The sequence below is a fragment of the Talpa europaea genome (assembly GCF_964194135.1).
Source record: "Talpa europaea genome assembly, chromosome: 15".
NCBI classification, from domain to species: domain Eukaryota; kingdom Metazoa; phylum Chordata; class Mammalia; order Eulipotyphla; family Talpidae; genus Talpa; species Talpa europaea.
In genome coordinates, this window is record NC_140083.1 from 39,029,467 (window position 1) to 39,261,329 (window position 231,863).

At 45.7% G+C, this 231,863-nt stretch overlaps 2 protein-coding genes across 10 annotated transcripts; both read right to left on the bottom strand.

Moving 5' to 3' along the window:
• Positions 1 to 268: 268 nt before the first annotated feature.
• DNM1L (dynamin 1 like) lies at positions 269 to 51,902 on the bottom strand (the record flags this gene model as incomplete). 9 transcript variants are annotated; one of them, XM_084254651.1, is made up of 21 exons in its annotated part: positions 269 to 325; positions 585 to 744; positions 848 to 957; positions 1,047 to 1,223; positions 2,588 to 2,620; positions 2,930 to 3,007; positions 3,597 to 3,653; positions 4,992 to 5,084; positions 6,213 to 6,302; positions 6,490 to 6,645; positions 6,865 to 6,985; positions 10,320 to 10,526; positions 11,436 to 11,567; positions 12,800 to 12,920; positions 16,211 to 16,373; positions 16,939 to 17,025; positions 20,095 to 20,166; positions 20,828 to 20,874; positions 22,314 to 22,352; positions 26,422 to 26,569; positions 51,801 to 51,902. In XM_084254651.1, 21 exons carry the CDS (start codon positions 51,900 to 51,902, stop codon positions 269 to 271), a joined length of 2,250 nt encoding a protein of 749 aa, XP_084110777.1. The 9 variants fall into 9 exon arrangements, with proteins under 9 accessions (XP_084110777.1, XP_084110779.1, XP_084110780.1 ...); XM_084254653.1 differs by lacking the exon at positions 22,314 to 22,352; XM_084254654.1 differs by lacking the exon at positions 2,930 to 3,007.
• A 21,539-nt stretch (positions 51,903 to 73,441) lies between these two features.
• On the bottom strand, positions 73,442 to 226,042 carry FGD4 (FYVE, RhoGEF and PH domain containing 4; the record flags this gene model as incomplete). Its single annotated transcript, XM_084255994.1, has 17 exons — positions 73,442 to 73,699; positions 75,088 to 75,228; positions 77,621 to 77,761; positions 80,744 to 80,869; positions 81,416 to 81,508; positions 81,969 to 81,999; positions 85,057 to 85,229; positions 90,621 to 90,767; positions 91,092 to 91,150; positions 93,591 to 93,729; positions 95,997 to 96,153; positions 96,625 to 96,770; positions 98,582 to 98,671; positions 112,847 to 113,387; positions 117,174 to 117,357; positions 124,535 to 124,683; positions 225,873 to 226,042. 17 exons carry the CDS (start codon positions 226,040 to 226,042, stop codon positions 73,442 to 73,444), a joined length of 2,745 nt encoding a protein of 914 aa, XP_084112120.1.
• Positions 226,043 to 231,863: the final 5,821 nt, after the last annotated feature.

Below are 231,863 nucleotides of genomic sequence, written 5' to 3' on the forward strand. Positions count from 1 at the left end.
GTAACAGCTGTTTTTCAGTTCAAACGAAACTGTCACAAGACAGATTTGATATGTCTTATATATACCGGGAAAAGTTAGAAACAGCCATTTATTATTTGGATTAAATTTGTGATTGGTTCTGCAGGAGTAAAATTTTCAGTTTATGGCCAGTCTTTACATGAGCAGATACCATTGCAATACACAAGAGTTCATAAATAAAATTCTACTCAAGTAGGAGTAACTAGCAAGTTCTGAGTCACAAAGCTCAGTATCACATACATAGTTCTCTTCACCAAAGGTGAGTCTCTCGAATCTCAGCAATAATTTGACTGGCTCCTTGTAATGCCTGCATTGGAAAAGAGAAAAATCATAGAAGCCCATGAAGTTAGGATGTCAAAGGATCTGAGTTATGTGGGGGTAAATGTCTCCATCTGCACTTTTATTCCGCCACACCTTCCAAGCACCACTTGTGCCATGTCGGGCAGGGCCAGGGCCCCATGGATGCTGAGTGCTTGTAGAGAGCCCTGGTCAGAAACACTCCCTGTCTAGGGCGGGGGTTTGCATCTATGACCCAGGCATGAACAAAACCCCAACTCCGTGGATACCTTTAGCATGTCAGCGGCTTCTTTCCTGCGCTGGGCCATGTCCTCAGACTCGGTCAAGAGGTCGTCCAACAGGGACGACTTGTACAGCTGTCCTACCAGCTCACTCTGCAGCGTGTCTTTCACATGATTAACCAGAAAGTGCATCACTGCCTTTGGCACACTGCAAAACAAACCACAGGATAACCGAGTTTTACAAATACACGTATGCCCAGAGGGGAAACCGGCCAGCAGATGTCCAGTCTGCTCTCATGTGCAGCACTGACCTGTCTTGAATGTTCTTTCTGACGATAAGGAAATAGGATTTGATGAGTCGTTCAATGACCTCGCAGTCTCGCTGTTCACGGGCAGAGAGTTTACGTGCAACAGGAACCGGCTGAACAGGAGGAGTATATTTGTTAAATGTGGCCACAGAAACAACATCCAGAAGTTACACTTTAAGTTCCTCATTAGTCTCTGCCTCACCACATCCAGCAGATTCACGGCGTGACCTTTTTGTGGACTGGCTGGCATGATTGGAATTGGCTTTGATTTTTCTTCGGCTAACAACTCTTCAGCTTTTGAAGTTTTCAGCATCCCTCTCCAGTTTCCTGTCGTTGGTTCTTGAACAGCATCTCCAACCCCACCACCTCCAGATGCAACCTGAAGGAAAAAACAAAAACAAAACAAAACAGGTGTTCCAAAACCTATACAGGCCATAGAAGATTTGACCACAGCCACACAAAGACCATGTTCGTGGACAGCGACCAAACAGCCAGTCCCCATCCAGAGTGTCATCTACTCAGACAGGGACTGGGTCAGAGGTGGTGGGTGGCAGTGCAGCCTCTGAAGAGGTTTGGATATAATGTAGCAAGGCACTCCTTTCTCTGTCCTCAACCTTTCTCTTCCACTTCTCTAACTAGATTGTGAAAAAGCATAAGCTGCTCATTAAAGAAACCACAGCTAACATTCAGATAATTTCTTTCAAGAGCCCTTAAATGCAGATGAGCCGGGATCTCAGAGTTCTATGGATTCGTGCCTGCACATTTTACTTTAATAGTCAACAAAACTGCGGGTGAAGGGAGAAGTGCAATCCTCGCGATGGAGCGTGAGCTGCCTGTGCTGTGGCACGGGACCTAAACACAAGTGCTCTATGAGATTTACTAGTCTTCTGTCTAAAGGAGAATGTTTAAGGGAAGAACAGTAGTAATTCATCACCATTTAGGAGACATTTAAAATGTTCTGAGAACTTACAATCTGAAATGGAGATGACACCCAAAATTTGTAGAAACAAAATGGTTTATGTTAATATAACATGAGACAATCATTCTGAGTCAAAACACTGGTGAGAATTAATCTAACATGTGAAGGTGAAATGTATCTAATACAGGCAGCCACCTACACACTGAGTATACGGAGCCCATTAAGAACAACATCAAACGAAACCTAGGGTGCAGATGTGGTGTGATGAGTGAAACAAACACTTAAGCAATGATTTGGTTGTTTCGCTTAAAATCTGGGCCCAACATGCTATGAACAGACACTTCTAGACCTGGAGTTTTGGAACCTTTCTAGAAAAGGAGTTTGAGTGATTCTTACTGAGAGCTGACAAAGAACTGACTTTCCCAGTTCCCGTTTGCTTCCCACACCCAAGGTGTTGCGGCACCTGAGGCTACGTATTAGGGGGCTCGTGCAGACTGGACAGAAGCCTGAGGAAGCTACGGGAGCACAATGTCCGTCCCTGCGGGGCAGAATGCAGCATAGTGAAGAGACACACTCAAGAGTTCCCTTCCCACTGCTGGTGTTTTAGTAGGAAGGAAAATACCAAATTCAAAACTGTCCTTCCAGGTAGTGGACCAGTGGGAAAAGCTGTTATTTGAAAGTCAGTGCAGAGTCACTGCCGTCTCAGGAGGGGCAGTTAGGCAAGAGGAACATTAAAACGACACAGACAACGGGTTAGAAGTCACTGTACAGACTTTGTGAGAACCAGAGGTACCAGCATTTCCATTCTGAAATAAGACACTCACATTTTTAGTTTCTCTTCTGCTGTCCTGAATTAACTGTTAAAAGATATGTTAAAACATGCAGTTTAACAAGCAAAATTTAAATATCAATGGTTTGAAATTCAAAAAGCGCAGGATATTTCCTCTTTAAGTTACTTTTTTGTGTCTCTTCTAGGTTGCAAGCAAAAGCATGTCAATAACTTAGGAAGTACAGTGTAACAGAATTTAAATTTCTATTAGATTAAAATATATGACCTTAGGACATTATCCCATATTAATATTCTGCTATTCAGTGTATTGTTTCCAGATGATTCTATTGCACCAAACAACTAGGCATGCAGGCTTAGATGAAGAATCACAACAGACCTTGCCATCAGCCTCAGCAGAAGCAGCAGGGGAGGGCTCCTGGGAGGCAGGTGCCAAAGCACTTGGAACTTTAGAGGACTAAAGGCAAAAATGCAGGGGGAAAAAAAAAAAATCAAGGATGCCAAAAACGCACTCAGAAACATTCTCTAAATCTGAATTTTTGCTCTCTCTCAGAACATAACATGAGAAACAAAAGTGATCACAGGATAGAAAGTTTGTCCTGTACTGCTGTACATGTACTCAGAGGAACACCTGAGAAAAATCCAAATGCAAAAACTTGATCATTTGGAACTTACTAAGATATCTCTAATCCAGAACTAAAGGCACAGATTTTACATACTGAAAAATTTTAATATATTCAGCTAGCACAGGTGGCTGAGTTGTTACGTGCATATTGCGTCTTCTCTCTCCACAAAGTCTTACTATCAAGTCATTAGTCCTTTCAGCTCATTCTGCAAAGTTGAAATGTCAGTGTCAATTTGCCATCTGTGTACTTCTTCCAGTATTCAAAATACAATTACTCCAAGCCTATTTTCTATTCAAACAGTGAAACAGTTACAATGGAGTATTAAAAGATACTTCTAGAACTGAGTAAGTACTCTGAGGCTTACCCATCCATCTTTGTGCTCTGTGAATATGCTTTAAAAAACGTTGTTGTTTTTTTTACCTTGTCTCGTGATACAGAAGAAGGTAATTCTCTTGCTAGTCTGTTTCTTCTTTGTTCCTGTAAAACAAACAAGGAAAATAAGTAAGGAATCACTGATTTACATGGTCCCTATATACACCCCTTCAGCACATCATGCAGAAGGCAGAGCACACACATCACAGGAAACTGAAACAAAACCTTTGAAAGTCTCTGATTTGTACACGCTTGTATGGGATCCACACAAAATAATAAAACATCTGGACATGTAATTCTGGAGGGCCAGAATTAGGGCCACAAGCAGCAGACAGTGGGGTCTAGTCCTCACCCTAGTCTCCTGCCAGCAGTGGGGACCAGGTGGCCCCAGGTGCCCAGCAGACTGGCCTGCCTGCTTCCTGGGCAGGTACCACCTTCACTAAAGCCCCAGTTCCTGCCTCTGTTGACAGAGTCCCCTTCACAGGGACAGGTGAGAAGAGCCACCTGAAGTTCTCTGGCATAGTCGTTAAAACCAAAGACATACTGATGAAGACACAGGACTTCAAATCACTGCCCACATTTGATTTCCATTGTTGTTCACTGAAAGTTAATAGCTTTATTGACACATGATCTCACATATACCTCCCTGAAAAGTAACTTAAAGATTCTTTTCCATCATCCAGGAATTCAGTCACTACTAAGTCAATCTTTATTTCTAAAGACAAATCCTTAATTTAAGTGGCCTCTTGTTGATTTTCTTTAAAAAAAAAAAAAATTTTATTCATACATACAAGAACCAGGGTTCAGGCCAGATGTGCAGGAGGGTGAGAGGATTCACCAGAGACAGAGCAGCAAACAGAACAGGCAGACTAGCTAAAATACACTGCTAAGGGGAGCAGCAGGCGAGACAGGAGAGGTCTGCCACACCATGTGGGTATCTTGCTGGCTGGCCAGGACTGAACCCACACTGCAGAGGCTGCAGACAGCTTCACAGCTCTGCACTCAACTACGTACACCACCAGGGCAGGCCCTCTTGTTGCTTTTCAAAGAACTGGTACAATTGCCTGGCCCCCTGGCTGTGTTCAAAGAGATGTGGTTTGTGTTCAGAAAGACCGATTAGCAAGATACCAGCAAAGCAGAGAAGGAGCAGCTTATGGGACCCGACCCACATGCTGTCCATGAAAGAGGCTGGCTCAGGTTCATGAACACACTCATACTCGCATTCCAAAGACCACCTCCACTGTGAGGTGCTGAGGAGACAGCACCTTCCCCACCCAGCTCTTTCTAACTGTCCTTGATCCTGATTTCCTTCGTAGTCACTTCTTGTAATGTAAACATATATAAGACAAGTAACAAAGAAACCAAAATATGTTAAGAAAAACAAAAATCAGAGACATTCATTTACAGAAAAGTATTAACCCCGAGAGTCTGAGCTGCACTTACCTCTATGTTATTGTTCATGAGCCCACAGGCATCTGCAAAGTCTGGATGTTTTGTGTTGATATAAGCCAACTCAATTGCCACTAAGTTATGGACCTAGAAAAAAATAAAATTAGACTGTGCAAAAATGTCAATGTCAACCTAATTTTACTTTCACAAGTTTATTAAACTCTGAAAAAGAACAGGCTATTTTATTAATGCCAAAGTTAGACTCCAGTTGACATCCAACCCCAAGCATGTGCTTCTTGAGTTACTTCCACTTCAGCATTTAAGGTGACATTTGTACTGGGGGACGTGACATGAAGTTATTGGAAGTATTTAGTTACAGTTTAGTTCAATTTCAACAGTAAGCAAACATCTCATAATCACAGGTAAGTTAAAGATACTAATACTGGGGAGTAAAGACACATTTAAAGGACAGGTAATGACCTTAATGACACACTGCCTAGTTTAATGTTGTGTGTGGGTCAAGATCCTGAGACACTGGCCAGCAAGGGATGCTCAAACTGACTTCCCCATGTTTAAGTCAACCAACTCCTTCATTTGCACCATCAACAAACCTTAGATGTCAGAAGAGCACTAACAGGTGAAAAGCCAGGTACACAGGGCCTGCTCAGCAACATTGCAAGGGTCCTGCCGTCCAGGCTGCCCCTCGTCTCAGTCTGGAGGTTTTGCTTCCAGGGAACCAGGGGCAGCCCTACACCCTACCCTGCAGGGTCACTCTGTGCTCTGGGCAAAGGTCCGGGGACCACCATCGGGGCCAAGGGCCAAATGCACTTTTAGTGACCAGAAAGAAAAAAGGAACATACACCCAGCAGTTAGAGGCACAAGGACAATGTGAAGTTTTCACCACATATTTCTGCCAGTTCCAGCACTTTACATTCTTAAAGACAGCAACCCACAAAACAGCGGCTGACAACAGCAGGGCATAAACGAGCCAACTGAGGGAGTGGTTGGGTCACTCAGGGCAAGTCAGGGGGCAAGGTAAACACTACCTGCAGACAGCGCTAATCGCCCCAGGACAGCCGAGCCCGGGGCACAGGCCAGCGATAGCCACATATGGAGAAAGCTGTGTTTCATGCCAGTCACTGAAGTTGCCTTTGAAGCAGGACTCAAACTCACTCCTCCCCACCCGGGGGCACAGCACCTAAGCGCTAAACAGCATAGTGGTGTGAGAAGGACGTTCACCAGCAGGGACTACATGGTGGTTTGCAAGGAGCTCACCATTTCATTTGTAACAGGCAACCGCTTCCTCAGGAGACAAGTCACTACTTCGACAATGGCGTCGTGAAGCTTAGGGAACCGCAGTAACTCCTGCATGGCAGAGGAAAGAGCATTTTGTTTAAAGGGAAGTGAAGTCATTGCTGTGATCCTGAATTTGACTTGGAAGCTCCATTTAAATGCATGGTTTCAAATCACCTCAGTCAGGGACTTTGGTGGTGACTCAGCCCGTCTACCTGCCTGCTCCCCTCCGCAGCCCGCCCGCCCGCCCCGCCGGCACCTGCGTGCTGTAGTTGCTGCAGTGCTGGATGATCCGTTGCATCTCCTCGTGGACCAGCTCCACGCAGCGAAGGCTGGGCTCCTCCAGGCGCTTGATCTGCCGCTTGACCAGCAGCTCAAAGGAAACCTCAGGCACAAACAAAGCAGGACGAGGGCCCTGCAAAGATTAAATGTGGGGCTATATTATAGTTACGTGTCGTTTCGGCTATTCCCAAAGGTTGAAATAATCCCATCTTTGCCATTTTTCATGAAAAGCACTTATTTTCAAGTAGGAAAGCAAAATAACAAACAGTACAGTTTATTTTAAAGAGATACGGGGAGGAAAAGAGCAAGCCTTCAATCTGACTTCCGGACACCCAGGCGCGAGCATACTCACGGTAGCGTTCCTGATGGCAGTCAGGATGTCGATAGTGTTAAGGCCACCTAGTGGGTCGACAGATTCTAAGGTTCGCCCAAAAGTCTCGTGGAAAATGTAACATATTCTAGCACCACCGCATCTGGAAGGCAACAAAATACAGTGTCTGCAGTTACTACAGGGTGAGAGGTGGGGAATCCATCCTTCCACTAGTCTCACTTCCCGACAAAAGCCCAGGTAAACAATCCCATGTAGACAATTCTATTTCCATGTGTGCTGAACTCAACCATGGACCAGTCTTTTTGTTTTGTTTTGTTTTTTAATGGGGTAAATAATCATAATGAAAGGCACATGGTTCTTTCAGAGAATATCAGGGAACCAACAGTTCCCAATCTCCAAGGACACTGCAAGAGCTTCAAATACATGTTGTTTGTTTCTGTGGAATCACAGTCTGGGGAGAGGCGGGCCAAGGCTGCCTGTCAGGGGTTAGGCGGGAGTGCCTCAGATTTTGCAGGCAGTCACCAGAAGCTCTACTCCACCCCAGCCCCAAAACCACGCAGTACACAGACACAGCCACAGCTGCGTCCCAAACGCAACACACCAAAAATTGCACTTCATATAATTTTCTCAGATCACAAATACTCTGAGATTCCCCTCTACCAGTCAACAACAGCAAAGGCATTCTTAGCCAATGAGCTATCATTTGGCTCTCTTCAGACAAATCTCTGGACAAAATGACAGCACCGGGTTTCCTACTTAATGACCAGTAGCCCTAGTATCAGCTTTGGATGTTTGAGTTAAGCCAGTTGATCTCCACAAATACCTCTGTCTTCCAAGATCATCACTCTCTCGCTATTTTCACCACGATATTCACTACTTCATTAGTCTAGGCAGATGGTCTAGAGCCTAATAACACTATGCTAAGTGTGGCCAGCCAGACACCAAGGGACAGATATTCTACAAATCCCCTTACATGAAAACTCTAGAACAGGCAAATTCATAGAGTAAATGATGAGTTTCAGGGACTGGAAAAGAACAAATGGTGACTTGGACACTGGAGATCTAGGAGGGTGAAGAAAAATCTTGGGAAACAAAGTATGATGGTTGTACAAAATTGTGACTATAGTGCCACTGACTTGTACACTCACTGATGATTAGAATGACCAGTAATCAATCTCTCCCTCCATCCTTTTCCTTCTCTGAGTAATTTCCACAATGACCAGAATTATCTTTCTAAAATAGGTTACTCATTTGACCAAAAGTTTTATTTTCTATATATAGTAGGAAGGCCTCCAAATTCTGACATCTGACTGTCCAGTTTGGTGCTGATACTTTCCCTGCCTTTCCTCCTGCCATGTCCCGTCCTGGCACCTGCCACTCTCCCAACACAGCCTGGGATGCTCTCCAGGCTTACACTCACTTCCCCGGTGCCTTCCCAAATTCTATTCAGAGCCCAACCCAGCCCGTGATAACTGTGGACTTTCCTAATTCCTGAACGAAATGTGTTCCTCTCCTCAGTGTTCCAAAGGCTATTTTTACTTTAACTACTTGTAAGCCTGTCTATCCATGTTATCTACACTTTTCTGGATATGTATAATATTTTATAAGCATTTAAATATGAATACATGACTATACTCTTTTAAATAAAAGTCTTTGATTATTCTATCCCTTTTGTCACGTTACTCAAACATCTTTTTTTTTAAAAGATTTAATTTTTTAATTTTATTTATACAAGAAGATAGTACAGGCCAGATGTGCGGGATGGTGAGAGGATTCACCAGAGACAGAGCAGGGGACAGAACAGGCAGACTGACTTTAATATGCTGCTGAGGGGAGCAGTGGGCGAGACAGGAGAGGTCTGCTGCGCCATGTGGGTATCTCCCTGGCCAGTGGGGAACGAAATGGCACTGCAGAGGCTGCGGACAGCTTCACAGCACTGGGCTCAACCTCCTGCACCACCAGGGAGGCCCTACTCAGATTTATCTTACCCTCTGCAGAGCTTCATCTTAGTAGTGATCTTCATGGCCCTCCCTATGCCATCTTATAGCTATTCAATATAGAGTCCGTTAAGTTACTCTCTCTTTACTGGCTAACACATAAAAAACACCTAGACACAAAAAGGTACATAGAAACACAGGCACACACGCACGCATGCACTCACACTGTTGGTCCACTCTGGTTGTATTACTGTACTACAGTTGTGCAACATATTGACACAGGGGAGGTGGGAGTGAAAGCAGATCAGGACATCCCTACACATTTATTTGCAATTTTCTGGCAGCTCATAATAATTTCAAAATTAAAAATGTTTTGGGTATAGGGCCTCCCCTGGTGGCACAGCCCGCAGCCTCTGCAGCGCCAGTTCAATCCCCAGCCACCGGCAAGGGTCCCACAAAAAAAAAAAAAAGTTTTGGGTATAGCAAAATGCATATTCATGTGTATAGTTAACAGTAAATAATATAATCTACTGATCACGTGGTGGCTGTAACAGACTTGACCTGGCATCCAACTGCTAGGAGTCTATCCTCAGGGGCTGCATGAACCCATGCCCCAGGGCAGTCCATCTCAGCATTCTCCTATATTTGTATTTACCTGAAACCAAATTATCAATAGTGGGGGACTGGCCCAGCAAGTTAGAATCTACCTGAAAGTTAAATATTATGTAAATCTGGAGGGCAATATGAATGTGTAATTATTAGCTATTTCTGAAGTGTTGATTTAGAAAAATTATTTCAAAACAGTATGTACTGCATCTAATGTTCAGATGTGTAATACAGGTGTTTATTTCATAGATGTTTAGGAAATGTCTAGGTAAATACCAAAAGCAAGCAGAGGTTATCAAGATGTGGGATTAAGAGTAATTTTGTTCGTATTTTATTCTCTGCATTTTTCCCCCACAAATAATTATACCGTATATATTAAAGATACTGTAAACATTTTAAGTTAAAATTATAAAACATTTTAAATATTTATCAATTAGTCTTACTATAAAAAAATGAAATTTTTACTTTTTAGTTTATAAAACACGTTTACACACATATCAGACATCAGCCTCTCATTTCTACAAAATGATATTACTGTTCTAATAAATCACAAGAAGATAATCTGATTTAAAAGTCACCATAACTGGGCCTCCCTGGTGGCCTAGGGGTTGAGTCTCAGCACTGTCACCACTGCGACCCAAGTTCGATCCCCAGCCAGGGAGTTAACCCAACATGGCGCAGAAGACCTCTCCTGTCTCACCCATTGCTCCCCTCAGCAGTGTATTTCGGTAAATCTGCCTGTTCTGCTCCCCACTCTGTCTCTGGGGAATCCTCACACACCACCCCCCCCCAATACCTCTGGCCTATACCCAGCAGTTCTTTTACGCAAAAATTAATAAAATCTTTTTAAAAAATAATAAAAGTCAGCGTAACAAAGGACAAAGTAACCTAGCAATCCAGGTGACCAGACCCACAAAGCTAATTCTTTCTTACAGCTCTGAAGTCTCGATGTACTTTGCAGTCCCCTCGATCGTGTTACAGTACTCTGTGGCGAACTTGGTGATGAGCTGGAGTAAGGTAGCACTTTTGTCGTCCACGGGCTCGCCATAGCTGTTGAGGAGAGACTGGTACTGGGCAGCCAGTACATTGATTCTCGTCTTGAGCTCTGGTAAACAATCTCTGATGTGATGCATCAGTAACCTAACAAGGTTAGAAAATAAGGGTTGTAAAGTGAAATCGGCTGTCTCGAAGACCCCAAAGGGTCAAAATTTGAAAATGTAAATTAATGGGGAAACCTGTAAAACTGTCTTGGAAGGAATTAACATGGTCTGAGACTAGAAGTAAATACTTAGTCCGAATAAAATGACACAAAGGAAGTCATCTTGGCCAATGCTGTGCAAATACACCTTTACCCCAACTGTAGCAGACAACAGAGAACCAAATCTAACTGGAAAAAACATGCTTATATGTACGACGAGAGCAAGCAACTCACTCTAGTTCTATCTGCATAACTAGTTTTTGATTTATCCTTTACAACAGGTACTCAAGCATAGCAAAAATCAATCTCAGATTCAGGTGCGTTAAGTCTTTAGTTTGTTAAGGAAATAAGACAAAAGCAAGAGAAAATAGTTTTCACACTTCAGTCATTGCTGCCCAGAGGGATGCAGCTTCTGCCTGGCTATGAGAAGGAACGAAGATACCCCAAATACAAACCAGATTATGTGAAAATTACACATTTAAATTCAGTTCCTGAAGTCCAAAGTGGAATGAAGTCTCATGCTATCTAGTTCTATTCTCAAAGTAAATTGACCACCAAGGATCTCATAATTAAAACTTTTTTTTTTTCCCCAGACTGAAGCAGGCTTTATTTAATGAATGCCTGTGAATCAAAAACATTTTAATATCCAATGGAGCATTCCTCAACTGCGTGAGGATTTAACACCAACTGCCCTAGCCCAGAGCCATGTGCAGGAGTTGCTGTTACACAACAAAAAGTGAAAGTATACACCTAAGAGCACTAGGAAACCACAAGGGACTGAGGAATGAAAGGTCTTGACACCTACCAGTGAGTGCAAAATATCTCATCTTTCATAGGTAAGAAAATGTTACCTGTTCAGGGTCCTAGCAAGGTACTTTGTTCCGTTTCTGTTGGCCAGAGATGGGTATTTCTTTTGAAGGAAAGCATATTCATCACGGATTGAATCAGTGACACTCTTCTTATTGTTAATGTCTAGTTGGCTCCTAAGGGTGGAAATAACAAACTGTTCAGCTCAAGTCCACTGTGGTCCCCACACTTGATATTCACATCTCTTTACATGATAGGTACTATCCCAGTTTGCAGTAAAGAAACTGAGCTCACATATTAAGTGCCTCCATCACAAATCACATGACTTTTAAGCTTAGGACTCATTATTACCATTAACTATGGTCAAAGCTGTGCTCTTAGGCAGCAGGGGTAGACAGTGAAAACCCGTGTGGCTCATTCAAGTGTTTATTTTCTCCACAGACAGGCAACTCATTTCTACCCAAAGTAACCATGTTTACTTGTAGAGCTACCACCTATAGATACAACAAAGTGTCTTCTACCACCTGCTTGTCTGAGGACAAATAGTGGGACTCAGTTTCTTTAATATGGGAGTCAGGGTGAGGTGGGAGTATATGCAGGGAAGCAGACAGCTGTGACAGCCATGCTGTCATTTAGTAAAGATACTTCCATTTTGTAAGACCGAAGACTCAAAAGAGTTTGGGCATGATTTACACACACATTTGATTCTGGAAGACAAAGCAGCCGCAGCCAGGGCTCACAGTAATTTCAGCGCTCCCTCCTACAGAAAGGCCCCACGCCAGGGCGGGTCTCCACCTGAACCCAGCCCTTCACGCACCAACCTGTGACTCTAGGAAAATTTCAATTCCCTGATTAGGAGGCTGACATTAATGCCTGCCTCACGGGACTGCTGTAAGGATTCAAAGACAGGCCATCTGTTTGTTGAGCACAGCAGACTGTCCATAGCTCAAATAGACACTCAGTCGTAGCTTCCTTCCCCTGATGTTTAATACCAGCTATTTATAATTAGGATCCCTTTATAAAATTTCTCTAAATTACATCCTGACCATTACAAAGAAATGCTAAAGCACTCTAGTAAAACCAAGCTAACAAAATCCTATTCCCTTAAGTTCTGTCTTGATTGAGTGCAAGTAACATCATACTTTCTCTATTGAGGGTGCTCCATATCAATACCTAACAGGCAAGAGCGTTCAAACCTAAGAAATGAACTTTTACCTTGTGTCACTGCTTACTCCACAGGAGGCTTTAGTGAGTCTGTTCCCTTAAGAGCAACCCCTTTGCTAGCAATTACAGGAAAAGATTATAGGAAAAGGAGAAAATCAGACACCATTACAGTCCAGGCTTATTTGAAATTTTCAGGTTTGCTTTGGAACAAGAATGCTCACGTATCCCATTCTTGATTGCTAACCTGTTAACTACTCCAATTATTCCAAGCTTCACTGGAATAACCCTGCCCATCAGCACGTCCATGGCATCAGTGCCTGCATCCATGAGGTCAAGCTTAGTGATGACAGCCAGGGTCCTGCGACCTGGGAAAAGCAAAGAGAAAAGAAAGTGACCCATTAGGTAATAAACTCATTAAGCGTTAATAAGGGAAAATGCTATCTATAGTCATCTACTATTACAACTATCATCAACTTGCAAATGCTTTTTAAAAACTAATTCTTTTTAAAAAGATTTATTTATTTATACAAGCACTGGGTACAGTCAGAAGCGTGGGAGGGTGAGAGAATTCACCAGAGCCAGAGCAGGGAACAGAACAGGCAGACTGACGAAATACACTGCTGAGGGGAGCAGAAGGCGCGACAGGAGAGGTATGTCGCGCCATGTGGGACCCTCACCAGCGGCTGGGGATCGAACTGGTGCTGCAGAGGCTGCAGGCAGCTTTGCAGCCCAGTGCTCAACCACTGCGCCACCAGGGAAGGCCCTAAAAACTAATTTCAGTAACTGTGTACAACTTTTTAAATTTTTTACAATTTAAACTCTTACGATTATTTTCCAAATATATGTTTAAAATTTACTTTTTATTGTTCAGGTCTGTGAGTTTTAATAGATGTGAATAGCTATATCATCACCACTTGTTGATAAGTGAATCAAGATCCATTCCCATTTTTCTTATGCCACCCCACAAAGCCATTTCCCATGACTAGCTTAGTATTTTCTGGAATTTGGTGTGAATGGAATGGCAGGCCCAGGCTCTGGGTCTGGCTTTTCACCTAGTGTTCATCTGCGAGCCCTCCCCGGTGCTGCATTCATCACTTTCTTCTTCTCTGTGCGGCTAAGCAGACTGTCTACAGCTCAAATAGAGTCGTAGCTTCCTTCCCCTGATGTTTAATACCAGCTATTTATAATTAGTTCCAGTATACTGATGCTCCAGCATACAGATGTTCCATGGCTTGGTTATTCATTTCCCAATTTGAGAAAATTAAGTTGTTCCCAGTTTTATAAGAATACAAATAAAGCTAATACAGACAATACACACAGACTTTTACATGAATATAGGATTTTATTTAAGACAAATGTCTAGAAATGGGACCGTTGATCTAACTATTTCAGAAGCTGACAAACCATTTCCAACATTTCGACAGCAAGCAAGTTCCACACACACATTGCAGTGTCCAATTTTATGGGTCACTTCTTAATTATAAGCATTTTTTATCTTACTCCAAATTTACAAAGTCATTCTTTTGAATGATCTCATATTGTTACTGTCTTAATTTAGTTAACCATTCCTACTGTGAGCCATACTAAGTCGATTCTAATTCTTTGATGCTATAAATAATACTGGAATGGTTTGTTTCCTTACAATGTATTACTAAATTGAGATTACTAGATCAAAGGTTCGCTCAAGGATCACTTTAAGAGAGAATGTAAATGAAATAGTTAACAGTTTAAACAATAAAAATGAAATTTCAATAAACCCTTTACCAAAGTTACATCTTTCATTTTGCTTGTTAATTACTCATGCAGCAAGTTTCTTAAAAACCTGAAAGGGGCCTCCCTGGTGGCACAAGGGATTAAGACACAACCTATGAAGCTATTTGCACCCACTGCAGCACGAGTTCGATCCCCAGCCGGTCAGGGAGCTACCCACATGGTGCAGCAGACCTCTCCTGACTTACCTGCTGCTCCCCTCAGCAGTGGATTTCAGTCAATCTGCCTGTTCTGTTCCCCACTATGCCTCTGGTGAATCCTCTCACCCCCCACACCTCTGACCTGTACCCCAGCTCTTGTATGCATAAATAAATCTTAAAAAAAAAAAAAACAAACCTGAAATAACAAAAAAATTACTTTGGCAACTGTTTATGGGAATTTTCATTAGCAGCCTTAGCACTTACATTTCCTACCAAAATTTATTAAATTTGTTCTCAAAGTAGAAGAGAGACATTACAGAGACAGCACACCCTCCAAATATGCAGGTGAGTCATCAGCCCATGAATGGAACATAGCCTACGAGGTGCTGTCCTACTAGCAGGCCTTCCACACTGCCAGGCATCACACACAGACCCCATCTGACTAACCCTGGGGTGATAACTGCTTCACAAATGGACCTGACCTTTATTTCTAAGAATCCTCTCTGCCTTGAGCATATCTCAAGTATATCTCATGATGGAATCTGCACACTTACAGGAAGCTTCATTTACGTGGGGATACGACTGGCTTTTACCTAGTGGGTTTCAAGCCCCTTAGCCCCGAATCTATGACAATCTTTTTCTTTCCTGAAGCATGTTGGTAATGAAGGAAATGATATTTTGATCTTATATAAGTAATTTTATGTGTCTCAATATCTAAGTAATTTCATATGCAACCAGAAATCCCCAAAAGATATAAAAAATGAGGTTATCTACTCTACCTTAACAATCTACAACGATTATCTGCTATGAGAGTTACTTCTAAGAATTTAGAAGTTAGCCATTCAGGGTCCTCCCCAGTGGCGCAGCGATTGAGTGCTGGGCTGCGAAGCTGCCCAAAGCCTCTGCAGCGCCGGTTCGATCCCTGGCCACCGGGTGAAGGTCCCACATGGCGCGCAGACCTCTCCTGCCGCCAGCTGCTCCCCTCAGCAGCGTACTTCACCAATCTGCCTACTCTGCTCTCCGCTCTGACTCTAGTGAATTCTCTCGCCCTCCCACACTTCTGACTGTACCCAGTGCTCGTATAAATAAATAAATCTTAAAAAAAAAAAAGAAGTTAGCCATTCAAACACCTAAATCATTTCAAGTATGCAATACAAGAAACTCTTTTTGCAAAGTCACTTTAAGATTACTAGGTAACCATTATAAATGTGGACACACATGACAGCAACTTACCCATCACAGAACTTTACTTTCCATTAGAATTTCTATTTGAAGTTATAAGCAAAAGAGAAAGCATGATTTTTTTGTATCTGTATTAACAACTACCAACATCCTTTCTAAAAAAGCAAAGTTTCCTATTTTGCCATTTGTGACAAGGATTATGCTAAATTAAATCAGAAGGAGAGAGACAAATACTGAATGATTTTACTAAAATGTGGAATACATAGAAACAAAGCAAAAGAATAGACAAAACCAAACCAAACCAACCCTTGAATTCTGACAGTAGAACTGATGCTGTGGGCAGTAGGGAGGTCGGCTGCACAGGGTAGAGGGGCCCAGTGGACTGTGGTGGAGGACTATGGTGCTCTGGTAGTGGTGACCTAAATCTGAAGAGGTATGGCCCTGCACTCCTAAAAGATACACAGTGTTGTGACCAGCGTTTCCTCGGTAAGTACAATTTCCTTTTTCAGGGTGGGATGCCACTGTTAACCAAGTCACACACACTACTATCAATCAGTCCTTACCATCTGGATCTACCTCTCTTGAGATTTTGAGAGCTTCTGAGGTCGCCATGTCTGTATTGGCAGCAGTGACAGCAAGGATGATGGAGTTGGGATTACTGATGAACCGCAGAATGAGCTCTCTGATCTGAAGCTCAATGTCCTTAGGCTGATCACCCACAGGCACCTAAACCAAACAGAAACAAGGCAGGCACTAGCAGTAAAAATCAACTCAGCTTCCCAGCCTCCCCCCTTGAATTCATAAAATATACACTTAAATCCATTTACAGAAAGTTAAAATGAAATTATATACAACAGTGGTATGCATGAATTCAATACATGTGAAAGTTTGAAAATGTAATTTTCTTGAGTATCAAAAATTGACCTTGTTAAGTATTGGTCAACATTAAATGCCTAGGAGAAATTCATTCATTCATCCTTTCAATTAGCAGTATTTACTGGCAGAAAACTATGCTTTAGGACTTGTTCCATTTGCTAGAGTATGTCACAGTCATGAATAAAAACAATCAAAATTCCCCTCTATAGAGCTTGTACTTCAGTGATGAGACAATAAACAAACACATATGCTATATATGGACTCTGAGGGTGGCAGGACACTGGAAAAAATAAAAGCAGCATTACAGGTAGCTAGGAATGTCATGGTTATGTTTTTAAATTACTCTGAGCAAGATTATGTATGTACAGAGTAGTCAAGGAAGACCGCACTCATAGTGGGTCACAAGATTCTTTACCTTGGTCATTCCTGGCAAATCCACGAGTGTCAGATTGACAACATTGGGTGAAAAAATCTTAAGATGAATAGGTTCAGGGCTGACTCCCTAAAAATAAGGTTTGAAATATCATTATTAAAACCACATTAAAATGGTAATGAAAAATAAAATGCGAATGTAACCCACTTCAAGTAGACACTAGATACTATTAAATATAAATAAGAACAGGTTATAATCCTACCCAACCCCATCTTATTAACATACAAATTTACTTCCTCTGTATTATTTCACATTCTTGTCTCTTGATTCGAAGCAGATACCACACCTCAAGTGTATTTCACAGGCTTAATTAATGCTGAAGGAAAGAAAGATGCATTCCTAATTGACAGTTTCTTGAGTTGAGGGAGTGAGGTAGAGGCAACAAGATACCCAGGCTGGCGTGGCTCCTAACTCCGAATACAGTGTACATTAAGAGATGCCTCAGAAGACATACCTGAATCTTTAGATGTAAAAAATTAGACGGTGATGCCTGCCTTTCCTCTCCCTTACCCCAGAGCGACTACACTCCTGATCTTCACCAAGGGTCCCTCACGCGTTTCGGGGCCGACTAAACTCCAGCAGACACACCAACATGATGTGTTCCCTTTGCTGCCCTGGCTCACTCTGAACTGCTCATCTATTTCTAATGTGCCAGAGTCCTAAATAGTCTAGGCTGGTATCTGGCACACCTTCCTAACTACATATACTCAGGCACCCCTCACCATGTCGATACAAGCTGTATTTAAAACTCTTTACAGTGACAACCTCATTTTTTATATCTTTTGGGGATTTCTGGTTGCATATGAAATTACTTAGATATTGAGACACATAAAATTACTTATATAAGATCAAAATATCATTTCCTTCATTACCAACATGCTTCAGGAAAGAAAAAGATTGTCATAGATTCGGGGCTAAGGGGCTTGAAACCCACTAGGTAAAAGCCAGTCGTATCCCCACGTAAATGAAGCTTCCTGTAAGTGTGCAAATTCCATCATTCACAACGAGCTGTCTCCTGTAATGAGAGACTTTCACTCTGACTCCCCAGTCACAACCACTCTAAATTCCAGTCCTGTGCAAAATTACCCTTAACTCCTGAGCTCAGTAAATCCATAGGAGTCACAAACAGGTTCAGACTGCTGTTAGGACTTGCCTCAGTCAAATTTAACCCAGATGTTCTCACAGGGTTCAGGATGACTCCCCTAGGTTACTGCCACTTTGCTGTCCCTTCCATACAATAGCCCTGGAATGCAGGGCGGCAGGACCGGCAACTCAGGGTGACCAGCCCAGGGAGCAGCAATGACAAGGAGCAGCCCCTCACCAAGAAAGACACCCTAGATAACACAAAAAAATTAACAGGGCTCCCAACTGCCTTCCTGTCAGGAAATGCTCTCTTCAGCACTATCTGGCAGATAGACAAGTACAGTAAATTTTTGTAAGTATTAGTACTAGACTTATTTGTAGGGTTAAATGTGCCTCTGGACAATATAAGAATGGAGGTAAGAACAAAAAGGAAAGGAACAGAGAGAAAGAAAATAGGAATAAAGGAGAGAAAACAGAAGTTCTTAGGGTAGGGAGTGACAGTGTCTGATGGCAAGGTTAAGAGTACTGAGACACCTAATTTCATAAGCTAAGAAAATTTTTTTTAAAAATTAACATTTTTCATTTTCACTAAAAAATGGGGAAAAAAACTAATTTCCTCCTCTTTGCTTTCATAAGTAAATCTAGTCTTATTAGGTTAAGAAAAAGAACTTTTCAAAATACGTATATGGAATAATTTACATAATGCTTCTTGGCTTAGAATACAATGAATCCATCAGAAAAAGACAAGTTATTGTAGCAATATAAATAAAATTATAATAAAGTGGTATGTATATCACAAGATCAAATATCTAATATGTGGTAATGTTAGGGGGAAAAGGATGTCCCAAAGCTAATTCCATATAGGCTTTGTGGACTCCACCCCCACCCCAGGTCAAAGCCAAAGACACTGGGAACTCCAAATCCCATCACCACCAAAGGGAAGGTGGCTGGGACCTGAGGGTGGGGTTAAGCAGCCAGGTAGATAGAAAAGGCAGACACGTGGGCTTTGGGGATCCCCCATTTTTGGCTCTCCACCAGCTCGCAGCGTCCGGCCAGCTCTGAGAGTGACTTTGGGTTTCCAGGTCGGCGGATCAGGTAGGACGCATTAAAGACTTTATTTCCCTATTTTCTGAGTTGTACATTTTCCTTATTTCCTTTTCTCTTGTAAATAAACCTTTTATTAACCTTTTGTGTGTGTCTGTAGTAGAGTATTCATAAGTCCCTTTAAAGCGCGCTGGTGAGGACCCACAGCCAGGAACCCGTTTAATATCGGGGTTGCCCTATAACAGTAATATAAAAAGCTCTAAGAAATAACATGGATTTTAATTTTTCATATATTTGTGAAAATCCTCCCACTAGTACTGTAACAGGGTGGTCCCCAGGAAAGGGGGAGGTTCCCTGCCCCACCCAAGGGAGGGTGGAGCTGAGCAGGAAGAGGAGAAGCAGAAGAAGAGACTGAGGAAGGAAGCAGGATGGAGCCAGGAGACCTGGAGGAGGCGCATGGAGCCTAGAGACACGTAAAGAAACTGTGCTTGTCTTTTGGTCGTGGACTGGGTGACACAGATGTGGGTGAGACCCGTGGAGAGGTGACCATGGCAGCTTTTATCTTGATGTTGATTTTGCTCTTTTCCTTCCGGGCTTGTCTGGTTGTTTCTGACTCTTTTCTGTGGGTCCCCACTGGAAGATGGTTTAGACTTGTGGCAGGCTTTGGGGCCTTGCTCTGGGCCGATCCCATATGGATGGACTTTTACCCACGAGGGGACGGGTAACTTTGGGTGCTTCACTTAGAAACTAGACTCTTTGCCTTACCTGTATTGTTTCCTAGTTTTATTAAAGTTCCTTCCCATTAAAGTCTCCTATGTTTTGTGTTGATGCGGCGGATGGCAGAACCCACTTAGAATAGACAGGTTTGCGGGGTTTGGGCTGCCCCCCTCCCTGCCCTATAACAGTACAACAGGACTATGAATTTATAACACCCACCTCACATGATATAAAGAATACTCTAGGAAACATTCTTACTGATGTTTATGTTTCCAGCTCTAAAATTATGCCTACCTTATTATTTCCTGAAATCCTTTCTGTTTCATTTTCAATTTCTTGTCGAATTTCATCGAAATCTGTATAAAGCTAAAAATTATGGAAACAAAGAGCATGACAATCAAAATAAAATCAAAGATCTTAAGTGGGGGTGACCATAAATGTTAAGAATATCTAAGAAACTTCTTCAGAGAATAAACAAGATCAAATACATACATGTATTTTCCTGAGCCATGGGTTTATGTGATTCCTTCAAAGCTGTCTAATTCCACAAGAGTTAAAAATCTCCAAATTAGAGAGAACTGGGCTCAATACAAAATTTTCTCCAAATAAATGACAGTGGATAGAACATTTATTTTACACGGAATAATGGCACTGAAATAACAGGCTCCACTGCCTAGAAGAAAACTAAACTGGGCTTCCCTGGTGGCCTACAGGTTAAGTCTCAGCACTATCACTGCTATGGCCTGAGTTCAATCCCTGGCCAAGGAGCCGACCAACATACAGCATAGCAGACCTCTGTCTTGCCTGCTGCTCCCCTTAGCAGCGGATTTCAGTCCATTCACCTGTTCTGCTCCCTACTCTGTCTCTGCACCAATCCTTTCATCCCCCTGCACCTCTGGCCTAACACCACAGTTCTTCTATTCAAAAAGTAAATCAATCTTTAAAGAAAAAAGAAAACTAAATTATCAGCTACTTATATAAAGAAATGTTTCACCTGGTATTTGTTCACGATATTCTATATGATTACCTTATTCTTGGTGTGAAGAAATTTACCCCATTCTTCTGCTTCAACTCCTGAGAAAAGGAAAGCTCATTTAATGGAAACTATGGAAATCACATTTATCTTTAGTTAGGTTTTTAAAAAGGCAACATAATAAATGGTTGTTTGTTCCTATTTTTCAATACTACAAGTTATTAAGTGTCTTAAGATCTGCAAAATTATACTTTCACATTTAAAAAACAGTATCTTGTATTTGAAAAGCATGACTAACTTCAGAGTGGCTCATAGATCTTCCTACCATTTGAAATTTAGTTTTTATTAATAAAAATGTTCTTGTCATATTTTCTATGTAAATATATTAAAAAGAATAGTCTTTATTTTAAAATACTTATGCTTAAAAGCAGTTTAACTGGTGGATCACTCAAATCAATAGCTAAAGATGAAAAATTAAGAATCCCACTAAGAAATGTAACCAAAAGCATGAATAATAGATTTACACATCTAATCCCAGATAGAAATTTGCAATATGTGAATGAAATTTGCAATGATGAATGAGCTAACTTTCCCATCGGTTCTGTTCTTCATCAAAATGGTTTCCACATCTCATAATCTGTCGCTCCTCTAGAGTTCTCTGTATGTGGAGCTGCTCTGCACTTGCACTTTTTCAAAGTAATCCACACCCCCCACACCCGCCCTGATAAAAAACAATTTCTTCGTTGGAATTGGAGGTGGGAAAGAAATGAAATGAAGGGGAGAAAAGACCCTGCCTATGCACTGAGGGAATCCTAGTCTCCACCAGTCCCAACAGCCATTATGTCCCTCCACCATGATGAAAAGGGAGTCTTCATCACTGTGTGCGCTGTTTCCAGTGGTTTGAAACTTGGAGAGCAAGTTTTGATCTTTTTTCGACAAGGTAGAAATGTTTAATCACAGAAAGGAAATCTGGCTTTGCTTCCCCCAACCATGGCTACTCTGTGCCAAATTCAAAAAAATTATAAATGTGTTAATATGTTTATGAATAATGCATACCAACCACCTAAAAGCAAGATAACAATGACCGTAAGATATTTAACAAATGCTAATGTGGGAAAGGTGGATCAGCACTTCAGGAGAGAAAAGGTAAATAAAACTGGATCCCTTTTGCAAGTAAAAAGCTCACCTACTTGAAACATAGTACCTTTTTCAAGAAGTCTCATTGGAGGCCTGGAGTAATCTAGGTGAACAGAACTCACAGAGGCAGGCACCCATATCAAAGGGGAGGTTTTTATTTACCTTCTCATATAAAAGACGCCTGGCTTCACAAACACATTTTAAAATAAAAATAACATAAATTACATTCACCACCAAAAAAAGCCTGCATTCTGATGCAATGCCAAGAAGGGAGCAAGAATCACTAACACCTGCACTCAATGTGAATAGGCAAATAAAAACGGAAGGGGATGCACACAGCCCATGAGAGCACAGCAGCAACATGCAGCGGAGTAGGGCAGGGCTGAGAACAAAGAAAGGAGACCTTTAGAAAGGTGTCTTGAGTTTTTCCATGTAGCAGAGTCTGTAGTTAAAGAGAAACAGCACAGAATGTTAAGTGCTTATCCCTAAAAGTTAAACCTTTTCAAAAAATCAAATGTGCAGAAACCTGAACACATTTCAAATGCATATGGCGTCCAGTTATCCCAAGTTTACAACTAATTTCTGCTGTAATTAATTATAAATAAAGGGATGTAATCATTTTTCAAGTGTTATAAGCAAAGCATATTGTGTGTCATAATTTATTTTTGTTTTCTGCTATAATAAATTATATCACTCTGGTTTCTTATCTAACACAAATGGACTGTAAATCACTTCAAAAATTTGCCTTTGATATCGGTAACAGACTATAGAAAAGGAAAGTGCCTGGCAAAAAAGAATCTACAAAACATACTACATACATGTTTCAAAACCTTAGAGTTAGTTAAATATAGACAAGACTACAAATAACATATGGCTGAAAGCTAAGACTGATTTTCTAAGGGATTATTTTCTTTCAACTACATAGAATTTAACACCATAGAAACAATTTTGGTTAATCAGTTTGCTACTTTTGGATTTTGTCTAAAAGAAAATGTGAAGAAAGCTTGACTTATTTCATAAAAATACATGAAAGATAATTGTGAAGGTTTAAGTTCAAACTAAACTAGTAACCTAGTCTAAGACAGTGTGATTTCATCTAAGATTTTATCAGTTATCTTAACAATATAAAATATGCACTTTTGTGTGTTCAAGAAAATGTAGTATAAATTTGATTAATAAAATTAAAGTTACAATAAAATACTTTTAAATATATAGAGCATTACAAAATAGCTGATGTTTTTCCAATTGATATCAGATATATTTGCTGACGAGATAAAACAAAGATGTTTAATGACTTTTGTTCTGTTTTAAAGTCCACTTATTCACTGATAACCATTAAAACGACAGCTGTACACCTCTAGCAAATCACCAGTAGTGACCCCTCCCATTGGTGTGTGCTGTTTTAATCTGCCTCCTGAGTGCCTCCTCCATCCTGGTGATCAGCTGAACAGCAGTATGCATGGTGAGTGTGCCAGTCAAGAGTCCAGTTGTTTGGTTCTACCAATTCCAGCTGCTGAATTTCTTGAAGGTTGCAAACAGTACTTCCTACCCTGAAATCCTGCTTGGAGCACAGCTTTATCAAATTTGAGGTCTGCATAAATGCACAATGTATTAAGACGCTGTTGTTTCTCTTCTGACTTGGCTAGTCCCTGAACGAGGCTGGAAGCCGTCTGATTATCAGTGAGATTCTAAACTGTCATCTTGTAATGGATCCACTCCAAATCCTGGTTTGCAAGATGAGAGCAACCAAAGAGCTCATGACCCACTTTCCAATACTGTTCCAGTCCTTTCCAGCAGCTGAGGGTCAGCACCAGGAGACGCCCCACTTGGTGTGGTCACTTTAAAGTATTAGCTTGCCAGCTGGGCCACTTGTCGTTTGGGATTTCCACAGACCAGAGGTCTGAGCCCCAGCAGTTCAGCACGGCCAGGCTTCCTATAAGGTGGGATCTCAAAAATTCTTTTATAATGGCAAAAATGGGGACAGGCTGAGAAATACTATAAATCTACAGTAATTGACACTCCAATTATCTATGTCGTTACAAAATGAAGGAACTCAGCTGAGTAAATTTTCCTATTAAATTATACATATTAGACTCCAAAATATTTTATTTCAGCCATTTTTGATGGGCCTATATAAAAATGGATCACACTTCTCCATGTCATCTTAGAAAACATGGCTCTTTATTTAACCTATTATTGGTAATTCAGGCCTTCTGGTGACAAAACAAACCCTGTGAGGCTATAAAGCCCTGTGCCGAATGGTAAGAGGCTAACTTTGACTTTTTCATTTGAAGCTACTGCGTGGTCATTTTCCCCACTTTCTCTTCCCTGTCAGACTGTGAGGCAGCTCAGTCCTCTGGTTCACTGTATATTCAACCTGCTTCATCATTTCTAATTTACTCTGGACTATAATGACTCACAACAAGGTAGAATTATTTATCCTGCGGAAAAAGAGCCTCTGATGAAAAACTAAGGAACAATCCCATCTATGAATGAGACAGGAGACCTAGGACTCAAAATACACAAAATCTAATTTGTATTCTGGGTAGCTGAGTTGTCATGTTAAGTATGGGGGTGGGGGGTTACAAAAAAAAGAAGCACTAAGCTTGGAAGGGGGGGGGGGATATATATATGTAAAGATTGCAGATTTACTGACCACCACCAAGAATAGACACCCAAAAAGCACAGTGGACACATAAGCAGAGGCACTGAGGACCTGACTCTTCCATCCTGAAATCCACACCCTTTTCTAGAGCGCTGCCCACACTACAGTTTCTGAGACAGGGTATCATCTGCCTTTCTCAAGGTGACATCTGCCTTTCTCAAGGTGACTGGAGAAAGTGAAAGTTCAAAGAAAGACCTAATGCCATATAGCTTCCTCAAGTCTTAGTTAAGGTATTTGGTAACTCTGAAGAAATGAATCAGTGGGGACGAAAACTTGAAAGTGTTATTGTATAAGAAGCTGAATCACACGTTAGGCCTAAATGATTAAATTTAAGGGGGATTCATTATAGAGAAATATTCCAGAAAAAACAAAGGGACAGAGAATACAAAAAGAAGCTACCTCTTAATAATTACCTACTATAACTAAAAGCCTCCCACATATCCTCTGGCTCCCTATCCAGAAATATTACTTGTTAACACCTACAGCTTCATTCAGTGATTAACTTTCTATCATCATAGATGTTCACAACATATTTTTCTCCTTAAAAAAAGAAATCAAGTCTTCACCACTAATGTTCCTATAACAAGCAAATCAGTTCTAGAAGTTAAAGTAACTTCAATTTATCACAGTATCATCCCATCAAAGACCAGAATGTAAGTTGAATGAAATGAAACAGAACCAAATATAGTACTCTGCTATAATTTAAATAATTAGGGCAATCAAAGAATTTTATAAATTAGAAAGTGTGTGCCAAATACAGAACCAAAAGGAAGATTAAATATATTACCCTCATTGGAACATTTCAGCCTCACTATAGAGGCATGACTGACACAGGTCACATATTTTACAAGCAATTTAAAACCTGCTGACAGACATATTCCAGTCACTAAGGAGAGTGCTTACTTTCTAATCTCGATACCCCACACATTCACCACTCACACTCAGTAAAGAAACAGCCTGAGTTTGGCTGGAGACTAAGTCTGAAATATTGGAGGGGGAGGATGAAATAGTATTTTGAAGTGAGAATAATATATTACACTATTGTTCGAAAAGGACAGTTAAACAAAAAATAAAATCAGGGCCTCCCTGGTGGCGCAAGGGGTTAAGCACCGCACTATGAAGCAATCCGCTGCCTCAGCAGCACGAGTTCGATCCCCAGCCGGCCAAGGAGAAACCCACATGGGAGGCAGACCTCTCCTGTCTTGCCCGCTGCTCCCCTCAGCAGTGCATTTCAGCCAGTCTGCCTGTTCTGTTCCCCACTCTGTCTCTGGTGAATCCTCTCACCCCCACATCTCTGGCCTGTACCCTAGCTCTTGTATACATAAATAAATAAATCTTTAAAACAAAAATCAAAACTTTCTAAAAATAACATTCATCTGAGATTGAAGAGTACAGAATCAAAACTAGCAGGCATACAGTAAGATGGGAAAAGGGAAGATGAGGTAACATGACTGCTGAAAAACAAAGCCATTTTAATTTCATTTAAAAGCTAGAATTTAAGTTGAATTCTAACTCAAAGTGAAAGTTTTAAACACTATGGAAAAATGTTTACAATACTACAAGACTCAAACATTTTCCCTTTAAAATAACCAATTCCTGATCTCCTGAGTAGCGCCTTGAATCCTGCATTATACAGCAGTAACAAGTTCAACATGCTGGTTACCAAAGAGGTGCAACTCCAAACACATGTATTCATGGGCCTCAGGACCACAGGAATCACTCTTTCACATGAAAAAAGAATCCACCACTTCTCTTCACAGGACCTGATTTGCCCACAGCTAAATCTTTCTAAGAACTGACCCAAAATGAAGTTTTAAGATATTTTTATACCAATCCTAAAAATTACCATTTTCTTCTCCTGTTGTTTTCCGTTTATCTTCAGGTGAAACATGGACAAGCTGCAGGATGAGGGGTCTCCGGGTAACAATGCCAGTGCCTCTGGGGAGCAGGTCCCTTCCTACCAAGCTTTCCAGCACCGAGCTCTTCCCACTGCTCTGAAAGCACAAAGGACAAGAAATACAGTGAGCATCTCTGAACAGTTTTTGTGACTAGGTAAGACTAGACTAACAGCAGGTAAGGAAATCATGTTCCAGAAAAAATTACTTAAGACACTTCTTGAGAGTTTAGTTATATTTTCTATTACATGACATTTATACCTTTAAAGCAGTTCAAAAATAAGGCCTCCCTGGTGGCACAAGGGTTAAGTCTTAGTGGGCCTGAATTCGATCCCCGGCCAGGGAGCTACTCACATGGCACAGCAGACCTCTCCTGTCTCTCCCACTGTTCCCCTCAGCAGTGGATTTCAGTTGATATGCCAGTACTGCTCCCCACTCTGTCTCTGGTGAGTCCTCTCACCCTCTATACCTCTGGCCTACACCCCAGTTCTTGCCTTCATAAATAAATATATCTTAAAAAAAAAGTTCAGAAACAGAAGATAAAAGCCCCACTGCTCCATAATTCTACCTTTATCAATACTCTCCCCACCAGTCTTTTACAATAAATACGTAGTACTGTATGTTTCTGCAAACTACTTTTATTCTGAATGTAAAAGAGGTATCATTTCACATCATTAACTGCCTCTGTGACAATTACAGTTTGGTATAAAAACCAAACTCCAACTGACACTTTAAATGATCTTTGCTATTGTTAACAATGCTATGAATATGTTTTGTACATTTTTAAATTTTTTTAAAGATTTATTTATTTATGCATACAAGAACTGGGGTACAGGCCAGAGGTGCAGGGGATAAGAGGATTGATCAGAGTGGGGAATAGAACAGGCAGACTGACTGAAATACACCGCTGAGGGGAGCAGCAGGGGAGACAGGAGAGGTCTGCTATGCCATGTGGGTAGCTCCCTGAAGCGGGTGGAACTATTGCCACAGTGGCTGCAGATAGCTTCATAGGTTGCATCTTAACTTACCCTTGTGCCACCAGAGAGGCCCTTTTTTCTCAATTTTTAAAAGATTTTATTTTTGCATAGAACATTATTAAGTATTAACATTCTGTTAGATTTGCTGTATGTATGTCATTACACACACACACACACACACACAAACGAACGCGCGTGCGCGCGCGCGCGCGCGCTCTCTCTCTCTCTCTCTCTATTGCTGAGCCAGAGATATCATGGTGTTCACCTGAAATACAGTAGCCTTTTTCTGAGAAAAGGCCATCTTTTATATAACCTAGATACTGTGACCAGACTCTACTTAACAGACACAGATTGCCTAATAATATAAACCCTAATCTCCATTATACATTTTAAAGGTTTGCTGTTTTGCTTAACATAGTATTTTTTCTGTACTGTATTTCTTAGTGGTCAAAACTAGTATGTCTTTTAATTTCATATTTGCTGTTCTTTTCTTTAAATTTATTTATGCCTACAAGAACAGGGGTCTAGGCCAGAGGTGGGGTGGTGGGTGTGTGGGGGTGTGTGGGGTGTGTGTGTGTGTGTGTGTGAGAGAGAGAGAGAGAGAGAGAGAGAGAATTCCCCAGAGACAGAGTGGGGGGGGGGGAGGGAGAGAGAGAGAGAAATTTCCCAGAGTGGGGAGCAGAACAGTCAGATCTACTGAAATACACTGCCGAGAGTAACAATGGGGAGACAGGAGAGGTCTGCTGCTCCATGCAGTTCAGCTCCCTGGCCAAGGTTCAAACTCAGGCCACAGTGGCTGGCGACAGCTTGATAATGGTGAGACTTTAACCCCCGTGCCACTAGGGAGGCCCCATAATTTCATATTTTCTACAATGGCATAACTCCTGAATTCACATATTTTATCAGAAAGAGCTGCAGGAAGCAGACAATGCATCAAGTTAGGTCAACTTCAGGAGGATTTACTGTCAGTACAATACCTACAGAGCTGCATGGGGAATCGAGACTGAGTGTACCAAGGTCTGGGGAGACTCAACAGATGCTGCTTTCCCCAAGGCCCTGAGGGAAGAACAGTGCGCCAGGGATAAGAACTGAACTTTAGCCTCCTCCTTTCCTCAATTCCTGCCAGGGCACCCCATATCCAAATCCAGAAGCCAGTGGACACAGGGGCCACTCATGTTGTCCTGAAAGGTCCCCTGTGACAGAGAACAGGGAAGCTGGCTGGAAACAGAGGATCAAAGTGAATATTTGGGCACATATGGTGTTGCAACATTTGGTATGCAGGTTTATCCATCCAGTTAAGTAAAATAGGGTGCTTCCTGTCACCTTCTGTACTCCAAAAGAACATAACACGGACATTTCCTGTTCTTTATGTTTGATAAATCTGTCCATAAAAATCATCTAATTCATAAAAATCATTCTAATACCAGATTTTCAAGTTAATTGGCATAACTTCATATTCTTAGTAACCGTTTTTCTCATTTCTAGTATTTCTCATTTCTAGTATTTTGTCTTTATATTCTTTTCTCTGATAAAACTTTCCAATTAATATCAGTTTATTGATTGAACTGCTTATTGATTTCATTTTGTATTTTTGTTTTAATACCATTAGTTGCTGAGATTATTTTTCTGTGTGGGCTACCAATGCGGGCTTGCCCCGCCCCTCAACTGCACACGCGCTTGTGTCTCCCAGCCTGAGGCGTCTCTGTCCACCAAGGATCATGGCTCCCCAGGACACAGTTTATGACAGTTACAAGTCTCCTCTGCTTTTTATTTCACACTACACAGTCTCCAAGTAGCACCTATATACTGCCACCTCCTGGAATTCCTGGAAGCAGTGCTGAAAACGTGCTGCATACAGCCCCTCCGTTCTCTTCCTGCCTCTTTTCAGAACCATAATTTCTCTTTCAGCAGTCACTTAGTTTTGGTTCTCAAAGTGTAACAGGGTGGTGCCCAGGAAAGGAGGAGGTTCCAGATTTCCTGCCCCACCCAAAAGGAGGGTGGAGATGAGCAGGGAGAGAAGAAGTCTGAGGAGACTGAGGAAGGAAGGAAGAAAGATGGAGAGCCAGAAGGAGACCTGGAGGGGGCACATGGAGCAGAGAGACATGTGAAGAAACTGTGCTTGCCTTCTGGTCATGGACTGGTTCACAAAGATGTGGGTGAGACTCGTGGGGAGGTGACAATGGTGGTTTATGTCTTGATTTTGAGTTTGCTATTTTCCTCCCAGACTTGGTTCTGATCCTTTTATGTGGGTCCCCACTGGAAGATGCTTTCGACTTGGGGCAGGCTTTGGGGCCTTGTTCTAGGCCAATCCTGCTTGGATGGACTTTTATTCACAAGGGGACATGTAACTTTGGGTGCTTGATTTAGAAACTATATTCTATGCCTTTCCTGTATTGTTTCCTTTTCATTAAAGTCTCATATGTTTTGTGCTGATGTGGCGGATGGCAGAACCTATTTAAAACAGGCAGGTTTGCAGGTTCTGGGGTGCCCTTCTCCCTGCCCTGTAACAAAAGTACGTGTGCAAAGCTGGTCACCAATACTGACATTAATGCTCCCTCCATGATTTCCATTCTCTGAAGCTTTTTCTTTGGTAGATTCCTCAGGAGAGTTCATGGAAACAGGATTCTTTAAGGTCTAACATCCTGATAACGGCTTGTCACTTTTATGCTTGGAAATCATTTTGGTTATAAATAAAATCTTTGCTTCATACCAAGTATCTTAAATAAGAAAGCCCACTGTTTTCTCTCAGGAATTTTTACTGTTAAAAGTACATAGACTTAGTTTTTAAATAGGACTGTCTACCCTTTGCCTACATGTTCAAAAAATTTTTATTTTTCCTTCAAAGTCCAATATGGCATAGGATTCTACCTCATTATTGGTCTTTCTGTGAAATGTTCTCAGGTATGAGCTACGCTCCTTCAAAAAAGAGTTCCCAATATGTTTTTCTATAAAATTGTCTTAAATTGCATTTTAGCTTGTGATTTTGCTATAGTTTTCCCTCTTTGTGGATGCCATTGATACATGACAGCGCTTTGCTTTTTTCAGTGTCAATTTCTAGCAAATTCTTTTTGATAGAAAGCTTTAATGTCTTTCACCTTCCAACATCTTCCTCAAGTATTGTTACCCTTATTTGCTCTTGTAATCCTTCTAATTCATCTTCATTCCTAAAAGTTAATTTCAAATACTTTTCTGAGTTTTACCACCCAATTTTTTAAATGTTTTTCGTATTCAAACCTGTCTGCGGGTGCTGCCATGGAGAAGTCTTGGTCAGGACCACATACAAGTGGCCTGGGCATGGCCTTGAGGCCGCCTCTGCTTATACCGTGCACATCCCAAGTAGGGGCACAGGGCCTTCCCGTGCCAGAGCCGCATACCACCTGCTCCTCACACTGCCCAATGGCTCACATGCACACCCCGCACCCTCACCCCAATGCCAAAGGCTGGGGAGAAAACTAAGACAGCACAAGTGCAGGCGAGCATGGGTGGGACATGCCTGGCAGGCCCAGTCCCTCTCAGAGAACCTGGCAACAGACACTGTCTTCGCATGGTCTACGGGAAGGTCGAAAAATGTCCCCACACCAGAAATCAGCATGTCCCTGTGGAGAAGGTCCCAGAAGTCTGCAGCACAGGTCACAGGTGGTGGGGTGCCCAAGAAAGGGATGCCTGGGAGCGTGCCTTGGTACCAGAGCAGAGGAAAAGGAAGCGGAGAAGGACACAAGGTCAGAGTGTGCCCGAGCAACAGGGGCAGCATGGCTACCTGAGGATAGGAGTGCCCGCTCAGCTCCCATGCTGGATCCCACAGGTGTGACTGCACCCCACACAGGGCAGAGCCTCCTCAACCAGAACTCCTGAGGCTGGGGGCTGCTATCATTCTTTCTAACCAACCAAGATAAAGCAGATTCAGCTACTTGAGAGTGCCAGACTGGGCTACAAAATCAAGTTCTAGTTCCAAAACGAGGCGCTCATAAAGGAACGCGGTAGGGTCCTGGGGACAGGCCTAGCTCCTCCTACTGCAGCACATGGCTCCCAGGACAGGGCCTCCAGCCTGCAACCAGGGGACCCAGGCCACGGCCTGGCTTCTTCGGGTGGTTTTCAAACCATAGTTCCACTGAGTGTGACGACATTTTGGAGAGATGTAGGAGAACCATGGCCCCATCCCTGTAGCGCTTCCTTATAAGCGAAGGGGGCTGCGCCGAGGAAGGGCAGGGGAGCTGGCAAGGGCCACAGGCAGCCAACCCAGGCCTCACGCAATGTTCACCCTCCTGGGAGCCCACCTGGCTGACCACATGTGCTAGGCTGCTGCCTTCACACCAGCCTCTGCACACTGTGGGCCCTTTGGACTTCAGCTCGAGTGGCATATGTGATGACGTTCTTTTACCTTCCCTGCTGCTTCTTCACATCAGTGTCATATGTTCTGTGACCCCACCTGGCAGTTCCTACACTAAGCACACATGCTTCAGAGGTGCTGCCTATGCTGCCCAGAGCCTTCTGGCCGTTCCCACCGGCCTTTCACACGGATGGATAGTCGTAAGTCACGCTCCAGGACGACCCTGCACCAGCTCGCCCTGCTACTTCTGGTCCTTGCTGGACCTGTTCCTGCTGGCACGAGGCCCCAGCCCCACACACGAAGCCAGCACATTGACAGGTACTGTCAGCCGGGTCAGGGTCAGTGTGGGCCTGCTGGATGCCTGGTTCACACCCCGCTGGTCAAGCAGCACAACTGCACTGCACGGCTCACCCACGGTGTGGGTGAGATTAAGGACCAGAAGCAGAATGCCAGGTGTCCGATACCAGCCTGCAACTCTTCCCCTCCCGCCCTTCACTAAGCACCTCCATCCAGGTCCGCATCACAGTCACTATCAGGAACCGACTCTTGTCCAGGCTGAGGTCGGCCCAGTTGGCTGCCTGATACACAAGAACCTCGGGGGCTGCCTGTAATGCCACGACGGTGGGCGGGGACGCGGGGACATGTGCTCACTGCTGTAGTGCTGTGGCTCCAGGCAAGAGGGGACCTAGTCAGCGCCCCGACCTCTTCCTCACTCATGAACAGAGCGCTGCAGGGGTTGCTGGAGAACAGGCACTGATGCGTCTAGCAGACTTCACCTCACACCTCTATAGATCCTTCCATGCCTTCTCTCCCTCTCTCCCCCTCCATTCCTCTCGCCTTTCCTGCCTTCTTTTGTTTCAGGGGTGCCATGGCTCAGAAACAGAAAGCAAAACAACTGAAAAACCAGAGTTTTCTACACACAATGAATTGAGAGCCAAGGACTTGCCCACATGAGGCTAAGACCTCAAAGAGGCCAGTGGTCAGACCCAGTGCCAACTCGGGTTCATACTGTAATTCCAAAGTGAAACCTCACGGCTCCACTTCCTTCTTTTTCCTACAGATAATAATTCAGAGATCATGGAGTTTTGGTTTGTTCCCAACATACTGGTGTTTGAGAGTTTGTAGAAAAACATGGTCAACTAATCTTCTTGAAAATACTGTTCATGGGTTTTGGTTTTCCTATCCTATTTTTTGTTTTTACAGGAAAATCTACAGAGAGTAGGAAACTATGCTATACTGCTGTGATCTTCCCAGAGCCCACAATATGGAAATTTCACCCACTTATAAATAATGATGCTAATATTTAGTCTCATCAGATTTCTATCATATTATCCAGTCATAAAAAGTGAATAAAGTACAGACATATGTTACAATATGGAGAAATCTCGAAAGTACTATGCTAGGTAAAAGGAATCAGCTACAAACGATCACATAATCTGATCCTGTTCATATGAACTATCCAGAACAGGCAAGAAAGCAGATTAAATGACTGTTCAGCACTGGGTTGAGTAGAGCTGACCGTCATGCTGATGGACAAAGTTTCTTTGTGGAATAATGGACTACTCTAAAATTAGATTGTGGTGACCGCTGCTTTATTCTAGAGACATCCTAAAAAACACTGACTTATATATATACATTTCAAATAGGTGACTTTCTGGGATATAATCTCTCAATCATGCTATTAAAAAACAAAATAAAGAAAAATCCTAGCTAAATTATAAACAAATGTGAAAAAGCAAACCAGAGAGAGACTAGAAGAATACTTTCAAGACTTGATAGGAAATGATTCCTTAATGCAAAAAATGTACAAATGAGAGAAGATAGGTAACTACAGTGATATTAAATTTTATTTTACTCATAGAAATAATTGGGGGAAATATCTATAGTTATGTAATTGCGATGAGCAACCAAAATACATAAGTCCTACAAATCAGTAAGAAAAAGATAAGTATAATAGAAAATGAACAAGGGGCCTCCCTGGAGGCATAAGGGGTTAAGTCTCAGCACTATGAAGCTATCCTTTGAAGCTATCCGTAGGCACTGCAGCACGAATTGAAACCCCGGCCCAGGAGCTGACCCACATGGCGCAGCAGACCTCTCCTGTCTCACCTGCTGCTCCCCTCAGCAGTGTACTTCGGTCACTCTGCCTGTTCTGTTCCCCACTCTGTCTCTAGTGAACCCTCTCACCCCCGCACCTCTGGCCTATACCCCAGTTCGTGTATGCATAAATAAATGGATCTTTAAAAAAAAAAAGAAATGTGACAATAATAAGTACAGATACAAATAAACTTGGTGGCAATGTAAACTCTGACTATATTCTGCAGTGCAAGTAGCAATATGAAGTAAAAATGAAAATAATACCCCAGAGTCTAGTAATTCTATTTCTTTCTAACTTAAGAGAAATTCTCAAATGTGCACAATGAGACATGACAGAAAAGTACTAAGGCAAACCACAGAGAACATGGAAGTGTTCCTGAACAAGAGGATAAACTGTTCCTCTTGACACTCACACACAGACACACACGCACGCACACACACACGGTGGGGAGAGGCTGAGTGCTAGAGTAACAGTACAAGTGAGCAAACTAGGAGTATGTGAGTATATCGCACAGGTATGATTGTGTAAACCCACTGGAAGGGAGATGTTTTGATACCACTTACTTGAGGTTAAACACTATGTACATTAATGACATGTATTATATGTCCAGTAAAGTATACAAGCATGACATAACACCAAATTCAGGAAAATGGTTCTCTCTCTAGAAAGGAGGGAATTCAACAGGACAGTTGGTGGTTTGTTGCCAACCTGGAGTTAGGTGCAGTGGTGTTCACAATATTATATTGTTCACAGTACTATTCTTTTTACTTTTTTGACATTGATGATTTTTCAAAATAATTTCTAACACCTCAAATTGGTATAGGATCTCATGGTGCAGAGGTAAAAGAAGTTGCCTCCTCCTCCCACAGCAGACACTTTTACAGTCACACAGCTTGGGTCCAGCTTAGAGACCAATTCCTGACATCCACCCTGCGGTCTATATAAGTTGAACTGCCCAGCTTGTGGCAAAGTTCAAAATACTCAAGGTTCAGAGAACTGGAAGCAATTCAGGTCATGTTATCTAGAATAGAAAATGAAGGGGCAATAAAAACAAGGTTTTCTGTTCTCTTTTGTTCAGTTATTTATTTATGTTTCTCCACATTTAGAGAACAGGTGTTGTGGGTGAGCACAGGAGGCACCACCACACTCTCCCTAGAGGCACTGACTTTCAGACCTTTCAACATGCCATGTATGGCTGCTCTGCTATTATTAGTCCGACAACAGTGGGAAAGGCTTTCCTTCTTAGGAAACCTGTTTCCCCCACCCTCCTCCTATTCTGACACTCGTAGAATTCTATTTGGGGGGGTTTTGGTGGGGTTCTGGCTTCACAAATGTAACTAAGTTATGGTCTCTGCCTTGATGTTTGTGCCCACAACCGCACTCTGAAGGCAGCTAACTTCAGCATGGAGAACTCCTGCTGCTGCTGCTTTCTTCTTTGGAAAGGGCCCCTGCGGCAGATGACAACCAATGACGATGAGGGTTTTGGCTCTCCTAGCTCTCGCCCTGAAGAGTCATGTCTAATAAATCTCATTGCATGTTGATCTCCTTCAAGTTGCTTTTCTATTTCACAAATTAGGTTTCAGTAATTTCACTGTAACTATCACTTCTAGTCACCCTACTCTGACTAGTCACTCTGCATCACCTTTTTTTTTTTTTTTTAAAGAGGCATGTTTATTTTTTTATTTGTTTGTTTTGTTTATACATGCACTGGGTACAGTCAGAAGCGCGGGAGGGTGAGAGAATTCACCAGAGCCAGAGTGGGAGCAGAACAGACAGAGGGACCGAGGTACACTGCTGAGGGGAGCAGCGGGCGGCAGGAGAGGTCTGCGCACCATGTGGGATCCTCCTCCGGTGGCCGGGGAGCAGCCGGGGATCGAACCGGCGCTGCAGAGGCCGCGGGCAGCTTCGCAACCCAGCGCTCAACCGCTGCGCCACTAGGGAGGCCCACTGCATCACCTTTTTAAAGGAGGTATCACAAAGAGGATATTTGAAGTTTGCTCCTAAGTTCTGTATTAACTTCATTTTATTACACTGGTTCTTTACCTTAGTCTCCAACTTTATTGCTGCTGGTCTTCAATGAGCTGTACATTTTAATATACCTGCATATCAGTTTTGTTTTTCGTTCTTAAACAGGACTGTCATGCACTGAGCTTTATGTCCCTCCAAAATTCAGGAAGCCCGAGTCTCTCAAAATATGACTGTACATGTAGAGAGATGACTTAGCTAAAACAGAGCCATTCGGGTTTCCAGTTAGGCAGTCCAACCTGTCTGGCGTCCTCATGGAAAGGAAATGTGGCCACAGAAATCAGAGCTGTGACATGCAGAAAAAGGACCAGGGGAGACATCTGCAAGCCAAGGACTGAGGTCTCAGAAGAAACCCTTGACATCAGCCATTCTAGCCTCCAGAACTGTGACAAAATAAGTTTCTGTTGTTCAAGCCATCCACGTTGTCTGGTATCCAGTTACAGCAGTCTTAGCAAACTAACTCAGTATTACCAACTCAACAGCCCACAGAGGACAGGTTAACCTGAAAGGGTAATCTAATCAACCTTTCAGGTTGAGTCAAAATGACATCTGACTGTATTCAGACATTTTCTTAAACACTGAAAATATAAGAATATCTCTCACATCTCAAATATTTCTTATATTTCTTTATTTCTTATATTGAAAATGTGAGGGCACTTCCCAATTAGTCTTTAACTTTGCCACTTTCAACATAAACCAGGAAATAATTCATTGTTCTCTCACACTGTAGTAAGAAAGGAGCAACACTCATGATAATAAATGGCCACAACAGAGACCAGAGGGAACTGTGGCTAAGGAGACACACAGACAGACACAGGTAGGCATTTTTCAGGTCTGTTGGGAATATGGGCCCAGTTTTGTCAGATGTCCTGATTGGGGAAAAAAAAAAAAAAAACACAGCTTAAAAAACCAAAGATTTATTTATGCATACAAGAACTGGGGTATAAGCCAGAGGTGTGGTGGGGGGGCATGGGGGGAAGGTGGTGAGAGGATTCACAAGAGACAGTGGGGAGCAGAAAAGACAGATCTATTGAAATACACTGCTGAAGGGAGCAGTGGGCAAGGCAGGAGAGGACTGCTGCGCCAGGTGGGTTACTTCCTGGCCGGCTGGGGATCGAACTCATGCTGCAGTGGCTGGCGATAGCTTGATAGCGCTGTCTTTTAACCCTGTACCACCAGGGAGGCTCCTGGATTTTAAGCAAGACCCAGAAACCTGAGTCTTTCTACAAATGGAACACTTTCCTCTGAAAGGAACTCAACTACCAGCAGGGTGCCTCCTACACCAACAAGAAGCACACCCCACCTTTAACGCCAGCCCTTGCACAATTCTCCACAAATGAGGGGGAACTCACAGCACCCAGCTTCACTCTGAGGAGCAGTTTCAACCAACATCTAGCTTTAAAAGCCAAAGGGACTAGAGTTCCCAAGGAACACAAGACTGCCGTGAACAGTTTTCCAAGGACTTACACAGGCTCCCTGTGGTAGCCTCCCAGAGACAGGCAAAGCAAGCAGAGAGGAACGCCATCTCCCTGCAGTCCTCAGAAAAAGGTATATTTGCATATTCAATGGCGGTGCTGACTAGATCCTCACTAGCTGGACACTGACTGATGCCGGCACACCCTCCACAACTGAAACCTTCTTCACCACCGCCTGAGGGACAGCGAACATCCAGGGCAAAGTTAACAAAGCCACCTCCTATGTGAGGCCACTCCTTCAGGACAGGAGAGGTAACTGCTTTATCCAATACATGGAAACTAACACAGAGAATAAGAAAAACAAAGAAACTGAGGAGTATGTTCCCAAAAAGAACAAGATAAAGCCTTGGAAGAACACCACAATAAAATGGAGGTAATTGATTTATCTAATAAAAAGCTCAAAATAGCAGTGATAAAGATGCTCACTGAGCTTGGGAGAAGAATGGATGGACAAAGAGAAACTGCACACAGAGATAGAAGTACAGATAAACACCAAATAGAAATCAAAGAGGTGAACAGTAACCACACTGAAGAATAAAATATGGTTGCTCAATACCAGACTAGATGAAGCAAAAGAAATGACCAATGAACTCAAGAACAGGGCAATGGAACTCATCCAATCAGATACCAAGAAGAAAAGAGAAGTTAACTTACAGGAACTTAGAAAACAACATCAAGCAGAACAACATTCAAAATATATGAAGCTATGAAACCAGGAAACAGAGAGACAAAAAGCCTATTTGATGGAAAAAATGGATGAAACCATCCCTGAGATGGGGATGTAAACAGACACCCAGATCAAGAAAGCCCAAGTACTAAATGAAATAACCCAAAGGGAACCACATCAAAACATTTTATAATTCAAGTGTCAAAAGTTAACGATAAGGAGAGAATCTCAAAAGCAGCAAGAGAAAAGCAACTTGCTGCATACAAGGAAAACCCTCATAAGACTATAAAGCAGATTTTAACAAATATTGCAGGCTAAAAAGGACAAAAACAAACCTGCTAGCCAAGAAAAGGCTACCTATCCGAGGCGAAGATAGGAGATAAAGAGTTTCCCAGGTAAGTAAAAGCTAAAGTTCATCATCACCAGAATAGCCCTACAAGAAATGTTAGACTTCTTTTAAGCTAAAATAAAAGGGTGTGAATTAATAACAGAAAAACACAAGGAAGTATAAATTTCACCAGTAAAGATAAATGCATAGTAAAATTCACAATTATATAATGTGATGGTGGTAAAGACAAAAGTAGTAAAAATAACCACAACAGCTTGTTAATGATACATAAGATTAAAAGATATAAATTATGACACCAAAAACATTTCAGATGTGGGGAGCTGGGGAATTAAAAAGGTAGCACTTTAGAATGAGTTCAAATTGATGTTACAAATTTAAACAAAGCATTACAAGTTGTTTTATGTAAGCCTCATAGTAACAACAAAGCAAAAACCTATAGTAGATACATAAAGTATGTAAGGAATCTAAGCATAACACTGAAGTGATCAAGCCAAAAGTGGAGAAAGGAAGAAAGGAACAAAGTATAAAATAGTCAGCTAACACCTACCACAATGGCAAGAAGTCACACGGGTCAAAATTACTGTAAATCTAGAGTAAGTCCTCCAACCAAAAGTCAGAGTGGTTGAACAGGTTAAAAAGACCAATCTATATGCTGCCTACAAGAGACTCACTTCAGTTCTAAGGCTCTTTAAATGCATACAAGATTACCTAAGATTCTTCTTAAAAGAATCTGCATATAGACTGAAAATGAATAAAAAGATATTCACTACAAACGGAAAACAAAAGAAAGTTGGGATAGCTATACTGATGTCAGACAAAAGAAACTTTGACAAAAGCTGCACCAAGACAAAGAAGGTCATTATATAGCAATAAAGGGCTCAATTCAACAAGAGGCTATGACATTTGTAAATATTTACACATCCCACATAGAAGCACCTAAGTATATAAAGTAAATATTGACAAACATGTGAAAATATTGACAAACAGGGCCACCCTGGTGGCGCAGGGGTTAAAGACAGCGCTATCAAGCTACCGCCAGCCACTGCAACAGGAGTTCCATCCCCAGCCAGGGAGCTGACCCACATGATGCAGCAGACCGCTCCTGTAGTGCCCACTACTCCCCTCAGCAGTGGATTTCAGTCAATCCACCTGTTCTGCTCCCCACTCTGTCTCTGGTGAATCCTCTTACCACCACCCCCCACATCTTTGGCCTACACGCCAGTTCTTGTATGCATAAATAAACAAATCTTTAAACAATTATATTGACAAACATACATAGAAACATAATACAGTACATAGAGGATTTTTTAAATTTCATTTCATCAACAGATAAATTGTATTGACAAGAAATAAAGAAACTCTGGCTTTAAATGACACTCAGGACCAGATGGACTTACAGAGATACAGAACATGCCCCCAAGGCAATGGAATAGACATTCTTCTCAAAGGAACATGAAACATTCTCCAGGACAGATATGTTACACCATGAAACAAGTGTTTAAAACTTTAATAAGACTGAAATTGTATCAAGCAACTTTTTCAACCACAAACTAGAAATTAATTACAAGAAGAAAACCAGAAAATGTACATATATGGAGATTAAGCAATATTCTAGTGAGCAACATTAATATTAAACAATATTCTAGTGAACAACAAATAGATCAAAGAACAACAAATGCAGTGAAAGCAGTTCTAAGACCAAAGTTCATGATAAATACCTACATTGACAAATAAGAAAAATCCCAAACAACCTAAATCCAACACTGAAGGAACTAGAAAAAGAACCACTAAGCCAAAATTTAGTAGAATGAAAGAACACCAAAGAGCTGGCTTTTTGAAAAAATAAAATTACCAACCTTTACCTAGACTCAAGAAAAAAGGAGAGAAAGCTCACAACTGACAGCAGAAATGAAGAGTGAAGACATACAACTGACACCACACAAAGACACAGATGGTAATATGAGGCTACTATTAAGAATGACGTGCCAAAAATTGGACAACCTAGAAAAAAATGGGTCAATTTCCAGAAACAAACCTATAATGTCTGAACTATGAAGCAATACAAAGATCTGAATTTTGCCTTAAAATTTATAGTATGGTAACTGAATCAATACCAAAAACCTCCCAACAAATAAAAGTCCAGGACTAGATAACTTGCAGGTGAGTTCTATCAGACATTTAAAGAATAATTATTAACAATCCTTCTTAAATTCTTCCAAAATCAGAAGAGAGAAAATTTCTAAACTCATTTTACAAGACCATCATTACCCTGACACAAAAACCAGGTAAGGATGCCACAGAATATAAAATACAGGCCAACGGTTCATGAACACTGATGGAAAGCAGCAAAACATTAGCAAAGCCAATTCGAGAGTAGACTAAAATGATCACACACCATGAATAAGATAGGATTTTTTTTTCTTTTTTATAGAGGCATGTTTTATTTATTTGTTTGTTTGTTCGTTTGTTTCGTTTATACATGCACTGGGTACAGTGAAGCGCGGGAGGGTGAGAGAATTCACCAGAGCCAGAGCGGGCAGCAGAGCAGGCAGAAGGACCGAAGTACACTGCTGAGGGGAGCAGCGGGTGGCAGGAGAGGTCTGCACGCCATGTGGGACCCTCCTCTGGTGGCCGGGGAGCAGCCGGGAATTGAACCGGCGCTGCAGAGGCTGCGGGCAGCCTTGCAACCCAGCGCTCAACCGCTGCGCCACCGGGGAGGCCCAATAAGATAGGATTTATTCTAAGGCTGCAAGAATGGCTCAACACCTGCGAATCAATCATTGTAATAAACCACATTATCAAAATTAAAGAAAATCAGATGACCCTTTCAACAGAAAGCATTTGACAAAATGCAGTATCCATTTATGATAAAAAATAATGTGGGTAAACAGGATACCTATTTAGTATAATAAAAGGTCACATATGACAAATGCACACCTAACATAGTACCCAGTGGTAAAAAGTTGAACACATTTCTCTAAGATCAAGAACAACAAAAGATGCCCACTCTTACCATTTTTATTCAATGTAGAACTGGAAGTCCTTCCTGGGCAAGAAAAATAACTAAAAGGAATCCAAATAAGGAAGGAAGAAGTAAAATAAACTATTTGGAGGTGGCAAATTATTAATGTCATAAACCCTAAAGATGGCATTAAAAAAAGTTAGAATAAACTAATTCAGTAAAGTAGTAGGATACAAAATCAACATACAAAATTCTACTGTTTCTCATCAATTCCAAAGAACACCTGCACCCCTATGTTTATAGCAGCACTGTTTACAATAGCTAAGCTTTGGAAACAACCCAAATGCCCAAAAATAGATGACTGGATCAAGAAGATGTGGTACATATATACCATGGAATATTACTCAGCATTCAAAAAAGATAAACACATGCAATTTGCTGCAACATGGATGGCGCTGGAAGGGATCATGCTCAGCGAAATAAGCCAAAAAGAAAAAGAAAAATACCGGATGGTCTCACTCATAGCAGGAATCTAGAAAACTTAAATAAGGGACCAGGAAAATGAATAACTATAAGAAAGTGAAAATCAAAATCAACAAAAAACTATGAACCAGAGACACTTTTAGGGGGGCGGGGGCGGGAGGGGAGGGATTGGGGTCAGAATGAGGGGCTGCAATTGTATGGGGAATATAACAATAAAATTTATAAAAAAAAAAAAAAAAAAAAAAAAAAAAAAAAAAACAAAATTCTACTGTTTCTATACACTAATAAACTACCAGAAAATTAGGAAAACAATTCCATTTATAAGTGCATCAAAATCAATAAAATACACTGGAACAAATTTAACCAAGGAAGTAAAAAGATCTGTACACTGAAAACTACAAAACAGTGATGAAAAAAGTTGAAGACACAATGGAAGAACATTCCATGGATTTGAAGAACATTAAGATGTCTAAAGGTACAAAAGGTACAAACTTACACTTAGTTATAAGATGAATAAGTACTGGGGATACAACATGGTAACACTGCTGTAGGCTACATAGGAAATTTGTCAGTAGCAAATCCTGAGTTCTCATCACAAGGAGAAAGTATTACTCTTTTTTAATTTTTTTTCCTTTCTTTTTATTACACCTAAGAAAATATTGATGTTAGCTGATCCTGTTGTGGTCATTTTTACATTATATATAAATCAAATGATCATACTGTACACTTTAAACTTGATGCATATCAATTATTTCTCCATTAAACTGGAAAAGTGGTCCATACCACCCAAAGCAATCTACAATTCCTATCAAAATTCTAAAACTCTTCACAGAAATAGAATACTAAAATCTCTACAGAATCACAAAAGACCCTGAATAGAAAACAAAGCTGGAAGTATCACATTTTCTGATTTCAAGCTATATAACAGATATAATCAAAACAGTATGCTACTGGCATAAAAACAGACAGAGAGAGCAACAGAATAGACCAGGGAATCCAGAATAAACCCATGCACATATGGTCAATTAATTCATAATAACAGAGCCAAGAATACATGATGGGGAAAGGACAGCCTTTCAGTGAATGTTAGGGAAACTGGACAACCACATACAAAATATACACAAAATCAAGTGAAAATGGATTTAAGATGTGAACATAAGACCTGAAATCTTAGAACTCCTGGAAGAAAACCAGCAGTATGTTCCTTGACATCATATTTGGCAATGATATTTTAGATCTGAAACCAAAAAAGACTACAAAAGCAAAGATAAACACCTAGGAATACATTAAATGAAAAAGCTCCATCTACAGCAAAGGAAACCATCAGGAAAGCTCCATCTACAGCGAAGGAAACCACACAGGAAAGGCAACTTATAGAATGGAATAGATTTTCTGCAAACCACTTATCTAATAAGGAGTTAATATGAAAAACATACAAGGAACTCATACTACTCAACAGCAACAAAGCAATTTGATCTTAAAATGGGCAGAGGATCTGAACAGGTATTTTCCAAAGACAACATACAGATAGCAAATAGATGAAAAGGTGTTCAAAATCAGTAACCATCACAGAACTGGAAATGAAAAGCACAGTGTGACATCATCTCACAGCTGTTACTGTCAAGAAGACAACAAACAGGGCCTCCCCTGGTGGCGCAGCGGTTGAGCGCTGGGCTGCGAAGCTGCCCACAGCCTCTGCAGCGCCGGCTCAATCCCTGGCCGACGGCGAGGGTCCCACAAGGCGCACATACCTCTCCTGCTGCCCGCTGCTCCCCTTAGCAGTGTACTTCCTCAGTCTGCCTGTTCTCTTCTCCGCTCTGGCTCTGGTGAATTCTCTCACCCTCCCGCGCTTCTGACTGTACCCAGTGCTTGTATAAACAAACAAACAAATAAACAAACAAAAATAATAATAAAAAAAGACCACAAACAAGTGATGGTGAGGATGCGGAGAAGGAAACCCATCCGCACAGCTGATAGGGCTGTAACCATCAGTTATCAACAAAAATTGAAAATGAAACCGCCACAGGATCCAGGAATCCCACTTACGAATTTGTATCTAAAGAAGTTAAAACAGGGCCTCCCCGGTGGCGCAGCGGTTGAGCGCTGGGTTGTGAAGCTGCCTGCAGCTTCTGCAGCGCCTGTTCGATCCCCGGCTGCTCCCCGGCCACGGAGGAGGGTCCCACATGGCGCGCAGACCTCTGCTGCCGCCTGCTGCTCCCCTCAGCAGTGTACTTTGGTCCTTCTGCCTGCTCTGCTCCCCGCTCTGGCTCTGGTGAATTCTCTCACCCTCCCGCGCTTCTGACTGCACCCAGTGCTTGTATGAATAAATAAATGAATAAATGAATAAATGAATGAATGAATAAATAATAATAAAAAAAAAGAAGTGAAAACACTAACTGGAAAAGATACACACTCCCAAGTTCAGTGCAGACTGTTTACAATAGTGAAGACAGGCGAGCCACCAGGTGCCCATCAATAGATGCACGGACAAAGAAGATGTGGTTTATACACCTAATGCAATATAATTCATCCCTTTAAAAAAAAAAAAAAAAAAGTGTGCGCCTCCCCTGGTGGCGCAGGCAGTTGAGCGCAGCGCTGTGAAGCTGTCTGCAACCTCTACAGTGTAGGTTCGATCCCGGCCTGCAGGCGAGAATCCCACATGAAGCAGCAGACCTCTCCTGTCTCACCCACTGCTCCCCTCAGCAGTATATTTCATCAGTCTGCCTGTTCTGTTCCTGCTCTGTCTCTGGTGAATTCTCTCACCCTCCCACGCATGTGGCCTGTACCCCGGTTCTTGTATAAATAAATAAATAAACTTTAGGGGAAAAAAAAAGAGCGAGATCTTGCTATTTGCAACAAAATGGGTGGACGCTGAGGACATTATGCTAACTGAAATAAATCAGAAAGCAAATATTCTGTGGTCTCACTTACATGTGGAATCTAAAATTAAAAAAAAAAAAAAAAACTAAAGACAGCAAGAACAAAAGTTTGATGGCTGCCAAAAGGGGTGGGTAGTGAATGTGCAAAATGGGTGAAGGTGGTCAAAAGGTGCAAATGTCCAGTTAGAAACAAACAAGTCCTGGAGGTGCCATCAACAGCCTGGGAACTATAGGTGGTAACACTGTATTGTGTATTTGAAAGTTACTAAGAGCTAATCTTAAGTTTTCATACAAGAAAAAAAAACTACCTGTGGTGATAGAAGTTACTTACTGTAGCAATCATTTCTCAGTATATATAAATATATGAACTATACACACACACACGATGCTATATCTTAAATTTTTAGAAATTGCAAGTGTCAACACACAAAGACTAAAAAAAAAAAAAACATATTCGTGGGCTCCTAGTTTTTTCTCTCAGTATCATGGCTTGTGCTGGCTTCCAAACGATGACCAGATCTGTGCCCGTTTTCTGGTGGTTTAAGTATCAGTCTGTGCACTCTTTCCGGGCAATGCCACAATGGCTGCCTCTCAGGGTTGGGGCCTCTTGGCACTCCGGCTGGCTGTTTTTTTCTACACACTCCTCAAATGACTCTATATCCTGTACTTCTAGGAGCTAAAGATTTGTGAGTTTTCATCTTTTAGTTTCATCCAAATTGCAGTGTACTGAAATTTTTAGTGTTTTGAATTTCTATTTTGAGACCTGGTCTTTCACTGAAATGATTCTGTCATATTTTTAGCTCTTTCTGATAACCAGCATTAGCTGGGAGTGGAGAGTTATATGTTTACTCATGCCACATTAACTAACGGTAATTCAGTTTTTAACATCTAATATTTTTTCATTAAGATGGACTCTCTCAGTTCTTTATTTTAATAATGTAACAGATAAAGATGTCCTTAATTTTAGATTCAAAGGAGGGTTCTTCAGTATTTCCCTCATGTGACAAAGTATTTCTCACTGTCCTTAAGAAATATTAATTTTATGGTGTTTAAAATAAACTAAACCGTATTTACCATACAGTTCAAAACTTCCACCTACTGGAAAAATGTAATTGTGACATTTAAACTACCTCATAAGTTATTATGTTAAAATGTGGTTCTTATATTGAATAATTATTGTACATATAACTCAACAACATTAATGCTTTAACTACCCAGGTTCCAAACTTGCTGATATGCTGCAGATCTAACAGACCTTACCAAGAAATTATTGGTTATAAAATTACAAACCCAGCACAGTCTAGAACATAAAAGAGATGCAGATATATAAGGCTATGAACTTGAATAACAAAAAATTTACCAATATTAATATTGATAGTCTTCCTTAAAAGCAGAAAAATGTGATAATTAAATCTAGACATTGAATAAGTTCAATGAACTGTAAATAAACAAAAGAAATCCACAAAGTCACAAATTATAATCAAACTGTTAGACAAATAATGAAAGCAAGAAGAGAAGCAGAGAAGCAACAAGTGTAAAAATAAGAGTCAGTAAAACTTATACAGTGGTTCTGGTCAGAAATCAAGGACGCCAGAGGTGGTATCTTGACTTACTTAGAGTACTAAAAAAAAAAATCTTTCAACCAAGAATTCTGTATTTAATATTGTTAAGATGGCAATACTTTCTAAAACAATCTATAGACAACCCAATCTCTATAAAATCCCAAGGATTTGCCTGAGAAATGGAAATGCCAATTTTAAGATTCTTATGGAATGGCAAGGGACTCCAAAGAGCAAAAACTTGAAAATAGAATAAAGTGTGGGACTCATCTTTCCTGCTATGAAGCGTACTGTACAGCACGGCAAGAGTAATCAAAAGAGCATGGTACTGACATAAGGACAGACACAGAGACTACAGGGAAGGGTCTGAAGAGCTGGGAAATGACCCTTGCCATCTACACACAACTGATGTTTCAACAAGCATGGAAGACTATTCAACGGGAAAAAACAGCGTCAGCAATAAATGGTGTGCAATCAACTGGATAGGGACAGAGGAAAAAATGATGGGGGATCCCTACTTCATACCAAAGATAAAAATTTATGCAAAATGGATCAAAACCCTAAATGTAAGGGCTAAAAGGACTATAAAACTCTTACAAAAAAACATAAACCATGACCTTGGAGTCAGCAATATCTTAGACAGGATACCAAAAGCACAAGAAATAAAAGAAAAAAAACAGGCAAATTGAACTTCATTAACATTTTTTAATGCTTTGCATTATCAAAAATGTGAAAAGAGAACCTGAGGAATGGAGGAAAATATGTGCAAATCACACTGATGACAGCACAGACCACCCCAACACGTCACAAAAATAGTCTCAGCATATTAGAGACAAGCAAATCAAACCCACAATAAGATACCATTTGACATCCTCATTAGGACAGTTATAGAAAGAAAGATGTTGATGAGGACACAGAGAAAACTAACCCTCCTGCATTGCTGGTGGGAAGGTAAAATGGTACAGCCACTGTGAAAACAGTTTGGTGGTTCCTCAAAAAGTTAAACACAGAGGGCCTCCCCGGTGGCACAGCGGGTTGATCACAGCACTGTGAGGCTGTCCGCAGCCTCCACAGCGTGGGTTCGATTCCTGGCCGGCCAGAGATTCCCACATGGCATGGAAGACCTCTCCTATCTTACCCGCTGCTCCCCTCAGCAGTGCTTTCGGTCTGTCTGCCTGTTCTGCTCCCGGCTCTGTCTCTGGTGAATCCCCTCACCCTCCCACGCCTCTGGCCTGTACCCCAGCTCTTGTATAAATAAAAAATAAATCTTTATTAAAAAATAGTTAAACAGGGCCTCCCCGGTGGCGCAGCGGTTGAGCGCTGGGTTGCGAAGCTGCCCGCGGCCTCTGCGGCGCCGGTTCAATCCCCGGCTGCTCCCCGGCCACCAGAGGAGGGTCCCACATGGCGCGCAGACCTCTCCTGCCGCCCGCTGCTCCCCTCAGCAGTGTACTTTGGTCCTTCTGCCTGCTCTGCTCCCCACTCTGGTGGATTCTCTCACCCTCCCGCGCTTCTGACTATACCCAGTGCATGAATAAACAAAACAAACAAACAAACAAATAAATAAATAAAACATGCCTCTATTAAAAAAAATTTAAAAAAAAAAGTTAAACACAGAATTAGCTCATGACCCAATAATTTCATTTCTAGGTTCATATACAGAAGAACTGCAAACAGACACTCAAACACCTATGCACAGATGCCCACAGCACCATTCACAACCACCAAAGATTGCCACAGCCCAAATATGCACCAACAGGGGTACTAAACAAGGCACACGTGTATAATATAATGGGGTCCCAGCGAGGACAAGGCAGTTCTTCAAAAGACCACGTAAACAAGAGTTACCAGATGACCCAGTGATTCTGTGCTCAACTATGCTCAAGAGAATCAAAACATACGTTCACACAAGAGCTCGTAAACAAATCCTATAAGCAGAATTACCCAGTAGAACCAAAAATTCAGAAACAACTCAAACATCCATCAGCTAACAAATGGATAAACAAACTGGCACACCATACAATGGAATACTACTCAGGCATAAAGTTATTAAGTTCTCATACAGGCTACACGATGGCAAAAACTATTATGCTGAGCAAAAGAAACCAAACATAAAAGGCCACCTACTGTAGGATTCTAACTATATAAAATATCCAGGTGGGCAAATCCCTATAAACAGAAAGTAGATCAGCAGTTCCAGGGCCTGGGAGGAAGGTGAAATAGGGAGTGACTGATAATGGGTACAGACTTTCTTTACATTGTAAAGAAAATGTTCTGGAACTAACTTTGTAAATATGCTAAAATCACTGAACTGTACACTTCATAATTGTGATTGTTTTGCCATATGAATTATATTTCAATTTTTATGCTTAATTTTCAAATTTGGTTTGCAATAGGTCAGTTAAAACCCAAAATTCTTCATTTTGCATTTGTCTGAATTACTGAAGGTGGACAGCTAATATCACAGACATAAAAGTGAAAAGCACAGTTACTAGAAGCAGCTGAGCCAGAGTCTCAGGTGAACACCACGAGCACTGGCACCTGTACTGGATAGTGGTGTGGATTAAACACTGAGAGGGCGCCCCCTTCCAAAGTTCAACTGAAATGATTACATTTCCCAAGTCATGAAGGCTGTTTAAGTCTTATTTCCTCCACCTGCAAAGCTCACTGTGTAACAGTATCAACCTTCTCTCTCCTCATTCTCTGTTCTTTCCACACAGATGATCTCAGCTGGAGGAAGAGGAACACTAGTGTTAAATAGCTAGATCAAAGAAACTGTAAATGATGGACAGCTGCAAACATGATTCCCTCTCCTCAACTCCTCCAACACTTTAGGTCCCGAAGAAGTACCTGAGGAATTTAAGAAATCAAAGTTTAAAAGTTAGGGTCAGAACCGGTTGTCCTATGGGTGGGGCTGCAGTGAGAATGCCACCAAGATGAACCTTACTGAGCAGTAGAACTTTCCAGGCCCTTTCCAGTTTTCTGCATTTTCAAATGAAAGATTCAGAGTGAGGGCATGCTGGTCTAGGGTAAAGGACTGTGGGTGCTTGGATCAGGTGGGTAGTATGTGACATCCATCTGAGATGTTAACCTATTCCCTAAGTCATGTACAGTATTGTAAACCAAAATTGAGGGGGTGGTCAACGCATAACTTATTTCACTGCCTTAAAAACATTATTCCTTTTACAAACTGCAGGTCTGTGGCAGCCCTACGTGGAGCAAGCATTCACTTCAGATCTGTGTCTGATTTACTTCAGATCCATTCGTTGTCTTTTTAGACATAATGCTAGTGTACACTAATCAGACTACGGTAAAGTTAAACTTTTACACGCACTGGGAAATGAAAAAAATCCATGACTTGCTTTATTACAGTATTTGCGTTATTTGTAGTCTAAAACTGAACCCCTAAAATCTGAGGTGTGCCTGTCACTATTAAGAGAAATAAAGTGGTAATAACTGATTATTAAACGTCTCGGCACGAAAAGCTTGGAAACGTAATTCACCTTAGAAGACTGCACCAGAAACAATCAGAAAAATCTGGACACTCAAACTGAACTGCACTTTGTGACCACAGAAATAACATCCTGAGAAAAGATCAAAAGCTGTTCTGTATTGGATAAACACAAATTTTTGCTAACCAAAATAAACACATAAATAAAAAGCAAAGACTCACTAATATACTTTTTCAGGGAAGAGCTAGGAAACATCTACATAAGAATGGCCCATGGTAAGTGGCCCACTCCACAGTCATAAAGTAAAAACCTCTGGGGATGAGCATAGCAAACTTATTTCCAACGTGAATTTTAAACACATCAAGTTCAAGAATCACTATCTTAAAAAGTTCAACAAGAGGAACCTGCAGTCATGTAAGGTACAGTAATCCGAGATAGAGACCACACCAATGTTATGTGGACTACGTCCCTGGAAGCTTAGAACCCTGATCCTGTCTGGGGTTCACTGCACCCCACTCCACTTTGAACACCCAAATACGTGTTATACATATTATTTAACACAGAATGGCATACATGACCAAGTGGTGGCTGACTTATATTCAAATCCAGTAGAAAGTTTTCTTTCAACACAAGGAAAATAAGGAAAAAGAGACATTGTTTCTATTCATAGTTATTTCTTCTGTAACTGAATAAAGGATTGAATTTGGGGTAATAAGGGCATGACTGAAGATGCCCTCATTAAATGAAGCCTAAAAAATGACAAATATTCTTTGAATAATTTCAAGCATCAACAAGCAAATGTATGTAACTGTTAAATGCTAGGGTGGTTGTTAGCACAATGGTAAGAGCTTTACTTTTCTACCTTCCCCTCCCAATTTTGCTGTTTTAGGCACTTAAATAAACTATTTTGTGTAAGAAAATTCCTTCTTGATTTTAAACTATTGATGCTGAGATACTCTATATCCCAGGTTCTTTTACTGCCTCGTGTTTAAAAAGCACTGAGAATCTCTTACAAGTACATGAAAAGTCTCGGGTTTATACCCAATACCTCCAAATCAATACCAAAGATGATGTCATTTCATCTCCATTTCAAAAATACACACGCTTTTATGATAAAAGTCCCAGCATCTTAAAAGATTATCTAGTTACCGTGAGCAATATTCACTCAGAATATTTCCTGAGGAGCTACTACATACCCCAGCCTGTTCCAGAGACTAGAAACAAACACAGCTGCGGGCAAGACATGCTCAACAGCCACTGAACATCATTTATTATGCTGAAGACTCGGGCTCCAGTAATTACAAATACTACCACATCAGTCAGCAGGATTCAGCAGGATCTATACCACTCCTACAGCAGACCAGAGAAATCTTGTCCTGAAATAATAATTGCTGTTAACTACTTAAAAGCAGAGAAGTCTCTGATTTCCCAAGTTCCCCCTGGTGGGATATACTCTCTTGGCTTCTGGACTTTACATCCCTAAGATGTGATATTAACATCGACGCTTTCACGTGGTAGCCAGATAGAGCCACGCACCTCACAGAATACGATAAAAAACCGTCCCTTCCGAGCAGGAAAAAAAAAAAAAATCACTGAAAAACGAAAGCACTTCCAGTCAATACCCTAAGCAACCTGTAAAATGCGTTTCTCTGAGCTCTGGTTAAAGCCCTCGGGTTCCGCCTCTGCCAGGGCAGGCAGAAAGCAGCGAAAAGGAAACGCTTGCCCAGTCACCCTAGAAATAATGCCGTGTTCAAAATTTCTGCGCACGGACGACGGTGTCATCGCCGAGACCCACCTTGGAACCGCCAGGGGCGAGGACGCCCCGTCTCCACCAGGGGCCAACCCGGCCTGCTCCGGAGCCCGGGCCCTCGGCGCGGTCCCGCCGCGGTGCGGCGCTGCCCGGGGTCGCAGAGCGGGGCGGCCGGGCCGGCTGGGCCCCGGGCTGGAAGCGGCCTCGCCGCGCCCCCGGCGGACCGCGACCCCCAGGTGCCCTTGGCCGCGCGGCCGGGCCCCGCGCCCGCCGCCGCCCGCCCAGGCCCGCCCGCCCGCCCGCAGGCCTCAAGGCCCGCCGCGCCCTCACCTGCGTGCCCACCACCACGATCTGAGGCAGCTGGATGATGTCTGCGCCCACCGTGTTGAAGACGTCCTGCAGCTTGTTGATGACAGGAATGAGCGCCTCCATGACTCGGGAAGCGCGGCCCCGCCGCCAGCCGCCCGCCCGCCCGCCCGGCCGCGGCAATGAATGGGCCGGGCCGCGTCCGCCGCCGCCCTCGCCGCCGCCCTAATAGCGGAGCCGGCGCCCATTGGGCCCCGCCCGCCGCCGGCCTCCCGGCAGGCCCCGCACCGCGCCCCGACGCGCCAGCGGCCTGCCGGGAGCTGTAGTTCCGGCGGGGGCGGCGCCTACGGCTCCCGGCAGGCCGCGCGCGGACGGGCGCTCCCTGCGCAAGAGGCGGGCCGACACGAGCGAGCGCCCGTCCTCGGAACGTCGTGGGCGTGCGCGCGCCCGGGCCCGGGGCGTCGTGGCTGCGCGCGTCGGGGGAGTGTGTGGCCGCTGCGCCTTGCTGGTCTGGGGGCGGTCGCGGGAGGAAGCAGTTCCCCGGTGGGCGCGCCCGGCCAGGGCAGGAGCGCGTGCGGTTCTGCCGAAGCACAGCAGCCAGGGCTGCAGCGGCTTCGCCAACGTTGCAGTGAAAATGTACCCAGAACACTGGAGGGCAGGGCGCCTCCCCCCAACCCCACGCGCTTGAGTCCCGCGAGGGTGCTGAGCCCGCCTCGCTGGCTCCTCTGCCACATGAGTTCACTGCTCTCTTCCTAAGTGTCGTTTTTCTTTGGGTAGTATTTCTCCACTCCACATCTCCAGTTTCCTGTCTCAGCGTTTTAAAAAAAGTAGCAAGTGCAAGAAGCCCCTTCCCTATCTTTCTCTACAGGGTGGAGGCTTTGAGGGGCACGGAGGCCTTGGCCTTTGCCAAGTTTTAGGACCAGCCCCTCCTGATTCTTCTGGGGGGGAAAAAAGCATGACACAGATGTTTCAGAGCTCCACCAATCAGAGCCGCAAAAGAGAGTCTCCCAAGGTACTAGTACGTGATAGGTGTGCCCACTTTGCTTCTCCACCGCGTGCTCATCAGGTTTTCTTCTGCTTTTCAGAGCTGTATGTGCCTGCCAAGAAGAAAATGCCGGGGGAGTTTTTCTGGAGTAAATCTTATTCTGGAACTCCACAATTATGGTGGGAGCCTACCTTTGGGCAAAAGCACAAATACACACACTCTCTTCCTACTTGCTGATGGCAGGATTACAAGAGGAAGCACACCTGTTCCAGAAAGAGGACTGTCATGAATTTTGCATGCATTATGTATTTTCATTTAAATTATAAGCCATCTCTTGGGATGGAACATACAGAGCCTCGTAATAACAGATGTCAGGAAGCACCCCTATGTTTATTGTAGCACTATTTGTAATAGGTAAAACCTGAAAACAGCCCAGATGACTGGATCAAGAAGATGTGGTCTAAATAAACAGGATCACAAGTGAAAGAGGAGAAATCACAACGGACACAGCAGAAATCAAAAGAATAATCAGAAACTACTATGAACAGCTATATGGGAACAAGTTCAACAATGTAGAGGAGATGGACAAATTCCTACAACTCTACAATCACCCAAAGCTAGATAAAGAAGAAATGGAACACCTAAACAGATCAATTACAAGCAGCGAAATTGAAATGGTAATCAAAAACCTTCCCAAAAACAAAAGCGCAGGACCTGATGGATTTACAAATGAATTCTACCAAAGGTTCAGAAACGAATTAGTGCCTATCCTTCACAAACTCTTCCAAAAAATTGAAAAGGAAGGGATAATACCAAACACATTCTTTGAAGCCAACATTACACTGATACCAAAAACGAACAAGGACAACATAAAAAAAGAAAATTATAGGCCAATCTCCCTAATGAACACTGATGCAAAAATCCTCTATAAAATTTTAGCTATCAGAATCCAACAATGTATCCATAAGATAATTCACCGACCAAATAGGATTCATTCCAGGAACAAAAGGATGGTTCAACATCCAAAAATCAATCAATGTCATCCAACACATCAACAAAAGTAATATAAAAACCATAAGATAATATCAATAGATGCAGAGAAAGCTTTCGACAAAGTGCAACACCCATTCATAATAAAAGCCCTTGAAATTCTTGGGATACAAGGAACATAACTCAACATCATAAAGGTCATATATGACAAGCCAACAGCCAGTATCATTCTAAATGGTGAAAAGCTGAAAGCATTGCCATTAAGATCTGGAACAAGACAATACTGTCCACTCTCACCACTGCTTTTCAATATAATACTGGAAGTCCTAGCTGGAGCAATAAGACAAGAGAAAGACATACAAGGAATCCAAACAGGAAAAGAAGAAGTCAAACTATCACTATTTGCAGATGATATGATAATATACATAGAGAACCCCAAAAACCCCACAGAAAAACTAATTCAACTAATCAATCAGTTCAGTAAAGTGGCAGGATACAAAATCAACATGCAAAAGTCAGTAGCCTTCCTATACACAAACAATAAATCTGAAGAAGAGGAAATCAAAAAAACCATCCCTTTTATTATCGAAACAAAAAAATCAAATACTTGGGAATAAATCTAAAAGAGGTAAAGGACATATACAAAGAAAACTATAAAACACTGTTAAAAGAAATAGAGGAAGACACAAAGAAATGGAAAGACATCCTCTGCTCATGGATTGGAAGAATAAACATCATTAAAATGGCCATCCTACCAAAAGCAATATACAGATTCAATGCTATTCCAATCAAAATTTCAATGTCATTCTTCAAAGCAATAGAACAATTATTGATGAAATTCATATGGCATCACCAAAAACCCCAAATAGCCAAAGCTCTCCTGCATAGTATTGGAACAAGAACAGACACACAGACCAATGGAATCAAATAGAAAATCCAGAAATAAACCCACAGATTTACGGTCAACTAATCTTTGACAAAGGAGCAAAGACTATGCATTGGAGCAAAGAAAGTTTGTTCAATAAATGGTGCTGGGAAAACTGGGTCACTACATGCAAAAGAATGAAGCTTGACTACTACCTAACACCATGCACAAAAACCAACTCAAAATGGATTAAAGAACTAGACATAAGACCTGAAATCATAAAATTCATAGAAGGAAATATAGGTGAAACACAACATGATATGCACATCAAAGACATCTTTACAGACACATCACCCACAGCAGTGATAGTGAAGGCAAAGATAAACAGCTGGGACTACATCAAATTAAAGAGCTTCTGCACAGCAAAAGAGACTAACAAAAACAAAGAGAAACCCCACCTACTGGGAGAACATTTTTGCACACAACACTAATGATAAAGGATTGATCACAAAAATCTACAAAGAGCTGATGAGACTCAACAACAACAAAGAAAATAATCCTGTCAAAAAATGGGCAGAAGAGCTAAAAAGAAACTTCTCTGAAGAGGAAACGCAAATGGCCAACAGGCATATGAAAAAATGTTCAACATCACTTGTAATCAGGCAAATGCAAATCAAAACTACCATGAGATACCATCTTACACCAGTGAGAATGGCACATATTAAAAAAACTAGCAACAACAAATGTTGGCGAGGGTGTGGAGAAAAAGGAACTCTCCTGCACTGTTGGTGGGAGTGCAAACTGGTCCAACCACTATGGAGAGCTGTGTGGAGATTTCTTGACCTACTAAACATAGAGCTTCCATATGATCCAGCAATTCCACTCCTAGGTATTTACCCAAAGGACACAGAAACATCAATTCCAAAGAGCACCTGCACCCCTATGTTTATAGCAGCACTATTTATAATAGCTAAGCTTTGGAAACAACCCAAATGCCCAAAAATAGATGACTGGATCAAGAAGATGTGGTACATATACACCATGGAATATTACTCAGCATTCAAAAAAGATAAACACATGCAATTTGCAGCAACATGGATGGAGCTGGAAGGGATCATGCTCAGCGAAATAAGCCAGAAAGAAAAAGAAAAATACTGGATGGTCTCACTCATAGCAGGAATCTAGAAAACTTAAATAAGGGACCAGGAAAAAGAATATAAGAAAGAAAATATCAAAATCAACAAACAACTATGAACCAGAGACACTCTATGGGGGGTGGGGGGCGGGGAAAGGAGGGCTTGGGGTCAAAATAAGGGGGTTGTAATTGTATGGGGAATGTAAAAATAAAATTTAAATTAAAAAAAAGATGTGGTCTATATACACAATGGGATACTATTCAGCTATCAAAAAGATAAACTCATGCCATTCGCAGCAAGATGGATGGAGCTGGAAGGGATGATGCTCAGTGAAATAAGTCAGAAGGAAAAATAAAAATATCATATGGCTTCACTTACAGGAGGAATATCAGGGAACCAAATAAGAGATCTGGAAAAAAAAAAACAATAATAATAAAAAAAAATAGCAGGCAACGATAAATCAGAAACATCCTGCAAGGTATGGGGTGGTAGAGGAATCAAAATAGAGGAGAGAAGAGCACAAGGAACTATGGTGATGGTGCACGGGTGAATTTGTGGTGAGAATTTTACAGGGACCACTCCTGAAAGGAGAAAGCCTTCATTATACAAAAATGAACAATGATGTAAAATATATATATATACATAAATTAAAAGTTTAAAAAAAGGGCTTCAGGAAGGAGAGTGACTGCTTTTTCTTTTTCTAAAAGAATGGTCACATGGCGAGAGCACAAACGTCCCCTCCTTATCACCACTACCACCAGCTGGGTTTAAGTGGGATGGGTATTATTTGTCTACAGCACTGCATTCATCTGTGCAAAGGAAAAGTGTCTGAGGCTGCAGGAGCAGGAGGTGATCAAGCCTTCAGCAAGAGTGGCTCTAATTGATAAGAGTATTGGTTCAAATCAGGTAATGTGTTTTTATAGGCAGCGATGTGTTTTGGGCAATGTGTTTTACAGGCAGCAACAAAGCAAACCAATTTGGGTTTCCCATTTGAAGCTCAGGGTGCTCTTGCTGTTGTCAATAGGTATGCTTTTAATTTTTGATGAAGTACTTTTTTCTTACTTTTTTTTCTTACTTTTCTTACTTTTTTCTGTTCATTTTTGGACAGTATTTGATTTCTCCCTCAGGTGTAGTTCCCATAGTTCTACCACCACAGCCTGGATCCATTACCACAGTCCTTTGTTCTCTTCTCCCCACCCCTTTTTTGACCCCTCTCCCTCTCTACCTGTCTTCCTGGTCACCTTAGATTATGGTCAGCAAGTTTTGTCTTTTTCCTGACCCTTTGTTTAGTTTCCCTATATTCCACAGATAAGTGACACCATCTGTTATTTATCTCCTCCTTTTGGGCTTATTTTGCTTGGCATCGTCCCTTCCAACTCTATCCACGTAGCCACAAATGGCATGTGCTTATCCTTTTTTATTGCTGAGTAGTATTCCATTATAGGCCATATCTTTTTGATCCACACATCTGTTTGGTGGCATTTGGGTTGTGTCCATAGTTTTGCTATAGTAAATAGTGCTGCAATAAATATAGGAGTGCAGGTTTCCTTTCCATTTAGTGTTTTTGTGTCCCTTCGGTACATTCCTAGAAGTGGAATCGCTGGGTCATATGGTAGATACATTTTTAGTGTTTTTGAGGAATCTCCACACAGTTTTCCATAGTGGTTGGACCAATCTACATTCCCTAAGACACAGCAATATTGAAATCAGATCAGTGAATAATCTTACAATGGCCTCTGAGTGCAAGTAAGGAAGAGTCCCATCTCTCACTTGGAATCAAAAGCTGGAAATGAGAAGCTAAATGAGGAAGGCCCAGGGAAAGCTGGAAATGAGAAGCTAAATGAGGAAGGCCCAGGGAAAGCTGAGACAGGCCAAAAACACTAAATGGAAAGGAAACCTGCACTCCTATATTTATTGCAGCACTATTTACTATAGCAAAACTATGGACACAACCCAAATGCCACCAAACAGATGTGTGGATCAAAAAGATATGGCCTATAATGGAATACTACTCAGCAATAAAAAAGGATAAGCACATGCCATTTGTGGCTACGTGGATAGAGTTGGAAGGGACGATGCCAAGCAAAAATTAAAAGTGGACTAGCCTTCTTGCTGACAAGGAGAAAGTTTGAGTGTCTGGATAGAAGATCAAACCAGTCACAACATATCCTGAAGCCACAGCCTAAACCAAAGCAAGACCCTCACTCTCCAATTCCAGGAAGGTCGAGACAGGTGAGGAGCTGCAAAGGAAAGCTGAAGCTAGCAGAGCATGGTGCATGCAGTTTAAGGAAAAAAGCTGTTTCCATCACGGCAGAGTACAAGGTGCTGCTGCTGGAGGAGAAGCTGCAGCAAGTGGCTTAGAAGGTGCAGCAGAGGAGCCAGATGCAGGGGTTATGTACACAACAGATCCTCAATGCAAACAAAACGGTCTTCCGTTAGAAGAGAAGGCCACCAAAGACCACCATAGCTAAAGAGAAGTCACAGCCTGGCTTCAAGCTTCAAAGGACAGGCTGACTGTCTCGTTAGGGGTTAGTGCAGCTGGGGACCTGAAGGTTAGGCCAGTGCTCAATTACCAATCAAAAAATCCTAGATCTCTTAAGAATTAGGCTACATCTGCTCTGCGAGCTCTATAAATAGAACAGCACAGGCCGACTGACAGCATGTGTGTTTCCAACCTGGCTTACTGAATATTTTTAGCCGACTATCAAGACTGGCTACTTAGAAAAAAAGATTCCTTTCAAAATATTACTGTTCATTTACACCCACCCAGTCATCCAGGAACTAATGGAGATGGACAAAGAGATGAATGTTGATTTCATGCCTGTAACAACGTCCACTCTGCACCCCATGGTGCAAGGAGTCATTATTAAAAACATTTAAGACGTATTCCCTAAATCTACAGCTGCCACCAACGGTGATTCTGCTAATGGATCTGGGCAAAATAAATGGAAAATTGCAAAGGACTCACCATTCCATATGCCATTAAGAACATGGATTCGTGGGAGGAAGGCAAAATATCAACTTGACCAAGTATTTAAAAAAGTGGATTCCACTGGGCCTGAAGACATGACTGTTGCTGCTTGAGTGCACAAGGGCACATCTGAGTGCCTGAGGGGTGAGTTCCTCCCTGTGGACTAGCAAAGAAAGGGTTTCTTGGTTTGGATCTATCCCTGGCAAAGATGCAGTGAATACTGTTGGATTGAGAGGCAAGGATTTACACTGTTATAGAAACTTAGCTGACATGTCAATGGGTAGGTCTGAGGGGACTGACCCCAATTTGGGCTGAAAGTCTACTGTGGGTAAAATGCTATTAGACGGTATCACACACTACAGAGAAGTCTTGGGGAAAAGAGCCATCAATAGGGCAGCCTTCACTGTTGTCTGATTTTTTTTTTTCTGAATAGAAAAACTGGGATATGGGCCAGAGGTGCAGGAGTGAGATGACTTCCCAGAGACAGAGTGGGGATCAGAACAGGTGATTGACTGAAATCCACTGCTAAGGGGAGCAGCAGGAGAGACAGGAGAAGTCTGCTGCGCCCTATGTGGGTCAGCTCCTTGGTGGGGGACTGAACTCAGGTCATAGCTGTGAAATCACTGAGACTTAACCCCTAGGCCACCAGGGAGGCTCCCACTGTTGTCTGATTTATGAGACTGCCAGCATGCTGACCTTCAGCAACACCCCTCACCATCAGCATGGAGGTGACACTCTCCACCAGCAAAATTGTGACTCACTGAAGCTCAAATGACAACTGGCATTTTTTTAGCAATTATTTTTTTTAATTATTAAAATTTTTTTCTTACATCATTGTAGTCCCCATAGTTCTACTGCCACCTGTGAACCATCACCATATTCCCTTGGGTTTATCCCTCTGATATTGTCCTCCCCCCTCCACCCGCCCCGCTATATGCTTCAGTTCTATGGTCAGCTTGCTGGTTTTGAATTTTCCTTGACTTTGTTTGGTTTCTCTATAGTCCACATGTAAGACCATCCAGTATTTCTCTTTTCCCCTCTGACTAATTTCGGCTAGCATAATCCCCTCCAGCTCCATCCATGTTGCCAATGGCATGAGTTTGTCCTTTTTTATCACTGAGTAATATTCCATCATATAATTATACCATGATTTTTGGATTCATTTGTCTATTTTGGGGCATTTAGGTTGTTTCTATATCTTAGTTATTGTAAATTGTGCCACATAAACACAATAGTGCAGGTTTCTTTTCAAATTAGTGGTTTTGTATCCTTTGGCCAGATTCCCAAGAGTGGAATTGCTGGTCATATGGGTAGATCCATTTTTATTGTTCTGAGGAAACTCTACACAATTTTCCATAGTGACTGGAGCAATGAAGTATTTTTAAATTAAGGCATATACATTGTTTTTTAAACATAATGCTATTGCACACTTATTGTGTAGAGTCAACATAACTTTTAAAGGTGCCAGCAAACTGGCAATCTCAGGAGTCACTTCACTGCAATATTCACTTTATTGCAGAGATCTGGAACCCAACCCATGAGATCCAGGGGGTGACTGTACTTCATTCTTCCCAAACAACTTATCCCTGTGGGGGAGGTGAGTGCCACAGTGTTGGAGGCTGGCAGGAGCTCCTGAAGGAGCAGCCTCAGGGCAGATGAGGTGTGTGGCAGGGAGAAGCCGCATGTACATGAGGCAGGGACTCATCACAGATGCCATCTTTTTCTGCTACCACATCTGGTTAAGGGGACTGGTCCAGGGATGGCCCTGGCCAAGCAGAGGCTTTGCTCTCTCTGGTTAGGGGAGTCTCAGAACGTGAGTCACTGTCTCCAAAGATGACGTTTCCTACCACACGGAATAAAATGGTTCTGGAAAAGAAAGCAGACTCCTTATGCACTGCAAGAGTTTCCTCAGTCCAATCATTGCTCCATATTTGTAAATGTACCTGTAGTGCATGATCCAGGCATCCCATCCCCAGCCAATGCTCTCCTTTCCTTGTTGCCTTTCCACATGGTGCTATTAGATTGTTGCTAACTGAGAACTCACTGTAGGGGCAGAAGCATGGGGAGTGTTCTATTGTACATTTGTCTTGTGGGGTGGATGAACAAATGTAGAAGCTGAGGTTGCAGGGGACTAGATTATGGCACAGCTGGGATTTCAGACAGGCCCAATCCTTCTTTCATTCCCTCTTTTACGCCACACATATATACCAAGTGCCCACAGGCAGAGGGGTCTAAGAAGCCTCTGTCTCTTGCTCATGGAGCTGTGACAGCAGGTCACCCCTCGGTCAAGTTGAGCCCACGAGGGCAGAGGGGTGATCCCCTTCAGCAGGCCATCTCCGCTATCTCATCTGAAGCTGGTTTCCAGTGCCCCTCTTGTGGAGCAGACCTTTCCTTTGACCTGGAACAGCAGTGGAGGCAGTAGTGTAGGGCCAGGACTGGCCACAGTGCAGGTTTTCTAAGATCCAGCAGACCGGGTAAAGGAGGAGTCAGAGTCCTCAGTGGTTTTTTGCAGTCCTTTTATTGGAGTTCACCAGGCATATGGCAGGCAGGGGTGCTGGGGGGCCGGGAGGCTGGAAATCCTCCCAGCCCCCAGCAAATCCTCACTCTATCTGGGCTCTCTGGTGATCTCTGCTTCTCTCTCGGCTTCTCTTTTGGCTTCTACTGGCGTCCTCACGACGACACTCTCAAAAGCCCAGTCTTAGCCCAGGTGAATCCCATTTACCTCTGCCCACACCCTACTCCAGGTGCCCGCCACCAGGCATGCATTCAGGACCGCAAGGATCCATCATCTATCCTGATGGCGGGAGGGCAGAAAAGCTTGACTTTTTTTTTTTTCCTTACCCTACAGGTAGGAAAGGACTCTGCCACCCAGGGTGGGTTTCTCTCCACCAGGACTGGCAGTCACACCTGCCCAACCCTCAGGCTGGCCTGGTGAGGCTCCCGTCAGAGCAGCAGCCAGATCTCCTTGCCAAGAAGCACACTGGCTCCCCTCTCTCTGAAAAGCCCCAGCGATAGACAGTTAACGTTGAGTTAAGCAGACACCTGGAGGTTCTTCACCGGTTCTTGCAAACGATCATTAGATGACTTTTTTCTGTGTCAGTGTCCCTCGGCCAACATCCTGGTAGTCTTCGTGGCTGTCACTACCCAAGCCTCCAGATCACAGTGGGATGTACAGCAAACAGAAAACATCCAGCTTGGACAGGAAGTCTCTTCCCCATGTTTGGAAACAGCTTGGATTGCTTTGCACTGCTCCCCTCCTCTCGCCTCTCCCTTGACCAGGCTTGGCCAGCAGGAAAAGGCTGCAGGTGGAGGATGCAGGTGGTTCCCAAGCCAGGGGGTACTTGGGGTGACAGGAAAGCTCACTAGGGGGCAGTGTGACATCACAGCAGGCCGAGGGACCAGCATCCGCTCCACCCGTGGTTTTCTTCCCTTTGCTCCACACCCAGACAGCAGTGAGATGCCCAAACACGTGGCATCTTAGTAACTGAGGTACCACTTTATAATGATTAAATCATAAGGACTGCAACACATGCGCTGTGGTCAGACAGGCAGGTGACGGTATGATCTGACTCACAATCTGACACGTTTGAAAAGAAAGGAAGTTGACGTTTGTTACCTGTGATATTAGACTTACTGTAACTCAGCGTTGGCACTTTTGGGGAAGGCGGTTTTAAAGCCACTGAACCATTCCTTCCACATTGTCTTGCCTTCTATTATAAGAAGGAGACTCCCCTCTTTTTCCTTTATTTCATTCGTAACAGTTTGGATTCACATGTTCTGACTTCACTCAATGGACTTTAATCCATCACCTCTACCCCCTCAGCTTTGCCGGCATGTAATCTATATGTAACCACCTTCATCTTTGTTTATAATTCTGTCTTCAATATAAGCACATACAGTCAAGGATCTGTGCATTAATTTCAATGTTTCTCTTCAGGGTGATTATATTATTCACTTGGTATTATTTGATAGGTAGGTTCATTTGTTTTCAATTGTATTTCAGTTTGGGTTTTCCCCACTGTTTTTGATTTTATCATATGTGTGTTCATAAAACACTTAGGTGGGCCAAAAGTTAAAACTCAACAAAAAAGATCTCCTTTAAAAAGCATCATGACTTTTTTTAGTGAGTAATTTTTCTCTATTCACACTTGCTTCTGTTATTTATAGCTGTGAGCCTGGACCCTTTGGTCCATTGTGTCCCCAAGCATGCGCATATATACACACACACACACACACACACACCACACACACACTCCCCAATGGAGCAGATATTGAAACACTATGGGGTGATCTCTATGATGAGGTGTGTTTCTTCCCCCATTGGACATGATTCCACATGGAATTAATGCTTTCACAGTAATGCAGCATCTGACCGTATTGTTTCTTGTCCACAACAGATGACAAGGTCTAGTCTTACATGATGAAAGCAGTTTCCTTTCCTGAGATCAAGCAACCTGGCTTTGTGCTCATTAAATGCAGGGCCAACACCAGGCAGGAGCCACTTCCTCTCCGGATCCAGACACTGGGCAGCTCCCCGCTGCCAGCTGCTTCCTCAGGAAGTGTCCTTCAGTGCCTCTGGCTCCTTCTGGCACAGTGATCAGCTGCTCTGGTTCCCTCCCAACCTGGGGGCTATGGTCATGGTGCTGGCAGTGGGTTGAGACTGAATTTTTGGGAGCAGGGTCCTTGGGGCAAAGGGTGGCCACTCTCTTCATTGTGCTTGACCAGCAATACAGCTTTGTTTCAAAAAAAATGTGAATTTTATTTTTTTATTAAATGTTGACTTATTTGGCCTCCCTGGTGGCGCAAGGGGTTAAGTCTCACCACTATCAAACTATTGGCAGCCACTACACCATGAGTTTGATCCCCAGCCAGGGAGCTGACCCACATGGTGCAGCAGACCTCTCCTGTTTCCCCTGCTGCTCCCCTTGGCAGTGGATTTCAGTAGATCCTCCTGTTCTGCTCCCCACTCTGTCTCTGGTGAATCTTCTCAATTCCTGCACCTCTGGCCTACACCCCAGATCTAGTGTGCATAAATAAATCTTAAAAAAAAAAAAAAGTTGGGCCTCCCTGGTGGTGCAGGCAGTTGAGCCCAGCACTGTGAAGCTGTCTGCAGCCTCTGCAGCGCGGGTTCGATCCCAGCCGGCTGGCGAGAACCCCACATGACGAAGCAGACCTCTCCTCTCCTGCCTCGCCTGCTGCTCCCCTCAGCAGTGTATTTCAGTCCTTCTGCCTGTTCTGCTCCCTGCTCTACCTCTGGTGAATCCTCTCACCCTCCCGCGCATCTGGCCTATACCCTGGTTCTTGTATAAATAAATAAATCTTTTTTAAAAAAATGTTAACTTATCTTCCACTCAGCCCCTTTTCCAATGGTTTGGACCCAGAGCAATGCTATGGGTAGTAATGTCAAATACTGATACTTTGGAAGGAATATTTTGTTCCTTTTTTTCTCTCATACAACCTGGCTTTTTTATTCATTATTTATCGTGTGCCTTCTATGGCCCCGACAGAGGGGATCTGGGATCTCAGTGATTAAGAGAGAATAATTCTTAACTTCATGAACTTTATGTTCTAGTATTGTAGACAGACAAAAATAAACTTTGAAAAGGCTGATTGTTGTTACAAGAGGCTGAGTGCTGTGAGGAAACCATATATCAGATTAGGAGGGAGGGAGGTGCCGGGCTAGAGGAGAATTTGAAGATTGGTTCCAGTGTTACCAAGCAGACACCGTAAAGGGCTGCAGGAAGAAGGAAACTCTTTCTGTGCTAAGAGGCTCAAGAGCACTGGATTTAAGGAGAAACATGGAGCTGTTGGTGGGCGGGTCTTAACTCATAGGGCTGCGTGGATGGGGAGCTCCTGAAAGGAGGCGGGTAGAGAAGGGACATGATCTCCCCTGAGGCCCAGCAATGCCTCCAGCTGCATATCCGACAAAGAGGCCGAGTGGAAGTTGGAAGTGCTCAGACCAAAGAGAACATTATTTCAACAATGTGGGCAAGAGACAATGATGGTTCCCAACCATAGCAGTGAAACCGGTGAGAGAGAATCTCATTCTTGATATATCTGAAGTCCTGGACATGTCTGAGAAAAATGAAAAATGAAAGCTCTTGGCCTGAGCAATGAAAACCAGTCATTTTTTTAAAAAGATTTACTTATTTATACAAGAACTGGGGTATAGGCAAGAGGTGTGGGGGGTGAGAGGACTCACCAGAGACAAAGTGGGGAACAGAACAGGCAGATTGACTGAAACACACTGCTGAGGGGAGCAGCGGGCGAGCCAGGAGAGGTCTGCTGCGCCATGTGGGATGCTCCCTGGCCAGCAGGGGATCGAACTCATGCTGCAGAGGCTGCGGACAGCCTTATAGGCTGCGTCTTCACCCCTTGCACCACCAGGAGGCCCAGAGTCATTATTAATGGACCCAGGGAAGATTATAGATGGAGAGGGTTTTACAGGGCAAGAACAGCAAGTTGTTTTGATGCGTGCAATTTGAGATGCCTGCTGGACATCTGAGCGGAGGTGACAGGTGGTGACAGGGCAGTTTCTAGCATGTGGCAGAATAGTAAGGGCCAGGAAAATAAAACTGGGAGTTGACAGCGTGAAATTATGAGGTCACCAAGGGAATGTGAGTGGACAAAGAAGAGAGCCCAGGACTACTTAGCCCTGGGACACCCTCAAGAGGTTGGAAGAGATGCAGACAGGAGCAAAGGAGACCAAGACAACAGGTCCACAAGAAACAAAAGAAAACCAAGACTCCGAGCCCTGCAGGTGAGTGTGCCAGGGAGGAGCCCGATGGTGTGTGGCCAGCTCTGCCAGAGAGTGCAGGTAGGGCTGAGCAGAGATGCGCCATTGGCTTTTATGTGACATTAATGGTAGCCTCGGCAACAGCAGTTTCCGTTAAAAGACAGGGTAACATGGATGGAGCTGGAAGGGATGACGCTCAGCAATATAAGTCAGAAGGAAAAAGAAAACTATCGGATGGTTTCATTTATAGGTGGGATAGACCATAGATCTGTGGCAAGCTGACTATAGATGTGAGGTATCCAGCAGGGGAAGGGGAGAAAAGGGGGTCAAAACAGAGGAGGGAAGAGCACAGGGGACTGAGGTGATGGTCATGGGTGATATGGTGGTGGGAGAACTATGGGAACCACACCTGAGGGGAGAAACCAAACATTGTCCAAAATTAACGAGATGTAGAGGGAGAACGAAAAGATGGAGGCAAAAGACAGACTGGAGTACATTCAGGAAAGAAAGGAAGAAAGGCCTGGAGACCAGTGTGGAAAACTCAAGCACCTTCCCAGAGAGGAAAAATGGAGTGGCAGTTGGCAAGGAAAATGGAGGGACAGTGACATAATTTGGGAAGACCTGTCCAGGTGTGCTTGCTGCTAGACCCAATGGAGAGAGAACTGACAGCGTGAGAAGAATGTGGGAACAGCATCCAAGAAGGGGTGAGGGAAGCCGAGACAGTGAGCAGAGGAGCCAATGGGCCAAGGACCGTGTGGCCAGGGGCAGGGCAGGGGCCCAGGTGCTGTGGACTGCCAGGTCTTTCTCACTGGGGCTCCCACACTTACAGAGGCGTGGTCATGGGACACACCGTGATTTTCTTGGGACGTAGGAAGGAGGTCAGCACTTGGCACCCAGGACAAAAGAGGAGATGCTGCGGTGGAAGGCAGTCAGCTCAAGGCCAGTCCCCACTTATGTAACTGACCCGTGGCTAATTGGCACATGCCAGCGTTAAGTTCCTATGGTGCATTCCCAGTCACAAAACATCACTGAACCCCTAAAAAAATCCCACAGTTCTAATACTCAACAATCATTTGTATTCATCTCCCAACTGCTTATTCCAGCTTGGGCAGTGCTGGGCAGTGTGGGCAGCCTGGGGTCAGGGTGAACTCCCACCAGGGCAGGACACCCTTCCACTACAGGAACACGCACACCCTTGTTCCTTCACTCCCCTGGGACCGCAGAGGCACAGAGTGAAACTTACCTGCGCATTTTTGGACATGGGGGGAATGTCCCAATGGGAGCTCACATGGACAGGGAGAACGTGCCAGCTCCACCCAGGCAGCAGTCCCGCCTGGAGCAGGTTTTTCTCATTGATGTGCCAAGGAAATGACATTTACACTACTCAAGGGCCTGCTGTGGTGAGTTGAAAGTGAGGCCTGTTGGCATAGCTGTTGATTTTGTGCAGCTACATGGGTACAGGAGAGGACAGGTGAGACCTTGAAGAGCTGAGGGACAAGCTACTCACATCTCCAAAACCTGTCTCCTTACCTGAAAGTCTGAGGGCGCCATCACAAGCTCAGGTGAGGTCACGGCTTTACCTACACAGAGAGGCTTCACACAGGTCAGAGCACTGAGGTGCTTCTCCAGAGAGGGTTCCCATCAGCATCATCTGGGAATTTCTGAAACTACAATAAATACCACTTTTGAGGGTGAGGCCAGAACATGGCATTGGTTACTTCTCCCAGGTGATGCTAACGTGTAGGCAAGGTTGCAAACAGTGGTGTTAACTAAATGGTTCCTCGAGACGAACCATGATAGACAGGCTGCGTGTCCCTCTTGCAGGGACCAGAGGTTATAAATAGTATAATCAGGCACTTGTAATCAGTTGTCTGTGACAAAGCCTTTCCCCTGTGAGCTTGTTACTCAGAAAGTGGTTTGAAGAGCATCCACCTTACCTGTGACCCTGTGAGAACTGAATCACCACAGAACTTCTAATCACAAAGTAGTTTCACAAGCTCCTCGGGTGGTTCCTGGGTACCAGAGACTTCCAGAAGCTTCAGATCAGGCTAGGCTGGTTTCTATTTCCTCTCTGGTTCAAGGTTGCTTCTGACAAGTTGCCAAGGACAATATTGATTCTTAAATTGACACCAACTGCTTTCAAGGATCAATGAATAAACTACTAGTTAGTTGTGTGAGGCCTGAAAAAGGTAATGAACTAAAAAGCATTAGGTCTAGAAGTGTTTGACTCATGAAATCATACCAAAAGTCTCTCAGGATTCCTTTTGAGGGGGATGTTTTATCTTCTAAACCACAAGGCATAAGCTGGTGATGGTGGCCAGGGAGATGCTGGTAAACTAAAAGCAATTAGCACAGGGCTTTGTGGTCACATACACTTCTTGTAATGACCTTAGGAGTTTACTGCTGGGTTTCAGGTGAGTTGTATAAGGTCACAGAACAGGTAACAGATGGACAAAGACTCAAACCAGCTCCCCCAACTTCTGCGCCTATGGTTGTTTCACATTCTAAGGCTGAATGTGTTGGCAAATCCCATAACCTTGGGAAACAGTCACCTAGAGAACAAAGTCACACTGTTTTACTGGTTCCTGGAGATGTGACCTTAGAGTTATCAGAGAGAAGTTCCCAGAAACCTGGCTTGGGTGGCCAGCTTCACTCTTGAAAGACTTAACCAGGTTTGGGGGTACAGCAGGTGGGAAGTGCCCTACTGGAGTAACTTTTTTTGAGTCAACAAATTGAACTGAACAGATATAATCCTAGGTGAAATAACACCTAAGACTCTGGAATTCATTGAAGGATGTATTTATTTACAAGATACAAATGTTTTAATATTTAATAGGAATTAAAGTGCTTAATTTTACAATGTTTCCAATTCTCTTCCTCTATGGCCAAATATACATATGTTACACAATATATACACTATCTGCAAGTATTTTACATTCATATAGCTAGAAAAGAAAAATTATTTTTTGTGTATACTTTTTCACATTTGAATCAACTCTAAAATTCTGACCACACACTTTTCAAACTGATCAGTCAACAATTCAGATATCCAGATAACACTTATTCAAAAATATCAGTCAATTGTCACTCACAGAATGAAATGCTAGTTTGGAAAACAAATTTTTTATATACAGACATGATTGCTAATGAAGGGAGACCTCCCCACAAAGCGATACATTCCAACATCCATATAATGTGTAATATATAATGCAATTCTGTTATTATAGTGGCCTTTATAGACTATTGTTTCATCCCAAACATATATATATATAGACACTCATATATATATATATATATATATAGCTATCACTCTATGTATTTGGTATTCACTTATTAAAATATGCTACAATGAGATTTCCTGATTTAAATTTTTCACTAAATCTACCCAAATGAACTGTAGGTAGGAGAGACCATTATGTAACTCTCAGTGACCCCAAAAGTTAAAACTATCTTGTAGAAGACATGTGCTACTTCATGTTGATTCCCAGGAAAGACACCGCATTCTTGCCAAGGAGATCAGGGTTGACATTACAGGGACTTTTTTAAAATCTCAGTCATCAGTGCAGAAAATGGTCAAAGAGAATGTTTTTCAAGCCTAAAGGAAAAAGGAAAGTATGACAAGATACCAATGGTATCAGAGGCCAAGGGAAAAGGCCTGGATGCAATGGATTCCATCAGTATGTAATTATATAGAATTCTATGTGAGAGTTTATACCCTTCTACAGTTGAAATATTTCTCTCTTAATGTACATTCCTCTGATCTGGAGACCAGCAGATGGACTGGACTTTCTGTCCATCTCTTCGCTCTTGCTTGTTTCAGTTCCAAATCTTATTCCTCTCTACTGTAACAGCAAAGACAGCAAAACTATCTTCCCACGATGGCATGATTATAGGGCATACATAAGAATGAATTATACTAAAAATCTGTGAAATAATATGTGTTAAATATTTCAATTAGAAGAGTTTCTATAAAAATTTCATTCCCAGGAAAAAACAATTGGAAATCAACAATGTTTTTACATATATACATATATGCAGAAATTCACAGGAGGGGTTTTTAAAGTAGATTTAGTGGTCTTTATATATCATACTCATAGCTTCTAAATCTGGAGACTTTATAGTAGGTAGTAATATGAAAATAAAAAGTGATTGGATTCTACTACCACCGGATAAGAATGAAGAAGTGATACAGATGTCAATATAGTCTTAAGAATAAGAACTGGGTAGCCAGTTTTAATATTCATACATTCTGGAAGAATATAAGATTTAAGAATGAACACATTAAGACATTTTTGCCTTCTGAACTAACTTTAGCTTATAAATACCATGTGCTTAATCTTAGACCCATCTGACACAGAAATCATGTGACGTGGACATTGTAATTAGTTTTCCATTCTGTGCTAGAGGCAAAAAATAAGGTCTTTGTTCCCTAGAATTTATCTGCTCTTCTATTGCCTGCTCTTCAGGATTGATCGGATCCAGAAAGATTATTAGCGTTACCACAGACGATATGCTTGCAATAAGAACACAAGGCTTTTGAATGTAACCAGAAATCACACTAAAATTTTGAAAGGAAAACAACATACCCTGTTGCCACAAGTAGACAAAAGTAAAACAGAATTGTGAACTGACAGAGGTATTTTGGATGAAGGTTTTTAGAAGGCATCAATGAATCTTTAACAGCCCTGCAGTTCGATGGAGTTTGTAGTCTTTATAGATTTAAAAGTGAGTATTCTTTTCAAAAATCCAAATGTGTATCTTTATGTGGGGACAGGGTATATTGAAAAGGTTAGTTCTTATAAAAGTCTGGTAATTTTTGTGACTTAGGGAACCTCACCTACCAGTGGTGGTAAGTGCACCAGCCCATGTGTTGCACTAAACTTCATGGGAAAGGAAACACAGATGAGCTTCCCATTGTGACCCATGCACTTTGCAAAAGTAAAAATGCTTTTGATACTTGAGTCCAAGGAATAACACCTCTCCCCACATTGTTCTATGCCCAACAAGGTGAATCTCATCAGTATCACTTCTAGAAGCTCTACATCCATGTGGCTAGGGGGGGTCGTATTAAAATATCAGTATAAAAACATACCCTGAAGAGTTTTATTGCTTGCATACATGATGGCATTGCAGATGCCGTGAGTACAAAAGTGGCTGGTGGCATTTTCATTACTGAGTCCCACTTCCAACTTGGCACTAAGCCTGTATTATGCCAAGCAGCAAACTTTCAACAAAAGCAAAACTTAGGTCTAAAAGACTGGAATGCTTTGTACTGAATAGCAATTTTTATCCAATATGCCCTTTTATGTTTGTAGGAAGGGCACATTAAAGAATGGATGAGTTGGAGGATACCAAATGAGAGGAAGTAATGAGTGAGACTCATCCAGAGTCTCACTTTGGTTGGGTAGGAAAGCAACCAATTGTTATTTTTTAGATCCATTGTATCTTGTCTGGTCAGACAGCAGAAGACATGGATTCTGTCACCAGTCACACCTGAGGTCTTCTGGTTGAGGTGGGTATTTACCGAAAGGCTGAGTAGAGTGTTTATGTTTCTCCAGGTACAAGCATTACTGACTCTTTAAGAAGGGAGAAACAGGTAAGGCTGCCTGGGTCCTTCTCTCTGTGCTTGGCTAAGAAAAAGGGTGGGGCGTGAAGACGGGGCTGGGTAACCAGATTCTCTTCCAGCACTGATTTTTCTACCTTGGTTTTGAAGAATAAAAGATGACGTCCAAAGAGCAGGATACTACTCTCTTTCGGTGGGTCTTCTTTCACTAGCTTGGATTTAATAGCATTGATGCTGATGAGCTTGTGTGCATGTCCCTTGCATTCCAGGAGAACCTAAGGGTGGGGAAAGTGTCATCTCCTCACTATTCAAAACAGCTTTGGAATATACTCTGGCCTGTACAGGTCTCATTGGCCTTGTGCTCCAGCTGTTCCATCACATTCACAAAAGCCACTTTCCCCAACAGTCACTTGGTACTTTCATTGCTTCTCTTTTCTTGAGATTATTAATAGCTATTACTGGATTGCAGTCACGATCCCTCAACATGTACAGATGTGCACACACACAGAGAAACACATGACTGGGGACAAGGGGAGAGAAATGAAGGGTCACCTACTTGCCTGGCCCCCACGAAGGGACCTTGGCATCTTTTTGGCTGCATGCGTTTGCTGTGACCTGAGTGATGACAGCTGGACGGGAATCAAGTCAGTCATGACTGCTTTACCTTCTCCTTCGTGGGGGAGGGGAAGGGAGCTATTTCAACTCTTTCTTAAAACAACAGGCTCTGAATCAGTGGGTGGTCATTTCAAATTCTGAGTGGATCTAGTCTCCATTCAGGGTGTGATTTTCAAAAGTCAAGGACAGGGAGTCATATGCGTGCATTTCTAAAGCGCTAGTAGTGATAATGTTTCAGCATGATGGGGTAAAGGAGAAAAAAGATTTAGAGAAAAGGGGTAAGTTAAACAGTTAACTTAGTGTAGGATATTAATCATAACTCTCGCAGAATGAGATGCAGCCTCAGTGACGAGGAATCACATCTTGTTAACAACTGTCCTGTTAAAATTTCCCAGAGGAGAAAATGGGGTCAGAAGCTCAGATTCTCTTCAATCACCTTGGACCTCTGAAATCTGCCTGCGTCCCTGTGTCTCTCCTCTCTCCTCTGGCCAGGTAGTGTACAACTGGACAGAGGCTTCCTTTCACACCTTACGTGTGAACTAGTACTTGAATTTTCTAGGCCCTTGAATGCCAGTGATCCCCGCGAGTCTTGTGCCTCATCCAAGAAAGGAACAACTCTCAGGGTCATCCTCAGTGGTGACTCTACAGCATCCCTAGTACAGCACGCCTGACATTTTTATGGAGAGAAAAGCTTTGCGATCAATGCAGTTTCTGTACGTCCCTGCTTGTTGTAAGGTAGGTGGAGTTCAAGTTTTGGTGAAAGTTCCTGTACCTGCTGGTACTAACTGCAGCAACAGTGGTCAGACTGCAAGGGGGGCCTGGCCAGCCCAGTGACTGAATGGGCTTTATCGCAGGATAATCAAAACGGAAGCATTCATCAGACCCTCACAGGTAATTATTATTAGCACCTTCAGAGACAGGCACAGTTTTCAATAGGCACAGAACGAAAAAATAGTACTTGAAAAATACAGTTGGAATTCACCAAGAGGGCCCATGCCACGCAAGTTACTGCTTTTTCTCATTACAAAAATACCCATACCCTTAGTTGTCAATCAGCTAAACATAAAATCACCAGAAATAGTGAAGTTTAGAACACTACTCAAGATTCCCAGATAAAACATGCTTTATATTTTAAAAATAAATTAGCGACAAATAGAAACCGAAAGCTGAGGAGAAAAGCATGTCAAGCACATACATAGACATTTCTATTGAATACTATTTACATATCGTTGCTATATACTTAAGATTTTTTATTCTTAGGAGTATTTCCACAAAACCAAGTATTATATTTGAACACCAACAATTTGCCCTTCTGCTTTTGTTTCAAAAGAACGGACATTATCAATGCAGCCAGTGCGAGTCAATTAAATAAGTCAAAACATTAACCTAAACTGTCCCTGTATTTGATTTTTTTTAAACCGCGGATCTATTTTGGCAACACGGAGGTATATCTTTCAGACAGTTGCAATCCTACAGTATGTGCAAGAGGAGACACTAGAGTGTTTCTTGAAAGTGGCCTATCCTAACCCAACAGCGAGAGAATCACACACACCCATTTCCTTCAAGACACAAGAACGGATTCAAGGGGTAGCCCATTAAAAATGCTGCTTTTTCACATTATTCCAGATGTTCATCAGTAGAACGGCTCCACGCATCTGTTTCACGAAGAGTACACAGACACAGCGTGACTGCCCCAAAGACGCATTTCCCAGTCTACGTTTCCGACATAAAGTGCTAAGAGGTGAGTGAGGGGTGCTGGGAGTGTCTCCAGCTCTCCGGGGAGACACCCACACCCAGGCCGGGTTCAGCCCTCGGACTTCCTCTTGGTCTCGGGATGATCATCCAAGGAGGCTGGAGGCTCATCTGGGTCATCTGGAGTCTCACCTGTGACTGCCAGGAAGATGACCTTCAGCCACTTCTGTTTCAGGTCCTCGCTGTCGGCGGCGAAGCTGTGCACGGACTTGGACTGGGTCAGTTTGAAGCTGTGGGGCAGGTCCGCACTCCGGGGCATGTCGTCCACCACATAGCCTAGCAGTGGGATGGTGGCCTGGGCCCTCACGTCCTGGGGAGACAGGGCGTGTCTGGCATGGGATGGGCCACCAGCAGGGTATGCCTCCTGGCCTGGTGCCCACGACCCTCTCTCCCTACCACCAGCCCATGCTGACCCGTTCCCTGAGACCGTGTCCAGGGCCTGCCTGGCCTGTGGCATTGCCAATGTGGGCTGTGCAGGAACGAGGGCTGAGCTTAGCCTCAGGGACTTCCACTGCCTCCCTGGGAGGGAGCCCACTAAGCTACTCGCACAGCACAAAAGGGAAGAAAGTAATAGTCACTGTGTATGTAAACCTGTCATGCTAATAAATGGTGGCCTCATTACCATAGGCAGTTTTATCTGGTGATTCATGCATCTGTTTATTCATGGGCAGGTCAAAAAAGAACAACAGGGTAAAATGTACACCTTGACATCTTCAGTCTACCTCTAAGATAAAAAGGCCCACTAGTCCTTAACTAGATAGACTAGAACATGTCAGGTCCAGGTAGAACTTTACATTCCCAGCTGGCACACACTGCCGTAAGCAGCGTTTGCTTTTTAAGGACAACACGGCCCATGGTGCCTGGTGCTGGTTTAAAGGGGGCCCTGTGGGGGCTCTTGTTCCCATGGTCTCATCTCAGATCCCGCTCCTGGAGTTCTCAAAAAAGATTGTTAACCCAAAATTGAAATTCCCCTACTCTCAAATTCCTTTGACTTTCAGGCAATCCATCCCTTCAAGAAAAAAAGAGACATAATGTCCCGACCCGCGGGATTCGTAGGCACGAAAAGAGAAGGGCTGAGGATTGAAATGAGGGGCTTGAGACAACCTGACGCTAGCGTTTACTTCTTTATTTTTCCTTTTCCTTTCTTTTACTTTTCCCTGTCTTTCTACCTTCCCTGACCTCCTCTCTGCTCCTCTCGCAATAACCTCCTTGCAATAACCTCCTGACCTTCTCGTGGTTCTCTTCTTATATCCTGGTAGCTCCTCCCATCGTACCTCCCAGTCTCATTTGATTAATAGGAAACACCTGTGGTTTCTCAGCAGGCAAAACGGTAAAGCGAAAACTAATTAATGGCACGTGTGTTGCGCAACACGGCGCATGCTCCAGGCAGCTCCGGACAACGTAACACTGTTTTCTATCATAGAACACAGGCTCCTCCTCCTTCTTCCTTCACTCCCTTCTCAGGCCTTCTGCTAATTCAATTCACCATCCCTCAAACCCACTGAGAGCAAGAGAAGGGGTCAAACGACCCACAGGCGACACAGGGATTGGTCCATGGCCTATTCCCCATGTGCTACGAAGCCACACTGGGCACTGTATGTGCTGTCCCACACAGAGCGGCAGGGGGACAGGAGCCACATCCACCATGTCCTCCCTCTGGCCCTGGCCCCGACCCTGCAGACAGGTGCAGTTAGATACCTGGGGGGCGCCATACATGTACAGCACAAGAGGATCTTGTTTGGGGATCACACACCAAGCTTTCTGCCAAGGCTTGGACTTCTCCATGTACTGAAGAAAGCTGCACACCACACTGTTTCCAGACACTTCTGCTGATTCAATCTAGGAAAATACAGTGGGAGCAGGAGAGGGAGGGAGAAGGGAGGGAGAGAACACAAGATGAACTGGGTTGAGGAGTTCAGCTCAGAGAACACTCACAAAGTATGTGTTTACATGAAATGTCTCCCCGGAATGTCCAAAAAAGGTTCCTTGCAATTGTTACTGAAACGCCCTTGGTCTCGCTCTGTTCCAGCCTGGGAAAAGTCTTAGTGACTTCTACTTTTTGTATTACCAGATCTTCAACTGAAGCAGTGTTGAACACAGAAGTTGCTACTTTCGTTATCTATGAGGCTCAGACAGGAAACAACGGCCCTCCTCAAATCCCACACCGAGGAACCCCAGCTACGACCGGAATCTGGATGCAGGGGCCTTTAAAGCACAATCCACTCCTATGTCACGGACCCATGAATGCAGCAGTGGCAGCCTCGTCCTGGCACCTGAGCTGAGGCGAGCATTTCCCAGCTTCCATCTCTCGGGAGGACCATTCAGAGTTTCCTGCTTTGCCTCCTGATGCCTAAATCACCAGCTAAAGAGGGAATGCAGCCACTGGACAGAGCTGTTTTTAGTCAAACACACGGCAAAGCAACTGGCTGGCTTCTGTTTTCTATAGCTCAGACGCTCGGGGTCTCCCACTTGGGGTCCCCGCTGGGACAGCACAGACTTGGAAGCCATGTAGCCAGGTGGAAGGAGGAGCAGAAAAGCCTACAGCTGCCTGTGTGATGACATCCAGCACATGACATTTGTGTATTTTACAGAAAGACAGAGCTGTGAGGTTTGGAGCGGTTTGGAGATAAAGCAGGGCCTTCACAGAGAGAGTGTAGGAAACTGTGGCTGGGAAATAGCAGCTTGGGGTCACTCTAACCAACTACCTGTTTTTGCATAGACTGTGAGCTAAAAATAATTGGTACAGAAAGAACATCTGAAATTCATTTGATGATCAGCACCAGAGACACTGAGCTCCAGTTAAGTGAAATGTTCTCCTCCTCTTGCCCCAAAGGATTCCATTCTTCTTACCAGCAAATCCAAATTATGAAACTTTATATTAAGTTATTCTATTTTGAACCTTGTCAATAAAGACTTGGAGACATTTGTTTTCACTCCTGTTATATAAAGAATAATAGCCCCAGCTCTGCCTCTTGATGGCAAAGACTCAAAGTTTCTCTCTGGCCTTTTACGGGAAAAGTCTGTCGACCTTTGATCTGGAGCTCATAACACAACAGTGAGTCTGTAGAAAACAATGTGTGTGTGTGTGTGTGTGTGTGTGTACATGAGTCTTCTACTTATAGACATATTTATTTGATTAAATGAAATAAACACACATTTGATTGCTTTTCCCCAAATACAGAGAACTAGCTGGAAATTTTGATTTCACAGGGAGAGCCTGAAACTTATGGCTTAAAATGATGATGGCACCACCACATGGGCTGTCCCACCAGCTGCTGCAGGGATGTGAGGCTGTGCTGGGGTGGAGGCCCCTGTCTGCCTAAGAAATCCCACTTTATTCTGCCATATAAGTCATCCACACACACCCCGATGAATTCAGAGTTGTCTGTTAGCTTGTGACCACGTGGCTCAACCTCAGCTAAACCTTGACTTCATGGTGCTTTACCAGTGAACAGAAACGACCGTTGTGTGTTTACATGGTGTCGACGCCTGATGAAAACTCAGGGCCCGGGTAAGTCATGCCCGTGACTGTAGTTACATGTTGTGGCCCTCAGGCATCCCCATTCACAGTCTCCAGGCTGTTCTGAACTTTCTGTCACAGAAGCCTTCTGCTGTGACTTATTTTTTTCCACTGTCAATCCCAGGGTGCGAAACTCGTTTTCAGATACAAACTGGCTACAGCTGCCAGCCGTCTCCGGGTCTGGATTTATTCTAAAACAAGTCAAGCTCACTTTGGAGACGTATGAATGATATAGTGATGCAGCTATCAGAGTGTGGTCACTGGTAATTAAATGGTAATTTTAATGTGATTGATTGGATGAGGTTTTAGGTAATAATACTTTCATATAAGTTGGAAAAATTTCAGGCAGTGTTTTTTTTTTTTCCAAAGCCAGTATGAGATGAAACTGAGAGAAAAGTGATCCCACTAAAAAATATGTATCTATCCTAATTTGGAAGATTCTGGTGTAGTACCATAAGATACCACCAGAAGCAGCATGTCTCACTAGCAAACGCCCAGCAGTAACCCTCTACTTCCTATAAACCAAGTGTGTCCCCCAAAGTCCGCAATGTGAAAGTTCACAAGTTTTGCTGATCATTCCCAAATGGTTAGATACTAAGGAATATAACAACACACACCATTTGCATTCTTTAGGGTTAAAAGACAATTCTCTTCCTGGTGTAAAAATCTAAATACAAATCTAAAAGGCAGCCGATACTGAATATTTCGTACCTCTAAAATTCCTTTTCTTTTCTTTTCTTCACTGTCTGTGAACCCACTTATGATCTGAAAGCAGTCTTTACACACTTTGCTCAGTTTGCCTCCGTCGTACTCAAGTTGTGCCTTGTAGTCAGAGCACTTCCAGCATACCACCTGGAAGAAGAAATGACCATGGAGGGTCATAGGGACTCACAGGGCGCCTGAGCCAGGCCGGTCAGAGGTGACAGAAGGTGAGGAAAAGTTAGATGCTAAAGGAGAGTTGGGCCTGAATTAGACCCAAGGCTGCGAGGCTGTAATCTGCCCGCCTACCTCTGCTTCCTGGCCACTGATGGCAGGTGTCTCCAAAGGCAAGGCAGGCCTTTGCTTTTCCCACCTATGGATGTTCCATCAAAACCATTCCCAAATGAATTCATAGCATCTGTGCTCAGTGTACCCTGGACCTGTCCACTCTCTCTTTCTGCCCCCTAACCTACCACCTGAACCTGCTCTCTCCCAAACCCCACAGATTTACCAGCTTACAAAGTCCTGCTATCTTTACTACTTCCATCCATCCATCACCCATGTATTATCCATCCATCATCCATCCATCCATCATCCATCCATCCATCCATCCCTCCATCCATCCATCCATCCACCATCCATCCACCCACCCACCCAACCATCCATCCAATCATCCACCCACACATCCACCCACCCATTCATCCATTCACCCGATCATCAATCCATCCATCCATCCATCCTCCACCCATCTATATTTTTTACACCTTTCTGCAGTCCTCGCATGGACCTTGCAGCTGTGTGACCAGTCCTCCTGGGATTGTCCTCCTGCCCCCAGGTTTCCACTCAAACTCCTGAAAAGCTATCTTCCAAACAGAGCCATGTGCTCTCTTAAAAATGCCAACCTGATGTTTAAACTCCTCCCAAATCTTCCCTTTGCTCTTGGGTAAAAGACAAGTTCTTAAACACGCCCACCAAGTCCTGTCCATCTTGCTCCCCTGGCCCCAGTCTTCAGTCCATTGGTCCTCAAAGCCTGGCAGCACTGAGCCTTTGCCCTCCACCCCTGCCTCTGCTTCTGATCAGCTCGCACTCACCCTATGACACTCACTTGATTTCACTTCCTCAAGGTAGATGTTCCCACTTTCAGTACAGACATCACCTCCTCTCTCTGTGTGACCAAAGGTTCCCTGCACTTTTTCATCCCCAGATTAAAGCTCTTCATCAGATGTTGTGGGATTATTTGATTTGTGTCTGCCATTAGGCAGTAAGCTGCCCACGGGGCTGTGAGCCCACTGAGATACTGCCCCTGCATGAGCCATGGCACAGAAGGGGTGAGAGAGATGAGTTGGAATCAAATACACTGATGCTTTCCTCCCCAGTGAATGAGCAGCGGCAATGCAGGGGCAAGTCATTTCTTAGTGGGTGGCAGTTCTTCCTAATTATAAGATAATTATTGGAAACCTTTCTAATTAAAAATATTCTTGTTTCTAGAAGCATATTTCTCAGAATGGACAAAGTGTACTTAAAAATTATAAACATTCATATGATTTTTGGTTTATATTCAAAACATAAAAATCACCATAAAAATTGTTTTTTCCAAAATTACAGTGGAATTACTCCAGGTTTTAGAATGAGGCATGCCTGCATCTTCAGATTCCTATAGATGGATATTTTATTTTTAAATCATATCAAGGCATTTTGATAATCCATATTCAAATACATTTTTATTGGCTTATTTACTGAAGGTAAGTATGTCAACAACTGGTGTCATTTCAGGAAAACTCAATGATAGGTTTTTAGTCTTAACCAGAGAGAGCAAAAGTGTTTGCTGTTACACTTTGAAATCCGTTTCTGTCTTAGGCCTTCACAAGCCGTTGACGCTCTCCATCAGAGGCACAGCAACTTCAGAAATGCAACTGTGAGGATGACAACGTGCGCTCAGGCTGCTGCATCTTCCAACTTACTCTGGCTCACATCTCCCCACCCCCACTTTCACTCTCAGCTGACAACTCACCCCACTTCAGTGATGTAAAGACACATCAGATTTGAACTCTTTGGTGTCCACCATCAAATCAACAACACACCTCAGCCTAGGCCCACCTCCCCCACATTTCCTTCATAATGGAGGGAGACTCCCCTACTCCCTCAGAAGCTGCAAATCCCTCCATCACTCTGTTTCTCAAAGGCATCAGAGCCTTTGGTTCTGACTCATCCCTCTCACCCCTTCTACGCCATGGCTCATGTTCTTCTGCAGCTGACGTGTCTCTCTCAACATACATCCCTCTGGTCTGGACACTGGCAGCTGGACTGGACTCTCTGTCCACCTCTGTTCATTCTTGCCAGTTTCAGTTCAGAATTTCATTCCCCGTGGGCGCCTGTGATCATGTGGTATGTGGTGTGTGTGTGATGTGTATGGTGTGTGAGTGTAGTGTGTGTGATGTGTGGTGTGTTGTGTATGTGGTGTGTTGTGTGTGAATGTGTGTGTGTGGTATGATTAGTGTGTGTGTTGTGTATGTGGTAGCTACAGTGTGTGTGGTGTGTGTGGTGTGTATGATATGTGCAGTGTGTGTGGTGTGTTTGTGTGTGTGTATAGTGTGTGTGGTGTGTGTGGTGTGTGTGTCCACGTGCACACATGGAGAAAATCTCCCTCCTGTGGGTCAGGCATAGAACCTCTGAGTACATGTCATTGGGCACAGCACAGCCCCGGGAGCACACAGCTAAGCTATCCCCTACTTCTGTGCTCTCACCTACAAATGCACCCTAAAGGTGCTCTCTACCTCCTTTCCCACCTGAGCTGCCTCTTGCCTATTAGGCATCAGCTTAAACTGGTCTTGCTCTTTCTAACTATGAGTCAGAATCCTCTCATTGCTGTCAAGTTTCCCTGTGAACCCTGTCTGCTTCTAATGTCTGCTTATGCGGGTCTGGCTCTCCAGGAGCATGTGAGCCCTGTAAGCCTGGGAATGTTTTTTTTTTTACCATTTTCTTCCAGGATGAAGCCCTGTGTTTTGCACATTGTTGTCATCAAATAAAATCTATAGGTTAAGGGATCTAACAAATGATTCTGTTTCTTCCCAGTCGAAGCTATGCACCTGCCAGGTGCACAGCTGTCCCTGCCCATAACCAAGAAGCCCCACTTACGTGTCCACAGGCCCTGCAGTGGTGCCGCCTCCTAGTCAGTGCATTGAAAGATTCCTTGCATTTCATACACATGGTCACCTCATTATCTCGGATCCACTTGGGGGCCCGCTTGCCTAGCTCGTCAGTCTAAAAAGGAAGGAGACTTATCATTACCTGCATTAAAAAAAAATAAGGGTCCCTGGTGGCCTAGGGGCTAAGTTTCAGTGCTGTCACCACTGCGGCCTGAGTTTAATTCTCAAATAGGGGGCTGACCCACATGGCGCAGCAGACCTCTCCTGTCTCCTCCTCCCCTCAGCAGTGTATTTCAGTAGATCCACCTGTTCTGCTCCCCACTCTGTCTCTGGGGAGTCCTCTCATTCCTGCCCCCCACCCCACCCCCACACACTCTCTGGCCTACACTCTAGTTCTTCTACACCAAAAAAAAAAAAAAAAAAAAAAAAACCATCTTTCCAAGGTGATTCCTACCCTGCTCTGAGTCAAGACTCAGAAAGGGACATAAAAGGTTCCAAGGAGCTTAGGTATGAAAAGACTCCACTGCTAGTCCAAGAGGGCGTGGGGCGCTGTATAGACAACTGGCCTGACCTTGCAAAGGGGACAGGCAGGGGAAGAAAGTCAGGAGGCAGGGACACTGCAGGGCAGGGAGAATAAAGCAGAGACTTGAATTCCACTTACAGAGACCTCAGAGTGGACGTCATTTTCCTTTGCAATCGCATTTCTGAAGGTTTCATTTCTCTGATGGAAAGCATCGATGGTCTCTTGAAGGGCCTAGAGTGGGAATGGAATTCAAGCAGTTGATCAAACATCTGTGATGGGAATCGCTTTAGAAATCAAATGATCTTGGGCCTCCCCAGTGGCGCAGCGGGTTGAGCGCAGCACTGTGAAGCTGTCTGCAGCCTCTGCAGCGCTGGTTCTACTCCCTGCCTGCCAGGGAGATTCCCACATGGCGCAGCAGACATCTCCTGTCTCGCCCACTGCTCTCCTCAACAGTGTATTTCAGTCCTTCTGCCTGTTCTGCTCCCTGCTCTGTCTCTAGTGAATTCTCTCACCCTCCCATGCCTCTGGCCTGTACCCCAGCGCTTGTATCAATAAATAAATCTTTAAAAAATAAAAAGAAATTAAATGATCTTATTCTGAGGACACACGTGAAACCGGCACAGTGACACACAGGCACACATGTGTCCATGGACAGAGGGCACAGGGAGACAGAAACAGAAGCCAGGCTTACCTTGATCCACTCTTCTTTGTCTTGCTCAGAACTAAAACAAAACAAAATTAAGGTGAAGGCAGCTTTCTGGAACATTCAGGGATGTTTGGGAAGGAGTTAACAATCAAAATGAAACAATTTCTGGCAACTGAACAAGTAAATTCCTTAATAGTCTTTTACGACCATCCACCTACTTGGGTATGCATGGCTTTTGATGGGGCGGGTTTGGTGTCCATTAATTTGTGGCTAAGCAGCCTGCCAACAACGAACTAGCGGTATAAGCCAGGTAACTCCAAGACCTGGCTTTGGCCTCCATACACAGCTGACTCCCATTGTGAAGGCTGACAGTCATAGGCCGTCTTGGAAAAGATGACAATTATCCCTCAGAATCTCCAATATCTTTGCCAGGCCTCGGGGAGCTATTCAGCATTTCCTGGGATAAACAAGCTAATTTTATTTTCCTAGGAACCTTCAGGCCATGCCATACATGACCCACTAAAGATAAGGCAAAAAGGAAACATGTTAAATGCCTGCAGGAAGGAAGTTTCACAGATTAATGGGCCCTGGTATTTAATACATTTTCTGTTGGGCAAAATTTTCCTTAACAATCATCAAGTACCCAGTTTTCCTGTTGCAGCAAGTTTTCTTTATTTCATCTCCTTTGCCGGAAGCTTATGTAGCTGGCTGTTGTTAAATTGAAAAAACCCCTCTAGTTGACTCTGGATGACAATCTTCAAAGTGAGAGACTCTGGGGGCCATGGAGGGCAGGCTACTCCTGCCTGCATGTGTTTATCCTTTAAGGCTAACTTGAAGTTCGAGTTGGAAGCCATGAGTCCCATTCACACAAGGGTACCCCGGGCTGAGTCAGGCTGGAGGTCTGCTCCTGAGACATCTCCCATCCTCCCCAAAATTGTTCCTGAGTGCTAAATGTCAGGGTAAACACCTGCCAAGTAAGGTGCTTACTGTTCACTGGAGAGCCCTGGACCAAGAACCTCGGGGGCTCCAAACTGACACCCCACAAAAGAGCTCTTCCTCCTGTTGTGCCTGCCCCTCCTACACCCGTCAGTTCATTTGCCCTAGAAGCGGAGTCATTCACTGCATTTACATGCAGATACTAGGTAAGCCTGTAGAGTTGCTTTTTCATCATCATGGCAGAGATTTTTTGCTCTTTTAATAAAAAAAGTTGCTTGTATTTTTAATAGCCTCTGAATAAAAATGATAGGAAACAATACTTTCTATTCTTCCAAACATGGAAGAGGAAGCAGAGGGTGAGAGGTCAGTCTTGAGGCTGATCACCCAGTGAGAAAGGCAGAAGGTTTTCTTCACAGTTGCTTTCAGAAGTGAGTCTTTTAAAAACATCTACAAACATATACCTGCCTTTTGTTTCCAAGCAACACCTCTAACACCCTGACTTTCTGGGACCTTCCGGGCCTGTCTCCATTCTTGAAAGAATAATTGTGAGTGGAAGGTAATTGCAGAGTTCAGAAGGCCTGTTCACCATAGAACCTTAGAACACCATAGAACCTTAGAACACCATAGAACCTACAGCAACGAGATGAGGGGCAGGAGAAACATAAGGAGAACCAGCTGCTTCCACTGCTCATGGGAATGCAGCCAGGGCTGGGCACACGGTGACAACCACCTGCGCTTCAGGAACTTCCTCACTAAGCAGGCCCATCCTGTGGATGAAACAGCCCAGCCTGCTATGGGGGGCTGGGGTTCCCCTTCAGGGGCCCCATGTCCCCTGCTGAGCTCTCTTCTGCCATCCAGACTGCAGACAGCAGTGCCAGCAGTGCCTGTGTCCGTCTGCAGTACAGACAGACCTCTCTGGAGGAGAGAAGCACGGATGAGCCCATCAGGGCCAGATGCAGGGAGCGAGCCCTGGGTCAGGGGCTCCCATTCACACGTGTATACCCTTCCTCGGGTGTGCAGACCCGGCTCAAATCCCACCACAGAAGGAGGACCAGGCCTCCAAAAACCAAAGCCTGTTGCACCTCAGCTCCCGCGGGAAGCAGGGGCCAGTCCCGGGAGACCCACGATACGCCTGGCTCAGCACACACTTTTTTGTGGGAAACTATAGAGAACTGTGTTTTCTTCGGACTTTCCCTGCCCGCTGTGACTTCCACGAGTAGGATTTCTCCAAACTACCCTTCCCCCCCATCCTCCAGGCAGATTCCTGCTAATGTGTCTTTTGAAGGACTGAAGTTTACATTCTGAAGTTCCTAGGGAGAAAGAACCAGAGGAGTGCATCTGGGCCATGAGACCCCAGGGCCAGATCAGTGCAAAGAGCAGAGGGCTCTTGGGACACCTCCATCGGCGGCCCTAGGGGACTGGAGCCCTCAGAGCCGGTGGGTACTTGATCCTCTGCTGTGCGACCTTCATGGGGATCCTACTTCCTCCACACTATGCCTTTACAAGGGTAAATGGAGGCGCACCCCCTAAAACAAACCATATGAAGCATGACCACACTGTCTTCAGATTGGCACGTGAGCTTACGCCATGGACTGCCGGGCCTCAGGCCTTCTCAAAACTGGCTCTGTGGGGAAAGTTTAGCCAGAGCGCCAGCCCTTCATCTCCCACTCAGCAAAGAATCTAAGAGTCTCCCCTCCCCCAGGCTGCTAGTGGTTACGGGAAACCCAGATGTCCCTCCTGTAGCCTCAACTGTCACAGGAGAATCTTGGCTTTTCCACCCTGCCTTCCCCCATGTTCTCCCCATCTGATATCCTGAAGTCCCACGAGTGCAGGACAGGCTCGGGAGGACAGATGGTGAAAGCGTCAGTATCCAGCACAGAATTATCAACATCAATCTACGACTGTAAACCAGAAAAAAGGGCAGAGGGAGAAAGGTGGGGGGACTTTTCCTACAGGACTCAAAATGCTGGTTTGACTGCAACAGCTGCATCCTCTTAAGCCCCAGCTCAGCATGCTGAGTGCTCATGCTGAAGACCAGTCTGCCCTCTAGGCATGTGAGGGGATCCAGAGAGAAGACTCAACCCTTGCTTGCTCCCACCAGCACCCAGAGGGCTGCATGTCCCAGGGAGAGGCCACAGGGCCGCCCTGCCCCACTCTTTGCTCTGCTGCATGGCCAGTGGGCTGGGACATCCCTTACCTAGCTTGTAGTTCCAGCGTCCGCTCCTTCCCAGACACCTGGAACGTGTGCGGGTATTCCTCATTGTGAGTCTCAATGATTTTCATTCCATCGAGGCCAACTCTGTTGCGAACTGTGAACTTGGAGCCCACCAGGCTGAACCTTGGCACGCAGTACAGCAGCATGTTGTTGAACTGCAGGGCAGAGCAGGTGTTAGCTCGGGGGCCAAGGACAGGAGACACCGTTGTCACCGCCTCCCAGGGTTCCAAGGTGTTTCTGAGGATCGTCAGGCTTAGGTGAGTAAAATGATCGAAGTGCTACAGCTTATGCCCATGTCAAAATGACCATATTCTTATAGTTTTGACACTTTTCCGGTGGTTGGTTCATAAATATCTTACCAATATTTCAGTATACTGATCATAATTTTGTGCTAGTAAGGAAATGAGTGTGATTGAATTCCAGCAACAATTTAGGAAGGGCATTCTGTTCTTTTTCAGAGGAAGCTCCATGTCAGTGGCTACTTGTGTGTCCATGGGATGGGGTGAGCACAGGGCACTCCCCACCCCTCCCCCTGTTACCCTCTCCCTCACTCCTGATTAAGATCCTTCTGGGCTCCAAGCTTTCTAAGTATGGACTCAAAACCTAAACAGCACAGTTTCTAATTGTTGTGTCTCAGAGAGCGAGTTTACAGAAGCTATGAGAGGAAAAGAGTAATTAAAGTTCAGTGTTTATTTTATCACTGTGTTTCATGTCAGATTTAAAAACAGCCAAACTCTGAACTTACATTTCATTAGAACAAAGGGGGGTTAGCTAGATCCCACATAAAAACGGAAGTCACTGTTTGATACCGGATATGTTTTATACGGTCCCAAATCTTGCTTCAGATTTGACTGTGTATGAATTAACAGAAATGCAGGGAGTCTCTACAGATGCTCTGTGCAATATTTACTTATAAATGAAGGGGTTGGTGTTGACCTGAATCAGGGAGGCCCAGCACCTTCTTTATCTCCAAGAAGAGGCCCTGCTGATGGAAGCCCAGCACAGATTTGGGGAGGGCATTAGTTTACTTTTGAGTATGACTTGCCAAAGGACAAAAGCCTAAACATCTGGGCCAATTGGTAGGATGATTCCTAAAAGAAGGACCATACTTATCTTGATACTTCTCATTTTTGTTTTTTACATTGTTTCCAAGGGCTACATATATTTTCCTAAGAGGAGCCACTGGAACACAACCCCACACCCTACATAGCCTCTTCCACGTCTCAGGACCATTACCTGCAGGGCACAGGTAGTTGAGAGAACTTGGGAGGAAAGTGCCTGTCCTGTAGGCTCTCTGTGGGCTCCACACTGCCATGAAGATAAGGAGTGTCCCCAGCGACTTAAAACATTTCAATGTGCTTATGCAACACTGTCCACTGTCCTTGCTTTGGTAGCAAATTAATCACTAGCTGTTTCCTGTGCCCCCTTTTACAATTTCTTGTGACCAGGGTCATAGATCTCATGTCCACACTGGACAACATAGAAATCATAGGGCACTAATGGCTTCTTATCAGATGTCGCTCAGCACCTCATCTTGAGGCCACGCTTTGGGGAAGGGACACGGCATCTTATCGTCTATGGTGTGCTGTGTTCCTGAGGCAGTCAGCCTCAAGATGGTGCTCAGAATTTAGAGACTGGAAAAGAAACACTGCCCTCCCAGACCAAAGTGGCAGGCTGCCCAGGTCACCCCCTTTCACCACCCGTCTAAGGAGGAGCACAGCCAAGGCTGGGCGTGGCTGAAGCCAGAGGGCTGTACCACGCTGGCCAGAGCCGACACTTTTGAGACAGCAGCTGTACAGCCCTGTATTTTGCTAATGGAATGACAAATGGATGTTAGGACATAAAACTTTTGAGTTATCAGATACTTGTCCTCCAGTTCAGCCAACGCTTGATGGTTTTAGAAACAAAGATTCAAGAGTCTGAAGTATACACATTTGCCTTTGTAATTATGCCCATACTAGGTAACAGACTAGCTTAGAATCACATTTCTCTTTCCTCTTCATGCCTCTAGAACTACATTTCCCCATGACACAGTGACATTCTTACCAAGTGGGGCTTTGCCTTCTAAGTTATCAACACCTACATATTAATCTTACATAATCCAATCACGTACTGAGGCTTGTCAATAAATACCACTTCTCCCTAGAAGGGGAAAGTGCTTGCAGGATACAAAATCCTGCTTATAAAGCAGACACCACACATAAAAAGCCAGGCCCCCAGCCCTGTTTCCTGCGTGGAGCAAAAGCCTGCACCACCACCTTCTCACTGGCTTTCCGCTGGTACCGACTAAGGAGGTAAAGCGTTTTCCCTTCCATGCAGAGCAGCCATTTCCAGTTACTGAGAAAGTCCTTAGCTGGCAAGGCAGCTGTAGGCATGCTGGGGGTGATGCTAAAATGCAGACACTGAGAATTTAGGGAGTCCCCCTCTAGCTGGCCAGTGTTCCCCAACTACAAGTCTCTTAAAATGTGTTTTAAGACTGAATGTCTCACCTGTGTCAATTTCATCAAGTTTGTTTGAGAAGGCAAATGTATTTATCAATGCCTTTGTATCAATTCTTTTTACACACACACACACACACACTTTTGCATCAAGTATAATATCCACTGCTCCCATATTCAAAGTTTAGTAAGTTGGGAAAAATCTGCCAGTTACAAGGAAAGAAGAAAATGGATTCTAGAGGGACTAGAACAGACCCTCCTGGGGACCTTGCTATGGGGAAATTTGGGTATTTTGAAAAACTTGTAGATATGGCTACTTAAGATGTGGCTTTGAGCCAGCAGTGTAACCACATGACAAAGTCAGAGGCAGTGGACCCATGGGGAATCAGTTCTAAATACAGCTGGCCTTTCAGACAAATGTTTCTTTTTAGATACAAAGGGAAAGAAAAATGAGAATTATGGCATTTCTGCATATGAAGAAACCTGGCACGCGGGGATCAGGTGTGCTGTACTGGAAGGGAGGGGCTGTGACTGCCATGGGGAGGGGGTGGGGAGTGAGTGACCAGGATGGGACATGGGAAGCAATGGCATGGCGTGAGGGCAAGACAGGCATGTCCTCAAGTCACACCACTGTGTCCCCAGGCCCCGGCCATCATCCTCCAGCCTGCTGCTTTATTTGACTAGATTGAAGTTTCACTTAAAACTATTTCCAGATTTCACCCACAACTATTTCACCTTTGAAAACTATTTCAAACATAAAAATTGAAACCAAGGCAACTTCAGATATAGAGTTAAAAGTTTAACGATAGAGACTGAAATGCCAGTGTGGCAGAAGGGGAAAGAAAATGACCTCAGCAACTACAAGAAAATGAAGAGGAAGGGAAGAAAGGGACTCACAGGCATTTTGCTCAGACTAGTGTCTTTAACATGTGGTTTCAATGCTTTTGCTGCCTCTGGAGGGACTGCCCTCTCAGGATTACTCAGTTCCCAGCCATGGTGAATAACTCGCCCACAAGATGCTTGTCGTGTGGGAACCAGTCACTCCAGACCCTACGCCTCAGCCTCCTCCCATGCTCTTATAATCTGGACCAACATCCCCCTGCTCTCATCTTGGCTGGGCCAGGTGGCAGACAACAGCCCCACTGCCCAGGCCTGGTAATACTATTTAAACAAGTCAGTCCTGTTTTGTCGGCCTCAAGCCTGGTCCATCCAGCAGGGACCACGAGAAGGCTCTTGCCATGTTTCATACCTGCTGCCCCTGCCTCCTGCTGGACCCTGGTGCTCCTGTCAGTAGCTTTTCATATTCATGCCAGAATCATTCATAATAACCCCCAAGTGGAAACAATCAAAATACCCATCATGGGGTATATTCACAAAGTAGAATATTACATAGCAATTAAAAGGAACAAAATACTAGTACCTGCTAATTGTGTTAGGTGAAAAAAGCCATTCAGAAAAGGCCAATACTACATGGTTCAATTTATATGAAATGCCCAGAACGGACATATGCTGAGAGGCATAGCCCATCACTAGCTTTTGATGGCAATCGCCTGCTAAGCTGCTGATCTCACCATGCCTGAAGAATAAATCCTACATTTTGAAATAAACAGGCCTCTGAACCCTGACCTCCTGTCGTATGTCCTCAATTTATAGTTAGGTCTCTGTATAATCTCTAAAATGTCATGTACTTCTGTTAAGCTTAAATGAATATTTTTACAGTCAACTTGGACATTAACTGTCCATTTTTAAAGTTATTAAGCTATAACTCACATACCATACAATTTAGTATAGTTGTAAAGTGTATAACCATCACCGTCATCTAATTCCAGAACATCTCAAAAATCTGAAAGGAAACCCTATATCCACTTCCTTCCCAGCAGAAGCCCTAGACAACTATTCCTTTTTCCCTGCCTCTCTGCATATGCCCGTTCTGGGCATTTCACATAAATGGAACCATACACTATCAACCTTTTTCTGAATGGCTTTTTTCACTTAACACAAAGTTTATCCAATTAGCAGGTATTAGTATTTTATTCCTTCTCATTGTTGTGTAATATTCCACTGCATGGATGTACCCCATGATGGGTATTTTGATTGTTTCTACTTGTGTGTTATTGTCAGTAATTCCGGCATGAACATTCACATGCAAGGTTTGGTGTAGATGTATGTTTTCAATTTTCTTGAGTTGTACATACTTGGAACAGAACTGCTAGGTTGTATAGTAGCCAAATGTTCTTTTTTTAAATTAGACTTATCCCCCTATGCATGATAATTAGTGTCCATACATTCTCCTCTCTAGGGAGGCACTAAGCAAAAGACAGAAACCACTATGGCACCTCTGAGGTGACCCGCCTACAGCAAAGAGTCAGACGTCAGCTGCCTGCTGAGATGCTGCAGTCTCTGGGCAGCCCCTTAACCAACCTGTCTCTGTCTTAACTTTAATGAGAGCTAACAGCTACTGAGCCCATACTCGGTGCTAGCGGACTGTTGCTCAGCGTCAGCTATTACGATTACCACCGTATCACTGGAGAAAGGAAGTGGATTTAACAGAAACCAGCAATACAATGGCCTGAGGCCCCTGGAAAAGCTCTTCCACTTGAGGTCAGTGAGGCTAACTGTCTTCTCCAGGCAGTGAGGGGAGGACTGGCGCAGTGGGAAGGGCGGCACATCTGACTGGGCTTTCCAGAGACATGGCAGGCTGGAGTTTACAACCTAGAAACATTACGAGCAGGGACAGAGGGCATCAGGACAAGAACAGTGGGCAGGAAATTGCATCTGGCAAAGTGGTCAGGAAATGACACCCATTAGCATGTAAGGGTGAAAGGAAGGAGAAAACCTGGATCCAGGAGGGTTTCAGAAAGCCTGTCCCTCCCTGCACTGATTGATGGCTATGAGCAAAGGGGAACCTGTCTTTGGTCCATGTTACTAAAATTAATTCCAGGGAAGAACAGGGAAAAATGGCAGAACAATACTTAAAGAGATGAGTCCTCAAGAGAACTTGGGGTCACAGGGAATCCTGACAGCATTGACCAGACCAAGTGAGACAGAGCTGAATGGTTTGACATCCAAGAATTCATCTTGCATGACCTGTTGCACTCTGGTACTTACCAGGTACAGGTATCGCTCCTGAGCTGATGTGTTTCTAGCTGCAAGCTTGAGGATCTGCCCTTCTTTTATGAGTTCATTGGAAGGGTTGACAATGTCTTCTTCTTCTCCCAACATCTCATAAATCTCTAAGAGTTTCTTTAGGTTCTCCTATGAAATTCAAACAAAACACAGCAAGATCAAATACTGGGAGGTTTCACCTGGAGGCTTGAATAATGAGGTGACCTTAGCTAATGTATGGTGACTTCAGAAAGGATTGGGGATAAGTATACATTTTGTATAAAATGCTTCTGTTATGAGTAAGTTGGAACCTGGAGAAGTGGGGAAAGGATGGATCTGGATGACACCCAACATCCGCTAAACCCTCTTTCTGGCTCACCTGCAACTCCTTTTGGTTCAAACCTGCAGGTGACATTGGGGTATACTACTGACATGCATAACTAGAAGATTCCCAGTACCTTCGAAACCACTTACCATTTTTCTTATTGCACTGTTCGAATGGCTTGCTGCTGTAGATATAATTTCAAGTGATTCTAAATGGGAAGAGAGAAAAGCAAATAAACACAGTTTGTCCTCACCAGGCCACCGGGTAGCTAAACACACATAAGAAGGAGCCAGACACATGGCTAACAGCAGGGCCAATTTTCCTTTACAAACTGGGTCCTTTCAGATCGTTTGTAAGCAGATTTCCTGGAACTTGAAGGGCTGTTTCCTCATAAAAATTCAGACATAATGATCAGACTCATGGGGATATGAAATTCACAAGGACCTTCTAAATCCACAAGCCCGGTGTCCCCTAATTCGGTAAGAGGCACACTGCCAGGGCTTTTAGATACATTATGTCAAGTAATTTTTATGCAGCCTTAAATGGAAAATACATGTGCTCCCTTTGGCAGATGGAAGGAATGGAGATGTGGCTTGGCTGTGATCACTCCACTCTGAAGTGTCGAGCGAGGCCTTCAGACTCAAAGCCAGGCCACGTCTCAGCAGCACTGATCACCTTTCCAGTTCTATGAGCCACGGAACCAACCAGTGTCACCCGCTCTTTCTGGGAAAACGCAAGCATCTATCATGGGTCAGGTGAAAGGAAACCTTCGGGGCCAATGGTGTGGGTGGGTTTTGTTGTGGGGCTGGTGGCAGTGAGAGCCAGGGAGGTCGTCTTTGTGGGAAGGAGGCAGGAGTTCTGGGTTGGCTGTGGAGGCTCTTGGGCCTAGGTCATGCCCTGCTACTTCCTTCCTTTTCTCTCTTGTGAATACTGGCCTGCTCAGTTCTGTCACCCTAGCAACCTCATTACTCCTGGACCCAATTTTCTGCTTTTGTTCCACTGTGGAACAGAATGTGCTTTGGTTGCTTTCTCTTCTGCTTTCAGGGCTCTAAGGTACTTCTGAGATTTCCTTAGAATTTGAACATCGGTAGCAATGGTAAACCAGAGAAAGGAGAGAGTGACCAACCAACACTGCCAACTTCCTCATTTCTGACAGAGGCACTGCAGAGAAAGGCCATGTCTTTGCATTTGGAAGGACTGACTTTCTATTTGCATTTTAGAGAACAATCCTGATGTGGGCAATTCTGTCGGTTTCCTAGAGAACCTAAGGGAGAGGGCAACAGAATGGGCCGGGTGGGCCCCTAGCCCAAAGCAGAGGCCAGCTTGAGGGGCGCTGGCAGCAATCCCACTTCACCCCACCTCCAAAACCAGGCAGCCAGACAGATGAGCGGAGAGGAATGTGACGGGCGACATGGAGGAGGGCAGGTCAGGGTAATCCTAAACGAGAGAGAGAGAGAGAGAGAGAGAGAGAGAGAGAGAGAGAGAGAGAGAGAGAGAGAACAAGAGAGAGAGAGAGAGAGAGAGAGAGAGAGAGAGAACAAGAGAGAGAGAGAGAGAGAGAGAGAGAGAGAGAGAAAGAGAGAGAGAAAACAGTCCCTGGCCGGCAGCTCTTGAAGGGCCAGAGAATCGTCTCAGGGACAAAGATTCAGCTTCCAAGACAAAAGATGTACTCTGGGTCCTCACCCCTTCCCCAGGGTCACTTCTGAAAAAAAAAAAAAAAAAACAAAAACACAAGGGCTTCCCTGGTAGCACAAGGGGTTAAGACGTGGCACTATGAAGCTATCTGCAGCATGGAGTGCACAAGTTTGATCCCCAGCTAGGGAGATGACCCACATGGCACAGCAGACCTCTCCTGACTCGCCTGCTGCTGTGGATTTCAGTCAATCCACCTGTTCTGTTCCCCACTCTGTCTCTGGTGAATCCTCTTACCTCCCCATACCTCTGGCCTGTACCCCAGTTCTTGTATGCATAAATAAGTAAATCTTTTTTTTTTTTTAAAGGCAAGACATTATCTAGGGAAGCAGTAATGGTTGAAGCTTTAACACCAATACAGTTGGGCCCTGTGAATACCAAGCCATTTTTAGTACATTTTCATCACAGTTAATTGATTTTTTTTAAGTAAATGAGAAAGCTAAAGTATTATTGACACTCAGAGCCTTAAAAACACTTTCATTATAACCTAATGAAAAAATGAAAGCCACTGACAGAGTCAAGCATCCTCTGGGATAATGTCAGCCCAGACGAAGCAACACCATTCTATCTTCGGTCCTGTGGTCAATGGGGTGATTCTGCGTGGCTATTTCTACACAGTAAATGCCATTGAGCATTCCTGGGAGGAACTAGCCCTTCTAACTAACCAGCAGCGCCATCACTCTGAATGGCTGCTTTCTCCTTGTGAGAAGGTAAGCATGTGTCGCTATTCCCCTGCTCTCTGACACCGCGGATTTAGATTCCGAGTCAATGACTGATGCGAATCTGACTTGCCTTGCTCAGAACCTGAGATTTGGGTCCCCAGGTGCTCACTATGCTGGGCTGTTTCGGGGATCAGTGCTTCCCTGCAGTGGCTGTCAGACATGGCTTTGAAACTGGCTGCCACTGGCTACATCACAATTCCACAGGCCGGAGGGTGGCAGGCGGGGGGCACTCACTCTTAGCATCACCCCAGTCGGCAGACTCAGGGGGCAGTTTCCGCAGGTAGTCCTTGAGGAGCAGCTCGTAGCGGGGGATGCGCTGCACGGGCTCCAGCATGTGGTGCTGCAGTGTCAGGCTCCCACAGACCTTCTGCTTCTGTAACAAGAACCAGCATTAAAGAAAGTTAAAGACGAGCCTGGCCAGCCTCACAGCTCCTGCCGCAAGGTCTCTCAGCAGGGGGCCGTGTCTCCTTACATGTGTGTTGGGGCCTGAGGCATGTCTGGGGTGCTGTTGAAGGCACAAATTCAAAGCTCTACCCCAACCTATGAAACAAAAAGCTCTGGGGCCAGAGCCTGAGACAGTAACAATGACATCGACCTTTGAGGACAAGCAATCCAGAGCAAAAGCAGGACAGAATAGTTGGCGGAATTTTAAGCAAGAACATTCCAGAATGCTGGCACCACTTCAATTAGGCACCATAAGGGTTTGTGAGGTCACGTTATTAAATCTTACTCCAGAGATTTTCAACAGAAGCATCTACTTAATGATATTCGCTGAGCCCATTTGTGTTAAGTGACTTTGACCTCAGCAGAAACCATTTCATAATAAGGTGACCATAAATGCCATTTCCTCTGAGCTTTAGAAAGATTCCACACAGAACAATGGCATGATCTGGGCAGCCTACTGTGTGGCAGGAGATTTAAATTTTTCATTAGGCCATGGCCTTCAGTCTTATCAGAAAGTAAACTCTGTAAAGAGAGTTTCCTTTCTGCAGGTAAATGGAGTCTGTGGCATTTGCTTTCAATGAGCTTTGAACACGACAAATTAGATGTGCTCTTGCTCATACTAAGCAAGGAGAAATCCCACAAAGACACTCACTGACTTCTCTGTGATCAGGTAAAAGGGGCGGCAAGACTCAGTCCTCACCTTTAAAGCAAACAAACTATAGACTTCACAGAGGAGGACATGAAGCTGAGCTCTGAGGATCTGTGCTTGACAGGAGGGCAGTGGGGGCAGGGAGAGGGGCCAGAAGTCAGGACCAGAAGTCACCAGCATTGGGTATGAAACAAATGTCCAGTGAAATGAAGCAGATGGGCTTTGTTGCAAATACAATATCCACAAGAGTTCGGACTGAGGAATACAAGATAATGTGGGGTAATAACATCAGGCTGAGCTTAGACCTATCTCGTCCATGGCAGGTTTTCACTTGTTATCTCGAGATTTGAGCTTCAGTAGACTAAGCAAGGGCCGGGGCCTCCAGGGAGCCGGGGGTGGCTGGTGTGGCACCATCACTGCAGGCCGGGACAAGAGCCAGAGGGCCTGCAAGCAGTGTTGGGGCTGAAGGCCAACAGCTTTCCTTAAAATTACACAAATGTCCAAGTTGTAAGTTTAGTTCTCCCTTCTGACTTTCTCCACCACAAATCTGTTGCGAGCTTGTGGTTCTCCATCTAAACCTGTCTTTTGACACTTGTTTATCTCCAGGAAATGACACAGAGGCCCGAATTCACACCTGAAGGGTCTGTGGTTCAAAAGCCAGGTGTGTTTTCTAGGGTAATGAGACACTAAGGGGCAGGTGAGGATTCTAAACTAGAGAATGAGGTCAGCAGGTCCCTGACCCCTGACCCACTGGCCATCACCCCCTCATGGGCCAGAAGACAGACTCTGCAGACAAAATTTCTGATGTGAGCCTCACCCTCCAACAGGCCCAAGCCAGGTGCCCTGAACATGCTGCCTTATGGGTGGACACATTGGCAGAATGAGAAGTGGTGACAGGGAGAGGCTGTGCTGACCAGCTCCAGTGTGTGGGAGAACAGTGCAGTGACAGGTTGAGCAAAATCAGCCAGAAGGCAAAACATGGTACCAGTAGAATACAAGTAACCAAAGAAAACAAACCTGCAGAACAACAGTAATTTTGGACTCTGTATAAAATATACTGGTTACAGAGGGGATTGGGGTGGGGTACTGGCAGGACATTGGCCCTAGGCCCTGCTGGGAGCTCAATAGCCCTGTGAGAGCTACCTGTGGAGCAGACAGAGGGCCTCCCTCACAAGCCGGGATCACACATAAACATTAGGCTATTCAACCCTTAATCTGAGTAGGCCATTAACAACTGCACAGCAGAGGGCAGGTTTGGTGCCTCAAGTTAGCAGACAAACTGAAGGCACCAAAACAATTCTGAGTGGGAAAAGAGGACCTGAGTGGCTACAGTTATCTCAAATGTCCAAGAGTCAACAAAACATTGAGACATTCAAAAGATGGCACAGCATTGCCTGCATGCTCAGACACCATGAGAGCACTTTGGATAGTTGAACGTACCCTGTAACTAGATTAGTGTCTCAGACCTCTCTGTGTAAACACTAGATCTAGAAGACCTTATGGTATAACTGGGGACATGTTTATTCTTGAAGGAAAAGTTCTGTTACCTGAATTTCTTCAACTACCGATTTGAACTGGGGGATACGCTCTGTCATGTTTTTGACCAATTCCATCGCATTGTCGAATCCTTTCACATATTCTCCATACATCTTAAGGAACGGTGCCAATTTCTGAAGGATGTCGCCAATTCTAGGGGTAGTTTCCCTGCAGAAAATACAGAAACAAAGACATTTAAGATTTTTATTGAATGAGGGAGCTGGACTCCAGACGAGTGATCATTTCTACACATGCCCTGAGCTGTATCAGGTCCGTTTCCCATGAGGCTGCTAGAGATTTTAGGACAGCACCACAGGGGACAGGCTATGAGGCTCCTGAGGCTCCTGACTGTCCCCAACATCTTGTCTCCACTCGTCAAAAGGAGATCTGGACAGCAGAGAGAAGACAATTTTCAACTAATGCCCAAAATGGATCACAACTATTTTTGTTCTGTTCTATGTGGTTTAAATTTTGTTTTAAATCAAATTTAATTGATTGACCATTTGTTTACAGATCTTGGCAAGACTTAGCAGAAACGTCAGGCCTCAACCCTGTGTGGCGGGGGGGCTTCGTTTGACACTGACTAGCATGCATTGGGCGGGGCTGCCTTAGACAGGGCTTGCCATTTGCTCCTCTTACCATTCTTGCATTCGCTTCTCCAGCTCTGGCAATAGGAATTTACTATGGAAGGCATGTATTGACGCAATATTAGAAAAGATTTTATTCACCATCTCTGCTGGGAATGAGCCTCGGTTTGCTTCTTCCAATAGTTTGCAATAAAATACCTATACAAGAGAATAAAGCACACGTTATTTCAAGTGTACCCACTAAGCGCCTAGCATTGGGCTGGGCGTGTACTGGGTTCTCAAAGACTTTTGGTTGAAATGGTGGGAAAGTTCACAGTTTAAAAGTAAATCAGCCAATTTTGAAATGTAGGAGTGGGTCTATGGTTTGGTTCAGAAGAACCAGGAGTTAGAATAGGAAGCTCCAACTCTCACCTGGGCGGTATGTCCACCTGTGGGTTGTAACCTGGTCTGGGCCAAAATGTGTCCACTGAGGTTAACAGAACTGGTCCTTCCTATCCCCAGCTAGAGTTAAGACATTTGGAAGAGGTCATGGGCAAACTGTCACTGGCCTTTTTCACTCCTCCTTATCTTTGAGTGACTTCCGCAGACTTATTATATGCTGCTTTTTATTGAAATTTGCTGGCATAAACGTCCGTTTTCCATTAACACCATGCTGGGCAGAGGAGGATGTGATGGTTTTGTTCCCACCTAGAAGAGGTGGTACTAAGTATACATCTGGTTTGAGTATTTCCGTTCTCAGATGTTTTCTTGCTTTTTAATGAAGAGTAATGCCTGAGAACTTACCACCCTGCTGGGGGATACAAAGATCTCCCCCACACAGAGGCTGGTGTCCCCAGCAGCACTGCACAAGCTGCTGTGTCTGTGGCTGCCTGCTTGTTACACATGGCACGGGGTTGCTTCTTCCTAATGTTCAGATGGAAGTTCAGTATCTAAACTCACCTCCACTGCATTTTCTTGGGAGGCAAAAAAAACACAACATATCCTTAGAGACTGACAGAGAGGAGGCCATCATAACTAAGACTCAGATTATAAAGGTCAGCAAGAGTAGCTAAGAAGTGAATGAGGTTTTAAAAACGGAAGCAAAGAAAGACAGAAAGAAAACCCCTGATGAGAAGAAAAGGCAAAGCTACACTCTGGGAGGTGATGAACATCAGGCCTATGACCCCCGAGAGGAGGACAGAGGCCACTGGGTCCTGTCTCCACATGAACTGGTTGATGGACAGTGAAATTCTTTGGAAAGTGGGTATTTGAGCTGTGAACTTGTTATTTCAAAAACACAAGACTGAACCTGGCCCCCCAGGCACACGGTGGCGGGGACATGGCTCTGGGGACCAGTGACAAGGAGGTGTGCCAGGTCCCCAGGCTCACCTTCCAATTCCTACCATCACCACCCACGTGGAAACCTCCCCTAATCAGGAGTCTGTCTGTATTTGTGATCTACCAGTGCCTTGCCCTTTTATCAGGGAAAAAGGATTAAGGGGCTTTAATATACAACAGTCATCCTTAGGACGCATCTAAAAACTTTCTTCGCACAGGGATATTTACCAAAAGAGAATATTTGAGATGACCCCCAAGACTGCATCTCAGGAAAGTATAAATCATGGTCAAGTGGTTTCTCCTGTTCAGCAGACATAGACTGTGTGGCTTGGTGTCCAGCCCACAGTGGCCCGAGGCTTAGCTCCTCACAGCTAGACAGCAAAGGGTCAGTGAGAATCGCGCTGTCCTCACTTCTGCTTTGGAATCACTGGTCTCTTGTTTGGACAAGAGCACACCAGTGTTTGCGGGAAAGACAGGCAGAAGTACGTGGATGCTTCACTCTGTTCTTTATGGAGTGTGTAAGACTTTTTAGCCTGTGAGTTCACGGACAGCTAAAAAAGCTACCAATTTCCGTGAGGAAGTAGCTTCAGTGGCTGATAACAGATCCTTCTCTGCAGTTTCTAAAACCCCTCAATTACTCTATGTAAATGATGTACAATAGCAAAGAAAATAACACCGAGAGGGAACTATACCTGGTCTAAGAGGTCAAGTCGGCTGACATAAGCTCTTTCCGTAAGCAGAAGTTCATTGGCTATTTTGTGCAGTTTTTGCTCGTTCGTCTCCTAAAAACAGAACAGAAACTCACAGGTTAGAAAACAAAACCTGGCCAGTACTTCTCAAGTAATACATACTTTGGAACACCTGTCATTGTCTCAGTCCCAGCCATTCTGCTGGCCTCATTCCCCTCTACCTCTTTCAGATACCTCATCTCGCTATTAGATCCACACACATAGCTCTCTGCCTTAAAAAATGATGGAAAATTTCAATCATAAAAAAGAGGAGACAGGGCCTCCCTGGTGGCGCAAAGGGTTGAGAAGCAGCACTATGAAGCTATCTGCAGCCACAGCAGCATGAGTTCAATCCCTGGCCAGGAAGGTTATCCACATGGCAAAGCAGACCTCTCCTGTTGTGCCCGCTGCTCCCCTCAGCAGTGTATTTCAGTCAGTATGCCTGTTCTGCTCCCCACTCCGCCTCTGGCAAATCCTCTTAACTCTCCACACCTCTGGCTTGTACCCCAGCTCTTGTATGCATAAATAAATAAATCTTTAAAAAAAAAAAAAAAGAGGAGACAAAACAGTAAACAGAGGCCTGGGTGCCATCCATCACTGAAATTCAACAGCCACCGTCTACTTGCTGTTAGTCCTGTGTACCGATGGCCCTACCCACAACCCCTACCCAAATTAATTTAAGTAAATCCAAACACTTTATTTCCTCAGCACATATTTATTTAACCCTTAGCTATACTTGTATAGCCTTGCTAGTTCCATGAGGATAGGCTGTTTTTGCCTTGTTAGCTGCTCTGTGTTGTGTTCCCGGTGAGGCTTTGAAAGCCACGGCACTCGTGAAGGGCTGGAGGGGCACCCAACTTACATGGAGCTGGCAGACACTAGTGCCCCTCACACCATCACACCACAGTCCAAACATAGCTCTTCTGGGAACCCTTATCCCACACCCTGCCCCTCCACCCCGAGCTCTGTTATCCTGGCCATGCTCCATCCCTTTCCAGTTTTCTGGCTTTGGAATCCTGATTGCTTAAAAGCAGCTCCCACCAAGTTTTCACCAATGTTGCTAGACTCTGCTCATATCTGTCTCAAGTCCAGTCAGTCAGCAGTTGCCCATGTCCAGTCCAGTCCCACTGTCTTTCTTTCTCTTTTTTGTTTTGGGTGGGAGGGCTCCCATCTACCATCTGTGTCACTGTAAGAAGAGTTTTTCTGGAACTGTTCTACTGGATAATCTTCCTTGTCATAGAAAGAAAAGCCTTCTGCAACCCTTCCCTCACTAACACCACAAAATCCAGACATGGTGACACCAGAGTTGTTGAAATCTCATCTCTAACTTTGTAAATTTTTTTCTCCTTGTCCCTGCACAGGGCACTCACCTCCCAGCACAGGGACATGCCCATGTGCTCCACTACGCCCCAGGCACTGCCCAGCCTCTCTCCTGTCATCCCTCTGCCTGGCGCATGCCCGTGCTGCCTCCCTCTTGGTGCTAAGATGCATTTCCCTCTTGGCTCCATTCCTTGTCTTCAAGCGCCCAAAGTCCTAGGGCTTGCTTCAACCAGAACGCATTTTATACTTTGCTGTGGAATATCTTTTCAGCAAGAAATTTCTAACTAGTAACTTTGCTGAAATACCCTTTCATTCTTGCAGAGCGTGAAGTGTAGCAAGACTTTAGGACAAACTCTTATACCAAAAAAGCCTAAAGTGTATTTTAAACTAGCATCTAATTTGTATACAAATGCTATGTTTTAAACTGTGTCACGTGCTAGGATGGTATATTATTCAACATGCCTCTGCTTTGTACAGTGTCCCTCTGACATGCATTCGGCCTCGTTAGGGCTGCACTGAGATGAGGTATTTTTGTAGGAAGTCTTTAGGGAAAGCAACTCTTTAAATAATCTGTGGTCTCAGAAATATTGATGCAGTAACTATGTAGTCACAAATTCCTAACTAGCCAGGTTCTGACTTACCTGGTGGCCTACCTGCCTGGCATCTCTCCCCGATTTGATGATTTCCAGATATGGTCAGTGTGTCCACCCCATTACCATGTAGCCTTTCCTTTGGGGACACAGACGCCCCTCCAGATTGGAAAGGGGCCCTGAATGAATCAAGAGTGCAGAGAAATTCCTCCATGAGGCAGAAAGGATATGCACTGGGACTTGGAAAATGAGTCTCCCTCATTTCAAGGAAGAATCATGGGAGAAGGCATCTTTCTTGGCTGCTCCCTGCAAGTGCAGGCATGCAGGCTTGAGCACAGCACATGCCTCCCCGAGCAGATGGAGCAGGTAAGCTTCCTAAGGAAGTTGGACGAGTACCACCCATGTGAGCTGTGGCTAGAAGTAGCCTTATTAACAACAGGAAATTTAAATAATATGAAACACATGCACGAAGCTGAAAAATATTCAAGTCATTTTTAAACCATCACTACAGAGAAGAACGTAAAATACTTAATGGAATATTAATGTGACTTTCATTTAACCGCACAGTAACTACATAAGAGAGCTATCCACGGTTCAGGGAAAGAGTAATATTCTGGTCTTCGTACTCCCAGCAAACACTGACTTCCAACAACACTGCATGAGGGGGTGGGAGGGTGGGGTGTGTGTGTGTGTGTGTGTGTGTGTGTGTGTCTATAACTTTAAAACACTTTTTGGGTAGAAGAACCGGGGTGCAGGCCAGAGGTATGAGTACTGGGGGTGAGAAGATTCACCAGAGACAGAGTGGGGAGCAGAACAGGTGGACTGACTGAAATCTACTGCTGAGGGGAGTAGCGAGGAGACCGGAGGGGTCTGCTGCACCCTATGTGGGTCAGCTCCCTGGCTGTAGCAGGATAACGCTGAGACTTAACCTCTAGGCCACCAGGGAGGCCCCTGATCTGTAATTTACAAATAGTAAAATTCACCCTTCCTGGGGGACGGTTCTAGCACAAATGTAGCACAAATCACGCTACCACCACCACATCAAGACACAGAACAATTTTCCTCCGGTCCTCAGTAGTCAACATCACCTCACTCCCACCACCAGCTCCCAGGAAACACTCAGCTGCTCTTTTCCACTATGTGGGGTAAGTGGAGTCTCACAGCAGAACCTCCTTTAGTCTTGCCACTCTCACTTATCAGAAGGCATTTGTCATACCCCAGCTGGTGGCAAGGAACCTGACTCACTCACTCTCTTTTCTGTGTTCTCATTCTAGTTCTGACGAATATCCTTAAAGAAAAGAATGCAGCAGAGTTTGTGCCAGAACAAAATAATACCTCTTTCATAAGACAGAGAATTCAGGCTGTGGGTCTATTATTGCTCTACTAAGAAGTCATCCCAAAGGCTTCTATAACCCCTGGATCTTAAATAGGAGGCTTATAAGAAACCACCTTTTGCTGACTACAAATCACACTTCACTGAACTTGGCAAACTGTGGAAACTCTGGTAAGACTTTGCAAAGTTCAAGGGGGATGCCAGCAGTGACGAGAAAACTGTACTCTTCACATGGACGGTTGTGTAGCCCGAGACCCCTGACCTTGAGAAAGCAACATGCAGATAGGCAGGAGTAAGCTTGCTGATGTGGGCTTTAACCACTCACAACTTGTGCAAAGTTACCAGGCATTTTGCATGCCAGTGAAAAGATCTCGGACACCTAGAGCCTTGTTGAGGCTAATCACAAGAATAATAACATTGCTCACTGCTGCTCAGGAGCCAGACAACATTGCGATAATCTGATACAAACTGACCCTGACAACTCTACAAAATAGGTGTTGTTATTATTCCTATTTTACAGGTAGCACACATATGCACACAAACACACCCAAAACCCACAACACAACATTCTAGAGGCTCAAAGAGGCCAGGTACCTTGTCCAGTGCCAAACAGTTGAAGGGGACTGAATCTGACTTCAACCACAAAGAAGACGGTGTGATTTTAATAACTATTCAGTAAACAGTTGATTTTTTTTTTGTAACCAAAAACAAGGTGGTAATTGCCTACCAACCGACGGACTAGTGAAACACAAGCTGCCTGCTTAGTGAGGGAGTGTGGTATGACTATGCACTTGAATTTATTAGACATTCATTTTTTCCAACACAAAATCTATTTAAAGCAGATTTTTCAGGATTTTGGTTATAAAAAATTACCTTGTTCCTAGAACTCAAATATGAACACTTTTGGAAGGAATATAAGCTTGATCGTGCTGCGTGGGGCTTTGGATCTCTCTCTGGCTTATGTTGAGATAATGGACAGGGTAGTATTAAGATAGCTGGCACGTGCGGCCTTTGTTTTAAACGGTAAGAGTTAAAGAGGTAAAGTTGTACAATACTATGTGCTACTTCAAAATTCTATAATCTGTGCTTTGTGCCCAGCACAGTACTAAGAAGCCATTTATTCTTTAGGAAGTAGTAATTGTCACATGATACTGATTTAATAAACAACCCTATTTTCTCCCACTGGAATCTAGGAATCTAATAAACAGACTTAATAAATCACTTTTCAAAGTGATTGTAATCATGCTGTTTAAAAGGAATCTCCCTTTTCATATCCCTCTATAAAATAAGGGATTGCCTTTTTGTTTTCACTTACAAATGTATGATCCTATATTCATAATGGAACCAGATTCCCAGAGCACTGCCTCAACCTCAAATTAGAGAATAGCTAAATCACCAATCAGAAAAGAAAGAGGCAGTGCTAGCCAGTAAGGGATGATGACTTTCTTTTCCCTTTCTGCTTATGAAACTTTCTAGGCTCTCCCTGTGAGCCTTCTCCCTGCAGGCACCCAGAATGAAGCCAGGGGCATCCCCTCTGGGGTGAGGGCCATCCTGGTGCTAGCCTTGATGCCCACTGGCTATGCCTCTGTGAGTTTCCAGACACTCTGGCAGCCTGTCCATGAGACACCTGCACATGGCAGGAGCTGGGGCCACAAGCCCCCACAACAGCTCAGTTCATTAACTGGAGAGGTGGAAAACGCTGGTGTGGAGTCAGCCATTCACTTTCAAAATCTCAGTGCCAATTGTCTGGGCACACCCTTCAAAACCACCAAGCAGGGAAGTAGGCATGGGGGGGGAATTTCGTGAATATATACAAATAATTACAGTTTCCTAAAAGAGTCTTTAAGGGCAGAATCTTCAAATATTTTTCAGTGCATTAGATGTTTTATTAACTCTTCAATATGCATTTTCATGCGATTTCATTTTAAGCAGGAACAATTCTTTTTCTAGGGGCAATCAAAACTGCTAAAAGTTCTTGCAGCCCTTTCTATAGATTTTATTAGAGAATGTATGTAAGACATGTGTTTATGTCTATAAAGTATAGGGTTTTTATAGGACCAGAATAAATGTTTCTTGGTCTTGGGGGTTTCTCCCCAAATCTGCTGTCAGTCGTTAATTACATTCCTCCATGAAGAAGGGAGATGTGACTTTGTATAGGCACACATGTCTGCATCCCTGGAGTCCATTCTCTCACAGCAAGATGAGGGACTTAGGGAACACTTGATTTTGCATAATTCATGAGCTGCAGCAAATTCTGAATTCATCCACATCCAGGACCTCAACACAGCTCTGGGTGATGATTTGAAATTGGACTACAGTGGTTCAAGCAGGTCACGGAATTGGTCACTTGCCTTAGGAAGCATCTGAAGGCCCTACTTGTGTCAGACACCTTCACTCTAATGCCTGTCCTCACTCCAGGGAGCAGGGGAATCAGGAGGAGCTAAGCGGGGACCAACCCCCACTTTTCCTGGGTGCTGCTGTGTGCCAGACAGCACCTTATGGGGGTTATAGGATTTTCTAACGTTCTCATGACACTCCTCTGAGGCCTCACCTCTTCAGGTTATGGTCACAGAGGGCTGGGCACCTGCCCGAAGCCACACAGGCCATGATGAAGAGCCGGGAGGCAGATCCCAGGCTATGAAAACTGAGTTCTACTCTGCTACAGCCTTTAACTAAGAGAGATCCCCGCCCCCAGGGATACAGAGGACCTGGGCAGTGGAAGGGGAGACCCCGCAGATGTGGAGGGTAGGGGAGGAAAAGAGAACAAAATACAAGCATTTGGGTGCCCTTAAAAGGGGGCAGTAATGCCCAGGGAAAGGCCACATGGTCTCAGAGAGTCTCACTCACTTCAGGAGACTCGTCACCAGCTTCCCCTCCAAGAAGAGCAGACACCCACATGTGCAAGTCTGCTGTGCACAGGGCCTCTCTCTGCGGGTTGTGGGCATTGACAGTGTGACCCCCAGAAGCTTTGGTTGCCCAGCCCATGTAGGACCTGGCACCCACATACCTGTGCTCTTTGGAGAACAGAATAGCAATCTGGAGGCTTAAGCTACAACCTTTTAAGATGGGGGGAGGTGCTGTTTGGTCACTTGTGTAAGACAGACAGGAAGCAAATGATGGCAGAGAGAAGTGTTTTGGTCTCATCACAGCTGGGTCTGCACTGAGGATGAAGCTGTGCTTTGCACTTCACCAGAAGTAAAGGACACCCAAAAGAATTCAGTACATACCATCAGTAACTGGCTTAGCCCCCAGCCTGGGCAGAGCACCCAGCTGTGGGCTCTGTCAAAAAAACCCTGACGCTGAGCCCTGCAGTCAACAGGAGTCATGGGTGAAAGCCATGGTTGTTGGGGGGGGGCTGACAAGACACAGGGGGCCTAATTAAGAAGGACAAGCTGGCCAGCTGTCCCCTGTGGCCCCCAGGGAGCACCTCAGCATAAAGGAGCATGCAGGGAACTGCAGTGTCATGGGGGACTAGGTGGGTCTAGGGAGGGGTGCCCCAGGTGGTGGGTCCATCCCTCTTTACTTGTGCTTGAGGAGGTGGACTTAAGCTTAGTGACCAGACCAGGTGCCCAAGCGCTGGCCTCTCTGCTGGACACTCTGCGTTTCCTAAAGCTGTGACCAGGGAGGCATGAGGGCCCGGGCTACAGAGAAGGAGGGTGAGACAGGCCAGTCAGGGGCCCGCTTGAGGTCACCTCTTGCCCTTCCCGACTGCCAGGTTATAGGGTGCTGCTCTTTCATACACTTTAAGCCACCAACGGCAGCCCTGCTTTCCAGGCTTAATTTTTGCAGTTCTCTCCCAATGTGGCACAGCCCTCTACGCTCCCCTCCACCACTCAGCCTGGGCCCATCTAGCTCCCAGTGCCCATGGGTGTGGCCATGCCAGGTTGGCTTTCTCTTTCTTGTGGTCTGTGTGGCCCTGAGGCCCCAGCATGTGGCCTGGACACCTTGGCCACAGAGTGGAGCCCAGCTCTGGGAGAGCCCTTGGTAACCCCACAGGCCCTGCCCATGTACACGTGATCCATGGGCCACCTCTCCACTGCGCCACTCGGCTCCATGCCACTCCCTCCCACTGGGGACTTCTGGATGGGTCTGGCTTCTCTGTTCCTGCCCCCCATGGGGATCCTACCCTCTTGGCAGGATCCCGACCTGGCCTTTCTCTTCAAGTTCTCCTTCCCCTTGGCCTCGTGATGTCCTAAGCCACAGCCATTTATTCACCCTCTGACCCCTTCTCAGCTGTCAGTTTCCTCTGGTAACCATGGCCCTGCCTCACAACAGGGTAAGTGGAGTCCATTTGATGTGACTGCCCGGGCACCTGGCCCTGGGAAGGCCTGGCTCTGCAGGCTACTCCCAGGCCCATGGCCCCCTCTACTGGCCCACAGGCTCCCCAGCCAGCCCAGGGTCTCACTACGAGCTCCATCTTCTTTTTCTGCTTAGACTACTCACCATGTTCCCCTTTTGACTCTGTGTACTCTAGGCCTCGCCCCCGGCCTCCTTCCTGTTCCCACACACCCTGCTTTGGCATCATCCATCACCCACTTTGTGCACCCTGACATCTGCCCCCTTTCCTCACCCCTGTGCAAGCCTCTTCTTCACCCCCAAAGGGATGTGCGCAGGTGCTGTAAGCTCAGATGCACAGGACTAAACTGTCTACATACCCCATCCCAGACACCTCCCCCACTGTGGCCCAGCTTGGGGTGTCACTAATGTGCCAGGACACCACAGCCTGTGTCAAAGACATGCCATGTCCCAGGTCCCCTGGCTGGGAAGAGACACTGTGCTAGGGTCCAAACTCATTTATCTCTGAAACCTTTATCCTTAACCAGTAAGCTGTGTTGTCATCAGAATATTCCAGTTCTGCTTTTGACATCTTCCCCTGGACTTCCCAGAAGCCCCTCAGATTCACTATGTCAAAATTCAACTTGCTTTTTGTGCCCCCAATATGCAGCTCCTTCTGCTCTCCTGTTGCTCCATGGATGGATTGCCACCTGTGCGTTCCCCCCAGCAAGGACTTGACCCTGCCCTGCTCCACATACGCAGCCGGGGGCCTCGCCCGTCCCCTCACACCTGGGCCCTGACCATGGGCTCTGCTCCATCTGCACTTCCTTTGATCGACTGACTCATTTTCTCAAAGCCACAGATGCACGACTGTGTCACTTCCCTGGTTTGCGCAGGTTCTCTGAGGCCGGCTTGCACAAGGCTTATGGGGAGCTTGCAATAACACAGGAAAATGCCCATTTAACCCAGCAAAACAGGACATGGGAAGACCATACGTGATGCTATTGAATGTTGTTTTTTTTAATCAGTTCAGAAAAACAAGCTGGAATCAAAGCCATTCTCTCTGGGTACTGGAATTATGGAGGCCTTTTTGTATTCTCTGTTGCTGCATTTTCTTATGAGGATTGTTAACTTTTATTCAGACCTTTAAAAAACCTTTTTAAAAAAGTCTCCAATGCTGGGGGCCTCCCCTGGTGGTACAGCGGTTGAGCGCTGGGCTGCAAAGCTGCCCGCAGCCTCTGCAGCACCAGTTCGATCCCCGGCCTCCGGGTGAGGGTCCCACATGGCGTGCAGACCTCTCCTGCCGCCCGCTGCTCCCCTCAGCAGTGTACTTTGGTCCTTCTGCCTGTTCTGCTCCCCGCTCTGGCTCTGGTGAATTCTCTCACCCTTCCGCACTTCTGACTGTACCCAGTGCTTGTATAAATAAATAAATAAATCTTTAAAAAAAAAGTCTCCAATGCTTTTGGGGTTGGGTGGGGTGGGGGACACAAGCTAACAGGCACGCAAACCCACTGCAGCGGCGCCCTAGGCTGGCGCGTTCCCTCTATCTGTCCTCTACCCCCACGCCTCAGTTCTCTGGCCTTTTAGGTCTCTTATTATGGGGTAGGAATAATCCCCCCAATACAGTGTCTGCCCTCCTGCCTCTCTACTTAACACCATGTTCCCTCGGCTTAGACACACCCTTCCCCCCCTCGCCCTCTAAAATCCAACTCTTCTTTCAAGTCCAGTCCCAGTGTTTCTCAGAGCCTGCCCCTCCTCAGCCCCAGGAGTCCCAAGGACCCCCTGAGCTCCCCATACAGACTATAAGGTGTCTGTCTCCCCCTCTGGGGCTGATCATCTACCATAGACCTTGCAGGGCGAGCCTGGAACTCTGGATCTCCAAAGTGGACAAAAGGTGCCTTGCTGAAGCCCATTCTGTCTTGTTTCCCTTTCTCAGGCCTTTACAACATTAAAATAAATGAGCAGCCACAAAATCGAGATGTTTCCGAGCTCACCACTAGCTTCTGAATAAGGAGAAACTGCCCTCAAGACTGCGTGAGCAGCCCACTTGGTGACTGAGGCGACCGTCTGTTTCCCAAATGTCGTCTCCAAACTCCTACGATCCCACTGGGGCCTTCACAGTCACACAGCGACTATGAAGGTCAGAGTCTGGCTGGATAGGTTCCTGCTTGGGCTCTTTCAGTTTTCTGGAAACTCAGGCTGAATTGGCAAGAGGAGAAATAGCTAAGGAGTCACCATCTGTCCTCTATGCTAACGAGAAATCAATGAAGTCCTCATTTTTAAAACCCAAAGGAATGTAAACTTCCTCCCCAAAAAGGACTTGCTGCCCACCATGAGCAATGAATGATCATGTCGTTTCAACTCCCAGAATACTCTGATGCTTCATGAGACAGCCTGTAAATTAATCAACAGATCTAAGAGTACAACTAAAATCAGCGAAGGGAAACGAGAAGAGGTGCGCTACCGTGGATGAAGACGCTTGCTTTGTGCATGCACTTTCCCTCTGAATTTGATCCTCTGTCACTGTTTTCCCAAGATGATTATCTTAATTTTTCTTGAACTTATGCTCCAAAGTGATAAACCCTCACAATTCATATTAAAATATAAGTAAAATAGTCATTAAAAAGTAAACAACCAGGACGAAGACATTTCAGTTTTTTAAAAATATATATATACTCCTCTAAATCTTTCAAGAACACTTCCGTCTTCACATAGCCCTTATAATTTTTCTTTTTTCTTTTAAAGATTTATTTATTTATTTATACAAGCACTGGGTACAGTCAGCAGCACGGGAGGGTGAGAGAATTCACCAGAGCCAGAGTGGGGAACAGAACAGGCAGACCGACGACTGCTGAGGGGAACAGCGGGTGCGGCAGGAGAGGTCTGCGCGCCATGTAGGACTCTCACCAGTGGCCGAGGATTGAACCGGCGCTGCAGAGGCTGCGGGCAGCTTTGCAGCCCAGAACTCAACTGCTGCGCCACCAGGGGAGGCCCTTATTTTTCTTTTTTTAATAAAATGATGGATTAACATTAAAAAATCCATGTCTGTTATGTTGATAAAACTGCTATTATTACAGTTTCAATATATTGCTATTTTGAACTTATGTTGTTAGTAACAGGTTTACTTATAATATTATTTTATTGTATAAGAACTGGGGTGCATGCCAGAGGTGCAGGTGGTAAGAGGACTCACCAGGGACAGAGTGGGGAGCAGAACAGGTGGATCAACTGAAATACACTGTTGAGGGAGGCAGCGGACAAGACAGGAGAGGACTGCTATGCCCTATGGGTCATTTCCCTAGCCGGGGATCGAAGTCAGGCTATCATGATGATAGCACTGAGACTTAGCCCCTGCACCAGCAGGGAGGTCCCCTTATATAAATTTCAGTCTTAAACAAGTTTGTACATTGACACATTAGTATTTCACTTGTGTAAAATACAGAGAAAAGAAACACTTTGAGTGAATTCTAGAAAAATCTATCAATACAATCCATGCTTAGTTTGATCTTGGATACTAAAAAATTCATGGAAACCGTGAATCGATGTGTCCACTTATATGGCATAATCTGTGAACACAGAGTCTCACACTGTGTTTTTACTAAAGCTTACCCACCACAGCCTGAAAACATGAGAAAAGAGAACCAACTGCAATGCAATTCATTCTAATATGCATAGACCCATTGACCTCATCTGGTCTAAGCTATTTATGAGACCTCATGCTAAGCAGGATGGTATTGCTGTCACCCCCGCAACTGTGGCCTGGGGCTGTGCAAACACTGGGTGTTCAGTCCCTTGCCTCCCCCTTCCCTGCAACTTGGGGCTTTAGTGCTTCCTTAAAGCATCATGTCCCCTCTAGCAGAGTCCAACCTTTAATCAGCTGCCATCCATGATCACTCTTAATTTAAAAATACTGTTAACACCTTGTGGTGAGAAGTAAAGGTATCAAGAATGCTAACAATTTTCCTTTGGCTCTGAAATTTTAGAGAAATACCTGCTTACTCTGAGGTGTCTGGCTATATTTTAGATCACTGGTGCTGCTGAAAATGTAAAACATTGATAAGTGTTGTTTTGCTAAGGATGGTGAATGGCTAGTTTCAATGAGGGGGGCATTCTGTAAGTTACTGGTGGTAAGAAGAACCATATTCAAGAGTCAGCATAGAAAGCGGTCCTTAAATACCTCAGGTGATCACAGCAACAGTTGCCCCAGCCGAGACTACCTCCAAGTCAGGTGTCAGTGATCGAGGACGACTTTCCACAATATACTTCAGTGTGTACTGACTTTCCTACTCTGCTCCCCCTGCCATCCTGCACCCCTCGTGCTCCCACCTGGTGGGCATTTAAGAAACACCATTACTGGTTCAAATGAAACTTGTTTAAGAAGATTCTGATATAAATCTCAATATCAAATTACATGAGATTATTTTCTGAGTTATCTACATGGATAAACTCAAATAGTCCATAATGTAGTACACAGTGAACACTTGGTTTAAGAAGCAGCTGATAACCTGCGGAACAATGTCAACAACGGAAAATGCCTACGTTGAACAATATAGAATCAATACATCTCACTGAAAAGGACCCCAGGCTCACGCCCAGTTTATCCCCTTTAACTAAAGGCACACAGAATTTACTAGACTCGTTCAAGGTCATACTGTAGTTAGAGGACAAGCCAGAAGCAACACTCAGATTCCCTGCTTCTAGGTATCGGGTCCACTGTCTATTACTAACTTCATTATTTTTTAAGATCTAATTTTTAATTGTGGTAAAATTCACCACCTTCACACAACTGACATTTATGCTTGCGGGTTGAAACAAATTTCTCTGCTCTGCAGAAAGAAGAGCATGTGCCATCCACTGCTGAAAAATACTCAGCCTGGAGAAAGTCCAGCTGTTCTGTGCTGAAAAAGAAAGCTCCGTAAAATCTCTCCAGAACCACTTAAGACTCAGCTATGAAAATGTACACATAATATACAACCAGGGAAAAAAGTTGTACACAGCAACTACAGGCAATTGCAATATTTCTCTAGGTCAAAACAGCTCTTACTGGTTTACAAATACTTGCTGGAGGCATCATCCCAGCTGCCAACGGACAGATGCGAGTCCCGAGATCCTCCGCTAACCTTCTCCCTCGCTCGCCAGGGCTTGAGACAGACACACGGAGCCCTGCCCTCTCCGGGGCGGAGAGGACGTGTGCGCAAGGTCCTGTCTCTGCTGAGCCGGAGATAACCTTACCCAGCATGACTCACTCCTGCCCGCCCACTGGCTTACTGCAACTTCCCCTGCTCCAGAGTCAGCCTTTTCAATTAATTCAGTAACTGCAGAAAACAAACCTCCTTTGTGCATGTGGGACTTTTCCCTTTGTGCATGTGGGTAAATGAAAACTGTTCCATAAGGTGGACCTCATTGTAAGAGTCCACATCCATCTGTCACCTTGATTCTAGTACTTTAGCATCTTTCTTTTTGATTTTTTGCTTAGGTTAATGTGAGCACCCTAACAAAGCCTAAATAGATTTAGAATATGCATTTGTCATTTACAAATCTTCCCCCTATTGTCAAAATTTCAAGTCTCAACTCTCCTTACATAGATTGTTATTTAATATCCACAGGTGAGACTGAGTGATGGGGCCTTTTTTCTTGTCCTCAGAGACTAAAGCACTTTCCCTTCCAGGGAGCTTTATGATGCATATATTGCATCTTTGATTCCAGAAATTCCAAGTACTTTGTAAAATCCTCATCAATATTTTCACATTGACATGAAAAAAGAATGCAAATGCACTGGTCTTGTTACTGCAAGTGTGTAAAAGTTCCTGCTTCAGCCAGGTAAATGATCAGCCAGGTAAACGATCACCAGGAAAAAGATGACTACTTCTCACAACTAATATTCTGAGACTAGGCAGAAACGCCACCCAGTGGATCCTTGATTCACCATTCCCTTTGGAGAGAGTATGAACTTCCAGGCAGCACAGTCTTGCCTCCAGCTTGCCCCCCTCCCCTGTGCCCACCCATATCTCCTACATCTGGGTATTAACCATGGTGACTTCCTGCACCATTGGACACAACACCAGCTTGGGGGCTGGGCCACTGAATGTCACCCTAGAAAAATCACTTCAGTGTTCTGGGACTCTATCTACTTGAATTGCTGGACTAAGATGATCTTTCAGGAGATTTTTAACGCCAAGATTAGCCAATTCATTGCAAAACTGGGTCTCAGAAAATTAAAAAACTGAAAAGCCTGGGAGGAGTCATAGATATAATCCACTGAGCAATTTGTGAATCCTTCCCTATTCGTGTCCTTACAAGAAACATTTGCTGATGCAAATCCCTCTCCCATCTAGTTCTTTCACTAGGCTGGAAATGTCTAAACAGCAAAGGTTGTACTACCTCCTCTTGCTCATTGGCCCATAAACATTAGGGGAGAAGCCCTGATACCCAGGCCATGCGGGACACCTTCTCCCTCTGTGAGTGGAAACAACAGGTTTGTGGTTTCCTCGATCAAGTTCTCAAGGCTGTTCTGATTCTTGAAATCACAAAAGAGATCAATAGAAACGACATCCAGGAAAAAGCAAAAGCTCGGAAGCTGTTCAGATGGTGTTGCGGTGGGTGGGGGTGGGGGGAGGCTGATTTACGTACGCCCCCGGTGGGTGCTGTGGAGCCTGATTCTCAAACAGCGGAGGAAGAGTGGGGCTTCCCCAACTCTCAGGCTCTACTTACCTTCACTTCAGGGGGCTGGTCCAGCTGGCCCAGATCCAGAGGGTGCTCTCCCTCTTCCCTCTCCTGTGCCGTGGCTTCTGCATGCGTGCTGGCCTCTTCCAGGGGAAGCCCTGGGCCCGCACCTGCAGTCCTGCTGCTCCTGCACACAGCATCTCCTTCTCCTGCACCTGCTTCTCCTACATCTCCCTCACCTGCATCCTGGGTGGTGGGGGATGCAGGGCCTGTGGGGGTATCCTCTCTCTCTCCATTCACGAAGTTCGTATTGAGTGAGGGCTCGGCCGTCTCAGGGGGCATTTCTGGGCTCACACTGGCCTGCTGGTCCTGTTCGTGTTCACTCTGGTCTGGCGCAGCCATCAGGCCGTTAGCCAGGCTGATCGGCTCACCCTGGGCTTGGTCTATGTCATTTTCCTGCTTCTGGGGTACGTGCTTGGGGGACAGCTTGTGTTGAGGGGTGCTGGTCAACCCAGGCCTCCCGGGGGTCTTCGGGGCACTCAGGCTCACTGCAGACTCCTTCTTCAGATCACTGAAAGTTGATAATGAGCTAAAAGATAAAACACAAGGAGGTGTGAAGATGTTGGTGTGGACAAGTTCTAGGAAAAAAAGCATTTATTTCAGCTGAATGGGAGCTTTGATGAAGACACTGCCCCAAGTGAGGGCTTCAGTCTCAAAGTGTCATCTGCACTAATGGGCGGGGAGATACCTGTACTTCACCTATAGGATCTGGGGCACCTCCTTGGGCTATTCATCAGGTGACAAGTTAGTATAGACTGAGATGTGAGAAGAACCAAATTTTGACTCTTTTAACATTTTAAACGTAGTTATCATCAGCCCTAATTTATGAACAAGTCAGCAACCAAAGACTGTTTCTGTTTGGTGAGCAGAACACATAGTCTCGAAAACTCGGTCACACGTTGCCAAAACTTTCCTTACTGAACGTCTGCTTCGGTGGCAGAGGCCACATTTAGAGGCTGGTCCACACATTTCCCGGTGACCCTGCCTATGCCTCTGAGATTCTACTCGGCTCTGGCCCCAGGGCAGAGCCTCAATTAATCCAGGATTCCAGCGGGAGAGAGGCATGAAAGTCAGAGCTGCAGTCTGGGAGATTCCTTTGCCCTAATGAGGAAGAAAAATGGATATGGTGCAGACGTGCCTGTCTCATTCTGTGCTCGTCCCAACGCTGGGTCTGCTCTCAGCCGCTGGACACCCAAGTGTGAAGAACAGTGGTCAGGGGCTGTGGCCATGATCACAGCAGCTCAGTCGCCGCAGTGGACGTTGATCAAGTGCCAGAAAGTCCACTCTGTTCTTGCACTGGTCACCGGCCCTCACTTGAGACGCTGAGGGCGGAAGCTTACAGTGTGACCAGCAGGTCCCATGGCATGATAAAAGTCAGGGTTCTAGCCAGGGTAAAGGGAGGAGGGGGGAGGCTGCACAGGGCAATGCAGGGGCAAGGTCTTCTCCCTCAGTCCCTCCCCTGATGTGGCTGATCCAGACCAGAGAACGAAACAGGAAACAACAACAGACACCGAGAAAGCAGAGGGGATGAGACAGAGCAGAGCGCAGCACCCTTCACACATCAGAGCTGCAGGTAGCTGTCAAGGCCTGTGAGTATGGCAGCTCCGGCACTGACACCTGCCTGTAAGTGGCGTCTAGACACATCCTAAGCAGCCCTCGCAGACCCAAGCAACCACCCTTGCCCGGCCCATGTCAGTGTTCAGAGCAGCTCAGAGACCCTCTGCACCTGGGAACCTGGCTCTGGGCTAGCTCAGGGGTTTTGGAGGAGTCTGCTTTGGATGAGAGCCAGGACCTTAAGTCACACTCGGGGGGCACATGGTGTGGGGTCAGGTAGGGAAAAGATGGGGAGGGAAAATTGTTAAAAAGCAGTGGCTGAACCAACACGAACAGATTCCTGCTGCTTTGTGGATGCCAAACCTCGGGGGAAAAGCAGCTGTGCAGTGTCCAGGGAGAAACGATGTTCATTTTGTGGGAAAATGCTATCTACTTCTTTCTAAAATCCTGAAATCCTGCACAGTTTAAAACCACTAGTATCTCTCACTGTCAAAAAAGAAAAAGCTGAAAGCTATAAAAAAAAAAAGGAAAAAGAAACCACAGTGAAAAATAAATACAGAAACACCCTCTAATGACTCATCTTTATGGAGCAGGGAGGGGCCTTGGGCACAGCAAAGACCAAGACCGTGAAGCCAGGGAAGGTGGCTACACCGAGATTAGCTCTGACTTCACTGGAGCGGACGCTAGTCCCTACTGTCCTTCACCACAGTGACACAGCCTAGAGAATCGTCCCCGTTCCATAAAACACTAATGTAACCATTAAAAGCTGGGACATGACCCAAAATCCACATTGCAGGCACGAGACATCACTTGACAGGAAATGCCAACTGCCCATCGAAGCCCAGAGTGAGGGCCACGAGCCCTCACACCCCCGCAGGGCCCGTGCCCCTGGCCACATCTTGCTCAGGGCACGTGACGGCTCTTCTCCCTGGCAGGGGGCCCTGTGGCAGGACCTCCCTTTACCAGAGACACCAGAAGACTCATCCTGCATTCTGCCCACACCCAGAACAGGCCGCTTAACATATTGGGAATTACAGCACATCTCTCTGAGACCAAACCTTTCAACTTTGAATCAAAAATGACTTTGAATTTTGCAAAGTCTGAGTAAGTAAAAGAACACTGATATTAATAAGTGGGAAATCTGTGCATGTTTTGTGTACAGAGAGTGCGTTCCAAACTGTGTGGAACCTGGCACTAATGACCCGCTGTGGACCCACGTGCTAGCTGGCGCTGTAGAAGCAGGCCCATCCCTCCAGGCATCAGGCAGGCCCTGGACTAAGCCCTGGGACCTGCCAAGAGGAAGGGAGGCTCCCTGTGCGGCCAAGTCAGCCTTAAGCAGAATTAGATGATTTTAGTAAAGGTTACTATCATTTAAGATAAGAGAGGTATTAAAAACACTACTTCAGAGGAGACATGCAGTAAATATTTATGACCCAAGTTCCCACAATTGATTGGGAATGAAAAATGAAGACAGGCCTCTGCAAGACTTTCCCCCAGGACATGAATAAATAAGAGATTCATTTTAAACCAGCAATGCTGCAGGTTAGTGTCTGGGCACAAGTTCCAGAAGATTCTAACTATACTTTCAAGCTATGGCCCGTTACATGAATAAAAAATCCCCCCGATAAATAATAAAATCACCTAAGAAAAAAACATTCCCTGATATTATACTGGGATCAATGGAAACACTAGACTTTCAGGGTAAAAGGGCAGTTAAATATATTTCTGTTTAGTTATATACAGGTATTTTTGTGACATAAAAATCTTTCTGAGAAAAAACTTTTATATTTTATTTGAGGGATGAGAAGTGTAAGAAAAAACAACTGAGGGTCATCTAACTTAGGGGTTATTTTTCTGTAAATGGGAAAGACAATATTGCGTCTTTGAATGAAATGCCAGGACTAAGGACTATGAAATTACAGCTAATAAAGTGAAACTTGGAAAGACTTTTACTCTGGCATCACAGAAGTAGTGTATGGGAACTTGGGGCGGGGGCCTGAGTGTGCACAGCAGACCCAACACGGTATCCAGCCAGTGAGGGTGAGCACTGCACACACAAGTGCACATACACCACGCACATATAGACAGCAGAACCACACATGCCAAACACACATATACACCACACATGCGCCACACATATACACACCACACAGCGATACATGCCACACACCACACATGCCACAAGACATACCATACACATTCAACACACCACACAAACACATGCCACATGCATACCACACACCATGCACACCACACTATACATGCCACACACATACATGCCGTGCACACATCACACAAATCACATACCACACAGATACACATACACAACATACATATACATGCCACATACACACATGACAGACATGCCACACACATCACACACATACACACCACACACATCACACACACGTACACCACACAGACATATACACAGTGAGAAACAAGGAGAGAGGTGACCGCTTGCCTGCACACTGACCCCAGGGGCCAGCAGCACAGCCCACAGGACACACAGTATAAACAGCTGAGCGTGTCTGTAGGCCCGTGGGGACACCACCTGAGCCCAGCGCTGCACACAAGTAAAGCACAGAGTGACCACTTACATCAGGATGAGATCAGATGTCTCAAATCCACTCTTCCAGGCCTACTAACCCCAGAAAGTGCAAACACAGTATTTTGGATATAGAAAATCCATGATGCTATCATCTTGCTCAGAAACCCACTTTCCTCTCCCTCTGCCTCGTGGCAGGAAGGGGGGGCTCACCTGCCCCCCTCGAAGCGACTGATGAGGTCAGACACCTTGCTGGGCTTTTCCTTTGAAACACGAGAAGCTGCAGCAGTTTGCACTCCCTCCATCCTTGGTTTTGCGCCAGATGAAGCTTTGTGCCTGGGGGGCTGGCAGCTATCGCCCAAAGGTAAATTCTGCAGATGTAATGGCTTTGGAGGCACTGTAGAAAAAGAATGATGGGCATCAGCATTTCACAATATTCTGATCCTTAACAATAAAAACTCTGGTGTTCTGGGTATAAGAACCTTCAATACTATCAACCTTTATAATGGGGCCTGTCAAATTAATACTGGACTTGGCCAAGGGGCTTGTATCTCTTTCTCTCCTGGACATTTGCTCTGGGTCCAGTGGAAATCCCATCTCCAAAATTCCAGGGGTTCTTTTAATGTGAAGTCATTTAAAATCATCAATATTGAGCATCGAGGGATCAACACAGCACTGTGACATTGCAAACTCTGAGAGGCGACACAATCACTTATCTTAACAAAGGAAAGAAAGCACAGCCCCTGACAGAATTTCCAGAGACACACTGCTCACTGAAAAAATGGGTTTTGTAATAATAGAGCCATCTCGATACAGCAGGATCCAGAGCTGGTAAGTCAAATGGGGACGTCAACCAAACAACAAGCACACATGTTGATGTGTTAACAGGACAGCTTCCCATTTAACAAAAACACCCCGTCTCACCTAAGCATAGACAAAAGTCATACATGTACAGTCCAGTGAGGTAGATAGCAATGTCACTTCTTAGAGACTTAGGGAGGTCACTGGTCAGCCCACGGTGATGAGAGTCACCTGACCTTAGGACTGGCTCTGGGCCCCACCGTGTCTGTCACGGGCACTGCTCCTGGCCATGAAGCCACAAAGGGGTCCATGCGAGTCCCAGGATTACCTCCTCCCACCTTTGCAGCTAGCCAGCATCAACACACCCCAGATCTCTGGTTGACTTCTTTGTCCTTCACTCAATTAATAGGAAAGGAACAGATCATTTCCCCAAATGTTAAAACCTCTAAGGAATTTTCCTAGGAGATAAGATTCTGTGGATGGGTCTATCTCTGATGTCATAAGCGAGTCATCACTTCAAGGATTACTCCAACATCATTTTTATCTATAGAATGACATCGAAGGGCCTCCCCTGGTGAGCGCAGCACTATAAAGCTGTCTGCAGCCTCTGCAGCGCGGGTTCTATCCCAGCCAGCCAGTGAGATACCCACATAATGCAGCAGACCTCTCCTGTCTCACCCACTGCTCCCCTCAGCAGTGTATTTCAGTCAGTCTGCCTGTTCTGTTCCCCACCTCTGTCTCTGGTGAATCCTCTCGCCCTCCCACACATCTGGTCTGTACCCCGGTTCTTGGTTCTTGTATGCAACGTATGTATGTAACAACAACAACAACAACATCAAAATGTAACAATGTGCATGTGTTTTTCTGTAAGTAATTTTAACACATCAAGTTGAAGCACATCCCCTTTTTTTTCTTTGTTTTAGACCCTTCTCTTCTGGAAGAAAGGTCAGGAATCCTGTCTCCTCCCAATTATGCCTCATCCCTCCACCAAACACCCTGGATCTCAGTGATCTCATCTCTTCTATAAACCCAGGAGCTGACAGCTGTGTGCTGCCCACTGGCCTCACTGCTTCTGTCCAGTTATCAGTTCTTACAGAGAATAAAAACATGGGTTACAATTATCAACAGGTATAACAATTAATTTGCCTCACACCCTTTCAATACATGAAAACAGGATGGGGAGTGCTTAAAACCATCATGTGCTATTTGGTCATTTTATGGGAAAATATTCTGTGCAGAGCAGACATGTACCAAAATAGCAAACCAGAACCCACACCATGAAAATAGTCTCAGAAACAGGGTTAATATCAACACCTCTAATGAGGAAATTGAAAGAAGTGAATCTGTTCTTTGTGACGGCGTGGTGAGGTGGTCATAAAATAACTTGCCCTTGCATTTTGCACACACAGCATTCCTTATATTATCACCTGCCAGGCATTTATTATGTGTCAGACACAGTTGGGAGCTCGACAGCCTCAAATAAAATGATTCAGCTTGGCCAATTCTCACGTGACTCGCCTGCCTGCACCCCTGTCCTGCCAGTCTCACCAACTCTCATACACCTGGTGCACCTTCTCTCCAGAGTGCTAGTGAGAAAGCATCAGTGGCTGATGCAGAGTAAGCAACATTAAACAGCACATAGGCCTCATAAGCTGGGGCTCTGGGAGGGTGAGTGCAGGTTTGCCCTGATCACAATGACATTTACCCACAGAGAATGGGAAAATATGTTGCTTTCATGAAGGAATGTTCTAGAAAGGTGGCAGTCTATTTAATGATGCATGGCCAGTGGGCACAGACGCTCCAGGAGCACAGAGGAGGCTTATGCCGTCCTGGGAAGCAGTGGGGTTGTGCTCACATTAAATAAAAGGGTGCAGGGACATGGCCAAGACAGGACCCCAAGTGGGTCGAGAACAGCTGACCTTCAGGAGCACTGTCTCAGGGAAATTCTGTCCCTTTCATCATCATTTATAAGTGTTAGAAAAATAATACTTTGCTCAAAGAGTAAAGTTCAATGAGTGAAAAAGGGCCCCCTCTCTCTGTAGGTCAACATTTCCACCTCCTTTCTGGATGGTTTCAGGGTGTCTACCAGGGTGCTTGTGCCTAAAATCCTGCTCCCTGGTGGCACAGGGTTAAGATGCAACCTATGAAGCTCACCGCAGCCACTGCAGCATGAGTTCCATCCCTGGCCAAGGAGGTGACCCACATAGCGCATCAAAACTCTCCTGACTCGCCTACTAGTCACCTCAGCAGTGTATTTCAGTTGATCTACCTGTTCTGTTCCCCACTCTGTCTCTAGTGAATCCTCTCACCCCCCAAAACTCTGGCCTGTACCCCAATTCTTGTATGTATAAATAAATAATCTTAAAAAAAATTCTGCTTACAGCCTCCCCATGCCTGCTCGCCCTCCAAGTCTCCCACTTCTGTTGACAGCAGAATCTCCCAGGTCTATTTCTTTCACCAGGTTGGAAACATTTGAAAAGAATTGTACCATCTCCTCTTGCTCATTAGCCCATAAGCATTAGGGGAACAGCTCTGATACCCAAAGCCATGTAGGACACCTTCTCCCTCCATGAGTGGAAACAATAGGTTTGTGGTTTCCTCGATCAAAGTCTCCAGGCTATTCTGATTCTCAAAATCACAACCGAGATCAACAGAAACAACACCTGGAAAAAAGCGCATAACATCCCTGGGAGGGCAGGGCTGGAAGCTTCCAAACAAGGACCATCACCTGGCCCATCCCTCAGCCTCCCGCGCCTCTCGGGAGCAGGTGCTGGAGGCAGGATGATGTCGTGTTCTGTTCCCTGAAGGGAGTGACAACCTCATACCCGTTCTCAAGCATGCAGCTCCTTCCCTCTGCCATTACCCTCCTTCATGTGACTATTGACAGCCGCCTATGGGGATATGACTCCTGTCAACCTCTTCCCCTCCTCTCTGCACCCCTATCTGTCCTAGTCTCTCAGGTCCTTGACCCCCACACCTCAGAGCGAATCTCCGTACCCACAGCAGACACACACAGGGTACGAGGCCGCGCACTTGAGAAGGGGACAACACCGGCTGCTTGTGTGAGCTTCTTGAGATGGACAACGCAAACACTGATCTATTGTTGTGTCAACAAGAATTTGAGAGGTTCAGGCGCAGTGGGCAAGAGTGACTGACAGAGCAGTGATGCCCAGGGTGTGAGATGGGGACTCTTGGCTGATATCACTTTAAAATGATTGATTTAATCGTTAGTGAGTCTCTCAAATAGGATGTGCAAGATAACCGAAAATGAAAAGAGGAACTAATTGCTGGCTGAAGTTTGGGGATTAGAAGCAGATTTTGATCACTCATTGTACTGACTATGAAAAATACTAGTTTTGTTATAGAGCAACCCCGATATTAAACGGGTTCCTGGCTGTGGGTCCTCACCCGCGCTTTAAAGGGACTTATGAATACTCTACTACAGACACACACAAAAGGGTTAATAAAAGGTTTATTTACAAGAGAAAAAGAAATAAGGAAAATGTACAACTCAGGGAGAAAATAGGGAAATAAAGTCTTTAATGCGCCCTACCCGATCCGCCGACCTGGAAACCCAAAGTCACTCTCAGAGCTGGCCGGATGCTGCAAGCTGGCGGAGAGCCAAAAATGGGGGATCCCCAAAGCCCACGTGTCTGCCTTTTGTATCCACCTGGCTGCTTAACCCCACCCTCCGGTCCCAGCCACCTTCCCTTTGGTGGTGATGGGATTTGGAGTTCCCAGTGTCTTTGGCTTTGACCTGGGGTGGGGGTGGAGTCCACAAAGCCTGTATGGAATTTGCTTTGGGACATCCTTTTCCCCCTAACAGTTTCATATATAGCTACATCACTACAGGAAAGTGCCCATGGCGCATACACAGCTGCATTACTGTGGCGGCAGGTGGAAGAGGTTTAAATACATTTACTGAAATTATTCAATTAATAAAGCGACTTTCCAAGATCAAGAAACTTTTGTCAACATTTTTGTTCAGTGGTGAGAAGGGAGCTTTATTAGAAATTAACCAAAATGGAGACTGTAGTGAAGCAAAGCTCCCAAGACAAACAGGAGGATTGGCTGTGGTTGCTGAGGAAGTTATTCTGAGTCACGTCCAGCAAGAGAGGAACGAGGCGGGGAGAGCAGTGAACAAGAAGGAAGATGTGTAGGGGCTGTTCAGTGATGTGTTTGACTGGAAGGACGGGTATGAAGTGAATAAACCATTGTTTCCCAGAGCCTTAGGGTATTTTCTGAGGCCAAACAAGCCTCAGCTATTGAAGGAGACATTTCAAAATCTACAGGCTCCAATTTAGATTCAAATGCAAGATTATCTAATCTCTCATCTAAAGTACAACTCCTTTAGCCTTTTAAAAAGTGCAGTTCTTCAAAATTATTTCTTATTTGGACAATAATAAATGACAACATAAACCTGTTATTACTCCAGAAACATCATTTGGTAATCACCAGGAGCAAAGGTGTTATTTCTCCTTTGAAACTCATCCAAATAAATTGTAGCTATGATGTTATTAGCTCCCCACAGGAGAAAAACAAACAAGATATAATCACAGCTCCTCTTAGGATCAGATTAGAGCTCTCAAACTATTGACATTTTGAGCTAGATAATTCTCTGTCTTGGGGAGGGTCTGACCTGGGCATTGCAGACTGCAGAGCTGTGTCCTGGACCTCTTACCCACTGAGGCCAGCGGCAGCTCCTGCAAGTTGTGCCAAGCAAGAAGTCTCCAGTGTGTGTGCATTGTGGGTGGGGGGTGGATGGGCAGTGACTGTCTCCAGAACCGCTAAGCTAGAATAGTCTTCGTTAAATTACAACCACACAGTAATGAATCTTGAAGCCTCAGCTTCTGCCCTCCCATCACTTGGAAGGGTTTTGCAATGAATGGGGCAAAGATGTTGGGGGACAGTCCCTTGCTCTGCACAGGAAATCCCTGTGGCCATCCTCTTTCTTCTTGTCCTCTTATGGGACTGGAGAGATTAAACATAGCTTCTCACCCCAAAGGTTACACCAGGGTAACACTTAGGATGAGTCAGTAAGCAGGGCCCAAATGCCAGGTTATAAACAGAGAATGGTGGAAACGAAATAGAGGTGATGAGGTGCTGGAACCCTCATTCAACATGATTCCCAATGCCTGCCCTGCCGTGAGCTATACAGGGATGCCGGGTGCCTGCATCTGGGATGCCCAGAGGGTGGTGGGCAGTGGGGCTGTGGAGTGGGAGGGTCAGGCTTGAGAGGGAGGTTAACGCTTTAAAAGATTTTAACGTTAAAATAAGACTAAAGCGCTCTGTGTGATGCATCTGTTACCTAGAAACATTTCTTGAAGTTATGTAAAACTATGTATTAACCCCTCTTCACGACAGGAAGTAAATGTGTATTTCACTAGCAATATGTTGACTTTACCATAACTACAAAAAAGCACAAGTGAGGTCAAGTGCTGTTTTCCTAAAAATTCCAAATATTCTGGCACAGAGCAGCTCGGGAAGGACACTGATAGGATTTATCCCAATTAGCCCTGGGAAACAGTGAGCTGACAATGCATCTTTGCAAAAAAAAAAAAAAAGACTTTTTTCAATAATGAAATTCTTGATTTTGATTTGGGCAATTATCTAAAATGGAACTGTATTTGTCTTTTATAGTCTCACCTCATACTTGATCTTTAGAGGCTCAGATGGAACAGGATGGAAATTTCATACTTTACAAATAGAAGGGCTTAAATCATAATAAAAAATTTTCTGTTTATAGTGATGTCACTGGTATAAGGAGGAGTAAGTTGTAAGAGAAAAGGTGATAAATTCCCAAATGAAGTATTCATTCAAATGACCAGTGACCTGTCTTTGCTTGATGGCCATGCCCTCATGCCACCCACAGAGGTAGCAGTAAGAGCCAAGGGATCCCAAATTCTGGAAGGTTCCATTTTAAAGCAAGAATAATGACATTCTGATAATACATTCTGTATAACTCTTTTTTCCCTCTGCAGGAACAGGAAAGAGACCAAGGTAAATGAAATATAAAATAAAGCAACTAGAAATAGATTATCCAGAGACTAGTAATTCTGAAAATGCCTAGTATTGTTTCTTGGCTGACTGTCCAGCATTTGGTCAGAAGGGAAGTCCACTGGGAAGGAACTGCCCCCTGGTGTGGTTCTGGATGCATTTCCAAAGGCTCTATCACTGTGCTACTCAGAGTTAACCCCAGTTGCCTAGAAATTCATTTGTAAGAAGAAACAGTCACTGCCACTGGGGATTCCCCCAGCACAGCATATCCCTCTGGTGACTGTCCAATTCCTGAAGGGAGGGAGGGCTTGGGAGCCACTCATTTAGGAGCCTCTTCAAGCCACAGTTACTTAGTAACACAGACTCACATTCTTGCTTGCTAAGCGCCATTTCAGAATTGTGTCCCCAGGTCTGCAACACCTAGCAAGTCAGAGGACTTTCTGACAGGTCTTGTGAGGTCACTGGCTGGACACAAGCAGGAAGGGCCCACACTCTCCATTGGGGCAATATGAGCAATTGCAGCTGTGGGTTAGCAGCCATCTCTGAGCCACACACTTGGTGTGTCACCAGCAGGGTGAATGCCTGACACTGCTGAGCCCAGACTTACTCTCCTCTTGAGAAGATAAACATGCCCAGTTTCTTCTACTTATAGCTGGAGGCCTTGGAAGTCATCTTTCTCCTAGGGAGCCTCCCTTGATGAACAAAGCACCAACCTGATAAACACACACACACACACACACACACACACACAAAACAAAAACCACGCCACCTCGTACCTTGTGGCTTTGGACTTGCAGCTGGGTGTTTCGCTGGCGTGTTTCCATTTATTCCCTGAGCCTCTTCAACAGATACATTCTGATCCACCAGTGTGGTCGTGCTGTTGCTTAGACAAGGTGGGTCGATGGCGATCTTTGGACAGGTACTGCTGCCTGCAGAGCACAAAGAGAAAGGGCAGGTGAGCCCAAGAGGGGAGGGCAACCAGTCTTATGTCTTCGATTTCTCTTTACCCCATAAAGCTGAAACAGTCTCAGTTATAACATGAAGCACAGAACTACTTTCCCACATGTGCTGGCCTTGATGAAGAGCATTTCTGGAAAGACCTTGTCCCACTTGCTTAAGAAACCTTACAATGCAGGCTGATGGGACAGATACACACACACACACAATGCAGGCTGAAGGGAGACACACACACACACACACACACACACACTCAGGCCAGGCCTCGGAAAGGGCAGCGCACAGCTGCTGTGACCCCAGCAGAGCAGAGGACAGGCCTGGCACTAATCTGTTAAAAGCTTCCTTCCAGCCTCCAGCCGCTCGCCAGTCATTGTGTGACTCAAAGAACAAAGAGGTGAGCATCAATGTGACAGCTGACATGAAGAATCTAGAAGAGTGGATGGCTCAGAAGTAGACAAATAATCACCCCCAGCCCCCACTCACCAGCTTATTCAGATTCCAAACCAACACACATAAGCTAGGGAGACCCACATTCTCCCCCAAAGAATCATGACATTATATAGCAGGCATACTCTTACTTATTTACAACTCAAACCCCCCAAATCCTCTTTAAGGCACCGAAATCCATCATGTGATGTAGAGGGTGGAGATAAGGTCAATTTTCGTTGGAATTCTGATCTAAGAAAGTTGAATTTCATTTTAAGAAATCATATACCAATGTTTGCTCTTTATACTCAATATTAAATTTCTCTTTCTTCTAGCTGACATGGTGATATTAACAACAGACTAGACCCTGCTAGAGAAGAAACTTTTGCCAGGGAGTTCACTGTCACTAAAAAGTGCATGCCATTGAAACAGAGAATTAGTATAGAAACAGAGAATTTTATTCTTAGGGAATCCAAACAGCTAGAAGAGAACTATTACAAACAAAAAGATATCTAGAAAGAGAAACTTGATTCAAATCAAGAAAAGCTAATAAAAACTAATCAACTTCTTACTTAGTAAAAAAAAAAGTATCTTATTTGATTATTACAAAGGATTGATTAAAAACCATATTACTGCTGCTGTTTTCTGGGCACCCCTTAAAATGTATCTAGGCAAAATAAAAATCAGAAGACAGTAACAGTTCCAAGCATCGCTGGAGAAGTTACTAGACACTGCTGCGTGAAATAGGCAAAGTATATCCCTAAAATCCACAGTGTAATCTCCACTCAGCCTTTTAGGGGCATTAGGATATTTGTTCCCCAGTGATCCCAAGGGCGGATGAGTATCCTGAAGGCCACCTGCTAGGGTTAGTGAAGGATGACGACCTTGGGAGAAAACCAATAAGAAGTCACAGGCCAGGAAGCGGTGAAACAACCAGACAAGCAACAATGTAGCTTTAGAGTCCATTTATAGCAACAAAACTGTTGACATAAAGATGGAGGGGCAGCTAACAGGTTCAAAGAGAATACAAATTAAATTGAACCTTTTAAAAAGGGCCTCTCTAGTGGCACAAGGGGTTAAACACAGCACTGTGAAGGTATTAGCAGGCTCTGCAGCACTAGTTTGATGCATTGCTGGCCACATGGTGCGGCAGACCTCTCCTGACTCACCTGCTGCTCCCCTCAGCAGTGGATTTCAGTCTGCCTGCTCTGTTCCCCACTCTGTCTCTGGTGAATCCTCTCACCCCTGCACCTCTGGCCTATACCCCAGTTCTTATACACATAAATAAATAAATCTTTAAAAAAGAAAAGAAAAGTAGACCCCCACAGTTACATAATAGGGACTAAAACTACTTTTGCCTATTTAGAAACAAAACTTATCCTGAATAAATAATTTGAAGTAAAAAACTAAGTACTTGATTTTTGGGAAATTTTCAGGGTCCGAGGGATCTTACCAGAATCAGATTTACCAGAAATCTCTCATGTGGATGTGCCCAAATGCTACCAGCATACGACTAAACACACACCCATTTTCTTGTAAAATATTAATTAAAGCTAGGGTTATCATTTTACCAGCAACACTAAGTCCATAACCAGAAATGTGCTTTCACATTAGTGTTCAACACTTGTCTCTAAACTTCAGCCACTATCACGAACCATGAAAATATGGGAGAAGAAATGGGAAACACATTTTTTAAAAGAGTTGTTTAAGAGGAAAAAAGCAATGACAAGCATTTGTGAGAGCTGGTCTGTGGCTCCAAAGCCAAAGGCATTTGCTCCCCTGCTCACAGCTGGAGGTCAGAAGCATGGTGCAGAGGATGTGCGCCCAAAGCAGCACATCCCACCAAGCCAGTGATGAACCAGGGCCGCAGATGCCAGCAGTAACAGCCAGACTTCTGCTTGTTTGTGACCTGCTCGCCTGCCCGGGGTTTGCAGCATGAGATTTGGAGACAGTCCCTGTTTGGGTGATGATTGCATAAGAGTGAGTGGAAACCAAGATTGTAACCAGATGGCCCATCCATTCAGGAAATGTTATATTAACTAAGGAGGTTTTCAGATCCCAATTTAACAAGCACCGGCAGGAGTGATTCACAGTTGTCTTGGGCATATATATGACTAATCACCTCAAGTCTGCACTGGGGTGTCCTATTTCAATGCCATCTCCTCCTAGGGACTGGACATCTTTTTAGCTGCTGCATACTTCTGAGTGGCTGCCTTACGCTTGAGAGCTGTGTCTCCCGTAAACAATGTCTAGACACAAGCTAACTCCAGTGGCTCCCCAGATACTTCCGTTCTTCCAGTGCGTCTTTGCTGCTGGAGAGGCCCTCAGGCTCCGTGTTCATTCATCCATCATGACGCTATGAAGGAGATGAGCCCTCTGATTGGTTAGGGTGACTTCTGTCCCCTACTTGCAAATATTTGTGTTGAAGATGATATGACAAATCATCCTCAACTGGTTATTGGCATCTTAAGGCTGGGCTTTCTCTCTGGCCAACCATCCTCAAGCACAGTCCTCTCAGCTCCCTGATTCTGCTCCTCATTGCTGCCAGTATGACCGTGACCTCAGCTCACGTCTTTCTGGCCTGGCTGTTGGCCAGGACTACACTGCCTCACCCGATCACATCCTCTCTGCCACTGCATCACAGCTTAGCCCAGCAGGTCATGATGGTCTCAATTCTCTGGGACAAAAGCTACTGGATTTAAGATCTATTGGATTAAAGAAAAGTTGTTTTCCAGGGAAGATGGTCTTTTTAAAAGCACGTGTCCAGAAGTCAAGAGACACTTATAAACTCACATTATTCCAATTTCTATAATTGTAAAGAGATACAGAATCAACATTAATGAAACTTATAACAACTCAGTTGACACTGGAATAATTGTAGAGTTACAGAACAGTTGCACCCAGGCTCCCATAGGCTTGCATTGTCTACAGCCAAGGTGTGTTTATCACAACTAAGGATTTAATATTAGTACAGTAGTCCTTACCAGTTTCCCCACTGACATGCTTTCTCTGCCACAGGATCCAACCAACATGAGGCATTTATTTAGTTCTCATCTGAGTATGCCTGTCATGAACGTTTATCAGGCTTTGCTTGTCTTAAGTGAACTCGCACTCCTGAAGAGTAATATGGTATTTTGCAGACTGTCCCTTCAATTAGATTTCTCTATTTTCTCATGGTGGGACAAGGTTTCTAGGTGTGGAGAGAGAACAGCCCCAAGGAGGTGCCCATCACTGAGTTCCACCACTGCGTGACATGAATGTAATTATCACATGAAGCTGACCTTAGGCCCCAGGTAAGGTGGAGTCTGCCAGGTTTCTCCCTGGAAAATATTTGACTTGTTAGAAGATCTTTTTTTGAACAGTCCTTTCCTATTATCTCTTCACAAGCTTGACCATTTTCTTCTCTAGACTCTGGACAAGGGTCCTATCTCTCACATACTCTCTAAAATGCCCACATCAAGAGATCAGCCACACTTTGCTTTCTCAAATAAAATGATTAACACTATAAAACTCATGGTTTACAATTCTTTTCCCCAGGGAAACGAATCACAGCCAGGAAATTTATCCGAGAACACAATCTCGGTTTCCCAAACTTCTACAGCACAGTCATAAATTTTCCAGAAAAAGAAGCAAAATGTACAGGGCCTCAGAGAAGAAAATAAGATGAACAGTTTAAGGAATTTCTCTGGACCCAGGAATTGCACTTCTAGGAATTGAACCTACAGAATGAGTCCTGTGTGTTCAAGTACATGCGAGTCATCAACACAATACTGTGGAACTCAGTAAGCAGAAAAACAAAAAGATGGAAGTCTCCAAGACATTATTTTAGAAAACCAAAACAAACAAACAAATCGTATAACAATATGCACAATATTGTTGTAGAACAATATTTTTAGGGAACTATGTGGATGTATATAACACAATAAAGGGATAGGGATGATGCACCAGGCACCTTGGGGGTAGAGCAGGGGAGGGTGAGGACTTCCATGTTTTGCAATCTCAACAGCATATCTTTAGCTCTCATAATGAAAATGTATCTATATAAAATGCTATATGAAAATATTGAAAATAATACGAAGAAGAGAAAATAATACTTACCAAGAAGAGAAACTATATATATATCAGAGATTAGAAAGCACAGCCCTCTCACAGCTGCACCCCTCCCAGAACACTATTCACAGCTGTAAAAACCGCCAGTGTGGACTCTAGGACAGGACATGGACTTCAAGGGGAGGGCAGTTCTGACACAAACCACCCGCTAAAGGGGCCTTGGGGACACCACGCCGAGTGTGTCAGTCAGTTAGAACATGCGAACACTGCCTGATTCCACTTTTCTGAGGCCGAGGGTCATCAGGTCAGAGCAGGGGAGAAGAGCAGAGAAAGGAGGGCTGGGCCAGGCAGAGTGGGAAGTTGGGCCTTGGCGGGGAGAGTGTCCGTTTACAAGGCGGAGAGAGTTCTGGGAATGGAGAGTCGGCAAGAGGGAAGTTAAGATGGTTAAGATGGTCATGGTCATTTTACATGTCATTGAACAATTTTTTTTATTAAAACATTGTCTAATGAAGAAAAGGTCAGGAAATGTCAACACATTCAACTGTCTACTTAGCATCTCCACCAGGTGCTCTCTCACGCCCAGCACTCCCCAATCTGATCCCCTCATCTCCCGACTCTTACCCCAGACCAACCACCCTTACAGCCTCCTGCCTCTCAGTGAATGCCAGTGTCCTCTAGGCTCAGGCCAGAGGGCTGGGGGGCACCCTAAAGTCCTTTCCTCTCCTCCTCCACCTTCCACCCTTCAGGAGACCCTGCCACCTCCCCATCTTGCACAGCACCCCTGCAGCCACTGCTCTAGACCACCTGGACTTTACCTGGAGTATGGCCTGACCAGTGTCCCTCTCCTGTCCCTCCCTTGCCTTCAGCACAGTCCATATTTTCAACTGGGACCTGAGAGCCCTTCTAAGCCCTGACACAAGCCATGTGATCCTAGCTTCACGGCTGGCTCCACATTTAATGCAGAGGCCGCCTCCAGACCTGCAGGCTCACGGGGTCCCAGTGACTGGCCCCCCACTCACCTAATCCCCGGGGGTGGGGGTGCAGCTCAGGTCTACCTCTGTCGATTCTATTGTGTCAACATGGCCACCATGATCACAAACTAGGATAACCCCACATGTACTGTTCTTCACAGCGTCTGTTTTGTCTCCAGTTTTACTTTATTTTTTAAAAATTTTGTTTACTGAGATAACATTGGTTTACAATACTGTATGTGATTTAGGGGTATAGATATACCCCTCTTCACATAAATGTGACCACACCCATCCACCACCAGAGCCCCCTGGGCTCCCCACGCAGGCGACTGTCTCCCTCCCCCTCACAGCTGCTCTTCTCCTCACATCTTTTACCAATTTCCAACACACAAGGGTTTACTGTGCTTCCTGTAAAAGAGAACCTACCTGGGCCTCCCAAGTGGTGCAACGGGTTAAGTGCAGCAGCACTGTGAAGCTGTCCTCAGCCTCTGCAGCACGGGTTCAATTCCCAGCCGGCCAGGGAGATAACCACATGGCACGGCAGACCTCTCCTGTCTCTCCGCTGCTCCCCTCAGCAGCGTATTTCAGTCAATCTGCCTGTTCTGTTCCCCGCTCTATCTCTGGTGAATTCTCTCACCCTCCCATGCCTCTGGCCTGTATCCCAGTTCTGGTATAAATAAATAAAAAATAAATCTTTTTTTAAAAAAAACCTACAAGTTACCAAATATATATTAATATATAATAAATATTATTTATATATATTATATATATATATATATATATATATATATATATCCCTGATTGGCAAGTGAGCTCTGGGAAGGTGGATCTCTGTTCTGACATGGCCCACAGCCAGGTTACACAGTACATGTGCAGTATCTTCTGTGACCTTCAATCCTGCAGATATGAAGGCCAGCTCCTCTTCATTTGCTAGATTCTTTTTTAAAAAGGATGTGTTTCATTTATGCATAGAAGAACTGGGGTGTAGGCCAGAGGTGGGAGGGTGAGAGAATTCCCCAGAGACAGAGTGGGGAGCAGAACAGGTGATCCTACTGAAATACATTGCTGAGGGGCACAGTGAATGAAACAGGAGAGGTCTGCTGCTTCATATGGGTCAGCTCCTTGGCTGGGGATTTAACTTAGGGCAAAGCAGTGATAGTGGGGAGACTCGTCTCCTAAGGCCACCAGGGAAGATCCCTTTTGCTAGATTCTTAGTGTATCAGGAGAGATGTTTTCTGAATTCTGGCAATAAAGAAATGCATGACTCCTTTGGAACTCAATCTATAGAAAATTTCAGACATTTCCATTCTTATCTACATTTTGAGACATAAGGTTATTTCTATACATATTCTAAAAATCTAGGGGGGGGGGGGACTTGTGCCTGAGTCATTTCCCAACCCAGAAGATTTCTAAACATCTGGAACTGTGTAATGATCCAGATGTTTGTCTTGATGAAAATGTTAAGACATCCTTTTCCCCCCTAACAAAAACAGCAGCTGCTGGGGGGGGGGGGGGCGGGATTATCCCTGCAATGACAGAACAGCGGTCATTATAATCTGTGTTTGTGCTTACAGTTAAAGGAGTCACTAATTAGAGAGGGCCATGCTACAGACTGTCTACAGTCCTCAGGACACAGGGCAACAGGACTGGATGAGCCTTGAAAGTAGCTGACTAGACATTTAATTTATTTGAAGTTTAGATAAACACAAATGAAAGGTGTAAAATGACAACTGCTGTTGCATTTTCTCAGCCAGTCCAATATAGACAATGAAAGAAGAGGACTGTTTAGCCTCTAAAGCACAACACATTTGTTTTCAAACTAGAAATAGTTCACTCTCCTTGAAACATCTGATTGACTGAATGACTATGCAGAGTAAATTACTTATTGCATGATCTTTTTGTTTGTTTCCTTACTAGAAAGGTTAAAAATTTCAAAGGATGCCAAGGTCAGAATTCTGTTAGATGAACCGACACATCTCACAAGGTTTATCAAAGCTTTCATGTCTGGCTAGAGCTCACAGATGAGCCCTCAGCTGGCACCTGCTATGCAGCTGATCACATGTACGACCACTCTGGCTGTGGGCCCCACACAGAAGTGCTGGTATCCGGCCTGGGCCAGCAGGGGCAGGCTGGGGGCTGTTCCTTGTGCCTGCTTTCATTGTCCTTGGAGACCACACTTCCTGGGCCTCCCCTGCAGCCTGGAGGGAGCTAGAGGTGCCCCCCCTCTTCTCTTGCCCCCCTCCAGCTGATAAAGGTTCCCCTTTGGCAAGATTCAATTCAGGGTGCTGGTCAAGAGGAGACTGCTGGCTATTTACAGCACTCTAATGACTTTGTGTCTGAGGCCATGACTGGAGCGGAAGGTGGGAGTGGAGAGAAACCGCAACCAATTACTGGTATTCTTTCTGCCTGTTTGCAAAGGGCCCTTCTCCCTGACACCATTTGATAAATAGTTCCAGTTGTTAAGAACAGCCATTTCTGGGTTCCTCCTTCCCCTTTCTTCTCTCTGCATAACAGAGGACCTAAGTGGGTTCTAGGCCCCACCCCCACCCCTGCTGGGCACCAGACCTTGTTGGTGCATTCCTGGGACAGGGAGAGCTAAGTCGAAGAGGGTAAGCTTTTTGCCAAGTTTCACACTGTGACACCTAAGTTTACACTGTGGTCTGCAGCCCACAGCTCACAGCCAAATCTGTCCCACTGCTGAGTCCAGAGCACAAGGATGCACCAGGCCCTGACTGTGCAGAGAACCGAGAGCTGATGTTGGTTTTCACAAGGGCGTCTATGGACCCCCAGGGCACCAGGTGTGAGCTCCATGTACCCTGGCAGCCTCCCAAGGCCCTGCAGCAGGCAGGGGCTTTCTCCAGGCCGAGGGCATCGGTGATGGTGCCATCTGCTACTGAGTGCCAAGCATCCCCTCATGGCCTGGCGCATGCTTCCAGGCAGGTAACTATCATTTGGCTAGGCTCACGTCCTGGCTTTGCCCTCCCCTTGCTGGGTGACTGACTGACTTTTCCTGATGAAAGTGGCAAAAATTCTGGTGGTTGCTGAGGACCAGGGGACAAAGCAGCCAGAATCCTTACCCTGAGGCATCTATGCTCTAAGAGCAAAGAGATGTACAGAGCATTCCAGAGGCACCTGCAACACCTGCTCCCCCACCACCTACCCCTTGCTCACCAGGCAGGTGTAGGCAAGTGCTGTGGCCCAGGGTACAGGGGCAGCACAGAAGGACAAGGCTGGCTGGAGTACGGTGCTGGGGAGGAAGTCGGCGGGGGCAGGCAGGAGAAGCAGAGAGAAGCTGGGAGGCTGATGGGTACCCCTGGCCAGCCAGCAGGGAAACCACCAAGGCACACAGCCTTGTCAGGAGTTGGTAAGATGCAGGTGCAGCCACCCCAACATGCCGTCTGCTTCGTTCTAAGTATCATCGCCTAATGTGTTCCCTTTGCTACTTTCTTGAAAATATCATTTCATTTGCCTTTGAGTGGAGGGAGAGGCTGTTTGCGGGGCTGGGGGTACAGAGATATGAACAACTTATTTCGCTGTTGTCATCTTGGGTCTTATAGTTATGGGTCAAATCACTTGTCCTTCCTCAAAGAACTGATTTCCTTAATGTTATTAATGGCAGGAACAATGGGAGACTCAAGGACACACTGGGGTATTTGCTGAGTCTTCAGACACCTTCCTTGTGTTCTCCAGGAAGAGCCAGGGGGAAAACATCACAGCAACAGTCATACTCCGTGCCAGGCACCTTCCCTGAAGTGTGTTCCCTGACACACTGTCCCACTCCTGCCACCAACCTCCCACTGCCCACACACACAATTCTACGTGAATCAACGTGTGCCCTACAAATGTCATTGCTCATCCTGCACATACTCCTGGTGCCAATTGGTGCATGAGACAAAGTTCCACAGCAGAAAAGCCCAGGTGTATCCAGGACAATGTTCTACAAAATACAAGTGCTCATCCCAGGGAGCAAGTGAGCTGAGAACACACCGGGGGTAGGGCCTTCTGCTTTCCTGGCAGCTGTGGCTGTCACTGTTTCCCAATCTCCCGGCTCCAGGTTGAGCCCATGCCTAACTTCCAATAATGACCTCGGCTGCCCTTCTGACTCAAATTAGGACCAGGTCTCCAACCTGCCCTCAGCCTTGGATGTGACCTTGCTGCCACCAACCTTGCAGGCAGCACAGGTCCAGGACACAACCGACCACAAGGGCCAGGCAGACCAGGGAGCCCACAAGGAGTGGCCCTCCCCCAGTTGATGAACTTAGGAGAACACACTGAGGTTCTGTCACCCATGTCCTCTCCATCCTCTCCAGCCCCCCTCTCAACTGCAGAACCCACAGCTGAACAGACACCAAGGCCACATTTTAGCAAACAGAAAATCCCCACGGGGACTTCTTAAAGTGACTGTACGTCAGGATGCAAAGTGCCATAATAACAATGACGCAATGAGGTACAGAGCAGCACAGGCAGGTTTACCCAGCACAGCAAGGACTGCAAGACACCCCGTGTGAGCACATGCTGCCTCTCGTTCTGTGTGAGCACAACTGCTGTTCTTCCCTGTCACACGCTCGTGGATTGAGCCTCAAGACCAGGCATGGTGTCTTCGTGAAGGGCAGTATAGGCTCTGGAAGTGGCCTTTCCCTACGTGACTTCAGCTGGGGCCCCAGGAAGAGTTTGCACAAATGCAGAGTCACACACACCTGGGGACAGGGCTACCGGGCACCCTGAGGCATGCCCTCTGGCGAGATACCTGTGAAAATGCTCATCTTTGAGTCCTGAACACATTCATAATTAATGGGGCACCACAGTGTTTCAACGTACTTTACAACTTGCTTGCAAACTGCACTGCTCTTACTACTATTGTTATTTTTTCTTGCTATTGTTAACTAACAGTAGCAATAAAGTCTCAGGACGCAGTTTGTCTGTTCTGAGCCCAGAGTGCTCTATCTGGAGTCCTTTCTAGGTGTGATGTCACTTCTTCCGCTTAAGGACCCTGTGAGATAAAATGAGGCAGGGCATTTAGCACCCAGCTATAAAGACCATTGGCCCAAGAAGCAGCTGGGTACCTCGGTGCATGCTCTTTGCCCCGTGCAGTGTGGAAGTACCAGGGGTCAGGCCTCCAGCTCGCCTCGCTCTGGCTTTCCCTCTGCAGGGAATCTTGTCACACCTGCTCTGTCCAGCATGGCCATTTGCTGGGACCCTATGCCTATCTCAGCTGACGCTGTGCAGCCAGGCCCTTCACTGGGAAAGCACCAAGCCCTCTGGCTCCAGAAACACAAGCCAAGATGACATAGCCCCTACCTGTGCCCCTACACAGGCCCAACCCTGTGCCTCTCCCCTGCTTCCATGCCAGGTCCTAAGTCCTGCCTGGCTCTGCCCATTAGAGACTCACTCATTCTCTCCAGGGCGGGGGACTCGCTCCCCTCTGGTCCTGTCCTGCTCATCTCTGGGCTGCTGGCCAGTGCATCTGTGGAGAGCTATCAGAAGAGACCCCTCAAGGCCTGTGGTGTCAGCACCCACGTGTCACCATTAGCACCCACAAAAGGCGTGGAGGACAGACGCTGCTCAGCGGAGGTGAAGACAGCGAGTGAAGGGGTGGAGAGTAGTCCGGGAAGGTTGCAGGGGGTGGAGAGGTGAAGGCCAGAGCTCACCACACCACAGCCAGGGCCCAGAGCCCACTATGCTTCGTTGGTGATGGGGGCTGCATGCCTGGTGTTTCTGGAGCCGTGGGGACCCTCATGTTTGCTCAGTTTTGATGAACAGAGCCCCACAACCCAGTCATCACACCCTGCCCCAACCTCAAAGAACTGAAGAGCAGCTCTCTGCATGTGGAATATGGGCCAGATTTTGCCCTAAGATGACTGGACACAGGGGTGCAGGAAGCAACAGAATGGGCCAAAGACACATATATGTAGCAATTTCCCTTGCAGTCACCAAGGGCACTGTGCAGGGCCAGCACTTGGCAGGTGCCATGCAGATCAGGGAGATTCTTGCCCTGACTGTTCCTTGGGGCTACAGACAACAGCCCACGAGTCCCTCTGGGGGAAGTCATACCCCCCTGAAGCATGGGTGGGGGAGAGTGGTCAGTAACCCACAGCTCACAGCCAAATCTGGCCCATCACCTGCATTTGAGAATGAAGTTTATGAGACCCAGCCATACCAGTCCCTCCACCTGCTGCCTCTGAGGCTGCTCACGCAGTCGGCAAGGCTGACACTCGTGACAGAAAACATTCAGCCCACAGACACTGAAAAACTCCAGTTTGCCCCTTTGCAGAAAAAGCTTGTAGGCATCGACTTAATCATCAAAGTGACAAGCGGTGGGTGTTAGCAATGTCATTTTCCAGACTTGGTCCTCTCCCCAAGCTAGCAGTGTGACCTTGGGACAGAGAAAGCCTCTGGCCTGAGGGCACTCGATGGCACAGTCCTCATGAGGCTGACCTTGCACGTCTGGTCTACAGATGCCCTGGGTGTGTGCAGGAAATCAACAGAGTTATCAGGTATGAACTTGTTTGTGGTCTGAATCCTGTGTGCCCCGTGTGCTGCTGATTCAGTTGCCATCCTACTATTTTAGCACATTAGCTTCCTTTTCATCTGCTACACCTGAGCCAATAAGCCAACAGGTGACGCTTCCTGACTGGTTCTTGGCCACGCATCACCTGAGGAGTTCTGAAAACTAAAACTGCAATCTGGGGGTGTAGCCCAAACCAGTGAAGCCACAACTGCTACAGGAAGCATATGTGGCTCCTCTCCCACGTGCACTCTGCCTTGCCCTGGGTCCCCGCGCAGGAGACATTAGACGCTTTCTGGGGTGGGACCCACAGGGTGGCCTGTGGATACTTTCTCTCTGCTCTCCCCTTTCCCACTCCCCATGTAAATGAATCCTTCTCTTCTTTCTCTGTGCATTCTGCATTCTCAAGTGCATGGGTGAGATGTCCCACTGGATTACTCTTTCTAACTGTCCCCCCCGCCCCCGCCAGGTTTGCCCCTCTTCACAACCTCTACCTCTAGGGTTTTAAAGTGGTCTGGGTAATCCCAATGGACACTCAAGGCTGAGGATCTGGATTCTAGTGGCCTATCAGGCTTGGGTGCAGTTGGTAATTGCAGTGGAAGCTATATGAAATAAATTTTGTGATTTTAAGTTGCGTTCAAGTTCTACTACAATTATATCATAAAATGAGGACCACGAAAATTTGGTGAAATTATAATAGAAATGACTAAAGCTTATAGCCTCACCTGAAGCCTGTTAAAGTCTCAGTCAATGCCCAATGCCAAGTGGCAAGCTCTCCTTGCCAGGTGGCAGGTAAAGTGTGATTATCTACTACTGGCAAACACCTAGATAACTCCTGGGCAAAAAACTACCAGTAGCCCTGAGAATTCACAAGAGGGGGATTATTTCTGGCCAGTGGAGAACAAGGCAGGCTTTGCTTTAAAGTAGAAACTTCCAAGCAATCAAACCGAAATTTTAGTGACTTCATAAACTCAGGGAGAAATAAAAACAGCTGTAAGAAAAAAACTTGAAGGGCAAAAGGAGGGTAGCTGACTCATGTATTCACAATGTCTGGTTTATAAATTAACCAGAGCCTGGCTCTTTTTTTGCTTTCTACCCACTGCCCCCACTGGTTTCCATTTATTCACAACAAATTTATCTGCAGGTCCAAAGGGAAGAAGGAAATCAAACAGTGTTTCACAGGTCTGACAAGGATGTTGCTAAAACCAAAGAGTTGTTTTAATGATCTCTGTCACTAGCAACTGAAAGATCTCTGTCTCTCCTCACGAAGAGGAATATACAACCTTTTCATCAGCAAATCCTGATTGTGCTGACTTCTTACTAGCTTTGAATCTGCTTTTCTGATTTATTTTTCTGAGTTTTGTTCCTTTAAGCCTGATTATCAGGTTGATGCTATCTCCTGCCTGTCTTGGTCTCTCCTGCCCCTCCGGGGCTTCCTGTGGGTCCCTTCTTTGAGGGTCTTTGTTTCCCAGTAGTGGACCCTATTTCTTCAGTGTTCAAACCGAATTTTGCTTCGTGGTAATCATAGATACAGTGAACTCAACCAACCAGGAAAAGTGATTTAAGGCCAGCCAGTCCTTTAGCCCGAAAGCTACTCATTTTAAATGCACCAACACTATCACAAGTTCAAGGTCAGGATCAGCTCATGTGCCTTGAGTGGTAAGTTTTGTATCTGGGAAGTGCATTTTATTCCTTAGGCAAAAACAGTGTGGATGAGAGGCTGGAAAGGTCCACATTTGGACATGCTTATGTATTTTGTGACCGTGAGAAAGTAACTCAACTTCCTTAAAACGAACCATTTCACTGTTCTGGGGCCACAGCCTAAGCGCAGGTCACTGATGGGGAGAAGGAGGTCTTAACATGCTTCTCTAGCTGGTGCAAAAAAAAAGTGCAAATTTTATTTTTGTTCACAAGTTAAAATTTTTCCTTCTCAAATTTTACTGATCATTTATACAGTGATGTGATTTGGGGGTGCAGCCTCACACGGCCACCTGTGCACACGTTACTCTCCCTCCACTGGAGGACACTTTGAAAACCTACCTGACAACTGGGTGACTTTCTCCAAAGGGCTTGGGGACAGCCTGACACGCCCTCTGCTAAGACAAACAGGGACACAAATGCCATTTTATTGAAACCTTGACATAGAAGAGTGGTCAGAGTGGACGTTGGCTTTCCTTACTCCCTGTGGTATCACCGACCAGTTGGCCTCGACTTTTCTTGCTGGGACAATTCCAGACCAGGGCACAATAATATTGTGCATTCAGCTTCCAACACTGCAGGGGACTGTCTCACTCACGCAAAACTTAAAAATTGAATCTTACACCTAGCTTATCTATTATTGCCTAGATTTATTTTGGGGGGCTGATGGAAGAATGTGAAGAGAAATAACCACCATTCTTCAGAAATAACCACTTTTCTAATTCTGAATCTTACTACTGAGTTATGTGAGTCCTGTTGGTTATGTCCAATATGCTTGCTCTTACAGAAAAGGAGTTATTCAATGGTGAAACCAATTTTACTGCTCCATTACTGAAAGGCCTGTAAAGGGACTACAGGACCCCTGGGAGGAAACTCTGATTTGCATAAAAGACCCTTAACCATGAACATCAACCTACCTGGCAAGGCTCTACCCCTGCCTCCCTAGCCATACCCTTGCAGCACAGCCCCCCATTCACCTACATTACACTCCTCCCTGGGTGTCTCCGTGGGGTTTGCACATGGTGTTCCTTAGCTCCAGGGTCTTCCCATTCACCCAGTTCCAATGTCACCTATTTTGAGGATCTCTCCTCAAAAGTTCATTCTCCTCTTCTTCAGTCATGCAAGGTGCACAAGGCTCTGCCATGCCGGCTCTGCTGCTCAGGCCACGGTGGCAGGAGGATGAGGACGGTGTGGGGTTACGTCTAGCAAGTGGGGTTACTTCCCATCTCTATGCACACCCCCTTACCATTGTCCCTGCAGATGAGTAACTTCATTTTGGAGTGAAGAAGTGTAAGAAATACCTTCTTTTTTCAATATTTTTAGTCACGTTTTTGCTACTTTACACTCTAAATTAGCAGCTCTGATGGCAGCAGATCATGGGAAAGTACCTTCAGGTATTGTTAAAACTGATCCTCAGCCATATAAATGGGTCACCCCCCAGTTCAACAGTCACTAAGGGAGCCTATATTTGCAATATCATAAAAATAACCACTTGCAAGCTTTGTAAATCTATTTTCAAAAGATTTCATATTTCTAAAAAGTTATACGATCTAAAAAAGTATTATTCATAGCAATATATTATATGATCACATGGCAAACAGCAATTCACAAAATTAACTGTTATAGATTTTAAAATTCAGGTCATCTAAGTTAACCAGAAGAATTTAGAAAGAGACTGTATAAAGTATGAAAATATGATTCTCAGACTATAGTTCATGCCCTGGAATTCTATCTCTTCAAATCTAGCTTTATAAGAACTAGTAAGAGAAAACATTTCTAAATTGTTATGTTGTGTTCTACCTTCTTTCTTTTCCTATCTCCCTCCTATAAGACTGTTTCAAAAAAGTTAAATGTCTTAAATGAAGGGAAAAAAAAAGAGCAAAAAAAAAAAAAAAAAGAGAGAGAGAAAAGTACACCCTTAGTACATAGTAAAACATCTTAGGTATCTTCATCTTGCTACAACCTCCATGCAAACTATTTCCCCACGTTTTTTGGTCTCTCACCCCAAAACTTCTCCCATCTCTTTTTTCCCTTCCACCAGAGCTCCGAACTTATCCTCTGAAACCACTGGCTGAGCCCCCCTGTAGGCTCTGGTTCTCTCACTACCCACCCTCTGGCCTCAGCTCCTTATACCTGGCCAGCTTGGCCACTCCGACTTCCAAGCCGATGAGCTCGCTGCTCAGATCCCGCTCAACGAGAGACCAGAAACTAGTAAACAGAATGATGACTCTTTGAGAGAGAACTGAGGGGCAGAAGGGGAGAACATGGTAAGTCTATCATTTACTAACTTCTCTTATATTCCTGCTCCTCTACATTTCCTGACAGAGAAGGTCCACGAATATTAAGAAGGTCTTCATCCACTCAGTGGTATTCACCAAGCACTCAGTATCCACCAATTATCTTCCAGGCCCCACAGGGGGCCAGGAACCACCCACAACAGCAGCGTTTCTGGAAGGTGGCGCACACTACAAGCCTGAGAGAGCATGGAGACGGCAGCTGGGCGAGGCGCGAGGGGCGCCGGTGGCTGAGAGGGTGGGGCACACAGATATGTGGGACACCAGCATCCTAAGCAAAGGCCTAACAGAAGTACAGCTGATGTAGTCAAAAAACCAGGACCACACAGGTGAGACTCTGCGGGGTGTATCTGGATGCTGGCGGGGTCACTGCTGGATGGGGCAGATGCTGGGCTTGCATCAAGAAAGAGGCCTGTCCCCCATGGAGATGGGAGCAACCCGCAGAAATGGGAGCCCCCTGTGGAGATGGGCAATCTTCACCAAAGGTCTGTGAACAGAGATGATGATGCTACTTGTAAAGGCTCAGTGGAGAAGAGACTTTGGGGTCCAAGGACAGAGAGGAAGCTACTGGACTAACCCGAGGAAAAGTGGAGGGAGGCCTGAAGAGGGGTGCAGGTGCAGATGGGGCACGGCAGGGGCCATCTAGACACACTGGATGTGTGTGCGTGGAGGGAGCCCCTAGGAAGAACCAGTCTAGGGGGCTCCATAATGAGAGGTGGGGCCATGATGACAGGAGCGCTTGTACAGTTCTATTTTTTTTGAACTTTTTTAAGATTTATTTTTTATATATACAATAGCTGGGGTTTAGGCCAGAGGCGTGGGAGGGTGAAAGGATTCACTAGAGACAGAGTAGGGAGCAGAACAGGCAGACGGACCAAAAACACTGCTGAGGGGAGCAGCAGGCAAGAGAGGAGATGTCTGCTGTACCATGTGGGAATCTCCCTGGCTAGCCAGGAATCGGACCCATGCTGCAGAGGCTGCAGAGAGCTTCACAGCACTGTGCTCAACCCGCTGCACCACCGGGGAGGCCCGATAATTCTGTTTAAGCTGAAAAGAGAGTCTTGTTTGCATTCATTTTCTAAGAGGGGTAAGAGTGGTTTCCCAGGCCACAGCCTCCAGGACTAATTCCACTTTTCTTCTGGGAGGAGGCTTTCTCCGGCTCCAGGATGGGGCTCACTGAACAGAGAAGCTGAGGTAGGGGGTGTGATCTCACCTGGCCCAGAGGGGGGATAGGTCAAGGCACACAGCTGCATGGGGGCAGTGAAGGCCTTTGAAAATGTATCTCAGACCAATAAAACCTAGCTTCCTATTTATGAAAAAAGGCTCTGAGAGAAAGATGAGGATGAGGGTGGGTCAGAGAGGGGCAGGGCACTCAGGAAATGGCTGAGTATCTGGGGCTGACTGCGTGAGGGTCTCACGGAGTCGGCTGCATAGGAATCTTGGTCCTGGGTGGCAAGTGATGCCTCAGGCTGCGAATGTGCATCCATGGGAGGACCAGGCTGTCTTCCCACCTGCTGGAGGACACACCAAGTCATTCACATTCATCACGCTCTACTCTTACTTTGCAGATTTCGTGTGCATTTGCCTTTAAGCCTAAGCTTTAAAAAGGAAAGTTTTCTTCAAGTCATTATAAAAAACAACAACTCATAAACCATATGCACATTATATGTGTGTCTTAAAAATTATTCTTAGGCAACTTTCTAGCAATAAAATAGCCCATCAGTGTGGGGAGGAAGTCCCCTCCCCCACTTCATCAATGGAGAAAGAAAATACTTCCTTTAGCCACCTTGAAAAAAAAATCCTATTTGAGCCTCATGGTAAACCCTAGAGAGAACACTCATACCTTGAACTTTATAGAGAGGAGTTCAGGTTTCTGTCTGGGTGATGGAGGAAGAGATCTGTGTGGAGCGGCTACTCAGGCTCCAGCAGCTACTGGAACCTGGAATGGGATCAGCCAGACTGTGTGGCCAGAGGGTTGGCTCCTCCCAGCCGCCCCCCTCAGACCAACCTCGCCCTGGGCTTCCACACACAAAGCAAGCCCCACCTAAAAAGCCAAGAGAAGTAAAGTGAGAGCCACAGGGAGAGACTACCCCTGAAAGCAAAAATGCCCTGGCTGAGCCACACAGAATGCATACACCATGCCTTAAAAAATATTTTTAGCAGAAATTTCCTGTGTCATGATTAAATTTCTCCCATGCAGTAAAACTTCATTCCTATTTGAATCAATTTCTCATTGCTCTCTAGAATACTGGAGGAAAACGATGTAGCTTAATATTGGCAACAATTATGAAAACAAATCCATGCCCACCTCAGCAATGCATCTTCTATGGAAAAACAAGCAACTCCTGCCCCAGAGCTTCTCTGGGGGCAGTGGGACTTAGTTGTGTGTTTGCACAGCTCCATGCTCCCCCCAGCAGCACCAGAAAAAGCACTCGAGGAGAACATGCCCCAGCTTTGCTCACACCAGGAATGGAAGAGAAAGGCAAACTTTTGCTTTCTTTCTCTGCATTCCTTCCTCCCCTCAATGACTGATTTTTCAAACTTTTCTAATGTGAGTAAGAAATGAGTCAGAGAAACGGAACTATTAAATTTATATTTTGCAAACCCAGGAGAAATTACGGAAGAGCAAAAAGTCACAAATATAGTTCATGTTTTAAGGTTAAAAAAAGTGAACCTTATTCTCAACTTTAAGACTGAACTCTGCTTCTTTTATGTCTCTCAGCATGCTGTATTTATAAACTGACCCATACGCACTAAAAAAAGACACCACAAAGATATATTAGAAAATGAAACCACTTACCTTGATCAGTGGACATGATTGCACAGATACTGAGAATTAACCTACTCTGGGTGATAAGAAAAGACGGGGCTGTAGTCATGAAAAGTTCATGTGATAAGCTGGAGCTCACAGACCAGCCGGGCTCTGAGGGGGAACCGCTTCCTTCTGGGCATTCTCCCCACCGGCAGTCAAAGCAAACCTCCTCCAAGACACCACACCTCCCAGCCAGGGCCCTGCTGGGTTCTGCTAAAAACCAAGAACTAGCGGGTGGGGAGACTTCTATGTATTCCAGCAAAATAAATAAGAGTGGGGGTGCACGGAAGCTTCTTATGCACTAGAAGTACATGCAGGAATAGGATGGTTTATAAATTAATTCCACAACTATTAGTAATGTTCTAAAAAAGCAACGTGAAAACAGTCTTTTCCAGTTTAACTGGGTTAAACTGCCTTGAACCAAAGAGGTGACAGAGTCAGAAATCAGAGTGCAGATGGGGCCTCCCTGGTGGCTCAAGGGGTTAAGCACCTTACTATGAAGCAATCCACAGCCTCTGCAGCACGAGTTCAATCCCTGGTCAGCCAGGGAGCAACCCTCATGGCACAGCAGACCTCTCCTGACTCACATGCTGCTCCCCTCAACAGTGTACTTCGGTCAATCTGCCTGTTCTGTTCCCCACTCTGTCTCTGGTGAATCCTTTCACCCCCCGCATCTCTGGCCTGTACCCCAGCTTTTGTATGCATAAATAAATCTTAAAAAAAAAATCAGGCTGCAGATGTTACAGCGTCATTTTGAACGTCTCACATGCTATGTCGAGGGTTGAGGACTCCATTTCAGCACAGCTCCTGGATGCTGGTGAATAAATAGTGTAGAGTCAAAAAACCCCTGTCAATTTCTGAGGGAAACCAAGTTTGTGTCATTTCAGAATACTAAATTAACTGATAAAATATTTATTATTCATTTTTATATATTTTATAAGTTTCTATCATCTAATCAGTAGCAATATTTCTCATAGCCCTGAAAAATTAGAAAATGCAGCTAAAGGATTTACACAACCACTCACAGCAGGGGGCTACAGATGTCTCCTCCAGGCTGAAAGCCCACTCTCCAGCCCCTCTGCAGCCTGCCCTGGCATTCTGCATGCAGAGTTGGCTAGGGCCCTTTCCAGAGTTGAAGTCACCTGTCGGGGCGCTTGGGGTGGAGACGAGGCTATTTGTGGCCTGGACGTTCACTTGGCATGGCCCCTGTCTAGGACCTGCTCTAGGTCAGAGCAGGTGAGAAGCAGTGGTGGTGGGGGAGGATTGTTGGTTTAAGTCCTCCCAGGGGCTCGCACCTGCTCCTCAGGGAGAAGCGGTCACCACCTTGTGAGCCTCAAGACTGGCTTGCATATTGGGAGTGGACAGGTTGTAGTAATGATCTAGAAGAATGACACAACTGTAATAAGCATGATACTAAAAGAAGACCATTTAGAACACAGAGCATTCAAAGAGGGAAGAGACCTAAACGGTCTTTTCTTTGCAAACTCCACCAGGAGGCTTAAATTTCACCATGGCAGGAAAACTTTGTGTTGTTAACATGAAAACCTGAGGCCACCCCATTGACCCCAGGGTGATTTTGGAGCTGGGGCAGCCATGTCTGAATTAGCATCTCAGGTTTGCTTTGCAAACATAAAACTTTGGACATTTACCTGGTGGGAGGTGCTGCACTAAGCATTCTGCAGGCAGCATTTCATAACACCCTCACTGTAACGTAACAGTAATTTCCCTTTTATTTACAGGAGAGCCTCTCTATAAGGATATTAATTTATCACCATTTTCCAGAGGCAGATACTAGGTTTCAGAAGTCAACAGCCTTGGTCACTCATGCTAGTAAAATGATAACCTTTAACAAATTGAATGCATTTTGTATAATAAATTAAGATTTAATAGAATCCACTTTTGGGCCTCCCCTGGTGGCACAGCGGTTGAGCGCTGGGTTGCGAGGCTGCCTGCAGCCTCTGCAGCGCCAGTTCGATTCCCGGCCCAGTGAGGGTCCCACAAAAAAAAAAAGAATCCACTTTTGAACATAGAGGTCATTCCAAAAAAGAAAACATGGTTTACAACTAGAGTGTGATCATTAATATAAAATATGACTATCATCGGCGATTCTCACCATACACAAATGGACACCCTGCAACTGTATTCAACACCTACCACAAACATAAAACTAAATTCTAAGCTCCCCAGGGCTGACCATGGCAGTCTCTTAGATGTTTAAGCATGTACTTCCGTGTACACAGCAATCATACTCCCAGGGACTTACCCAAAGGAAATGAACACCTGCATTCACACAAAAACCCACACATGCCTGTTTACCAAGCCTCAACTCATGATCCCCTGATATTGGAAACACCCAATGGTCTTTCCTTAGGGAATGGATAAGCAAAGTGATAAGTCCACACAAGGTGTTACACTCAGCAATAATCAGGAATGAACCCAGGACACTGTGTATTAGAAGGCAGCTGACTTAAAAGGCTATGTATACAAGTCCATAAGACACTCTGGGAAGGGCAAAGTATAGAGGCAGAAAATAGACCCAAGGTGGCAGGGCTAGTAGGGTGGGGAGGGATGGGTGGATGATGAAGGGACATGACAGAATGTTCTAAGGGGTGGGGCTGGTCTGTATCTCCCTGTGATGGTGGTGACTTCATACCCTTATTAGACATCAGAACTGTACCCTACAAAGGGTGAACTATGTACAGAAAATGTCCCTTAATTTTAAAATATTAAGGAGAAAATGAAAGTAGTTTATTCTCTAAAAACAAACAAACTAAAGGCTATGAAATGGATGGTGTCTTGGATATTGTGAACTCAAAATGGCTTCTGGGTTGTTGGTTACCTTTCTCATCATCAGTAATAAAAATAATTGTTGTGATCATAAAACTTTTTTTCATTCAAAAGTGCCCTAATAAGCTGGGCATATAAAATCTATGTGCAAACATTAAAGTTTATGGCAGTAGAATTAAGAGAACCTTTCAAAGAAATATTTAGATAATTTCATTGTTAGCAAGATTTCTCATTGGTATTAGCTCTGAAAACTAGCTAAAATCCATGTTAAATAACTCCCTCTAGTCACTAATTCCAGTGCCCTGAAGACAGGCTCTTCTCAGAGAAGTCCATTCTGTCCAATTCCTATTGAACAAGGTACTCACAAAGTTTGTCAAGCAGTTGCCTGGAGTTTCATGACCACTAGGCTTTTTTTCATTATAATAAACAGTTTATTTTTATTAAAGGTTACCTATGTTATTTTCAATAATTTATCTTTTCTAATGGCAATGCTCTAAAACACAATCATACCATGAAACCTATGTTTTGTGAAGTAAAATGTAGTCACTTACAGGGCCTCCCCGGTGGTGCAGTGGTTGAGCGCTGGGCTGCAAAGCGGCTTGCAGCCTCTGCAGCACCAGTTCGATCCCCGGCTGCCAGCAAGGGTCCCACATTGCGTGCAGACCTCTCCTGCCATGCCCACTGCTCCCCTCAGCAGTGTACTTCGGTCCTTCTGCCTGCTCTGCTCCCCCGCTCTGGCTCTGGTGAATTCTCTCACCCTCCCGCACTTCTGACTGTACCCAGTGCCTGTATAAATAAATAAATAAATCTTTTTAAAAAATGTATTAACTTACATTTTAAAAAAGGTGGGACAAAGTTGCCAGCTCCAGCACTTTTATTTAAAGCTGGCACATACACCGTCATATAATTGAAAAATTCCCTGTACTAATGGCAAAGTTGGCTTTAATGATTGTTTACTGATAAAGATATTCTGGCAATAAAATAATGGGACAGTTATACAAAGCCAAAGGTAGTTTTTAACTTTGTTCAGATGGAACAGAGTAGGAAAAAATAATTGCAGTACAACTTTTGCTCAACTAAGGAGTAAAATCCTCAAATTGATTCCTAGTGTTATTTAATTGGAAGGTAATAGAAATGGAACCACACCTGTAAGCCATGCCCAGGATCCACCACATGACAAACTCTCCACCAATCAGAACTGTGCCAACTGGAACCCTCATTTGCATGAAAAGGAACTAGCCCCACCCCTTTCATTATATAAGTAGCTCCCTGCAGAACTCCCGGGCAGCTTCTGTATCCAGGTGACCTCAGTCCCGAAGCCCCAATAACTGTTGCAATTCTGGAGCAAGGACATGTCTGCTGTAATGCTGTAATACTCAGTGGTATAAAGCAAGAGCCTTAGCACAGCTGCTTGAAACTGGCGTGTTTTAACACTGCTCTGACACTGGCTGTAATCCCATTGCTTTAACGCAACCAAATCTGGTACCATGGAGGGTCAGCTCTCCCAGGTCAGGTGGGTTCTGGGAGCACTGCACACACCCACCCCTAACTCCATGTGTTCACACACAGCCCAGCAGAGGCACAGTGCAAGCTGGTGATCAGTCTTCTCTTTCAGCATTTCCTGCCATCACAGTTTACTTTTTTTTTAACCTAATTTGGCTTTTTTTACTAATCCCAGGGAATATCTAAATTCAAAACAGAAACAAAATTATTTGATAAATATGGTGTTTTTTTTTAATTTTGACATTACAGATGGCCCCCTGACTTATAATGCCCATAGTGTGAAGGAGGCTGAGTCTGAAATATCCACTCAGGCTTCTTGACTGCAGGATGGTGTGAAAACTACAGACATTCAATAAGGTGCCGTCACAGCTCCTGGCAGCACATTCCACTTACTGTATTTTCAACTTACATTGGAGTTTATAGGGATATAACCCCAAGGTAAGTCAAGGAATATCTGTATTTGATAAAGTCGCTTTACATTCCATCTGATCAGTGCGAAGTAACTCCCTGCGCCAGAAGATGTCGGTGTCTCCTATAAATCATCACATTGGTGCCATCAAGTTCTATCATTCCCATTCTGTCACCACCTGGCTTCTACCTTTCTTACCCTAGCAAATCCCTTTCTTCGCTCTCATTCATTACAAACCATACAAAGCACTTAATGGCCCACTAGGCACAGAATAGGTGTGTCCATTTCTCGTCTCCACCTCATCCCTCTATCCCACTCCCGCCTGGCCTGCTGCCCCACACAGCCACTCTCTACAAGCTTTCTCTAGCAGTTCAGTATTCTTTCCTGCACCCCTGTCATCCGTCCCTTCCATGACAAAGTCCTCCTGTAGTGCTGGTGCTAAGCCTGCCGTGTATTATTGTCAGCAACCCTAATGGGCACAGAATTTCAGCTAGGAATGGTGGAAACAACTCTGGTGTTGGGTAGTGGTGAGGGCAGTATAACAACCTGAATCATTACTGCCTCCAAACTGTGCACTTAAAAATGGCTAAAATGGTATATTTTATGTTATACATATTCTGCCACAATAGAAAAGTTACTGCAACCAGAACATTGTCCACCATCGGTGGAAGCGGCCCGCCTCAGTTGGCCTCTCTGCTGAGTCTGACCTGTTCGTGCTTGTGGATTCTCTGCACAGATTCTACTACCTGTTCTGTTCCAAGTATCCTCTGCCTTCATATCTACTCTGTGCAAAAGAACCACTAAGTGTTGTCAACTCCTCCACTAAGCAGAAGGTTCTAGAATGTCAATACCATGGCTTTTCAGCTTCATGGTGTTATTTCCATGTATCACACAACTACCTCCTAAATATGAACTTCATCTTGAAACGCAAGTGAGACTTCATTAGGCAGCAATGGAGAGAAATGAATTTATTTCAGGCTCCACAGGAGAAAATCTGCAGTGGGTTTGTACCCTACCGTGGCTCACAGCTCTGTCCCTGCTGACAGCCACTTACTGCTCTTGAATGAAACCTAAGTCCATGTATGGCCTGGAGGCTCTGCCACCTGCTTACCTTTCTGGCCTCATCTCAAGCCACTTCACTGTCAAAATGTGCTCCCAAGCCATGTTCCTTCAATCACCAATTTTGAGAAGGAAGTCAAGAGAAATGTTTTCTTTTCATAAATTTCCACAGGAACTAAACTATTATTTTTTCCAACTTTGAAATAGCTATGCAGTTTCCAGAAAGGGCTCCTCTGAGACTTTAAGAAAATAAAACTCAGGCTGTGCCCTTGCCAGGTCAGATAAAGGGCAAAGTACAGCCAGTTACTTGCTACTAACTGGGGAGAGAAGAGGGAGGCCTTTCATTTCTCTGCTTTTGATCGGCTGCTCATTCAGGTTTCTTTCAACAACAGCCTTCCTTTCCCCAGGACCCCAGCACACAGCTTGCTGGAGGCTCACAGCTGTTCAGGCCTTTTGTGTTGGCCCCGAACTCTTAAAGGACAAACTGAGAAAGCAGAAAGAAGAGCTACCCTAAATATAACCAACACCAACCTATCTTTGTAAATCACCCACTCTACTTATTTCTTCCCTTTTGTCCCACAGAAAACAACACACTTGAAAACATGCAGTTTCCTTTTTGATGCAATCTCAGGAGTATAATACAGGAATAAAGAAAATTCCAAAGACAGAAAGACAGGAACATTAGTCAATGCAGCTTTCAGTAAGCTTTTAGATCACTTTTTTCTAAATGACTGTCTTGGTGGTAGAGAAATAAGATCAAGGATAAAAAGGGAACTAATTAAAAAAAAAAAACAATTTCTATCACATGGGCCTTAGCTGATAAATAGTACTTAGTAAATTATTTATTTCATGCTTGAAAATTTCAAATTATTATCCTAACAATGTACATATTATGAACTTTGGCAATAAGTTGTAAAGTTTTTGATATTACACTATGGATTATAAAATATCCATAGAGTCGTTAAGACATAACACTTTAGTTGGCACACAAATCACTAGTAGAACTAAAGACACATAATGTTGACAAGTCAGTAGCTCCTGCACAGGCAGTGGGCTGATCTATGCCCCTTGCGCAGGCAGAAATACTGAGCCTAGGAAGGAGCACAAGTAGGTGACACTCAAGCGCGCCTGCATTAGACTTACTGGTGGTAAACTGGAGGACACATTTTTTTTTCAAATTTTAAGATTTAAACTGGGGGTTGGGCAAAATGGTTGAGAATGGTCAAAAGGTACAAACTTGCAGTTATAATCAGTCAAGGCCTGGGGATGCATGTGCAAGGTGACACTAGGTAACAGTGTATCGTGCATTTGAAAGCAGCTAAGCACAGATCTTCCAAGTTCTGATCCCATTACATAAAAAATAAAAATAAAAAGCTTGTAACTTCTTGTGGCAATGGGTGTGAACTGGACTTACCGGGAAGAGCCACTGGGTATATGCACAGATGCCAAACCAGCCAGCAGTATGCCTGAAGCTACTCAATGCCCTGGGTCAACGGTAGCAATTAAAAAACTGTGCTTTATCAACACCATATGGGCCCAAGAAAACAAGTCGGATCCAGCAATTTGAGATCCCTTCCAAAATGGTTTCACCCATTTATCTACAAGTTGCTGCTGGATGCCCAGGGGGCCTCAAAAGAGTGAACAGGACACCCTGCTTTTCAGAAAGTGCGGACCATCACTTTTCCTCTATGCTCACTCTCTGTCAGCCTCACCACTGTCTTCAGGTCCTATACTTACGGGGCTTACCCGAACAGGGTCTCTCTATGCAAAAGAGAAGCTCACTGTGGCTATGCCCACTGCATTGTGTCCCTCAAGCCCCATCTAGCAATTCTGCAAAGCTTTCCCTTGCAATTATTCCAGGAAATCTCTACCAGCCTTGGTATTTTGCAAGGTGTCATTCTTTTTATTTTTGAAATTTTGGTTTAACACTGACTAAAACTAGCTCACAGATTTTTAAACAAGGTTAAAAAGATCAATCTTTGAGTTTTCAGGTGTGTGTGCTGAACACAAATGTTCTTTGAATAATTTTGTAGCAAAAATAAAAGATACCGTATCAATCATGATGATGAAATGACAAAACAATAGAAACATTTTCAACAGCAATTTCAAAAATATTCAGTCCAGAGAAGCACCTGTCCCCTGCTCCACCTGTCCCCTGCTCCAGACCGCAGTGACCTTCTCCCTCATTCAATTGTCATCGGTACCTCAAATGTATCTGCTAGGTAAGAACCTGCTAACAGAACACCTACAGGCACTGGCTTCAGGTGATGGAGGAAGAGGCTCTGACTCTGCTGGGTCCCTAAGCACCACCCATCATCCATCAACTATGGCCCAGAACCGCCAAGCTCCATCAGCTTATCCAACAGAATCTCAGTCCATGCCGTCAGGGCAGTGAGGGGGAGGAGAGGGACAAGAAGGCTGACTGCTGCTCACTCCCCTCCTACCCTTGCATGCCTGACCCCCAGACTAAACGGAGGTCCAAGTATCCCCATAAGTGTTAAGAAAGCCATAGTAGTTTTTCAATTCTTAGGCAAAGCACTATGACCTTCATACCATCCTCTCCCCAGACAAGTGACATGCAGCATTTATGTCGTAGGTGGTTTTTCATAGGGATCATGTACATTTCACCTAACAACCCTCTGATCTTGAAGAAGCTCCTGAAATTAAGTCTATATAAAGCTGATAGAGTGCTACTGTACTCCTGCTAAAATTAAGCCCACAATTTAGATAGCAAATGATACATTTAATGCCAAACAAACACTAATTTGACAAAAATATCCCTAGGATAGTTTTAAGTTGAATTCTTCCAAGACTTGAATCATATTCCCTAGACCAGTGTAGATTCCATGGAGACTGCCTACCCTCTGCCTTTGTTCTGGGGTATCAGTTATGATCATGAAGAATGAAGCCTATTTCATGAAATTAAGGATGCTGTTACAGCCTCATCTGAAAAGTAACTGTCAATGGTATCGGCAAATGGTATCAGTAAATACTTGAAAAAGAATGTCATGCTTATAAAGACAAAGATGAAGTTCAATATCATTTTTTTAGCCGTGGAGCAGAATAAATGCCTTTAAGGTACAAGAGCTAACCTGGAGGACTGTCATCTGAAACATCCCTATTACAGGTAACTTGAAACAGCCATGGAGGATGGAAACACAGTCCAAATCAAAACCACAAACTGCACCTCCCAGCTCTGCTACTCTGCTCTGCTGCCCTAAACCAAGCCACCCACTCACAGACCAAGGAAACAAAGTAATGTCACTTCCAACGGGGAAAAGCAAGACCCAGCTAACATTTTAAAACAATGTGATTTTATAACTATATTCCCTTAACCCAGGAGAAGGTCAATTCAAAGTACAGAGAAGACACAACATTTGCCAATTTGAATAAGTTAATGAAGATGCTTTATTAAACTGCTAGGCACTTTTTGAGGGGCTAACTGAAAATACAGTGCACCTGAAATCACCCAGTTAAATTATGCTCCTCCCAGATCCACCAGTTTTACGCAGTAACGTGTCTGATGTGTTACAGATATAGTTACCACTTCACACTGTGTATTAAGTTCCCCAGTCTTTCTCCATTTAAATAATGAATCAAGGTTTAGGATTGTCTAAGTCAGAGACATTTTACCAGGTAAGAATTTTTTTACTGTTATCATTTATACATAAGTCATCTAATCACAACCCTGAGATAGCAAATGAGATTTTTATTCTTATAATGTTTATTACATGAGCTTTATTCCAGTTTAAATGTAAGCGTTTGTGCTACAAACGCTTTGGTTCTGGGATATCAGTTATGCTCATGATCACTGTTTTGTAACTGGCACAGCTTGCAGTTGGTGGTGTGTGTGGTCGTAAGCCTGTGTGTTATAGCACGTCGTCACTATGAACCAGGGTGGTGTTTAAAAGACCGTGAGCACTCGGGGAAGCAGAGCGCTGTTGATAGTAAACCACAACATAAAAAGGGAAATTTGTTCCAGTTTGCTGCCCAATTCTATCAGATAACGTCAAAGGGGTCTTGTTTCCTCTGATTACTATTGCTATTTTTCTCAGAAGAACTTTAAGTGTTGGTGTTGACAACTTTAGTTATTACATCATATGCCAATTAGGGAGTATTTATTTATTAATTTTTCATTATTTATTTATTAAAGAACAGCTTAATTTTTACTATTAATAATAATAGTAATAAATGTTTTGCAATATCACAATAAATTTAATATATAATGATATATTGTAATAACTTACTATACATTATATCAATATATTTCAAATGATTATTAAACAATGAATATATTATTTTATTATGTTATTAATATATATTAATTATTCATTAAAACCAAGTTATTGATTAGACTTCTTCACTAAGATTTTCTTTTTTGTTGAAAGCTCATTTGACTGCACCTCTCAAAGTGGCATAATTTAACCAGTTTCCAGTTTGTCTTCTTCCTCTAACCATCACAGAAGAGACTCTGTGTACACAATCAGTAGAAAAATAATCCAAGGAAGAGCTGTATTATTGCTTTTTTAATAATAATTTTACATTTATGCAATTTTTTAAGAATTTAGAAAATCATCTCAATAGAAAGTGCTACATTAAGTTTCAAACCTGAGATGACTTGCTCTCTGAAGGAGCTAGACCTTTCCTAAGGAACATCAAAAGCACAGTCTTAGTTTGACCTAACACACCCCACCCCCACACACAGATGGGCCCACAAGATTTCTATGTATTTCTGTGTAGTTACAAAGTATTTCAGTACCTGAGAGTTAAAAAAGCAGGTTGAATTTATAGCATAGCTGTCAAGGTTTGCTATATACTACCAAAATTTAATAGAACCATAAAAACCTAAAAATTGTGGCTCCGTACCAGAGCAGAGGTAATGGGCAGACTGTCCAGTGTCTCTGTGTCACTGTGCCCATCTCTGGGAGTGATGTATCTCCCACTAGGCCAGCCCACGTGGCTGCCTTCCTTGCCATATACGCAGCTTACTCCTAGCTCTGTCTCAGCATGGAAGGTTGCAACCTGAAAAAGACCACTGTCACCTGTTCCCCACACTGCCTGGGCATCTGTCAAGATCCAGCTGAAGTTCTCCATCTCCTGCTTAATCCCACACATCCTGATGTCACCGACGTAAGAATTCATATCTCTTTCACAAAAGGTCTGTGACTGTGTACCTTCTCCTTAACATCAAGCAAGTTTCATCTTTTTTTTTTTTTTTTAGATTTATTTATTTATTTGTACAAGCACTGGGTACAGTCAGAAGCGCGGGAGGGTGAGAGAATTCACCAGAGCCAGAGTGGGGAACAGAACAGGCAGACTGATGAAATACACTGCTGAGGGGAGCAGCGGGCGCGGCAGGAGAGGTCTGCACGCCATGTGGGATCCTCGCCTGCAGCCGGGAATCTTACTAGGGCTGCAGAGGCTGCGGGTAGCTTCGCAGCCCAGTGCTCAACGGCTGCGCCACCAGGGGAGGCCCAAGTTTTATCTTTTTTTAAACAATAACTCCAAAATAAATCATTTTCCAGACAGAACAGCAGGGTTAAAAAAGACAGTAGTGATCATCCAGTTCAATAGGCATGATTCTCCCTATAGATTTTCTTAGAAAAGTACTCATCTAATTTCTGTTTGAATACCACCAGTGACAGGAAAATAGTTTGCGAATATAGCAGTCCACTTTAAAACTGTCTGCCAGGAAATCCAACCTTAATTTTTGTCATACAAACACATGCAGCCTGTATTGGTTCCTACTGACCTTTACTTAGGAAGACCTTGACTTAGAATAAATCCATCTTCCTTGCCAGATAATTTGCTTTTTTGGAATATTTTTATATTAGTTTATTCTTGACATTCATTAATTACTGTAAGGCCAGTGTTAATCATTTAAAATAATCAGAAAAATTATAAAAAGAAAACAAGGGTGATTCTAAAAACTAGTGATTTTATTATATAAAATGTGACAGCACAGCATATGCAACATGTACATGCATTTACATTTCACTGTCTTTTCCACTATGTAAAAAAGCTTTATTTTCACAACACCAATCTCATGAATAGCTCATGATTTATTTAACCATTTCCCCATTGCTAGATGTGAGGATAGCTTCCTATTTCTCCTCATCCCCACTGGAACACACAATGTGATAGGAAAAGTCTTTGTCTGGATCCCTCAGGAAAACTTGCTAGTGGTGGATTTCTAAAATTGGGACTGTGACATCAGAGGTCATGAACATTCCCTGCTCCACTATCCACAAGGGCCATGATGTGGAAACAACCTAAATGTGCTCTAAAGTGGAGAACCTGATCGAGAAGATGTGGTCTACATATAGAATGGAATACTACTCAGCTATGAAAAAGAAAAACAAAATCTCACCATTAGTAACAATGTGGACAGACCTTGAGTGGATGATGCTGAGTGAAATAAGTCAGAAAGAGAAAGACAAAGGCCAGATGATTTCACCTAGGTGTGGAATATAAAGGAACAAAACAAAGGGATAATGGGAACAAACCCAGAAATAAACCCTCATACTTGGACAATAGAAAGGAGACAAAGAGGGATTGTCTTTGCTTTTTCATACTCTATTTTGGCGCCCATGTGTGCTTCAGATTGACACTGAACTTTGCCTAATGGTGTCAGTCCAGCTACCACGGGCCTTGTCTGTGGCTCTGAGTGGATGCCAGAGACAGGGCAGGCAGGGCACTTGGATGGGCAGGGGCAATTGGTCAGGGCAGATGCCAACTAGACCTTTGTGGTGGGCAGGGTGTGGTGGATGCAGTTGCTGAAGTGTGAAGTTGTACACCTGACACACAGGTTTGTAAACCAGCTACCTCAATTGGGAAAAAAAAAAAGTATATATATATAAATAAAAGACACATCCAACTGAGCTCTGCACCCATGTGTCCTGTCAACCTCTACGGCATAAAATGGAGCTGCAAAGTAAGTCAAGCATGTGTTGCCCTCTTAGAAGAAGAACACGTGTTCTGAGCACAAATTGAGAATCAAAAAATGATGGAGATGACAACAGGAACAATCAGAAGAGGCTGTGCATGTTGACCAACTGTGTGCTCTGGGTGGGGCTCAGTTGAAGGAGGAGGTTGTGGGGAAGCCCAGACCCACATGTAACAGCCAGCAGAGCTCACGGAGTGGGTGGAACACTGAGGCAGACGCCCGTGGCTCCCACCTGGGAATGTGGGGGTAATGGCATACCCAGCTCCAGCAGATTCTGGCAGCTTCCTATGACAGCACTTCAGCTTAAGTGAGCCCTACCCAACACCCCAGTCGTGGCCACATTAGAGGAAGAGAGGAAGGCAAGCAGGAGGGAAGGAGCACTCACGGGAAGTCAGTGCTCCCTGCACTAACAGAGCAGGGCAGCTGCACCTCAGGCCAGACACATTGCCGGGGTGGGGAGGGTTGCCTGAGAAGGGGGAGGGTGACAGTGAGCACCCCAGTCTCGGCCACATTAGGGAAGGTCCCCCTTTCCTGTACTGACACGCAGGAGCAAATGCAGAGACAGAAGAGGACTGCCCAGCGGTCAATGCACAGGGGAGCCCCATGGGGTAGTACAGCCAAGGAGGCGCCTGCTTCACCTGCGGTTTAGAGACTCGTCTTCCCAGTGTCCCAAAACGCCGGGGTGATGCCGTGATACTGTTCGATGGTGAGAAAGGGCAGAAATACACAAGCTTTGGACATCAGTTTTTAAAAGTCAAGCAGACAGCTCCAACACCCAGGAGATGTGAACACCCAGGAGATGTGAGCACAGCAGGACAGCCCTGACAGTGCCCACTGGCTCCTTTTCTGCCCATCCTGGGATGCCTTGGTGGCCCATGGGACCACCTGGCCAAAACTGGGGGGTAAATCTGTATCTGAAGGGCAAAGAGACAGACCCAACCTAGTCAGAAGTCAGGCAGACTGTGCCACAAAGCAAAAGACAAATGCAGGATGTGGCAGTTCCCGGGTGCTGTGGCCACCTGTCCAAGCCGAAGTCCAGTCCGGAGCATCCCACAAAGGATACAGGGCTACTGCCTGTGCCAAACTGGGGGTCCGGATCACACCCGCATGTCACCTGAAATTGCACTGCTCGTGTGCGCCATACCTGGTGAGAACTAATCTGAATAAGGGTGTGTCACACACCTACACCCCTCCCCCTGGCACGGTGACAGCTTAGCTAGTATGAAGGGCTGTGAAGGCTCACGCTGTCACATCTGCAAAGTTGGAAGGAAGTTCAGACTCCCTGAAACATGGCCCTTCTCCCCATTCCCATGGATCAGGGCTGACAGGGCCTTCCTCACATTGCTGAGCACTCGGCACCCCAAAGTACCCATTCCCATAGACAGCGGACGCGATGGTGGGGTCACAGCGGCAGTGTGAGCACTCAGAGAGTGAGGTCACAGGTCCCCCGCGCCCCGGCCAGGCGTCAGGTGAGCTGGCGGCTCAGACCGAGGGCTCAGGGGCCATCCCCACTGCCCATTCCTCTCCACCAACCCTAGACACCGTCCCCTGAACTTCTTGCCAGTGGTGCACAGAACAAAGTTTTATCAACACAATTTGAATCCCCTGGCGCTTTATTATTTGTTGCTCAGAAAACTCCATCAAGGGACCTATTGATAAACAGCGCACCAGAGGCAAGTGACCCGGCATCTGAAAACACGTCATAAAAACATGATTTGGACAGAAACACACACCAAAAAACCAGTCTCATGACATGAACTCTGTAATAACAGAAAGAGTGAGGAAGCTGCCAACACAGACGACCTGAGTGGCACAGCTCACCCAGCTGCCCCCATGCCCGAGCAACCACACCCAGGCGCAGCATGCACGCCCTCTACATCCACCACTCCTGGGCCTCGCCAGGCCAGCGGAGGTCCCAGGTAATTAAGACAGCATGAGCGACCTACAGTGTGTCCTTCCAATGACCTCGTCTCCTCCCTGGACCTGCACTGCTTAGAAACAATTGATTGTGAAAATGTCACCCCAGTAAACAGAATTAGCTTAAACATCTCTTACACATGGTACCAATTTTCAGGCAGACATCATCTACTATTACAGAAAAGGAGGCTTCATCATGCAAAAAGGCACCTAATTTTGCATATTAAAAAATAATAACAGACCGGTGAGTGCACAAGAGGGTAACAATTTTCATGTCAACTACCGTCAATGACAAAACCCCACAATGAGCCGTCAGGTCTAAAACCTGTTCCCGAGCAGGAACATGAGTCCTTGACCAAACACAAGGTGATGGAGTTTCACACTCTCGCTAGATAAAGAAACCAAGCAGGCACAGCCTAGAGCAGCCCCCTTCTGCAGCCCTTTGGGCCCCACTGACCCACTGGCCAAGCAGGAGGGAGGGGGCAGGTGACGAGGCTGAGGGAGACCGGCCAGCAGAACCTCCTACAGCAGACAAAAATGGCAGCCCGGCCAGGCTCCCCGGGCGGGCACCGTGCTTAAAGGAAGGGGAAACTCACACAAAAGAAGTACGCAGAGCAGAGACAGCGCCCTTTTTGTTTTTCACTTTATATTTTAGGGCACAGTTTTGGGGCAGGGGGCACAATGCTGCCTTACAAAGGACACAGGCGGCCCTTGTTTGAACTCCGAGCTCCTGGCCACACAGAAGAATGTCAGTCATCTGTTTCTGAGCGCCCAAGTCTCCTGCTGTGGCTCACAATATGCAGCGCACATTTTAAGGGGTTGTTGAGACAGAAAAACAAAGGAAGCCCTTGAAAGAGAGGCGGTGGTCCTGCTTTGCCCTCCCCTGTCATGCGGCGCACGGCAGGTCACAGGGCGGGCATGGCTGCCTCAGCCCTTGAAACTTGTGCTGAGCATCGAAAGGTTCAGCTGCAGACGTCACATTTCAAAATGTGAGTGAGGAACTGTGGGCCAGGACCATCTTTCATTCAATCCTAACCTACAAATGTCCCTGACCTGAGATACTTCCTTATTGGAAGAACAGACATGGAACATTCTGTGGCCAAGGGCGGAGCTCAGCAAGAACACGGGTCTAAAGCACTCCGAGAAACTGCTCAAATGCTGGTCCCTTTTGCATTTTGAGGGTCACAGGACAATTGCACAGACACAAAAACACTGAGAAGATAAAGGGCTTGCATTCCTGTCCCTGGCATTCACAGGCGGAAGAGCTGGTGGCCACAACAGGCGTGTGTGCCCTGGGGCTTCCTCCAGGGGGCTCACGCCTCCTTTCCTGGCCGCATGGAAGGGAGACCACACGTGAGGTGGGCTCTCAGCAGCGACTCACCTTAGGAGAGCTGGGTGTCCTCTTGGTTACAGTCACAGATGGTTCAAGCACAGCTCTCCTCACTTGTCCTCTCGGCAAGCCCAGCCAGCCTCTGCGTCCCCCAGCCCATTGCAGACAATCCACAGGGCACACGCTCCCTGCTCCCCAGTTCCCAGCCCGCTAATCACATTCCGGCGGGGAGTGAACAGATGGTGGGCGCCATGGTAACCGCCCCTCCTAAGGCGATTGGTGGACGAGTGTGAGTCTGCTTATTGGGTAACAATCGCTGTCTTTGTGCTCCAGCCACAAATCCTAAGGAAGGAGCCTCGGCTGCTCACATGCGTGGGGCTTGCCTGGCAGGTGTCAGGCTATTTAAACCAGGCGGTGCGGCCAGTAAAAGGCTTTCCAGCCACCGAGCCGGGTACAAAGCCCTGCCAGTCATAGTGGCCACTGCCCAAGCAGGAAGGAAGGTCCTGGGAGGCTTAACTTGACCAACAGAAAATAAAACTTGAAAGTGAACTTGAAAATTCCAGAGCCGGAGCTGCATCAGCAAGTTTTCTGACTTGCTAACCACCTCAGAAAGGGAACTGGATTTATCACTGGAAAGATTTTTTTCTGAACAAAGCAGTTTTAGATTTGGGGGAATCATCTAAGTGCCGATGTAAAGGACATGTGTTTTTGTGTTTTCAAGATCAACTGGGTTAACTTTTTCGAGAAAACCTTGCATAGATTCATTTCGACTATGTTTGCTGATCTTGATGTGGTGGGTACTGCTGAATTTAAATTTTCATCTAGAGCCTTCTCACAGGGTGGACATCTGGGTACACGTGCTCTGCTGGGTTTAATCTGTTCCTGCGTTTGTGAAAGTGAGAGGGTGAATTCTGCAGGCAGCTGCTTCTCCTGCCCTGTGGTGGTCAAGGAGGCAGGCCCAGGAAGAGCAAAACAGATGAAACACCGGGGCCTTCCCAGTGGCGCAGTGGTTGAGCGCTGGGTTGCAAAGTTGCCCGCAGCCTCTGCAGCGCCGGTTCAATCCCCGGCTGCTCCCCGGCCACCGGAGGAGGGTCCCACATGGCGCACAGACCTCTCCTGCCGCCCGCTGCTCCCCTCAGCAGTGTACTTCGGTCCTTCTGCCTGCTCTGCGCCCCGCTCTGGCTCTGGTGAATTCTCTCACCCTCTCACACTTCTGACTGTTGTATAAATAAATAAATCTTTAAAAAAAAAAAAAAAAAGATGAAACACCAACTTAGCAGACCAAACCCAACTAGCACAGGTCAGACACAAACCTGGAACAGATGAACTGAATTCAGATAGGACTAAGCTGAAAACAAGACACAAATCCTAAATTGTGACCAGACTCTTCAGTATCACCTGCCTCCTTCCTCTGTAGGAGGTTTCTCTTAACTCTAGAAGTGTGTTTCTGTTGTGAGCTAAAATCAGACAATATTGGGCCTCCCCTGGTGGCGCAGGTGGATGAGTGCCATGCTGTGAAGCTGTTCGCAGGCTCTGCAGCGCAGGTTCGATCCCGGCCGGCTGGCAAGGGTCCCACTTGGCACGGCAGACCTTTCCTGTCGTGCCTGCTGCTCCCCTCAGCAGTGTATTTCGTCAGTCTGCCTGCTGTTCCCCGCTCCGCCGCTGGTAAATCCTCTCACCCTCCCAAGCATCTGGCCTGTACCCTGGTTCTTGTATAAATAAATAATCTTTAAAAATAAAAAATAAAATGAGACAATATTTGGAGAGGGGAAAGATAAAATTATTACTTTCAGATGATATGATTTTATTCCTAGATCAAAAAAAAAAAACCAAAGAAATCAATCAGGATTATTTATAGTTTTGTGATGTCATCAAATATATCAAGCGCTTCCTTTATAAGAGCAAAAATGACGAAAGTACCTCAAAATGGGGTCTGGTAACACTGACAACAAAAATTACACACCACATTGGAATAATATTATCAAGACATGCGTGGACTATGGACAGAAAAGGAATGATCTCACAAGGAAACTAAGCAGAAAGACACCACATGGGCTGGAGCCAGAGACCACTGCAAAGGTGCTGGGTCGCCCGATTTACCAGAGAGCCTTCTAGCAGACATGCACCTTTGTCATCCCATAAAATTTCCTACATACTTTAGAAAGCAAGTTTAACAAAATGACTCAGAAGTTCATCCCGATTTTCAAAAAGGTGAAAATATTTTTAAAATTTTCCATGAGAGGGCCTCCCCTGGTGGTGCAGCTGTTGAGCGCTGGGCTGCGAAACTGCCCTCAGCCTCTGCAGCGCCAGTTCGATCCCCGGCCACCAGCGAGGGTCCCACATGGCGCGCAGACATCTCCTGTAGTGCCCGCTGCTCCCCTCAGCAGTGTATTTCGTCAGTCTGCCTGTTCTATTCCCCGATCTGGCTCTGGTGAATTCTCTCACCCTCCCATGCTTCTGACTGTACCCAGTGCTTGTATAAATAAATAAATAAATCTTTAAAAAAAAATTTCCATGAGAGGTGTAATCATGAGTGAAAGACCTGTGTTGAGCTTTAAAGATGTGTCATAAATACAAAACATAGACACTTTCAGTGTGCAGACCCAGGGGGAGCCTGTCCCCGTATATCCAGGCTCCCGCATCAACTGTGCAGATGTTTTATCTCAGAGAAGATATTTCAAAACTCAGCTCCCACTTCTCCCGAGACCTCTTGTCCTTCATCCATGCTTGCATTGGGAAGGGGCAACCACATCCTTCTGATCACCCAGGAGAACACCTCAGATGGGCTAGTTCTCCCAGCCTGGTCGCTCGGCACCACCTCTAACTGGCAGGAGTTACTGCTTCATGGCTTTCTAACTGGCTTTCCCACTGCACCTCAAGGCTGGCTCCTGCATCCCCGCAGTCTCACTTCCTGTGCCTCCTTCAGGCCACTCCTGCTTGCCCTGAGCTCTGTAGCAGGGTCTGACTCTTTGTTGTCTCTGCCACACTGTCCTGCGAGTTGGCAGTTGCCAGCATCCAGCAGGTGACAGGGGGCCCCTCCAGGCCAGGGGCTCAGGGTTCTGTGCTCCTAGTGCCAGCCAAGGTCCTTGGGTCTGGGGAGTGATACATCTGCTGAATAGGAAGAATGAGGAACTCTGCAGCATTCCTCATTCTAGTGCAAACTCAGAGGCAAGCCAAGAATCTACTGATGAGGAATGGTTCTGGAAATGAGAACACACACGACTGGAGAGAATATTATACAGTTGTGTAAAATGCAGCCACGGAGACTGTAGCAGGTGGGAACTATGGCCGGCACATTGCTTGGCAATGGTGTACTATTTCCTGAGGTCCTACTCTGTGGGAGACACTATTATAAGCACTTTACAAATACTTCATTTAAGACTCCCAGGTACTTGGAAACAGGTTTATCCTCAGATTTTAGGTATGGAGACCGAAACTCAGAGACGCAGCCCTTCTCCCTTGGTATCATCCTGGAAGGAGGGGACAATACAAAGCTGAATATGCACTAAGCACAGCTCCATAAAGAGACAGGGTTCTCAGGTACCAGAGCTGGGGTTGCCCACCCGGAAGCAGCAGGAGCAGTTGTTTGGGGAAGAAACCCCAGCGACACCTTCCTTCACTCTGTCTCTCAGAAATGTTAATGTCACAATAAATAACTTTTTAAAAAAATATTTATCCCCCCCCCAAACACAAACACATGCATTCCAGTGTTCTCTCCACTGTGTTTTTGGGTGGGTCTACTAACTAATAAGAAACAATAAAAAAGCAAAAGAACTTTGTTCAGTTTCTAGAAAACTGATTCCCCACAGAAGTTACTCAAACAGGAAAAAAATGGCAGATCTAAGAAAGACCCCCCAGGGGTAGAGTCCTCTCCAGCTTCCACTCCCCTACTGGAGGTGGTGATATCTGCCTCGAATAACAGGGCTCCCCAGAGGTCAGCTACAAGGCACGGGACCAGGAGCCATGATGGTCCTGGGGATAAAAAGGTGTGGGGTACAGAGCAGACTGGGGTTTTATCTTCCTCAAAGATTAGGCAGATTGGGTGGCTGTGGGGTGTCCAGTAACCTGGGGGCAATGCTCCCCTCCCCCACTCCCCAGTGTATCCCTTTCCCTCACCCTGACTCCACCTTTCTCTTTTCCTTGATAAGAAGATTTGTCCACAAAGCCACGAAGTCAGAGGTTCCCAAACATTTCCAAAGCACAGCCCTTAGCTTTTTCCTGGCACTTGAGCAAGAGAAATAGACAGCTGTAGACATTAAGGAGTTACATAGCAACAATAACCCTTTTTGACTTAGCAACTTAGTATCATTTGAAAATACAACAACAAGAAAAATGAATGCTTCTATTCCATTCTTGAATCACTGCTAGTACTTACTAATGGGGTGGGGTGCCGGCTCAGCCTGTATGACCTCTCATCCCATAGGATTATATCAGACATGGCCCTTCTCCTCTCTCCCTGTCCTTGGTTGATACCACAGTAAACCACCCAGATGCAGCTTTGCAAAACCAAGACGTCACTGAAAATGCACAGTATGGTCCAGCTCTTGGCCCGTGAGCACCTGGACTGCACAGAGCCCATCATCGTCACATTACACAGCTCCCTGGGCATTTGTGACCCTTGGCAGGAACACTGTGAGCTGGCAGTGGCACCCCAGAGTGAGGAGCTCTTAGTTTCCCTCTGAGAGATTCAGAAACCTGGTCCCTACTTCCAGTTCAGCTTCTGCTCGAGTACAACCCTGCCACCAGTTCAGCCTCTACCCCCAGTGCAGCATCTGGTCCAATGTGGCCGAGCCCACTGGCCCTCTCTGGCCTATGCACTTTTGTCACAGAATGTGGTCAGCCATCGCTGGAGTGTCTTCAGTTCTGGGAGGATAATAGTGTTAGTGGAAGGGGACTTCCTAGGGAGGCCAGAGGACAAAGGAGAGGCGTTCTCATTTTCCAGAAGGAAATGGCCGAGCACAAGCCTTAGGTAAGAGACCACAGTGTGCAGCAGGTAGCTGCCAGGTGGCAGAGGCGTCTGCACAGACACCACCCTGCAGGGTGCTGCAGCCGCTGCCCACCCTGCTCGCTCTCCCGCCAAAACTGTCACCAAGTCACGGGAGGGTCAGGACCACGGCTGTGATGGCAGAACACAGTCCACTTGCTGTCCCACCTGCGGTCAGCCCTGTCACAAGGGCCAATGAGCTCGGGGACAGGACGGGCCACCACCCACACACCCCGCAGCCCGAAACACAGCGCCATCCTCAGCATCCTCTCCTAACTTCAGTTTGTTTTTGGTTGACATTCTATATAAGTTATTTTCTAGTTTGCATCTGAAATTGATGCTTTATGTAGCTAATTTAGCACAAAAGCACATTTGTGAGGTGCGCGTACCTTCTAAACAAAAGCCAACACACAGAGGCAGAACATCTCCACCCAGTTTGCGAGGGACCCAGAGGGTTTGACAGAGGTGCCCACCATCCCTCTGAAGTGATCAGGACTGCAGAGAGGGCTGCCGTCCCTGCCAGCCCCCAGTGCCTAGTCGAAGCATCCCTGACTCCCTTGTCATCAGGTCACTGCTGTCAGGACCACAAGCCAGGCCCCAGGGACAGTTTTTAATCAAAGCTGGAGTCCGGCAAGATGACGGGCTCCTTGACTTCCAAATCCTTAGTGTGGACGCAAACAGGGATGACACTACAGCACCTGGTCCTGCGGCTGCACCTTCCACATGCTCCCACCTTCTCCACACGCTTCCACCAGGTGATGCACCTGAACTGGAGCCTACATAATATAATCACTGTCCTTTGTCTAAGGAAATTTCTGAAGTGCACATAAGGGAAGATTCTCTGAAGAAAGGACAGGTGTGCAACAACATGTGCTAAGTCAGCATGTTAATGACAGCAGTAAACATATTCGTGCTGGATAGGGGTGAGGCTGTGACAAGAGAGAAAAGGGGGAAGAACGGAGAATGTTCTCTACACAAGAATTATTTGGCTTCCACAATTTGCAGAGCTCCGACTAAAACACTATAGATTAAAAAGGGAGTTTCTTCCTCTTTTTGAGTTTTTAATATGATCGCCATACAAAAATGTTTACCGCTTGATAGGAATGAGGAGGAGGGAGCTAATAGTAGGTGTGCAGGTAGGTGAGTGGCCAAGAGCCCCCAGACTGCCAGCCCGTGCCAGCACCAAATGTTCACATGATGAACCTTCTCCTGTCAAGGGCTGCGACCAGGCCAGAGTGCTGGCTCTGTGCCCATAAAATCAACCTTCACAAGTTAATCCTGGGAACACAAAGCCTCTGGAGGAGGCCACGTGTGCCCGTGACAAGGGCTCCGGGGAAAGGCACAGGGACACCACACCCTACAGGCCTTCTCTGTGAGGAGGAAGCAGGTGCTGCGAACTTGTTGAATGGGATGTTGACGGCCTCTTGGTTGCTCTTACAGAGTTAGTTCCCTCTTAACTTTTCCTGATCTTTCTACCCTGCTTTTGAAGCCCAGAAGAGAGGGGGGCAGCTCTGTGCGCAGGGATGGCCTCAGGCCAGACCTGAAGGTGTCGCAGCAGGAGGCTGGTATGTGGAAGCATGGGCAGGGGGACATAAAGGGCCCTCTAAAGGGCTGCTTCACCTGCTTTGTAAATGGTGTCTCAATGCCCCAGGCTCCTTTCTGGGGTGGCCAGAGGGGACACAGTTGAATAAAAGGCAAATCGTAGTCAATACTGGGAAGAGACTCCCCAAATTTGGGGGGACTGGACACATGCAAGACCTTCTCCGTCTCTCCAAGGGTTGGTGGTGTAACTGCTCTCAGCTACACCTTCTCAGCACTGGGACTTCCACCTGAGACACAGGCGTGTGTGACTCAGGGCCTGCCAAGGTGAAGGTCTTTGCACACACTGGGGGGCACAACTGTTTGCTCTGTGAGCCGAAAGAGCAGGGGATGAGGATGGGCTCCTGTCCTAGAGAAACTCCCGAGGCCTCATCCTTCCAAATCAAGAATTCACAAAAACCAGACAAAACCCCAACAACTAGGGTCACCCTGTGCCTGCCAAGTTGCCCCAGGCTCTCTCCATTGACACCTTTCAAGAGGTGCATTGACTCTGTCCTCCACCCACCTCTGGCGCTGCCCCCAGGACCAGCAGGGACCCCACTGGCACCAGCCCTGCCTCCCTGGGCATCTGCCAGTGCTGGCCACCTCTTCCTCCTCTTTGCCCCTCCTCCTCCTCCCTCTCCGCTTCCTCTTCGGCTCCTCTTCTCCTCCTCCTTCCCCTTCTCCTCAGCTCTCTCTTCCTTCCCCTCCCTCCCCACTACCTCCCGCCACTTCAGCAGGTGTACAGTCCCTCTGAAAGGGGTTAGAGAGAAGATGAAAAGTTTCTTACTGAAGAGAGAGGTAAAAGCTGTTCGGTACCTCAGAAGGAAGCTCCACCAGCACCATGCCATCCAGCAAACCCCACTGAGCAGGAGGGTGATGCCATGTGCAGATGAGGCCCAGTCCCAGCCAGCCCCAGCGGTGCCCACGGCACAGCTCCTGGGCCGGTAGCTGCCCAGTGTGCCCCTTGGATTTTCAGATGCTGTCCGTTTCTTCCATAGATGAAGAGCCGTTCAAATTTTTATTTCTTCAGGGTTTGTTTGGATTTATTCAGTCTGTCTTCCCAAGAAATCTGTCTGGGGAAGGGGAGGGCTGGGAAGGGAGCAAACTCTGTGGTGATGGACTCTGGTGACCAACCCCAGGGAGACCCTGCACTGCCAACAGACTCAAGGATGCAAATAGCAGCACCTCATTTAAAAAAAAAATACAGGAATGTGCCCATCTCCTCTGTGTTGTGGAAATGATGGGCATGAAGTTGTTCCTAGAAACCACCCACCCTCAGATCTGCAGGGGCCAACTCTGGGACTGCCGCACTTGCGCCCCATCAGCTATGTGGAGCACAGCAGACACACTTTTCAAGGAGACAACTTTTGTTTATTTCCTCTAGTGTCAGTTCTCCGCTGTGTACTTTTCACATTCACATTCTTCGAATCCTCACCTTACTATGGGTTTAGTTTGCTCTTTCAGGTGGAAAGCGAGAGCATAGATCCTAAAATGTCTCTCCCTGATGAAACATGCCTGCCAACAGCCGCTACATTTTTCTAGCTTTCTACTTTTTTTTGTGGCAGGTGGGTATTTCAATATCCATTTCTCCATCATGACCAGAACCCAAAGTCTTTCACGGAGCCCTTCCTTAGTGATCACTTGAAAATCAAGTTGCTTACTGAGAAGAACCACCAGGCAGGAACAAGTGGGGAAGAGAAGGGTTCCTGCTGTGCGGGGCACAGCCTGAGCAGAGCAGGAGCCTGGGTGGCCAGAGAGCTGCAGTGTGGAGAGGCAAGTCCCCGTACACTGGCAGGAGGGGCTCAAATCATGCCTCGTAGTTTCCAGTGGAAAGGAATTTGTGGGTCACCATCAGCCATTAAGACTTGGCCTGGAACCAACACACACAGAGCCCCCACCCAGCATGTGGGGCCACTGCCCCACATCCCCTGAAGTGCTGGACATCCAGCCATAGCCACCAGTCCGGGCCTGCTCATCACCACCAAATTCCCCCTCCTTCTACGGCTGCACACCAGTGTCACGGGAGATGAGAAGAAACAGAAAACATGGTTGATGTTTGAAGCGATTTCTGGGAAACTACAGAAAGAATTTGAGATGGCTTGGATTTTGGAAAAGTCAAATATCAGAACTCTTCACCAAAACCTAGGACAAAGTCACTGCTTAGTTGTGATGGGCAAAACACAGCCTTCCCTATAAGCAGGGCTAAATCAACGCGATCCCCACATGGGACAAAACCCAAATCTTGACCCCACCCCCACCCCAGTACAGCTCTTTCAAATGGATCACAGGCATAAATGTGAAAGACTTTAATAAAGCTCCAGAAATATCCCAGGAAAACAGCTTTATGCCCTACAGATAAGCAAAGGGTTTTATTCAAAAGAATACAGAGAACTAACTTTATTTTTTTTTTAGTATTTTAAAATTTTTTTTAAAAGATTTATTTATTTATTTATACAAGCACTGGGTACAGTCAGAAGCGCAGGAGGATGAGGGAATTCACCAGAGCCAGAGCAGGGACAGAACAGACAGAAGGACCAAAGTACACTGCTGAGGGGAGCAGCGGGCGGCAGGAGAGGTCTGAGCGCCATGTGGGACCCTCCTCTGGTGGCCGGGGAGCAGCCAGGGATCGAACCAGCGCTGCAGAGGCTGTGGGCAGCTTCACAACCCAGAGCTCAACTGCTGCGCCACCAGGGGAGGCCCCTAGAAAACTAACATTAAAGGCAAAGACTGAAGGTGGACATGCCCACTGATGAAAGAACCATGAAGCATGAAAAGGAAACCCTTCCAGGTGGGAAGGACACCTGCACTCTTCAAGTGAGCCAAGGCCTAGCACCCAGAATGAGGAACTTATATAAGAGATGATCCAGTCTTTCATGGGCAAGGGTCTGGATTGGGCATGTCACAGGAGAAGAGCTATGAGGAACACATAAATAATATTTAGTATCAGAGAGATGCCAATGAAAATCACAAAATGGGACCCACCACATGGCTAAAATTGTACAAAACCAACAGGAAATACTGGCAAAGAGTGGACCCAAAATAGTCCCATACTAGAAACAGGATGGAGAACTGTCAGGGACCATCTCCTGCAGCTGAGCAGCACAGCCCCATGGACCAGCAGTTCTGCCAAGAGACAGAGCACAGCTGTAATAAACACCACTTTGGCTTCCTTTCCATGTAAGATGTGTATATTAAATATTTACACACATAATGATTATATATTTACACATTACACATAGACACATATCTGGCATTTAGTAGCAATCAGAACCTAAACTTTAAAGTCACAATAAAAATTAGAAGAAATAGGGCCTCCCTCATGGCTAAAGGGTTAAGGCTCAGAACTGTATCCTTGTGGCCTGAGTTTGATACCTGGTCAGGTTGCTGACCCGTATAGGGTGCAGCAGACCTCTCCTGTCTCACCTGCTGCTCCCCTCAGCAATGGATTTCAGTCATTCCACTTGTTATGCTCCCAACTCTGTCTCTGGTGAGTCCTCTCACCCCCCACACCTCTGGCCTGCACCCCAGTTCTATGCAAAAAAAAAATTAGGAGAAATGATTCTTTACTTATGGTATATGCTCAATAACATTTTACTCATAAAATTAGAAAAAGCAGAATATTAACTTGGATTACCATTTAAACCAGCAAAGGGAAAACAGCAGCAGAGAAAAGGAACTATAAATGCCCTAAGATCTTCAAATCAAATTTTCTGATCCAAAATAAATGATCTGAAGAATGAGGTGCTAAACTTCCATATTTTGATTGAATAGTCACATTACCCTAGCCATTTCTAGGCTATTAAAATGAAGCTTCATGGCGTGAAGGTTTTAAGTAGAAGATACACTCAAGAAGCCCAATGAGGTCCAGATTCAGGTCTACCCCCTGGAGGAAGGGCCAGCCTAGCACATGGGGCTATCTGGGATGTCAGGTCTGGGTGACGGAGGGCTCTGGCAATGTGAAGGAAGGACAGGGCTTTTTCTTTTGTGGCTGAATTCTTGGGAGAATCTCAGACCTAGCCTAGTGCAACAAAGAAAAACTTCGGCCAAAGTCTCATGAATTTGTCCTTTCCCAGGCACAGGTCTCCACAGCTCATGTGTGATGTGTCTCAAATGCATGGTCTAACGCTCCATTCAGAAGCCTTGGACAAGAGAACCTGCCTAGCCAGGGAAGTCCTCGCCATTCTCTTCAGTGATGCTGTTATTTGCAAAAGTCCCAAAGACCCACTCCAGTTGGTCTCGATGAAGAGAGCAATGAGCTCCATCTTTAAAAATAGTTAGCAGGCAGGCAGTTAGCTCTCCAAAAGTAAGAGCCACAAAATGCGAGACCACTAAGTTTAACACAATATGGCACCCACCATGTTTGTTTCAGACCCTAATTCGAAATTTGTTCTTAAAATTCTAAGGTCACGATATTTTTAATGATCTCAATTGAAAATGTACAACAAGATTTTTTCCACAAAAAAAGTCTTAGAATTGGGACTACATCAAATTAAAGAGCTTCTGCACAGCAAAAGAGACAATAACAAAAACAAAGAGAAACCCCACCAACTGGGAGAACATTTTTGCACACAACACTAATGATAAAGGACTGATCACAAAAATCTGCAAAGAGCTGATGAGACTCAATAACAACAAAGAAAATAATCCAGTCAAAAAATGGGCAGAAGAGCTAAAAAGGAACTTCTCTGAAGAGGAAATGTGAATGGCCAACAGGCATATGAAAAAATGTTCAACATCACTTGCAATCAGGGAAATGCAAATCAAAAATACCATGAGATACCATCTTACACCAGTGAGAATGGCACATATTAAAAAAACTAGCAACAACAAATGTTGGCGAGGATGTGGAGAAAAAGAAACTCTTCTGCACTATTGGTAGGAGTGCAAACTGGTCCAACCACTATGGAGAGCTGTGTGGAGATTTCTGGACCTACTAAACATAGAGCTTCCATATGATCCAGCAATTCCACTCCTAGGTATTTACCCAAAGGACACAGAAACATTAATTCCAAAGGGCACCTGCACCCCTATGTTTATAGCAGCACTATTTACAATAGCTAAGCTTTGGAAACAGCCTAAATGCCCAAAAATAGATGACTGGATCAAAAAGATGTGGTACATATATACCATGGAATATTACTCAGCATTCAAAAAAAATAAACACATGCAATTTGCAGCAACATGGATGGCGCTAGAAGGGATCATGCTCAGCGAAATAAGCCAGAAAGAAAAAGAAAAATACTGGATGGTCTCACTCATAGCAGGAATCTAGAAAACTTAAATAAGGGACCAGGAAAAATAAGAAAGTGAAAATCAAAATCAACAAAAAACTATGAACCAGAGACACTCTTTGGGGGGTGGGGGACAGGAAGGGAGGGATTGGGGTCAGAATTGGGGGGTTGCAATTGTATGGGGAATATGAAAATAAAATTTATTATTAAAAAAAAGTCTTAGAATTATTTATAACCCAAAATCCTGAAAATTTTTAAACATCGAACAGCAGGGGACACACTCACAAAAGCTAAGGTACTGCTTCATAATAGAACATTGTACAGCTATTGAATTTTTAAAAATTTTTTTAAGATTAACTTTTATTTACGCATATAAGAACTGGGGTGCAGGGCCTCCCTGGTGGTGCAAGGGGTTAAGCACCACACTATGAAGCAATCCACAGCCTCTGCAGCACAAGTTCGATCCCTGGCAGGCGAGGGAGCTACCCACATGGTGAAGCAGACCTCTCCTGTCTTGCCCACTGCTCCCCTCAGCAGCGTGTTTCAGTCAGAACAGGCATGTTCTGTTCCCCACTCTGTCTCTGGTGAGTCCTCTCACCCCCCGGATCTCTGGCCTGTACCCCAGCTCTTGTGGGCATAAATAAATAAATCTTATTAAAAAAAAGAACTGGGGTGTAGGCCAGAGGTGCGGGAGGTAAGAGGATTCACCAGAGACAGAGTGGGGAGCAGAACAGGCAGCTCTGCTGAAATCCACTGATGAGGGGAACAGCAGGGAGACAGGAGAGGTCTGCTATGCCATGTGGGCCAGCTCCCTGGCCAGGGATCAACCTCAGGCCTCCGTAGCTGGCAATACCTTGATAACACTGAGACTTCAACCCCTGTGCCACTAGGGCAGCCCACCTATTTAATTTTTATCAAGAGTTCTCCATCACATGAAATAATTTAATGTTTTGCAAGAAAGGGAAAGCATAATTTACAAAAGCCACATGCCATATGACCTTGACTTTGCAAAACAACAGGTGCAAAGAGGACAAGCACATCCAAATGTTAGCAGCAGCTACACCTGGTATTTCTGTTCTTTTTCCTACTTCCCAGTAAAAATACCTGTTTAAAATTTTTTTTTCCCTAAACAGTCATTTACCTAAGATGGTCCTTTGGTTAAATATTATAAAAGACGAGGGAACAACAAGGCCACAATGACACAAAGAGCCACAAGAGTCAACACTTCAGGTTCTAATGGCCATATGTAATTAGGAGGAATCCTCAACACCATGTACGTGCTGATATGTTAGAGGGAGAGAGAATTTTATCCTCCAATACTTGATGACCAGGAGAATATCAATTGCAGAAATAAGTTCTGAGATGCTGGCTGAAGCACAGTTTTTATATATCAGGAACAGATGAGTGGAGGAGGGACAGAAGTAGGAGGAAAGAGGCCTACGGTAGTCTCAGGTGTGACGATGGGCAGAGGCCACTGCCAGAGTCCGGCCTTGTCCCCACCCCAGGGGATACCTCTCTGATACAGACACAAGCCTGTCACCTCGAGACATCACACATGGACCAGGGAAGGAGATAGGGAGCCCTTTGCGCTAAAATCACAGCCGGAAACGGTTCTGAACGAGAGCGCGATCATTTCTCTAAGGAGACACAAAAGATTTGTCAGCACACACAAAGATAAGCCACGCGCTCCACTCAGGAGCTCCGTGCATGCTTAGCCCCGTCTTTCAGAACCAGAGAAGGAGCAGCAGCAGTACTCACAGCCTCCCATAGGGGACGCCTTCCCAGCCACACGCAGCGGGGTCTTCGCACTTATCCACCATACTTTGTTCCGGACGGGGACAGGACTATTCGGATCTGCCTCAAGGGTGGAACCTGCTGGACATTCTGTGGGACATTCTGCACTTGGACCCCAATGCACACATCTCTCCCCTCTTGTGGGCTCGGTCCAGCAGCAGCGAGGGGGAAGCTCAGGGCAGTTTCACAACCTCCCAGCGGTGATGCCGCCTCCCAGGCCTACGCAAGCCTATTTCAAAACTCCAGGGCCGTTGTCTGAAAACCCACAGAGTCAGTTCCAGAAGGCTGTGCAGGGTGAGCCTCCAGAAGCCCACACATGGCATTTACTGTAGTCAAAGCCTCCAGCTTCTAAGAAACTAGAGTTTAAAAATGAATCTCAAAGGATCTTAAGATTTCATGGTCATTAGAAAGTGCCAGGAATGCCACCTCTCTCCCCCAAGTAGGATAGCTCCCATCTCCTTCCAGGCTCCCTGGCAACCCCAAATCACCACTTTAAAAAACGCCTAAGCATTTTAATGGAGGAATAGCACCTATGAGCAAACCTCCACTCTTGTCATATAAAATTACTGAATGGAGTCTGTGCTGTGAATGCGCCACGGAACGGACGTCCTGAAATACCTAATGGTTCATCATCACGTGGCTTCAGCATTTACCTAGTGATCCAGAGTCTGGTTTCCCTTTCATGTGATGCTGTAGTCAGAATCAAACGAAAACTTCTGGAGTCAGTTCAACTTTGCGGTATCACTCCTTCAAACGTCAGACCGTCCTCTGCGTGGGACGGGGTTGCAAATGAAGGCTGAGTCAACTGAAAATGCAGGTGAGTCAGAGGGCGCTGAGCCCTCTGGAGTGCCAACTGCCACAGCCTGGCCAGCCCAAGTGCTGACCATGACAGCCCAGCCTGTTGGAGCACTGACCACCCTGGCCCAGCCTGCACCAGCGCTGACCATGGCAGCCCGGCCTGCCCGAGCACTGACTGCCCTGGTCCAACCCAGTGCTGACTGCCCTGGTCCAGTCCACCTGAGCGCTAACTGTCATGGCCCAGCCTAGACCGGCTGGGAACACTGTGCCCCTGCTAACCAACCCCCAGGGTGAGAGGGAAGTTCCCCTAACATGTCCATGCTGCACTGAAAGTGAAAAGCAGAGTATTGTGATTCCAGATTCGCAGCTGGCTGCGAAAGGGTGTCCCTTTCACATCATCAAGCCGGAGGATCATGAAGCAGGGATTGTGCTCTCGGCTCCCACTGCTGTCAAGCTACTAATAGCTATTTGGATGGGCAGGGCACAACAATCACTGAATGAGTTTATGAGCCAACAATCAGAAGCATGAAGAAAACCACTCTGAGAAACACACTAGAAAGCCTCCCTGGTGGTACAGGGATTAATGACAGCATTATCAAGCTATTGCTGCTATGACCTGAGTTCGATCCCCAGCCAAGGAGCTGACCCACATGGCGGAATAGACCTCTCCTGCCTTGCCCGCTGTGCCCTCAGCAGTATATTTCAGTAGATTTGCCTGTTCTGCTCTTCTCTCTCTCCCTTCCCCCCCACACACACCCTGACTTACACTGCAGTTCTTGTATGCATAAATAAATAAATCTTTAAAAAAAAAAAAAAGAAACATACTAGAATCACCAATTCTTAGAAATTCAGAAATCCGGATGTGGAATGGCTAAGAAAGAGAGGCTAGGGGGCAAGGAGAGGACAAACACCACCGGACTGATAGAGGGAGACAAGATGCCTGCATTTCAGAACCTGGTAGATTTTACTTGTATCTAAATCAGCTTTTTCCGTAATTCTGAGAGCGAGCACAGGCCTAAGGACAACACGGTGCAGATGTCATCTCAGGATTGGAGCTAATGTCTAGGAAGTGGAAGGTAGAGGAAGGAGCTCTGGCACATTCTCAGGGTGTAGGTGCTTGGCTTGGGGCTGATGCTGGCCAAACCCCCCAGTGAAGGCAGTGGGGGCTGGGTTGTCCCTACACAGGGAGCGTGGGGTGCACACAGGAAGGGCGGGCGTGAATGACACAAAGGAGGAGGTCAGTGTTTCTGCTTCCCTCTCTCTGGTGCAGAGGACGACACAGGAAACTTCAAACTGACAACACGCCAGGGACTACTGGTGACACCAGGAAGGGGGCCGGGGCACGGGGTCTCAGCCTCTGTGCCAGTGTGGAGAAAGTTCATCTGGGATATTTTCTGATAATCTGACATTGTACATTGTAAATTTTTTTTTAAAGATTTACTTTTATTTATACAAGCACTGGGTACAGTCAGAAGCGCGGGAGGGTGAGAGGATTCACCAGAGCAAGAGCGGGGAACAGAACAGGCAGACTGACTGAAATGCACTGCTGAGGGGAGCAGCAGGCGTGGCAGGAGAGGTCTGTGTGCCATGTGGGACCCTCATCTGGTGGCCAGGGATCGAACCGGCACTGCAGAGGCTGCGGGCAGCTTCGCAGCCCAGCGTTCAACCACTGTGCCACCAGGGGAGGCCCTGTACATTGTAAATTTTTGTGGAGCTTTATGACCAACTAAAACTTTTCACTTTGTTGGGATACTATGTGGACACAGCTATAGAAAGCTGTTACAGGGACTGTATGGCAATACAATGCCTCTCCAGAATGCATGCCAGTTTTGAAAATTTGCTGTGTACATTTCCGTCTGCTAGATTGTATCAAAACAGATTTATCCCTTTGGCTTTACATCAATGTTTCTTTTCTTCTTATTATTAAAAGATGAGCTAAAGCCTGATTTTTTTTTTATTTCGTCAAAAACACATTGAGTTAAATTTCAGAATGGCTTCAGCAACCACTATACCAGCCAAATACCATGAAACAACCAAGCTTTGGTATAAAGTTGAAATTAGTAAATCTCTCCCCTTCCCTCCCTACCCGAACACATTAAGTGGCTAAAAATAAATCTTTGTAAAAGGAGAGTAAACAAGGCCATTGATGGTCCCTCATATGGTAGCTGTTCCACTCTGGATTGAATTAATGTCATCATTAGTAGAATTGTCTACTCCTGTGCCCTCCTCATAACAAGCCTAGCAGAAAGGTGTTATGCTCATTTTACAGATGGAAAAACTGAGGACTAACATTAAATAACCTTCCCAGGGACTCAACAACAGAACTGGGAAGTTTAACTTCACACCTTGTTCTCTAAAATGCAAAATGCCTACTTCTTCTCCCAAAGCTCTCTCAAAGTAACCTGAAACAGAAGTAGAAAAACTTTCCCTCTGTTTTCTTGTTTTTTCACTCTAGACTCAAAACCTAAAAACTGGAGGTGCTGGTAAGGTAGACTTCCTCTTTCTACCTCATGTGAGTTCTCATAACTAAATTCCTCAAAACTCTGTTTATTCTAGTCATAACCAAAAAATTTTACATGTAACCTGAAATAGTAGGATTCTTTTAGAGTAACAAATCTAGCCCAGTGATAGCCCATTTTATCTTCATATGTTTTCTGGCTCTGAAAATGAGAAGAGTAAATTTGCCACTTCCTTAAGGTCACTTTGAGCTAGAAATAGAATTCTGGTTTTAAAAGGCCTGGTTGCTAAATCACGCTTCCTCTGGGCCCCGGTGAGCTGGCGCTGAGATGCAGGAGGTAACAGAGGCCGGGATGGATGCGGAAAGCCGGCTCCTGCTGCAGCGCCTTTCCTGCCCATCTACTGCCTTATATTGCCTGACTCCTATAGATTTTTATTTTGACCATGGAAAGTGTAACTGCTTTGGCATAGAAGGGGAAAAACCTCATTCCTCTTTGAAACATGAAGCAAATGTTTCATTTTCTTTTCTAATTAAAATATGGGAAGTTGCCTGAAAAATTATGACACTTTTAAAAAGTGTCACATGCACATGAAATCCATTTATTCTATCACATTGTATTGGTACAGATCATTATCTGTCGATTTATAAATTAGGGCATTTTTTCAGAAAAGTGTAAGGGCAACACATGTGGCACCAGAAGTGCACAGCACAGGGGGTGGTGCCGGGATCATGCTGGGAGGTGACACAGCCACAGGGCCCTTGACATGCAGTGTTTGTGAGCATGAAATGGAAACTGATTTGAGGTAGGCTGATTGAAATTTGAAAAGCAAGCTGTGGCTAGTGGCACATATCCAAAGTCAGGGAGCATCTTTTTTTTTTTTTTTTTAAAGATTTATTTATTTATACAAGCACTGGGTACAGTCAGAAGCGCGGGAGGGTGAGAGAATTCACCAGAGCCAGAGCGGGGAGCAGAGCAGGCAGAAGGACTGAAGTACACTGCTGAGGGGAGCAGCGGGCGGCAGGAGAGGTCTGCGCGCCATGTGGGACCCTCCTCTGGTGGCCGGGGAGCAGCTGGGGATTGAACAAGCACTGCAGAGGCTGCGGGCAGCTTCACAACGCAGCGCTCAACCACTGCGCCACTGGGGAGGCCCAGGGAGCACCTTTTATTTGAAATACTTGAAATTATTATCAAGCCATAGGAAGTTGCAAAAGCCATGCAGAGAAACCTGGCTTCCCCTAGTCATTCCTTCACCTAATAGGACGAGAGCAAGACATTGAAGCCAGGGGACTGGTGCTGGTGCCGTATCTTCTAGGCCATTGGGTCACCTTGCAGACCTCACGAACACTGAACCATTGAGAGCTGGACAGGTCACCACCAGGCGCTCCACTAAGCCCAGGCCCCAGGCCCTGCTGGTCACTTCCCCCAAGGGACTGTTCTCTGGGTGCTACATGAGGGGAATCCCACAGTTTTTCCTATTTGACTTTCCCTCTGTAGGTATCTAAGCTTCAAAATTTGTGTAACATTTTTTTCTGCATCTTGCTTTTTAAAAATGTAACTCATGAGATAATCAAATGCAGGTCTTGAAGAAGGGACCTGTGAAACGATGTCACTTAAAGTGTTCAGTGTACATGTGTTTTAGAGAGAGCATAGTCATGGGATAAATGTAATGACCTTAAAAAGGAAGGCTGATAGTGCTGTGTGTACTGGGGACACTCCTCTCTCCCTTGCACTTCCCCTGCCCTGGCCATGTTTTCCTGCTGCAGCCTGTCATTTCTTTGTAAGTGACACGGGACCTGTCTTTCAGCAAATTCTGCTTATTTATCCCAGGTGCATTTGAGTTTGTGCTTTTCCTTGGTTTTTCAGTTTAGTTAACCAAGATCATTTTGACTTCCAAACTTTTTTTGGACTATGGCTTTTGTTTTTTTAATTTTAATTTTTATTTAAAAAATTTTTTTTTAATTTATGCATACAAGAACTGAGGTGTGGGGGGTGAGAGGATTCACCAGAGACAGAGTGGGGAGCAGAACAGGCAGTTCTACTGAAATCCACTGCTGAGGGGAGAAGCAAGGAGACAGGAGAGGTCTTCTCTGCCATGTGGGTTAGCTCCTTGGTCGGGAATCCACTCAGGCTGCAGTGGTGGGCAATAGCTTGTTAGCTTGTTAGCTCTGAGACTTTAACCCCTGCACCAACAGGGAGGCCCTGGACTATTGCTTTTGATTTTTGGCAAGATAATCCTAGGTTTTTATCAATCAGGCTGGTGTGAAGCATTGATTGGGCAAGAAGGTGGATGATCTCAAGGGCATCCCACTGGGTGAAAAATACCAGTCTCCCAACATCACATGCTGTGGGATTCCCCTCATGTAGCACCCAGAGAACAGTCCCTTGGGGGAAGTGACCAGCAGGGCCTGGGGCCTGGGCTTAGTGGAGCGCCTGGTGGTGACCTGTCCAGCTCTCAATGGTTCGGTGTTCGTGAGGTCTGCAAGGTGACCCAATGGCCTAGAAGATACGGCACCAGCACCAGTCCCCTGGCTTCAATGTCTTGCTCTCGTCCTATTAGGTGAAGGAATGACTAGGGGAAGCCAGGTTTCTCTGCATGGCTTTTGTGACATGACAGTAAATGTGTCACCCTCTGAACAGTTCACTGCATTTATAGGGGTAAGGAGAATGAGAACATTTGAGGGGGTTAAAGGAGGTAGCCCCAAAATGAGAATTTCATGAAAATACCTGGAAGGCAAGAAGTTATCTACCCACCCAGGGAAATAAAACATAAATTTAAAATGTGTGTGAGAGCACATTCTTAAAAACTAGGTTTAAGACAGGGAGAAGATCCAGGCCACATAAGCCTGCAGTACGGGGGTCCGACTGAGATGAGTGAGGTTTGGGGTGATAGCGGGCAAGTCCTCACCCCCAAGACTCTGTCCCACGAGGGCGTCACCCCAGACCCAGCTCCTGACCCAACTGAGAAGAGGCATGGAGGGACTGGAGACCAAGGTTTCCAATCCCCCAAGCCTCTTCTAAGCGTTTACTGGTTCATACCAGCCTGATTCATGAAAACCTAGGATTTCTTGAAGCAAATGGAATTGTGATCTGTGGACAAAACAAGAAGACAATTTCAGACAACTAAGAAAGTGAACACCTCTATTTCTAAACCTCTGGCAATGATGTCATTGCAGGGAGGCCCCCTGGGGCCAGAGCAGGGGTCCCCCCTATGGAATCATAAACTCATGTCTCATCCACATGACCCACCACTCAGGCTGGAAGGGGTCATCCCACTGGAATCAACACAGCAGGAGGGGAAAAAAGAAGAAAAAGGAGAAGAACCAAAGAGACACAGAAAGGGAGGAAGCATGATTCTGTCACCCTCAACAGCCACCCTGACATGGGGGGAACTAAAATCAAGCAGGGAGACCAGTGATGTGCTGAATATTTTTTTGCAAACAATCAAATCAAAGAAAAAATATTCAAGGCATTTCAATGTTGAGCAGCCACTGGGAGGTGCTATCAAGATCATGCATAACCAAAGTGTTCAGTCAAAGGTACAATAAGCAAAAATAGGCGCTAAAGTGAACAGTTCAAGACTTGCTACCACGCAGATTCTGTGAATGGCAAAGTGGCAAGATTAAAGGCCGTCGTCCAATTTCTATTGCAATGGGACACTCATTGGAGTTCTTAAAAACAGCTCCGATAAACATAGGGGTGCAAGTGTCCTTTTGAATTAATGTTTTTGTGTCCTTTGGGTAAATACCTAAGAGTGGAATTGCTGGATCATATGGAAGCTCTATTTTTAGCAGATTGAGGACTCTCCACACAGCTCTCCATAGTGGTTGGACCAGTTTGCACTCCCACCAACAGTGCAGGAGAGTTCCTTTTTCTCCACATCCTCGCCAACATTTGTTGTTGCTAGTTTTTTTAATACGTGCCAATCTCACTGGTGTAAGATGGTATCTCATTGAAGTTTTGATTTGCATTTCCCTGATTACAAGTGATGTTGAACATTTTTTCATATGCCTGTTGGCCACTTGCATTTCCTCTTTGGAGAAGTTTCTCTTTACAATAGGTAAGCAATGGAAACAACCCAAATGCCCAAAAATAGAAGACTAGATCAAGAAGATATGGTACATATACACAACGGAATATTACTCAGCAATCAAAAAAGATAAACTCATGCCATTTGCAGCAACATGGATGGCACTGGAAAGGATCATGCTCAGTGAAATAAGCCAGAAAAAGAAAAACACCTGATGGCCTCACTCATAGCAGGAATTTAGAAAACCTAAATAGAGATCAGGAAAAAGACTAATTATAATAAAGTAAAAATCAAAATCAACAAGCAACTATAAACCAGAAACACACTACAGGGGAGAGGAGGGAGTAGGATCAAAACAAAGGGGGGTGGGAATTTTACAAGGACTATAACCAAGATGAAAATGTATACGTTGTACAAAAATGAAAAATGATGTAAAAAATATATAAAATTAAAAAAACTAAAATAAAAACAGCTCCGAGTGGGAACGGAGGAACTCATCAAGGCTGAAGGCTCCCAGCCTCAGGGGGCCTGTGGCTGGCCCGGACGCAGACTGGGCAGAGGATTGAGCAGAGGCAGCTGCTGCTGCCACCTGCTCCTGCAGGACAGCTGAGGGAGTGCAGAGCACACAGGAGTCGCACCCCCATCCCGCCCCACCAGCACAATCTCACGTCCCAAGGTGCAAGGAGGGGGCTCTCTCGCTGGGTGTGGTCAAACCCCAGGCAGCCTTGACTGGACACAGACCACTGAGTGCCCAGTCAATGTGGGACCCACAGGTGTGTTCAGATCTCACTGTCCCCATGACCCTGGATGTGACCACAGTAGGCAGGGGAGAGGAGGCGTTCCTCGCTGACGGGTTGAGATGCCTTCACTCCACATCACTCCTGTGCACCGGCAAAGTGTAACCTCTGAAACTTTCTCTGACAACCATCAAGAGACTCTTTACAGGTGAACATCTCCCAGAGACTGATATCTTTGTCCGCTGGTTAGCAACCAATTTTCACCAATTCATAACTTGATCTAAGGGGGCCTTGTCAGTACCATCAAAAAACAAAGTAAAGGCCTCCCCGGTGGCACAGTGGTTGAGCGCTGGGCTGTGAAGCTGCCCGCAGCCTCTGCAGCGCCGGTTCGATCCCCGGCTGCTCCCCGGCCACCGGAGGAGGGTCCCACATGGCGCGCAGACCTCTCCTGCCGCCCACTGCTCCCCTCAGCAGTGTACTTCGGTCCTTCTGCCTGCTCTGCGCCCCGCTGTGGCTCTGGTGAATTCTCTCACCCTCCCGCGCTTCTGACTGTACCCAGTGCTTGTATGTATGTATGTATGTATGTATCAATCAATCAATCAATGAATAAATAAATCTTTAAAAAAAAAAAAAAGTAAACCATGAAAAACCCTAACATGTTAGTGTGGACTGGGGGTCACTGCAAAGTTGTCCCACTGCCCCCAGGAGGTTGTCTGTGTCCCAGCTCCATGGCTGGGTTGGGTATGGCCGGGCAGCAGCTCAGTACCAGCTCTGGTGATGTCCTCTGAGGCCTGCTTCTTCCATTTGGGATGTGGCCTTGGACCTGAGAAGGTCTTAGCAGCCGCATGCACAAAGGAGGCCTGCAGGGAAGGCGAGGAGGTCCTGCTGGCCGGCGGTCAGCACTGTCTGGCTGGTCTCACAAGTGAGTGAGCTTGGAAGTAAATCCTATGAGCCCCACAGAGCAGTCCCGCTGACTGACAGGCTGGAGAGGGCTGTCCTACTACCCTGGCCAAACCCCATCACACTGAGCCTCCACTGGTACGCGGGGATGAGCTGTTATGAAGCAACAGACAACCCGGACTAAATGTGGTACCAGAGCAGGACTGCGCTGCTGCAGCAGAAACCTAGAGCATGGACCGGCTTTGGGTCCAGGCTCTGAGCAGGAGCTGGCAGAGTCTTGAGGAGAGAGGCTTTCCCAGGCAGCAGGTTCCCAGGTGATACCGTGGCTGCAGGCACAGGGAGACACTGGGGTGCAGGGCTGAGCAGGGGCGGCATCCAAGCATGGAGGTGGGGGTGTGGAACATCTTGAGAACAGAGGGCACTGTTGCATGCACCCTGGCAAAAACAGCCTGTGTCTGAGACAGGGTCTCTCCAGAAGGTGATGGTGAAAACCCTAGAGACCCAGGGGTACTCATGGAGACTTAGAGAAAAACCTCAGTGGAAGCACCAGGAGCCGGGGCTAGGAAGACAGATACTCAGGATGAGAACTACCAGGGCCTGTTCAGAGGGAGCTGTAAGCGCTCCATGCTGTGGGGGGAAGTGAGGATTGAGAAGTGGAGCAGGGGTCTGGAGGGAGGAGACCCCCAGCCTGCAGCCACAAGGGCGGCCGGCCACCTGCCTCCACGCCACCCCTGGCCTTCTCTGCAGTGATGGCTTTGCTGAGATAGAACTCGTGTACCTGTGTGCATATCACCCACCTGGACATACAGCTCTTGCACACACAGCCTATCCACTTCCCCACATGTTTGTCATCTCAAAAAAAGAAATCTGCACTCTCCGGACATCACTATCCACCTGTCTCCTCTCCATTTCTGACACCTATCTGTCCCGACATCTCCCAGATCGCCCAGCTCTCAGGGCCAGCCTCTTTCTCTTAGTTCTCAGATTTGGCCAGGCTGCCGCACACACCAGTAATCCTATCCTTTTCATGGCCAAGTGACGCTCATCACATGGATCCTCCACAATTGACTTCTGTGTCCACCAGGTGGTGGACACCCAGGCGGCGTTGCCTTTCAGCCGCTGTAATTCACTGTGCACACTCATGGTCCCATTCTGCATGGACAGGTCTTCTTCTCCCTGGTGATCTCTGGGCGTGGAACTGTTGGGCATAGGGTGACTGCCCCCCCCTCACCAGGAACTGCCAGACTGACATCGATATCCCCAGCAGCCTGTCAGGGCTGATTTCTCCACAGCTTCTAGAATCTTCTGGAAGGGGAATGTCCACTGACATCTTCCTGTCCCTACATTACTCTTCATGTTCGGGGTGAGGGGGAAAGTACATATCTGTAACTTTAGCTCACAGGGGCTGCTTGAGATTTGCTGCACACCAAAAGTGCACCTGGGTCTAGAGATGAGGAGGAGTGGGGCCACGCCAAGGCAGTGACGGGCCAGTGGGGATGTCATGGGCGAGGGCGCCTGGTGCATGTGTGGGCCAAGTGTACAGCCAGGCAGATCACCCCAAGGAGTTGGCTTCCGGGGGCCGGTGTCCTGCTCCTCCTGGGCTGTGCCTATCACTGCTCACAACCAGGGCAGAAATGATGCCAGATTCTGGCAGGGCATTGTCCACTTCCTGCCCTTTGGAACCCAGACACCACAGGTGACCCAAGTGGCCCCCGGGCCTGGCTGAGCTTCCTTAGAGGACCAGCACCCAGCCAGGCCACGTGGGAGAGAACCCAGTCAACCTGCTGAGGCACAAGCCAATAAGCCGCTTCTTTGACTGATTTTGGAGTGGTTTGTCGTGTGCAGTAAGTAGTCCGGACACCCCCGCCAGGAACTTCAACCTTCTAGTCTGGATGGGCTAGTGCATCAGGAAGATATGTAATGTGGATGAAACCTTTTTCTTCCCCTGAAAATGTATTAGATTCAGCATGAACTTAAGTAAATGAAATGTACCTTCTAAGACAGACTTGTCTTAGAGAGAGATCTCAGAGTCTAGGCCACTGGCGGTGACAAAACCTCAGGATGCATTTTCAGTGGAAAAAAGCGAGTCATCCAGCCATGGGAGGCAGGGCAGGAGGCGAGAGGCGGCGGTGGGGGTGCTCATAGTTGACAACTGGAAGTGCTCCACAGGACTCCCGAGGGTGTAGAGACACCTGAGGAGAGGTCACTGGGGTGGGTTTGGGCAAATTCACAAAAGAATTCAGAAACAGTAGGGGAGATACAGAACCAGCCATGGAGACAGCCAGGTGGCTGTCGTCATGGCAACCATCAAAGCTGGTCAAGTCAGTAACTCCAGCAAGAACTGTGAGCTCTGCCCTCCTGGGCTGGTGCAGCAGTGCCCCTGCTGCTGCCTGCTGAGCTCCAGGAGGGAAGGGCGCTCCCAGCCAGTTGTGGCTGCCTGTCCTTCTGTCCATCCTCTGGATGGCCATGATGACTGTGGGGGTCCGGGGCCATTCTACATCTCAAGAACAAGGACAATAAAGGTAGACCCCTCCCAAGGCAGTTGAAATGTGATTTTCCCAGGATAGCACGTAGAAAGCTTCAGCCACTACCCATTCGTTCATTTGGCAAATTTGTTCAATTACAAGTGTATCTGCCCCCAAAAAACTACTTTCATGGGAAAAAAATGAAGAGCATCAACTCACGTATCTATCAATAGGGCTGGTTTATGACAAACAGGAGTACAGCTCTATGGCAAAATACTATGCAGCCCCAAGAGGGATAGAAATGAGAGGAGTCTTGACAGATTTGATCTGGAACTTTCCTAATGCACAGAAATGAAAAACAACATTGAAAACACCTCTAATTCCACTTTCAAAATAAGAATAGGAGCCTCCCTAATGGTACAGGGGTTAAGTCACAACACTGTCACCTTTACAACCTGAGTTCTGTCCCCACCCAGGGAGCTGACCCACATGGCCCAGCAGACCTCTCCTGTCTCACCTGCTGCTCCCCTCAGCAGTGGATTTCAGTGGATCTGCCTGTTCTGCTCCCCACTCTGTCTCTGGGGAATCCTCTCACTCTCTCCCCTCCCCCACCTCTGGCCTACACCCCAGTTCTTCTATGCAAAAAAAAAAAAAAAAATCTGCATGTCAACGGGGACTTGCTTAAAAAAATAAAAACAAAAAAAGAATCCGCTGTTGTATATCAATGTAGAAAGAAACCTGGTAGAGAACAGCAGACTGGGAGGGAATTTCATTCTCTGCATAAGATGCTGCTGTCCTGCCCGGGGTTGCCAGGGGCTCACGTGACCCTTGCCAGGCGCAGGCTGGGGTCGCCAGGGCTGAGCACGCGTGGCCTGATGCGTTCACACGGCCGGGCGCGCCTTCCTCAGCACCCGCGGCCCGGTCTGTTTTTAGAACAGTGTCAGAAGTCGCTGCGTGAGCGGCTTCCTGTACCGGCAGCTATTTTTAATTAATGAACATTTCGTTGTGAGAGTTCATGGGAAAGAAAAGTGCCACTGTTTCTGCACGTTACCCTGCGCAGAAGCGGCCCTGGAGACAAACAGCAATGAGCGTCACGAACACGCATTGTGCGCCAGAAGCCGTGGGGGTAGAGGGGGGGCACGTCGCGTTTTGTGTCAAACACTTAAGTTCCTCTCTGAGGCTGAGATAAATGAGTCTCAGTTAAAAATTCCTCAAGGGGCAGATCTAAATTGTACTAATTTCTCCTCAAAATGAACACACGGGTCTTCGACAAGCCAGCGCTCCCATGCGAGCCGCAGGGAAAGGGAGGTGAGAGGAGAGAGGAGAAGCAGGACAGGATCTCTTCTCAGCCCAACCCCCTGGAAGCCCTGCCCTCACCTGAAGAGAGGGATTAGCCCAGGGGTAACAGGACCCCTCCACTCACAAGGCCCTCCCAAGGCTTCTACCAGACCGTGGGGCTTGGACAGCTGCTCAGGGGCAGATCTCATGTTCCAGCTCCCCAGTCTTCATCCTGAAGAGTAGGGGGGCAGGTGGGTGAGGAGGCAGGGCCACCACCTCCTGCAGACCAAGGGGGGGTTTCCATGAGCCCTGGGCAGAGGTCCCATAGGGGGCCGTACTCTGAAGGTCACCCAGCCACTCCCCCAATGTGGGGCTCATGGGTCTGGTGCCCAGGCGACTGGAGGATGGGGGCCATGCACCCTCACCCCACTCTCAATGCCCGCCCCTGCATCTGGTACTGTTGACAAGCCTGAACACCCTCTCCTCCATTCACTGGGCTCGGACACAACCTGGGAATGGCTCTGGGAAAGGGTGGGCTGCACTCTGGGCCCCCAACAGGGCTGTGGCATCACCTGGTTGAGGGGGACTCTGTGGATGAGATCAGGACCTCAGTGAGCAGCCTCCCTCCCAGAGGCAGAGCCAATCTGAGCTGAACAGTCTCCCCAGTGAGGGAAAGCACTCTCAAGGCCTCAGCCTCCATCTGTACCCATGTCCTCCCATCATGGAGCAAAGGCTGAGCTGTGCAGCCGCTCAAGCCGGGAGTCAACCCTTATCATAAACACCAACACACCCCCTTGGGCTTGGGCTGCTTCCTCCTGGGGGTTCCAGCTATCCCAGGGTCCCCTTGGGAAGGGTAGGCTGGCTACCAACACTTGCATCTCCACTCGGGGATGTGGGCTCACTCTCCTCCTGCCCATGCCCTCCAGGACACTGAGGGGGCCAAGGGGCTGCAGCACACCCCCCAGTGGAGCAGCTGGGGTGTCTCATTCACATGAGCCCCGAAAGCAGCATACACTGGGTGCAAAGCTGAAGGCACCAACAACCCACCAGGACAGAAGGGGCCGGTGCAACAGCATGGAGGGGAGCACGTCTGGCAGGAAGGGCCCTGGCCCGACAAACACACCCCGCTCCATCAGCAGCAGATGCATCACTCGTGCCTGCAGCATCTTCAGAATAGTGGAGGCCAACTCCATGGCTGCGGGATACCTTTGTCCAGGACTCACCCCTTCACCCGACAGTTGCCTGGTTAAGCAAGTGGCCTCATTCCCCATCAACTCAGCCTCGTCACACCTGCAGCTCTGGGGCAGATCTGGCCTCTCCACTGGGCAGTGGCATTCACAGGGCATACCCCCATCCTCTCACCACTGACAGCACCACCTCTCTCCAGGCTCTGCTTCTGACCCCTCCACTCTTCCCAGGATGATGTTGCCCACCACCCACCCTGACGATGAGGAACTCACCCTGAATTCCTCTCACCAGATGGACATTTTGAGGTATTCCTTGGATACAAGCATTTTAAAATGTACCTTCTACCACCTTCAAGAGTCTCAACCTCTCCCCACTCACCCCTCATGTCCATGATAAAGTTTCCCTCTGCCCTGTGCCTCCCTGGCTTCCACTCTGCATAATCCTGAGACAGGGAAATAGGCAGAGAGGAAGTGACCTGATAATTCAGGCTAAACTAATGATAAACGCACCCCGAGACCTACCTCCTAGCAGCTCCGAGTTCCACCTCCCTTACCCAAGGAGGCCACATCTGTGAAATCTGGACATCCCCCTTTATCAGGGTGCTGAGATTTCATGAGAAAAAGGCACAGGGTTTGAGCACTGACCTCCAGGAGGACTCAGTAAACTCCCCCCACTCTCCTTCTTCTTCAAACATTCTTTCCAAGATTATATAGTACAAACGCCCGCTCATGCTTGTCTTTTCCTTTAACAGCTGATAGAATCATGAGGTTCAGTTGGGCGAGGACAAGCTCCATTCACCGTCAGGCTAATCTGAAGTCTATTTGCACGCTGGGCTTCGCAGGGCCCCAAGCGAGGGAGCATTGAGTGGGAACCAGACAACTTGGGACGCAAAGGAGATCACAGCTGAGAGAGTCTTTGTGCCTGGGAGGCCAGAGACCTGAAACTACCACCAAGAGCAGAGCTCCCCTCAACACCTCCTGCAGGGACCACGCAGTGGCAGAGCGGCAAACTTCTCCACCCCAGGTGGCCCTCTGCCCCTGTTATATTTGACCTTGGGCCTTCACCTATGACCTTCAGGTCCTCTGCCCACATGGGCTAATGCTCCCTCAGAGAAGGGGCCAGGAGACCTGTGTTCTCATGGTAACTCTCACACGACCGTGCCAGTCCTCAGCATGGCCAGAGACAACAGACCTGCCCCCTCTTCACAGCTTTCAGAGTAAAACAGTAAAGAGGATCTCGCAATACAGACATGTACTATGGCTTTCAGGTTGCTGCAGAGAGGAAAAACCATCTGTGGAAGCTGTGTTACCATTCCTCTACCTGAACCCATCTGACGTGGAAAGGTGAGAAGAGTTACTGGCCTGTAAGTGCTGATTGAGTGATTCTTTCCATCTTTTACTATATTTATTCAGGTGACATTGGTTCACAGCACTGTATGTGATTTCGGGGTACAGGTTCTAATCTCCACAAGTGTATGTTACCAACTAGCAAAGGCCCAACAGTCCTCTAGCACAGTCCACAGGGCCCCTCCCCATTTTAAGACCCACTCCACCCTGCCCTCTGGGAGCGACAGTTCCATAGTCAGATTTCTAGGTACCTTTGAAGTTTCTTTATGTTCCATATGAGTGACACTATCAGCGTTTGTCTTTCTCCTCCTGACTTACTTAGCTTAGCATAATCCTTTCCAGTTCCATTCATGTTGCCACAAATTTTCACCCTTTTTATAGCTGAGTAGTATTTCCAGGTGTGACACCTTCTTTATCTTCATCAGGCGCGTAGGTTGGCCCTGTATCTTGGCAGTTGACAGTAGTGCACCAGGGAACTCAGGAGAGCAGCCAGCCCTTCAAATTCCTTTTTCCTGCTGGCTGATACCCAGGAGAGGGCTTGCTAAACCATATGGTAAATCTATTCTCAATGTTTTGAGAAACTCCACAGAAGAGACTAGGCCATCTGGATCCCACCAGCAAGGGGTGGGGCTCCTTTTTCTCCACATCCTGCCAGTGCTTGTTGATTCTGGTCTTTTTTTTTTTTTTTTAAGATTTATTTATTTATGCATACAAGAACTGGGGTACAGGCCAGATGTGCAGAGGATGAGAGGATTCACCAGAGACAGAGTGGGGAGCAGAACAGGCAGACCAACTGAAATACACTGCTGATGGGAGCAGTGGGCAAGACAGAAGAGGTCTCCTGCACCATGTGGGTAGCGCCCTGGCTGGTCGGGGATCAAACTCGTGCTGCAGAGGTGCAGACTGCTTCATAGTGCGGTGCTTAAACCCTTGCGCCACCAGGGAGGCCTGATTCTGGTCTTCTTGATGTGGACCCTTCACACCAATATGCCGGGGTCTCTCCTTGTGGTTTGGACTTGTGTTTCCCTCATAAGTGCGATGAGCACTTTCTGATATGCCTCTTGGCATCTAGATGTCTGCTTGGGAGAGGTGTCTGTCAAGCTCTTCTACCCATTTTTGAAATTGGATTCTTTGTTTTTGTTGAGTTGTATGCATTCTTTGCAGATACTTTCTATCCTCTTTAAACTAAATTCTCTCCCAAAGAATTAGTATTTAATTAGTATTTTACCTACAACAAAGGTACTCTTAACCCTGGCATTTTTAGTTACATAGGATAATGGGTTGTGGTACGAAGGATTTCAGTAATAAATGGAGCTGCTTTAAGCCCTAATCTCCCCCACCTGGCACATGACTCTGCACAAGCCTTGGGTGTGCTGGCCTGTTTGTTCTTCAGTTCTGGTGGTAGTTTGGAATAAAGAAGACAATTCCACCAAGTCATTTCCCACAGGACTATTTATGAGGTACAAATGAACCATCTGCACTAACCTGTGTACGGAAAGTACTGCCCAGCACAGCAGCCCTGTCCCGCAGTGGTCAAGTGGCATCTGTGCCGACCAACAGCTCAGAATTAGTGTCTAGCGTTGTCTCAGTGCATCTGCTAGGTTTTGTGAGTTTCACCAGCCCACCGATCCAAGAATTGCAAGAAATTGGGTTAAAAATCTACTCACAGGTCTTATGTCTAGTTCTTTAATCCATTTTGAGTTGTTTTTTGTGCATGGTGTGAGGTAGTAGTCAAGCTTCAGTCTTTCACATGTAGCAACCCAGTTTTCCCAGCACCATTTATTGAACCATAAAATATATAGAAGGAAATATAGGCAAAACACTACATGACCTACACCTTTGTAACATCTTTAAAAACTCATCACCCAAAGCAGTGATAGTGACTACATCAAATTACAGAGCTTCTGTACAGCAAAAGAGACAGTAACCAAAACAGACAGACACCCCACCGACTGGGAGAAAATTTTTTTCACACAACACTAACGATAAAGGACTGATCACAAAAATCTACAAAGAGCTGATGAGACTCAACAAAAACAAAGTAAATAATCCAGTCAAAAAATGGGCAGAAGAGCTAAAAAGAATCTTTTCCAAAGAGGAAATGCAAATGGCCAACAGGCATATGAAAAAATATTCAACATCACTTGTAATCACGGAAACTACAATGAGATATCATCTTACACCAGTGAGAATGGCACATATTAAAAAAACTAGCAACAACAAATGTTGGCCAGGATGTGGAGAAAAAGGAACTCTTCTGCACTGTTGGTGGGAGTGCAAACTGGTCCAACCACTATGGAGAGCTGTGTGGAGATTCCTCAATCTGCTCAAGATGGAGCTTCCATATGATCCAGCAATTCCACTCCTAGGTATTTACCCAAAGGACACAGAAACATTAATTCAAAAGGGCACCTGCACCCGTATGTTTATAGCAGCACTATTTACAAAGCTGAGCTATGGAAACAACCCAAATGCCCAAAAATAGATGACTGGATCAAAAAGATGTGGTACATATACACCATGGAATATTACTCAGCAATCAAAAAAGATAAACTCATGCAGTTTGCAGCAACATGGATGGAGCTGGAAGGGATCATGCTCTGCGAAATAAGCCAGAAAGAAAAAGAAAAATACCGGATGGTCTCACTCATAGCAGGAATCTAGAAAACCTAAATAAGGGACCAGGAAAAAGACTTATTATAATAAAGTAAAAATCAAAATCAACAAGCAACTATAAACCAGAGACAAACTATGGGGGGGGGTAGGAGGGATTACTAATAATAATAAGGGGGGTGGGAATTGTATAGGGACTATAACCAAGATGAAAATGCACACATTGTGCAAAAATGAGAAATGATGTAAAAAATATATAAAATAAAAATAAAATCTACTCACAAAAGAAATGCAGGGCGAGTAAAAGGCTTAGTGGCCTTGCTGGCTGCGCTACTCCACCGAATCTTCTCTCTGCTCTCACACCCCCAGGGAGGCCAGGAGAGCTGGTGAAAGTGCCATCCAACACCATCTGACTCACTCAGCACCCTGCTGTCTGTGTCCCAAGAGAATAACCTTCTCCTTTTGAATCTGGCTCTGGGTTTACTGGCCTGAAATGTCTTTGATTAGGACAGAAAAGCAAGCCTAAGAAGACATTCTCATCTTTTTCTGTAAGGCAGGAGATTTCTGAAATGGTGGCTTGTCATTTTGGTGGGGGCACCAGCATCCAGAAAGGATGGGCTTCCCTCCCGCCTGCACTGCCCTGGATGGCACTGGCCTCAGGGGGCCACTGCTCAAGAGCCTGGTTACAGTCAGGTCCCTTCTGAGAGATGGGGTGCAATCTGTCTCCTTTTTACAAGTCCACTGCTGTGACGAAGGGCAGGACGACAGCTTAGGAGGCTGGTAATAAAGAAAGCATCTTCATACTTGTTCTGCCTTCTGAATTGGGCCAGGCAACCAGCAGGCTTTCCAGATGAGAGACCAGAGCCCCGAGAGCCTCTGTCTGGAGCCTCTCCCTGGGGCCATGGGTCGCCTTGGTTCTGATGATGAGCTGGCAAAGGTCACTGCATGGAGAGTCTGGTCACAACCCCTGCTTACAGCAGCACCGGGCGTGAGCTAAGACCACATCCAGGACCCAGGGTACCTTCCCACCTCTAATCTGTCCCAGAAGTAAACAGAACTAACGCAGCAGCATCAGGCACAGAGTGCAATGCAGAAAGCAAGAGCAGCTGTGGCGGGCTGAGGTCCTGGAGAGCCCAGGGTCCCGGGCCTGCCTGTGCCTTCCTTCAGGACGCAGGGGTAACAGCACCTCTCCTCTCCAGGCCCAGCTGCCTGGTCATCGCCTGCTAAGATTTTGTGATGTAGGCCTTTCTATGACATGTTCTCAGCATCATACATTCCACCACCTCTGGAAGAACTGAAATAAGAAGTAACCCCACAGGCACAGCTCTGCTCTGGGGGCTCCTCCTTCCTTCCGCCCCCACCCTCAGGTGTGGCTCACTGGGCTCCAGGGCCTGCACCTGGCTGGCGTTTGTGGCTCGGTGGTGCCACCTAGTGACGGCAGGACGCAGGGCTCCAGGCTGGAAAGATGTCTTTCCTTAGCATCAGACAAGCCCAGGGACAGGACACTTTGGGCAGGCGGAGTCCTGCCTGAGGCTTCCTCTGTCGCCACGGTTATCTTCAGCACTAGAAACTTCACTTCCAGAGGAGCCAATGTATTCACTAACATTTACAAACTGGTGAAATGTCACATATAGATGGGATTTTAAGGACACCCATGTTAGCATGGAAGGTGACCTCTTAGAACCAATGCGGGGGCGGGGGGGGGTTCTAAGCCACAGAATGGCACAGCTGGGGGGCACCCACAGGCTAGCACAGGTGCATGGGGCCTGTGAGACTCAGCTGGTAGGAACCCCCTCATTGTGTCCTGGCCTCCCACAAGGTGCAGCTCCAGAAGTGCCTCCTTGCCAAGGAAATTCTTCAAACCAACCCTAACAACCCTGGTGGCCAAAGAGAGGCCCCAGGGCTGATGATTTAATCAAACACACCTAGGTAATGAGGCCTCTATAGTAAAAACAAAAGGAAGGGTCTTGAGAGCATCCATGTTGATGGGCACTGGAGACACGGTGTGCCCTGTCTGTGCACACCTTGTGTGTGTCAATCCTGTTACAGCTATGATCCAGCGAGTACAGAGTTTCTGTGATCAGTGGTTCACTCAAATTAACTGAGTGCAAGGAAGATGGGGTGTTGGCATCTCCAGTGTACAGGAAGGCACAGCAGTAGAAACCTGGCCTTACCACTGGGGATTAGCTCCTGAGGCAGGGGAAAGGGGAGCAGGGCCATCCCATAGGCCTGAACTCTTAGCCTGTGGAATCTGAATTCTCAGACACCAAGCTGCTAGCTGGTTGCTTATTGATGTAATACAATTTTGTACAAAAAGATGAACCGTTCCTCCTTCAGGTGTTTTACCTTTCCAATTTTAAAAAAGAAATATAATACACACAGAAAAAGTCGCACATACGATGCTCATGAGCTCTCACATAGGGAACACACTCATCCTTAGGACTTGATAAAACAAGACCAGCAGCTGGCCATCCGCGCTCAGACACAAGAGCGGCAAAAACCACCCTGTAATCATTGGGCCGTCTTTCAAAATTAAAAATACTTTTAAATATCAAAGTGAGAATTCAAATAACAGAAAAATTAGAGCAGAAAAATATTCTGTGAATAAATAGGAGACTTTAAATGGAATCAATTGCATAATCAAAGTTTCAGTTTCCCATTGATCTAATTTATCTGAAACAAATGTATTTTTCTGGAATATGCTTGATTTTTAAATGTATATTCAAGCTTTTTCGAATGTTTATTTTTGTTAAAAAGACTAAATCCAAATAAAGAAGCATCATTAAGGGGCTTAACTTTATTTTTTTGGATCTTTATAATCTCCACACATCCCTCACATAACCACAGTTTACAAACCAAATCTCTTTAAAGTAAGGATTTGCTGGCCCAGCTCCTTCTGCCAAGTAAATCCTTGAAAAATGTAAATACTAATGAGGGTGATGCAAGAGACTTTGAAGGAATCCTCACCATTGTAGGTCATTTCTGCCCTATCAAGAGGCAGTCCACAATGCCAGTGCAAGGACGGGCCTCTGTAACTATGAGTCACGTTAGCAAACTGCAGGCAAGTGCCTTCAGCTCTGTGAACTTTTATAGAAATGGCCATTATATTACTGAAGAAATATGAGAGCGTCTCCTGAACAAAAATTACTTCTGAACTGAGTTACACCTGTGACCTGTTGCTGTGCATCTAAAACAGTGGATGTGAAGATGCCAGAGGAAAGATCCCGCCCTACCACTGATTTGCTGGGTGGCCTTACTCTAGCCACCAAGTTTCTCTGGGGCTCTCAGGGACTGGACCACTGGTTCTGATAACCTTTGGGGTGGTGGACCGCTGGGAATACGAGCACATTCCTGCGTGGGCCAGAATAAAATGATGACTCACCCACCGAGTTCAGGTGCATCAGACACAGGGCTCTCTTGTCAGCAGAGAATGTGGCTATGTTATAACTACTAAAAATAAAAATCATAGCCACAGGCAATAAGGCCACAAAAACGGACTCTTTTTTTTTTTCTTCTGTTAATTTGCTTTCATTTCTACCATGTCTAAATTTCACATTTGTGGGTGTATATTTGAAAGCCTTTTCTTTTTATTGCCATAAGAAATCAATGGGAGACATGAAAAGTTGACCTGGTGGTAAAAAAGAAGCCCTGGAAAATTTTTTTAAAACACAAGCAATTGATACTGAGAACAGCAATGAGCAGATGGTATTGACATAGAATGATGTGCATGTCATCACAGTCACTTCGGAGGTCCTTGGCAATGTGGACAGGCACAGACTTAGCAAATACAAATTTCACTTTCAACTCACTCAGTATTCCCCAAAAGACGAACGGCAGGAAATGATCAAAGTCATTTTTTTAAATGAAGCAAAGAGATTTTTAAAGGAGGAACTTCTTGTCATTACCTAACTAACAGAAAGGGGGGAAATCCTGTTCTGATTAATTATTAATCATTTGATTGTTCGATTTCAATAGCAGAGCTCTGAAGGACCTGCGCATCAGACAGTCCAAGGTCTCTTACATCCCTGGAACTCCTGAGTTTCCATGGATACTCACAGGCTACTGGCATATGCTATGTGCTGTTCTGGGCACAAAGAGCCATGTTATATTTTAATAGTGCCCACAGGGCTGAGAACTTCTCATGGAACAGCACAGCAGGTGCGCACACATACACACACGTATGCATGCATATAACCCTGGAGGTAGGGGTCACCGAAACCGGCCTTGGAGCCTAGTGCACCTAGGTCACAGGCCACAGTATCCTGATGCATTTCACAAACCAAGCAAGGCTTGTCTTTTCTTGTAAAACCCTCTAGCCTGGAGGTATAAGGAACTTCCCTCCATGCAGTCCCAGCCACACAGTACGTGGAATGCTCTGAGAAGACCGCCACAGGGAGACACCTCAGGTGGCAAGGAGAAAGGGCCAAGGACCACAGCCCTCTGAAGGAGATCCTAATGGGGTTAGGCTTTTACTCTTTGGATGAGGTGGTTCTGTACTTGGTGACTGGATGAAAATATCCTAGACACAGGCTGGCTAACACAGAAAATGTCACTGCGTCACAGCCAGGTAGCGCTCATTTCTAGTTTTCAGAAAAAGAGCCATGAACAGCACTGAAACAGAACACCTTTTCAAAACGACAGTTTCCTGGGTAGAAACCATCTATTTACCTGTAACATGTGAAAGACATCACGTAGAATACGCAAAAGGGAGAAAAGAGAAGCCCTATTTTGCTTTGTAAGATGTGAAGTTTTCCGGGCAACTTAGCACAGCAGTGGGACAGGTTATAGCATGCACTCCTGTCTCCACTCTGCCCCAGATAGTTCCCTGCCTGTGCAGAAAGTGACTATTTAAAAGCACACTGATTAGGAAAAGAAAAAGAAAAAGCAGACCAGCCCCAGGCTGACCGAAGACCTCTGTGTCTCAACCCTCAAGGAGGCGGAAATGGGCCCATTCCAACAAGAAATGCCTGGTATTCATCAGAGACTGGGCTAAAGGGCGCATCCCGGGTGGAGAGGCCCCGGCTTCATAGGACACTCGGAGCTCCATTCTCCTTTGCCACATGCAAGTTCTTTCAGTAGAACTTTTAATGACATTGGCCAATTCTTTCTGTATTAAGTGTGTTCGAAGGTAAACCAGCGCGACCTGAACTTTATCCAGCTTTGGTTGATACAGAAAATTACAACAGTGACAATGATGACAAAATCAAACCATAAAAAAAAAAAAAAAAAGCTGTAAATAAACCCTTCTACTCTCCTCTGCCTTCAGAACTCGGCTTTGAGTTGTGAATGGAATGAGTCCTCCCGAAAGAGGTGGTTCCAGCGGGACCAAGGGGTACAATGCTTTTACTTTGATACTCTCATTGTTAGTACAACTAAGGGGAAACTTGGGACCCCCAAACTTGCACGCTTTAAAGGGGTCAGGCCATCCATGTGTCCAGCCAAACAGGGTTGGCCCACAGGGAGGCTGCTGAGGCCTGAAATCTTGAGTCAAGTCTAAGGCACCTGCTGGTGGAGACCACAGGAAGGGGGAGAAAGGGCCAGCAGATCTGGGACAAAAGGAGCAAAATCAAAGGGCAAATCAAGGCAACAGCTGCCACTGCCAGCCCCTCTCGCGTCTCACCCACGTGTCTCTTCCAGGTCCCTGGTGCGAATCCGAAGAAAGAGCAGATAGGTGTCTCCACCTGTCTCCCTCCTGCGAGTCCAGAAGCCACCTGCCTTCCGTGTTATGTGGCTCCACCAGGTGCTCGCCCCGCCCCTAGTTCCCCGGAGCCCGCCCAAGGCATCAGGCTGCATGTTTGCAGGGGTGGGGATTGGAGGTGCTTCTGTCACATCTTCCCAGGGCCTTCCCGAGCAACTATTTGGGTGCTATGAAAACAGGGGTTAACTGAAAAATAGTCTCAAGAATAGGTAGACTAAGAGTTTGTCAGATAATCAGAGTGAGGGTCCGAGCCCAGGCGCAGCCTGGCAGACCTCACTCTGCGAAAGCTGTTCCACCAGAACTGACTATGAATTTAGTCCCAAGAGCCAGAAACAGGAGTCCCGGACTCCAGGGATGTGTTCACTCCTGGTAGGAGGGGCTTCAGGCTCCAGGTGGTCCTGATCTTGCTGACATAGCACAGGGGCAGGGCTCACTGCCCTACTGGAGAAGACTCTGCAGGAGGCAGGGGTGGGCGCCCCCAGCTGCTCTCCCCACCTGAGACTGGCCCCTGCCTTGGGCAGCAGATTCTTGCCTACAAGACGCAGCTTATGGAGATGCTTTTGCTGGTTGCCTGCCAGACCAGGGCGGGCTCCTACAGATTTTCACACTATGTTAACACAGAAAAAGAAAGGAAAGGGGTGGAAAGGAGGCCTTTCATTCACTGCCTTCTTACAACACACTCACCATCCTCATTCTTCCAGAGCCAGGAGCATCCTGGGTCACGGGTGCACCTGGACCCATCTAGTCATGAAGAGAGACTATATATATAATATGCCTCCTGCATTTCAAAGGGCTTTGAAGAATAGCTGTGGGAGAGCTGCAACATTTACTAATGATTTTGTTCAAGCATTTGCTAATGATTTTATTGGACTTGAATTTAAACCAACAATACAGCATGTGAGCAAGAACACTACCTAAAATGAGGGAACCTAGAATGAAGTGACTGCTGATGACAGAACTGGTCCCAGAGCGCTGGCACCCAGAGCCATGGTCAGAGCACCCCAGCCCCATCCATGAGTTGACTGGCTGGCCCCTTCCGCCGGAGCCGCTCTCTACAGAGAGAGTGATGCAGCCACCAAGCTAGTGACCAGCTCTCGCTATTTTATTCATTCCCAGGCTAACTTTATGATTCAGAAGGCAAATATTTTCATGCAGGAAAGTTCCCGAAATGATAAAGGACAAAGTTTCCTTATTCAGCCTCCAGGAATTTCACACTAGACCATGCCGCCTCCTAGGGGCCAAAGGCACAAGATCGCCTTCATCATCAATCCAGCACTCCATTTAACACACCCCGGACCTCAAATGCAGGTCTTGACAACAAGAAGTGTGTGTCCTGCTTAGTTTGACATTTTCAGTGGCTCCCTCCCCTAATTTCTAGGTAAATACCTTCCTGCATTAAAAAAAAAAAAAAAAGCCTGGGGCCTCCCTGGTGGTGCAGCTGTTATAGAGCAGCCCCGATATTGAACGGGTTCCTGGCTGTGGGTCCTCACCCGCGCGCTTAAAAGGGACTTGTGAATACTCCACTACAGGCACACACAAAAGGTTAATAAAAGGTTTATTTACAAGGGAAAAGGAAATAAGGAAAATGTACAACTCAGGGAGAAAATAGGGAAATAAAGTCTTTAATGCGTCCTACCCGATCCGACGACCTGGAAACCCAAAGTCACTCTCAGAGCTGGCCGGATGCTGCAAGCTGGTGGAGAGCCAAAATGGGGGAACCCCCAAAGCCCACGTGTCTGCCTTTTATATCCACCTGGCTGCTTAACCCCACCCTCAGGTCCCAGCTACCTTTCCTTTGGTGGTGATGGGATTTGGAGTTCCCAGTGTCTTTGGCTTTGGCCTGGGGTGGGGGTGGAGTCCACAAAGCCTGTATGGAATTAGCTTTAGGACACCCTCTTCCCCCTAACACAGGGATTAAGCTTCAGTACCATGAAGCTATTGGCAGCCACTGCAGCATGAGTTCAATCCCCAGCCAGGGAGCTGACCCACAGCAGACGTCTCCTGTCTCACCAACCGCTCCCCTTAGCAATGGATTTCAGCAGTTCTGCCTATTCTGCTCCTCACTCTGCTCTGGTGAAGCCTCTTACCAACCCCCCACACACCTCTGGCCTGCACCCCAGCTCTTGTACGCATAAATAAATAAAATTAAATTAAAATAAAATTTTAAAAAACCCTGAAATGCTCACTGCATGACTCAACCCTGAAGAGAAAGAGCAGCAACAGTACCCAAAATGGAATATTAGCAAATGCAGACATTTAAAAATGTACACTCAGTTGAAACACAACCCTGGCAGTTTCTCTTTAAATGTCTAAAAATGTTCTGCTGCTCTACTTAGTTACAAAGTCATATGCCTAAAAAAGCTCTAAGTATAAAGCAAAATTTTACTTTCAAGTGAAATGTCCTATTAGACAAGTGGCATAAAGGTGATTCCCAGCACGGCCAGGGTGAGCGTGAACACGTGTGTGCCAGCCAGGACACAGCTGTGAAACTGCTTCCCTGTGTCATTGTTAAGAGTCTGCAGGGAAATGCTGGGATGAATGAAAAGTCTTAATTCGTGGAAGTCAAGTACAAAGCAACCTCTCCCCCACCCCCCACCCTTTTAGGCTGCAGGCTGCTTCACTGTGCTTGTGGAATAAAAAGATAGGGCCAGCGGGAGGTCTCAGTGCCTGCAAGAGGGCAGTCCCCCTGGGAAGGCATGCTCTGGGGCACAAAGGACCCATCTAAGTAGGTCACAGCGCCCAAGTGCTATTGAGATCACCAGAACTTTCCTCCGGGACTTGAACAGGCTGTCGTTTCACCCATTAGGGAAGGAAAGACCAAGAATCACAAGAGACCTCGTTTTAACCAGAACACTGAGGATTTTTTTTTTTTTTTTAAAGGGCAACTGTTGGAAAATTTTCTGAGATTCTGAATGGGAGTCATGTCAACAGAAGATAATGATCAGCAAAATATCCGGTCCAATGCTTACTTATGGTTCTGCTGAAGTAAAGAAAACCAAACCAAACCACGAGGTGAGGCACACACACAGGCAAATAGGAATCAAGATATTTGCAGGCCATCACCTGGTTTGGGGTCTGTCACACTGAGCCACTGATACTGCTTTTAAGACGTGAGTGATTAAAAAAAGATCTTAAGGACCTCCCTGGTGGTGCAGGGGTTGAAAACAGCGTTGTGAAGCTATCCGCAACCACTGCAGCATGAGTTTGATCCCTGGCTGAACAGGGAGCAACCCACATGGCGCAGCAGACCTTTCCTGCCTTGCCCGCTGCCCCCCTCAGCAGTGTATTTCAGTCGATCTGCCCGTTTTACTCTCCATTCTCTCTGGTGAATCCTCTCACCCTGCACCTCTGGCTTACACCCCAGTTCTTGTATACATAAATAAATCTTTTTTAAAAATTTTTAAAAATTTAAAAGATCTTAAAAGGCTTGTAAGAGATCAATGATTAAGGAAAGTGGACAAACGAAGATTGTATCCAATAACAATCACAACATAGGAGCATCTTGTAGAGAAGTCTAGGGAAGCAAAAAGCATGTACATATAAAAGCCCTAATTTCCACTGGACTTACACAAACACCAAGAGGCATTTCCCACTGTTTTCCTCATTCCTTCAACAATTTCTGGCTACTTGGGCACTTGAGATGCTAGTGAGAGTGAGCAAACTTCAAAGGCCATCACCTATTTTCTTCCATGATTCAACAGAAACCCAAGGCCTTAAAGTCCCCCAAGGAAACATGAAAGTTGGGCCTGGAAATGTTAAATTCTCAGAAGGCACTAGCACTTCTGTTCTTATGTCTAGAACACAAGAAGAGCAGAACTGTTGACACTCTAACAAACAAGGAAGAAAATCTAGAACTGACCCTTTTATTTTTGATGACAAGGATCCAAAAATACATAGGGTTAATTTTAAAAAGAGATGAGTTTAAAATGGAATATTGCCCAGCTATAAAAAAGGTAAACTCTTGCCATTTGTAACAACATGAATAGAACTGGCCAGGATAATGCTGAGTGACAAAAGTCAGTAGACAAACACCAGATGATTTCACTGACATATGGAATATAAAGAAACAAAAACAAACCAAATCAAATCCTAGAAATCTGACAGCAGAATTGAGGCTCCCAGAGGGGGAGGGGGGGAAGGTTAGGGGAGGGGCCCAATGGACTGTGGTGGGGACTATGGGGGTTCTGACCTATGTATGTGTGATCACACACATCTGAAGAGGTGAGAACCTCTGCCCTTAAATCCTATCCAGTGTTGCAAACCAACATGACCTCAATAAAAATGGAATTAAAAAAAAGAAAAAGATGAGTTTATTCTAAAGATGGAAGCGTTTGTCACAGAATCCCATCTCAGGAAAGACCAGACCTGGAGGACCACCAGGAACTGGGGGCCTGCCTCTCAGCTGCCAGCATCTCATCATCTGGGCTGTTTCTGTTCCCAGCCCTCTCTGTTGCCTGGTCCCCCTGGTCTAGCAGACATGGGCCCCCGTCGCACATATTAATATGATGTTATCAGTCCAGGTCCCACCTTCCTAGAAGGATATTCTGATTGGCCTGCCTATATTTTGGTCAAATCTGTGTCTGATTCCACAGGGATCTGAAAGTTCTTCCATCTGGCAATACATTCTTTGGGTTTTGTTATATCTGAAAATGCCTACAATGTCTTTAGCCCACTGATATCTTTGCTAGATATTTTCACTGGGAATAATATTCTAAATTTGCAGTTTTTGAGTACTCTGAAGATGCTGTCTTTCATTTTCGTGTCTCAGTGTTTTTGCTTTCACCTCTTTCGCGTTTCAAAGGGAGAGACTGAGTGCCAGACTCTGCTGTCAGAGACCCTCATCTTTATTCCTCTGACTCTTTCAAGATTTTCACCTTATATCACTGGTTTGAGCATAGGATCATGAGGTGTTTCCATGTAACTTTCTTAGTGTTTCTTCAGCTTGGGGTTTACTAAGCTTCTTGGATCAGTGGATCATTGTTCTCACAAAATTTAGAAATTTAAAACTATTGTTTCTTCCCCCACCCTTTCTTCAGGAATTACAAGTACACTAGACCAGGTCACTTAAAGTGGCACACAGTCCCTTTTTTCATAATTATTTCCTTATTCTTTTCCCCCTCCTCCTGAGTTTCAGGTTACATTATTTCTATTATCCCCACAAGTTTAGTAATCTTTTCTTCTGCAATATCTAAATTCAACACTCACCTTCTCTGGTGTATCTTTCATCTCAGATACTGAACTTTCCAACATCAGTTCTACTCCAGTCCTTTTCTTATTCCTCCTGTCTCTACACTTGGTTTCTTTTAAATGTGTAATAGTTATAATGACCTGTTTTTTTGATGCCCTTCTCTGATGATTTTAACATCTGTGTTAGTTCTGGGTTGGTTTCAAGTGCTAATTCTCCTCATCAAGGGCCCTGCTTTCCTGTTTTGTTGTGTGCCTAGTAACCTTTGAGTGCCAGACACTATAAATTTTATTTGTTGGGTGTTGACAACTTTTATATTCCTGTAAATATTCTTGAGTTCTGAGATGCAGGTAGATATTACTTGGAAATAGTTGGTGCCTTTTGGGTCTTGTTTTCATGATGTGTGAGGCAAGTCCCAGGTGTTGCTCAGCCTGGGGCTAATTACTCCCCCTGCTGTAAGGGGAAACTCTGTCCAGTATTCCACAGGAGGCCCCAGGCTCATAACCTGCACAGTTCCCTTCAGAGCAGGTGGTAATAGGAGAGGCTCAGCCTTCTCTTCCAAGCTGCCTTACATACAGGATATGACCAGTACCCCTCAGGAGGCCCTTCTGAGGGCCTGTCCTTGTAGCTGTTTCCCGTCTCATATTCTGCCAAAGCCTAGCCCCTGACCTCTCCCTAGATTCTCAACTCCCAAAGTCCGCTGGGCTCCTCCCAGATCTCCCCTCCTGGGGTGTGGTAGGAAGCACTCTCCAGGCAGGGAGCTAAGGGATTTCAGGGTTCCCCTCACTTCTCTCCCATCCCTCAGGCATAACCACACTGTTTCTCAGGAACACTGTCCCTGGTTACTTGATGCTAAGTTGCTGTATTTAACATGGAATATTTCTACTTATTCACTTTTTTTTTTCTTTAATTGAGGTGACAATGGTTTACAACACGGTGTATGGTTTAGGGAAATAGGTTCACCCCTCAGATGTAGGTCACCACAACCACATCCAGTGATACCAAGTATTTTATCTGTTACTGTTTTTGGTTTTAGATGGGAAGGGAGACGTAGGCAGAGGCAGAGAAGGTCAAACCCACCCTTTAAGGAAAAGAGGGAGAGAAGAAGCAATTCAGAGGCTGACTGGCAGATACCCCAAGAAATATCTACGCCATGTGGATTCCTCACAGAGAAGGAGCACATGGGGTTCTCTCCATCACACTGGTTCATGTCCAACATTTACTGGTTTATTCAGTTAAACAGATAATTACCGACTATCTAATAATCAGACGTTCAGGATACATAACTGAGGAAAATGTGGTTTCTGTCCTCCTGTGGCTGTTAATCTGGTGAGAAGTCAGATGCCTACAAGGAGTTCACAGGAAATAAGGGGTGGGAGAGCCAAAGGTGCCCCCCTCTCCCCCCAGCACAGGACTGCAGTGCATGAGAACTAGAGTGAGTGAGACTGCAGGGTGGGCTGGAGAAAACTGGACTGAAAATCTTGCCAGAACAGTGAAAATTCCAACTGATGAAGCAGTTTTCAATCAACACAATTCTTCACACTGCTTTAAGTACCTGAAAAGTTTTTCTCCTTTTCACATTTAAGTAGGTTACAATGTTCAATAAATCATTCAATTACTGATTTTGACTCAGCACATCTACTTTTGGAAACAAGTAGGACAAAGATAAAATCCAGCATAGGAATTTCGTTACAAATTATTTCTACCTGTGTGTTAAGGAAAGTTATTTCTACCTGCATACTTGTTCTCTCTCACTTTCTCCTTAGGGTTTACCTGTTACACTGTCAATGTTTTAGGTGACCAAACAGCAATCACTTTTTCCTCCTGACCTCAGCTAGACTCTCAATTCACTGTAAGTCTCATATTGGTGCAAATTAACATGGAAACCTCCAACACTGATAATAGCATGCAAACACAATAAACATTAAAATTTTACACAATAAAAATAGCAGCAAGGGAGAAATTCCATATCTACCTATCACTGCATGTGATCACATTAGGCATTTTATTGCATCAACAATCCTGGAGAAAACCAAACACAAGAGCAGTGGAGACATCCAGAGGAGAGCCAGACGCAAGGATCTAAAACATCCACTTAAAGGAAGATATGAACAAAATCTGCATTTTCTGTGGTTGAATGGATTGATACCCACCAAGCTGCCAGGGACAGAAACTCCCATACCCTAGATTATATTTAAGGTTCATTCTGCTTTTCCTAAGTGTCTAATATTCAAGATCAGTTTCAGAATTCGTAAATGTTATTGCTTAGATATATTCACTTAGGTCAACAATAGTAATCCATTTTTGTTTGTTTGTTTGTTTCTCTTAAGTTCAAAACATGTTCTTATAACACAAGTGATTTAAAAGAATTTTGCTGATTTAATTCAGGCAAAGAGTAAAACCCAAGCAACCGCCTGACTCAGGGCCATATGTGATCCACTGGGTTAAATCCAACGACGAACTTCCGAAGTGAATACAGATGGAACCTGGGCCATCCTAGGTGCCTCTGACGCAGAAACATTGACATAAGTGGAGCCACTTTACAAGTGGAGCCTGGGGCAGCCAGCGCAGAGAAATGGCATTCCCTGTCTTCCTTGGGCTGGGCCGGAGATCTGTGGACTGCCACTGGGCAATTATTTGAAGCCACAAAGCAAACAATGTTTTGAGGAATAATCTGGATCACAAGAACTGATCATTGGGCTTTTTTTGCCCAAGGATGGAGAGTTTCTGGTCAGCAGCACCAACGAGCTCTTTTTAAATCACTCACCTCATTTTCATCTTTAATTCACATAAAATCCTCTGTCTTGTATGTTCCTCCCTGGGACACTTCCTGGATTTCTGGCCTAACCTATGTGTCCTAACCGCTTTCTTTGAACCCAGGCCAACATGCCCAGCCTCCTGACTTCTTAGACCGACAAAGCTGAACGTATAAAATTTTAAATCATAATAAGAAGTGGGAAGTCGTTGCAGATGGCATAAGTCCATGGCAGAAAAAGGACTTCTTCCCAGGACAAAGGAGGCTGCTTATTTCCACTCTTTTTGAGTAACTGAAGTTTTGCATTTCAAAGTATGTAAAGTGTTATGGGGAACACACTCCAATTCCCGCAAGTCACTCCCCATCTATCATTCACTCATGTAAATCATATTAAAAGAGGAAAGGGCATAGACAGCACATTGCTTCTGGAACATGAAGAGCTTGTCTCTGGCTTCCAGATACCAATGTTCTGGTAACCTCTCCATGCTGCTCTCCGCTCCTCAAGGCTAGTTCAGTAACTGCCTGGCAGGCTAGGAAATAATCAGTGAGTGTAGTCATTTCACATTTTACTTATAATAGATCCCTTTTATTAACAGCTAAACACTCACAGTTATCAGGTTTATAATGTCCCTTTCTATGGGGCCAGCATTATTCTAATACCAAAGTTAGAAAAAGATACAAGAAAAAAAAAAAAAAAGAAAGAAAGAAAAAGATACAAGAAAAAAAAAAAAAACCCCAAACTAGAAGCCAGTATCCCATGTAAGCACTGATGCAAATAGCCCCCAGAAAGCACTACCCAACAGAATTCAGCAGAATGACAGGATTGCACACGAAGACCATGTCAGATTGATTCCTGGAATGCCAAGATGGCTCAGTACTTGAAAATGGATCAATGTCATGTACATTCATCAACAGAACAAAGGAGAAATAGTACATGATCTCTCAGTTGGTGTAGAAAAAGTACTTGACAAAATTCAACACCTTAACCTTTCATGATTAAGATGCTCAACAAACTAGAAATAAAAGGAAACCACCTCAACTAATAAAGGTCATATAGGAAAAACCCACCACAAATCTCACACTCAAAGACTGACAGCTTTTCCCCTAAGATGAAGAACAAGGAAAGGATGCTGCTTTGCCCACTTTTATTCAACTTAGTATTCAAGGATCAGGGGAGGAAAAGAAATGAAAGGCTCCAAACTAGAAAGAAAGAGTGAAATTATCTGTTTGCAGATGATATGATCTGCTGTGTAGAAAATCCTAAAGGTTATAGGAGAACACACACACCAAAAACTGTTAAAACTGATGAACAAATTCAGCGCAATAGGATACAAAGCCAACATACAAAACTCAGCTGTGTTTCTTTACACAATGAATAATTTGAAAAGGGAATTGTGAAAACAATGGCAGTTTCATTGAGAAGAATAAAATACTTAGGAATTAAAGTAACCAAGGTGAAGGGCCTCCCCTGGTGGCACAGCAGTTGAGCGCTGGGCTGCAAGGCTGCCCGCAGCCTCTGCAGCGCCAGTTCGTTCCCCGGGGGGGTCCGACAAAAAAAAAAAAAAAAAAAAAAAAAGGTAACCAAGGTGAAATTTACATGATGAAAATCACAGAACAAGCTGAGGGAAACTAAAGGAGATATAAACACATGGAAAATCACCCCATGGTCATGGTATGGATGACTTAATACTGTCAAAATGTCAACATTACGCAAAATGATTTACAAATTCAATGCAATCCCTATTGAAAACCCAGTAATAGTTTTTTGAAGTTATAGAAAAGCCCATGCTAAAATTGATATGAACTCTCAAGGGACTTCAAATTGCCAAAACCAATCTTAAAGTAGGACTCATTCATTCTGATGTCAAAGCTCACTACAGAGCTACAGGAATGAAAACAATGAGAATTAATGAAAACAAGGAGATAACAGCATAAAACAAACATCTAGATCAAAGAACTATAAGGGAGAGTCAGAAAACTCTCACATATATGGTCACATGATGTTTGACAAAGGTGCCAAGAGCATTCAATGGTGGAAAGGATAATCTTTCCAACAAATGTATTGACAAAACTGGACATCTATATGCAGAAGAATGAAGGTGGACATTGATTACTTAACACCATATGCAAAAGTTAGTTCAAAATGGATTAAGACCTTATATAGAACCAAAATATAAGACAGGAGATTCACAATATTTGATTTGGTATTGATTTCTACGATAAGCCATTAAAGACAGAAGTAACAAAAGAAAAGCTGGAAAAACTGGACTTCGTGAATATGAAATTTCGGGCATCAACAGACACATCATGAGGGAAAGGCAATCCACATAAAGGGGGAAAATATGTATCAGTCAGATATGTGATAAGGGTTTAATATTCAGATTATATAGCGAATTCCCAAAACAACCAAAAAACCTAATTCAAAAACATTTCTCCAAAGAAGTGTACAAATGGCCAATAAGCACATGAAAAGATCACCGACCTTTAGGGAAATGCAAATCAAAACTACAAGGAGATACCACCTCACATCCACCTCACTATTAAATAAAAATTTAAAAAGAAACAGACAGAAAACAGTGTTAGTGGGGCTGTGGAGAAGTTAGAATCCTCATGCAGTTAATGGGGATGTAAAATGGCACAGCCACTTTGCAAAATAGTATGAGGGCTCCTTAAAAAATTAAAAATAGAGCTATCGTAAGATGCAGTGATCCCACTTCTGGGTATATACCCCAATTGATTAGAAAAACAAGATGTCAAAGAGAGCCTTGTATACCTATGCTCACAGCAGCAATGTTCAGGACAGCAAAAATGTGGAAGCAACCCAAGTGCTCACTGACGGATGAATAAATAAGCAAAATGTGGTATATACAATACAGTGGAATAGTATTCAGTCCTGAAAAGGAATTCCTGCAATGAGTTACAACATGGATGGACCCTGAAGATATTATGCTAAGTGGAAAAAAGACAAATACTGTATGATTCCACTTATTCCCTGTGTATGGTGACCAAGTCACTGAGACAGAAAGGACAATGATGTTTGCCAAGGGGGAGGAGAAATTGGGGTTAGTGTTTAACGGTTGTAGTTTCAGTTTTACAGGTGAAAGGTGCATAACAGTGTTGTGTTGTATTTAACACCATCAACTATACACCTAAAAGTGGTTAAGATGATAAAATTGATGTTATGTGTATCTTACTACAGCATTTAACAAAGAGGAAAGTTCTCTGTGGATGTGCTGAACTGACAGGGAAATAATGGAGAAGAACATCAGAAACGGGAAATCTGGCAAAACATCACCTTGTGCTCTTTTGATTTGTTCCAGTAAGTAACAATCACCAGTACGATGTGGTTTTTTTGTTTGTTTGTTTTACTCGAGATTTGTTCCAGAAAGGAATACTAATGATAACATAAAACAAAGGGGTAGAGGGAGTAAGTTTTACCAGAAGCAACGATGAGCTGCAAATTAGTTTCTCCTTTGCCATATTATAGACGGAGAAAGAGTACACGTGAAGGACTTACATACAAATTACTTCATCCCTGAGGATAATGTACAGGTGAGGAGTTATAAACAAATCCCGTTTCATTAAAATTCTCCATACACTCTTAAAACATCTTTACAACTCAAGATGTTTTGGCCACACGCTAATATTTGGCCACACGCTAATAATTGTCAAGACTGGGTAATGATGCTGGAGACCACATGCATCTCTACTTTGCTTGTTTGAAATGTTTCAAGATTAAAAGTGAAATGAGGTGATTTATCTAGTGCATTTTAGCATTGTTGGTCCTTAAGAGTCACTGGGCATCATGGAGCACCAAACAATAGAGACTCCGAAAGAGCATGTATGAGCACACGAGGTTGTCCACCCCCTGAGCTCTGCACTCTCTGCTTCAGGACCGCCACCTCCAGGGCCAGGCCAGTCTGGCTGGCTGCACCACCTTGCCATCCTGGTGCCCCTGAATGATGAGGCATCATACCTGAGTGGACCTCTCCAGCAGTGTCCCACGGGTTAACAGCATTCCATTCCTGAACAAGTGAAGCATGACCTCACTCTCAGGCATGGCAGCTGGGAGCAGGGATCTCAGCGGGGCCCGGAAAAGAGTGACACCCCGACTGCTCTATCTCATGATACAAAACCCTGTCCTATGAAGCTGCTCCCCAAATCGCTGGAAAGTAACAGGGAGCTAGAACGGCTTCCTAGAAGTGCCATTTTGGAGGGACAGAACCCAGAGTGGGAAGGGGGAATGTGCTGACATGCACGTAGGGTCCTGCATCCCCCAACTCAAGTACAGTAGGGTAAACCCACATTCCTCGATAAAAAAATGATTAAAGATAATGAAACATGTAAAGCAGAATAGCTGGAAAAGCACGTTAAAAGCAGCAGAACTACTGGATTAACAGTGCCGCACTAACATATGGGAGAGGAGGGTCCAGGAAGCTCTATTTCCCAACAAAATCACTGGTTTGTGGAGAAAGATCTGCCCAGGAATGTGGTTCACGGAGGCAGAAGCCTGCTTTATCTGCGGAAATCAGCAGGACCTTCATCAGTGGCTTCCTGCTCATGCCTGGCCCAAATTAAAAAAGATATTTTCCTAAGAAAGAACATAAACACCCAAGAAATGAATACACCCCGGGGGAAGTCTTCCTAAAATCAGAATCACAAAAATGCTGTAGTGTTCTAGTGTATGCTGCAGCACGGTGATGAGGAATACCAGCAGAGATGTGGGCTTTTAAGACAGTGCTAGTCCAACTTATTTGCATTTTATGTTGCTGAACAAACATATGGCTTTACTACTTCTCCCTAAAATACACTGTCACACCTGACATTCAGTAGCCTGCGAGCTGCGGAGACTGCGGGGAAGCCTTCCACTGACTCAGACTCCCGCAGCACAAACATCCTCACTTCTGCTGGTGGGGGCGAAACACACAAAAGGCACTTAATTAGATGAAAAAATGACAAAAGAATACAACCCTAGATCTCAATTACCCCTTTGCAAAGCTTTACCCAGACAGGAGACGTGGGTCTGGTCTTTTTGTATGTGAGAACCAAGCCCAAGATGGGGGTGTTGGGTTCTGGGGGACTCTGCATGGAGGGAGGGACAGCACCCGGCACTGGACTCCCCACACAAGTCAGATGAAGGAAGCCATGAGCCGGGTTTGTTGCTGTCAGGAAAGGAGGTCATACACATGACTAAGGGGAAACAAGCAAATATGGAGGGGTTGGAGCAGAACTGGACGAGTCTGTATGGGCGCCTTCTGACCCTCAGGTGGAGGACACAGGTGTGTCTTGTGTCGTGCAAGCTGCCCTGCTGGGCAGACCTGGGGCAGGCACACCCCACAGCAGGGCTGGTGTGAGACTCCCTTCTCCAGCAAGAAGCAGCAGGACCCCCGGAGGAGGGACTGATCCAGGCCCCAGGTTGGAGAACAAGATGCCTGCAAGTCCCACCAGCCCTGCGAAGGGACTCGGGGAATGTGTGGGAACACAGCAGAAGCCACTCAGAGGAGAGTCACAGGCTGTGACTCCCAGCAGAAGTCGGGTATACGTGGGTATAAATTTAAAGGGACAAGAAATGAGATGACTTGCATGGTTTCATGGTCTTTCCCCACAAAACGCTCTGCAGTTACAGGCAAAGAGCTTCAACAGCAGAGGCCTGTTGGAGCCTACGGAGGCAGCAGGGTCCCGGTGGAGAGTGAGCATCAGGAGTCACTGTGCAGGAGTCCCTGCGGTTAGAGAACAGGCGTCTGCTATGTGGCCTCCCAATTAGGTGCCCTGCCGGGTAAGCTCAGGAGCGGGCCTCAGACAGACCCGGGTTAAGGCGACACTGCAGCTCCCAGCCTTTGCAAGTGTCAAGGTTACAAATGTCAAGGATTCTGCCCCAACAGTGGGAGGCTGCATAGATGGGACAGGTAAGGCCTAGGGTGGTTTTGCACTGGACAGTCCTGCCATCGAGGACACAGCCAGGACAATATGGACGGCCCTGAAGATGAGACATCACCATCAAGGAGGGTGTCAGGAGCATAGAGGGGGATGTGTCTTAAAGTCAGCTCACCAAGTATTTGAGGCTGAGCACCTCAGGTACCTCAGCATCAAATTAGTGAGAAAAACAAATCCTCTGAACTCTATGGGCAACAGTGTGACGGTGGGTTTTTTTTTTTTAATTTGTATTTATTTATTTGTTTGTTTATTTATTTATTTGTTTGTTTGTTTATTTATTTATACAAGCACTGGGTACAGTCAGAAGCGCAGGAAGGGGAGAGAATTCACCAGAGCCAGAGCGGGGAGCAGAGACGGCAGAAGGACTGAAGTACACTGCTGAGGGGAGCAGTGGGTGGCAGGAGAGGTCTACCCCCATGTGGGACCCTCCTCCGGTGGCCAGGGAGCAGCCAGGGATCAAATCGGCGCTACAGAGGCTGCGGGCAGCTTCGCAACCCAGCGCTCAACCGCTGCGGCACCGGGAAGGCCCAGACGGTGGATATTTTTAATGTAAAAAAGATCCATGCTTGTATAATAAGTACTCAGAGCAAATGGCCTGCTTTGATTTCTCTACTCCCCTTTCTTAGTCTACAGACGCACGATTGCCTGCCCCTCCGAGAGTATAAAGACTAGATCATTTAATGAAGTGCCGGAAGAAGGGTTCTATCTTATAAAATATATTCATTTGTAATCCCATGTGAGAGATATTCTGTCTCAGGAGTGGTCCTGAGGTACCAGGTTGCCCCCAGTTTTCCACGCATCCCTCCACACACACCTCTCCTGTAAATCAGCCTCCAGGAGGTGACCAGCTGTGCCTGTGCCCACTGCCCTGCCCTGCCTGTCCCTCCCTTCCCCTTGCTGCACCCGCTCGGGTGGCCAGACCAGCTCCAGCACTGCCGCCCATCCCTTCCTGCAGAAGGGATGGTTTCTCATCTATCTCTCCCCACGCCTGCCCCATGACACCACAGAGGGCTGGGGTCTGCCTGGTTTACCTCTCTTCTTTGATGACGGCCTTCTCAATGACAGCAAGCCCATTCACCTCGCCCACTACCATGCTTAAACCAGGCCTGGCACCTACTAGCTGCTCAATATGCTGGTTCCAAATGAATGACCCAAGCAAAGGGGCAGGCACCCAGCCAGGCGACTTCCCCACACAGGTGGGGCCCAGGACCGGCATCCACTTGGAATTTTGCTGATCTTTTACCTGTGTTCTCTCCTTCTTCATGGATGTCTGGTGGTTGTTTCCATATATACTCTCATAAAAGCCATCATGGAGACATACACCTTCGCCTCCCCTAACGGGAAGAAGCCCACTTCTCTTCTGTCTTGGTTTCAGCCCACAGCGGTGTGGGTCTGCTCTGGGAATTCCAGGTAGGCTGGGTGGGCATTTCTGTTGGTGTGGCCCAGATCTTACCCTAAAGAGCCTCACCTGCGCACATGTCTGCATCTCGCAGGTGAAAACTAAGTGGGTTGTCTGAGGAGAGTAACCATGTCACTGAGCTGGTGGGAGACCCAGCACCAGTGAGCCAGGCCCTATGGTTTACCTTAGTTCTTGCTTGTGTCAGATTATCCCCATAGTCAAGTGGACAGCCTCATTAAATACAGCAAAATAGTGTAAATATCATAATGGTGCCACCCTGTCATAAATTGAATGTTTAACAGGAAGGACAACAAACTTTAACTCCGGGAAGGGGAAAGAATAACTTTAATAGCCTTGACTTGAGTCATCTAACCACACCTAGGAGTTGAGATATAAGAAGAGGGTTCTGAAAGTGTGAAGATAGAAGGAAAGGAAATTGGGATTTAAGGACCAAAGACTGAAATTCTGCCAGGACTGAGCCAATATTTTCTTTCCCTGAAATTGAGATGTGAGGGTTTTCTTTTCAACCCTCTGAAGATAACCAGTGGGTGATGACTCAAAACAGAGCCAGCCCCACTAAGCAGAGGAGTCTCTAAGAATTAACGTTTGGGCAAGGGGACTCGTCTTTAAACTGACTTTTCATATTTTCAAATGTTTTTAAATCAATACTACATGATTTGTTGGGGAGGTCCTTTTGTGGGTAGGGGGCTGCCTCATGAAGATTACAGGTATTGGGCCTCCCTGGTGGCACAAGGGGTTAAGCACCACACTATGCAGCAATCTGCAGCACGAGTTCGATCCCTGGCCAGGGAGCAACCCACATGGCACAGCAGACTCTCCTGTCTCACCTGCTGCTCCCCTCAGCAATGTATTTCAGTCAGTCTGCCTGTTCTGTTCCCCAGTCTGTCTCTGGTGAATCCTCTCAACCCCCCCCCTCCCCTTATCTCTGGCCTGTACCCCAGCTCTTGTATGCATAAATAAATAAATCTTTAAAAAAAAAAGATTACAGGCATTGATGCTCTGTCTCCACTGAACTGTACCCACATGCCCAGGGACTGAATGGAGGGAGGCTTTGTTGGGTCCCAAAAACAAAGTAATGCTTTGAATTCATTGCAACCATAAAGAAATGTTTCATAAAATCCCAGTCTTTAGGCTTTTCTAGAAAAATTGCAAGTTTCATGATCAGGAGGTCCAATTTTTAAATCTGTGTTTAACAAGGAAACTGTAGATTCTTAGAAATAATGTGTATCTTATTCGCAACCCATAAGGAAGCCTAATCCCCAGTCTCAAATTGTATCTCATTCTCAAAACAACTATATTCACTCCCAAAATAGTCGACACATAAGTAAAAACATGCATGAAATGCAATAAATATGTTTTCCGACTGCCACTTCAGCACCCACAGAAACAACAGATTTAATTCAGTAATTCTCTCATCAGATGTTTCCTCTGGTCTTTGCACATACAAAAAGCCATTGTAATAGTGGAGACCCCGATTTCAAGCTCATCATTCTAAGCAGTGGTCAGAGGGTAAGAACCATGTAAGCCAAAGTCAAATGCCCTAAGTACCTATTTTATACTCCCCCCCCAAAATAAAATAAAGCAAAAAGAAGAAAACCTCCTGATGGTTTTTAAAAGTATTAAGTGTGTATTGAAGCATTTTGCAAATATCGAACACATTATAAGTACTCTTGCTCCTTTTAAAGAATTTTTTTTGTAGAGAGGCTGGACAGACTGAGGCTTACCTCAGCACCAACTTCTGTTTCTAATAAATCTTATCTTGGCAACTGCAGGCATTTCTTTTTGTTGAACAACCTTTGAACCACCTTCCGCTTGTTCAGGCTCATGTTATTTCCTGAATGAACACACCTCTAAAGCCCTCAACTGTTAGTGAAGGAACGCATGTGCCAGGCACACGCTCTCCTGTGGGCCCCACTCTTGGTCTCAGTGTGCTGAGCTAGGTCAAGGGTATGGCTGCTGCCGGCGCTTCTCTGTCAGTGATCAGCGGTTCCATGCCATGTCGCACAACTTGGCCAAACACGTTTCAACAGTGACGAGCTGGGGACCAAGCGCCTTCTTTAAAGCTGCCAACCATTTCTTGAATTCTAAAGAAATGTCACCCCCTTCCTTGTCTCATCTCTGCCTCAAGGGTGTCCCTGGCCACAGTTAAGCATTTTAGAGGGCAGGAAATTCTCTGTCAAAAACCCTGCCTAATTCAGATTTCTATGGAACTGTCTCCAAAAAACCCAGTTTTTTCATCTCAGATATCAGCCTGTCCACCTTAAATGGGGAAACTGTATGGCTCAAAAAAGCCGGCTTTTTAAGAAGTCACCGTTTTTTTTTTTTTTTTAAATTGTAATTGATTGATTGGGTTCAGTTTTAGACCATTTTAAATATTCTTTTAGGTTCCTTCCCCAAGACTGTCATAACCAAATGCACAAAGGAAAAAAAAAAACAAACTGAACATAACAGTGTATAATGATACATTCTGACCTAAGGACTGAGGAGGGCACTGGTCTTTTCTACAGGAATCAATTTTCTTGACTTGATATTCTGCTTCTCACACCCCTTTTTCTAGCAATAATGAATGAAAAACAAAAACCCCCAGGAATGGCAATAGACCCACAATTGCTCTGATGAAAACCCTCTGCTGTTGGAACAGCTGCCCCAGGGAAGGGCTGAGCTGGACCAGCTTCCCGGGACGGTTGCGTGACCTTTGTCTAACTAGGAGGGACAGAAGGAAGAATGTGCGATAAGGCACCACAAAGTCAACAGCTCTCCCAGCGGCACTTTCGATACAGGCTAATGGGGGGGCTCTGTGCAGGTCGGGGCAGGCCTCCCCTGGTGGAGGCATCCTGGTGAGGTAAACACTTAGCTGGCCTAGAGCAGCCACCTCCCCCAGCCCTAAAAACAATCTGCCCAGACTCGCAGCTAGGGGCCCAGGCCAGGAAGCCACATGCAGAGAGCCCAAGGGAGACGGAGAGAGAGGGAGCACTACTGCTCTCTCCCAGAGGCCCAAACCACTGAGGTCCTTTTTTTGTAGATAGTATGAGAAACAAGGCTCTGCACTTCTGCCTCTCTTAATCCCACAAACTGGGAGTGTGGCTGGTTTCCAGCAGCACAGGGATGGAATCCCTAGTGGTCACTGCTTAGGCCCTGGGCAGCTGGACATGTCCTGGTTCTGCCCTCGGTCAGTGCTGAGACTCTGGCAGTCGGCGCCGCCCACAGGGTGTCAACCTGCACACTAAGTGCAAGAACATGCGCCCCAGAGAGTCAGCAGGGGACTCCGTGAAGCTGTGCAGGGGACCTCTGCTCAGCAGCTGGTGAGCAAAGCCCTGAACTACATGAATCAATGTCTACTTCACACTCCGAGGCCCCACTATTCCCAGCACACACAGCACTTCCACCCTGGCCTGTTTAAAATGCCCCACAGTAAGGGGCTGCTCTGGCTCTTGTGTCCACTCCCCCTCTATCGCAGGCACAGAAAACCACTGCAGAAACAACAAGATCTAAGCGGACTGAAGAGGAAGAGGGAGGGTCAGTCCCTGAACGTCCAGGGCTCCACATTCCCCCTCTACACACAGACTCAACAAATGCACAGAGGCCTGTTCCAAGGGCACCAATACCTGGGACACCAGGCACAAACCAGACAAGTCACCATTACTCTAAGAATTACAGGCCAGAGAGCCCAGGAATTTCTAGTGTGAAGCTAGAGCAGCCAGGTACCTCTCCTGTGAAAGCTGCAGAAATCTTTGTCAGTATTTTCAAGTCACAAGGTAGACACTGTGTAACAAGTAGGAAGCAACTCCTGCTTGGCAGAGAAACACAGGCAGTCTCCAGGTGCAGGGCGGGTGGGAGGTGAGACCAGACTAACCACATGGACCAAGGATGGCAGCGACGCAGGAGACTTTAAATTCCTATGTCAGGTATCCAGGTGGGCCTGCAGTTCTCAGCTGGGATCCTGCGGTGGTTGGACACACTGGGCCCAGCGAGTAGAGGACAGGGGTGCTAAATACCCTGCCCTTCCCAGGGCAGCCCCCCAGACCAATGTATCAGCAGTGCTGACCTGGCAACTGCCCCCTACCACCACCAACGACCACATACCTGGGGCATCATCGCCCCGTCAACAGGTAAAGAAAGTCTTTTGGTCACCAATCACCTCATTTATGGAGATGTTTAAGATCCTTTATCTGCACTGTTTCTTTTGCTCTCACAAAGACTGAAGAGGTAGGGTCATCCGAAACCACAGGAGAGAAAAAGATGACCCATCAACTCCCCCATCCCCAATTCATGACTACCATTTGCTGAGAACTGAATGTGGGACTGTGCCAGGCTCCACTGTACTTTAGTCCTTCACAATGTTATGAAATAAATGAACCTCGTATCTTGACTTTGTGACAAAGCTGCTTTGTGAGGTTCTATGTCCCCTGAAAGGTGAGGCCCCATTGAACCCAGGCTGGGCTAATTCCAGGTCTGACCTTCAGGATGTGCAGGTGCTTCTCTCAAAACAAAAATTTCTATCATTCACCATTATGTCTGGCCTTTTAACCTCATCCTCTTTGCCTATCTATGGGGCACAGACAAAATTCGGTCAAACCCCTATGTGGTACCTTATACCACTGCAGATTTTTGTATCAGAATAAATTTGAACCTTGTTCACAAGTTAATCATATTGTAAATTCCAAGGTCTATGAAAGTGTAAAGTAGCTCTCATTTTCCTAACGTCAGACAGAGAAGGCAGCTGAGTTAATTACATGTACAGGAAGCCAGAGTGGGCCCAGATACACAAAACCTTCATTTACAAGAAGCAGTGACCTTCCTGAAGACAGTGTGATTAAAGCTTTCTTCTTTGAAAAGGCCAGGTTATGTCAAAGGAGTTAAGAAATGAATTTAACCTAAGCATTTAAAATCATATTCATGTACATGAGATTGACCCATGGGGGTTGGGGGAGGGGTGGTGGCAACAAAATCATTTTAAATATTCCACTTGAAAGAGTTATTTGAATTCAAACTCTTACTGAGTACCTGAACCCCTTTTCTTAGTTAGTGGATAATCCATTTCTCTGCAGTTAAGGAAGATCTCATGCAAGCTACATAGTTAACTGCCCATTTCAGATTCTTCTCCATCACAGAAACATAGGCAGAAAATTTTAGGATAGAGAATTAATTCCCAACGGCGCAAGGGCTGAGTCACTATGAAGCTGTTGCAGCCAGCATCACTTTGCTCCCTGGCCAGGGAGCTACCCACATGGTACAGCCCGCTCTCCTCATCAGTGTATTTCAGTAAATCCGCCTGTTCTATTGCCCACTCTGTCTCTGGTGAGTCCTCTCACACACACACCACCCCACGTCTCTGGTCTGTGCCCCAGCTCTTGTATCATAAATAAATAAATTTTAAAAAAAAAGTACCAAGGAAACGTATTTAAGGGAATCCTCTTTTGGAGAAAAATTTAAGGAAGCAAGATGGTGTCAAAGCTTGTGCATTCGCTAGATTTGCATATGTCAGCCTGGCAAAAAAAAATGTGCACTTTGAACAGGAAGTGCTCCACGCAGGATTCCCTGAACGCACCCATTCACTCACACCTCCCAGAGCCCAGAAGGAGCCAGGGGCTCCTCAAGAGTTCGGGAAACGTCAGTGTTTCCCAAGGTTTCCCTCGCACTGGATGAGAACACAGGGGTCATCTAGCATTAAGTGGCTCAGAAGGTCCCTGAGGGTGATGAAGTGAGCGTCCCTGTGCCTCGGCGCTCACGCCTCCTCTATGCCCTATTCTTAGATCAGGTGAGCCCACACACCACCTCCACCTGTTCCAGTTAAACCAGCCCCCAGCGTCTCAGAGGCTGTGGCCGCTGATGAGAGGCCAGATCCCCCAGGTCTGTCCAGTGTTGGCCGTCAACACCAGCCCCCAAAATACCGACCCACCTCTTCCTCCCCTGTTGGCCCCACGAGCTGCCACTGAGAACATGGCCTCCAGCAGGCAGATGGGAAATAGGGGAGCAGGGAGAGCTGGTGGGAAGGTGCAGTTCAAGACCTGAAACAGAGGAAGTCAGTCCTTTTCCAATTTTGCATACAAGAACTGGGGTATAGGCCAGGTGTGAGAGGACTCACCAGAGGCAGAGTGGGGAGCAGAACAGGGGGACTGACCAAAATATACTGCTGAGTAGAGCAGCAGGTGAGAAAGGAGAGTTCTACTGCGCCATGTGGGTCAGCTCCCTGGCCAGGGATCCAACTCAGGCCATAGTAGTACTAATGCTGAGACTCTACTCCTAGGCCACCAGGGAAGCCTCAAGAAGTCAACACTTTTTAAACATTGAAAGTCAGAGTCCAAGTGACTGAAATTTATGTATTATGATGTGACTAATGCTTTTCAGTTCTGTCACAAAAGCTGGGCCCCCTCAGTGGCCAAGGGGTTAGTCTCAGGCTTTACCACTACAGCCTGAGTTCAATCCCCAGTCAAGGAACTGACCCACATGGTGCAGCAGACCTCTCCTGTCTAGCTCACTGCTTCCCTCAGTACTGTAGTTCGTTCTATCAATCCTCCTGCTCTGCTCCCCACTCTATCTCTGTGGAATGCTCTCAACCCACAGCACCTCTGGCCTATACCCCAGTTCTTCTACGCAATGAATAAATAAATCTTCAAAAAAAAAACAAAAAACAAAACTGTGTCCCTGAACACATGAGCAAGGAAAGAAAATACTAGAAGATAAGTATTAAGAAAGATAAATCATTTTCTTAATCTTTCCATGGGGGTATTTTTAGATAAAGGAAAATAAGCAGACATAAACTATTAATTAAAGCTATTCAAAAGCCCTCAAGAAAGCTCATTTTCTCAGTGAGCTACTACAGCATCTGCAGGAACTTATTATAAGAAACTGATCTTGAAACAAGGATTAATGGGGGGAAAAATGCTTTCATGGTAAAAAAGTAAATACTGCAGAGGAACCTGGGAGTCTGTGCCAGGAAGGAGACATGAACAGAAGGCATGCAGGAATGCATGTCCTGAAATAAGGGCTTTTAGTGAAGCAGCAAGATGTGCAATTGTCAATATAACTCCCAGAGGCCCCCAGAAGAGGGCCACCCCCAGTGCTAAGGGCTGAGGACCCGGCAGCCGGTCCAGGCTCTCTGCCAGTGAAGGGCAGAGCCCACAAAGCGCGGTTTATGTGGGTGTCTTCATACTTTCTCTTCCTTCTTCTACCCCCCCGATATCCACAATGTGGTCAGAGCAAGTGCGCCAGGTCAACAAAAGCACACAAGCAGTCATTCAGCTCCAGAACTTGGACCGAGCAGAGCGCTGGTTGAGAAGGGCTTTTCCTGGGCCCCTCGCTGGCTGAGGACAATGTGGCCACTTCCTCCCTGCCCCTGTTTCCCCCTTCCTTTCACTATTTTCAAAACCAGAGGCCCCTGAGCACCCTCCTCTACAAAAGGCCCACAGAGGGGCTCTCATTAGCAGCCCGGTCAGAGCCAGTCCCACTGCGAGGAAAGGCCTGATGGGGCTGCCCCAAGGCCTGTGGTGGGGGAGGCCACACGTGCCTCTCAGTGTTAAAGACTATGTGGCTCAAGACTGCAGCGTCACATGATGTATCAGCACCATGTGTGTGCATCTGTAAACACACCTGTGACACAGCCGCCTGCCACAGTGGTTTAATAGGGAGAAGGAGGAGAAACGCAATTGTGCCTGCTTTTTGGACAACATCTAAAATTAACACGATTCATGAACATGAATATGACTCCTGACCTGGGGTCAGAAAGGAAGATCCCATGGATGAGCTGTGACAGGGGCAGAGGTCGGGTGCAGAAGGAGCCAGGGGAGGTCCAGCTATAGGGCCAAGCCAGGACCCCCTCCTGTTTCCATATCCAGAATCCTTTCTCAGGCTGCCTTTTCCCTCCTCATTAGCCACAGTGGACCTGAGAGGTGGTTTCATGTTGAGACTCGGGATAAACTCGATTCTATCTCTAAAGATCAGGAACCGACATCCTTATGTCCAGAAATGTTAGAAGCAGTGGTCTTAAGACATTTTGGGGAGACAGGAAAGTGCAGGGCTTACAAGCATCAGTCAGAATCCCTGCCCCCCAGCTCACTGGGGAACTTGGATGGGTGAGTGCACCTCCCAGGCTCCTGTCCTATCCTGCTCAAGGTGCTGGCAGGTACCACTGGCAACGTGAGTTCCTACAGCACATACCAAGCAGCTGCCCCGTGAGTGGCCCGGTTGCTGCCCAGATGGAGGGCGGTTGTCATGGCCACACACTCCCTGCAGCGTGGTCAGGCACGGGACCTGACTCAAATCCTCCAACCCAGGTGAGTGTCTGTGTGACATGTGAAAGGCCCCTCTTTACCTAGAGGTGTCTCAAGTAAAGACTTGCCCACCAAGCACCCTCATGGTCATTCTGAGATGATGTCCCAGTACAGGCATTAGGAACAGGCAGCTGGGATGCCACAGGAGGCCTACAACCTCTGGAGGCCGGCAACCCCAGGAAGGTTCAGAACATGAAGGGGGAGACCAGGTCTGTAGAGGGGTCTAAAACTGGACTAAACTTGGCCATGGCCGAGGGGAAGGGAGCTAGTGGGCTCCAGCGCATGTAGACATCAGAGAGGAGCAGCTGGAAATAAAACATGGATGCCTCATAAAAGCAAAGTTGGTGAGCCACCCAGGAAGGTCGGGAGGAGGGGCTGGAAGGCAGCCAAGAAAGGAAGCTGCGTTTGGTGCCTTGAGACACACAGATAGACAAAACTGAGTACAAGGACCTGCTGAAGAAGCCCAAGTGTGGAGAAGACCACAGAGAAGAATCAGGAAACAATGAGGAGAGAAGTTGGGTGGGTGGTGTAGAGGGGAGAGATGGTAGGCAGGAGGACCAGGGACCAGCCAGAGGAAGGGCCTTGGAGATACCATGCATAGGAAGACCAAGAGCTCCCCGGTAATCAAGACTATGAAGAGAACTTAAAAAAGAAACAAGCACCGCTGAGAAGTTAAGAATTAAGGTCAAAAGCAGGCCCTGGATGATGCTTGGGACTTTGTTAGGCCACGGTCCAGCCTGCAAGAAGGGCGCTGGTGGGAAGGCCAGGGATGTCACAGTTTGAAGTCTAGGAGGAGAGAAGAGTCTCATCTCTGGGGAAGCATAAGGCGCCAGCAAAGCTGGAGGGTCTAGAGGAGAACAGCAGCTGAGGATGGATTCGCTCTCCTGCCTGGGAAAGGGTGGGCAGCACAGGAGACTGGCACTGGGCCTCTGTGAAAGCAGGCCAAGTGGGTGCAGGGAGACAGAGCATGTGTTAGCCCCAACCAAAGCCTCCTTCAGGGGGACAGGGTGGGGTGAGTGGAAACAGCAGAACAACAAAGACCCGTAACATGTAAAAATGCAACTCGGAATCAACCACAAATGGGGAACACATTTGGCCCCGATTCCAGAGGGCCCGATGGTGGTCAGTTGAAGGAGGGTCCGCTGCATCCCTTGCCTCCCTGCAGCACACCCTGGTGCAGGCTGACTCTGGTGCAGGCTGACCTTGGTGTGAGCTGAAACTGGTACAGGCTGACCGTGAGGGGAGGGCAGAGGTGGGGTACCGGAGAGTGCACAGCCCCAGCTGCACAGTAGCCATCTGGGCACCTGTCGAGCCCCACCCAGGGATACTGACTCAGCTTTGGGCAGGCCTGGGAATTGCTAATTAGCACTTTAAGTAATCTGATGGTGCCAGAAAGATGGCATTTGGCAACCAAGCAGATCACCAAAATTATCTGATAAATATTGTTAAATTTCAGAGTCAGAGTTCCTTTCCAAACCTACTGAATCTCATGATATCCTCACACCCATACAACTAAATGCATCATGTTTGAAACCTTTTCCAATCAACTTTCAAGTGGTGCGGGCAGAAAAGAATTTTACCACACCAAGACAGGTCCCAGGGCAGGGCAGTGGCCTTGGCCAGAGCCCGCATCCCTGTTCCAGCCAGTCCCAGGTCCTCTTCTCTCTCTCTGGAGGTTCCAGGAAACTCACAGAGGAAAGGAATGCAAGAAATGGGGGAGCAGGTGTGAAAGCATTTCCATGCTCTCAGGTTACAAGTCTACACGGTTACTCACTAAAAGGTGAGTGACTGCTCTCTCCAGGAGATGGAGGACTCTTCCACTTCCTGTCCCTGGGAAGGGCTTTCTAATGTGAAAGTCCATGACTAAGTCGTCTCTAAGCACAGAGCTGTGTGGAAGCACCTCAATGCTTTATCACAAGCCTCTAGATACATTACCTGTTCCAGATCACAGTTTTAAATACAATATCCGTTCAGTGGGGCTGCGGGTAAGCTCAGCCCTGACCCCCACACGGAAGTCACTGTACCAACTGCCACCTGAAGTCCAGGGGAGCCTCGAAGCCAGCCCCTGCATGGGCCCATGAGGCCAGAGATGGTTCGAGCCCTGTCTCTGAAGCTTAACTGCTTGCACGGCATTATCGGCAAGATGTCCTGAAACATGCTTTTCTTCCCTAAAGGAGAATGCCACCTCCTGTTTTGCTGGGTAGTCAGACAAAGAAGAATTGGAAGTAAAACAAAGCTGGCCCTGGTTCAGAGGCAGCATGAAATGAACCAATAATTACTTACACGGCTCTTGCCCTGCTCCCCCAGGGAAGGCGCAGTTGGTCTTGGGGAGTGTCAGGATATTGAAGCATCACCAGAAAGGAAACCGGATGTTCCAGCCATGGTGAGAACTGGAGAAGGGCCTCTATGGACAGCAAGCTCACATGCCGTGTAATGTGAAGAGGCCCTGAGCAAGGATGCTGGGTAAAGTACAACATATATGCTTTTTGTTTTTAGGTTTCAGAGTGCAGTTTAATTCTGTGGGTTCCAACAGCTCAGGCATTTTCAGAAACACAAAGTGCCACGTGGGCCTGGAACGTCCTCTAGGTCCACACTGAGGATGGGGCTGTCCGCAGGCAAATGGAACACACAGCACCAGAGACAGGAGTCCCTGGAGGGTCACATGAATGAACCATCTTTCTGTAATTGGCCCCAGAAGCAGGGCGCCCCATCCCATCAATGGCCCCGAGCTTTCAAAATGGCAACCAATTGAACCCTAGGCCCCACACCAAAGTTCCACACAGAGGGAGTTAATACCTGGGAGAAGCTGCCTTCCTTCCACCAAAATAAAATGGCCATAAAATCCAGACCCCTGCAAGTCTAAATGGAACCCTTGCTAAGCAAAACCCTCCATGCCTCAATTTCTTCCATTGTAAAAGGAGATTCATGCTACCTAGCTTCTGGGATTGTGGGGAATAAACTCATACACATGTGTTTGTGTAGATAATGCACCAACTAATTAGTGGCTATTATGAATAAACAGAAGCTGTTGTGGGTGGAGGGCATTCATCCACTCATTCATTCATCAAATTTTGACCTCAGGTACAGGAAGATGCAGTTGGTAATTTTTTTCTTCATTATTTTTGAAAAGCAGAGAATTCTAAAAATAGTGAGTTTCACAATTATCTAGCACACCAGTACCACACAGAATTCTCTGCTAAGTTCTCGGCCTCTTAGTTTTTGTTCCTTCTTCGAGAGGGACAGTAACATTTTGCTTATGAGTAATGTCCACTGTGTGTAATGGGTGTCAATTTTGTGTCTTTTATATATAAATACTGTTTTTAGGTGCCAGAGAGTACATCAGTCCTTCTTGGAAATTTAAGCCTGGTTTACTTTTTGATGAGGGAATGATCCCGTAACAGGGTGGTCCCCAGGAAAAGGGGAAGTTCCAGGTTCCCTGCCCCACCCAAGGGAGGGTAGAGCTAAAGAGGGAAGAGATGAAGTTGCAGAGGAAACAGAGAAGGAAGGAAGCAGGATGGAGAACCAGAAGGAGACTTGCAGGGAGCAGAGAGACACATGAAGAAGCTGCACTTGCCTTCTGGTCTTGGACTGGGTGACAAAGATGTGGGTGAGAGACCGGTGGGAGGTGAGAATGGCAGCTTTTATCTTGATTTTGATCCTTTCCTCTCAGACTTGTCTCTCTCCTATAAGACTTTTCTACGGGTCTCCACTGGAAGGTGCTTTAGACGTGTGGCAGGCTTTGGGGCCTTGCTCTGGGCCAATCCTGCTTGGGTGGACTTTCACCCATGAGGAGATGGGTAACTTTGGGTGCTTGATTTAGAATCTAGATTCTTTGCCTTTCCTGTATTGTTTCCTAATTGTATTAAAGTTCCTTTTCATTAAAGTCTCATATGTTTTGTGTTGATGCAGCAGATGGCAGAACCTATTTAGAACAGGCAGGTTTGCGGAGTCTGGGGTGCCGTCTCCCTGCCCTGTAGCAATCCTACCAACATACTGAGAGATTAGTTGGATAAGACTTAATAGGGAGGCATATTTGATTCAAAGAAGGAAACACTTTATAAAATACTCTGCCCATCTGCACCAAACTGAATAGGGTGTGGCCACTCAACAGTTGGAGGCAGACTGTCAAAAGAGTAGGTCACAGGCCAACAGATACTCCAGATTATAAAGAGGAAAAATAGTACTTATGGAGATAGTTAATTTGCAACCCTGAAAATATCACAAAGAACTGTGAGATTAGATAACAGACCTGCAAAGTTTATTGCTAAGTTCTCCATCTCGTAGGAAAAAAAAGTGTTTTGGATTTTCTCTGAACAAAAAAGTGGAATAGAAAAAAAATAAAGGACTCTCTCTCCTATAAGCCCAGATGCCTTGTGGAAATTATCTACAGATAATTGCCCACTTGCTGCTAATTCTAGGAGGGTCCTCCTAGAATTCATCTTTTGCTCACCTACTCAGAGTTGGAAACTAAGATAATTTTAAGTAAAACGTGAAGAAAAGAATTTAAATTCCACGGCCTTCATATCAAAAACAGCTGATGACCACAAACTGGGATGGCTGCTCAACAACTTGAAAACTAATTCATAAATTAGTGAGTTCAAAACAAAGCAATGGCTTTCATTTAAAAGGGAAGAAAACACTTCTATTCGTCTTAAAGCAAATCACGAGTCTGTCTGGAGCTTCCACTCTCTCTCCACTGTCCTCGTTGCCCAGATGAAAATGGAGACCTAAGGTACAGAAATTCAGCGATTTAACTATTTTCCCTTAAGGCTATTTCCGCCCTCACCCAAGTTGGCTGTCTATTTGTAATTCATCACGGGTCACATTTTTCTGTCTTAGGCACATTCCAGCTGCAGGAGAAGGACCAGATAGAACGCCAGATTCCTGAATTTCTCCAAACCAGACCATCACCCCAGTGACTTTGCATAACCATCACAAAATGGGTGATAATAATAAATAATAAAAGTCTTTGTATTTCTACTGATTAAATAAGGGTGTTGCTCCCAACTGCTTATTCACAAGCAATCTCTGGTTAAGACAGAACGGGAGCAACAACACAGGGGTGGGGGTGGGAATGGAGGTGGGGGCGGGATTTTAAAGGAAAGTTTTGCAAGTCACGAAAAACATCCCAGCGTTTTACATAGTTCCAGGCTCGCCGGGAGAATGGAATGCGTTTAAACGACGGAAGGAGAAAGCATGAGCTTGTCTGGATTATCTTGAGGATTTCTTCCCACGCTAAGATTCGATGAGAATCCAGGACTCACAGCACAGCACGGCACGCGCTGCCCTCTGGGTTTGCTAACACGAAAGCGGCGCCCAGAAAGCGGTTTCTTGCTCTGAGACCGGGTTTCCGAGGTGCCGCGCCACCTCGCACCCGCAGGGTGGGAGTCGCCCTCGCAGAAGGGAACGCAGGGAGCCCCGGACCGCGGGTCCGCGCAACGCCCGCGAGGCTGTGGCCGGGGGCCCGTCCCGCCCGGGTCGGCCGCTCGCAGGAATTTAGCCGAGAAACTCAACCTTTAGGATGTGGACACTGGCCTGGTCCTTTCTCACCAAACTTTTCTTTCGTTTGATACTTTTACTTCTGGAATCCCCGCAGTGACAAGCTCGGCAAAGGCCGGGTTCCTGCCCACGGCCCTCGGGGAAGGGATGGGAGAGGTAAGAGGCGGGGAGTGGCGGAGCGCAGCCCCCCGGGACCGCCCGTCTGGCACCGGGGCGCACCTGCCGGGAGCCCGCGCCGCTCACCTGCGGCCCCCGCGCCCCGCCCCGCGCCCCCCGCGGCGGGGACACTCACCTGAGGCGGCGGCGGGCGGGAGGCGCCTGTAGGCGGCCATGTCCACTCGTCTCGGGTGCGACGGCGGCCGGCTCCAGGGCCGGGGCGCCCCGGGCGGCAGGTAGGCGAAGTCGATCTTCCGTCGGATCGCCACCCGCCTGAAGTTGTAGCCGCTCTCGCCGCTCATCGCGCCGGCAGCTCCTGCGGCGCCGGGTCGGCCGGGCCGAGCGGACACCCGGGCTCCGGCTCCTCCGCGGCCGCTCAGCGCGGCGCTCCCGCGGCTTCGCGCTCACCTGCGGCCGCGCTGCAGCGGCGCCCGGGCCGCCCCCGCCCCTGCCCGCAGCCAATCGCGCGCAGGCCCCGGGGGCGGGACGCGGAGCGCTCCAGGTTCAGCTTGTGAGCGCAGCCGCCGCCTCCGCCCGGGAAGCAGCAGCCCGGGACTGGCGGTGCCGAGCGCCGCTTCGGGGCACCGCCTCCAGGCGCTGCCTCCGAGGCCCCGCCCACCGCCCCGCCCCGCGCACCAGCCCCGCCCACACCCGCATAGCCCCGCCCCCTAGCCCCGCCCACCGCTCGCCTCGCGTGCACCCCTCCCGCTCGCCCCGCCCACTCCCAGTCCCTCGCGCCCCGCCCCGCCCCGCCCCGCCCCGCCCCGCCCCGCCCCGCCCCGCCCCGCCCCGCCCCGCGTGCCGCCTGCCAGTCAAGAGCTCGCGAGCCTGCGCCGCACACCTGGCTTCTTGGACCAAGGTCGGCCTTGCTCACCTGCGGCCCCGCCCTGGCTCCGGGAAGAGACTATGACACCGCTCTGCACCGCCCAGGCGCTTGCGGTCTTCACCGACCCCCTCGCAGAGGGTCGTGCGGGTGCCTCCAGCTGCTGTCCCAGGCCTCTCGAGATCTTATTTATGTCGTTGGACTCCCCGTGACTCAAGCACTTCAAATAAGGCCGCCAAGGTGCGACCTCACTGTGGGGCTAGATCCCCTACCCCAGTCTCTGCGCCAGGGTCTGTCCTGCTCCCAACCATCTCGCCAGGAGCATGGGCCAGAGAGATAGGCTGGGGGGGTGGGGGGAGGGAAAGAAAGGGGAGTCACATACACTACGGGGTTCCGAGGACCTGCGGATCCCAGATGCCCTGGAAGGCTTCCGGGCCTTTATTAGCAGCGCGCTTTTAATTTAAGCAGAATAAGCAAAATACTGATTTACTTACCTGCATTTAAAAAATCACTACTCTCTGTAAAAACCAAGAGACCTTGTCTCTGAGCACAGCGTTAGGAGGGGAAAGGACAGCACAGGCAGGGTCCCCAGCCACCACTCACACCTTGGAAGCCACCCCACTCTTCTCCAAATGCACCAGGCCAGCCCATGTCTCCAGCTGCCTGGAGTGTAGCCCACATCCAGTCCTCAAGAAACGCTTTCCCAGGGCAGTTCAGTTGTCTCAGTTTCCTAGGCTGCTACTCTGTGAGGTGTCTCTCCCAAGAAGAAGGAACTAATAGTCCCTAATTTGTAATGCAGCCATTCAGACCAAGTAAGAAATAGCTTTTGTTCCTTGGGATTTATCACGCCTGTGTATGGCACCTGCCTATTGCCTCTTCTATAGAGTTACCCACCACACCATAGAGTGTCCGAACTAATTTGAGCAGGTATTTTCAAATGTAAATAAAAAAGGTTCATCTCCCAGCCTCCCTGGTGGCTCAGGAGTTAAAGTTTCAGCTCTGTCAAGGTATTGCCAGCCACTGCAGCAAGAGTACGATCCCCAGCCAGGAACTGACTCACATGGCACAGCAGACCTCTCCTGTCTCACCCACTGCTCCCCTCAGCAATGGATTTCAGTCAATCCACCTGTTCTGCTCCCCACTCTGTCTTTGAAGAATCCTCTCACCCCCTGTACCTCTGGCCTGTACCCCAGTTCTTGTATGGATAACTAAATAAATCTTTTAAAAAAATAAGGTTACTAGGCCTCCCTGGTGGTGCAGGCAGTTGAGCTCAGTGCTGTGAAGCTGTCCACAGCCTCTGCATCGTGGGTTCGATCCCAGCCAGGCTGGAGAGATATCCACATGGTGCAGCAGACCTCTCCTGTCTCGCCCACTGCTCCCCTCAGCAGTGTATTTCAGTACATCTGCCTGTTCTGTTCCCCACTCTGTCTCTGATAAATCCTCTCACCCTCCCACACATTTGGCCTGTACCCTGGTTCTTGTATGCATGAATAAATCTTTTAGAAAAGATTACTAATAAAATTTACTGGTTACTGATTAAACTTACAGGAATCACTCTATCACCACCCCCCCCCACCACACACAGAAATACTCTTCTCAATAGATGCTCACTCAGCAGAACTGCAGCCCACACACCTTTGCAGGTATCTTGCCATGATGTCGGGAAACAGGTGGTATGCTTCTCCACTTCAATATTTCAACTTGTATTTGTATTGCACATGTCTGTTTCTTTCTTGGTTTAAGTTGTTTCATATTTTCCTGATTAGTTCACATCAGCAAACATCTGTGTATTCAGATGGAATGTTTTATAACATGTACATCCTCTGACGTTTCTCTTGATGTTGCTGCCACACATTTTTTGATAGAAACCACTTCTAAGGATAACTGCGTTTTGCAATATTCAATGAGTGTGTGAACAGAATTTTATTTGATCTCAACTTATCTGAGGCCAGAGTATATAACAAAATAGTGAAGATCATTGCTATACAGAGTTTTAACACACTATTTTATTTGCTAGTGTAGCTAATAGGAAGTTGGCTGCCACTTCAGCCACACTGAGTGAGAATTATGCTCGGTCCTGCAATATGGTGAGGTGTGCAGTACACAGGGGCCCACACCCACCCCTCGTGGCTGAGCCGATGCTGAGCACTGACCACATCCTGGGCCCGCCTCCCTGGGCTTGCAAGGGGACTGGTTAATTTTCCCTTGTAGTTAGGTGGTCTCATGCAAGTGTAACCTCCAAAATGTTGTGGACAAAAGTGATATGGGTCCTTTGCTGGCCTGGCTTAGCTCCCTCTTCATAAAATTCTCTACTCTTCTCTTCCTGTCTTTTGGAGATGAGGGGGTGATCAGGAATCTGGAGCCCTAGACCAGGGTGGAGAGTAGCCGAGAACAGGAATGAGCATACCAGATCAGACTAGGAAAATGGGTAGGAAGTTTACGGACAGATTCACGCCCCTTAAATTTTATCTACATATTTTGCCAGGTAGCAAAAATGATATATCCAGTGTTGTGTCTTTTAATTCTAACAAACATGTTTTAAACAAACCTTCCATTTAACTTTAATATTAAATTAATCCATCCATTAATCCAATATTAAATTGGATCCATCTAGGACCCAAGAAACTAGATAATACCAAAAAAGAATATTCAGTGGAAAATTATGATTTAGGCAGATGATTCAACTACTAATAGAATATCTCTTCCTGGGCCTCCCTGGTGGCGCAAGGGGTTAAGATGCAACCTATGAAGCTGTCCACAGTCACTGCAGCATGAATGAGTTCAATCCCCGGCCAGGGAGCTACCCACGTGGTGCAGCAGACCTCTCCTGTCTCACCCGCTGCCACCCCTGAGCAGTGCATTTCCATCAGTCTGCCTGTTTTGTTCCCCACTGTGTCTCTGGTGAATCCTCTCACTCCCTACACCTCTGGCCTGTACCCCAGTTCTTGTATGCATAAGTAAATCTTTAAAAAAAATAATAGAACATCCCTTCCAGAACTAAAGTTTAGAGAAATTGAAACATTGCAGCAGATTCTCTTACTTAAAGCTTATTAGATTCTCTTACTTTAAGCTTAGAGATTGTTTAGAGATTAGAGATTAAGCTTAGAGTTTTTTTTATTAAAAAATCCTCACTTTAATAATAAATTATTTCCTCAGTAACATAAAAAAATTCTCACTTTAATAATTGTTATTTCCTCAGTAACATGAATTATAAATGTATTATCATTTACTTTGAAGCTGTCAAGGGGTAGGGATTTATATAAATGTCATAAAAGCAATAAAGGTCGCGAAAAGGTATGAATCTTCCTGACTTCACATAGAAATATTAGGGGCTTGACAATAGACAATAAATTCACGAGGCCCTAGCTAAAAAGGATACCGTTTAACAGGAACTTCAAAGTGGTATGCTAGGGCCTCCCTGATGGTGCAGGTGGTTGAGCACCGCACTATGAAGCTGCCTACAGCCTCTGCAGCACCGGGTCGATCCCGGCTGGCCAGGGAGAAACCCACATGGTGCAGCAGACCTCTCCTGTCTCGCCTGCTGCTCCCCTCAGCAGTGTATTTCGTCAGTCTGCTTGTTCTGTTCCCTGCTCTGTCTCTGGTGAATCCTCTCACCTTTCCGCACATCTGGCCTGTACCCTGGTTCTTGTGTAAATAAATAAATCTTTTAAAAAAAGTGATATGTTATTTTGAGTGGGAATAGGTTGAGATTTCAATAAAGTATCACATATATGTATAATTTGATATCTGATTGTATAATTTCTAACATGTTGAATTAATTTCTATGTCTATTATTTGACCACACACTGCCTATATTAATGACCTTTGTAAAAAGGTATTTTTTAAAGATTTTATTTATTTATGCATACAAGAACTGGGGTGTAGGCCAGAGTTGAGAGGGGTGAGAGGATTCACCAGAGACAGTGGGGAACAGAACAGGCAGATCTACTGAAATACATTGCTGAGGGGAGCAGCAGGCGAGACAGGAGAGGTCTGCTGCACCATGTGTGGGTTAGCTCCCTGGCTGGGGGTTGAACTTGTGCTGCAATAGATGCTGATAGCTTGATAGTGCTGAGACTTAACCCCTTGTGCCACTAGGGAGGCCTCAAAAGGTATTTATATAGGTGTTTGTAAAAACGCACACACAAACACACATACTTCCTGGAAAATTTGCACGAATTTGAGATGCTGTCACTGTTCAAGTTTACCTTTCATATAAATGGACCCTTATTGGTCTCTAATAGGAAGTGACCGGTCAGTGTCCCTTAGCAGTCATTTGGAAATTGGAAGAAACCAGTGACCTCCTAGAGCACACAGACCCTGGCATTATACAGCTTAGGTGTCCCGACCCGCGGGATTCGTAGGCACGAAAAGAGAAGGGCTGAGGATTGAAATGAGGGGCTTGAGACAACTTGACGCTAGCGTTTACTTTTTTATTTTTCCTTTTCCTTTCTTTTACTTTCCCCTGTCTTTCTACCTTCCCTACCTTCTCTCTGCTCCTCTCACAATAACCTCTCTCTCAATAACCTTCTCGTGGTTCTCTTCTTATATCCTGGTAGCTCCTCCCATCGTACCTCCCAGTCTCATTTGATTAATAGGAAACACCTGTGGTTTCTCAGCAGGCAAAAACGGTAAAGCGAAAACTAATTAATGGCACGTGTATTGCGCAACACGGCGCATGCTCCAGGCGGCTCCGGACACTTAGGTGCCATGCCTCAGGAAAGGGGCTCCTGGCTTGATCTACAGGAAGTCAGGATTAAGGGAAGAGGAGAGATAAGGAACTGGCATGTAGAGGGATAAAAAGTTAGTCTAGTGGAAAGAACAGGAACATCAACAAGAGACAGAGAGACACAGAGAAAGACAGGTATTTTCTTGTTAATTTTATTTTATATTCCTGAAACAAATCGCTTCATAATTAATTAGAAATTGAAAGACTGTGCCCACTTTTCCTTGCTAATAAGCCAAGATTCATTCAAGCGCTGGCAGTAATGTGGTCGCACCTACGTTGGGAAGCTGGACAGGCCCCATTAGTGCTTGTGGACATGGCAATCTGGTCTTGTCAGGTGTTGATGGGAGGGGAGCAACTCACCTAGGGCTATTTGGTGGGTCTAGAGGGCCAGTGGGCTGTGGGTTCAAAAGGATCTTCCTTCTCTGTAATAAGGAGCCTATTAACAGGAACGCATTCCTTCCCAGCTGCTCACCCCTTCTCCTTGAAGGTTCTTTCGTAAAGAGACATAGGTAAGTGCTGAGCCACTGCAGCTATGTTGTGACAAGAGGAGAAATGTTGCCTCCTGTCAGTG